This window comes from Falco punctatus (assembly GCF_963210335.1).
Source record: "Falco punctatus genome assembly, chromosome: 6".
Classification (NCBI taxonomy): Eukaryota; Metazoa; Chordata; class Aves; order Falconiformes; family Falconidae; genus Falco; species Falco punctatus.
In genome coordinates, this window is record NC_137585.1 from 33,464,075 (window position 1) to 33,752,432 (window position 288,358).

The 288,358-nt window shown below is 43.2% G+C and overlaps 1 protein-coding gene and 3 long non-coding RNA genes across 6 annotated transcripts in view; 1 reads left to right on the top strand and 3 right to left on the bottom strand.

The window, feature by feature from the left end:
* Positions 1 to 4,897: 4,897 nt before the first annotated feature.
* LOC308066269 lies at positions 4,898 to 102,142 on the bottom strand. Of its 3 annotated transcripts, none has more exons than XR_013929094.1 (4): positions 76,992 to 102,142; positions 72,899 to 73,040; positions 59,113 to 59,209; positions 4,898 to 7,240 (listed from the first exon to the last, which is right to left on the bottom strand). It is a non-coding gene; the product is annotated as an uncharacterized lncRNA (long non-coding RNA). The 3 variants fall into 3 exon arrangements; XR_013929095.1 differs by lacking the exon at positions 4,898 to 7,240 and adding an exon at positions 41,550 to 50,929; XR_013929093.1 differs by lacking the exon at positions 72,899 to 73,040.
* Positions 102,143 to 102,186: 44 nt separating this feature from the next.
* LOC308066267 lies at positions 102,187 to 132,189 on the bottom strand. The gene is made up of 3 exons (XR_013929091.1): positions 132,111 to 132,189; positions 116,769 to 131,834; positions 102,187 to 103,670 (listed from the first exon to the last, which is right to left on the bottom strand). It is a non-coding gene; the product is annotated as an uncharacterized lncRNA (long non-coding RNA).
* Positions 132,190 to 205,296: 73,107 nt separating this feature from the next.
* Positions 205,297 to 242,651, top strand: ISX (intestine specific homeobox). Its single transcript, XM_080393322.1, has 5 exons — positions 205,297 to 206,109; positions 213,928 to 214,170; positions 226,553 to 226,704; positions 231,205 to 231,321; positions 231,983 to 242,651. The coding sequence occupies exons 1-5, from the start codon at positions 205,938 to 205,940 to the stop codon at positions 232,217 to 232,219; spliced, it is 921 nt and encodes a 306-aa protein (XP_080249448.1). The 5' UTR covers positions 205,297 to 205,937; the 3' UTR covers positions 232,220 to 242,651.
* Positions 232,561 to 288,358, bottom strand: part of LOC308066268 — a 62,888-nt gene continuing 7,090 nt past the window's right edge. The window contains exons 1-3 of the long non-coding RNA XR_013929092.1: positions 239,839 to 288,358; positions 239,456 to 239,573; positions 232,561 to 232,682 (exon numbers count right to left, since the gene is read on the bottom strand). The exon at positions 239,839 to 288,358 is cut by the window's right edge and continues 7,090 nt beyond it. This is a non-coding gene — a long non-coding RNA (uncharacterized lncRNA). The remainder of the gene's footprint in view (positions 232,683 to 239,455; positions 239,574 to 239,838) is intronic.

Consider the following 288,358-nt stretch of genomic DNA (forward strand, 5'->3'; position numbering starts at 1 on the left):
TTCCCACGGGGTCACAGCCTCCTTTGGGCATCCACCTGCTCTGGCATGGGGCCCTCCATGGGCTGCAGGGGCACAGCCTGCCTCACCATGGGCTTCACCACGGGCTGCAGGGGAATGTGGAGCACCTCCTCCTCTCCTTCTGCACTGACCCTGGTGTCCGCAGAGTTGTTAGTCTCACATAATCTCACTCCTCTCTCTGACTGCAATTTGTTATGCATTCCCTCCTTGCACACACCCCACCACCCCAGCCCCACCCCCCTTCTTAAATGCATTATCCCAGAGGTGCTACCACCATCCCTGATGGGCTCAGCCTTGGCCAGTGGTGGGGCACTGGCTCCACTGGACATGGCGGAAGCTTCTAGAAGCTTCTTACAGAAGCCAATACATAAAAAAACCCACAATACAGATTCCCTCTGGTCCTTCTTTCTGCTAGAAAGTCAAACTGGTGAGCAGAGCTGGGATGGTGTTTGAATGCAATAGTAGACAATACAAATAAGATTAAAATGGAAAGATAAATCTTATTAAAAAATTAAGATCAACCTGTGATTTCAACTCAAATTTCTTTGATCTAGCTATGAACAACTTGGTAGCTAACCTGGAACAGCTCTTTCCCTAAAACCAAAACCTCTGCTGTTTGCTCTTAAGTACAATCACCCTTCTGAGAGTTCATCCTATTTCCCTGTTGAAAATCAGGAAAATTCATAGTTAACAAATGGGACCAAACTTTTGCCTGTGTGGTTTTATGAGGAAAACAATTTGTGTATTTTTAAGTCCCCAGTGAAAACACTGGGAAGTTTTGGGGTAGTGTTAAACGGAGTTAACAGGGCACTTACACTTCTGAATTGATTCAGACTCCTGAAATATTGAATATATTGAAGGAAAAAAATGTTTGGGCTCCCACATCAAGGAGAGCAGCAGGTATTTTCTTTATGTCAAAGGTCTAGGGCAGGACCCTTGCTTGGAGGTGCTACATTGACTCTGAGCATATCCTGGGCAACACTCTACTTTGTTCTTCCTATTAGCTCCAGTTTTTCATCTTCTATAGCCACATGCAAAGTCTCACAGCAGTTGATCTTTGGGGATCATTGGTCTACAGTAACAAGGGTTACATCCAAATGAGACATTATCTATCCACTTCCATGACAGCATTGTACAGTGGGTCAGAATATCAACAAATCTGAAAAAAACACTCATGATGCCCAGGCAGCAGACAAAAATGCAAATCTCTGGGAAGAGCCCATTAAACACTGTAAAAGATTGTAGGATGCCACAGATCCCCCCGCAGATTCATAACACTAGCAGACCTCTGTGTGCTATAATATACAAATGTAAGGCATACACTTGCCAAACAGACTCAGTGGTCATAAACTAGAGGTGGAAAAATGAGAGGCGTAATGCACAGCTAGAACCCAGAGGAGACAAGCCATATAAATCATGGGAAAAAAAAGGGAAGAGGTATTTTTTTCCCCCCCGCCAAGATCCAAAATGTGAAAATGCATGAAAATTTTACTTCCTCAGACTAGCAGGCTAGCACCTCTCATCCAAAAGTCACAAAGACTATTTGTTAAACCTTGGGGAAAAGAGAAAGAAGGTAAAAAGGGCAGTAGTCTACAGCAACATATAATTACATTGGAAGGGTTGGAAGGATTAAGTCCTAGATAGGCTGCCTGGCTGTGGCTATCCCCACGCCACTGATAGCTTCCTCAGGAACACTTTCAGGCTCTGACAAGCGTGCATGTGTGCAATAGCACTGTGCCATCACTGTTTCATCTAACAGCAGTCAGAACAGTGAAGCTACAAATGGACCTGGTGGAATTTCAAGCATGTCTGTCTTCAGATCACTCTCTTTCATTGTGGCATTTGGCAGTGACATGTAGTGGTTCACAGGGTAGAGGGAATGTCCCGTATTAGAAACACTTTCTGGTCTGATTTCCAAAGTAAAGTTAACGTGATCATTTGGTCTACGGATGTGTGCCTTTATTGCTGCTTCTCCTCTGAAACTTCAGACCCTTCAGTGGACTTGACTGAATTTGAGAGAGGGGTAAAGGATAAAAAAAAAAAACATTTCCAAGTTTCAGAAAGATGAATAGGGAGAAGAGGGGGTGGGATCAAAAAAAATGTTTTTCTTTACAATTTTTGTTCAATTCGGGATCACATGATGGTGACTTCATCACCAACGCTTCAATAGGACAAGACATCTAAGGAGAAAAGAAATACTGCAAGCTTACATGGAGCTAATAGGAATTCCATTTTTAAATATTAAACCATCCAATGAAAGCAAATTCTACTGACAATTAGCTTCCCTGGTTCTCTTTCTTATGCAGATGCATGTTTTAGTATGTAAACTTGCGCTTGTTCTGCTAGTAACACTTTGATGATTCTCAGCTGCGTGTTGTCTTTTCTGTTAATGCAAAGGATGTCACCTATATGACTCAGGCAGACAAAGATCATCTCCAAGTAGTCAGCAAACTCAGCTGTCCTTCAGCTCACCCATGAGGGTTGGCAGCAATACCTTTCTTGGAGAGGCCGCTCACTGTAAACTCTGCGAAGCTTCGTGTTTGTTCCCTTTTCCCCTAGTAGAACTAACAAGCTGGGAGCAAGGTGATTGTGAATCATTCCAGCATTATTCCTGATCAAGTTGATTTCCTCAGATTAGTTTCTTTGTGGACAGAGGTTTTCAGAAATGCCACCATTTCAGTTGCTTCTGTCTTGCGCTCTGAAGAAAGCAATCAGGACAAAAAGGTAAGACAAGATGAAAATGCAGTGATTGCCCTGCTTCTCCCAGTGTATGGTTGCTGGACCAACAAGGTGACCAGCAATAGGTTGCTGATCAGAGCAAGGCATGTGGTTATATTAACACTAAGCACACATGTCAGCTCAAATGGCCTTTTTGGAGAGGCACAGATTGATGTTGTTATTACCTGAAGTCACTGCACCACAAGTGCACATGACAGATAGGTTAACGCACCCATTTACAGTCATTTGGCCTTGTCTACCACCACTTCCGGACTTCACAGTGCTGAGGATGGAATTCTGACATGAGTGAGGAGCCCTGAGGGAGGGGAAACAGCCTTCAGACTGACTGGTAATTAGCAAGACACTCCCACTCTAGCAGAAACGATGGGTACAGTGTTGCAAGAACATTATTCCACAGGAATGTCAGTCCAGGGCCTTTCATCAGCGTTTAAATTCAGCCCCTTTTCCTTTTTAAAGTATGGTTATGGTCTGAAAAGTGAGTCTGTAAAATGAATTCTTAGTGTTCCCTATTTATTCCCTCTCAGTGACTTCCATAGCAAACATGCTTCATTTAAAACTCAAAAATAAGGCTTTCACCTGCCAGCAAATACAAGTTCAAAGCAATTTCTCACAATCAAGTTATGTTCTTTCTGTTTCATACATCATCACTAACAACAATGATTCTGGGGTCAAAAAAGAGGAGGGGGGGTGTGTTTTCATGATGGATGTGGCAACATGGAACAGAGCTCACTTTTGCCTGACTACAGTGCTGACACTAGTAAGATTTTATTTGTGTCAGTAAAAATAAGGGCTGCCGTTAAGGCAGGGAGACCTGGTGCATGAAGTGCCATTTTTATCACCACTTTCCTCAGCATAACCTCCCTTTAAACAAAAGCCACAAAACAAGAATGCCTCCCCAATGCTTCATCTTGTTTAATTCAGGTTGCCAGAAAGCAAGAAAATTTCTCACAGACAATGCCTGCGCCGTCATGCTACACTGGTGACTCATAATTCTGGTGCTATTTATTTGAGTGTCCTAATTATTGGTTCATGGGAACAAACGAACAAAAGCACAATATGTTGGTGCCCCTTTGCCCAGTGCCTACTCTCTGCCCACTTGTGCAGTTCTGAAGCTGAAAGAGCTTCCTTCTGAATTTGGAGGTTCATGATTGCTAATGATCCACTTTATTCATGGTGCACCACATTAGTGTTGAAACAAGGTTTTCTCGTGTACTGTGTTAAAAGAAGGAAAAAAGGAATGTTATTCCCCATGCTTTGTAGGGAAGGATTCAGGGACACAAATCTGGACCCAGAGTCTTGAAAAGACCAACCTTTATGCACCTGACCCTCAGATCCAAAACAGCATGTGCAAAGAGACAATTCAGAATGGAAGAACTGTTTTCCTGTCCATGATGCCAGCTAAACCTGGATGGCTTAGAGTTAGAATTTGGTCACGGGTAATACTGGGGACAGGTGCATCCTAAAATTTGCCCCTCTCTTTACATCTGTTCCACTGCAGGTAACCCTTCCGTAACCTTTTCTACCTCATTGGACTTCTTAGATTGAGGAACTTGAACAGAGATGGGAACTGAACCTTTCTTTCTTGAGAGATCACTAACCACCAGGGTCGGGACTATTCTGCATTGAGATGAATGGGGAAGTGACAGATTCACCATGTCTCCTGTTGATGCCAAGTCAATGTGCAGCTCAGAGGCTCACTGCACCAGAAGGAAGTAAGGAAGGAAGAATGAGTGTGTTAATCCAGTGATTTTGGAATGCTTAAGACAGAGGGTATCCTGTCGCGACGGAGGGAAGACACAGTCACTCAATATGAGTGATCAGCAGACTTCGTTTATTGTACCTTACAGTCACCTTTTATGCCTTGTTATAATTAGCTCATACATATTACAAAAGTTAAGCTCATTGTTGGTTCGTTGCCTAAATACCAAGCCCGCCCCTAGTTTCTCTTCTGTAGCTTTCTGTTCCCACCTGCAACATTCTTTTCCCACTGAAATCTTCCTGTTATTGTGTAACAAAAACAGCCAAAGACAGTGTATTTTGCTTTACTTCAGATAAGCTGAGAGCGATGTGCATTTTTGTCCAGCCAGCTGGACTATGTCTATGAGACCTTTTTTCAGCTAGCCAGTTATCCACAGTATCCCATGCACCAGTCTCTGCTCCAGAGACAGGCATCCCATGTCTCTTTCTTATCAGTTTTCCAAACTGTCCTGGGACATGGGCTTTTGGGATCTGACCTTTTATCGTAAATCCTGATCCTGTATACTGTTGCACCCTTGTGTGATCCCCCACTGATTTCACACTCAGGGCAAGTAGGGAAGGTTGCACAGTCACTGAACATGTGGACAACCAGCTCATTCTGAAAATGAGTTCCAAGTCCCCTCTTGCCCCTAGCTATGTGAATAATGGCACTGTGCCTTTAAGAAAGAATGGTGGAGGCATAGCTGGGAGCTCTGCCCATTTTTCTGATCATTAGAGGAAGACCCTAGTCCTTCTTCAGGTCTGTGGCAGATTGAGCTTACCGCTTTTGGTCCATGGTCATGGAGGAGTGTAAAATGAACCCCTGCTTCCGAGCTCCTGGCTCAGGCACTGCTCCTTAAAAGCAAAGGCTTGCCACAGAGTGAAGTCAAGGCACTTTAACAATGAGAAAAGCCTGACTCACGCATTCCGCTCACGGTCTCTGCATCCCTGGGCTTTTTAATCAGTTTCATGCTGGGAAGTGAATCAGGCCCAAGATTAAAGCGCGTCCACATCTAAGGAAAGGTTTATGAGTGTGTGTATGAGCGCGCACATGTGGGCGAGGATTAAAGCGTGAAGGATAAGGAGAAGCCAAAAGTGAAGTGTTTTGAATTACCATTTTCTGCTCAAAAAGCTCTCTGCAAATTGCCCAAATAGATACTCTTAGATGAAGTGTCTTGCATCTGTTCCATGGCAGGTAATCTTTTGGAAAAAAAGTGTCCTATTATTGAGAATGGTAATTATTTCATACCAATTTCTTAAGGACAGGAAAAATCAGCGGTCTGCTTTGGCCAGTTTGACCTGTTAGCTATTTCTTGAGAGTTCTTGTGATTTTACTAGCTTACATGGAAAAAAGCCTTCCTTTTGTGAGGCCTTATTGGAAAACACGAAACAGAAAATTTTGACATGAATAGAAACAAGTCTGCTTTGTCAAAAACATGCAGAGCTTTAGTGCTTTGCACTCCAATAAATCAAGACATGAAATATTTTTTTGGGAAATTCAAACTTTTTCTCTATGAAATCCTACTGAAGTTGTAGTTCAGGTGGCTTCTGCTCCCCCATTCTCACTATAGACTGAGTTTCCTACAGGAATGACATCTCATACAATGCATCATCATCTGTGATGCCTCCTATTCAGAAGACACAAGGCACAAGATGGTACACTGAGTTTTGGAAACCACACTTTTCATTGAAAAACTGTCAAGAAAAGCTCTACATCTCCTTCTTTTGAAGCTTTGTATTTACTAGTACCACAAATGGTTATAGCAGCCACTGTTGCAACAGAAAAGGGCAGGGGGAAAAGAAGCTGCCAACTAGACACAAATTCTACAACAGATAAACCTTACAATTTCAAGCCATCACTAAACATTATGGGCGGTACCTGGAGTACAGGACAGATGGACCTGGAAAGGCGATTTGGCAGAATAAGGGACAGGCTACAGAGCCATAGCCTGTTCTGTGCTGAGAGGTTTAAAAGGCAGCCTTGGCCTCCAGTGCTGTCAGCTTGGTGCTCGTAAAATAGCTTAAATGCACTTTACATCTTTCTTTAAAGCAGCAGATGAGTGTGAAATGTGGCAGAGAGGAGTTTTCAACTAGTCAGCTCCTTTGAATAACAACTACCTCCCTTCCAAAATTTAAATCTTGTTCCCTTTACTCCTCCGATTCATTCTCTCAGCCTTTGCACCATTTATTTTTCCTCTCTGACTTCCAGAAACAGTCATTCACGTGAATGATGAGCAGGGGAAGAAAAAGTGTGGTAACTTAGCTTTGTCTGCTTGCAATTGTTGCTGCAGCTTCAGCTGCTTGCAGTTGGCAGTTTCACTGAGATCATGATGGACAAAGGACTTCATGGCACATCCTGCTGAGCAGAGTAACTGCAGAACAGCTCAATCTTTGCCATGGAGACAGCGATGGGGAAGAGTACATCTGATGAAACTTACTTGAGACCAAATGAAAAAGTTGTTTCACCTGTAAGAAAGCAATTAATTACTGTGAAAGATAGAGCTAATTTTGTGCTGGAACAGTCTGGAAAAACATACTGTAATCTGTTGTGTGTCAGCTGAGTTACTGCTTTTATCCATGAAGAACATATATTAAAATTCAGTACCTTTTTCAATATGGAGTGGTCCCTGGTAAGAGCCATCTTCCAGACAAGGCACTGAGTCCTTCAAGGTGGAAGCTCTGGTTTAGGGGGAATATCTCTTGGAAGTGTTCTTGTGAGCTGATAGGCCTCCTGTTTTCCTAAGTGCTGAGGGGGAGAGGAATAAAAGAGAAGGAGATCATCACCAGAGCAGTCGGACCTTAGCACAGAGTCACTGAGAGCCCCGTTTCTAGTATCACAGGCAGCGTATTAAATAACCCCCTTCATGAACATCTCAAGGCACATCTTGCAACATTTGGGTTTTCTACCCTCCCTAGCCTTACTGGTTCCAGGCCCGTCCTAGTCCCAATTTCTGACCTACACTGACTTTCTATGCATTCCTTTCCTGTTAAATTAGGCTCAAGGGAACCCTACAGGAAGAATAAACTAGTTGCTGAATTTGACTTTATGTTACGTTGGTAGCAGTACGTTAGTGAAAGATAGACATGTTGGACCACCTTCTTCTAAGCAGCCTGACTACCATTTGGTCTGAGCACGATATAAAAGGCAGTGGCTTCTCCACTTGTTGCAGTCCAGTTTCATACCACATTTAATAGAGGAGGTGCTTTCTAAACTAGTGTTCGAGAAAGAACAAGTCTTGGCATATTAGGCACTTTGAGAACCACCAGATCAAAATTTGGGGGGTTAATCTTGATTTCGTGAAATTACTTTTTTTCTCCTTTCTTCTACCACTAAATTGGACGGGGGGATGGGGGTGGTGGTGTCCCTCTTTAGTATACTGTGCTTGCAAATATTGCTTTTCCCTTATTACTTTCCATTTTTTTTCACCCATACACATTTCAGGATTTATTGCCAGGACGGGACTTCACTTCCCTTGTTCCCCATTATTTATAAGAGAATTGCAAGTAGCAGATACCTCAATGTTTTTTGTCCTCTCTCCAAGCTTATTGCTCTCTTCTGACACAGCTGACTTTCAAGGCTGAGCAAGCTTCTCAGTACTGTTTTGAAATCAGAGCTTTCCTTCTTCAGGGGAGCAGTCCTTGGCAGTTCTGGGTGCAATCCCTCTAAAATGACACTTCCTAGGACCTGCTGCTACAGCACAAATCCTTATGCTGCTCTACACCACTGTTGCATGTCTGCAAAATTCACTCACAGAGCATTCAGGTTGCTCCTTACTTTCTGAGGTGACCTTTCACAAACACACCATGAGTGCTGGAGACACTGCAATTCCTTATCCCTTGTCACTGCACTACTTAAATAGGAGAGATTGCAAACCAGGTGAGGCCCAAACCTCTTTACTTGTGATGTTTGCTGTTAAAAATGTCGCAAGGTTTCAACAGGATCTTTAGAAATCAGCTAGCTGTTCCCAGCTGTTCTGCTACCCCAGAACAAAAAGTGCCGTTGTAACATGTACGGAGTTAGAGAGAGGGTTAGTTTTGCAGACAGAAAGGGGATCCAGCCTACAAAAGGCTTTATGCCCTGAAGAATTGTTTCCAACATCAGCAACAAACCGAGGGAAAGGACCTGCTCTAATGCCTTGTCTGTGCCTCAGTTTTCTGTCAATATTTCAGAATCACAATCCAACTCATCTGAAAAGGAACCGGAAAATTAGCCTTTTTTTTTTTTTTTTTTTTTTTTTTTAGTTTTTCAGAGTGATCTTTCTACTGCTCTTTTAATGGATAGGCTTATAATAATAGCATCATTTTCTCTCACTGCAGCTAAAAGAGGAGGCAATACATTAAAGCGAGAAACTTCACAGGATCACTTGAACTAATGAGTGTCACTCCGGTCAGAAAGAAGCACAGGGAAAGAGGGGCCTGCTTCCCTAAGAGGCCCTTTGTGGCAGTTCAGTAGCTCAGCTGCCACTCTCTGCTTGGAGTATGCTAATGCAAAGAGATCAGTCCAGAAGTCCCTGTGGGTAAAAGTGAAATCCAGCCGAAAGGGCTGAGCGAGTTCAAGCCGTGCCCTATTTGCCAGGCTGAGCCTTGGCACAGGGAAGCAGGGTCCCTGCAGATGCTGGTCTTTAAACTCCAAGGAGCAAAAGTGCAGCAGACTGCCCTGGGGCAGACACGTTGCTCTAGAGCACCTGTGTTTTGTTCTAGCTGAGCCTTGAAATTCCTTCTGGAGGAATTACATCAAGGGGACTGCGCATGAAAACCCACACACAGTGCCTACATACAATAACCTGACAGCACAGGCACAGAGCCCCAGAGTACAGCTATAACTGACACATGACGGACAAAGATGAGCACAAAGAGGTGCCTGTAGTTGGGCTTCTAAGTCTTTATTAGGTTCCCAAAATAAATGTCTGCATTTTTTCAAAAGAGTTCAGCACTGAGGAGATCCTATTCAGAGTCCAGTTCTTAAGTATGGTTACCATTAAGCAGGATATTCAGCTCCCATATTGGGAAGCCCAGATTAGCATAACCACATGCAAATTTTCACGCAGCACAGAAAAACCCCAATTTCAGAGTATAAAGTCAGGCTTTTAATAGCTCTTTTTGATCTTCATATTAAAAATCAAGTTGCTCCCGTGAGCAGCAGCGCTAACAAAGCCTGGGTTTCCATTGATTTGTGTCTTGTGACTGGATTTCCAGGAATTTAACAAGATGAAAGCTCCAGCAGAAGCCTTTGCTGCCCTGGAGGGCATGGAGAAGGGTGTGCTCTGGACTCTTGTAGCAGAATTGTTCATAGTGGACACTGAAAAGAACTTTCTGGGCATGTATTCTCATGAAGCTTGCAGGAACAAAACGTAATGGAGACCTCTTTTTTCTCTCAAAGTTGGATGCATTTAGAGAAAATTACTCTGAATTTTTTGGAAATTAATGGACTGATAGAGTCATCAGAGAGACTTCTTTTATTTAAGAAAGTAAGACAAAGATTGATGCAAGTTTATCTGCAAGTTAATATTGGACAAATAGGAATAACAGTTGTCAAGTACCAGTAATTGTAATACATCGCTACATTTGGTTCGTCTGCAGAAATGTCTCTCTTTCACAAAAGGACAGGTACTTTCTTCTCTACTCCAGTCACCAGCCTATATACATTTTCCTCGGTGGCTATATATAAGAAGGCTTCTTGCGCAACTTGCGCAGTTAAGAGAGAACAGAGACTGGAATGCTCCAGCCAGGAGCATAAAGTTGCATAAAACCCAAATGTTCTCTTCTCCCTCTGTATTTTCCAACACAACCTGGGGTTAGCCACACAATTTGTCAGATTTTGTGACCAGCACTGCCTGCGTGATCCCAGCATCCTGGAACACTTGCAAATCTGACCCTTGCTGCAGTGCTGTGACCCATGTTACTGTCACAATTTGTTCACTGACTCTCTAGCTTGTTCATGCAAATTCTGCTTGGATAATTAAAAACACAGTCCAAGGTTATGTTAATAGCCTTTCTGAACAGCCACACTTATAAGCTTCCCATGTTGACAAATAACAAACAGGAGTCCAAAGAGTAACAAGCTTCTGGCATCCACACGGTAACTTTGAAAAGTCATTTTTCATAACACCACACATGCTCGAAGAACCTTCAACTACAATATGTAGTGCAATAAATAACAGCTTATGTCTACTTTTACAAATAAAAAACATAAAATGAAAAGTCCTGAAGTATTTGGTGTTTACTAATTGAAGCAAATACAACTGCCCATTCTATTATATCTTTCTCCACCTCACTCCCACCATCTGCTTGCATCTGTCTCTGGAGCCAGCACTGCCTCTGTGCTGCCCATTCGTACATGACCCAGAATCACGAGGTATTTATCAGGGCCTCCAGCTGCTACCACAATATAAGTAATTTTATCAAACTAATGTTTTATTTATCTGCACTTAATGTTCCTTTTTAAAGGGGAGAGAATGTGAGAATATTAATGGAAAAGTTGGGGGCAGGGAGCTGAGATGAGTTATTAAAAGTTTCACAACTTGAGCTTTTAAGCTTCTCTGCCTGAAGCTGCTCAGATTGATGTGAATGCGTCCATATCTCTCATGCAAATTGTCCCAGAGGCAGCTATTTTGGGTAGAGTGTATATTCATTGTGGTGTCACAAAAGGTCGATTAGGTCTGCCGAAATTCCTGGTTGATGCTGATTGACTGCGAGTGACATTTAAGTCTTTCAAACTTCCTTATCTAACCCATTCTCCGCAGGCTGAACATGGATGTGCATCTTATGCAACCTCACAACAGACACCCCGAGCTGCAGATTTAGGAGCTTTTTAATTATCTGTGTGTAGGGAGGGGAAGAAACTGTGGTGATTTTCTTTGTGTGCTGAGGGGAGTTCTTTTCAGCCTGCTGCAGGAAGTGACACAAAACCCGGTGAGATGAGTAACAAGGGCTCTGCTCCCAGAGCACAGAAAATGGAACAGATTTTCCTCAGACGTTCTCACAAAAACACACCTGTCAGCTAACAATGAAGTGGAAAAGCATCTACACCTGACAATCCGGCTTGTCATGGAAAGCGCTAACCAAGTGAAAGGAGAGGAGTGAAATGGAAACCCTTTTGAATCCTGAAGTCTGGTGTTTGACTTCACGTGGACCCTGTAATTTCTACCCAGTGGTGCCAGCTACTCCGGGGCTGTGTATCTTTACTTCGCTAATCTATTTTGCAAAACTACCAATTTTCACTTCATCTTGCTGAAAAGAAGAAACTTAATTTCTACCTCTGAAACATAGTTTTGCGAAGAAAAGTGATGGTCTGTTTGAAAACTGCACATTTTGGAAAACAGGGTCTGAAGAAAATATGACAGCACTGCAGCACACGCACGCATATATGTATAGGAGTGAAGAGAAAATAACACTGATGTCTGGTCTTCACTTTCTGTGTAGATTTCTCTAGGTTAAACTCCAAGACTTGGCAGGATGTCTGGATCTAGCAATTGGGTGATTTGGGTTGAAATTTACCTCTGCTTTTAGATGCAGATGAAAAGGCTTCCAGCAATGAATATACTGAAAGTGGATGGAAGGAGCCCAAATCCTTTCTCATGAACTTCCCACACATTCCTTTTGTGTGATGAATGTGGTCACCTGTGGCTGTGTAATTTCCAATATCTCAAACAATGCCCGGAATGGTAAGCACCTATTGGTTCTAATGATCAGCAACTTTTGGCAGGCATTTAAGAGATTTTCAAACAACCCTTCATCCCTCACAGCTGTGACTGAATATAGACTGAAAAAATTGGCATTCCCTCTGCATCCTTTGACTTTAAATATAATCACTTGGTGGCAGTGATCGCATACATTGTCTTTAACAGTGGAGGAAATTAGCTTTAATTTAACAAAGTGATTGCATCTTGGCTTTCAGAGATGCCTATTGCAGCGTTATTCAACACATCAAGCAGCCCCTGGGCCCAGAACAGCTCCGTAAGCAGCAGAACACCACTCTGCACACTGCATCTGTAACTGTCCCCTTGGACAGCTAAAAGGCAGCTTTGGCTTAATGACTCAGGAAACACGGCACTTGTCACAGTGCCCCTTCCCACTCTGCCTGGCATTATGTGTGTGTGAAACCAGACTTTGCTGTGGACTTCACTGTGGAGCATGATTCTGGGAATTTGGGGAACAGCATGTTTCACCTGAAGTCTGTCATATGCCCCCAGTGCTTTATCTCTGCTGTCAATAGATCCCTTCCCTTTTTCTCTTGTTCATAAAACCTCACCGCTTTGGGCTTGTTAGGTGCCTGCTTTGCTGCAAGTATGTGTTTATTTGCTTTCTTGAGTCAGGGGCTGAAGAAGGTTATAAGAGCACAGGTAAACACAAGTGTAATTTTGAGTCAGAGGAACCTTTAGCAGTTACAGTAAGATGAGAGTAAACATAATCACTACACAGTCAGACCATTTTCATTTATTTGTAACACCTCAGGGCAATAACTGCTTTGACAGGGCTATTTTAAAATCATTACGCTACTATTTTCTGTACCCCATCCATTCAATTTCCCACTAAAGATTAAATAATCCACTTGGAGGAGAATATCTTTTTATTAAAGTAGCATTTAAGAAACAGGTACTGAGCTTTTGAGGAATTGAGTATTTACATTCATATGAAAGAAGAACTGTAGCAGAAAGAAGCATCTTTTCTTCCAGGTACTGAAAATACAGCTATGATTTAGAGAATCTCCTCGCTATTGTAAAAAAACCATGCTCTTTCTCTCCCACGGGAATTCTTCCCCTCACACACAGTACACTGCACTCTTAGCCAGAGACAAGGAGAGACTACAAACAAACATTAGCCAAGTGAGCTTTTCCCTATTCAATTTTTCAGTTGACCCTGCAAAACAACTAAGGGCAGATAGTTGTTGACTAGTTGAAAGAAACAAGTTGACAAATAAAACACATTAAATCGCTTTGCATATTCACCATACCAAAATACCTAATACAATGTGTAGTTGATAGGAAAACAACTTGGACTGACTTCGTGAGCAGTTGTTCCTGCAGCATTGTGACGTCAGCCCATGCCAGAGAGCTGCATCCTCACAGCACCAGCCAAGCAGCCTGGTATGGGGTCCATAGGTGTGTGGCCTCCTGGAGGGGTTTTCTTACAGGCACAGACACTAGCGGGTTATAGGGAGGGGTAAGGACATACCTAAAGCCTAAGCACTTGCAGTTCCCACCGGAGAAAGGGAACTTGTACGTCCCCTGTGTGACGTGGGATCCTACTTTTGAGTGTGGGATTTGAAAATTTGGACTAGTAAAATCTGTTTGTGTATGGTAACATTTTTTAAGTATCTGGTCTTGTGATTTATCCATTGTATTGTTGATATCGATCCTGAATGTATAGTTGATGGATTGGCACTTAAGTACATGTCATTAAGTAAAATGATAGGCTGATTCAGTGCTGATCTAGTTTAAATAACATGAACTGAGTGGTTTCTCCCTTTAATACACTTCACACAATTGCCCATTTTTGCAGACACATGGAAGCTACAGCTGTGAGCTATACCTCACAGGTTAGACCAAATACACATGTACGATGGTGAGAGATAAACCTACAAGTGTGTAATCCCACTGTTTCCTTCCCCATCCCCAAGTCTGGGACAAAATAATTTTGTTTTACCTCTTTTGAGGCAATTTTGTGGCACCTGTGGTACCCTCCATGGTAGTAACAGTGAGATGAGGAAGCGAGCGAGCAAGGCTGCCTGATGTCCCACCAGAATCAGGCAGGCTGGAGATATGGTGGCAGGTCACCACTGGGAAAGAGTGACATGAACCCTGACCATGCATGTCCGTGTTGTCTGGCCCCAACCCCAGCTCCTGCTATACCATGGGCACCTTGACAGCTGCCAGCAACTCCAAATGACTTAGGTCCCAAAAGGGCATGGCTAACTTAAGTGCTTCTGCTCACAGCAGGAAGGCTTTTCAAGGCCTCTTGATTTCTTTGTGAGACTTCATAACCCTAGGCAACATCTCCACAAGGCAGTCTCTTCATCTCACTTCAGTTGTGAGCAACGCTTTTGCTGGGAGGTTGTCCCTTCACTTGCTGAGCCCCTGATGTACTTAGGGGTTTCAGCATCTCCACATGCTTGTGCAAGTTATTTCCATTGCCATCTTGGGATACTCTGTTAGATGATGATGTGGTGTCAAGTCACATTATGTCCAGAGAGATGTGAAAAGACAGGCTTTGATATACAGTGCCACTTCTTTATCTTACCCAGCCTCACGTCTGGTGATTAGTGCTCCAGCTCAGAGGTTCAAACTTCCCTTTAGGGCCACTGGGAAAACCGCACTTTGTGAACTCTGTGAGAGGGATCCTTTCCTCCCACCTCTGGATGCCTTCTTTGTACATTCAAAAGCTTAAAGAAAAGGCAGGAGCTCCTAGCACTTTTAGTGGTCCTGATACATCATTAGACACTCTTGCTTCCGGGAAATATCCCCATTGGCATCCCTGCAGAGGAAGGGATGGGACACTGCATCCTCCTCGTGGCAGAAATCCCCACATCACAGTCTTCCTGCTAATACCCTTGTGGGGAAATTGTCAATGACGAGGTCTACCTCCCTCGAGTGGAAGACAGGCAGTTGCAAAATTTCTTATTACCTGAAATGAAAGCAGGACATATTGTACTTGGCACTATGCTGCTAAATCTAGGGACATCAATGAGCTCAAGGAAATGACTGGGAAAACAGCGTCTTAAAAGCTGTCCCTAGGTCTGCAGCCAGTCCATGCCGGGGGAAGGTACTACACTCAGGAGCTCACAGGAGACACCCACACTCCTTCAGATAATTTTCCCTGAATCGATATTCTTCTCCCTCTACTTTCCTGAAGTAGTATGATCTTCTTAACCGCTGTCATTTCCCTATTGTTCTTATCTTTTTCCATTCTTGAGAAAGAAAAAAAAGGAAAAGGAGGAGCAATACTTTTCTCTCGGCAGGGCTCGTTGTAGATTGCGAAGAATTACTGTGCCTCAGCTAAGCTTCTCTGCCTGCTCTTGGTCCACTAAAAAGAGAAACCTCTTCCTCAGGGGCTAAAGTTGGGACATTTTATTTCCAAGAAATGACCAGTTATCACATTTCAAATAACATTTGGTACTTGTCTGCAGCAGCTTGTTCACCCACCCATGGCACTCTGTGGGAAGCGGCAGGTCGGCTCTCCTTTGCAGCCATATATCACGTTAGCCATCCTTGTCAAGAGCACACTTCATTGCAGGGTTCACAGTTTAGGTTGCTGCTTTCACATGAGATCTCAAGCCCTATTTCAAGCTTTTTTCTGTTATATTGTAGACCAGTGAACATAATTTTCTTTTATCTTCCTGCCTTATGGTAGACATTCTTTTGTCCTTAAAAGTACTTAGGTACAAGCTGTGCACAGATCTAAAAAATAACAATAATCACAGTCTAATGGAAAGCTGAAGCCATTTGTATGAGAAAAAAAAGAGCAACAACCACAAAACTAATGCAAAACCAATGGAAAACACACTCATCTTGTTAGTCCTGACTGTGAAGAGACTCACTAGTATGACTGCGAAATACTGATTTCAGAATTTAAGACTGGTAGTAGGGACGATTGGAATTTCTCCCCTGCCTTGCCTGTTGTCACATGATGAAGAGCATGCATTCTCCTTAAAGGTTTTTCTTTCCATCTAGCCTGTGCTAAGGGATTTGTTGTTTTATACTAAACCCACATTGCCTGTTTCAATCTAAAAGCTTTGTTCCCCTCCTGTCTTATGTTTAGAAGCATCACTGAAGTCAGTATACCTGCTTGGGTGAAGACTTTCTCCCTACGTCTTGGCATTTCTGAGGATCCTGGCAGAACTGTGTTGTCTGCTCAAAAATTACAGTGATTGGTCATAGACAAGAGAGGCACAGAATCGACATGTGCAAATTTTGATCCTTGGTCTTGCTTGAACACAGAATAGGGGCAGTAAATTATTGGCAGGTCCTTGAAAATATTTTAACGTCGCTGGCTTTGCTGGGACTAAAGTGGACGTGATACATAGCATGGGAATATTTTAGCCAAAGTCAGATCAAATTTTAAGATACAATAAATTCTTATTCTTCATAGTTAGTCTTAAAAGCGATTTATTCTAAAGGCAAAGAGGGCTTATCTGCAAAGTAAGAAATTGCCCCCATCTGACACTTTGTTATGCAAACTTATTTGCGTAGGAAGCACTTTGGTATTGCAGTGAAGGGGCATAATTCCTGCTAGGTGCTGAACACTCATGGCCTTGAAATTCTTTTAGGCATGTTTGTCCTTGGGACCATTCACATACTTGAATTTAGCAAAGCACCCTTAGCACATACCTGGATTGAGACCAGAATTCTTACCATATGTAGGGTGTCAGCTGGTTCACCTTTAAAAGTAATTTTAAATGTTGACTTGTGTAACCTTCAGCATGTCCCTCCAGATGAAAATGATTCAGTCTTACCCCAGTAGATAGATCTCCTTGGAAAGTTCATGCATAAACTGTGTTTAAGGAAAATAGCTTCTAATTATGCAAAGATGTTAACAACCATCCCATCTGATTGTAATGAGAATAATTTGCATTATTCCCAAACAAAAAAGCTTCATTAGAAGAGGTTTATGGCTGAAATGCATTTTGCTACAGTCCAGCTAATGATCAGAAAACCATTATTCTACTTTCTTTACAAAAGTTCTACTGCTCAAAAAAGTTGGAATGACTGAAGGTGAACAGTTAAAAGTCTGCCAACATATTCCCTATCACTACATATCCTTCCATACTTCACCATCACAGTTTCTTAATTTATTTAGTTTTTATAAGCTTCTTTCTGCTTTTTGTGTGGTTCCAATAGAAAGACACCATTATATTTACATTGTGGGTTTAAATACAGTATTCTCAAATATGCTGTAAAGGTCTCTGAAGAGTCTGTAATCTCTGTAACCAGGATTATTTTGGTTATGCAAAGGACGGTAAAATCTTGTACCAGTATTACATGGTGAAGCAGAAGAACACTTTAGCTATTAGGATCAGAGTGATCAATCCATTTGTATGATGAAATGCATAGATTATATAATCTAGGGAGAGCTCGTGTAGGAAAGTTTGTGTTTAACAGCATGGTTTATGAGCCTATATGGGATGAATGTACACACTGCATAATAAATAATCTCTTAGTGCTATGAGCTGAAGTTTAAAAGCAGCCTAACAGAGTTATGCATCTGACTCCCTCATGTCTTTGAAACCCTAGACACAATATACTAGAAATAGGAAAGGGACTTGAATGGTAATTACAAGCGTATTTTGAAACCTATAGAGGGAAAAAAAATGGATTAAGGGCATTGTAAATTGAGAAAGGGGAGAATGATGAACTATGTTTTTTGGAGCTAAAGGACCAATATACTTTTCTGGCTATGAAAGTTTATATGAGTTATCTGGCAATTGTACAGTATGCTTGTAGAAGTGCTTTCTTTCCAGAAAGCTCTAACTCTGTTCAGGGTTTGATAGTTTGTTTCCTTCTTGAAAAGTAAAATTGGATAGAAGGCAGAGGGAAAGAAATGCAGCTGGTGGGCATATGGGTTTCTTCTTGTTGTTTTTTATAGAGTGAATATTGTTGAATTGTCTGTATCTATACTAGGAGCTGTGATGAGGGAAATTAAATCCCTCGCCTGCACATGGAGAATCAGCAAAAGGATGTAGCTTCTCTGCTAGTGTTAATTAGTGTTGTTAATGAAAATCAACAGAGGATCAGCGGTTTTCACTACCTGAGAATCCCATCCAGAGTGCTTAAATCTCTTCTAATAATGTACAACAAACAAGTGCAAGGTTTGTGTTTTATTATGATCAGGTACCAGTTGGATGAAATGTATTTATTGCAAATATGCATAATGTAACTTAGAATTAATAGGGGGGGGTATGTGTACAGGTATGAAGAGAAAGACCTGACTTTGGTTTTGTGTTAAGCTATATATTCCTTTATATCTAGCTATTTAAATGTCAGTTAGTTCAAGGGTTATTTTACTGTCTACGCATTTTGTATTTTTCTGTAGATATTTGCTTTGGCAGCCCTAAACACAGATATGTGGAACTTCCTCGTGCATTGCCAGTAGTAATCACATTCAAAAGGTAAGGAAGTAATTTCTGTGTCAAAGGGAGAACTCCTGGGCTACACACTAGTTGCAGGGCCTACAATACTGAAAAACATAGATAGCCCTTCTGTTAACATAATTTTTAAATCCCAGTGAGGCTACTTGAGCTTTCATCAACAATAACAAAGAAGTGAACACCAGAATCAACGAAGCTGAGGTTTCTATGGATTTGTGCTCAACCGCAATTTCCAGGGGAATATAACTTCTCATTGAATTGTTGCCTGTATCTGGTGAGTTGACCCAGGATGGATTCTTCATGGATTCTCTAGTCTCCAGTAAGAGATGGGCTCCTCTTGCAGTTTTTCTCACATCTATGGCTCTCAAAGTCTCTTTTTTCTAGCCAGCTATTTGCATTAAAAATTAGGAGCTTAATTATGTTCTACGTCTCTTCCCTTTCCATTAAATTGGATTGAAATCAGGCAGCAGGTTCAATAGTCATTGGGGGGAAGGGATTCAAAGTCACACAGATGAGGCTAACTGTATGCATACTGTGTACATAAGGAAAAGGAATAAAATAAAGAAGTTCCCAATTCAGGCAGCTAAAACTGCAATCATTCTATGACCCTCCAACATTGTTTCTCCCCATATTCCTTCCTCATAATACTTTGCTGGCCCCTCTTCTCTAATTCTTTGTCTCACAGTTCCTACATTTTTCCTGCCACCAAGTGCATGCATCTCTTTCTCCCTGTTCCTACTCCTGTTTTTCTCTTGGGAATATGTGTCTTATCCTTTCCTCCCTGGAGGATGATAGCTCAGCAGAGTTGCTTTTGCTCTGGGGTTACGATCTAGAAAACAAAGCAACAGAGGAATTTTGCTTTGAAATGAGAAACTTGCCTAAACACACCCAACACATTCACTAGGAACACTTTTCCCTCCCTCCCTCGCCTATATACATTCGGTTCTCTTAATTGTTCATCTCTATTCAAAGCAATTTCCTCGGCATACATATTTTCATTAAATGTAATGAAGGAAGGACAATTTAGCATCCCACCTGTGACAACTCACTGATTCAGATCATGATGACCTATTGTGAATACTTGGGCTTCAGTCAAGATTTTGATTAGTGGAAAGAAGTAACCTCTGCATAATTAAGATTGGAGCCTGGTTTTATTTATTCTGAGCCAGTTTAATTTTAAAGTAAAAGTTCCATTAATTAGATAAGAGATGAAGGCACCTCCATAGCACTCAGTGGTGGACTAAGTATTTATAGTTGGTCACATTCACTTCATATTCTGAAAAGTTTGTCATGTCTGTAGTCTGCAGGAGGGCAATAATTTATTTGTGGGTACACTAATATAAAAGCAGAGAAGCAGCTTGTAAAATATGGAGTTTGAAAAATCTGGTGTAAATCACATCTGGAACAATTTGAAATGATTCTTGCTCTACTGTCATGCAATAGCTCATGAATGGTTTGGCCTAGAAACTTCAAATATGATTTATTCAAAAGGTCCTCATCCCTCCCACTCTGCATAGAAAGAGGAGAGAGCTGGTGAACTTGGAAGGTATCCACTGGAAAAGTGGAAACAGTAGAGCAGCTTGATAGGATCTGAAATAGCTTATTAAGTTTGTCCCTGACACTATAGGCTTCTGAAGTCACAAAATAGAATGGACAGCAGCAGTCTCCTTGCAGCCAGCTGTTCTTTTAGTCACATGCCAGCACCAAGTCTTAATACATAGGGACTATTAATATCAATATCACCATCCCACACAAACAGCAGCCTGGCATGGACCTTCTAATTCTGTGACCCCTCTGTTAGCTCCATAAACAACCATGACCATAGATACACAATCATTTTCTCATTGATTTTTGTTGGTCTCCCACTCTCGTATCATCATGAGAGCATCCCATAAACATTTAGGGGTGAAGAAAAGGAGTTTTTCCTTATGATGTATCTTCTAGCATCACCATGTTGCAGTTGATGCCATCCAGGGTTAAAAAACTCACTGCAACAAAGCAAACAGCATAGCAGTGATAATAAGGGACTGGAGCTTTAGCAAGAAGGAGCACACAAGGAAATCCAGAAAGTAGCTGTCAGATAATTACAGAGCTTTATGCTGCAGGCTGCACATGCACATGTGAATTTCATGTGATGTTTATTAAAAATGAGTACATTACAACAGGAAAATTTCTTCACTTACATTTGTGAATCTACATTGAAAATTTGAAGAGCAAATATTATACAAAAAAAAGCTTTTTAAAAATACCTGGGGTTGAGGATAGTGCTAAAGCAAAATTTACTCTGTCCCCACTCAAAAAAAACCCCAGATGAAGAATGCAAAAACATGAATCTAGGGCTCCCCAGACAATAATGCTTTTTTGTCTCTGTAGTTCTTCTATCCTCTACACTCCCCTCCAAAAGTAAATACAAGCTTGTTACATGTATCCCAGCTCATTAACATTTCAAACTGTCCTATCAATTTAAATATGAATAGAGATCATTGTGTATGAGGGGGATGACTCATTTCTATGGCTGAAACTGGTGGTCAGAAATTGTATTTCAAAACGGTTTTTCAGCAGGAAAATGGGACCTCCAATTATAGTAATGCCTACTTCTGTTTCTGGAAGTGTGCCAGGTGTGTGTGTGAAATTTCAACCTGACTTCTCTTGTATTTTGCTTGGGTAGTCTGCCGTGATTTTCATGCTGTAGTTGGTTTCCTTTGTCATCACCTTGTTCATAAAATAAGTTTGCAGAGGAAGTAGAGCTCCCACCTTTCACAACTACAGACACTAGGTAAGTGGATGCTAAGAGCTGTTGTGAACTTGCTGAACTGAAGCTGAAGAGATCAGGGACCTAAACTCTCAGGTGACTTGGCAAAAACAGTATTAGCAAATCATATTGTTTGGTTTTATGCTGAACTACTTTGGCCTTTGACTTTTATCCCCCTAAAGAAAAAAAATAAGGATTTTTTTCCCCTTTGCTTGACTAGTCCAGAATATAAATAAACCACATGAACTCCGGATAAATGATGAAAAGATGGGAGGCAGAAAGTTTTCCAAAGCCTTTCATTTGATGTGATTGAACAGAAGATAAAACATCACCAACCTTCTCTTCATCATTTTTATGCTTCCATCCAGCAACCTGTGGCTGTTGAAAACTCCCAGTAAATTAATTGAACTGGAGTTATTTTTTTTCTACTCTTCAGTGAAAGAAAGGGAGTTTATCATTCTTTTCTGTCCCACTGTGAATCTGCTGGTGTGCAGGTATGAGACAGCCAATGTTCTGCAGAAATTGACAGAAAGTGTTATTTGGAGCAGTTAATCACTAATTTTACATTGGTGTTACATGTAATATTTTTACTCCATTTAGTATTGACTGATACAAAACTGCATCCATGGTAGTGAATTAGTGAGAAATGACCTGGTAGTGAGTTAGTGTGAATTCTCTTTACAAAGCAAGCAATTATTTCTGTTGCACATTAAGCTTAAAAAAGTGTTGGTAATCCTAGCTAAAATCTCACTGTGTATGTTTCAGAGAAAGCTTGAATTCTCAGGAGTGTGTTTTTATTTCTGGAGACTGACATGTCAGATTCTTGAGCCCTAGGCAGTAACTTGCAATTTTCCTGTAACAGATTTCTTCTGGGTTTGCATTGAAATAGCTGATTACTACGTCTTCTAAATCGGCCTCCTATTTCTTGAAAACTTGGAAGCAAGAATTAAATGCTTTCTTTTCACTCTGCAGAGCTGTCAGGGACAGGGGTTAACATACATTTATTTCTACAGACTAGTAATGGTGAATATTACATGTAATTATGTATTTGTGCAGTAGCTCTCAATCTGTAGTCTGTGATGTCTGGCCTATTTTTAGGTGAATAAACAAGTCTTACACTCCCTCTTTACGCAGAGGCATTAACTATATTCGTTTAGAGATCACAAATTCATAGCTTGAAAACCATAGTGTCTGAGGGAGTAGATGAGTCGAAGATACCATCTGTAGGTGTGTATAGCTTTATATAAACTATCCCAGGATGCAACCAAAAAGCAAGGTGAAAGCTCGTGCATCCTCCCTTTTCTTCTGCTACCCACTAGTTTGCCTCCTTCTCCACTTTCCTTCAAGGAGGCTAATACAACCAAACAACTTCTTTTATCTCTTCCAAATGACCATGACCTCAGCCTTTCTTATCCCCCTCATAAAAGCCATCTTCTGCTATGGGATATGTTTGAATAAAGATCTTATATTTTCTCCTTTCCCTTGATTTTGTGCTATCCAACTCCAGCAGAAACAAGAACTCCACTATGTCTGGAAACAGCCAGCACATGATTAAAGCCATCACAATAAATAAATAAACATGAAGCAGCAAGGCTCATCGTAATTGGTGGAAAGAGAGCCCCTTCATGCTGCTAGTGACCATCTCGTTCTTTGCTGTGGCTTGTTTTGGTTTTGTTCCTCTGTTGACTTGAAGTCTTATCACTGACCTTGGTTTCTGAGAGGCAGCTCGTGTCAGTACCCAAATTAGCTTTTTGCTTGCTTTGTAATTCCCACAGGCAAAAGATATATGAAGCACTCCTCACAAAAGACCTGAATCCAGGTATCTCCTCTGCACTTTGCTGTGCTGGGGTAGCCCTGTCCAGCTGCCTCTTTTGCTTCCACCTTTCCAAGGAGCAGCGCAGGCAGGTGCTCCCACTTCTCTTCACTGACAGAGGTTTTAAAGCCCCTGGTCTCCCCAGAGCAAGAGTCAGAGACCCTGTAGCAGGTTTTCATGGGAACACATTGCCACCTGGACACCCCATTCCCCTCGAGGGTGTCTCTGTAATGAGTGACTATGCTGTATGATTAGTGTGTACGTACAATTTCTGAGGCTTCACGTGTGCTGATGTTTCTAGTCTCAAGTAACTGAGTTGGTTTTCTTGATGCACAAAGACAGATAGTGGCATGGTGCTCCTTCCTTACATAAACACACATACACAAGAAAAGGCAGAGGGAATAGAAATAAACAAATGCACAAAAATAGTAAGCATAAATATTGCAGATGTAGATATGGAAAAGTATCTGGCAGGCAGATCTCTAGAGAAACAGACGGATAGCCCACAGCAATAAGCAGTAGTTATCTATAAAGATGGGCAAATGCAGTGGTAAATGACTTGTGACTCTTCAAAATTTAATTTGCCATGAAAGCCCATCATGAATGATGCAAGGGCAATACCTGGTGGGAAACTATCCAGCACTACTTCTTTTCTTCTTAACCTGTGGGATGGAGAGTTATCTGACGGGTTACGATAAGGAAACATGAATGCAGATACACAGAGATATCTCAGCACTTGACAGCTTTCAAAGTTTATTGTCAAACCAAATTAGCAGAAGTCTGCCACGTATGAGCAGGCAGAACAGCAGGCAAGATGCTAAAATGTCTGCAATGAAATCATCACCTTCCATTGTATTCTTACAACCCTCTCCTTCCCCTTGACCTCCATTTGCTAGTTCATAAGATATTAAGGTGTCAGCAGCTAAAAGCAACTGCTGGGGAAGGTTACAACAGCCTTATTTACTCCTCAGTCTCTTTCCTACTTAATTTGCTGGAACCTGCCAGTTGTGATATGCCTGAGGAAAGGGTAAGGGCCTTTTTTTTCCCTCTGTAGATCTTAAAGAGCACTTTTAATCATGATTTCCAGTCTCTGATAAACAGACTATAAGTTGTAACACAACATGTGGAATGGAGATAAAGTACCTGTTGGTGAGGAAGGGTTATGTAAAGAATGGTGCAGTTACATATAGGTGCTGGTCCTCAGAGACCTCCTTGTCCTTAGCTCAGAACCCTTGTTCTCCAATTACCTTATTGTATGTTAATTTGGGTGGATGGACATCTGTAATGTGCAAGTTTCCCACAACATGGGAACTGTTTTGTTTGCAAGGTGGCCAAGCCTGCCCTTGAACTGCTGTCTCCTGATTCAGCTACAAGTCTTCCTCTGTGGCCTTTCTACCCCATGTGGCTGGTGTTTCAGTGCTTTTCTAGATTGTTCCATATGAATGCTTTTAAGTTTAATATACATTTCCAGGTGCACAGTGATCAGCCTTTGTTGGTGTTATGCAAAAAGCGGTGAGCCTAAGTTACGCTTCCCAATGGAGAATCCCAAAGCTCTCCAGAGAAAATTATCCCTCTGTCCTTATTCCACTACATGCCATCAGGCCAGCTTTCAGAGATCCCCCTCCGCTCAGCATTCAGTCTTGCCTGATGTCCTCAGGGAAGTAAGGAATTAAATGGAATGTATTTTTAAAAGAAATGCAAGAGAGCCCTCCTGCTGGAGCTGAAAAAAACTGAGACAGCTCTGTCAGCTGCATGTCTTCACTTTTGTAGGGAGCTGTCAGTAAGCTCTTTAAAGTTGGGGAACTTATGCAGGCAAAACAATTGTGTGTGTCACTTGTAATCTACATGCGTAAATTGCACCATGTTGAAAGCAAGGAAATTCATTATTATTTATATAAATAGATCTTGCAGATTTCATTAAGATTAGGTCAGGCTGTGGAGTTATCACATAGGCTTGTTTGCACTTTTGTTAATCTTCATTTGCAAATGCTGATTAGTGCCACAAAACTCTCTTGCTGTTTACTGCAAAATCCTGCTTCTCTTCTTTTCTTCTTGTCAGGAAGACTCAGGAGGAGGGAGAGGGGAGGGAGAAAGAGAGAGAAGGGGACTTCAAAGCCAGTAGCCAGAACCAGAGGGAACATGAAAGTAGATTTGCTTGAATCAGGAAAGGAAGGGAGGGGAGGAGAGAGAAGCCCACTTGCTGCCTTAACATCCTGGGTGGAGCAGGCTCAAGCAGGACCTCCTGATCACAAAGCAGTGGTGCAAGAACAGTGCAGATCAGTGGGCTCAAAACCCTCGGGATGTAGAAACTCCTGAAAACTGGGTGAGTGGTGCTTCCCCCTTCCTTTCCAGTTCATACAGTTCTTACATCCCTCTGTACAGTGAAATACAAATCCTTCCTGTTGGCCCATCAGATGACATGACAAATGACTATTACCTGCAGTTTGCTCTTGTCCCATTCTCTCCAGACAAAAAGGGTGCATACTGAGAATACCGTGTTATTTTGGAGTATTTCTGTCGTGTTACTAAATTTTATGCTTCACATGGACTGACATCTACAGTGCTGTAACCAGCTAGCTTTCAGTTTAAAAAAAAAAAAAAAAGAAAAAAAGGAAAAGTGATTTATTTGATGTCATTCTAATGCCATTCTATAACAGGTACTTGTTCATAGCGCTAGCTCCTCTGCTGAAACTGGAGTTCCAGAATGAGAAGCCAGAGAGATGGAAGGCTGCATGAAGAAAAAGAAATAACAGAGCCGGCGTGCCAACAAAGTGTGAGGAGTATTGAGGCAGGAGTACGTGTAGAGCCATGGGGAAGCAGTGAGTGATGCTGTGGGGGATCTGTTACCAGAGATTCTTCAGTACATAGCCTTGGTACAATTTTTATAAAGACTAGTTGTGAAGAATATATGCATAGCAAGTGCTCTCACACTAGGACCGGAACATGGTCCTTGCCTGGACAAGCTTGCCCATATTTTTTTCATTATGTTTTGTTCCAGCTCTCTGCTTCCTGCCATGTTGTATCAGAAACCCATATGAATCACAAAAGGAGAAATCCTGACACCTTTTTTTTTCTAAGTGTTTCCTTTCTTGTAGGTACTCCTTTGTGTCTTCATTTAACTGCTGACTGCTCTTCAAACTCCTTCCCAACAGTATCTGACAACTAGGTCCATCTAATGGTACCAAATGCTGAACAAATACATCAGGGTATTTAAGCTATATGAGGGGCATGGGTTTGCATAGTCAATATTCAACTCCCCCCAAACTCCATTCTAGAACAATGGCCCTGGATTGCTCTTCAGTGACGGAGCCCATTACTACATGGAGGAGAAATAAAACTGCTTTCCAAAGATCCCAAGGCTGGAGCCTATGGGAAGCATGTACAAAATTTTGTCAAAGAAAGTGTTTGCAGCAATTTTTTTTATGAGTAATATACTAGAAGAAATTGTAAGTAACAAAACAAAATTAAATTTGGTGAATGTGCTGAAGGGTAATCCTTAGAGAAACCTTATCTATCTCGAGTATTCAAACACATCAACTTGTTGGGCATGATGGCAATTACTGCACTACATATATTCAATTTGCTCTTGTATATACCATATTATCTTCCATAAGGAACAGTAAACTGCAGAACATATTTCAGTAAACACTATTCTGAGCAAACAGAAATGGCTTGAGTGTGCACTTCCGTGCATAATAATGTAGCAATGAAATATTGCTCTGACAGAGCTGCTGAGTGTAGGGAAGATTACATCCTCTGAGAAGCTCCACAGTGTTAACATGTACTTCTTTAAAGTCTTGGAGAGACAGCCTTTAGGAGTTCTGGTGTCCCCTAACCTGGAGTGGGAATGCAGGTGTTCCTTTTGTTCAGGTAAATTAAAGAAAAAATAAAGGTAATTCCATTATTTTGTAGAGACTATGCTACAAATCCAGAGACAGACCAATCCCTCCATATATACCCATATGGGCACATGTATACATATGTGTGTGTGTGTGTGTGTGTGTGCATACATACATATATGCATGTTTGCAAGATTACAGGCTCTTAACCTGTGAAGATGCTGTTTGAAAGCTTAAACCAGAGGTGCTTCCTGGCTAGTAATGGATGTTTGTAGAACCACTTTGTTCTAGGGCTTTTTTTCTTCATGTAACTGCTTCTGTATTCTTCATATGATTAAATTCACATGTTCCCTTATATGTCCAGCCATGTGGTAGGTTGTGCAAGCCTTATGTGACTTGTTACAGGAGCACACAGTTAGCCATCAGCCAAATGCATCCAGCAAGCTGGGTATCATCTGCTGCATTGGCTTTGGAGAACCTGCATTAAACAACCAGTATTCTGACCTGGAGCAGAACAGGAGTATTTTGACTAAATCTTGTCAGCATCTTGTCAGAAGATGCTGATTCATCAAAATGAAGCTTTTTGCAGAAAAAAGCTAGCTCCTCTGGCATTTTCCTTTGGCATTACATTTGATTTGTTTTCAATTAAAATGTTTTATCTGAGAGGTCAAGATGACCTTTCTGTTTTAGAATAGAAAGTAAATTCTAGTTTTAAAATGAGAAAAATGAACACATCTGTATTAAATGAACTTCTATTTTAAAATGTTCAGGGGAGACCAGTTCACTCATCCAACTGAACATATGCAAAAATAAAATATCAACAACCCTCTCACCTGAGGTGGGATTTTTTGTAACAACTCTAACCAGTTTTCATGATGTTGTTAAAATTCTTCCCCTACTCAACTGCACGTGTCTCACCACTCACAGTACTTTCCTGCTTGTTCTTTCCTCTCTGCAGAATTTCTGCACTGTATGCAGTAATATTTTGAGCCATAATGCAAGGGCATAAGGATTATGTCCCCTCTTAAAAAGCACCCTGTGTTTTTGGGAAAGAAAACAGACACAGAATGTGCTCCTGCACTTTTGGATACATGTGTTTTTCTCATTTTCCTCCCCTCTGTGTACTTCATGTGTGTTATGTTAAAGATTTCAATACAAAATTGTCTACTAATAGAAATGGATTAAAGTTCTTTGTAGTCAAGAATCTGCAGTTCCTCATACCAGTAGAGAACTTTCTCTGGTTTTGTTTTTTTTTTTAAAGGTTCCCCTTCCTATTGCTGCCCTCCAAGCTTCTTGGACTGAAAAACCTTCCCCCTGATCTTTTTGATGCTGCTTCACTGTGGAGGCCAGCAAGGCATGGATTCAATGGTGGAAAAGCCATTGTTTTTCCTTTTTAACTGCAATGCAATGAACTGAAAACACCTGCAAATTCATGGTGTGTGATGGGGTGAGATACTCAGTTCCAGCTGGGGCAGGGGGTGTGGTGTATGAAATTTCTAGCAGAGATGACAGTAGTCTTCATCTGAAGAGACCATAACTTCTTGACACACTTTAACTCAATCACTTATGATTATCTGACTTACCTTTGAGCAATAAGGATAAAAGCCTCTTTTAAATTGACCTAAGGTCTACAAAAATGGCTGCACCAGTTTTTAAATTTGTTTTAAACCTGATTATTTAAATCAATGCCACTTTTGTGTGCAGACAAGATCTAAGTGTTATGCTTCGTGGATGGAGTGAGTTCTACAGAGGGAACTGAAATGACCTATTTTTTCTCACAATCACATCCCACTGGATTGAGGAAGGAGTTTTAAAAGATTGAAATTTGACTTTCCTGGACACTTTCCTATTCAAGGTATTCCAAAGAGCTTTTCAGCCATAAGCTGGATGCTGGTGCTGCGGAGACTGCACAAACACAGAGACTTAATTCAGCAGCGACAGCTCCAAAAGAGCTATGGAGGTTAAAGTCTCTGTTACTGAAAGGGAGACTGCTGGCAACCTGCCTTAGAAGTCTCTTCTCTGGGACACCCCTGTGGATGGCCTTCGTCCTGATGAGCCTGAATTTCCATTTGACACCAGGTGCCACTGCAATATTCATATCACTTGTTAGGAAGCTGTACAGGAAGCTTACAGGCATGTGATGAGTCCTGGGAAGTTAGGGGAGGATGCTGTGAAGGTGGACCAGAATAGAGCCCTCGTGAGGGGGCAGATATGGAGACAGAAGACAAGAGACCAACTAGTATTGCTGGCGTGGAGGAATTTGTTATGGTTTCTGTGAAATTATAGCTGTAGTGAAGGACTTTCAGACCCTTTTCCTGGGCTGTCTTGGTTCTTGGCAGCCAGACAGGGACTGAAGGCTGCTGCTGGGTACATAAACAGTCAGAACCAGCCTGCAGTTGTCACACACACACACACACACACACACATGCACGCACACACACACACATGCACCATTGCATAACCTGGAGGCATCCCAGTTAAATGGGATTACCATCCCCACCAAGCCATAGTTATCACTATTAAATGTCATTAGGCTTAAATTAGGTTTGCTCCTAGAGACGTCCTGATTAAACGAATTTCCTGATTAAGTCCAAGTGGCATGTGCTTTAATATACTCTGTTAACATACACATGCGGGTTTTCTAATTTTATTGTTTCTTTGACTCAAAGTCTCTGGCTGTCATAGCATTAAGTCCTCAGTTAAACCCTTAAGTGCAAAAGCTCTGCATGCACAGGCTCTATTATCTTTGCAATGTCATTTTCCCTGTTTTATTAGAGGGAAGAGAGCAGGTTTCAAAAATCAGGGCCTTGGTCATGTAGGAAAAATGGTATATGCAAAGCTAAAGCTAACACAGTTGATTAGGGAATCAAATTAAATCTTCTTCAGTAGACTGCAAACTGTTGGAGTGGTGAGTGCAGATTGTGTACAGACAATCAAAGGAGTATGAGGTATTTTTAATTTCCTATCAGAGTTACTCATTCCCTCATGGCTGAACTGGAATGAGCCCAGCCTAACTTTTCTCTCTGTGGGTGTTTAGGGATGTTACACTATGAGTTCTCTGCTCTGCTGATCCTTTCCTTTTCCTTCTTCCACATCTGGTTGCAAATTAAAAAACAAGAAACTTGAAAACTTCTGGCATTTGACCATTGAATATTGAATGGATTTCCAGTGTTTAAATTGATGGTTTGAAAACATTGAAAACAAATTTAAGAAATCAAATATTTGTAAAGAATTGTTTCTGTCAAGAAGGTGGAAAAGAAGAGCAGAGGAGAAAGGAGAGCGGAAATTCCATTTCTTTGCTGGTGCAAGAGGAGACAGGGCAGGAATATGACCCAGAGTGACGCAGGAGTTTCATGGAAATCAGCCAGATTCAGAGAGGTGTCTCTTGCTCTTTTCACACAAGATGCAGTGTCCACTACTAGCTACAGAACACCTCATCGACAAATCCATGAGGAACCTGGAGTCCTGGTGCCTGATCAGCCCACACTCTTCTGCCCTGTATGCATGTAACCTCCCAGTGACAGGACACAGCTTGGAAGTGCACAAACATCCAGGGAAGAAGAAAACACTGCTTCGGTCCTGACATTCAAACATACCTGGCAGTGCCATGTATCTGCATATGCCACCTGATACCCACTAAGACAATGCGCAAGTAGATACAAGTAAATTAACAGTTAGGGTGGTTAAGCATCAGAACAGGTTTCCTAGAGATGTTGTGCAATCTCTGTCCTGGGAAGTTTGCAAAACTTGACAAGATGCTAAGTAATTTGATCCAACTGGAAGTCAGCTTCATATTGAGTAAGGAGTCGGACTAGAGACCTTCAATGTCTTTCCCAAGCTGTTATTCTGTATTTTTTGCAGCTCTTCTTCCCAAGGAACAGGTATTCTCTCCATCTTCTGTCAAGTTAATGGGAATGAGATACCCTAACCTCCTAGAGACCCTAGCCCATGCTCTCCAGGCCCCTGACATGCACTCTCAGACAATCTGCTGCCCTGAGCAGTTATATGAAGGGGTTACTCACCTGGCTCAGCTTGGGGTCTGCTTTTACACTGGATGAGGCTTGGTCCAGGCCTCTGAGGAATGGAAGGTGACTACAGAAAACACCTATCTCTGTTCTTTAAGCAGTCCTGGGAGTTTCCTATGGGTGTGCCAGACAAAGGCTGAATAAGTCAGTAGTCTTTCATCCATGCAACTCAATTAAGGCACTGAACAGCTCTGTTGCTATTCAAACCCAAGTGCCATCAGAAAAAATAAAGAAAATGAGAAAGTCATAATGCATTGCAAAGCTGAATAATAAAACTTGACTCCATCATAGCTCTCTTCCATCACAGGTTTTATTCACATAGCATTGCCCATTTCACAGATTGAGAAAGTGGGAGGTTTGGCACAGCATTACCCAGAGCAAGGAACTGAAACTCATTTGCCTCACCTTTAGCCTGTTAAGTGGTGAAAGTGCAAAAAAATTAGAGCTGATCTGAGTAAAGAAATTTATCTTCTTGACTCAAGCTGCCATAGCAGTTGTTTAGGCTGGCTTAAAGAGAAAGTAGAGCAAATGTGTACTGCCTTTGTCATGGATGATGAAAATATGCTCTGTGTCCCATCACTGCATGGAGGACACTTGCCTGGACTGTATGTTCAGCCCTTACCAGAGCTGTCAATTACAGACAGACTGGAAATTACAGCTCATTATTTGGACTCATGCTGCCCACATTAATGTGTTCAAAATAAGCTTCTTATTTGTTTTAGTTTTTGCACCTAAAAGCACAAGTTAAGTGCTTCTCTGAATGCCCTTGTACAACATAAAAGCCTTTCTCATCCTTGTGATTTTCCATAGCTGCCTCAGGTGTCTGTACTGCTGCAAACAGCAATTAGAGGACAAGGAACTTGTCTGTCACGCACAGATCCAAAAGACACTGTGTTTATCCCTTCTCTTATTTGCCTTCTAGCCAGCACAAAACACACTCAGTGATCAAGGTACTCAGTTTGCCTTGGGACTCCATTTTTTTCTTATGAACATAAATATTGTTCATACAGAAAATAATTGAGTCCTCAAGCTACTCATTTGAGTGGACAAATATAGATTGAAGGCTGCATGCTGATGCCCTACCATGTTCATCCAGTTCCTGTGACTAGTGCTTTGCTAGACTGCCTTTTGGCTGCTCTCCTCTCAGTGTTTTCCTTAGATTCTCTGGATCATTTTTCAGAGGCAATAAGCCTTTCTGCACTGATTGGTTCTAGGTATTTCTCTCAAAGATGTACTCCATTCAGGAACAATGGAAAAACTACAACAGCAATGCTCTTGCTAGGAAGACTCACGCCCACTTTGCTCTTGAAGTAGTACTAAATTGCAGTATGTGTCAGAGCTAGATTACAATGCATTCTCTGTCCAGGGCACCTTACAAAATACTTACAATATACTTACAGTATACCTCTTGTACTCCAAATAATGGCACAGAGTCCAATGGGACATCCAGCTCTGCTTTCCATTAGATTAACACAGAGCACAATCGTCCTTGGCAGGACAGCTTTCAAAGCAAGCAAAAAGTTTGAGGTACCCACATTGCCTAAAAAAGGCAGAGTAAAGCATGCTTTGATTTCATCTTGATTGATTTAACTGAAGTAATGCAGTAGCATCATCACAATATATAGTATATATTGTCTTTATGCCCTGGAATATATGACTGTGTCATCCCTGTTGCACTGCACAAAGCTCATAGCATGTTTTTGATGGGCAACATAAGCACGTACTGTTTTCCTAAGAAACAGAAGCTGAAAGCCTTCTTATGCTCACAACAACTATCATCTGCAACTGATACAAAAAGCACCATTTTTTGATTGTATTTTCCACAGCTCAGCTTCATTTTCTGCTTATTTATGTCTACCATGAAAATAAAATGCAGCCAAGTCTTTTTTACCAGTATTCCTACATATCAAGAAGACAGAGCCAGGTTCTGAACAGTGGTGCACAATGGGCATAAACTGAAATGAGAGAGGTTCACATCAGATGTAAGGAAAAGCTTCTCACACTGAGGATGGTCAAGCGGTGGAAGCTGCTATCCAGAGGGACTGTGTGTTCTGTTCCCCATCCTTGGAGCATTTGAAGGCCTGAATGGGTACAGCCATAAGAGATCTGCTTTGACCTTAGACCTGCCCAACCACAGTTTGAGCAGGAAGTTGAACTAGAAGACTCCTGAGGTGTCTTCCAACCTGAATTATCCTATGGTCCTATGAAAAGGCAACTTTGTATGCTAGAACAAACAGACAACAGTGAAAGAGACAACCTACTCACCATATGGTTGTATGGATTATAAACAGCAACAGTACAGGGGGAATGGTTGGTTATGCTGCTCATGGGCTTCTTTTCCTTGGAATGCTAGTCAAAGGAAACAGACACATCCTTTATGTTTTCTTGAAAGCCTATATCCAGCTAAGACTGAATGGTTCCCAACAAACATCTTGTGAGTATCGTGTATGTGTGCCAGTGTATTCTCCTATCAGGCAGACAGAGCTGTCACTGTCTGACCAGGACTTCTATGCTTACACATGGATGGTATCCAAAGATCCTTGTAGCCTGGATTTGGAAGGGTTGGTGTTCTTTTAGGAGGAGCCTGCCACATGAACAGATATGGAGAATCATCTTGTTTAATCTACTACCATCACAAAGGCCATAAATAGATGAGAATTTTGCCTTGTCTTTCTTGTAGTAAAGTAAATGTTACTAAGCCAAATAGCTTCCGGCTGAGCTATAACATTTTTTGATGTGGTAATATACTGCCATAACACAAATGGTAAAGGGCTATAGTATGGGGCACCATACTATAAATGGGCACCTAGTAGAGCTGTCAAAAAGGAGTACAATTCCAGCTGCTCTCCACTGACTGTATAGGGTTTAGCAGCTTTGGATAATAAGAAAGCTGCATCTTTCAGCTCTGTAGTAAACTGAGCTATATTCAAGATGCCTGGCATTGAAGTTCACCCCTTGCTATGATACAGAGAAATGCTGCTGGTTTTTTGTTTGGTTGGGTCTTTTTCCCCCATCTCCTTCTCCATATTGTGTTCTGGAGCTGCTCTTCTCCTCAGATGGGCTACTGCCTGAACACTAAAGCGGGCTGTGATGAATCCTTTAGCTACCCAAGCTATCCTCCATTATGCTGTCATAACTCCAGTACCAACAGTGGAAAACCAAATTAGCTCTCCTGTTCTGGGCAAAGCTGCTCTGAAACTAGACCAGAAGAACAGGGCTGTTCAGCATAGGTAGTTGACAGAAGCTATCTTTTTGTCATCATCAGGTTACATATGTATCTAACATATAAAGGAAATTCAAGAGTTATAAATGTATTTGGCCTAGGGTACTAAACGGAAGGTCTGGTATATGTTTTTTGGAAAAGGTACTAAGGGATATACTTAGTATAAGCTATCCTGATAGCATCCCTCTGAAGTAATGAAAATTACCTGTTTCAGAGGCAGAATATGAATTACATGACTGTACCAAGGGTGAGAAATATACAGTATTTATATGGAAACAACAAGCTGGCTACTTCCCTCCAAAACAACTCCTCCAGGATATTTTTCATACACTCAGTGAACACTGACTTGACAGTAGATAGTAAAAAGTTTGCCTGAAGTATCTTCAGTCACAGGACTTCCCTTCCCTGGCTTTGTTGACTCACGCCTGGCTCTAGGAATGTAATTTGCATTACATTTAGTTTAGTGAGTTTAGTTCCCACTGCCTCAACTTTTCCCAGAAATGTCAAGATTATAGCCTATGTGTGTGGAACATAAAAGTGTGCTGTTGCATCACAGTGTTGAATTAAGTTCTGTGGGAGAATGTGTGTATGCAAAACATGCCTTTATCTGAACAAGAGTAGGGTGGTGAATAACATGATAATATGTATAAATGTAGCAGCACATGTGATTGCATGTGGATGCGTGAGGCAGTTGTATATGTCCATTTAACTCCAATTTGCTTTTTACCCTCCTTAAATAGCATTTTTGTCACTGTTTAATGAATGAATGTAGCAGCTAGCATTGTTGGGATGATGTTCTTAAATGTTGTGTGTCTACTTCAATCTCGTGTACTGTGTTTATCTTGTCATCTATGCTGTGATCGTTATCCATGGTTGAATGACTCTTTGCTTCTGGAAAACCAGAGTCTGTCAGCGCTTATCCACTATTCCTTTCAGCAATTTCTCTTTGATACCAAACCACAGGTGTTTTCTGGCCTTACGAAAGGTGCGAAAGTATTGTGTGCACCACAACTGAACTGGGACATCTGAAAAACTACCTTGGCAAACTCTTTGCCTCCCCTTGCCTCCCCAAATGTCCCTGCTGGCAAAGGCAATAAGATGCTCATGTTGATATGATAGATAGCACCAAAGGAGATATGGTTGAAGAGTACCAGTGCTAAACAAGAAAAGTGACTACATATCACTTCATTGCAAAGGAAGTGTCCAGAAATGGAAAAAGAATAATCCAAAACACTTTATCACTTCAATGCAAAGTAAGCGTTCAGAAATGGAAAAAGAATAATCCAAAACACTCTCTAAAAAAAAAAAAAACAAACCCAAAACCAAACAACCAAACAACCACAAGTTTTATTTCATTTCTAGGAAAACTCAGGTCAGATATAGGTTCCTTCATGAAATTGCATGCTTGCTTTTTTTCCCCCAGTTTGCTGGTGGGGATCTCCAGGAAGCTGAGGACACAACTGACTTGGCTATGACCATTTACCAAAGCATATAAAATAGAAGGCACTGTGTACCCTAAAGGCTGGGGCAGAGCCTTTGCCTAGCCTGGCTGTATTCTATGATCTGAAACACATAAATGGCTTTATCATAGTGATGTTGCATCCAGTCCAGGCCCCAGCTAGAGTCTCTGCCTCTGCTGGCACCAAGTACGCAGCCTGCTTCCTTCTGCTCCTCACGCTACTGTCCCTCCTGCCCTTCCCCAGGAGGCTGTGCAGTCTCTCCCTACAGGGAGCAATTCAACATCCTACTGTCATGACTAAAACCTCTGAACCCAAGCTGCTTCTGGGCTCAGCATGACATCAGTAAGAGCCTTCCTGATAAATGTTTAACATTACAGAGCTTTTTCCTCCATGAAAATAAACTAAGGCTTAAATGTTCAATTCCTTTCTGCTCTGTGCACATTTATGTTTTCTCTAAATGAGGCCACAAATGAGGCCACATACCCTCTCTTCTCCCTCCTCCCCTAGAATTTCTTACCCTCTCATTATTTTAAGGCATCAAACCTGATTCAGTAAATCTCTTCTTTCAGAACTGTCATGTTTTAGCCTCAGAACACAAACACAGTATTTGTTCCTAGCACGCTTCCTTTCTAATGCTTTAAAAGCTGTTACAAATGTCTTGTTTCCTCCCAGCCACAGCTGTATTAGGTTATCTGTTCTGGGGGTTTCTTTGGTTTTGTTTTGTTTTGTTTTCTAAAGGAAGAAATTGAAACACCTGATGCAAACTCAGCCCTTTTGAACAGCAACTGATTTATAACTTTATACTCCCCAGACCAAAGATTAACCCCTCTCGTCAGTTATTAAAGGTTGTATTGGATGCCAGGAAGGAGTAGCATTTGTCAAGTCAAGATTTCTAGGAGCAAAACTGAGACACACAATTTCCAACGTGTATCTGAAATAGGCAGCCTGTGGGAGAGCAAGTGGGTTTGTTAAAATTACAAAAGGATGGAGAGGGAAGGCAAAGGGAAACTGACTGCAGAGGGCTGAATGTTTCTTTTCCCATGGTTGCCCCAGAACGTGATGGGAAAAGAGAGCTGTGGGCCATCTTTTTGGGTGGTAAAAGCAAAGCATCAGCAGAAAAAGTTATCAGGAAGAGGAACATAAAAACAAAACCAAACGTTCCCTACCAGTTAACCCAATATTTTCAATTGTTTTAAATTAACTACATGTTTCAAACACTGCTGAAGGAAGACAAAATGCTGTTGGTTTGTGTGCTAATGAAGAGTATAATTTCTTTAACACAACTTCCTTCCTGAAGTCAGGAAAATCAACACATATATGGTCTCAAATTTTGTTTTTGTCTTCTTAAAAACAACTGAGTGGGATCCAAGAAATTTTAGGCAGATGTGCCTTAGTGCAGTAGATAGTAGCTCAATTATCGAACCTAAAAATATAAATATGCCTAGATGAGGACAATGTGACTTCTGTCAGTGTAAATCCATCCTGTTTAACTTACTAGAATACTGTGTAAGAATGAACAATATCATGGATAATGGTGGACTGATAAAAAGATGCAAAACATTTCCCCCAAAATTACTCCCACAGGAAAGTAATTCAAGAAGTTTTATAACCATACCATGAAGAGAAAACTCCTGTCATAGATTTAAAGGCTAATATGGGGAAAAACATTGGAACAAGTGAAAAGTACTTTGCATTATTGCTGTGACTGCTGGAGTGCCAGTCCCCAACAAGGTGTTTTCCAGACCCAAGGCTGGAACACTCCCACCTCCAAGGACACCATGAAAGAAAGAATAAAATCACACTTCAAAGTGAGGAGAAACAGTGCAGCATTATGAGTGCAAACCTGGACTGAATCTTTCTGCATCAGGGAAGAAATGTGATCCACTGACATCAAGAAAGTGTTCCTTACAAAGAGAAGTCTATTCAGAAAAACATGGTTATTAGCACCTGAACTCTTAAGATAGAGATGAGGACACCAACCAGTTCCCTACACACATTTCTGACTGGTAAGATGTGCCAGCCCTACCCGAGCTGCAATGGGCAGGGCTGGCTCTTCCCTTCTTTGTACAGACTTGCCCTGGGAGATGGAGGAGCCCAGTTTGTCCCCTGCGGAGCAGATTGACCATGGGAAGGCTGGGCCTCACCAGCAGGGTGGATGGGAATCAATTTTCTGATTCCTTCATTAAATCCCTCTGCTTTCTTATCATCAGCAAGTGCTTTCATTGGAGGGAACATGGACTGCTTTTTGCTTTTTTTCCTGCTGTATCACCCACTTATATATCTCATAGCTTTGTAAGCAGGCACGAGGAAAAGAAGGATGTTCTGAAACAAACTTCTTCCCTGCCAGAATCCCAACATCCTTACCCTAACCCTGAGCACAGGCTGATCCACTAGCATCACGGTCCAGCACTTCTCACTGCTGGAATGCTCTGGAGGTTGCTGGTGCTGCACTCAGCAGAGCTCAGAGCAAGTTATCACTTGATGAAACATGGAGAAGCCTTTCCATGCTATAAGGAGGCACAGAGAGAAAAGGAGGTGGTCATCGTGGAGGGATGGGCAAAACTAGGGAGTGGAAATCTGCATCTATTGGGGCTGTAACACTGCAGAGCTATTTCTAACTGATTTTCATGGCCCACTGGCTTTTGTTTTGGTTCCTAGCTTATACACAACACAGGCATGCCCCCTGCCTCCTGCTAGTATTTTAAAATAAACACTGAATGCTTGATGCTAGCCCTAATGAGCATGCTGGGGCCTCTCTTTTCCTCAGTTTGCAGTGACTTTTATTTAGGTCCTCTGCTTGTTTATGATTTATGAAGCTTTCATTCCGTCTATCACATTTAACAAGCTCTGTGAAGAAAAGAGAAAGCTTTTAGCTCCAAGGCAAAAAGAGAAAAGCAATGGTTCCTTCTATTCCTTTAATGCAATTTAAAGGAGAATGGAAGTTAAAGATGCAAGACAGTGAAAGATGGGATAGCAGAGGGAGAACAAAGAAAACCCTAGGCCCCTTTAAATTCTCCCTAGAGGAGAATATTAGGAAAGGCAAAGATGGGTTTTCTCCTCCAGCCCCCAAACAGAAGTGGGTTTTAGACATACAGATTGGATTTGCAGCTTTCCCAAATCAGCCTGGCAAGGTAAAAATACCTTGTACTATGCTTGCCATCTTTTATTATCTCTACTAAACCAATTTGAGTGTTATTTAATTAAAAGGGACATATAAGGGTAGGTCAGGCAGCTTCAGGAAAGGTGCACTGCAGTAAATCACCTGTTGTTCAGAAAGCCACTCTTCCAGGGGAGTGAAGGAAATGGATGGGACATCTGGGATAACCTGGTCTGAGGCCACAGTTCTGTGTCTGAGCAGAAGGCTTGAACATATATTGTAGGTTTTTTTTCACTGACAATAAAAGGCATTTTCTGAACACCCTTGGAACTGAAACCATGAGCATCCCCATTAGTTTTCTGGCAGGTTTCATTCCCTAGATGCATTGAGCCATTTCCTGGATGCAGTAACACAAAGTCAGTGAGCTAGGTCCTTGTGCTGGGTATCACCAGATCTCAAATAGATGGGATACCAGGCAGTCCTTGGAGACATGGGACTTCATTTGGTCTTTATGCTGAGAAGTATCCATCCTGAAGCTCCTTGCTGTTGCTGGAGACCTCTCTAATGAGTGGAGAACTAATACAAACATGGCTTTGAACCTTTATTGCGACCTACAAAGACAGATAATTTCATCTCTTTCTATAGACACAGAATTCCAGTTGAGCAGTCTATTCATGACACAGGACCTGAGGCTTGCTGAAATCAACAAAAAAAAACAACCAAAACCAAACACCAACAAACAAACAAACCCACAGAATTAACAGTCTTTGGTTTAAGCCCAAAATGATGAAACTTCTGTGGTAGTGAAGAAAAGATCCCTTCCAGTCAGTCTGCATAAAATTTTAGTTTTGTTGTAGATTTGTTATTGTTTAAATGCCACAATCTGAGAAAAAAAATGCCTGTATTAAAAAGTCAAAAAGCACAGCACATTTAGTACTGATGAGATATGTTCCTCCTCACCCCTTCAGTCTTCTAAGAAGCCTTCCCTAAACACTGGTACATATAATGTGATATAGTCCAAATAATTGTGAAGGCAATAAAGAAAGAAGCACGAGGAAAATTACCATCTTATTGCATGTCAGAAAAGGGGGGGAAAGGCCTCCTACACAATTGTTTTCCATCCCCAGGTCAGCTTTGATCTCTGCAAACATAAGTTTTAAGCCCAAAGGATATTATTTTCTAAAAGTTCTAAGCACCTGCAAATAGAAGCATAAGATGAGAGTGACCAAAATATTTAAATGAGATTTAATTATAAAGATTGAGGAGATGACTTCAGGAAAGCAAATTGTAATCTTCAGAATTAAAACAGAAATAAAAATCCATCCAGAATAAAAGAAATAACTACTTTAATTATACTTTATATCTTTCCTCAAACTGGTTGCAAATGTATATGGATAACAATCATTGCACACACACTGAATTCGGGATGTAACACAGAATAACTTTGGTACCAGCAACCCATGGGTTATCTGGGGACATCAGAGGACCAAGCAAAGAGCATGGCTTCCCTTGATTTCCATGGGGTTTGAGGTATGGAGGAGGCAGTGGCTAATGATGGCTTCTCCATTTTATTCATAATTCTTCCATCTGGCCACTTCCTAATTGTACAGTTTTGCTAGTTCCTAAGCTCTTGTTTCTATATACAGTCAGGATTGATGGATTCCTTCATCTTGGGTCTCCCACTCACTCCAAACCTCTGGTTCTGTTAGTGCATTAAAGGTCAGGCTTCAAGCAATTTTCTTGCCTGGATACTTCTTATTCTGTCTGAGGTGTTTGGTAATTAGATCATACAGCACTGTGATGTATGTGAAAGGGGCTTTATAAATCAGTATGTAATAACAACATAATACCACATCCATTTGTTAAAGAAGAGGGAGGGAATTCTGACCATCCAGAACATAATTCCCCCAAGGTGAACCTCCGGCAGGACAACAGGCCTATAATGAACACCATGGCTGTGGGTGAATTGCCATTCGTATCTGTAAGGACAGAGTGCTGCAGAGGCCTGAAGCACAGAACCAGGCACTCTGTCATCCCCGTTTTGCGCCTGGAGTTGCCTCTTTCATTATGTGTGAATTTTAGAAGTCACTTGGAAGTCAAGAGCCAGACTTTCAAGGGTGTCAAAATATCTAAGGGTAATCGATAGGCACTGGGATTTTCACACCTATCTCCCACTGCAGGGAATGAGAGAAGGCCATAAGTGCTTCTTAAACACCCTAATGCCTCTGAAGACCTGGTTTTTCATTTCCCTTTGCTCTTGCTTCTCTGTACAGCGGAACTAACGCTGCCTGCCTGGGAAAGGGCTGAGAGTTTTCGCTCTGTCAGAAGCACATTTAGATCTGTGTCAGAAAGGTGCTGTTTAAAAAGCAGAAGGTGTTACTGTGTTTGCAGGAAGTGTTAATGGCTATGACATGCCAGCCTTTGACATACAGGTGACTACAAACACAACTACAGCTGAATGAGGAATTAAATTACCCTTCCTTAGGTAAGCCTACCTGGCATGATGCCACACTAAGCAGAGACACCTAGGCATGCCCTGAAGCAGCTCACCCTGGCACCAGGAGCAGCCCAGTGTCTCCGGACCCCAAGCTGAAGGCTCACTTTGGTGCAGTGTCACACCTGGACGTGGCCCCAGCACACTCTGGTTGGACTGGGGAGAAGCCCTCCGAGCCCCTTCAGGTGACAAAGGGGTGGGAGGCTTTAGGGCAGGGGTCCTCAAACTTTTTAAACAGGGGGCTGGCACACGGATGAAGTGGCAGGCAGTCATCTGCGGCTGCTTGGTTTCCCCCCCCCCCCCCAACCCCCGGCGAGGGTGGGCAGGGGTGGTCTGTAAATACCGGGGGGGTGGATTGAGGACCCTGGGGGGGCCGTATCTGGCCTGCGGGCCGTAGTTTGAGGACCCCTGCTTTAGGGACTGCCTCCCAGCTTTGAGCAGTGATAACCCCTGCTGCACTGGGTACTTCTCAGCTGTGGCAGAAAACGCATGCAGAGTGTTTATTTGGTCAGTTCAATGGGTGTGAGAGTAAGGGAAGCGATTGTAAACCACTACATATCTGGAAGCCTTGGGAGTAAAAGGAAGATACCCACCATTTCCAATACACATACATGCACATTTTCTCATAAACAACATGGCATTCCTGTGTTCAGTTCTGCACTGCTCCATGCTTTCATCTTCCTAAAAGCAGTGGCTCCAGTGACAGGGTAATTCCTACCCTCAGGCTGGATGCCAAGTGCTGTGTGCTGAGTTACCCATGTAGTCAAGCCAGTTCAACTGCCTGAACCTTCAGCCTTCGCTGTGAGATCGTCTGCTGACTGTATGTCCGCAAGCCACAAAACCTGCCAGTAATAATATTCATCTTCCTACTCTGGACCTAAAAGGAATAAACTTAAAGAAGATAAATCAAGATTTTAACGCCCTTAAAATGGCATATTTAAATACTCCTCATTATAAATGAGGTATTCTTTTGGAGCTGGGAGAACGAGGACTTCTTCAGGACTGCATCTGAGTACATGCTTACTCTCCCACCCCGTGGGAGACAGACCTGCACGCTGCAGGTGGGCTGGCTGCCACGAGTGTTGTGCAGGACAGACTGCTTCAATCACTTATCCTCGCTGAGAAGAGCTGAAGGAGAAAGTCCCGCTTGCCCTGTGTTACTACTTGCACTCTGATGGCATCAGAGGAAGGAGACACACAAGGGGTTGGTCTCTCCTACTGTTGCTCAGCGCTGCAGCTAGCTAACAAACAGGCCAGGTGCTGCTAGCAACACAGGTAAGACAGCACAGAGTTTAAAACATGGAGTGGAAACACATGGGTGGTTGTTGTATGGGAACTGCATTAATTCCAGCCCACGTTCCCCAACTCTGCTGAAGGGTGGTTGGTGTGTGTTAGTCTGGGTTCAGTGCTCTATCTTGGTTTTCTGGCTCTGGGAGCATCTCTACAGATAAACAAAACAGGTACTTCATATGCTAGGTTTCATAGGCTTAATTATTCCCTTTTCCAGCAACGCTGGGAGACAGGCACTTTGCTGGAAGAGGAGGAAACACAGCCTTCTCTCAGGCCTGAGCCACTCTGCCTTGGATCTAACCTGGTCCATCTCTAGAAACTAAAAATCTGCATAAACAGATCCCAGAACTGATCTACAGGTCAGGGAGTTCCTCAGGCTTCAGCAACTGATTAGCAGTAGTGTCAGGATGTAGGGATCAACCCTAGTGCCTGAGGTTACATCTGAATGGAACAGGAAGGTGATTCAAGGCCCATGGTCCTGGGATCCCAGCTGTTTGCCTTGGGGACCTTACCAGAGCATGCCATACCTTTTTGTAGCCCGTGTTGCTGGGTTCCTTCTCACAGAGACCAGGAGAGTGGGCAGAAGTACAACACCCAGCCTGGACTCCACCAGTATAGACTCAGCTTGTGGCTGGGGTATCTATCAGGAGATCTTCTAAGCACCTGGGTAAATCCACCACTTCAGACACAGCTTCCATTTCAATAATGCATCACATGTGACACCCCCAGTCTAATGGGAGCTTTCAAGATGGACCACCTGAATTACCTCCTGGACACCTTGCAGCCACCCAGCTGTACAAACCTCTGTCAGCTACCAGGCTGACCAGGACTGCAGGTAAAGGCTCCACAGCTATCTAGCTTAGGCCTGAGCCACATAGTCCCTCTGTGAAAACACCACAGGTTAAATAAAATAATGCTATCGATGTTTTCTTCTGTTTACTGCTGTCAACATTGCTTTCCTCTGTATTATTTCTTTTCCTGTCTATCTAATAAATGGTTTCTGAAGTCTTCCTGAAGTGTCAGAAAATAACAGTTGTGTGTGCATTTCTTGTTGGTGCAAATTCTTCCCCAGTGCTTGGACAAACATCCTGGCTTTTCAAGTAGAAATATTTGCCCCTTGGGCTTTGATCTTTGTCACTTTTAAACCTATCCCATCTCAAAAGTTTTGATGTATTTATTCACTAAGTCACAAAGAATTTTTATTACTCTTGAGCTCTGTAACAAGTTTATGGCTGAAAGCCCTGTGTAAAAGCAAGAAGTTCTGCTATGTGCATGACATGCAGTGTTCCATCCAGAGTGAGATCAGAGATTGCGTGGAGGCTGGACAGTGTCAGCTACGTCTTTCACACGGGCAGCTGCATACCAGCAACTGATGAGACGTTTTGACAGAGACATGTCACTGCTGAAGTCACACAGAAGAAGCAATAATTAAATCCCTGGTGAAAGAGAAATACATGTGCAGATTTCAAAGCTGTATTTGGCTGCTGGGATAAGTAAATAGAGGTTAAGAAAGGTTTTTCTCCATATTTCTCCTACGTTATCTGTTCTGCCCCCAGAAATCACATTTCTAGGCAGAAGACAGGCTAAAGTATTTTGGTACAAGGTGGTAAGTACAACATAAGTGGATATTATGCGCTATCCTTCTACTACTTTCAGTCCAAACAGCATTATCTTCACCTAAAAATGCTTCTAAAGTATATTTGGTCAGAGAAACTAGTAGACTTGTTTATGCTGGGCGAAGATTGATAGGAAAATTCAAGCTCCTTTCTGTCTTAGAGTTACTAGTTTCTCAGTGAAGCTCCTCCCCTGCTGGTTTGCATGAATAGGCTTTGCAGGAACCAACAGGTTTACATGGGGAAATAATCAGCAAAGAATAGATCAGAGGGAGGGAAATGGCATACTAAGACGTAGTGTCCAAGTCACCCAAGAGCTAGGCCTGTGCTCACAGCAAATGGTGCCTCAAGGCAAGTCTTTTATGCCTCAGAAGGAAGAGCAAGACATCCTGCATTTCATGAACTTCCTGAGCAATGGGCACTCCTTAGAAAGCTTCACCATTTTTGTCTTTTGTCCATTGTCTGCAGACACCCCTTTATAAATAGGTACCCCACTTTGGTAGGCACCGCTTAACAAGAGAGTTCCCCACAGCTGTGTACTGGCAGCCCCTAAGAGTTCACCCCACTACCAAGCACTGCAAGGGGAAACAATTTGTCATTCAAGGCAGGATGAGAGATTGAGCCCTCCATCTCTTTATCTTGTCTTTGTCGTGGGTGGGTGGTCAGCTGTGGACATCACAGAGCTGGCTTCTCCTGACTGCCACCATGACATCCTTTCATAGATGCCAGGGAGTAAGCAGCAGAGAGAAAAGACAGATTCAGTATTTCCACTGCCCTGCTTGGTAAATAAGCTTCCTAAGTGGAAGTTTAGAGCCCCCTCTCACCATATTTGCAGCATGTTGAGATGCTTTATTGCACTGTGAGGACATGAGAAAGCTTCTAGAAAGGAAAGAGTATGCAGCTTCTGTGCTAGGAACCCAGCAACTAAGCATTTGTGCAAGCATAAGGAAAAATACTTTTTGCCCTTCACTCTCTGATAATTCTCCCAGTCTGTCCCTCTCTCATATCACCTTTTTAACAGCTTTATGCATGCTGAAAGATTTATTCATCTCCCTGTCTCTGACTCCATCACCTCTTCCTTGCTTTCAAGGTTTGCTGCATATTTCCTATTTCTCATTATTCTCCTCAAAGCATCTTCCCTGCATGCTCCAGCTTGTTCGCTCCCCCAGCCCCTAGTGCAAATAGCCTTCTGGGCCTTGTTAGTGCTTCTTTCAGTGCTGCTTTCACAGAGGAAGCCTGTCGCGCAATCAAAGGCTCTAGGCTTAGAGGTAGTTTAAAAGACACTAAACTTTCATGCTTCCTTTCTGTCCTGCTGCCTACCCACTTAGTCCCTGTTTTGTTTTGCCATCCATTAACCTTCCTTTCCTGTGTCTTTACTGATTTGCACTTGTTGATTTCATATCAGCTCTTATGTTTGTCAACACCCTTATCACTGCATCCCTGTTTTCCAGGGTTCTTGCAACTCCTCCCATTTGGTGCTAGCCCCAGGACCATTAGTTGTATCCCTTATTGTTTGTTGCATCCCTGTGCATTCCAGATGTTAATGAAAATTCTGAGTAGACCCTGAGCAATCACTGAGCAGACTCAAACACTTTATAACAATCATATGATTTGTAAAATAAAACATTATAACGTATCCAGAGAAAGTAAGCCTAGGAGGGGCCTCTAAAAGCCATCTTGACCATTCAGGATCTGTTGCTGGAATTTAAGCTATTTTTGATCTATGGTGTATAGTCTGCTTTCAAAATGCCTGGTGCTGAACACCACACAGCCTCAAAAGGCAGTATCTTGGTCCCTACTCCACCACTCCATAGCACTACATTCCTTGCTGGTTTTACTGTGAGAAAATGTTTCCTAATATTTAGCATGTGTCACATTTCCTTAGTTTGCCATGTTCTGTTTCAAGAAAAAACTTCTAGGTAAAAGAAGCCCACAAATGTTAGCGTTGATTATTGTAAGGTATGCCTGTAGCAATGTGTGTAGTAACATGTATGTTCCCTTTAGCTTGGCTGGACACAAAACTGGCCTGATTTGAGCCACAGAGCCACATTAACAGATGCTGCATCCATGATTTGAAGCTTTCCTGAGAGACGGTGGTATATCCAGGCCAGAAATGGCTTTTGTTTGGTTACTTGTAGTAAATATGCAGCAAGAGTATGCATGCGCTAATTGTCGGATGTATCTACACCTAAACATGGCTGTTCCTGTTGGACCAAAAGATTACGTGTTTAATATATATGCTGTTTGTCACAGTGCCAAGAAGTGGATATCAGGGAGATCTTAAGAGCAGGACTGCTATATTTGTACTTTGCCTAGTATCGTTCCAGTCACTCTTTCAAACTCGAGGGCTGCCCATAGAAATGCCTACCACAGAGAGTGGAGTGACATCTGACTGATGTCTTGTCCCAGATCTACACTTTTGACTTTTGAACAGAAAGAACAAGTAAATAAACAATCTCCCTTTTGCTCATCTTAAGCCAAGAAGGATTAATAAACTGAATTTCCAGGGAACTGTTGCTCAGTTGAAGTCACATCATCTTTCATTTCCTGCCTGCAACATCCCTGAGGCATGCAGAGCTACAAAGTCACAGTCATGCACACTCCAGCAGATGCTGGGGCAGGTTGTCTAAATATTGAGGAGAGGAATCATCCTTTTGTATGATTTTGAGACTTCTTATCACTTTGGAATATTTTTGAGAGGCCACAGTTTTACTGAAAAAAAACCCCAACAGTATCCACTCAGGCTTTCATAGTTTTAACTAGTATGCTGCCCAAGACACTGCCTTCAGTTATGAAGATGAAAACCAGAGCTGGACTTCACTGTGAATTTCTACAGTGGTTTTGCTGTTACCTTAATGACTGCAGCATCTTCATACATGTTTTACCCAAAAGAATTCAGATTAATTAAAAGGCTGTTTCTCCAGGGTTCCTTCATCTATTCATATTTCTGCTGTGTCATGAAGTCACCCAGTTCCCTGTAACAGTACATTACAGTGCTCCCACTTTTTGCAGACAGTTTGTCCCTGGCTGCAACAGCTGTGGAGAGCACAGGGGATGATTTTGCAAGTGGTGGGAGGTGGGGATCACTGTCTGCTGACTACAGAAGGATCGAGACCTATACTAGATGCCTTTCAGGCAGTTAAATTTAGGTGGGATCAATCCCTAGGCATCCCAAATGGTCCCTTTGTCTCTTATGTTTCCCAGGATTGCCAAAGCACATTCCATGGAGTGGGAAGTGCACAGCATCAGCCTCCCAGGATGGGGAGTCTGTGCCACGAAGGCTTATTTCTTCCCACCACAGGGACACTATTGCTTGCGGTTCCTCTAGAGCTGGGGAGGGAGGATTTTATTTGCTGCCATTCAAGCCAGCAAAAGAGGCCAGCTATGCTACAGAAACTGTCTGAGAGACAATCTGACCCACAGAGACCAGCAGAGAAAAGAGGTTTGGCAGGTGTAAGAGACCAGTCATTTTAATTAGGCAAAAACCTCTGGGAGATTTTTACACTGCATCTCCCTCAAGCATTTGCAGTGCCAGTGCTTACAGAAGGTTGGCATCTGGCACCCTCCGTGTTTCAAAGGAAGGTGCTGTACAGTGTACTGACTTACTGGGGGTTCATGGTTCCCACTGGTTTTGTTCCAGCAAACGGCTGCCACAGGGTGTCACCGCACCCAGGAAAAAAAATGCCTAGAAAAATTATGGCCAAATTTCTGAAGTTCGGTGAAACTTTCACATTTCTTTTCACAGAGCACTTTTCTGTACTTTGTCCACCCTTAGCTGAGAGATTTTCGTGTGGATAGGAATGGAGTTTATAACACTAATTAAACTCTCAGGACTTGAATGGAACCTGAAGATAGGCTGTCAGCGATATCAAACTGGTGTCTAATTCCAGGTAAAAATGTATAGATTTGCCTCCTTAGATATTTTTTTTTAATTGAATCTACTTCAAGTTTCTCCTGGGCATTCAGTTTTTAGGGTATCTTTTCACACCTGAGGAGGCTGGAGACATTGAACTTTTAGCCTCACACCTTGCAGGTCACTTAAGGCTCATAGCAATTACACAGAGTCTAGATGCAGCTGCTGAACTTCTGTCAAAGTAAAGTGTGCAGTGTCACCATCGTTTTGTTCTCCCAAGCCCAACTGATTTCCTAGAGGAAAAGTTACATTTCCTTCTGGCTGAAGGGAATATGGTGGGGCAGGTTTTAAGTGCCGAAGCGGTGGGAGGTGTGGGTGGAAGAACAGACTATAAGAGGAAGAAATTATCATAGATGTCTCAAAAGTTGATGTAGCTGAGTGATTCATCTCACTTATATTTCACAAATACTAATCTTAAAAAATGAAATCCAAGCAGACATATTGCTAGAAATGGAAAGTCACTCAGTGATCACTTCAGGCTGCTAATTTATAAACTAATGAACTCTTTTCAAACATAAAAGCTACATTAGGCATCTAATAAAGTATTAAGGAGAGAAGGCAACCAAGTTAGAGATGACGTTATGTCTTTATTTCCCACACACCAGATACTACATGTACCTGAGAGTATGGCAGAAGGAGCATGACATTGCCCTAATATAGGTTATAATGGAAAGGAAATTAGATATAAAGACATTGCTTGACTTAGCAACAGCATGAACTGGAGAGCCTGAAATGCTAGATGTAGTACATCTGAGTCTCCTGATCTCCTGAGAAGCTCAAAACAAAGACATGGTCCAGGAAGGAAGAGGGCCACAAGGACCAGCTGGTGCTTGCTGATGTCTATGTTTGTGGTGGGTTGACCTTGGCTGGATGCCAGATGTCTACTCCCCTTCTCAGCTGGAGGGGGCCAGGGTGAGTGGGTGGGTGGAGGAGAAAATAATGTGAAAAGAGCCTTGTGGATCAAGATAAAGGCAGTTTAATGAAGAAATAGCAAAAGCAGTGTGTGCAGAAACAAAGAAAAACAAAAGATGTTATTCTCTGCTTCCCATCAGTAGGTGATGAGAAACAGGGCTTCAGTACATGCGCCCTGGAAGACAAACATTGTAAATAACACATGCCCCCCACTTCCTTCTCCTTTCTTAGCTTTTATACCTGAGCAGAAGTCACATGGTGTGGAATGTCCCTTTGATCGGTTTGAGTCAGCTGTCCTGGCTATGTCCCCTCCTAAGATCTTGCCCACCCCAACCTACTGGTGACGGGGTGGGCAATGTTAGAGAGCCAGCCTTGATGCTGTGTGAGCACTGCTCAGCAGCAGCCAAAGCACTGTTGCGTTATCACCACCTTTCTAGCTACTAGTACAAAGCACAGCATTATGAGTCCTCAACCAGATGCAATACAGTGTGGTTCCTGGACTCTGCAGCTCTGCCAAGCCACATATGCCATGTGCTGATCTGCACAGCTGATGTCTCTCTCACACTGTTTTGGCCTCTTTCCCACCCCAGGACCCCCCATTGTACAGTCTGCAGCATCCTTCGGTGGGAGGGTGGCTGTGGCACTGAGCTGCAGCGGGGCAGTGACACCCTGCAGGGCAGCAGCTTCAAAGGATCCCTGCTGAAGAGCATTCTGCACAGTGGTGGCATGATCGTGTGGACTGTCCTCACACGACCCAACACAACAGTACAACACTGCTCAGGCCTCTGTGAGTCAAAAGCTGCAAGAGCCTTCGTTCGTAAAAGGTCAAGGGACTGAGGCAGCCCCCCATGTGCAGCAGAGCAGCCTGAGACTCTCCTGCAGAGGCACCTGCACCATAGCCTGGGACCCATTTCTGTGTCACTCTCCTTCTTCAGCTTCAGGTAGTCAGAGGAGGTTTTTTACAGTGTTTCAGAGTGGCAATAATATTACTAACAATAGGTCAATGAGAACAGAAGATACAGAAGGGTAGGAAAAAAAAAAAAAAGTGGTTATTAGGAAACCTATGCCCCAACAGCAAGATGCACTAAGCTGCAAGATTGCTGTAGATTTTTCTGGGAAAAAGGTGAAAACATGACCTCCTGAGAAAAAGCAACTAGGAGGAACAGTGTCCTGGCCATTTGCACAAGCAAGGTAAGCCAGTTCAGCACACCCTTTCCAGAATTTCTTTCATTTACTTGCTGGAGTTTGAAATTTTATTTAAAAAAACAAACAAACAAACAAAAAACAAATATACAGAACTTTAATATCAGAGTGTGGCTTCAATCTCAGAAACTCAGCTTGGTCTCAAAGCCAACAAGTATGGTTCTTTGCAAAACCAATCATATTGAATTCTTGCTTAGGCATCTGAACTGAATGTTGTTGTTCTCCTGACCTCTGTAGGACTTCCAACACACACATAAATCTCTGATACCCTGTTTGAGTGCCGCATTGAATTTGGACCTGAAACAATCAAAGTCGGTTGAAAAGGCTCCCTTGGACAAAGCTGCTTGGGATGTCCTGGGAAAAAGGACCCCCTGTGTTTCCCTCACTAGGGAAGTGGAGACTGCTCCAGGCCACATGCCTTCTGATGGCTGGAGCACAAAGAGCCCTCAGGCTTGTAACACCAAATCAAATGGGGTTAAAGGGAGCCTTAAATTTAAGGGATGGATGCCTTGCTTGGTTTGAAAGCCTCAGAGGGCACTTCTGTTTGGGTGTTCAGAGGTTTCCTTTTGACTCCTGGAGGGTACTTCTCTGCAGCAGTGGAAAGGCCCTCCAGGGTTTTCTGGGAGCTTTTGTTCTTTTCAGATGCATCTTGTCCCTTCACTTGTTTGTCACTCAGACAGCAGCCTCCAGGGAAATGCTATAGACAGCAACAGAGGATCTGCAGAAAACAGTCAGGGACAGAGCTTTCACAGGAAAACATACATTCATTATGCTCTCTGCTTTTCTACAGCATCTTGGTGTGTTTCAAAGATTTGTCTGGAGCAATGTGGGGAAATAAGCCTTTTGAAACTGTTATTCTGGCACAGATCTTTTGGAGAAGAGTTTTCAGGGAGAAGAACAGAATAATGATCTGAGATGGCTTTGATGAAACACTGCCTGGGTGTTTAATATCATGGGGAAGAAGGGGATTTTCCCATCAATGAAAAGGGGAGAAAGTTGTGGAAGAACAAAAATATGAGTGCAATTGTGTCACAGGAATGATCAGACATTAAGTGAACATCATGTGAAGAAGATTAACAGGACAGGGCAATCCACTAAGGTCAAGCCCCATGACTACTGTGGAACAGGACTCCTGAAATTTTACGGCATTATGATTTTTCTTAGTAAAACAAGCACTGCTTCCCAAGTCACTTGAACATCAGGGGTTTAAGATGTCAGCTCTGGAGATCTTTGCCTGGCCTGAGCACTTTCTGTTTGAAATTCCCAGAGCTAGCAGGTGCTTGGTTCTGAGGAGGTTCATGGGTGGGTGTCCAGGAGACAAGGAAGTTGACGCAGACTGTATTAGAAAATCAGTACAGTCTCCTGACACACTTTGATTTCATTGGAATGACGAAAGGAAAAAAAAAATTATCTGCTGTAAAACTTCTGGCCAGATCTTGATGAAGGACATGAGGAAGAAGAGGTAGATAAGGTTTGTGAAAGGCCACTGGGCATAAGACTTGGCATCCACCATGTGATAAGATGAAATAAATAAAGAAGAGCTTTTACTGTAGGGAATTGAGTCTGGTGCTCAGTATATTGTCCCTTAGATGCAGACAACTGGCCAAGAAAGATTACTTCACTGGAGACATCCAAAAAGTTTCTTTTCTGTCTGGGTCTCTCTCCAGAAAGGTTGTGCTGGGGCTGGGTTTTCTGCATCCTTGGGGAAGCTGACATTTCAGAACAGCCTGAGAAGTATCTAGGACAGCAGTTTTCAGCCTGGGGATTGTGTTACCCTCGGGCTCGCTACTGTTTCTAAGGTACCGGTGAAAGCTGGCTCAGAATAGAAAGGTCAGTGCATGTGAAGTGGGTTTTCAGGAATCTTCCAGTCCCCTAGCATGCAAACCTCTACATTTCTCTGTGCTTCCGGCCACTTAGATATCCAGAGGTTAAGCATCTCAATCATTATTTCCCTCCTGACAGCTTTTTGCCAGAGCTCTGCAGTCACTGAGACCCCGAGTCTAGAAAGTCCTCTGCACATATCATCCTGACCAGACCTTCAAAGAGCTCATATCTGTCTCTTCGGCCAGTTTTTCACCAAAACTCTGCTCGTTGGCATGGTGCACACCATAGTCCCAGCTGCCATGCCTGTACCTCTGGCACAAGCTGAGAATTGCTGTAACTCCAGGTACAACATCCAGAAAATCATCTTGGGCTCTTTAAAACCACAAGCATCACACCTGCAGTCAGACTAGGGATGACAGGACGATCAGGTGTCCATACTTGGATAAGGTCTCTCTAAAGACGTCTGTGAAACTGAGTAAAATTTTGCCACTGACCTCAGTAAAAGCAAAATTCATCTCTGCAGCACCTGATCTTGAGGAGCATAATGGGACTACTCAGTCTCTACAACACCTAGATGAATTTTACTGAGAACTCTGATCAGCACTGTTATATAAATAATAGCAATAAAAGAGAAGGGAAAGCATTATTCAAATTGGACAGTAGCAATAAAACAAAGAGTAATACTTTAAAGCTGAAAAAAATAAAATTTACATTATTTAATTTTGTAACTGTGTGATTTAACTTGTTTAAGTGCTTAAGAGTCCATTTTGCATGAAAAGTGCTATAAAAGCTGAGCTTTATTGTCTCCCATTTATCTCAGGTGTTCAGAAAAGTTTTCAGAGGCAGCAAGTACAACCAGAGAGGGGAAACTGCCTTAGAGGAGGTGGAATTTGGACAAGGATAAGTCTGTGCATCCTCTGCATAGTGCAGGTCCACTAATGGCTATTTAAGACAATGATCTGGGTGCACCTTGTGCCTGAGGAAGTCTTAACACATTCATTTACATATGTGGGCATCACAGTGTGCTGGCTCTGTTTCTTTTATCCTGTGCATTCCCTCTTGGGCACATCAGAAAAAGGAGGCTCAGCCAGGCTCAGCATTGCTCAGACTCAGCCCAGCTCTTCTTTCGTTCTTCTGAGACACTCCTTCATCGCGTGAAGCATTTGTTAATTCTCTGAGAAGTTTCTTTCCCATGTCATCCACAGTTACCTTGAAGAGCAATTTGTGTCCTTTAGTGTGGGGAGTGATTTAGAAAATATTTGGGAATTGGAAGTATCAGCACTGGTAAAACTGGAAGCTGTAGCTCCACATGGGCTGCAGTAGCTGTGGTGCCCATGTCTTCCAGGCAATCACCGGCACAGGCAGACACACATCCCCTCACAAACCTTACACTATTTTGCCCAGCCTTTGGGTAATGTATGCACAGGCGCTTTTACCTCACTTCATCTGGGGAAATCCAGAGCTTCAGGTTTCCAAGAACTATCGGCCTTCTGTAAGATCAAAATATCCTGATTTCACAGAGGTTAGAGATAGGGCTTTTGGTTATTATCCTGTATATTTCCCAGAAGGAGCAGTAAGGGGTGGGGGGAAGACATACTGTCTTTTCATCTGTGTCCAGTGCCTAGCCAGATGAAACCCTGATCTCCTAATTTACTGCAGCCTTGAAGCGTAATGGTGTTAATAGTAAATAATATTGGGTTCAGCTTGTCTCTGCCTTTCCCCTGTATAGTTTCTGGTACTCTGCTAAATTTGCTTAAAATGAGAGTAAAGAATTACTCTGTCCAGGTGAAAACGGTGCTCTGACAGACAGAGTGCAGGACTGTTGCTACCAAATGATTCTTTGTCCCAGGTAGAAAATGGGCGCTTAGAATTGTGCCTAAGGATGTCAGTCCATTTCTGAAATTTATTGATTAGCCTATCTCTTTTATAATAATCATATTATTGCTATTTTCTAAACAGGAATTATTCTGAAATCCTTCAGGATCCTATATGCACTTGCAGTACACCGTGTCACTAGAGGACTCGGTGCAAGCCAGCTCAAGAACATTCCTGGTCTACAAGTAAGACAAAGCTGAAGCTCAAATGGTGTAGGATCTGTTAGGTTTTGTATTCCTACAGCTGTTTTTAATAGCTACCTCCTTTTTAATACGGCCTGATATTTCTATATTCTCTATTCTTTCATGAAAGATAGGGAACTCACTGACTTGTGAATACACAGCAGCTACCAATACCTCCTGTTTCTAGCTTAGTAGCAATACTTCCCCCTCTACATTAAAATGTGCAGGACAAACCCACAAGCTTGCCTTATACATTTTAACTTCTAGAGGCAATATTTGCTTTCAGTAAGTTGTTCCTCTAATGAGAAACTGGTAAAATACCTAAGTGTCTTTGAACAGAGTACTACTTTAAAGGAGGCTGGAATCAATATTTAATATACAGTTAAAAGTAAAAAATTGCAGGTTTGGTAATGGTTAATAAGATGAAACTGCATTTCATGTTTGTTTTCACTTCATTATTGGCACTTGTATTTTTATTTCTTTAGCATCACAAAGCTTTAAACCAAGACCAGTATCAGGATCTGGCTTTTTTAGCTGTTGTGCAGGTTCTTTTTGTTCTTGGGTCTCCATCAATTCTTGATAAACTGTCATTAAATTCTCCTGAGTTAGGTCTTCCTCCTTTCTTAGTAATACAACAACAAAAAAACCAACAATAGCAGCATTGAGCCCTAAATCACAACATATAAGAGAATTTCCTCAAATCAAGTTTTTGGACTTCCATGTCCTATTCTTTCATTGATCCTCTATCTGAAGGACGATTCCAGTTTGCAGAAGTCCTCAACTCCTTGATATACACAAAAGCCTTCATCTCTGCATGGCAGCTGTGACGGACACGGCGCTTGCCCCCTCCTTTGCCTCTGGCACAGAGGAGATCCTCCCTGCCCCAGCCTTGGCTACTTCACCTTCTGTTTGCCCTCTCCTCACTTTTCTCACATTTTTTATGTTTCCCACTTTTCCTGTTTCCCCTGGCCTCTCATGCAGTGTCTTTACCTTGAGAAATCAAAGAGAGTGAGGACACAAATTGAGAAAACACGGAGGTGTTGGTCTCACATAACCTGCCAAACGGCCAGGGAGCAACCCCAGGCAGCCCCCCTCCAGCAGCATGTGTGACACTGAAGGCTGAGTAGGGGGTGTGTGAGACTAGAGAGATGTGCTGACAAGCTGTACCTTGCCAAACAACCCACTCAGCCCAGAGTGCAATAATCATCTCTCTAACCACAGGATGTCATCTTTCATTTCAGCAAACTGCACTCGGCACCTCAGGAAATTTCTTCTGAATGAATCACAAAAAATCATTTCATTTCTAAATTACAAATTAAACAAATGATAATTAATTGAGCAAATAGCTAGGTCTATTACTGCCTTCCTTCCTGCTGCCTGTGGACCTCCTCCAACTCAGGATTCCCTTTTTCCCTTGCCTTGGGATCCAGCTTGTTCCCCACAACCATCTGCAGATTTTCTCAGTCCCTTCCCTTGCTGGCCCAAATATTTTCTATACCCTCAACTCAGCAGCAGCTTTCTTGTTCTCTTGCTTTCTTCCCCTGCTGAAAGGGAGAGCAGTGACAAGGCAGGGTGAGGGATCTACAGAAGTTTCTCTCCAGACCATGGCCCATAAAGTTCTCGCAAGAGGTTTCACTGTCATGTGGCTTCCAAGAGGCTGCCTGATGCTTGCTTCTGGGTGCTGAGATATGTAATCAGTTCTCCTAACTTGGTCCCTGCTGTTCCTTTTTGTCTCTGACACCCAAGTAGAGTGAGTGATGGGTCCTCCTTTTTGCCTAGGCTCCCAAGACTGGACATTGCATTGGATGTTCCCACATTTTCAGTAACAGTGAGGAGCTTCTCAGAGTTGCCGGAGAGAGGCAATGGCTGTCAGAGTGCAATAAGCAGAAGTGGAGGTGGTGGGCTTGCTTGGGAGAACATTTATTCCTTTTGAGTGAAAGACAATACCTTAACCATGTCCTTCCAGGTCAAACTATAGGCTTCCTTCAGCCCTTGCTCACTCTTTCAGTACCTTCTGGACTCTGTGTAATTTTGAAGTTTTTTTAGTTTCTAAGTACGTTCTCTCTGAGGTTTTCTTTCTCTCAGAATTGATTCCAAAACCTTTCAGCTAAACTTCATCTGAAGTTTCTAGGACAAGCTGGCTTGAGGATAAGATGCAGTTAAAAAAAACCACAAAGCAATGAAAAAATTTTTCAGGATGCCACGATGGTGAGGTTTACATCTATTTGGAGACCTGGCCAGAGGCAGTATCAGATATTAAACCTCCAGCTGGATGCACCACCTTTGCTCTCTGGTGAAAATAGTGGTGTCTTGACAATAGCAAATGGTGAACAACAACAACAACAAAGCTAGTTTATTCTATTTTCATCAGAGTAGTTATGGACAGAATCCATCCTGAGGAAGCAGAGAAATCTCATTCAGAGCCTTGTGTTAATTCCAAGTGAGCACATAAATCCAGTTTGAGGTTTTCTACTTCACATGGCACTATTGTCCTGAGATTAGATATTGGTAAATCTTGAACTGGAGCTCTTGAACTGGAGCTTTGTACCCAGCTCAGATAGATTTTTGCAGAAATGTAATTGAAGCCAGAACACAGACACCCATGTGGGAAAGGAGAGCACTAGAGTTATAAATATAAAAAATAGAAAAGGAACTAACTGATGAGAAAAACAGGATATTATGGGATGCTGGAATCACACGAATGCACTAAATGATGGAACATGTCCCCTGCTCTCAGATTTAGCCGCTTCATTAGCAACGGCTCTGCTCAGTCAGGGAAGTTAATTAAAGTCTGCAGCCGGGCGTGTACAGAGAGCAGCCACTGCACAGGGAGGTTGCCGCTTCTCCTTGCAAGCTGGCAAAAGAGATTTTGTCCTCTTTCACTTCAATGTCTGGAGCAGACACATTCATATACTTCCACTAAGGAGGTGACAATCAGTTTCTGCACCAACCACTTTGATACTGATGGTGTGTGCTGCACCATGCATTCTGACACAGAGACAGTATCACTGATTCAAGGGCATGTGCAATGCAAGTAGAAAGCCTCGCATGCAGTAGCGAGCCTATAAAGGCATATTATATGTGTTCCAGTTGTCCAGATGGGGCAATATGGCCAACTGCAATGTTGATGCAACTCTCCAGCTTCAGTACTGTTCACTTAAGGGACAATTTAGCCCAGAATGCCTGCACTCTGGGAAGACAGTCAAATAAGGCTCCATTGATCACAATAAAAATTGAGTGTACTCATACCACCAGCTTTGAAAAAGGAAAGAATCCAGAAGGAATTCCTTCTGAAGGAATGTGGAGCCACAGGAATCAGTAGGGCAGGACTGGTTTTCCTAGGCATTAGCAAATGGCTTGTAAATTTGTGCTCAGAATAGCGACACTGGAGTGTGACTATAGACGGAGGATATGAGCTGCTTCTTTTCTGGTAGTTTGGCATCAGGCCCATGCTTTCCATAAACGTACATGGGCACACGTAGACAAATGGCAAACTTTGATTGAAAATGTTGGCTCTAGTTTACCGGTGGATCAATGCAACAGCTCTCCCAGCCTTTCCACTCTGCCTCTCCATGGATCAGTAGGAGACCAGCAGCAGTTGGGTCAACTTAGCATTTCAAGTGAATGCCATGATTTTTAGCTACCATGTTACCTAGGCTACTCTGAGGCTTAGAATCAAAGGACTCTCCAGCTAAAAGGAGTGGGAGTAACAGCAAAAATTCTCCAAGATTATAAAAACAACCTCAAAACAACTACACTGACTTATTGCAGTATTTGTAAAAATAAATAAATAATGTCTTCAGGGCTTTCAAGCTTTGCCATACTTTGCTTGAGTGACTTGGTAGAGCTCAACTGTGAGGGAATTAAAAAAAAACAAATCCCAAGCCAGGAACCTCCAGTTTCTCAACGGATTCTTCCAAAGCTGTCAATGCTGCACTACACTAGGTAGCGTGGCAAGAGTCTGGTTTGCTGGCTGTCCTATTGTGCTTAGAGGTTTGCCAGGGAGCATGGTACCTTTCCCTTTCTTTCTTGAAGCTTTCCTGAGCATGGAATCTGTGCAGGCAGGGAAGTGCCACCCACAGCCTCGGGAAGCCCAAAGGTAGCCATGGAGTCCCTGAAGTGTCCTGGGCCCAGCTGTTGGTACTTCAGGGTACAAGGGAAGAAATTATTTTTTTTTTAAAAAGGGGGGGTGAATTTATCTGTTTGGTAAATTAATAGAAAAGCAAGGTTAGTGTGGAGGGGACACCTTTCAAAAAGGCAGTTAGGATAGCTGGGGACACTCACTGTTTCAGCCATCCTGTGCATGACTTGGGAGTCCTGAATGACCGAGCCAGTGATGGGCTTACACTGAGGTTCAGTTTTTCCTCAGTATTTTCCATTTCCACTGATGGCCACTTTCTGTCTTCAGACCAGTGATGAGATGAAGAGCTGGGCAAAACAACACAGCAACAGTCCTGTATGAATCCAGCAAGTGCTTTCCATTGAATGCCTGTTTGTTTCCCACTACCCTTTTGTCCGTGTTTAAGATCCTTTTGGTATTTGCTTTCCAGAAATATTTTAGCAAAGCAGCTTTGCCAGAATGAATGCTCATGAAAAATGAATGTTGAGACTGAATCTGCAAATATTCACTGAGAGTAAATTTCTCATTGTGTAAGCAATGGTAAAATTCATAATTTGCCCCGTATTTTGTTATATAAATTATACAATCAGGGCACAGTAACAATATGAAGTGAATTATGTATCTAACCAACATTGCATGCATTCCAAATATCCTCAACAAATTACTGGTGAACAATCTACAGGCTAAGAATTATTTGTTAGCAAAATGCATGAATCATTTCAAATAACAAATACATTTGAGGAAATCCTCATCTATTCCCAGACTATCTGTAAAGAGAAAGAGAGAGTAAAAATGAAAAAAAAAATGATCCATTGTGCTTAACTCACTCAATCCTACTTTGTAATTGACCATTCATCTGATTAAAAAGCCATCAAGGACAGGCTCTTGAGGATGGAGTACCTGGTGCAGATATCAGACTGTGACAAAATCAGAGGCTTCATTTGGACAATCACATGGAGAGCAAGTGCCAAGAAGTAATTTTGGTGTGAAGAGCTTCCTGTGGGGAGAGAATCAGAGATCTTAGCAAAGTTCTGCAAGGCTTCCTCACGTTCTGCGTCCTTCATGGGGAAAGTAAGACACAATTGCATAGAAGCCTTTGCAACAAAGTGGCCTTTGAGATCCCACCTCACCCTGGGTAAACCAGCTTTCATCTTCACTGATCAAGGGAGATACTGTTTGAATCTCCAGTTGAGTTAGTGACTTAACACTGAGCTGAGGGGACAAGAGATCCAAGTTCTGCTTCCCTCTCTACCTGGAAACATGCAAAACATTTGACCATTGTACTGTTTTTCTCATGGCTCTCTTGCCCCATTGTGTGCAGCAGAAATTGGAATTCATTTGGGCTGAGGGCTGTCCCCCCTGAGATGAAAATGGCCACACACCAGAGCTGATTCTCACCTGAGCATGCTGAGAAGACCAAGGCACCAAAACCAAGCTTCTTGCTTAGGTTGCTATAGTTAATGGACAGAGGTACTCCCAGGAGAACACTCACCCCACCTTTCTGAAATATGTATCCTAGAATGGGCTGGTTTGCTGTTGTCTTTTACACTGTAGAGAGAACCCTTCCAACCAGCTCAGCACAGGTACTTCACTTTCAGATAACTAAAATCAGCTGGGATTGATCCTTTTCCCTGGATTCATACAGCATCTTGCACAACACAGCCCAGATCTGCCTTGAGACCTCTAGACATTAGTGTGGTAGGGATAATAACCAGTGAGAAAAAACTTAATTAAAAATTGCCTGTGGGGACTACCTTTTATTCTAGGTGTTCAAGGCTTTCAATTTGAAGAACAGAATGATTGAATCATCCCATTGCATCAGTAAGGTAGATAATCACCCTTAAAATTTCTTCTAGCATGAAAACTCTGGCAGAAACAGACAGAAAGTACAATAGAAATGCAGGCTCTAATGCTGCCCTCATTCCCAACAGGCACACTTAGAAAGGATATAATAAGAGTGGATAATAAAATAAGGTAGGCAAATGGCTTGTAAGAGGAAGACAACCTCTTGAAGTAAGTCTGAACATGTATTCAGAAGTGTTGTTCCACAAGAAAGGAAAGGAAATGTGGTTTTGTGCTGTTGTGCTCACAGGCCTGTGTAAAGTAACTCAGAAAACCCACAATAAGGTGCGATCACTCGATTCCCATCCCTCTATATTGGTGAGAAGTGCAGAAGTCCTTTCCCGCACAAACACTGCAGCCTCTGCCTGAAATGAGCTCACCACACGTGCCGTCACGCAATCCTGAGGCAGTGCGGAGGCGTTCTGCTTCCCGGGTCCTCCAGGCAGAATCCACCACAAAGCAGGGATGCCTTCCAAGGGAGATGGACTTACTTGAGTCAGCACTGGACTTTGCTGTCAACGTCCATGGCCACTTTCCAAACCCTCATTCACAGCCGTGGCCAGCTGCCAGATTTGGAACCATTAGGCAAATGAGCTCACTATTAGTCAGCCACTGAGAGCTGGGATGCTCTTTTCTTCCCTTAAAGGACAGTCCCGCATTTCATGTCCACAGTGCAAAATTACATCTGACATGTAATTTAAAACCCAAGCCTTACTCCAGTAAATGGGATCAAATAGCAGGGCATTTCATTTGACAGACTGGATATTTCCAGTTGTAATATTACATTAACATTTCCTCTCTGTGCCTCACATGGATTTTTCATTCTAAGGCAGCAGTGCCTGGCTGCTAACCAGAGTCGTAAGTCAGACCAGGGGTTCCCCAGGATTTCAATGATTCCCTCGGGGTCAGAGAGGGTTCCTGGGTAGGTGATAATCAACTCCCTGGTGTTGTCCATACCTTCTTTTGTGCCCAGTGAGAAGCTTAGCAAGCCCACAGCCCAGCTGTAAGACCTGCACGTTTTACCTGCTGAACCCAGCCTACTCCAGAGACCACGACATTCCTCTTTGAGGGATCAGAGCGACTGACCTCGTCACTCAGAGGTGATGTAGGATTAAATTGCTGATAACCACAGCAGCTTAGCAGGCTGCTGCCCTCTAACTAACATGTCTTTGCAAAAGGCCTGCAATCTCACCTCAGTTTGTGAATCAGAGCTGACATGCATCTTCCTAGTTCAGCATACGGGCAAATATCAGTGTCTGCCTACACAGCAGTCTAGACAAAACCTCACTCCCTTGTTTTCCCTTGTGACCCCTGAGAATTGTGTAGTCACGAGGAGTGTCTAGTAGAAACTTCTTGTGGAGTGTTAGCATCACAGTGCTAGCAAATGTGAGGTTTTATACTTGCAAGGTGATTAGCTGTAATATGAATAATACAATACCTATCCTAGACACCCTGGATGACAACTCTGAGTAATCACTCCAGCATGATGAAGTAAAGTGCTCTAGCTAAATGCCTGAGTGCTACATAAGAACAGTTTTTAATTAAAGTAACCAAATATATCTTTAATGTTGATTAAAAGGACTGTAGATTTGAGAATTCTGTAGTACGTTTTAGACATCAGATGAAGATTTATCTTTGGTCAGAGACAAAGCGTGGAAAAACTCAGCATGGTAAGGAACTTTCAGAAACCCAATCACAGCTTAAACCAGGAAAGTTTTATGGAAACTATGGCAGAAAATTTACAAGCCCCATTGACCAGGGGTACCAAGGCACCTCTACTGGAGGGACAGACCCCCAGAGCCTGTGTAGACACCCCACCCCACCCGCCTACACTGCCAATACTGTACTTGACACTGCCAGGAGGAAGAAGGAGGACCTTCATGTCAGTAAAAAAATAGCTTAAACAGAGCTGTATTGACATGCATCAGATAAGAACTAGCCAGTGCTGTCTCAGATCCCTTAACATGATATATGGTAATAATTTAATCATGTACCAGTTGTTGTTTTCTATCAAGCCTTGTTGCAGTATTTCCATGTCCAAAATGATACAGTGTTTTCCATAGGATTTTGTTATTCTTGACAAAGAGTAATGTCAAGAAAAACCTTCTGTTTCTGCTAAAAGAGGGAAAGAGAACAAAAGAATCAACACTTGCACATGTTGTCTTGTGGTTTATGGACAAAATTCATGCCCCAAGTAGGTTGTACAACCTGAAGGCAATTCCTCCTCTGTAAGAAACCCACATGACCTCTCTGTCTTGCCAGCAACCCACCAACTGGTCTGAAATGAATACCATTTGAATTCATCATGGTAGATTTCTTCAAATGATATATCCTGTCTGCAGCAAGCTTATCCCCCAGGTCCTGTCTGCTCTTGCACCCTTCTTGAAGAGCTTCATCTGCAAAGTCATTTACAGTGAATCAAGTTTACTTAAGCATAACTCAGATTTCTCTTATGTGTTCTTGCATATTTTTTTCTTTGCATCCTTGTCATATGGAGAAATAGTGTGAAATGGGGACGATGGAACACCGACTGTGATTGTATATGTCTACTCAGGAATGTGGGTATGGTGACTAGTCATGGGTGCGGTGTCTGGTCACATAGGCACACAGCTCTGAGGAGACAACTACAGTTTTTGAGGAGACGCCTGCCCCTCTTCCTCTAACAAAGGGGAGACGGGGAGACCCCTGCCCTTCTTTCTCTAACAAAGGGGCTATTTAAAAGAGAATGAGAAAAGATGGGAGACATTCAAATGCTATCTAGAGGGAGGGAGTGCTAAGGCTTCTTGCTGGAGAAGATCGGATGGTCACAAGAACATGAATCACCTACAAACCTGCAAGACCACCACATTCCAGGAAACGGACTGATAAGCTAATCAACATACGAAGCGGGGTTTAGGTAACGAATATGTATAGGCGTTAATTGAATATTCATTTGTTTCATTGTATAAATGTAGGATGGTTCGTCACTTCGGGTATGCACGCTTGTGGAGGAGCGATCCCCCGTGCATCTGCGCGCAATAAACATACCTACTTTATAACTTTCGAGTTATAGAGTCTAATTCCGCACGTCACTTGGACTGTTTGCTTCTTATTATGGAGGTTGTTTTCTCTGTGATTCAAAACTCTGAGCCAGAGCCAATTAGGCTCACTTTTAAGTAACTACTTTAGGTATCTGAGCAGTAAAACATGTGTTTCAGCCACCAGACATTACTCTGGCCTCTGGGTATTCCTAGGTCACCTATGATGATGAAGCCTGTGTTAATGTAGTTGGCTTGCTAAGTGTTCCCAACCAGCTAGTTTGTTTAGTGCTTCTGCACTGTCCATTCATGTTTTGAATGTATCTGGCATACCACGAATCCTACAGAAAACACATATTTAATCAAAGTTACTAAATTGTACCATCTTTGAATTGTTAACTGGATTTTTAAATGCAAAAAAAAAAAAAATTACATTAATTGCATTAATAACCCTTACTCCTTCAAAACCATTGAGGGGAATTGGTCTCTCTATGGCAAAAACAGAAGCTGACTTTACATCGGGCATTCTTCCAATTTGTTTTTTACTACCATTTCTTTGTCCTTTTAGCTATGCAGTAGTTTATTTTTGTCCCTTCAGGTTTTCTATGAAGGTAAATCCCCTTGAAAATTCACATCCCTACTGGTTTTGAAGAAAATGGTCTGTAATTAAGCAAAGTTGCATTACTTAGAAAGTTGACATTTGCAAAACACCAAATACATAAAAGCAGGGGAAATGCATCATTAAGGACATAAATCTTCTCTTGTACCCACCTAATAAATAAACACATTATTCTTATCAGGTACAACGTACAGCACACTTCATCATAGCTCCACAAATGTAACCCTCCACCTGTTCTTTCAACAGCAGAATTACAATGAAGTGCAAAGCTTTCCTTAAAAACAAAGAAAAAGACTGGACTCAGATTCCTACAATGGTGTAAATCAGTTTAGTTCTTTTGGCTTCAGAGATTCCAAGCTGTTTTACATTAGTTGAAGATGTGTGAATGTGTGAAGAATGCCCGATGTCAAGCCAGCTTCTGTTTTTGCCATAGAGAGCACAATTGCCCTCAATGATTTTGAAGGAGTAAGGGTTATTAATGCAATTAATGTAATTTTTTTGCATTTAAAAGTCCAGTTAACATTATATGTGAACATTTTCATTCCACTCTCCTTCCTTTTAGAGCTAATATTCTCCTTTGATTCCTACATGTTGTGAGCTGGTAGGATCCTATATCTGTCGAAATTGGTGTCTTCTTAAAGATGTGTTCTAACTCAAACACAAATTAATTCAGGGAAGTATTAGGCTCCATCATCTTACTTGTTCCTTTTCACCTTGCAATGAGTGAAGCTATTTGAAGAGCTCAAGAGCAACAGAATTTTTATCTTCTCCAAAGTTTATGCAACCCAGCAAGCTTTCTTTTCCAATGATACCAATGGGTTTGGCTGAGGCCCTTGCTTTGGCAGAGTGATCCAGTTTGGCAGGATGATCCAGCCTTACCAGCTGTGGGGTCTGCACTGCAGTTGTGGGATCCTCCTGATGGAAAAGCCAGCATAGTGGTAGCAACAGCAACAACTTGCAGAAGCTAAGAGCAAGGAGGAGACTGCTACCATGAAAGCAGGAGCAGGCACCAGGTTAAGTTTTTGTTTATTAAGTGATTTGCCAGGACAGAAGGAGGTATCCATCTTTCCAGACCATGTTTGCTTCCTGAAAAGCTATTCCCAGCTGCTCTAGGGGAAAGATTACCAGAGAGACTAGCTGTGGTTAGCAGGCTTCAGGTTAAACCAGACTCTTGCAGGGTGTAAAGGTGTTTCTCCGTGAGGAATTTTGTGTGATGTCCTTCAAGGGTCTCTTCATTCCTCCTGCAATCCCTAGGTCTTAGTAACATTCAGTCTAGCACTTTTTGCTTGCTCCACCTCTGCACTGACCTACTTTTTGGCTCTGCTGCGAGTAGTTACCTGGCTGAAGTTTGATCTTAAAGCCACACTGTGCTTGAGAAATGCAAACAACAGGTATCAGAAACTTAAAAGTAGATTATATAAGATTTTGTCCTGTGGTCTCAGACTGCTGAGACACCATAGGTTTGAAAAGAAACTCCTGAATCTGCCCTGCACCTGGATCTCTGTAGCTTGATCAGAGGCCGTGTGCAAGGGCAAGCTTGTAAACACAGCGTGGGTTGTAGGTGAACCTGAGAACAGCTTTGGGCTACTGCTGGACCAACAATGTCCAAAAGAATTGACTCCAAGAATAGTACATGCACCTGGTCATCATGGAGCTCAGTGTGGTGGACAAAGGATGGTTTCAGGTTTTGCCTCTCATTATGAAGCAAAACATATGGAATTTTAGGATCATGTAGTTCCAGCATCCCTGTGGTTAGCATAGGGATCTCTCTGTTTCCTGATGCCTTAGGAAAACAGGAAATGGCCCATACTGTTCTAAATCAGCAGGAGTTATATCACTTGCCTTCCACAGCTACAGCACAGATCCAGTTAACTGACCCAACAATTTGTTGTCATTTACTGCTGCTTGCATTACTCACATGCTTCCTCTCCTTGGTGTCACAGCACTCTCCAAACTAACCAGCTACAACAAGGTCTTTTACCATCACATACCAACATACTCTCTATACCAGTCCCTCTGCTGCCTTCTCCTAGTCTCTCCTCATCCAAGGTGCACTCCCATGCAATGCTTCTTCCTCAGCTGCTCTCTCTTTATTGGCTGCCCAACCACTTAACAGAACCAGCCACAGCTGCACCTTGTCTACATCAGCCAACCCACTGCCCCTGAAGCCAGCCCACAGCTGTATATTATCAATGATAATTAACCCAGCTTCATTCCTCCACACTTTGGTTCTACAAAAGCATTTCCCCTTGCATAGTAGTCAGTCCTGAACCCAGATGGATACATCTCTGCTAATTCTGTGGTTTCCACAATAGAGGGCAGGTGTAGTTGATACTTGACAAAGACTCGGCACAGTGCTCTCTGCCTAGGTGACTGCCTTTGGAGATCTCTGCTGACTGATTCTGGCCAAGTGAGCAAGTGGCTACATGACCGCAAAAGAAGCAATGTTTCCAAAATATAGCTGATCTCCATAATAAGTTCTCCAGAGATTTCATGGACATATACCCCACCTTCCCTGTGGTACATACAAACTGCTCAGCAAAGAACTCTTTGGATACAAATATCAAAACATATTCTCAGTCTCAGGCAGCTCACAGCAAAGGAACGTACATAACAAATCAGAGCCAGTAGAAGAGCATGAAGACATTTATAAAATATCAGTGACTATGATTTTTAATCTCAGTAATAGACAATTACTATATTTCTTAAATCCAACATCATAAACTTTAGTTACTGAGTAGTCTGAGCCAGAACTCATAATTAAGATAGAACTTTAATATACAGCACTTAACCTATGAATATTAGAGGAAAGATGCTGAGAGGAATAGTCTAAGATGTAAATGTTTTGCCTTCCTCCATGCCAGGATGTGGCTCTTTGAATCAAAGAGACCTGTTAGAAAGATTTTGAGGTGACACAGAGCAACACAAGGCTCTTCAAGGCTCTTAATAGATGTCCTTATGGATTCAAAGATTATTTGAGAGACTCAGATTTCAGCTACTAATTAACTTCTGAATAATATGTTAGGCAGAGGGCTTTGATTAAGATATTCCCTGTAAAATCTCACCCCTACAGCAAGTAAACCAAACATTTAAGGTGTACTCTGAACTCACAGACACTGGCCAGGTTTCAGCTGATGACTTATCAAATCTACATGAAGTCTGGAAATTAACCTAGCCCTTCTCTCCTCTCTTCCTCCTTCTTTTCCCTTCCTCCTGAAAGTGGATCACACAATTTGCAAACCAGGCTGACTATGCTGTTTTTAAGTGAGAGTCATGTTGAGTTATGGGTTTCAAGTGAATCACAAAGCATAGAAATGGTGGGCCTGTACTTAAAAAAAGAGATTCTGTACTTAAAAAAAGGATTCTGGCAACACCTTGAGTTTAAATCCATGCATGTTCAGAGAGGCCTGGGTGCTTATCAAAATGGTGTCTTTAATTGTTCTATTCATTACAAAAATAAATGAAAATAAAACAATAGGACGAGTGTGTTTGCTGTATGTTGAGGATTTAATGAGATCTTGAGCAAATAAACTCCACTCCAAAACAGGTGTTACAGTACAATAACTACAAAACCCTATAAAAGAGAGACAAAAAACACTGTGGCTTCAGGTTTCATTTGCACATGGGAAAGACAGACTTGCAAAGTGTCATTTAATTGGAATTTTGATTATTAATACCATGTGGCACTACCAGCAGTATTAGAGGAGACTCATGCAGGGTTGGGCTGATTAATGGAGTCGAGTAGCCCATTGAGAGCTTAAAGTCGCCTGACAATTCAGTCCATTAATTAACAAGATGCCATATTCCTTCCCACTGGGCTCTGATGCATTGAACTCACAAAAGCTTGCAGCTCCTTCCACAAGATTTGCAGAATTTCTTCTAGGAAGCTTTCCTTCTTCGTAAGAGCCATGCCAAGTCATATGAAAGGCTGTATTGCCACTGAAGGCAGTCAATAGCAGGTCCCAAGACAGAGGATTGTAATACCTAAGTAATAAAGATGTTTCCTCAGAATATGCTTCCAGTTTTCAGGATCTTGTTGCTTTCTCAGACTGTGTAAACTTTAAGCATCCATTATTAACTCCCACAAAGAATCCCACTGCTTACTTGTCCTTTCTGTGAAGAACCAGCTGATAACACACGTCACTTGCAATTTTAATTTTTTTACTCCACAGAAAGAGAGGATGAGAGGCTGCCATGATTAGCTTGATCATTTGCATTTTAACTTTCCAATGGGAATTTTCCCAGCAACTGAATATCCCAAGAATCAGGAAACTGCAAAATTGGCATAAAGCTCCCTTTGCATTGATTCAGTAGCTACATCAAAGATATAGATCTTTATTTATGCAAGTTGCTCCAGTCATCTGGCAGACTAAATCTATCACAGCAGAGCAACTGTGCATTAGCATCTTCTACAGGGTGATCCCCAGACATACAGGAAAATTACCATTTCCTGTTAGATTGCATAGGAAAGTTCTATAATGATTTATAAATTAAACTTGAAACTGCCAAGCATATTTTCATTGTCCCGCCAGAGAAAACTGTCAAAAATAAACAAACAACACAAATAGACTGGAATAGAGATTAAATCTTCTGGAAGGGGTCTGGAAAATGCTTACTCTATTTTCAAAATTAGCATAACACAAAGACTAGATTATAATACAGAATGAAAGAAAATTAATTGAGCCCATATATTTTTTTGTACATGCACAGGATGAAGTTGTCTTGCAGTCTTGCTATACGCATGTAGAACAATAAGCAATCTTTTCTATTTTGCAAGGCTGATGCATGCTTACACAAGCTGCAAATCAAACCAAAATTCTTCATAAACATGTTCTGAATGGACACTGATTTCAGCTGCATACAGCACTGGAATTCAGAGAAAACAGCTTTTTCTGTCTAGCAAGTTTCTAAATTCCACAAAGCAATCAGCAGGACTGCTGAAGGGAAATGAAAGCAGGTGGGAGGGGGGAGGAGGAGTGGAAAGGACAAGCCTGCCTGTGAAAAGGCAGCTGAGGAAAAGCCACCCAGCCCAAATGCATCCTGCATAACGCTTTCAAAAGCATTTAAATGACAACAGAGATTCAGTGAAGATCCACAGGAACATTTCCATGCAGAGCTGGAACTGGATACTTTCCCACAGAACTGGTTCTTCCTATTTGGCTGACCCTTCTTCCCCAAGAAATATGCACAGGTATACAAAGCCCATGCTCCATGTTCAGAGGTATTCAGAGCTATGATTGCATGTCAGGTGCAGCTGGTTTGTTTGCTGCAAGCCCAGCCTGCTGCCCCTGACTGTGATGGTGATCAGTGGGACAGTTCCAAGCTGTTCAGAGCTGTGAGGCCACAGCTGGGTGTGCTGAATAGACAGCAGCCACCATGGCCATGACATGAGTACCTTACAGTAAGACGTCTGGGACTATCCCCTGCTTCACTCCTGCTCCAAGCTAAGGCCCCAGAGCAGGCTTCTCATAGAATCGCAATATCATAGAATCGTTTGGGTTGGAAGGGACATTAAGGATCATCTAGTTCAGCCCCCCTGCCATGGGCAGGGATACCTTCCACTAAATCAGCTTGCTTAAAGCCTCACCCAGCCTGTCCTTGAATACTTCTACAGAGGAGGCATCCACAACTTCTCTGGGCCACAAAGCTGGGAATATCCTTTGACCTTTTGATTTCAGTATTGATTGTTATGAAAGATACAGAAGTTTTATGAACAAAACCATTAAGTTATTGCATCTAAATCTATCCCAATGATCCACAGTTTTTTACCGTTCTACTGAGTTCACTATTTCTACCACAGACCATACGTTATAGGGAATGAGATGCTTTCCAAAAATAGGAACCCCTGTATCAGCATATTTGTGTGATTTTTTGTGGTAATTAGATATGTTTCACTAACATGCAGGATCCTATGACTAAAATCCTCATGCTATGCCATGAAGATGTTTTCATATTAGAAACTACTGCCTAGTTCCTAATACACTTGTTTCTGTTGCAGCCTCAACTCCATTTTTGGCAGATGTGAAGGTGCACTCACCTTGTCATGATCTACCATTTCTATACTTGCTTTGTGCATTCTAGAAGATATCAGTGACAGCTTCAGGATGAGTAAAGTTCTAAGCTACACTATAACCAGGGAACTCAGCATCTTTTCCTCCTCTCAAAACATCTTTGACCATTACTTTAGGCAGGCTGAATATAGCCCCTATACTCTTGATGATTTGATGGGATTTAGACTCCTGACTCAATGCCTCATTTTCTAATCTGGTTTAGTGCCTGCAGGTGAATGTAGGCACTTACTAGTGTTTTGTACAGCATCTAAAGAGACTGGTGACTTCAGTGGGCTGTTAGCACTTCATCTGCCCTTTTAAGAGCATCATTAGGCAGCAGTGTTTATTTTTAGGTGTATAAATACTGTGGGAATCAGGGTTTGGAATGCAGTAGAGCACATGGTTGATGAGAGATCATGTCAGCTGTAAGAAATTCACTGCATTTTTCTCTTTTTAGAAAAACTGATACATGTCAAAGTTTGCTTATAAGCCTCATGCAATGGGAAAAGGAATGCAGACACCTGGCCCTCACCACTTTCAGAGCCCAACCTACTCAACATGCCTGGTTACTCCTTTGTTTCTTTTTTTCATCTTTTAGCAAATGAGATCCACACAAATGGAAGGAATTTCAGCATCTTTTAATTCTTCACAAGTCCTTAAATACAGGCCACTCAACTTTAAAAATTCCTGTTGCTTCAATAATACCAAGCTTTTTACATGGCAGGTTTATTCTCTAGTGCTTTCACAGCACTTTGTAAGTAAGTTTAATAGCTCATTACTATTTTATATATGGGAAACTGAGACACAGAGTTGACAGCAATGTGTACAACTTCATTTATCAGGCCAAAACTGAGAAAAATGTTCTGGATTTCCAGTCTAGTGCCCTGGGCTAAACTTTATTTACACTGATTTCACTAAATTCATCAGATAGTCTGATAGATGTAGCCTGCACCACAAACATATAACTTTTAAAAAGATACTTTTTAAAAATGATTTGCTGTTCTGGTTTCCACCTCGTTAAGAGACACTTGTGAGCATACTAAAGACAAAGCCATAGCAAAAAAAACCACACCACCAAAACTCCATCACACTGAGGTATGGCTATTTCAACAGAAAGAGAAGACCAGCCACAGCTCCAGCAGACAGAGTTAAGTCCCCACTGAGGTCTTCTGCAAGCCTAGCTAGGTGTTTGAAACCCAAACCAGGTGGAGTTTGAAGGCCTAATCATTAATATGAAGAAACACTTTAAAAGCAGCTGCTGGCCCTCAACCATAATTATGGGTAGGCAGATGATGTGCTGTGTGAGGGATTGTGGGCTGGGTTAGGTTGTGGATAGCAGAAAGCAAGCTGTCAGGGATTTTCTTGTTTGTTAGGGGTTTGGGGGTTTTGTTTTTGTTTGTAGTTTGGTGGTTTTTTTTAAGTTGAGACAACTTTTGAAAGTTAACTGGTAGCTGAAAAGCACACTGGTGTAGACAGTCATAAGGATGAATTTTCTTTATGGCTAGTGAGGGTCTGAGCAATGGTAATTCTCTGGTAGAGCAGGGGAAACCCTCCTAGATTTTAACTGAAGGTGAATTCTAGAATATGTCTTGCTTCTTTGCTTCCTTTGTCCTTTGAAGAGGCAATATGAACTTCAAGCTGGTGGTTCTCTTCTTCCACATGAATAGAGAAATAAGAAAACAAATGTGATTTCCAGCATTTTTTAGTGTACTACAAGGCAAGGTAAGTGGTTCATGGTGGAGCAAAAGATGAGATGCCTTATGGTCTAGATAACTTGAATCCTGAAATAGCTGAGATGAGACCTTTGCAGCAATTGTCTTCTAGTAAGATGGAGATGTAAACAAATGGCATGTGCTCAGGTCTCTTGGTGAGATTCAGCTCCAGAGCTCCATACAGCTTATGGCTAATCAAAAAACTGAAGAAGGCATTGTAAATAAATACACCATACTCAGTTCAGAATGATTTGTGGTGTGGTGAAGGAGGGAACAAGCAAAAACATGAACGGTAGGAATTACAGCTGTATGACTCTTTGGGTCATTTTTAAAGCTGGTTTCTTCTCAAGGTGAGGTTTGAAGGCTTGAATTAAGATATGCCTTCAGGTGTGGTGTGTCCCTACCCAATAATTCTGGTAACATGTTGACAGCTGTCACCATCTTTGGTAGGTCCAGAGAGGTCATAGAGAGCTAGTCCCACACCAGCTTTTGAAAATACACTTGCTTGCAGCAGATCCTGGAAGGTTCTTGACTGCAGGAAGGCTAGGAGGTTAGGCATAAGCTGGCCTCAGAAGCACTGTAGGACAGTTCTTAATCTCCCAAGAGCAAAATTTCAATTGCAGCTCATGGTCTTGTTGCTGCAAGTTATAAACACGAGGGGGGCGGGGAAATAGGTGGAATGACAGTTTTCCTCTTATCATTACTAAAGAGAAGGCCCTGCTAAGAGAGGCCTGTCTGAAGAGGAGGGCTCTTGTACTTCCATACCTCTAACAAAAGCAGAGCTTGTCTGTCCCCCTGAGACCACCTGCCTAGAACTTTTCCAAAGCCTTCATAGCAACCCCCCCACCCCGCTGCCCTTTTTATCAAAGTCAGCAGAAATCAAAAAGGTTACAACACATACTGCTGCTCCTGCCTCACTTATGGAAGTCTTCTTATTTCTAGCCCCCAGCCCTTTCTTGTGATGCTTGTGACCGCTGGCTTGTTTGACAGGTTTTTTTGTTTGTTTGTTTGATTGGCTGTTGGTTTTGAGGGTTTCTTTTTCATAGGGGTTGCAATGGATGCTACAATAAAAAGTGTCCGTGTCTTGTTGCAAGATCTGGATGTCGTTGTTAAAGGGTCAGAAACTGTGGTAATGGCACCTTTTGAAAACACTTGGCAAAAGTCACTGATCACTGTGCTTATTTGGATGGTATTAGCCAAATTGTGCTTATGGCTATTTCCAAGGGTGACTAAATCTGAGAGCTAGCTGAAAGGCTTTATTTAATGTGGTATTTTCTGTGATGGAAAAACAGCTTTTCCCCTTTTCCATATGAGAACACACTTTTCAACTCAGTGCTTCCCTATTTTGAGCACTGCATGAGCCTGCTCCACTGAACCAATGCCATCGAGGAAGAAAGGAGGAGGCATTCTGTGTCTGAAGTTTCTCATAAAACCCCTTGTGACTACCTGCATGGCTTACTTAGAGATGAAAATGCTTGTCTTCTCAATCCCTGCTTCCAAAGCTGTTCTTTCAAGGGGTTTTCATGACTTTTTCCTCTCTCTTCCTCCCCTGAGTCACCTTCGGCCAACAGTTTAGTCTTCTATGGAGCTGCAGTGAACCAAAAAAAAAAAAGAGATGCAAGGTATGCCTGCTGCACAGCCAAAGGGTCTGCAACCTTGGTCCAGGAACACATATGACTTGACTGACCATCTCCAACACCAGCAATGGGAAAAGCTGTTCTGTTTGGCATGCAGTGTAGTGGGAACTGTATGAAGCTGAACCTGTCAATTCACAGTCCTTTCTTCTAGGCCTATCTTGAAAAGGTTGACTTACTCACATAGTGATCCCTTTGCTAATAGCTGCAGAGCTACAGCAATTTTGGGGTGGTGGGAAATGAAGGGATGTTCTATACCTGGGGGTCCAAAGTCATCCTGATCCCCCACTAAGACAGGTCTTCCATGGAGAAGGTAAATTATAGTCAACCTTGTGGGCTGACTTGCCTCTTTTGTGTGATGACTGCTACCAGAGCCACATAACTCCCCAAAGTAGACAGTGGTTCATTTCTACTCTGTGAGCTCCTAGGGGTGCAGTTCGGTAGACAGCCATCTGCTCACACGTCACTTACTCATTTTAAAACTGGAAGGGTTCCTGTCTTCTATTTTTCACTGTAACCAGGGAGTGCTGCTACAATAAAAATTGTTAAACTACTTCTGAAAGGGAGGAGAAAGCTGTGCTGTGGTTTTGCAGAAGAGGTGGGAAGACCAGGACAGTACGGTCTTCTGTGTGGGGGAAGCACTTCTGACAACACACCACAGAAAAAAAGCTGTAAGAAATCCTCTAGGAAATGCTGAACCACATCATGAATTCGAACCTGACACCAAGGATGCTTTCCGCATTTTCCTAGCTTTCCATTGTGTCAGTGGGGATTTGCCTGTCCCGGAACAGGCAGTACATTAAAGACAGGGTGACTGAAACTGCATGAGTGTCCATCTTCCTAAAGAGCCTTGTAGATTTTAACTTGAGACAACCTATCTCTTTCAATCACGTACTGGAGAAAATGTACAGCATGTGCACCTTGCCCTCCAAGATGACGATTCCCTCCACAGATCTTTCTCCTTTTCGATTGTACTGTCACAACAGATATAATATATTCTCACTTCATCACACTTTCTGCAACAGTAATACCGAAACTCAGGGGTGGATTATTGTCTACCTTATGTTGATCCTGCCTGCTCTTGAGACACTAATTCTATGGATGAGCATCTCTGTTATCTTTTCTTTAATCAAGTAATGCTATTTTTAGCACAGACACCTTATATAATAAGGTAATGATAGCAGCTTTTTTTTTTTTTTTTTAAACTGCACTGGTAGAGGCTTAGAGATTTAAGCTTTACTTCTGAAAAAGAATCAAGGGCAATTATGGTGAGGAAGATGCAAGGGGAAAATTCAGGAAAGCATTTATGAAAGAGGAGGGGAAAAAAAATCAAGGAGGAAGAATTGTTAAGGGGGTGTGGGGTTGAGTGATTATTTTTCTGGGGAGGATACTGCTCTCTAGACCATGGAAAATTTGTAATCTACATTAAGTATAGAACAATGTAAGGAAGAGAAGGATTGTGGTGGAAAAACAGAGGAGATTGAGCAGATGGTAGTGGGAACGTCTGGGAAAGGAAGGAGAAATAAAATGAGAAAAGCAGTATTAGGAGTAATAAAGGGACAGTACTTTTTCGTTGCTTTCTCTAAAATGCATGAAGATATGCATATTTCATGCCTTTGTGTGTATGTAATTGTGTGTGACTTTTCAAGGGCCTGTGTATGGAGCAGCAAAGTGCGTGTAAGTTTTCTGACTCATCTGGAATACCTGCAACGCTCTGGGCCAGTAGGCAAAATAGATAGTGTAAGGTTTATTTAAATTAAAAAAAGATGAAGTTTAATGAATTAAATATGAAAATGAATAATACACGTTGTGCCATAGCCCTTGAATTTGCTTTGATGTTAAATGCAATTTATTTTGCATTCATTTATTTTTTTCCCCTTAGCTGCAGGTTTTTCATTCTTCATAATACAGAACCCATTGCAGGAATTGTCATGAGATAGACTGGAGGTTTTTAACTGAGAAGAAAATTAGGAAACTGTAGTCCTACTATCTCAATCTGTGACTAATTGCAACTAGTAGCTTAATTCCACTTAAATTTTTCAGCAATCAAATAGACTGAAAGATGGCCATATCAGTGCCACAGTCAAGCTAAATGTTAAGAGCCAATTGATGTTTCTGGACTGTGACATTAGTATTAAAGTCAGTGCTTCAGGATGACTGCTGATGGAAGAGGCGATAGTGGATTTAGCAATGCATGTATTTCCCCTCCCAAAGTCATTAGGCTTCAGTTCTATTTGTACATGTGGTTGGTCTTGGAGCTCTGTCCTGCAAATTGGAGAGATTGCAAGGCAAGCAGAGCAGCTGCCAAGGCAGAGATTGTAGCCACCTACATTTAAAGAAATGTCTGACTGTAGAATTGCCCATTGGTTTTCTAGAGAAATGCATTAGTAAACCGGGATAGTTATGAATGCACCTGCTTTTTTCCAAAGCTCCAAAAGTGGGCACAGGAGTAGTGAATACTGAAGTGAAATGTTCCCTTAAGTCTTTAACCTGCTATGATCTTTCTCTTCACAGAAATTCTCAAATCCTGAGAAAAAAATTGTCTGTACAGGCATTAGCATCTGTTGATTTGACATCACCAAAATGTTGCAGGCAAAGATTTTGTTGTTTCTTTTTTACTCCTATATTTATTTGACCTCAAACACAGTTCAAAGAGCTCCATTATTTTTAACAGTTCAGAACATGTCAGTTGAAGGAAAAAAAAACCCACCATGCTACAGGTTTTCTTCAAGTAAATCAAATGCACTAGTAATTGCCTTTCATATTTTATTTCAGAAAAATCGTATATTCATGACTCAGTATGGTGCTGTTGACAAATTAATATTAAGGGAAACAGAGGAAGCTACAAGAACACTGTGAGAAGAAAGCATCTGGGAAGAGCTTTTTCTTTCTCTAATGAACAAAAAAAGATGGAAATGCCTTTAGATGAGGTTCCTAAACAGATGTGTGCAGAGCCGTATGCAAGCTACTTCAAAGTAGGACACAGATGCTGTCTGAATAATTTTCCTAACACTTTTCCATATACGTGTGTAGCCAGCTAGAAGTTGCTGTAGTCATCACTGCCAGTGGTGATGCCAGAACAATTGCAATTTGGAAATTCCTGCCTGCAAACTGAGACTGGTAGCTAGGAATGAAGGGAAATACTACTATTCTTTTTAAGCTAACCTTGTTCATATTACTTTTTGGTATATCACATATTCATATAAGGTAATTGCTTAAACACTGGCAAAGCCAGAAAACTAGGAGGGATTGGGTTGTATCACCACGCTTAACATGAAGCTTATCAGAGCAAGTAATGCTACTCTCATTTAAATTTCTCTTCATCTGCATTTCAACTACGAATTTTTACAGGCATGAGTCATCTAGCCCAAAGTTACATATTCCTGTATGAGCAGTATGTCTTCCCAAAGCAGAAGCATGAAGCTTTTATAAGGAATTTAGTTTCCCAGTTGCTCCAAGGGAGGTATTGTATGGAGGCAGAATGTATGTGTACCTAGTGATTCAGTTCAAAGATGTTTTCAGCAGGATAACTTGCACAGAACACACAACTTGATGCAAATAGCAAGTATGCTTCTTGCCTGCCATCCCCCAGTGTTTCTCTACACTTTCATCTCATAACTGCAATAGTTGCTATTCATATCTGCAAAAAAAGGTGTTCAAACAAATACTCTTCCCTCAGCAAAGACCCACAGAGAATACTAAGTCCATGGAAAAATAAGGCCATTTTGCGTATGGAGGAGTTATGTACAGTATGGCATTTTTTCTGTATGCAAACAAAACCTTTGCTCCACACTGTGTGCATTTCTGCATAGACACTGTAGTTCTCCCACAGTCATACTGATTTCTCTTGAAAGAGATTCTCCTCTCTCATACAGTCCCTTGAGCACTCCCTTATAGGCACTTACCTGCACCCTTGCTTTTCTTTGTACTTCATCCCTCCAGTGAATCTGACTTAAAGTTTTCCCTGCTAGGCTAGAAAGCCTTTTGGCAAAGATGTTCTTGTCCTGTTTTGTCAGGTGAATCCCATGTCTCCTGAGGTGTCCTTGTTCCTCCGAGGGGACTCCTGTATTCACAAAAGCTGAAACCCTGCCTGCAACATTAGCTTTACTACCAGCTATTGACTTGCAAAATATCTGCTCCTACATTTATCTTTCCCCTTCATCAGCAGGATTGGGGAAAACACCAGCTAGGTTCCCATGCCCTTCACTCCCACCTCCAGAGCTCTGTAGTCATTCCTTATGTGGCTAGGGTCTCCCTTGGCAGGGTCTCAGGTGGCCACATAGAAGAGCAGAAAGAGAAAATACTCCAAGGACCAGATAAACCTTTGTTGTCTTTCTCTAACATGCTGGATCCGAGTTAAGGAATCACAGAATAGCTGAGGTTGGATAGGGTCTTTGGAGGTCAACTAGTCCACCCCACCCCCCCCTTCAAGCAGGGTCACCTAGAACAGGTTGCTCAGGGCCATGTCCAGATGGATCTTTGTTGTGGTTTAATCCCAGGTGACAACTAAGTATCATGCAGCCACTTGCTCACTCCTATTCCCCACAGTGGGATGGGGAGGAGAATCAGGAAAAAGTTAAAAATCATGGGTTGAGATAAAAGCAATTTAATAATTGAAATAAACCAAAATATAATAACAACAATTGTAATGAAAAGGAGAGATAGTGAGGAATAAAATGCAAAAGGAACAAAAAAACCCAAGCGATGTACAACTGGTCACCCCCGCTGACTGATGTGGTCCCCAAGCAGCGATCCCTGGGCCCCAGCCAACCCTCCCAGTTTATACACTCAGTATGACATCCCATGCTATCGAACACCCCTTTGGCTAGTTTGGGTCAGGTGTCCAGGCTGTGTCCCCTCCCAATTCCTTGTGTCCTTCTAGCCTTCTTGCTGGCAGGGTCGAAGAAACTGAAAAGTCCTTGACTTAGTATTAAACTTTACTTAGCAATGACTGAAAACATCAGCGTGTTATTAACATTACTCTCAAACTAAACCTAAACCACAACACTGTACCAGCTACTGAAAAGAAAAATAAATCTATCCCAGCCGAAACCAGGACAGTTTTGAATATCCCTAAGGATGTAGGCCCCACAACCTCTGTTGGGGAACCTGTCCCAGTGTTTAACTATCCTCACAGTAAAGTTGTTTTCTTCTTATGTTTAAGTTGAATTTTCCATATTTCAGTTTGTACTCATTGCCTCTTTTAGTGTTACTGGGCATGACTAAGAAGAATCTCTGTCTACTTTACTGTCCCCCCCTAAACTAAAAGAAGGCTGACAGAACTGTAGCTCCCTGAATCCACTTCCTTTCCATTTATTTTAGAGATGGGATAATATCTGGGGGGGGTGTCATTGCATGTTTCCCGGTTGGCACCGCTTTTCAAAGCTGACAAAAATACTCTCACAATGATATTGGTTACCATTAGATGTCTACATTTTGTAGATATTAATATTAGATGTCTACATTTTGTCAGGTGGGTCATACTTTAAGGGTCCCTGAAAACAGCTAATTTTGTATAACAGTCCAGTGACAGTCAGCATGTGTCTTTTTGTTCAGGAGGAAGACACTTGCATTTGCTCAGTCATTTACCAGGCTACTTTTGATCCTAACCTTAGGCCTGCTGCACAGGTGTACATCTTGAGTGCCATCACGTGGCTTTCACAGGACAACCAGGTGATCAGGCCCAGCCAGCATGGGTTTATGAAAAGCAGGTCCTGCTTGACTAACCTGATGTCCTATGACAAGGTGACCCACTTAGTGGATGAAGGAAAGGCTGTGGCTGTTGTCTACCTAGACTTTACTGAAGTCTCTGACACAGCTTTCCACAGCATTCTCCTGGAGAAAATGGCTGCTCACAGCTTTGACAGGCATGTATAGCTGAGCCAAAACATGGCTGGCTGGATGAGCACAAAGAGTGGTGGTGAATGGAAATAAATCCAGTTGGTGGCCGGTCACAAGTGGTGCTCCCCAGGGCTCAGTACTGGGGACAGTTCTGTTTATGAATCTTTACCAACAATCTGGATGTGGGGATCAAGTGTACCCTCCTGAAGTTTGCAGACGACACCAGGTTGGATGGGAGTGTTGATCTGCTTGAGGGCAGGCAGGCTCTGCAGAGGGATCTGGGCTGGCTGCACCGATGGGCTGAGGCACACTGTGTGAGGTTCAACAAGGCTAAGCACCAGGTCCTGCACTTGGGTCACAACAACTACATGCAACAGTACAGGCTTGGGGAAGAGTGGCTGGAAAGCTGCCTGGCAGAGAAGGACATGGGGGTGCTGGTCAACAGCTAGTTGAACATGAGCTGGCAGTGTGCCCAGGTGGCCAAGAAGGCCAACAGTGTCCTGGCTTGTATCAGAAACAGTGAGGCCAGCCAGACAAGGGAAGTGATCACCCCCCTGTACTTGGCACTGGTGAGGCCACACCTCGAATCTTGTGTCCAGTTTTAGACCCCTCACTACAAGGAAGACATTGAGGTGCTGGAGCACATCCACAGAAGGGCAACAAAGCTGGTGAAGGGTCTAGAGCACAATTCCTATGGGAAGCGGCTGGGGGAACTGGGGTTGTTTAGCCTGGAGAAAAGGAGGCTCTGGGGAGATCATATCACTCTCTACAACTACCTGAAAGGAGGTTGTAGCGAGGTGGGTGTTGGTCTCTTCTCCGAAGTGAGGAAACGACCTCAAGTTGTGCCAGGGGAGGTTTAGATTGGATATTAGGAAAAAAATCTTCACTGAAAGGGTTGTCAAGCACTGGAACAGGCTGCCCAGGGTAGTGGCTGAGTCACCATCCCTGGAGGTATTTAAAATACTTGTAGATGTGGTGCTTAGAAGCATGATTTAGTGGCGGACCTGGCAGTGCTAGGCTAATGATTGAACTTGGTGATCTTAAATGTCCTTTCAAACCTAAACGAATCTATGATTCTAAGTAGAAATCTGTGCATCAGAATCATTGTTTCTGGCTGACTCTTATTTTTAAGGCTAGATCATCTTAACTTCAATTTATAGATTATCCATACATCCTTCAGCAGATTGTCCCCCTCACCACAGTGTTCTGAAAGTATACCTGATTTCTAATCTGAATGTGTTCAGCTTTAGTCATTGTTTAACTGCAGCAAGCAACTAAGCACCACACAGCAGGTCACTCAGCCCACCCACGCCCACCCCCCACCCCCAGTGGGATGGGGAAGAGAAATGGAAGAGTAAAAATGAGAAAAATTGTGGTTTGAGACAAAGACATTTGAACGGATAAAGCAAAAAGCTCTGCATGCAAGCCATGCAAAACCAGGAATTCAGTCACTGCTTCCCATGGGCAGGCAGGTGTTCAGCCATCCCCAGGAAAGCAGGGCTCCGTCACATGTAACAGTTACCTGGGAAGACAAACACCATCACTCTGAACATCCCACCACCCTTTGTCTTCTCCCAGTTTTATACACTGAGCATGATGCCATATAGCACGGAATATCCCTTTGGTCAGTTGGGGTCACCTGTCCCGGCTGTGTCCCCTCTCGGCTTCTTGTGCCACCCCAGCCTGCTGGCTGGTGGGGTGGGGTGAGGGGCAGAAAAGGCCTTGGCTCTATGTGAGCCCAGCTCAACAGTAACAAGAACATTTCTGTACTGTCAACACAGATCCAAAACACAGCCTCCTATTATCTACTATGAAGAAAATTAACTCTATCCTAGCCAAAACCAGCGCAGTCAGATATCCAGACACATGACTGTACCTTTTACTGTCAGAACATTTTCCTATTCTCCCATTAGGTAATTCCAAGTTATGATCTAGCAACTCTTTTAATGACCCAGGTATAACGCACATATTTAAACATCTTACTAGGAGGCAACATATCCTATCATTGAAATAGACTTACATTTTTTTCTCTGAATCCTTTCCAGTTTGTCAACAGGTGGTCACCACTGCTTTCCGGAATAGTGGAAGTGGCAGGCTGTGATTGCTGATTCTTTACATTGCTGAGCCTGGGACTTGCCCTTGGGTTGTATTACATGTGCCTGTAGCCTCAGTATGTCTGGTCTGGCAGATAGATTGTTTCATCCTTCCTTTCATTGTGCTGATGACTGATAAAGAAAGAACACATTTGGTTAACTGAAAGCTGTTTGCTCTTTGGATGTGCAAGGCTACTAAAATTAGCACCTTTTGGCACACTCTGAATTTGGTTTTGTCCTGTCTAAGATAAATGAAATAGTGCTGGTGATTTCAGTCTTGAATTTCTTTGACCTGAAGGCCTCATACCACTACAATCGGTCTCAAAAGAAGTTAGTATCTTTTTAGTAAAATGCTAGTCTGACCACTCTAAGACAAGTGTCGAGCCTTATTTTTGCCATTTCTTTATTGCATTACACTTAGAAAATGGTAACTCAAAAGAGCAAAAATTAAACTGAGGAAGAGCAACTGACTTATTTATTATTGGGAAAAAATGGTTATAATCTACTGATTCAAATTCTCAGGCATTCTCATCTTTGAAAACAGCAATTGACTAACTCTTTCTACAGCTAGGGTTCATGAATACGCACAAATGAACTGTGAGTTATCCAGTTTGAAGCATCTCTACCCTTTTCACCATGACATGAGACACTCAAACTTCCTAGGGGACTTCTTCCAGCTTTTACCACCTGTACAAGAGGCCTGGCTAGAGTCAGACCAACCATGCCTGGGAACTAGTTGCACAGGTCAAGACTTGCCAGGGAATAACCATCTTGACCATTTATAGTCATAAACAGCCAGGCCCCAGATCTTGAAAATTTCTGGGCATACATGAACATACTGTTATAGATGTAGCCTGAACATAACAGCAAGCAGGATTTCTTGGACAGAGTTCAGGGTCAGGCACAAAAGAAAGAAAGGGGAAGAATGGCACTTCTCGCACAGTGAAGCACATAATTTCTCCTTTGGGAAGTAAGATATAAAAGCATTGAGCACCTTCATCCTACCTATGGAAAACAAAGGTACTGGGAGACCTAAGGCCATGCTTTCACGTGGCCCATGAAAGGCTTGAAGGTTCTTAGCACATTTTCTTTACCCTTTCTTGCTCCTTCGTTCCAAATGAAATGAGTTCTATTTGTTGAATCAAGAAACACAACTAATCACAGCTATTAAAAATGGATTGACACAGGCACCCTCTCTCTACAGTGTAAAAAATGGATGGTGCTCTAAAGCCCTCCAGAGGATGAAAATTCAATTTTAAGACTTGAAAGCTTATCTCAGTTCCAGTTACAGGAAGGAAGTACAAATATTTCAAGGTGCTTTGCAGAACTTCTGGGTAAAAAGTAAACATCTGCCACTTTAATCTTGATGCTTTAATATCATGCTCCTGAACAGCACACTTTACCCACAGATCTTCAGAAGGAGACTCTCTTTATCGTTTTGACATCTTTGATCAGTCATGAAATGCTGAATATCAACACCATGAGAACAATTCTTGTTGGATGGCTAATTTCAGGCTCTATTGAAATTAATATAAGCTCATTGCTCCCCTCTAAAGTGGCTATCAAGTTCATTGGCAAAGGCAGATGAAACTTGGTTGCTTATATTTATACTGCATTGTATAGGCATAAATCTTCACACATCTAAACAAAAGACCTGCATTTGAGCAAAAATGGGGTGTGTTCCATTCCAATGAATTCCTCTTCAGTGCAAGCCTTGATTTTTTTTTTTGCAAGGAGAAAAAAGCTTTGATTCACTGGGTCTATAAATCACTGTAAGTTATTCTCACAGTTGTAATGATTTGTTCAATTTCCATTCCATGTAAGATCAAGATAACAACCAATTTGTTTTGTGCAGGCCACTAAGCAATTGTTAAAGATAAATGGTCTTTTGCTTGCCATCAGGCTGACCAAGCTGAGAATCAAATCTTACAGTGTGAAAACAAAAGGCTTTATGGACATGTTGCTATTCAGTCCTGTCCTTACGGCATCAGAAAGCCTTTTAACTGGATTTTAGAGTGACCAAGTGAGAGTTTGGGGTCTTTTTTAAATTTTTCTTTCTTCCTTTAGAGGAATCAGGTATTTTGAAGCCTGGTGGTCACATCAGAGTCCTGGGTTCAAATTGAAGCTGTATTTCAAATTTGTTACAACTTTGGGTGAGGAGGTTTTGTCTCTTTTGTGCTGTTGCTCCTTCTGTAAGATGGGGAGGTAAGAGGGTACTCAACAAACTAAGGAGTATGTAGTGATAGTTAAAGCTAGCTAATTGTTGCACATTATTTTGGTACTTCTATAACTTACTGTTATTTTCATCTGTCAGCAACGTAATGGCTGTCCAAAGTGCCTCAGAAAACTGTCACATTTCTGGCCAATAAAACTTCCAGATAAAAATGAGAAGTGATGAGTTTGTTTTCACTAGGTAAAAAGGAAAACACCAAAAGTCTCAATGAATGAATAGCTGTATGGGATGGTCTTCATGAATGGAAAGCATTTTGAAAGTGCTTTTTCACCCCTTCCCACCCCTCTCAATAAGCAAACCCTAGGACAAATGTGGAACATATTTTGAACACATGACAGTAGCTGTTTTCAAGTTTACTCTCTATTAGAGGCTTTTAGAAGAGATGTTGCTGCAGAGATTTATCTAGCTTATTCTGGGTTCTTTCTACATTAATTTCTTTGGCATATCATGTGTGCTGTCAATAACCTCCATTGTGAAAATGGATTTTTGTGTGGAAACTGAAATAATCCCAAATTTTACTTTGACCTGATAATTACTTTATGCTTGTCCATCACCGAGTCAATTCTACTGCAATGAAGTAACTGGGATTATGCTTGCTGCTGAAGGTGAAGGACAGGAGTAGGGGAAACCGTACCAGATGGAAAGTGAGGCTCTAAGAGGAGGGGTTATAATCAAAAGATGCACCTTTCCGATATTTAAAATCTTTCAGTCTTATGTGGAGGCTAAAGTGAATTTCTCTGTTAGACACATTTGAACACCATATTCTGAAAATGATACGTATCTCTGTTGGAGGTACTGGGTCATCATGATTAACTGACAAGGGGTGAAGAAGTGGGGGAGTTGGTTCTGTTACCCGCTGAGAAGGAAAGGAAGGCTGAGCTGGCTATTCAGCAAGGTGGAGGAGTGTGTTTTATAGAGGCAATTTGCAACGATGGATGCGTATGAGAGACGCGGTAAGTGTACTGTTGTTTTTCTATACATATGAGACTTATCTCCCTCCTGCTGTCTTTGGAAATGTTTTTGTAGGCAGGCATAAGGCAAAAATACTCTGCACATTACTTCAGCACATGAAGTTGATTTTCTCCTTGATGGCATTGGAAGTTCATTATGAATTCAGCTTTCTACTCTCAGAGCATGCATAATTGAAACGACAAATCCACCACAACCATTGGGTATGAATAAGGCCTGGATAAAGCTATACAATCCCTCTGGTTGTGCAGTTGGCATAAGAAAACAGTGACTTAACTGCATACTGTGATTAGGGGAAATTTAATTTCTAAATCCAAGGTGGGCCAAGTAAGCTTTTTACCATTATGCCTTCTTCTTACACCTGTTTCTTTGTAGCTCTTCCATCTTGGAAGATTTACAAGTAATTACTGGCAGAAATATGGACCAGTACCCAAATGGCTGAGGCTGGAAATAAAATGTGGAAGGTAGTTTTCAATACTTGCTATTTACTTCTGACATTTTCCCTGGAAGAAAACCATGAAAGCAGAACGTAGCTGTAGATTTGAATTTTTAAGCAATCGTTTGGAACTTGTAACTCCTGGGTTTTGGTCTATTTTTGTTAAGGATGACTTTTGTGGGTTATATTCTTAGTTTCAAGCTCCAAAGTGATGAACTGAATGGTCACAGTCTTAGCCTCTGCTCTCAGTTTTCCCGGTGTCTATTCCTTGAAATGCTAGAAGACCTGTTGTTAGCAGGCAGAGACAAATGCCTTACAAGGCGCATAGCAAGTGAGCACAAGGGCGTACGTGGATCATCTGTGTAGTTACCACTTGCTGGAGGAATAGACTGGAGATGAATGACTTGACAGGAGGTTGGAGAACTTACTGCTGAGTATAAACTCACAATCTTTTCAACTTCTTCTACATCCTACAAGGAAGAAATCTCAGTGTTTTACAGTTATTCTTTCAATTATCCTAAAGTCTGATTTCAGATCAGTTACAAGAGGAGATAGGAGAGGCCTGCATATGGTGAGACCAATTGTGGTGAAGATTTAAGCCTGTCCCTGTATTGAAAGCTGGATGGCTAGAACTGATGTTTCTATTGATAATGAGTGAAAGCACTCGCAAAGCAAAGCCCCCTTTCCATAGCACAACCTCCTCTAAATTTAAGTCTCTTTTGAAGACTTTTTTTTTTTTTTTTTCTGTAGCTGCAGTTGCTGTGTTGAACCCAAGTCCAGCTCTGAGAAATTGGGGAGGTTTCTTGCATCCCCCACTGAACTATAAATGAGCTAATATATGTCAGCCTAATTCAGTGATGCCTGCTGGATGAAACAAATGACTACTTTGGCACTTTTCTGGATAGATCTACAATACCTCCAATACTACCTGTTGTTTGAGATTTTAGGTTAATCTTAATATATTTAGCAATGCTTCTAATGAATCTAATGCTTCTTGCAAAGGGGCAGCACTAAAGGACTTGAATCCTTGTGTTGTGAGCAGCTATGAGATGAGCACTGATGTACTGAGTAAAACATTGTAGGACCATAACGAAGTCACTGATGACATACCATGAAGTAACAGTGTTTTCTATTCTAAGTTTAGACTTTTCTGGAAGAAAATATTTGGAAACACTGCCTTCTACCAACCTCACATAGCTCTAACAGATGAAATCACTCAAACAGGCAATGAAGAGGAAGAACTCCAAATCTATTCTTTTATCCAAGTATCTTTTTCCTCCTTTCTCTTAGACAATGGTATTAGGAAGAGGTGGCAAAAGAGCAAGCTGTATGCTGACCTGAGGCTTTGTTTATACTTAGTGATGTGCTATTTGCCACAAAAATGTTTTCCGAAATTTCAAATAGCTACATCCCCATTAAGCAAACAAAATGGACCTCACCCTTTGCATGTATCAAACAATTACAAAAGCATGCTCTTTTTTTTTTTTTCCTTGCTCATGCCCTCTATTCCTTCCCTTGCTCTCCCAAACACAGTTTCTGAAAAGCTAATTCATATCCCCCAGCACAAATCTGCCTTTCCTTTCTCACACTCCCTTGGAGGTACTTTGAACTAGTCTGGGCAGGGCCTTGAGCAGCCTGATCAAAGCTGGCCCTGCTTTAAGTCAGGATTGGACCAGATGACCTCCAGAAGTCCCTTCAAATGTAAGTTATTCCATGATTCTATTAAGATTTTTAATTAGACAGTGGCTTGACATTTAGAATAGCTTAACTAACGCTTATGAGCATTGCAGGCAAACTCTGACCCCAGGTCTACATACCACAGCCCAGCTTCCACCTCCTAGAACTGGACCTTAAATGTAAATCTTGCCCCTTCTGAACTTCAGCTCTTGGACTATCACCATGAGTCCACAAATCAAACCTAGCTCTTAAACCCTAGTGTTCATGAGCTGTAAGTGAACAGTTAACATACAGTGGTTTGGATTTAGCACATAGCCTTTGCTGCTACTGGTACCAGTTCACAAACAGTATCTTTGCACACATTTTCTTCATGTTCTTTTCATCAGTAGACATTACCATGCACACTTCTGTATTTAGAAGGGAGACAGGAAGCTTGTGAAAAATTTCTCCACTTTTTGAACCTGCCTGGAAAAAGCTCCACACCAGAAAGGTATTGCTTTAATAATATGAGATGCTGGTTCTATCTGTACTCTGAACAGCTTTGAAACCAGGCACGTCCACTGTGTAGATTGCAAGTCTCCAGGTGAAATCAGTGTGCTGTTGGCAGTGGGATCCAGACCTGCTTACACTGGTAAGCCACAGGCTGCTCATAAGAAGTCCTGTGGATGGAAAATGAGCCTGATATGGAAGCACGATATCGACTGCCACTCCAGGGAGAGAAATCATTGGCTGGCCTGCTGTGGCTTCCCCCTTTGCCATGGAAAGGAGCTGCACGATGATAAACCACTGTATTTTCTTAAGCTTTGGAAGAAGAATACACTTCCAAACCTGTGCTTTGCTGCACGCCTTATTTTCTCTTGTCCTGACTTGATCATGTTCTGTTCTTTTTCACACTGTTAACTAAATGCCTTCCCATTGCTCAGGTAGCTGCTTTGTTGTAGAGCAAGAGCTACAAGAAGATGTGAAGGCTGTGAGAAACCTTCAGAGATGGTGTCACCACATAGGTCTGCCTGGAAGGCAGATATTTGTATTCATTGATCCACAAATCAGGTCTGAGGATGTTTCTCTGGTAATTGATATTCTTCAGACCAAGCAAAGAGAACACGAAGCACTCTAGCTGAACAATGGAGAAAGCTTCTTCTGTGAAGCCATGCGGACTATGACATGAGGTGTACGGTGCCTTACAGCAAGAGAGGTGCTCCCTGAAATGCAAAGCCAAGCAGGGGGAACAGTATCTATTGGATTTCTGTACTTGATTACAGCTCTAATTTGGCAACACTAAATGAGCTGCTCATGGGGGGGACTCTGGCTTTGACAGATTAATTCCCTTGTTGCCTGCACTGACCCACCATAGGTCTCCTCTATACATGGGATTTCCTGGAAGTGACAATATCACACAGATGGTTGATGCTCTCCTTTGCTGGGCCACCCAACATGCTGCCATTGAAGCATGTGTGGCTGGCTCTTTGTCGGGACTGCCATATCATCTCTTTGTCAGTATGCAGGGATCCTGTCCAAGCTCAGAACCAGCCTGTGTGTACAGATGTATGTCTATCCCATGAAGAGCTTGCTTCTCCTTGTTGAGCTAGCTGCATGCACACTCCTCAGCTGGAGCAAACTTTGGCTTAGTACCTGTCTCATGGCCTTTTGCATCTAGAACACAACACCCCTGGCCCAACAGAGGATATGATCATGCCAGCAGGTGCCACCAACCTTTGCTGGTGACAAAACCAGTCTCTGTGCCATTACTATGTGTATGGAGACAAGAACCACGGTCCCTTCTTAATCTTTGACTATATTATATGTATACAATATGCATATGTATACACTATATGCATTGGCTTAAGGAATGGGGGGGAACGGCAACAAGTTCCTGCATAGTGCAGCAACCATGTCTCCTCTGTGACCACCTCATCTTCCCAGGTGCCCTTGCATAATAGGTGTGAGGTTCTGCAAGTGGAACTGAGCAATAACAAGGACGATGGTTCATCTAGTTTGAAGGTGTTGCCGAGGTTAAGTCAGTATATGCCCTGTGTCAAACCTGCTTCCATAAAGATAAAAAGACAGGTCATTATTATAGAAGGCTCTCTCCTGAGGAGAACAGAAAGCCCAATTTGCAGACCAGACCCACTTCTTAGGGAAGTCTGCTGCATCCCTGGTACAGCCCCCAGATTATTATTCATTATGGATTTTTCAGGCAGGCAGCAGTGAAGTTGCAACAAGAAGTTCAAGGGCAATCAAGAGAGATTTCAAGGCCTTGGGATGACTGGTTAGGAGATCAGAAGCACAAGCAATGCTCTCCTCTGTCCTTCCAGTTGCCAGGAATGATGAGGGAAGAAGCAGGAAGAGCCAGCAGATCAATACCTGGCCCCGAGCCTGGTGTTAGAGGCAGAATTTGGGGTTTCTTGATCACAGGTCAGTTTACATGGCAGGAGGCCTGCTGGCAACAGATGGGGTACACCTGTCCCAACAGGGGAAAAGGATCCTTGCACAGGAGTTAGGGATCACTGTAAGAGATTTAAACCAGATTTAAAGGGGGAAAGGGATAAAACCAGAGTTGCTAAATACCTGCGGTCAGCATGACAATGTTTGAGGAATGGTGCGGTCCTTCAGTCTGTCATCTCAGTGGAGGCAGGGGATGGAGAGCCATGTGGCAGCAAATATGCAATAGTTATTGATGTGTAAGAAACAAAAGTGCCTGAGAATGATCACATAGGAATTAGGGCTTCTTTCCCCAGAAAGGTGGCAGCATTATAGCCAAGCTGAAGTGCATCTATGCCAATGCACACAGCAGGGGCAACAAACTGGAAGCCACTGCGCAGCAAGAAAACTATGCTAGAGTTGCAGTCACAGAAACATGGTGGGATGACTCAGACAACTGGAGTGCTGCAGCTGATGTCTATAAACTCCCCAGAAGGAATAGGCAAGAAAGGAGGGGTGGTGGGTTTTCCCTGTATGTTAGGGAGTGTTTTGATTGTCTAGAGCTTGATGATGCTGACAATAGAGTTGAGTGGATAAGAATGAGGGGGAAGGTCAACAAGGCAGGTATCATGGTAGGAGTCTGTAGACCACCCAACCAGGATGAAGAAGCAGATGAAATATTCTATCAGCAGCAGGGAGAAGTCTCACAATCACTAACTCTCATTCTCTTTGGGGAGTTCAACTTACCAGATGTCTGCTGGAAATACAATACAGCAAAGAGGAAACAAGTCTAGGAAGTTCCGGAGCCTGTGGAAGATAACTGCCTGACACAGCTGGTGAGTGAGTCAGCTAGGGGAGGTGCCTGCTGGACCTGTTGTTTGCAAACAAAGAAGGACTTGCGGGTGATGTGGTTGGAGGCTGTCTTGGGTGTAGCTATCACAAAATGTTAGTTTTTGACTCTGGAAGAAGTAAGGAGTGGGGTCAGGAGAACTGCTACCTTGGACTTCCAGAGGGTAGACTTTAGCCATGTCTGAAGTCTTCTTTTGCCTACGGTTTTTACCTTCAGCGGTCTAAAACAAGGCTACTGCAGCCAGCTTTAATCTATCCTGTTGCAGGCAGCTCATCCTTGCCTCATAGTTTTTTTCTGAATTACTAACCTTGACAAGAGAGCTTTGCTAGGCTTTACTGAGCGTATTGTCCCCAGCATTTTCTGCATGAATAGCGCATTTATGCTTGCTGATAAATTTGTTCTACTTTGCAAAGGGGACCTTGTGAGAAAAGTGAATATCCATAGACACGGCCATGAACCATGGTATTTTCTTGACTTTATTCTGAACAGATAAGACTGTCAGAAGTGTTATCTGACTAATCAGTTACGATGACTGTCAGTTACTGCAGCTGGATCACTGCTTGAAGAAATTGCAGAAGTCAGTCCCCAGCTTGCTATGTGGAGAGGTATTGAAAACTCATTTCAGGATGACATCTAATCCTCAATGGCTCTACATACTGGGCACAGGAATTCCACTCTTACACTCAATAAATGACCTCTTTTATGGAACAGAAAGGATTTCAAGTCCTTATTTGCAGCTCCAACTTTGATTCTACACTTTGGATTATAGGGAGTTAAATGATATTTGCTCAGAGATGAGAAAGGCTGCTTATCTTGGCAGGGTATGTCTATAGTATCTAGGAAGGGTATCTGTGTTGAACTGATTTTGCTTTTTAAAAACAGGGGAGAAAAAGATTGAAAAATCACCATCAAATATAGTCTTTATTTTATTTTGTTTTGTTTCAGGAGAAAATTGTGCTCCATACAAGCAGAAACAGAAAAAACCTTGGTTTTGTTTGCCCTTGGGTAGGCTGGATCAAAATGGACAATTTTGGGGATTTGATATGTTTGTTTGTTGGGTTCTTTGTTTTTTCGTTGTTTTTTTTTTTTTAATTGTTGAGAAAAGCTTCCTGTCACCATTGTGGGAAATGAGCCGATGAGAAAAGAGAATTTGAATTAAGGGTAATAGGGCATCAGAGCTTTTTCTGCACTGTTTGAAGCTCTGCAGAAAGGCTAGAAATGAATACTTTATGGAGAAATTTCACTTGACCCCTTTGCTTGACTTTTTTGTGAATTCAGCTCAATTTTCTTCAGCCTTCACCATATTTTACGGCATGGATATTTTTTCCCTCCCCTGTGGAGCAAAATAGGTCTCTTCTTACAAGAATTTAATTGTCTAGGATAAAGTCAGCTGAAAAAAATTCTCCCTGAGAACAGGTTGTTTTTCCCCCTCTTCTTTTCATGCAAGTTTGGTGAATTTTAGTTTGTGGCAAGTTTTTGTTGTTGCAAAGCAACATTTTCACACACAAAACACCCACCAGCTCCATGCAAATATAATGGTAATAAACCAGGAGCGGTGAAGCTGACTAATAGGTGACCTACAAGTTTAGTTTCCAGCAGAGGTTACCTGCCTGGTTATTCCTTCTCCCCCACTGCTGTCTAATTCTTTATCACATCATCTCACTCAGGGTTTTTTATCCTTTTTATTTTAGCATGTAATGTTACAGTGGACATACAGTATTGATTTTGAGTACTGGTGGTTAAAGGCCCTCAAAGACACAGCTAGACACAGTATTTCTCTGTAATAGGCAAAGTAGTCTAAGCACCTGGAAAAGAAGCTAGCTCTGCTTGGTAAGGAGACTAAATAAATGTTCTGAGAATCACACTCCTCCTGCTGCTGATGAAAATGTAGTGGCCAAAGTTGAAAAATCACTGCCTCACACCCAATATGTTGCCATTAATATCCCCTACTTAAGGATGCACAGCAGCACCAGCTTGGGCACACAGGCAAGCAGCCCATTCCAGAATGTGGTTTGACTCTTGATTAACATCACATAGTTGGGAATCCCAAGGGGAGTTTGTCTGCAACGTGGGTGGGTGAGGGTCTCATATAGACAGTGGGGCATGAGATCAGTGCATGCCTCCTGTTATGCTCCTGATTACTGCAGAGTACTTGCACACTTGATAAAGTTATAAGCAATCAGAAGCCACCAGGAGATATTTAAATCCTTCGTCTCCTTCTAGAGGACTTGTGCATTTGGCTGGCTGACAATAACCTGAAATCAGACAACTGCCACAATCCATCCTCAGTGCACCAGTGTGGGCCAAATAATTTCCTAGCCACTGATCCTTCACCAGTGACCTCATATGGCTTCTGTTCAGTAACAGTAGAGCAGTAGTCCCATGCCTTGCCTAACTAAACATGCACTTCTCAGTCCCCTCCTGAGCCAAGGCATGGTATTAGGCTGCATGCCTGGCATCTGCTATGCTCCTCCTGATGCATGACTCAATGACCAGAATCTTTATTTTTTTCTTCTCTTTTCTCTTTCCTGATTTTTTTTTTTTTTCAATCTGATGCTGTATCTTCATCCTCCTCAGAGCAATTACAGTCATACAAAAGCAGTATCTCTCCTTGTAATAGGACAACCCCTTAGTAAATCTGAGATAGCACTACCTCCACATGTTTTCAGGAACTGGCTATATCACTCCAAGAAGATGAATGTCACTTAATGTTCAATACATTGCCTGTGCTCATCGGCACTTGTCTCACCTAACTGCATCTGACTAAATTCCTGAATAGTCTTGTTGATGTTTCTCATTCACTTGAAAAGAAATGGCTTGAAAAATACCCCTGAAGTATCAGCCACCTTTTTTGACAGTGGTGGTCTTGCCTACACATAAATTACTCTATCAGGAAAAGTATTGACTCCACAGGGCAACAGTCACTCTAACGCAGCTACAGCCTCACCAAATTGAGTCCAATAGTGATGAAGACACAGTGCTGGTTCATGGTTCAGGACCTCAAACTTACCACCATGTCTGAAAGACTTTCTCTGCTGTTTGTACTGTCCCCTAAGGACAATTCAGCTTCACCAGCCAGAGTTTCCCTCCCAGACCCAGAACCAGAGCAGTCACAGTGTCAAGAGATTCCAGTATTTCTCCATGCCAAAGGAAGACAGGCAGTACCAGTATTCTTGAGTGTTGTCCCAGAGTAGCTGCTATAGGGTTAAGACCACTGTTGTCATCCCTCATACTCCACACCGTGACACCTTTTTTGAACATTGAATGAGCTGGAATCAGGGAGTTTAGAGAGCAATATTATGATGTCACTTGGAAATGCACAAACAGAAGGAGAATAAGGTTTCTTTAAATATGGGAATCCTTACTACAGCTGTCAGGAACATTAATATATCAGCACCATCTGCCTGAAATCCGAAAGGATAGTGTGATGCTTCATAGATGGGCTCATAAAGAAGGAAGCAAAGGGTCGTGGGAAGGCTTGTCTTTGGACAGCTTCAACACATATGCATGACAGGGACACTCAGGTCTTCAGACCAGGGGAGCATCAGATTCATGTAGTGGAAATGAGGAGCCTCAGCACTAACGGCATCCATCTGTTGATCCAGTTCTATTGTACCAAACCCTTCACTCAAGCAGAAGTAGCCATAGTTTCTTAGAGGAATAACTTGTAACCAGCTGCTAGTCTGTCAGAGTCTGACAGTAGTTAGACCAGAAGACAATCCTTACAAAAAGTGCCTAGGGACTGTGTTTGCTGGTAGGAATAGTAAACAACCAGCAAGATTGACTTCTGTCACCCCAGGCTCTTATCAGCACTTGAGGCTTCTGTGACATTTTGACAGCGGACATAATGATGTTAGGATCCAGAAATTCAGGTTCTCTCATTCTGAAATCACGTCCACTCAAGAGAAATCCATAGCGAGAAGAGAAGTTCGTGTGTGTCGTGTTCCTTTGAACATCCAGTGAATGCAGAGAAAGATAAAATCAAGTATGTAGAAAAGATTCTTATAAGGAATATGATCCTTTGAGTTCCCTTTTAGTATGAAGAACTGGTGTATCTTTTCAAATTCCTTATGTAGATTTTGATCTTACTTTCAAGGAAACCTCTTACTTCTAGGAAGTCCCACCAGTGTGCTAGGGGAAATATTTTGTGGGTTGAGAACTAGGAAGAGCACAGCTGAGGTAATCCCATATAAATGCTTGTCCTCCAAGGACCAAAAATTTCAGCAGCACTGAAAATCATAGATGCATATAATAATTCAGTTCAGTGGGTAAACTAGGATTAGGTTGCTTGTGGATGTGTCAAGTCAAAATCTTGAGTACCTCCAAGGATGGAGATCACACACCTCTCTGGGAAACTTTTTCCAGCCATCTGTCCTCTCTCACCATGAAATCTAATTTCTTTCAGTCCAGCTGGAATTTCTCTTGTTGCAACTTGCTTCTTGTCCTTTTCCTGGGCACCTCCGAGAAGAGTCCAGCACATACTTCTCTACAATCTCCTTTTAGTTAATGGAAGACTTCAAGTTGCCCTTCCTTTGCTCCCAGTTAAACAAACCAGGCTCTCTATAACCTTACCTATGAACTGGTTACCCTTCACTACCATGTGTTGCTGACTTACCTTGTCCTCGCTGTCCATCAAGACCAAATTCTTTTCTGCAAGGCTGCCACTGAGTCAGTCAGTTCCCAGCCTGTGCTGTTGCATTGGGCTGTTGTGTTTCAAATGCAGAATGAAGCATTTGCCCTTACTAAACTTCAGGAAGCTTCTGTCTGACTGGTCTTCCAGTTTATCAAGGCCCTTATGAACGACAGCTCTGTTCTCCAGTGTTTCAAGTGCTCTACACAATTTATCATCATCTGCAAACTCAGCAAAAGTTAATTCTGACCCATTGCTGAGGTCATTAATAAAAATATTACACAGCATCTGCCCCATTATTGACCCTCAAGAGTCATATCTGGTAACTGCCTGCCAACTAGTCTTTGAACAGCTGACACTTAAACTGAACTCAGCAGTCTGAGTAGTTTTTCACATGTTTTTTTCAGTCATCCATCCAAACCATATTTCTCTGTAAAGATGTTATTGGAAAGTGTCAAAAGCCTCACTGAAATCAAGGTGAGCAACACCTAGTGCTCTACCCATCATTCATAGTTAGTTATATATCATCAGAGAAAGCAATCAGTTTTGTTGGAATAACTTGTCCTTGGGAAATCTGTGCTAGCTGTTCCCATTGACCTCATTCTTTCTATGACTGTGCATGGCTTCCAGGACAGTTTGCTCCATAACCTTTCCAGAGACTAAGGACAGACCTGCAATGCCTTCGACCTTTCTTCCTCCTTTTCTTACAAAAAGAAAAAAAAAAAAAGTGTGCTGCTTTCCTTTTTACAATCTTAAGGAATACTTTTTGATCACCATGACATTCCAAAGATGATAGAGTCACCTTGCAAAGACATCAGTCAGCCTGCTCAGCAATCCCTCAAGCACCCCATCAGGACCCACAGGCTGTATACGTTTGTTTTGCTTTAGTGGTCCTTATCTCAGTCTTCCTCTGCTGTGGATAATGCTGCTCCCCCTCCTTCCTACCCAGACTCTACTCTGAGCATAACTCTCTGGGAAGCCTCAGAGAAGAGTTTGCCAGTAAAATGGGACTCTCCAGATTAATTGACAGATTCAGTTTCAGGCAAGTTTTGGCCTTCCTCATCCTCTCTGCATACTACTCTTCTGTATATTTCCTGGATTGTTGTGCCCATTTTCAACTTCCATATGTTTCTTTTTCTTGTTTGGGCTCAGTCAAAAATTCCCACTGTAGCCATACCACCCTCCTGTCACCCTTGCTCATTTTCCTGTGAATTGGAACAGACCAGTTTTGGGCTGTAAGAAGCTGTCTTGAAAGACTAGTCAGCATTCCCAGGGCCCTTTGCCCTGGTAGGCTACCTCCCAAGAAATCCTTCTGCCCGTTCCCTGAACAAGCTGAAGTATGCTTTCATGAAGTACAGGGTGGTAGTTGCTTCACATCACTTGTGAACGTGCAAGCTACTGCCTTATAATCACGGCAGCTTTCCACCTTATAATCATGGCAGCTTTCATCGTAAAAATGCTTTCATTGTTTTGATCATTTGTTCTCTACCCTTGAGCAGCATACAAGGCACAGCATCTTTTCTGTCGGTTTGTCCAAGACATCCATGCATAAACTAGCCCAAGTAATTCCAGAAACTTCCTGAATTGCTTGTGTCCAGCAATGTTCCCCTCCAAGCACATGCTGAGTTGCTCCCCAGCTAGTCAAGCCCTAGCCTGTATTGTTGCAAGAGGTTATTCCTTGCTGAATGTAGGACTTTGCATTTGTTCTTATTGAATTCCAGAAGGTTCCTGTTAACTTACTCCTCCAGCCTGTACAGGTCCTCCTGAAAAGCAAATGCTTTTGCTTCAGCATGTACGTGCTTTCCTACTCACATGGTACAGGAAAGTTCTACTGTCCCCCTTCACACGCACACATGCCCTGCGGTCACCCTCCTTCCAAAGCACTTGAAATGGAGATAATAGTAAGACAATTCCATATGTTCTGATTACATATGACCTCATTAGCACACTCCTTCCTGCAAAAGAACTCTTCAGATAATGAAATCTTTTTCTGGAACAAATAAGTTTTTGTTTTGTGAAAAAGCAGTGTAGGGAAAGGGGATTTCATTTTAGTAATTTTTTATTGTTCTGTTTTTCTGAAAGAAAAAGAAAGGAAAACAGCAAAATGACAAGGAAAAATAAAACAAAAGAAAAGCAATTGCTGTATTTCAAAGCCAGTGAAAATTAGACTAAGCCAAATGGAAATCATAATTCTTCTATTTCCCTGGGTGCTCAGACATGTGTAATAGGCTTGGCAAAGTGTCAAAGAAAACAGGGGCCAAGCTGTGGTGTGTTTAGAAGAATCAAAAGTCTGCTCATTAAGGGAGGCAGATTTCAGCACAGCTCGGAGAAGAGTCTGAAGCTCATCTGCAGCTTCTTCCTTACGAAGAGGATGGAGGAGGGTAAAACACATACAATGCAAGGACAATTTTCAGCTTTGGCAGGAAAATAAAGGCAATAGTGCAGTCTTGCTAGGTGTGTTTTGTTTCTTTTGATTTAGTCTGGTGTGCTTTAAGCCAAAAGTATAGAGCAAAATTAAAAGCATGAGCAGAATAACTAGCTTTAACAGCTGTAAAATGTGGATTCAGCTAGGTCATGGTGAAACACAGCCCATGTAATAGCACCCAAAACAGAAGTCAGAAAAACCACTGTGTGTACAACTGTCTTACAGAAGGTACCTGTCAAATTAAATTGGCAGAAGTCACCAGGTCGTTCATAGTGCTTGCATACTCCAAGCAAAGGAACTGACAGGCCCAGAAAGTTAGCATATTTCACTTTCTTTTTGAGAGAATCTGTCTGGGGGTTTTTTTTGTTTGTTTTGGTTTTTTTTCCTAACCCACTTTGAGGAGAGAAAAAAATGTTTCTGTGTATTTCAGAGGTCAGAATAAATGGTCAAAGTAGTAGTCCTTCAGTGCTTAGAGGATGGAAACCGAAGGCCCATGCCCGATCATTAAGGGTTATTTTTAGAAGCCAGCTTGGAATTGATACTATGGGTACAGTACAGTCCACCCAGTGCAGTGGTGACTTCTAGCTGGTCCTGGGTAGAAGATACAGATTGGGACACCTGGTCAACACAGACCCTGTCTGTTTTCTGTAAAGTTCTTTTTTCTCAGGTTCGGTAACACCAAAGCCTGGACCCCGTTCTGTCCTACTGTTTTCTAATGTCTTCTACCATTTTGGTTTTGAGTTCCCCTCTCTTTATGACCCTACACACCCGAGAGACTTTACACAAAACTGATTTGTTTAGTTCAAGACCTCTATGGTATTTTAAGAAGGCAGTTCCTGACCACTGTTCTGTCAGGGTGAGGGAAAGCCTTCTGTTTCAAAAGCATTGACATCTGAGTATGAAGAAAACTTTTGTCTTGGTCTAAGAAAAATTGCAGGAGTTTGCAAATGAGTTGCTGAAAACTTGCAAAGAGGAGAAAGAAGGAGGAAAACATAGATATTGTCTTTCCCTTTATGCTTCCTTCCTTTCCTCTCCTCCCTCTCCAACTCCCTTCCTTTCTTTTGGATTATTAGTGGATAAACAGCTTTTCTTATGAGCTTTGCTGAGAATATTAAAGTAATACTTGTACCTTGCTTGACACATAGCAACCTTCCAACAGAAAAGACAGCAAAGCCCACAGGAAACTGAGGGGGGAACTGGGATTTGCCTTTATGTTTGAAGTTTTGACCTCTGTTGTTGTTATATGTCATTTGTGAGTACTTTTATTTAATGAGCAGAAAAGTCATGTTTGGGAGTGACCTCAGAGGTGAAGTCCCATGCAGAGGGTGTCGGGCTGCTCTGTTCTTAGGGTGTGAGAAGAGTACAAGTGACTGCAGCAAGGTCTGCAGTGGGTAGGAAAGGTCACTTTTTCCTTACCAATGGCACAAGAAACTGCTGCTACCTGGGAATCTGACGAGTCTGCTAAACTACAAATCAAAGTAATAAGAAAAGCCAGCGGAACACCCTTGAGCTGTTTTCCATGCAGCCCTTCACAAAACTCCAGCAACTGAAAAGAAGCCTAATTTAACAACTTCCCTAAAGAAGAGAATTGCCAGCAGTGCAGCATCTGCTGTGACCCAGCTACTCCTGGCTGTGCAATGGCCTCCGGAGGATCTACCGCTGAGTCCCTGGCAGGGTGCTTTAACCATGGGCTGAGCTTTTGTGAATTAGCATGTTAAGTTGCTGAAACTCACTTTTATTCCATTACCTCTTCACTGTGTGAGCTCACTTTGGGCTGAACAGGAAAGCCATCCTCTTAAATAAAGAGAACCAAACAGAGAAATGTAGGACCTGTTAGTCTACAGCAGGCACTATTTCTACCTTACCTATCTTTTTTCTTGAATTACACCTAGCCTCCCAGTTGCATCCACTGCAAAGAAGGGTTCTTGGTGTAAAACCAAGCTAGCTGTGAGCAAGTAGACTCTCTTGTGTGGCTTCCTCTTTGACCTGGGCAAAAGCAGACATCACCTGCTCAATCCATCATACTCGGTGGCTGGATAATTTGTCTGCGGACAAGGACAAGACTGAAATTAGATGACATACAGCCTCATTCCCCACCCCCACAAGTCCAGTTTGTTCTGCACAGGTAACCTGCAAAAAATAGACTTTTACAAATGTTCCTGAATGTCATCTCTCTTATTAATACGCTGGACCACACTCCATCTCCAGACATTCACCCAGGTTTGTCAGCACGGAATATCCTGGCTCAGAGCTGACAATTCTGTGATGAGATATGAGGTGGAAAAATGCAAGGTGAATATGAAGGAGGAATCATTTTGGGGGACTAAACTATAATCCCCTTTGTTTGAGTATTTCTTCAGATCCAAATTCCACATGTGCATAATTTACATCAATACAAGGAGGCAGCCAGAGAAAGGAAGGAATAAATAAATTACAGTAATAAACAACAATCACATATCTTAAATATCCTTCCTCATGCACACAGTCACAGAGTGAATTTATTCAAAACCAATTCAAGACCTGGCACAAATCCTTATTTATCACTCTGAGGGCTTTCTCCCCTCCCCCAGGCTGTAACAAAAGTCTGCTTGGTGGTGAACTGCTGTTTACATCCAGCATGTGCTAGGCATCATCCTCTAAATCCACACTTATACAAAAGAATTTCCACAGTCTGGAACTCTGAACTTTTGTGTTTATCCTAAATACACACATACAACTACTTACACTGGAGAAATCCTTTAGAAGACAATAGCTAGAAGTAACATCGAGCTTTAGTATCGTTGTGCAGGGGAGAAGGTATAGATTCTAAATGCATGCTGTTTTCTCCTGTACTTTCTGATGCTATAAAAATGTTTGGGGCATACTTGAATGGAAATGTGCAATGCTATCCTGTAGCGCATCTTGAGTGAGAAGAGCCAGAGGGCCATCAGGGCTGGTAACAGAGCGCTGTCTCGGCTGTAGACTTCTCTCCAGCTGAATTTCCTAGTGCTCTTTGATAGAATCACCACTTCAGATACAATATACAATTTCCATCTGCAGATTTTCTTCTGTTGGTTTTTTTTAGAGGGGGTTGTTTTATTTTTCTTTGCTTTCCTTCCTTCCCGCTCCCTAATGGAAAAAGGCACATTTGTCTCTGTCTAAAATTAGTATATTGTCTGTGTGTTTCCTTCCTCTCTCCCTGCTTAAAATCTGCAGTCTCAAATTAGGACTGGCATGATCTAATTAAGACAGACATAAGAGAGAGACAATGCTCCAGAGGAAGGCTAGAGTAGGAGTAACAGGAGGCAAATTGTGGTTTGGTTTTTTGTTCTTTTTGTTTTTTTCCTGCTCAGGCATAATCTTAAAGACATGAAGCAGCACACATGCCTGCTCAAACAAGTTGTTAGCAAACTAATCGAGCATTACAAGACAGCAGAGCCACACTGTGCTCATTATACACTGTTTAAAGATGGTTTTAGTGCAGTCAGAAGGCAAATCAAACATGCCTAGACATAAGGTTGAACTGGGAAGATTGCTTCTTTCCTTTTGAGGGGCATAGGAGAAGTCATTTGCTCTAGCATCAGTCTGCCTTCATGAAAGACTGGAATACTGGGTCTGAATTGTCTATCCACTCAACTCAAAGAGACCTTCGAAGGAAAGATCTCTTTTTGCAAGTCTCTAGAAGAAGAACAAAGAAAAACAGGAAGGAGGACTTTCTTAACCAACCCATCCTTGTGCCTATGCAAAGAGGCAAGCAACAAATACCTAAAGTCAGTTGGCCATGCTGGTAATGGATATTTGCAACAAAAAACAACTATAAGGTGAACAGAAATAGGAGACAATTTGAATAGTATATCCAGGGAGGAATTCAATCATTATTAAATATAGACTCAACATGTACGGGAAGTGGAGGGCTGGACCAGCTATATATATATGGTTCCATACCATGTATGAATACTTATCATGAGAGACTGAAAGATGGGTCTTTTGTCTCAGATAGTTCTACTCTAATACTAATAGCCTACATAAATTAAAGACTCAGATTTGTCCATGGACAGTGGACTTCATGTCCAGACCTTTGTACTTAAACTACTTCAGCCAGAAGAAGTTCTAGAATTTCCCTGACAAAAAAAAAAAAAAAAAAAAAAAAAAAAGAAAGTTCAATTTATCGTAGCTGTTTTGCAAGCAGTTGATAAGTGAGATCCAGTTTTTGCCATTCCAGGTAGCATTATTATTTTACACAAGGATGTCCATAACCAAAGAGCTCAGCTTTATTCTATTAAATTCAGTCATGAAAGAACTAGAATTTTCAATGTAAAATGTGGCTCCCTTAGATATCTTTCTATATATTCTTTGCTGTATGTGTGCTGCTTTTGTAGTGTAGTCAGTGGAGACTACAAAGATCCCAATGAGTCTTCCTGTAAACTGTATGATAAGGTGTGTTTTGTCCCTGTAAATGTAGGCATTTAAAGCTGTTTCAGGCATTCTAAGACATGAAAAACTTTATATATATATATATATATATATATATAAACGTTTTTTAATCAGACTGTCCTCTATCCAAATATCCACATCCCCACAACATTAGGACATGTAGGATGTCTTTTACTTAAGGTGCTCCATGCAGACATCTGTACTTACTAAGGCATTTGCCTTCCAGTTTCTTCACACAACATGGAGAAAGCACATGCAACAGCTAGACGTCTTATACTGTGGTCTTCCTGTCTACATATGCACTCCTAGTCAGGGCAGGACCATGAGAAGTCTGAACAGACCTTGTCAGAAACTGTGAGATGGGAGATGAACTGGAGATAGAATTGCTGGGATGGGAGTGAGCAGAGCTGTTCATTCTGCCTCAGTGTCCCTTCACAGCTTTTCCTTGGTACCCCAGCTCATCATCTGCAGGAGGAATCCCTCTCCCTTGGATCTGATCAATGTGAGACATGCCATATAAAGCTACATCATGCAGGTGATTGAGTGATGTCTTGTGCCTCCTGCAGAGGCATGAAGAAAGAGTAATACCAAGTGTTTGGTATCCTTTCTTGCATATGCACCTCTGCTTTCAGACCTGCCTTGTGGGAACCACTCCTGTCTGTTTACACAGAGGAGGCTTTTTCTGTGGGAGAAGGAAAGCTGTTGTTGCTTTGATAGCCACTCAGAGGGGTCTAGTGCACCTGTGAGGAAAAGCCAAGAGAGAAAAATAAGAGCTTGCTCAGTCTGCTCTGTGCATGTTTCCCTGAGGAAGTTATGAGCTAGCTGAACTGTTTCATCTGAGCTACAGCCATCCACAATGCTTCCTGCCCCATAAACGAAGGAGCAAGACACTTGTCCAGCGATGAAAAATACTGAAAGTAAACATAGATGCCTACACCAGACACTTAACATATAAAATAGGATAAATAGTTCTAGTTGGAAGGGATTTACAATGATCGTCTAGTCCAGCTGCCTAAAAACTTCCTAACTTGGAAGCCTGCAAGACAGACTGCCCTGAAGCATTGTGTGTTTGGCCTGATGGTTTTTTTTTACCTGATTTTGCCTAGTTTTACCTGATGTTGCCTAGAGCTGGGAAGTGCTTATGGCTTCGTGATGCAAGTAGATGTAGTCTGTACTAAAAGGCTGGACTTGCACCCACTGTCTCTGCTCCGCTGAACTGTGTTCTCCAGTCTCTGTCATTGTCACCATGCATTGAATAGAGTACTATTCAAACACTTGAAGCACTTACGTGTTTCCTTAAATAACAAACAGAAGCACTGCAGCACTTTGTGTATTATCTGTTCCCTGATAGCAGGAGACAAAACCATTTCCTGGCAGCCTCCAGGGGCAGAAGAAAGTTCTTTATAACAAACTGGACAAGGGCACTGCTGCTCCACCTGATTCCCAGCCCTCAGCACAAACCTGAGCACGGACCAAGCACCATTCCATTATAATGCTGTTCCACTGCACACCCTCTCATGATTGACAGTGGATATCTTACTTGTCAGTACAAATATTCAGAGAGACCACATGATTGATGTCTATGTCCTAAAAAGATGCAGTACATTTGTTTTGTCCATTACATTGTTATCTTTCAGAAGTTCCCATCAGATTATCAATTTCAGTCAGAAAATAGGATATGTCCTGTTCTCTCCCCTTCCATCCTTCCCTTCCCCTCAGAGGAGTTTTTAGCATAACAGTCTAACTAAATTGCAAAGAGAGAGAGAGAGAGAGAGAGAAGAGAAAGACAAAGTAGAGATATTTTTAAACTTTTCTGCTTCCCTTTAGCTTTAGCTTTAGCTTAAGGGACCCAGGCTGCCTTTCAGTCCCCTCCATGCTGGCAGAGATCCATAAGGCTTTCTGTACAGAACAGATTACAGGCAACTCTGCAGTTTGAGTTAATTTGGAAGGAGCTTGTCATCATAGTTATCAGCACTCCTAGAAGTCCCAGCCAGCATCAGAGCTCAACAGTATACAAACATGTGGTAGGACTATCTTCCCTCACAGGACTTGGCCCATCATCACCATGATCCCTACAACAAAAACCTTACCTGTGTCATTTGTACCAGGCTCCTAGAGTCTGTCTGTGATGCATGGCTGACGGTCCAGCTATAAATTTAACTTCTACTGATGATCTCTGGAACTGCCAAGGCTTAGATAAAAGTGTACTGGCAACTCACTCTGAACACCCACATCTCCAGTTCTTTACCCATAATCCAGACAGCATGATCAAGCCCAGAAGGCAATGTTTCTTGCCTCAGATATCTTCATGTTAGTCCCATGATATACTAAGCAAAGCCCAGTTTCTTTTCCTATCCCCCATTCTTTTATCTTTACTGAGGGTGCTGCCTGAACCCCTCCAGCTAAAGTTCTTCACTTTTGTAGAAACCAGTGCACCTACTCAAGCCCCCACTCAGTAGTAGCACAAGCCTCCCTGCTCTTGAGACAATCATCCTGCATCACTTCAGGCTGGAAGAGTGGCTTGTAGTGTGTCCTGGAGTAAGCACCATCTTCTTGGGTACACTGCATGTAGCATGATTTAAGCCACCTTTTGGATCTGCAGGAAACAGAAGAGGGGCTTGAGTTATTTATTGAACACAGTATATCTGCTCCAGCAATTTGATGGTGAACCACTGTTTAGCAGCATGCATTTAAGTAGTTTGCACTGAAACACAGCCTTTTCATGTGACTGTGACTCCTGTTTTTTTCCAATATGATAAGGTGGTAGAAAAATGTGTCAAAATAGCAGCCTGTTGAAAAGGCTGCAGATCAGTTGGTCTGATTTAAAAATCAGATTTTTAAATCTGCATTTAAATTTCAGATTACATAAGTGCACTTGGTACTGTGGGGTTTTGTGTGGTAATATCTGGTTTCTAAAGATTCAGGCATTATAATTTTTAGATGTCTATCAAACAGCCCAGAGTCATTAGGTACTGCAGATACTTTTAATGTGAGACAGGCCAAATAGTACAAGAAGATTAATATAATATGGGATCCTTGGCATAAATGTTTCTTAAAAGCATTGTGCATACCCACTACGCGAAACATTTTTCGCAAAAGGTTGTGATGGGGGGAGATATCTCTGTAGTCATAGAAGATTGTCACTCCATCCCAGACAGGTGTATGCATGTAAAAGGGAGAAGGTATAAGTGTTTAGTTTGGGGCAAAAGGGACCTAGACATCAGGAAGCAACAGAAGTGTTGTAGCTAACACAGCCAGCACTAGTGGCAACTGATATGCAAATGTCTCAGGGGACCCAGGCTCAAGTGACCACAAATGGCACCATGGAGACACCTGAGCTTCTGTGGTTAGTGTGATTAATTGATTTATTATAAGTTTTATATATTACTTTCCTGTTTGGTTGACAGATAGGTTTGGCTGGAAAAGAATCATTCAGAAAGCCATACTTTTTCACCAGATGATGGAAGAATCTACTTGGGTCTCGTATTTCAAGCGGTTTGATGCTGAATGCATCAGACTTGGGTTGTTTTCTTTGGCTTTGGATGACCACTGAGCAATGTGTTCTCTGGTGACTATGAAGCTGCTTGGTTGCCCAGAGAAGCTGTGGGTGCCCCATCCCTGGAAGCGTTCAAGGTCAGGCTGGGGTTTTGAGCAACCTGATCTAGTGAAAGTTGTCCCTGCCCATGGGAGGGGGGTTGGACTAGATGATCTTTAAAGGTCCTTTCCAATGCAAACTGCTCTATGATTCTACAATGCTATGATTAGATCAGTGTCCCCTGAAAAACAAGTCCCTCCTAGAAAACTAAAGGAGAAAAACCAACAACAACAACAACAAACAAACAAACCAGAAAACAAGTGCCTAACAAACGGAACTAAGTGAGTGCCTATTCTGTGCCAGCCACCTGAGTGCAGTGGGAGTACGTACAGATGGGGGGAAATGTGTTTGCAGAGGGCATGGGGAAACTCAGCAGTAACTGAAAGGGTAAACAGCTGAAATGCATGTGCGTATTCTTCTTTCTGCCGTTTCAAATGCTGCTTTCTTCACAGGGAAGGGGGAGGCTATGCAGAACCCTCCATGCTGAGCTGCTAAATGAATTTTTCCTCATGAAAGCTGGGGGGAGAATGAGGCTGCCACTGACTCCCATCCTCAGCTATTGGAGTGTAATTGTGCCTAGGGCCAGGCAGCTGCTCCCTCCTGCCCCTAAATGGAAAGGAAACAGTGCCTGTATTTTTAAGGAGGATTTTGACTGAAGCAAAATAAAGCTGTTGCAAAACATACAAACAGAGGTAAATGAGAAAATTCTTGATTCTCTTCTTCACTTTGGAAGGACAAGGAAAAGCTCAGAGACAGACATCCAGCTGGAGCTCAGTCTTGCTGGGGAAAGACTTAATGGGGCCAGGGAAGTCAGGATCAGCTGCAGACAGGAGGGTTAAAAATATAATAAAGTCAACAGACAAGGCACTAATTACTTGTTGGGGGAAGAGGAGGGCACATATCCCATTTCTTCTCACTTTTAGTCATCTGTGGGGTATGCCTGTCCCTTTCTTCTGCTCTGAGGTTTGACCAAGTAGTGTTATCAGGATGCCACACTTGCCCTTACTGACCAGGTTAGCAGTCTCCGTGAATGAAGTATCCATCCCTAAAAGTGCCACATGGCTCAGTAACGCTCTCTTTAAGCTACCATTACAAAACTTGTCAATTCCTGTGCTATCTCATCTTGTGCCGTGTGTCCGTGCTATAGAGGCTTTGAAGCACTCTGGGAATGTGTTAGCCGTGCCTTATCCTATGTTTTCTTCACTCTGTGGCTCATCTGTCACCCTGGTTCATCTGCCTCTCACCCAGGACAGCCCCTCCTTGCTCTCTTCCATTCTTCACTAACACAAAAAGTGAAGTGTTACCCTGAGGCTATGGCAAACAGCTTTATAACACTGACCCTAAACCAGGAGCATCCTGAACTACTGCAAGCTGTGACAAAATGCCATGGAGATCTTCATGACATGGTATTGTAAGCAGATAATCAAATTGCAGCTTAAACTTGCATCACCTCACAGTGTGACTGAAGCTGACAAGACCATGACCAAGGAAATGGCTCTGTAGTGTTGACAGTATGAAGATGGTCAGCATGAATATGATTCTTGAAAGTATTCACAAGGCTTAAGACTAACTTGTATTCAGTGTAACCCATCATTTTTATGGGTAGCTTCTGCTCCCACAGAGGGGCAGAGAAGCTATTTGCTAGAAGATACCTGGTGCCATCTTTTTGGCTGTGGGCTACCACTGGTTGGAAGTCTCAGCAGTGGTGTGAAAGTGCTGAGGAAGGCATGGGACTACAAGGATCCACATGGTCACTGGTGATCCTGGGGAAGGTTGGCCAGGTACTGGCATGTCTATCATGCACACAGGAGTGTAAATAATGGAGAGGATTCATTTAATGCACTGTAGCTGTCAGAGCTGCTGGCATTTAGGAGCACTATGCCAGTTCATCTATTAGCAGGAGGGAAAGATGTAAGCAGGGAAAAATTCTTCATTTGAAAGAATGCATAGGGAAATGATGTCTGCGATAGCCTGGTAAAAAGTAAACCAAATCATTTAATGTCTGATGGCATGAAAGTCCAACTTCACAACCTTTTCTTCTCTTATTTGTCAGCGCTGTTGAATGAGGAATCATGTTTTTCATTGATGCCATTTAGTAAGGTAAACACTGGGAAAACTCTTTAATAAAGAGTTTTAAATAAAATATTAATACCTCTTAGCAAAGTGGGCTGCCCTGCTAATTACTGAAATTGTCTCATTAACACATAAACTTTTTGCACCAACAGTATGCCATTTATTTTTTCAAATCCAAGAAACCCAATCCAAATTTCCCTTTCCAAGGAGCTGGAGACAAGAGGATTTCTCATGTTTCCCTTTATTACCTGTCATACGTACAGTTGTCCTGAGCAGGGAAGCTGGAAGTGTGATCTCCTCAAAAAACTCTAAGAAGGGAAAGGCTTTAGCCCCACAGAGAAGTGGATCCTTGTCCATGCTCCATGGTTTGTGCTTCCCTCTGCCAAAATGATGGGTGTAGTATGTTGAGAAGAGGTTGCCTAATATCGGCTAAAGCTGTTCTAAGGCAACTTAAGTTAAGGGTGGTAGTCAGGTGTGTATGGAATGGGCAACCTCATCAAGATCAATACCAGCTTCTCCATTCTCCTCTTTAGCAGCAAAAAGTTTGTGGCCCATCACTATACAAGGTTACATTCTGCTTGATCCCAGCACACCACCATTTTCTATGAAAGTACAACAAAAAAATTGTTCTTGCAATTTCTTGCATATTACATGGCAACACTGTAGACCAGTTTGGTGCTGTAAGAAATAGTGAGGCAGATTTGGGGATACCTAAACTTCTTCTAAATATTAATATTGCTAGAGGTCCCTGTGCCTGTGAAAAAATACATGGAAGTCCTTCTGATAATATTTGAATACAAGATTATTTCTTACTCGGCATTCTGCACTAAAAAAATAAATACAGAGGTCTACTTAGCTGCTTTCTGTTGTATTTTGATATCATACATGTCCTAAGGGGGAGGCTGTCATATTTCTGTCATGGAAAAACAAATATCTCTTTTCAGTGCACTCTTTCATTTCCATGGCCTTTTAGTTGACCTCTGATTTTCAGGCACAGAGGCTACAAATAGCAAAAGCTTGAAACAAATTAAAAACAAGACAGTTATTCCCTCCATGCAGGACCAGAGCCTGGAGCTTCTCTGTACTTTCTCTGTCTACAGGCTCCTGGCAGCACTGCTGGAGCAATTCCCTCACTGCCAGGACTGTGGCTTCCTTCTGTGTTCTGGGCTTTGATAGCTTTAACAGGAATGTGGGGAGACCACCAGGATCCCCTACAGAAGCTAAGGCTACACATGAAGTGGCTTCAAAGTTTTATGTCTCTTCCTAGTATGTGCTTTCTTCTGATGGATTTGTGACATCTCCTGCCAGGCCAACATCCACATTCGGAATTCTTGGCCTAACTAGGTAATTCCTTACCCTCCTTCTACCACTAGCTTTGTTTGAAAGGTCTTCTGCTACCACCACATGATGGACTGACTTGCCTTGCTTTTTGCATTCAGATGTACTTCTGTCTTTCTTTTGCTTTCCTCCTTCTGACTGGTTGAGGAACTGCCAGTTACAGGACCACCTTATCTATCCTGCTCTTCATCTGGCCTTCCAACACTTAGGATTCGGAAAGAGCTACATTCTGACTTTTCTCTACAGATCTGTTCTGCCTGACTGAGGAAGATGGGAATTAAACAAACAAAAAATCAAACTATGAACAGATTCAAGCCAGCTTTGTCTTATCTCATGCCACAAAAAAGCTCAGTGGGCTTCATACTCCAGCCTCTTTCTAGATATGCATGATTACTTAACTGGCATTTGCAGAAGAGCTACTTGCTTGACCAAAATCTTCTGATATGTTCTGTGCCATGTCTTCTTTCACATCCCCACAAAATGAATCAAACACGCAGATCAAAGTATTTCCAGAAGATGCATTTAGACCAGCAGAGCACTGGAGAAACATAAGGGACAGATTCTGTGTCTTGCTGCAAAAGCACGGTCCAGGAGAAGATGAAATAAAGTAGTGGGGACTAAATGTATTCTACCTGCCCATAACATATTTGAAAAGTCATGGCAGTCAGATAAAGTCCTCAGTGACTGGAAAAAGGGAAACACTGCACCTGTTTTCAAAAAGGATAGAAAGGAGAAGCCGGGGAACTACTGACCTGACAGCCTCACCTCTGTGCCTGGGAAGATCGTGGAACAGATCCTCCTAGAAGCTATGCTAAGGCACGTGGAGGACAGGGAGGTGAATCCAGATACCCAGCATGGCTTCACCAAAGCCAAGTCTTGCCTGACCAACCTAGTGGCCTTCAATGATGGATTGACTATATCAGTGGGCAAGAGAAGAGCTATGGATATCATCTATCCAGACTTCTGTAAGGCCTTTGATATAGTCCCCCACAACATCCTTCTCTCTCAGTTGGAGAGATATGGTTTTTATGAGTGGACTGTTTGGTCGTTGAGGAATTGGTTGGCATCCAAAGAGGAGCAGCAATCAACGGCTCAGTAAGTGGATGGAGATCAGTGATGGGTGGTGTCCCTCAGGGGTCCATATTGGCGCCAGTACTGCTTAGTATCTTCATCAATGACATAGACAGTGGGATTGAGAGTACCCGCTGCAAATTTGCAGATGACACCAAGCTGAGTGGTGCAGTTGACATACCTGAGGGATGGGATGCCATTGAGAGGAACCTGGACAAGCTTGAGAAGTGGGCCCACATGACCCTCATCAGGTTCAACAAGGCCAAGTGTAAGGTCATGCATGTGGGTCAGGGCAACTGCCAATATCAATACAGGTTGGGGGCTGAAAGGATTGAGAACAGGCCTGTGGAGAAGGATCTGGGGATTCTGGTGGGTGAAAAAGTGGACATGAGCTGCCAGTGTGCACTCATAGCTCAGAAAGCCAGCCACATCCCAGGCTACATCAAAAGAAGTGTGGCCAGCAGGTTGAGGGAGGTGATTCTGCCTCTCTACTGCGCTCTGGTGATACCCCACCTGGAGTACTACATCCAGCTCTGGAGTCCTCAGCACAGAAAAGACATGGACCTGTTGGAGCACATCCAGAGAAGGGCCACAAGAATGATCAGAGAGATGAAACACGTCTCCTGTGAAGAAAGGCTGAGATAGTCAGGGTTGTTTAGCCTGGGCAAGAGAAAGCTCCAGGAAGACATTATTGCAGCCTTTCTGTATTTAAAGGAGGCTTATAAGAAAGATAGAGAGAGACTTTTAAACAGGGTCTGTTGCAATAGGACAAGGGGTAATGGTTTTAAACTAAAACAGGGTAGATTTAGACCAGATACAAGGAAGGAATTTTTTTGCAACGGGGGTGGCAGAACACTGAAAGAGGTTGCCCAGAGAGGTGGTAGATGCCCCAGCCATGGAAACTTTCAAGGTCAGGTTGGACAGGTCTCTGAGCGACCTGATCTAGTTGCAGATGCCACTGCTCATTGCAGGGGGGGTGGACTAAATGACTTTTTAAAGTCCCTTCCAACCTGAACCATTCTATGATTCTATGTGCACACACTCAGGGTTCCTCCAGTAGTGAAAATGTTCCCTCCATCCCATTATAAACATGAGCAGCCCTGACGACGTTAGCATGCAGCAAGGTCTGCAGAGCTATCTGCAGGAGGTTCAGCGTGCTCACAGGGCAGGGCGCAAGCTTATATTGCTGCCCTGAAGGAGAATTCACTGGGGTCCTCAGTCTCTGTGTCAACAGCATGACCACTGTACGTCTGCTACAGGAGAGTTCATGGGTCAAAAGCCCAAAAGCTGCCACAACAGGACATCTGCATTTAATTTCTTGCTTCACAAGCCAATCTAGTCATAGTACAACCGTGTGTCATGCACTGTCAGGCAGGAGTAGCCTAGCCACCAGTGTCCTCCTGCAGCATTCCTTTTTTTCACATCATTAGTATTAGAGATGTGTACCTTGACTTGATATTTCTTCCACCCATCAAAATGGAGACAATCTCAGGCACAGGGGATCCTTTCACTGCCATAATCCACTACATCTGTAACAACATGTTGGCTCCTTCTCATAGGTAGGTTATTGGATAAAAAGATATCAGTTTTTTCCCAAAAGCATGGAGCAACTGTTCAATGGAACAATCCAACTGTTCCTGCAACCCAGGAAGGAGAAAACAACATAGTCTTGGGCAGGAAGGAGTGGGGAAAGCAACAGATTATATAGTACCTCCTTGGATTTGACCTTTTGGGTCTGAAACCACTGCAGAAGGTTAGACAGATGCAACTGTTTGGAGGATACTCTTCTCCAGATATGGCAGTGCCTGACTTTCCTTTCTGTTCGAATTTTCCATGTCGACATCCTCTAGCCATCCTGAACACACCAATCTTCTTGCAGGTGCATTTGCTTTCCAAACCACTGTCGTGACATTTACAGAGGAAGTTCCCACAGCTCTCCATTCATTTCTTTATTTGCCTTCTGCGACCTTTTCCCAGTCCGTCTCCTGGAACTCCTCTTCCTTCTTCTCTGTTCCTATTTTTCTCTCCAAATGGCACTGGAAATCTCTCTGTGCCTAATTATGCTCAAACCATGGCTGTTGTGAAAGCTTTTTCCCCTTGTATCTCCCACCGTCTGGAACAGTCTTTTTTTTCTGTTGTTTCTTTCTGCCTCACTGCTTCTCCATCTATTTTCAAAACTCATCTGAAAACATCTCTGCTCCCATGCCTGTGCCTCTTAATTTCTCTCTCCCTCTGCTATTATGTATTATTTAACTTTGATAAGTACCTTGGGATGCCGTTTGTATGAAGCAAATTCTACTAAATAAAGCTGTAGTCTACTGTCAGCAGAGCTTACTCAAACTATTTGCTTTCCCACTTGGTCTTCAGTAAACAGCAGACCCCCCTGTGCTGACGAGGAATGGCATTATGCTGATGACCGTGCAGTAACTGGAAAGAGGAGGGATGCAGCACCACCTTACAGATTTGTAGCAGAGGCTGCTCTGAGCCAGAGCCCTTGTGGTAGAGCACACCTCACCAGGAGCACAAGTGATGCCTGGGAAACTTGGGGGAAGTCAAGGGAGCAACGTGAAATGCTGTGAGATTGCAAGGCTTATTAATTATCCAGGCTCACTGATTAGCTCTGCTTTTCTCAGATCTCACGTACACGTGTAAATACCTGAGGCAGACACCTGGCATGAGGTGCAGATCTGAGGCACAAATGGCAGCAACAAAATTATCTAAGCATAGCATTGCTGCAAATAGGCTCAAGGGAAGCCAGCTGAGGGTAAAAAGCAGAGCTATAACTTGCTCACCTCTAAAGTGCAGGAGAGGTGCACAGAGGCTGGCTCAGTGCAATTGTGGGGGTAGGGATTGTTCCCTCCTGTTCCTTGGCTCTTCTCATCTGCTTTCCTTTAGCTGTGAATTATTAAAAATATTAATAATAATAATAATAGAAAAAATAACAGCAGCATATGTTTTGGGGTCCTCTGACGCTTAGTGGGACAGCTGCCATTTGTCAGTGGACAGTTTGTAATGGTTTTTTCATACCAGTCCTGGATCCTGAAGCAATCTGGGCTGCACGTCTTCTGTTCTGCACCCACTGTCTGCAGGCAGGGGGGATGGGACAATTATATGTATTCATCATCACAGTAACATAGAAATTCTCAGTCCTAAATTTGCCTCAACCTCCAAAGCACTGACCACCGTCCTAGGCCAGCCTTCCTAGAAAGTAAAAGTGTTGTGGCAGAGCATGCATCATACCTTCCATCAGGGACACTGGGAGCAAGAGGAGCTGGGTTGCCTTTGGTTAAACCCAAGTTCTCACTGGAAACTTCTGCTGAAGGGTAGCACACATCAAAAAGGGAGAGGTAATGGTGCTGTGTGGCTTACTGATCTAGTGAAAAATAGCCTACTCAGGGGATCTGCAGAGCAAGAAACATTCTGATAAACTGATTAGAAAGTAATTCTGAATAATAACCACTCTTTTGAGAAAATAATAAACTTGTTCCTGAAAAATTGAAGAGTAAAAGAGGCTAAATTTATTGAATAAATAATTTTCCATGAATTATTCACTCAGCTTTAGCGCTTACAGCTATTACATTAAAATATTCCCCTATTTAACATATAATGCAAACTAATAACAATTAAAGTCAGTAGCAGTGGAATGTTCTCAGTAAGCCACACTGAGGATTGCTATGCAGCTTAGCCACAGTGGAGTGGCCGTTTATTAATCTGCAAACATGTGCAGCGTAATTGAGTATTTATAGTCATCGGCCAATCAAAGTGCTGGGATTTACTTAGACATAGCACAGTTACTTTTCACTGTTGTGAAAAATCTATTTATTCTGGTCCTATGTGCTACCCTTGCCAGCCAGACCACTGCTTGCTCGTAATTCTCCCATCTAGACACTCAGAGTTAACCCTCACATCCATTAAAATCAGCACCAGAACTCCTCTTGACTTCATAAAAGCCAACACTTCAGCTCAGGTTTCACCCTGCTCTTAGGTGATAAAAGATGGTTTGACAAAAATGGGCCAAGAGATAGATGAAATGTAGATAAGTTAGGCAGTGGCTTTGACCCACTTTTATTGAACCCATATAGTGGCTCTGACTTGTTTTAAAGTTAATTCCCTTCAACTAGCTTTAAAGCTTGTTAAAAATGGCCCCTCTTTGGGCGGTCAAACAGTCGTCAGCCTCATCATCCCCTCTTTGTCTCCAAGCAGGGCATCCTGCTGAGCTGAGGGCTGCACTCCCTCAATCTTGTTCTATCAGGTGAAAAATACCGTTGCAATTTGCACAGACGGAAGGCAAAACCACTTCCCAAACAAAACTACCTTGACTCTAGCTCTTTTTTTTGTGCCTTTGTCTGGAAACGATGTGAGAGAGAGCACAGCTCTGCTGCAGCAGCCAAGTGAGCACATCTTTGTATGTGTACGGTGGTGTTCTCCACTCCAGGTTGGTTTCACCATATCCTGAGCTAACAAACACCAAGGCTGAAGGAATTTACTTCCTATAAAAATTTCAGCCTTCAGGTTCCAAGTTTATTTAGCTCAAGATGTGGTAATTACCTGCTCACAAACAGGAAGTATACCCTCTGGTACTGATCTACTTAATAGAAGTTTATTGGGTAACATTGACCATAATGATAACTAAAATGGATATATAGCGCCATTAAACGAGGTTTAGTCTTCAACAGCCATGAGTCTATCTAGCAGCTTTAGTGTAAGTTTTATCCCCTCTTTTCAGTACTTTACAGCCTTTTGTCCTTTCCTGCCTCTTCTCCAGTCCTGGTACTTTCTGTGGTGATGTTACAACAGCACTTTAGCTATCTGGAAATACAGCACTAATAAAAGCACCATGAATAAAGGGAACATAAGCTCTCACTTCATCATTCTGGTTTCTTGCCTTGATCTCTCTAACACTTCACATTCCCCTTGCTGGGAACTCTTTTGCTTAGCAACCATGCTTCTCTTCAGAAGCAAATGAAAAATACTTCTCTTGTTGATAGATGCAAAAAATAATTGCTATAATAGTCAATTTGGACCATCTAATCTTAAAAAGAACACAAAGCAGTGACTAGGGGAATAGACCTTGGGTACAAAGACCGGTTCCTTACTCTTGCAGTTTTGTGTGACACCACAGTAACTAGGTGCCTAAACACTTCAGAGGATCACAGCCTTAGTTTCTATCCACTCAGTTCCTCATTTTTAAAACACAAATCATTTTCCCACATCCATAAGTGGATTGTGAAGATAAATACATGAGGATCATGAGATATTCGGATACTGCAGTTAAGAGGATCAAGTGATTGCTATGTGTGATTTATTATCCTGTTCTTTTTGCGGTGGCTAATATCGTATTCTTCAGGCAAACTATATAAGAGGAAAATAGATACTTTTTTCTATGAAAGCTTCATGCTCGTTTTTTGTTGCTGTTGTTTCACAATCTGAAAAATGGGTTTGGATCCCTTATAGTGTTCTTGCTATTGTACCTGGCTGTTTTCCTTAGTCATATAGGTAACCACTTCTGTATTTCATTTCATCAGTTCTCATTAATATCCTGTAGCAATGAGATCTGTCAATCGGTTTGCTGTTATGCAGGAAAAAGACTTGGGTTTTAGCAGTGTTAAATGTTTTGCCTTCCAAATTTGCAAACTATCCTTTTATTTTTGTACACAGACCCACCTTTGTATCTTGTTTAATTGGCATTTTGGTATTTTGTTTAATTTAGTCCAATCCACTTTGTGAAGGCAACCTTTCCTTTGTCCAAACTTATGTTTGCTTAGCTGATTTTATTTACAAATATGATGTTACTGCAAGCTGCAGCAAAGCTGTCTTTTTATTCTCTTTTCTCTGAGGAGTTCCAGTCTTCCTGTTGCTCATAAATGCCATTAGTTTCTGAGACAAGTAGTAGCTCAGGTCTCAATACATCGTTTTAGACAGAGCTACTAGAACTAAACCATATCCAGAGGGGATACACCATTTGTGCAAAGAGCACTGTAATAGCTCCAGTAATATTTTCTAGCCCATACTTCACACCCTCTCATGTCTAGCTTGTCCTTTATAAATCACTGCTCTGTGGGGAAAAGAATTCTTCACTGAATCATCTACGGTAACGCTCAAATGCTCACAGTTAGGTGGTTCTAGTTTATTTATCCCGCAGCCTCTTCTGACCGTCTGTGGATTTGCTGTCTCTGATGCTGAGTGAGCATATCCACCCTTCTCTGCAGCCTCTATCTACAGCAGGAGAGGATGAGTGGGACATGTCTGCCCAGCATGCACACATACTATTCTCTCCCTCTGCAGAATTATGGTGAGAGGCAGTCACTGCTGGAGATTGTCAGCTGCAGCATTTTTGGAGCAAGAAAATCCGCTAATTACATTGTTTGCACTAGACCACCAAAGGAAAAAAAAAGCCAACAACACAAAGCTGAACTCCTGCTCAAAAGGAGCATTAAGAGGCAAAAAAAGAGTTCATTAAAGCAAAGTAATATCCTAAATAAAGCTAATGCACTCTCTCCTGTTCCAATGAGCTTCATGAATAATGGATAAACAAAGCTTCATCTGCTTTAATTAATCTGGTTTCAGAATTAATTTGACCCAACACAAAATTAGCAGTCAATTTAAAGCTTTGGCTGCTCAACAGGTTCAGGATATACAAAGAGACTGGGTTAGCAGAAAGTGCTGCAAACAGCAAAGGGCAATATTTTATTCCCTAAAGTAAAAGGACTGGTTAATTAATACATAGCTAAGGTGGGGGATGCATTTCCCTTGCCAGAAAGTAATTTTACTCTGATGTTTTATTTGTAAATTTAGACTCTTTGGCTAAGATCTTCTTGCCTGTTCCAGAAAGTTCCTGAATTTCCTTTAATGTCTATTTATCTTCTTTTGGAGAGCCCTGCATTGATGCAGAACTGATGCTGCTGCCTTTTATTAACACAGTCCCTTCTTCTCAAGCACAGAGGTAGCTCAGGGAGACAAAACCTAACTGCTGTGTGGCAGATGTCCTTGCTTGTTGTAGCAAGGTAGTCTCCAGGTAGGAGACTTGCTGACACACTAAAGCCACACTCCTGCCATACTCCTCTGTTGTAAAATATTTGTGAAACCCTCTTTCTCTGTTATCAAGGAATGGAAATGAAAGCATTCCTGTGGTTTGGATCAGCTTTGGAGCTCTCATCAGTCTTCATTTCAGTCAGCAAAACTCTTATGGTTTTCTTTACCAACAGCTGAGGGGTCAATGATGGCTCAAATGTTTCCTCAGCCATGTCTCTGGCATGGATGATCTAGGCAAATTGTAAATCCCATAACTTTTTTCGTGTGTCTAAAGGATTCCCCATCCAAAGAAGACTCATAGTCTGCCTTTAGATTAGCTTTGCCCCACAATACAGGCATAGAACTGTTTCTGTGGAATCAAAGACCCAGGAGTTATACTTGTTAGGGCTTACTGGCACTGAGGAGATGAACCACCTAATGCATAAAGAGTATTGGTGCTAAAAAGTTTCACACGTTTGTCAAGTTTGCATTAAGACTGATTTCTCAGGCAGTTAATGACTTCACTGGCCTTGTGCTGATACACGGCGTTATTCTTTGGCAGTTAGAAAAAATCATTTCTACCTGCTTGTGTCACACTCCACTTACCAGGTATGCAGCTTTGTATGGGTTTTGCTTCATAGTTGTATGCAGCATAGCTGTTGCTATCTGGGCTGTTGCTCTATGGTCTCCTTGAGGAAAAGGGACTGATTGGAACCTTTAAATGACTTCATGCATTCAATCTCAATCTTCAGTGATAAAGTCTGCAGAAAAGCTGAAATTCACAGAAATTAATTGCTTTAGATTATTAGTGTCGTAAGTAAGCACACAGGAATGACTTGCTGTTGCAGATCTAAATGAAAAATTTGAAGTTGATGAACCTTTGTTTGCCCTGATGTTTTTGGGGAAGGATTTAAATGAGTGAGATAATGTTATACTAGGGCTGGTGATATACAGTAATAAATCCATGTTTCTTCAGAAGTATTTTCCCATAAGAGCATATGATACTCTTATAAGAAAACAAAAGTGAAAATTTTCAATTCTTCAGAGTAATTACCACAAAGAGTTAGGATCCTCCAAGGACTGGAGAAAAAATATATTTGTGTTTAAAAAACCCACAAACATAAACTCTTTTTGACTGTTTTCTCCCAAGTAATTTGGGTAAGGAATAGTGTGAAAGAAGTTTGAAAGAAGTTTAAATGGCTTTGAACTGGACTGATCTTGAATATCATCTCAGTCAGCTAAGATTATAGAGGCAATCTTAAAACTCTTTGAGCACCTGCTCTTGGATGGTGTCTTCCATAAAGCTATATCAGCTCATTCCCATTTCCATAAGAGCAAGAGGGAGCAGCTGCTGCTAGTTGTTTCTAATGCAGGAGTCCTTGGACTCCCTACTGGACTCCCAAGTTCCCATGAAAACAAGCTCCTCACCTAGGGGACCCTACTTTCCCAGCAGATGTCAGGGTGGCTGAAATCCCCCAGCGTGACGAGAGCCTCCAAACGTGATGCCTCCTGTAGCTGGAGTAAGAAGGCTTCATCAATAGGCTGCCTGTGATTTGGCAGCCTGTAGTAGACACCAACCACAAGGTTCCTTTCCTTGTGTCGATCTCTAATTCCTACCCATAAGCTTTCAACCTGCTCGTGGCTATTCTTCAGACACAGCTCTTCACTCTATTCATGTCTTGATGTAGAGGGCAACCCCTCCACCCTTTCTTCCTTTGCTATCCCTTCTGAATAGCCTGTAGCCATCGATAGCCACACTCCAGTCATGGGATTTGTGCCACCAAGTTTCAGTAATGGCAGCTACATCATAGCTTTCTAGCAGCATGGTGGCTTCTGTCTCCTTCTGTTTGTGGTCCATGCTGTGTGTATCTGTGTACAGGCACTTCAACTGGGCTGTCAGCCATGTCACCTTCTTAGAGGAACACACCTTAGTTCCTTTGAGGTGTTTCATTGGTTTTTCCCTGTTGGCTTCTATTAACTCAGGAGCCCCTGGCTAATGTCAGTAAGTCTTCAAGTGTACTGCAGTGTACCCAGTACATCTCAGACCAACAGACTGGGGTCTCTTGCTAGCAACTGTCCCTCCCCTCCAACCTTAGCGTGTCATCCCACAGATTGTCATGGGCAAGCCTGATATTACCCCCCTTCCTCATGAAGCCTAATTTAAAGCTCTGGCAGTCTTAAACTCTGGCAGCTTTTGGCAACTTTTAGGCCCTAGTGAGGAGGTTCTGTGGGAAGGTTGCTATTTTTGCTTTATGCTTTTGGCAAATATGGCTTTGTATTGTTCTCTTACATGTGACTTTTCTTGCTCCAAGTGCAGCAGGGGATAACAGTGCAGAACAAGCAACAGCATTGATGAAAAGCTGAAGAGGTTTCTAGTTCCAGTGTCCCTCAAAAGTCCCTCTGTAATGGTCAACTCCATAAGCCCTACTGTCATTTAAGTCAGATGAGCTGGCTTGAACCATTGTTTCACAGATGTGGAGGCTGTACTTCTAATGAGACTTCGGTGAAAACAGATCCTGAAGAAAAACAAATCACCTGCCAGAATCCTTGCTCTTGGTGAAAAATTCCTAAATGTATATGGAGCAGCACTTGAGCCCTGGTTGGGCTTCCTGGCTGAAGCAAACAGCAAAAGGACTGGAGGATAACAATTAAATTGTGCAAAGGGACAATGTCTAGGGGATCGATTTCCTTATTGATTCATTGCTGCCACCAAAAAGATGAAATTGCTAAGGAAAGCAAAGTTGATCGCTTCTCCTCTATAGATATATGGAGCACAAGAGGTTGTCCAATCCAAATGCCTTCTTCTTGACACACAAACACATACATGTACACACACACTGGTTTGCTCCTAGTAGAAACGATACTCCATACTATGTAATGTTTGCTTGCTGATTTATGTGCTTACAGCCAGTCCCTGCAGATTTTCCACCTGCAGAGAGGGTCTTCATTTGCATGAAAACAGCTGAAAGGCACAGAGCATATTGAGTAGGAAAGAGGAAAAAGAAAGAAAGGCTTCTTCTCTAAACATCAGACGGTGTGTGGGGACAACCAGCTCCTCCTAAGTGTAAATTAAAAGGGCTGCTCTATCATACTGCAGCAATCGGAAGGTTATTGCAATAGCTAGTGATTAGCAATGCACAGGGAAGCTGTATTCCGCAACTGCTTGTAACAAATGAGGAACAGTTTCATACCTGTTAGCCGAGCTCTGTCCCATCAAAATATCCCCCTTCCCTGGAGCGGAACTAGGATAGCAAGAGAAACAGTGTGAATAAGGGCATGGAGGGGCTGTTCTGCAATGATGGCCTTATGCAAAATATCCTTCACCCTTGCTTAGGAAATGTCCAAGATTCTCAGAACACCAGACAGGATTTGAACCTACTTGGCAGAGCATCATTCATGTCAGCTTCCTAGAAAGAGAAGGTAACAGTACAGCTTAAGGACTCAGCTGGTGTTTGCTAATGCTCTCACCAGGCCTGGTATAAAGTGATCTTCAGGGCATGCTCAGTCTATCACTGTTTAATGATGCAGTTTCATTAGCCTGTAAGAGAGCTGTGGGGCCAGTGCCTCATCCTGTCCTGGACTCACTAGGAGCTCACACAGCTCAGTAAGTAATCATCTAGGTAATATTTTCAAAACCTCTGTCTTAGCATTAGTGCCAAGTGTGCAGGAGGAGATGGTGTTGATCTATTATTTGAGAGGTCTGGAACCACCTGAAAAAATCAACATTTTTCAAAGTCCCAAGTACTTTCAAATCTCAGTACTGATGGTAAGTTTCATAGATCCAGGTATCTGTAAACAGCTCACTTTGAAATGGGTAGTTTTGATCTATTAGGATTTATCTAAACCTGCGGCTCACATGAGACTTTACTCTGTGACATTTGACCTCACCTCATCATTATCTCCAAAACACTGGCTACTAACAATTTTTGACAGTTGTCAGCTTGCCTTTATTTTTAAGTACCTGACTGGAAGCTTTCAGTCTCGTGAACAAGATAATAGCATCAGATGATGCCTTGCCATGGTCTGTGTGCATGGTTAGCCTGCAGTTAGTGAAAGAGAAGTTGAGCTTTGCCTCAATATATGAAGGCTGAGAGACCACACATTAGCTCACATTTGCCACAGGGCTGGAATATGTATGTATATGTATGTATACATAGTCACCATGACTCAGCTAGTGAGCAGCCCAGGTGCCTGTTAAAAACAGAAAAAGGAGCACAGCACATTCAGAAAAGGAGGTTCCTGTCAGCTGCCCCAGATGCCCTTCTCTTGGTTTCAGGCCTTGATCACGTATAACTGGCCTAAATCTTGATTGATCACTTACCTATGCCTAACTTGTACCTCTGTGTCAGAATGTTCCCCTGGGTTTTATGGTTATTTCCACTCTCCTAAGGCCACTCCCTCTGAACTTTTCTGAATTAATTGGAAACAGCCTTTGGTGTCTTTTTTCAGGATAATCCTTCTTGTACTGATAAGTAGTGGCTTCTCCAAGGCTCATCAAAATTTTTCTTGCAAATTTTTATGGTTAAGTATTAAATAAGACTGATATAATGAATGCTGGAGCTTAGGTAAAAGTCTCAGATAGAGAGCTAGCTATCTTAGGGTTTGAGGTTGTGGGGGGTTTTCCTGGGGACATTTTGGGTACCTAAGGAAAAAGGCAGTGCTGGGGAAAAGTTTAAAGTGTTTAAAGAACTAAACCAAGGATTTGATTGTGCATGAAGGACAAGCCAAGAGGGAAAAGTCACTTTGTGTTCCATGGGTGGCTAATGAGGAGGATACTGTTGAGGGAGTCACTCAAGCTATTCATAAACTCCACATGGGACTGTAGGGAGAAATTCCCTGATGATCTATCCGCCAAAACTGGCAACTTTTATTGAGCTTTTTATTAGCCTATTTAAGCAGCAGAAGTATCCCATGAAAGGAAGGTGGCAAAGCAATCAAGATGCAGAAAAGCTGTAGTGAAGTAGTAAAAAGAAAACTAAAAGCCAGAGAAGTTAGTGCATTAGATAAAATATTATGCATCATTTTTACTTTTACCACATTTGAGGACGTGTCAGATGTCTGTGCAATACTTCAGACACCTCCAGCTGAACAATCTGGCAACTTGTCTTTGTCTAGGTCAGACAAAGTTTCAAAAGTAGTTTGTTCTTGGACTCATGCCACCTTACTCTGATTTCTCTTGGGAGGACAAAGCAGGTGACTGACAAGGTTGATAAGACTTTGATGTTAAATTTTTGCGATTTCCAAAATTTTCCTGCTAATATAGCACCTGGTTTCCTCTTATATTGAGCTGTTAAGTCAGTCACTGAGCCTTAACATTGTTAACAATAATTTGTCAGGCTTTTTGAACTTTTTGATGCTATCTTTAAGACAAGACTCAGAATATTGTCTAGTCCTAACTGATGAAGATAGGGGAAGAACTGTAGATGTTGATACATCAGCAGATGAAACTCTGGGTAAAAGCTTCCACCAAATGAACAGATCTTATGCTTTGCTGGATTATATCTATAGTGCTTTCTTATCCATGATCTGGAAATTCCTCCTAGCATAGAAACAAGCACAAAATTAGAATGCCACATGCAATTGTTTAAGAATTCATTTACTGTAGTTAATGCAATTGTTACTAATGGACCTTTTCAGGATGCCCTACTATACATCCCTGATTCTGCTGCTCATTACACTAGCTGGATGTGGTATTATTCCAGCTGCAAGACCTGAAGTCCATATCCTGTAATTAAGTATCACCCAGTATGCTCTACTGGGCCTAGCACTGTAACATTGAGTGTAGGAGTGAAGACGTTAAGACTTTGCTCCTCACTAACTCCCATGGACAACTGCCATTTCTGTTGTTCTCTCCTCATTTTCCCTGCCCAGTACAATCTTATGAATCCACATGTACTGAGTCTGGCTGGGATGGAGCTACCTTTCCTCATTGCAGCCTGTACAGTGCTGTGCTTTGGATTTGTGATTAAAATGGTGGTGATAACACACCAATATTTAGCTATTGTTGCAGTGCTTCCACAATGTCAAGGATTTGTCTTTTCCCAACTCTGCCTCCTACAGTAAGTAGGCTGGGGTGATTAATAAGTTGGGAGGGGACACAGGCAGGACATCTGACCTAAACTGACCAAAGGGATATTCCGTACCACATCATGCCATGATCAACACCAAGCTCAAGGAGAGGAGGAAGAAGGGGAGAATGCTTATATGGCATTTGTCCTCCAAAGTAGCCACTAGCATGCAAAAGCAGCTAAACATCTGCCTGCTGCAAATTCCTCCTCTGCTTTGTTTGCCTGCACACCTTTTCTTCACCTATTAAACTATCTTTATCTTGATCCACAACTCTTCTCACTTCCTATTTTCTCTCCATCCCACAGGAGACAGGAGTAAGTGAGTGGCTGTATGAGCGCTTAGCTGCGGGCCAGGGGCCACCCACACCATACAAATGCCAGGCCTTCACAGTGACCAGCAAACATGTTGCTCAAAGGCCACAGGCCGTGGCAGTTGGTTGCAGAAAGCTGTCAAAAGTACAAGCTGGTAGAGCTACCCCTTGATCTCCCTTTGTATTTTAACACCTTGGAAGATTTTTCCTTCCCGTTTATATGTCTTGCCAGGTACATGAGTCCATGACTGATGGACAAAGGGAGAAATTCAAGCTTCCAGAATTATCTAAAATTAGCTTCTCTAGTTCTACTAAACCAAGTGCCCTCTAACAGGTACGATCTGATTTTGGTGGTCCACACCAAGGATCAGCCACTACTAGAAATTTCTCATGCTTAACTGACATCAACCACGTTAAGTGCTTTTAGTCACTGCTGCCCAGGTTTCACAGCTATTTTCTGTGAAAAAGTTGATGTAAAACATGTGACAGTTCTTGGTTTGCATCTGTAGTCAGGAGATTTTGAAAAATTATTCTACTATGCCAATGTTCTTGATTTATTGTCCCAAAAGCTATTTAGTAGGGTCAAATAATCAGCAAAATTCAAATGCAGTGATTTTGCTCTCTCCAAATTGGCAGTCCACCCCTTCAAGTTCAAGCTTGGAAATGAATGAACAAAATACCAGACTGAAGGCTTAGGAAAGGAGCTCTTCCCTTTTAATATCAAAGCTGGAATTCAGCAAGTTGATTACATTGTTCTGTAGCTTTTCAGTTTGAGTATGTACTAAGGCCATTTCCTTGAAGATCCCAGAAGATGAACACACAGAACACTGACTTTTCCTCTGCATATGCTCATGAATTCCTCTCTTAGAGACATTGTCTTTCCTGGCCTCTGTTCAGCCACAGATCCTTCAGGTTTTCTGCACAATTTGCTACTTTGACTAAACCAAGAAAGCATGTTTGCAAGTGTCTGAGAAAAACTACATACAACAGACCCAAGCATAATTGTCCTTGATTTACTGATGTCCCTCAGTCTTCTTGAGGCCATTGCATTGGTTTTTTTACTATGGGGGTGGATCACGAGTCTTCAATGTTATGTAGAAACACACCTTCCCTGTGACCTGGAAAGCTCCTTCAGACACTCTCCTTTGAGGTCAGAATCCAAGAGATGCTCTTGTCATTCTACAGGCATTCCAGTCTCCGAAGCACAAAGGGGTGCATGAGGCCTTCCTAGGCTATAGGTTTCAAAGTTTTGTTCCTAGGAAAGACCACGAACATTTTCAGAACTGTCATCTTGGTGCTCAGAGACCTAAAAACTTTCTCTGCCTTCTTTTTTTCCACTACTTTTTTTGCATTTTTTTGGAACTATGAGTAGGAGAGTTTGCTATTCTTCTGTGCACTTCAGAACAACTTGTCAAAATTAAGACTACCTCCTCTTCTGGTATCTAGCGCATCATAACCTCCATGAGTCTGCTTCTGGCTGCCTGCCTGCCTTTGCTGTGTTTAGCACTGCAAACTGCTGGGTGGGAAAGACTAGTGTTTGTTTCAGACTGCCTGGCACCAGCTTCATAGGGCCATGCTCCAGCTGGCTCCTGCTGTTACCTCCATTCTGTGTTTTGGAACATGAGAGCATCCCACACACGTCAATTACATCTACGACAAATTGTCAGAGGCAGTTCTTTCTTACATGGTCCTTGCATACCAGACATAACAGGTTATCAACTGTCAGTCTCTCTAGGAATGGCCCAAGAGGGTTTTACTTATTACTATGATAGCATTCATGCCACTTAGACATGGGACTCTTCATTCGCTTCCAATCTCCTTGGGGCATATAACATGCTCTTTGGTGATATATGGGTGAATCTACAAAAGGCTAAAAGAGAAGCCTTTTCCCTGCAACTCTCTTCTCAAAATATCGATCTAAACTAAATAAGTAACACAGAAATATCAATACTTTGGACCTTGCTCCAGTACTGTAAATGTTTTGGATTAAGTTTTTCTTCAGTGACTCCTGGCTGGATCATTTCCTATTTTGTCTATTATCCAGGCCACATCAAAGAATTTCAGCCAATATAGCCTACTGGGTGTTGTGGGCTTTCTCACAGGAAAAGCAGGGAGCCATTTGGGAAAGGTTTTGGATAATACATCTCAAATGCATTACTGTGACAGGGCTCCTAGTCAAGCAGTGCAACTGTGCTTGTACAAAGCCACCCCAAAGAAGACCAAAAATCTCTTAAACTCAAAGAAGCTGGATTTTGTCAGGATATTGATTAAAATAGTTAAGCTATTAACTCAGTGACTAGGAAAAACAGCCTAGAAACAATGCTTATACACAGCTGTCTCCCTGACCACTGTGGTTTTGCAGGTAGGCACTTGCTTAAGTGCTTGGTTTCAATCTGCACAATAACTTCTGGATTTACAGCTGATTCTGCAGTGTTTTCTGGTCCCTGGGAAGTGTCTCTTTCCATCACTTTTAAGCCTGGCTGTGGATCCTTCCCACGTTCCTCTCAGCTGTCTCACTGTGTCTCCATGATCCTATGGATCCTTATTTTCTTTTTTGGCCACACCCCCCGGTCTAGGGCATCTCTTCCCAGAGAGGTGTTGCCTCTCCTCCCAGAAGGCTCCACCTAACTTATATTACCAATTTTGAGTGGGCATAAAATGTAAGCATTGGAAAAACTGTACAGAATACTGTCACCATTCTTATTTGGGCTTTCTTTTTGGGTTGGTTTTTGGTTTTGGTTTTTTAACTCTATCCTAGTGGTCTTACTTTGCCAATTATCTGAAATAATTAAGAAAATCACAATCACTGACAAAGGTCAAATTCAAAGCCATATTCAAGCACTCATTCACCATATGAGGTTGAAAGTATTAACCAGCATGAGCCCCTGTAGAGAAAGGGGTCTTGTATGTGTGATGACTGTGCAAAGATTTGAGAAGCAGAGTTTTTCCTGCCAAGGAACAGAAAAACTCTCAGTGGAGTCCCTAGATTATTTTTATTGTTCCTACACAAGAGTGTTTTCAATTTCTTTCTTGAGAGAAAGCCACAGTTTGGACCATCATATAAAATACCTTCTTAGGACAAGAGAAGAAGACTATTGCAAGACTCTTACAGATACCCATTTCTGTCTTTAAACTTGTTCTTCAGCAAAGGCCTGTTTTTAGATTACTATTATTTTAATTCCAACCCTTGTTGTAGGATCCTCCCTAAAATAAATCTTTTTAGTCCAACGCTTGTGCTCCTACCCTGCTCTCTAGACACTGTGTTTCCTAGTAACCAACATCCCTGTACTGGGAGCTCTTGCACATTTTTCACTGTGTCTTGAAAAGGGAAAAAAAACATTTTATTCAATAAATAGATTCTGACAGCAAAAGTGACCTAGGCGTCAAACAAGCAAGCTAGGAAAAAGTGTGCATGCTGTTTCTATAAAGCCAAAATAAGGAGGATGACACAGGGGCAGTTTGTTGAGAAAAAGCTGAAAGAATCGTCAGTTATTTGGAGATAAATATTTAACACAGTAGTTTTCCGAAAGAACCTTGGCTTACAAATGGAACCCTGTTATGGTATTAGTTTACTAATTAATATTAACATTGTTAAAGGCCACTTTAAAGGGAATGGTGAAATGTACTTCAGAGTCAGAAGAAAACATTTTCCCAAGGTCTGTGGGTTGTTAAGATGGACATTCCAACCATATTCTTCTTTTTCCCTCTTCACCTGCTAAACATTTCTGGAAGACCAAAAATTTCTGGAAGACCATAAATTTCAAAAGCAAATTTATGACTGAGATAAGACATTGGCTAATGGCTTTGCTTTTTCATCTCTTGGGTATTATCCATGTTTTGATAAGCAGCTAGATGTTCTGCTAAGAAGTATAGATCATCTCCCTGTTCCTCCTGGTGGAAACAGAAGGAGTCTGGGGTAGGTTTTCACACTGGGACAAGATCTAGGGCAATCATGCAAGAATATTAAACCACTAAATTTACTCTAGCTTAAGAGACTGACCAGTAATTTTGAGGTGTCCTAAATCATTAACTAGGCAATCTATCAGAGCAAGCCACTAAAGTGTAGGGTTTGGAAAGAGAACATCTCCATTGTTTGTTTTTACCATATCTAGTGGAACAGGATCGAAGGCAAAACTCAAGCCCTTGCATACTAGTGTTACTTATGTACTCTGATAATAGCAGTGTTATACCAGTTCATAATTCCTTTGACAGTCTTCTTTAAATGTGGAGCAATACACTTTGTTATAAAAGTTATTTTTAAGGCATTTTTTCTCTCTAAAATGGCATTTTTTCCCTCTAAAATGGAAATGTGTCTATCTGCAATAAATGTACATTTCAATTCTCCAATTGAATCATTCTCTGTTATTGCTTGCACAAAATTTAAAACTATGATCTAAATGTGAGCAGTAAACCGTATATTCAATTCCCTTAACATTGGGATTGTTTTCTAGTTATAAGGAATGGCCACTTGGGAGGAGAAGAAGTTTAACTTAATCTACCTTTGGATAACACACTACTGCTCCATATAATACAGGTAGATCACAAAAAAAACCTCTGAGTGCTTTATGCACAAAAAAAAAAAGAATGGTTTGCATCCAATTCAGTTCATTCTACAGCAGGGGTTCTCAGCCTGTTTTGTATTATATTTTGCAGATGAATGATTTCTTCTCTTGCAGTGGGTCCTAATAATTTCCTCCATAGATGGTGTCTCTGTCATAGGAGGTGCTATATGAAACAGACATATTTTTTTTTTAAATTAGATCTTTGAAGGCGGAGACTAAATTCCAACTAGAAGACATGTCCCTCTGGTCTGCTTACTGTCTTACAAGATTTCAGCAAGGTAAGACCAGACCTGCCTTGCAATGTACCGTCACTCACCTTCAGCCAAACAGGCACCCACTGGGCCTTCCGTTCCACTTGGCAATATGCAAAGCACAGGGCTTTTGCAAATTCCTGACATTTCTCCACAACTCCACCGGCTCCCTCCAGAGTTCCCAAATGCTATGCTATAAGCACCTCACCTAAACTGACTCATCAGTTTCTTTGTTACAATGATTTTAGGCCCGTGAGAAGATGAGCCACCAGGTATTCTTGCTTGCTTTTTATAAAGTTTGTTACAGTGTTTTCGGAAAGCTCATGCAAAAACCTGATTCCAATAGATTTGGAAAAGAGTAGTGCCGAAGCTGAAAGCAAAAGTTAATGGCAAATGACAACATATCGATTTAAATAGTGTGGCTATGTAGTGCATTTCAACATCAACATCTTCAGTTTCCAGCAGGTATGAGAAGGGGAGAGGCTATCTCAATTTAAGACTCATGAATTTGTACCAATCTTTGTAATACAAACTCATATCTCATTTGCTAATGTCAGAAAAGACCTGTGCAAACACTGGGCCGTAAAAATGGAGATGCTGTGTAACAGGACAGAACCAGCAGCCCCCTGTGAGGTGCTGCTGAGAGCATACTGGGAATACTGGCTACTGTTCTGGACACCCTCTTACAAGGTAAATGCAGATGAGTTGCTTCAGAGTCTATTTCCACAGGGATGCTTTGGAACTTCCTTATTATGGGAGTTAATCAAAATTATCTAAAAGTATGAGTTATAAAGTAAATTAATTTGATCTGCCTTCAAGCTCTCCTCCACTTAAAGAATAACATGCCAAATGCCCGAGGGATATGATAACTGTCTACAAGCTTATTATGAATGCTGTTTTTACAGCTCCCTGCATAATGGGGCTCTAGCCCATAACTGAAGCTGCTACCCAATATAAACAAACAAACAAAAAAATGCCTCCTCTATATTCACAGCTATGAAGTACTATCAGAGGAGGAATTATCCACCACATTCAAGAAGAGTATGATTAGATGAAATGAGGCTGGATGATTCTCAAAATGTCCTAATGTAATAACAAAGAACAGTTCCCTTAACAGTGAGCTCAATTACCCCCCTTCAAAGAAATGTGGAAGCAAATGCTGAAGATGGTTTTTGGGAATTTCCAGGAGGTTTCGGAATTAGGATATATGGACAAACAGGAGACTGTGGAGTACATAAACAGCCTTTGGCAGCTCTCAGATCTTTAGTGTCCTTCAAAGAATACCGCTCCCTCTAGGATCACAGGTATGGCTACTTCTCCTGACGTATCTCTGGGCTGAATAGGGGTTAGTGTTACAGAGGCCAGGCTTCCAATTTTTTCTGCTCACATATACCAGACACTATGGATTCACCCAACTGAAGGGCCGTCTATGGAGTCCCAGAAAGCAGAAACCAGAGAAACTCTTCTGCTTCCCAGGCACATTTCTAGCATACAGCAAAGAATGCTCCAGACCTTCAGTAGGCTTTTCAGATGTCTTAGATGGTAGCAAAATACTTCCTACTTGAGGCTCAGAGCAGAGGGAGAATTGTGTCTGAGTGGTCTGAACAGTCTGTTTCCCTTTGCAGTCAGTTCTGCTTGCAAAGAGCTGTCATGCTGACTACAGTCACTGGCATCTGCTCCTGGGTCCGTGTGTCCCATTTGCTGGTCTGATGATCACTGGTCACCGATTAGAAAACTTGGCCAGAGCAGCTACTCAGGGGAGAAGGCCAAAAACTTTATGCAGACAGCCTACGTTTGTCTATGCTTGGGGACAGCACTGTGAGGCAAGTGAAGAGACCAAATCATGGGGCTAGACTGGGCTCCAGGTTATCATGCTATTTCTTTTTCCTGTGTTTCTAGAGGTTGGTGGTTAGTGATTGTCACAGCATGATGTGTAACGGATATGTGGATTGCTGTTGCATGAAAAGCAGGAGGAAAAGGGGGAGATTGTCTTAGATTTTGGCAGCAGAAGCAACCTTTTAGGACCTCACAATTCACTCCTACTTTTCATGGGTCTCTCTGGCCTTCCTCAGTCTACTAGGTGGACTTTTGATCCACCCATTGAACATGGAATTTCTCTTTTCAGGGAGCTCACAAGCACACTGGCAGATCCACTCAGTCATTTGGAATCATAGTTGCTAACACATGGAGCAACATGCTAAGCTCTGTGTATCACTGCAGGAGAAGAATGAAAGAGAAAAGGGTGACGTAAGGATGTCAGTCTCCTGCTGTCACATGTTCTTCCACTGCGCAGGTGGAGCACAGAAGCTCAGACAGCTTACTATGAGATGTCCAGTCCCCCTTTGTGCATCAAAGGCTGAACAAGCTGAAGAGATGGCACCCAGCATTCCAATCCACTTCTAAAAATAACGGCCCTGTAACTTCACTGTGCCTCAGTTTGCCCAGCTGAGAAAGGAGAGGGTGATGTACCCATGAATAAGTCTAATGTATTCATTTTTTAAGTGCTTGGACATCTGCAGAAGAAAGTTCTTTGATTCTGTGAAAGCTCTGAATGATAGAATTACAGAGGATGTATTTGATCTCCTAATCTACTTAACTATGAAATTTCTCCTTGCAATTCCTACAGCAAGTCCATAGCTACTTGATTATCTGGAGGGTGCTTCTTAGAAAGTCTTTTGAGTGTGATTTAAAGTCTGCAGATCATCAGAGACTCTGCCATATTTCTTTTATAAACACTTTAGGGGTAAGCAGTTAATTAGTTAAGTGGAAAGTCATTTAGGGTTAATTACCTTAATTTCATAATGCCTTAAAAATGTCTCCTTTTCAGTCTGATTTTTATTTCACCTAGGAAGAACAATTATCATGTAACAATTCTCAAATTTTCTTCTGAAAGATGTGTGGATATCAAAAGAGGCTGTTGGTGGGTGATTAAAAACAGATCCCTTAAACAGGAAATAGGGGATTTTAATGTGCTGAACTTCAAACATACATTATTGTATATGCTAAAAATATCCCTGTTGCTTATGCTAGCTACTATACAATACGGTGAAATATATCTAGAAAGTTGCCCATACACCTACGTAAGCCTACAACACCCTATAATCAACACATTTCAAGCCACCAAACAGGTCAATCATGTTAGTCATCAAAATAAGCAAATTCTTCTGCTTCCTCAGCTCAGCACACTATGAGAAAACCTATCACAGTCTGACATAGCTTGATGTACCCTGGGACATGCTTCTTTCAAAATATGTTCTACACACTTAATAAACAACATATAAAGTCAACAGTAGAAATCCAACAGTGCATTTCCATTACAGCAGAAAACAAGAGGCAAAGGAAAGGCTGTGTGGGAGGTGTAAATACAGTGACAGTGAGTGATGGAGATTTATACAGCACTGGAAAACTGATCTGAACCTGTTAACTCTTTCAGACTTATTCATATTTTGGTTTTGTGGGGTTTTTTTCTGTCTTCTTGGAGAAGCACCACTTTTGCAAAGAATGTGTAACAATAGTCCTGATTCTCTTTTATTTGATTGCCACAATTTTATTTTTTTTTTACACCAGTATTTTTATTTTTTACTTCTTTGGCTTTTACATTTCAGCATGTTTACAGTTTTTGTAGTGTTTAGCATACACATCTAACGAACAGCTGGAAACTATTTGCAAGTAGAATATCCTCCCCCATTGTATCAAACCTTGATTCGCTGGCTCCCTCAGGAGTAGTTACTGAGCTGAGTTTCATCAGTGGTGTAAATGTGTTATTTGTCTGTGTGACTGCTTACCAGTGATGGCAACAGGTTCTGGGTGAGCCTGCTGTAGAGATCAATGAATCAGGGACACAGCCAATGGAGAATTTATCCTGAGCCTTGGCAAAGCAGCAAGAAACAATTCAAAAAGGACTAATAAAGAGCAGAGGGCTTTTTTTTGTTTGAGTCAAAAAATATTTTTCTTCCTGGAAGCTTGAAATGTAGAAGCAATGGGTTTAGTTTTGAGAGAAAGAGGAAATACCCGCATAGGGACTTCTTGACAAGTTTCATGCAGAAATGCCAAATTCTGATGGCTGGGAAGCAGAGGGTGGATACAACCAGGTTGAAAATAAGATGGTCATTTGGAAGACTGAGGATCATTAATCAGCTGGGAGCAGTGACCAAGGCTGATGGTAATTTCTTCACTTCTGTCAATTTTTTTAAGTAAAGCTCGATATTTTTTTTCTCAGTTAAAGCCAGAATTACTCAGAAAAGTTTACATCTCTAATCAGATGTTAGACTTGGTAACTCCTAATGGTCTCACATGGATGTGTGGTCTATGAACCTGTTCCCTATTGGTATTGGCCTGATATTGCTGCTTCACTGTGTAAAAAAGCATATTTTTATCATCTTTAAGGCTAAAACCATGTTCACCAAGATTAAAGCAACAATCAGAATAACAAATAAAATTTGTATAATTAATATGCATTACTTTAGTAACATTCCTGTTGCTAGGTAGGGCCTGGCGGCCGGAAGATCTCGCGCTGTACGGAAACACAGGGCCCCCCTCCAGATAGCCAACAGCTTTTAATTTATGATGTAAGCAGACGGAAGTGACATTGTAAACCTAGGCTATATAGTGTCACGTCGTTCAGCAATAAACGCCATTTGCCATCCACCACATTGGTGTCTGTGAGCTGATGGACCGAGCGGCCAGGGGTTGGCCACCGTGCCGTTCCTGAACCAGGTCACCGCGCGCCTGTAAAAAAGGCAACACATTCCCAAACCCATTCAGTCATATCAGCTTTGGCTTCACAATTCCTTGTGCTCTTGGCAAAGGAGAGGAGTTCTTGGGTGACCCTTCTGACACATGAAGACGAAAAGGAGCCTTTGGCTGGGATCCTTGATGCAAGCCAGGACCAACAGGACTTGATGAAAGTCTAAAAGCAGAAGGGCAAGTAACAGAATTTGCCTTGACTGAGGCTCAGTGGCAGTCTCTCATCTCATCAGTATGGTGCACACCATCCTGCTACAGCTACGTGAGAAAGGCTCATCTGCTTTCTGCTTGGAGGTAGTCATTGATAATTGCCTTTCATTTTTTTTTATAGATACTACATTATCCATAAATCCAATATATTTACTGTGGAAAAAATCGTGGACGATACCATTTAAAGATCCCACACAGGAGAAAATGGGTGTGATATGTAGGGCTAGAGTAAAAAGAAAGCAGGAAAAGAAAGAGCAACAGTAAAATAAAAACATGTAATGCCTAGGAGTCTAAGTTAATGAAAGCATCAACTTATCTGGGTTTTGGTGCCATTTAAAGTCTATATTAAAATTTCCAATGAAATGCTAATATCTCCCTTCCATCTCTTCTATGCATACCCCCTCACTAAATCAAGTTTTGTTAAGTAGCAAATATCATTTGAACAAAAGCTCTCAGAGACAGAATTTATATAGAGTAAATATGACTCAATTTCTCAGTAATGGAGATGAAAAAGCACTGCAGTGTCTTTAAAAATATGCTAATGATGTTTCCTTTCCTTTCCCCCTGCATAAAAGCATTTAAAAGTATAAATCCTGGGGATCTGTAAGGGAAACAACATAACAAAGTTTCTTGAAAGATTTCCTCATGGCATGCAGAGGAACACAAGACTCCCTCTTTTTTGGGGGTGCTGGGTTCAAATCTACAGGAATTACTTGAAGCAGATGCTTATCAGCTACTTAACCTTTCCTTGTCCACTTCACAGAGATGAGTACCCCAAGTGGTGTGACTTTCTCCTTTCTCTGAGAAATTCGGTTCTGGTAAAAGGAGGGAGGTTTGGGCATCTCAATGGACAAGTTGAGTGCAAGTCAGTTGTGTTTCCTTGTGGAAAAGGCCAACCTGACACTGGACTGCATTAGCCAGAGTGTGGCCTGCAGGTCAAGGGAGGAGATTTTTCTGTTCTTTTCAGCACTTATGAGGCAACAAAGGAAATTCTGATCAGGCACTGGGAAAAAGCATTGCTAGCTGAATGATAGTGGCCAGACACGGGGACTGTGGCCTAGAGAGGACAGTGGAGTGGCTGAGCAGTTGTGGAACAGCAGGGACTGTCCGTAATGACAGCCTCCTAGAAGTTCCCCTCTTGCTGCCTTGCACCTTGCATGCTTTCACGGCCTGTAACTTGGTGCATTGTCATCTCCCAAGATGAAAAGGCCTGGTAAATTAATTATGTCATCACAGGCATTTGTTCACTCAATTCAAAACTGTGGGCAAAGTGGAAGCTTGCTTGACACTTGGCTTCTAGAGGTCCCTCCTTCAGGAGTGACTGAGTTTGGTTTGATATACTGCCTTTAGTTTTTCCTTCCTATTTTCCTTCAAAAAATCAATGCTATGTTTTGAGGGTTTTTTAAGACACATATAAGATGTGCCATCAGATCAATGGCACAAAGGAAGCATGTAGGGATAGTAATGAGGAGTCTTTATACAGTTGAAATCATCTTTACCTGCCCTTACCCCCTAGGAGGCTTTATTTTTCCCTTAGGTTCCTCTCTTTCCTTGCATCTCAAACCTGCATCTTTCAGTGCAGAAGTGGTCAGGAGATTTGACAGAGGCTGTAGCACCTACAGCTACTGAAGTAATAGCTGTGGAAGGGAGGCTGCCCTTGCAGCAGTAGTATTCCAGCAGCCAGCACAGAATGCTCTGGGATCCAAGGGAAGTCTGGCAACCCGATTTGACTGCACAGCATCATAGGCACACCTGCATGACTCATCCTGAAGAGGGTACACAACACTCACAGGCTCCCTAGCCCCTACTGTCACCCTAGAAATTCATCATCTCAGTCTCTCCTTCTAAGGGATGTATATTTTACCATGTTCCAGCCATGGGAAGGGAGGGAAAACTCCTAGCCAAAATCATGTCTGTGTCTGCTCCCTTTGAGGATATTCAAAATGACCACAACTCTGAGCCTCATCCCAGTCTGCTCCAGCACGTAACTCCCAGCCTTCTACTTTGATGGGGCAAAACCCAAAGAAAGAGGCTGCTAACCCCTCCTACTGCTTTCCACCTCTTTGTAGGGGAAAGTCAGAATCGGTGCTTACACACCATTTGCTTGGAGATAGCTTCCTTGCCCAGTTTGCTAATATGCATGACACTTCTTCACTGTGCCACCACAGTGATAGGGGTCTTGGCTTCCCTGGGGCTTGCATCCATCTGTATTCTGAGGATCTGCTTAAAACTGACCCAGAGATGAAATAACCATTAGGATGCCATCGACCCCATTTTGTGAATTCACTAAATGCTGTGAATTAAGATATAGATTTTATTGTCAGACTGCATAAACAAGGCCCTCCCTGAGATATTGGAATTGATGCTGGCTGAATCTAAAGTGGCTGGAGAAATAAGCAAGCGTGGAAAGCATCTGACATTTGTTTCAGAGATGTAAGAGGAGACCCTGGTGATAAATCATGTGTTGAAACAAATGAGAGTTAGCAAAAGCCAACAAATCAGCTCTGATTTGTCTTCCAGAGGAAGATATAAAACTTCTGTGATTCTTAAGGGACCCAGAGGGTCTTTCTTTTGATTTTCTTATCCTTACCCTAATAGCTCCCTATTGCTACTTGTCCTGAGGGGCATATTTTGTATAGGACAGATGCATATAAAAGGAAGGGTGGGGAAGCCTGCATGCAATAAACTTAAAGAGTAAGGAAGAGAGCATGGATAAAACAAACCTGTTAAAGTTGAAATCACCGAGAAAAATAAAGTCACACACTGAAGTCAACAGTTCAAAATGAGGGAAGTCTTGCAAATGGCTGTCAAATACAGATTGTCTATGACCCATCAGTGTGAGAAGAATAAAGAGCTATGATCTCAAGATGTATTGAGGCAACGTTAATACCAAGGACTATAGCTTGACAGTGTCCAGTTCTGGCTAGCTGTGATGAGGATGGGTTAATTTAAATTAGAATAGGCACAGAAATAGATCGCTAGAACAAAAAGGGAACACTGAAGCCTTCCAGTGGATAAGACAGGAATCACGCTTGGCTTATTTAATTCTTATTTAGGGCTGATAGAGAATGTGATGTCTGCCTATCAATACACCATGAGGATAAACATTGTAGGAAGGGAGACTACAGTTTGCCTAATCTAAAGGATGTCAATACAAGACCGAAGGGATTTAGAGAATGGTCCATAGTCAATAGTGTGATGGGGGAAAGGAAAAAAACCTCAACCATTAACAAACTTGGTACTCGATCATTCAGTCTATAAAAAGGAATTATGGCCTGGTTGCCAGTGATGGGTGCAGCGTAGATTAAATAAGCAAAGTCTCTCCTTTCTGTCCTACTCCCTCTCTGCTAAGAAAATCCAAGAGAAACAGATGAGACTCCCTCTGCTGCTCATGCAATATCAGCTAGTTCCTTCAACTCCCCCTGTGACAGTGCAAATCACATGTGCCCACAAGCTTTCTGCCAGACCCCCAAACTCTGGTTTCCTACCCTACAAATGTTTGTCGACTTTCTGATACAACCCCCTCTGGCCTGGAGAGCTGGGGAAAAGTCAAAGATAAAAGGAGGTCCCGTGGGTCTAATAAAATGCACTGGGATAAGAATTCTTTATTTTTAAGAGTGTGTATCATCAGAGCTGATTAGGCACCAACTTTAAAATAATGAAAATGAGGAAAAGTACCATGTAAATGCAATGCAACATGATTTGTAGAGCCAGCTCACGCATTTGTTTGTGAGTACTGTTATCTTCCAAAACCAAAGATATTGGTGAAGGTCAAGAATGCCTGTAAGTTCAGCATAGATATTTCTCAGACACGAAGAAAACATCTTAAAGCAATGTGGCCATCCCAATTCAATATGTTTTAAAATTATTTAACCATCAATTCCAAGTCCAGGGAGAGTCATACCATATAAACTGAGCTACCAAGCAAACAATTGCAAGCCCACAGACTAAGTTAAACCATTTAACAGGACATTTCTTATACTTTGTCCTTCCCAATACAATAAACAATAGATACTTGATCAATTCTATGACCAAGAAAGGGATAGCTTTTTAATAATTATTAGGCTCTTTCTCTTCTTCTTTATCCCACGTCCATGCAAATGTGCATCTGTTGCTGCTTGTAAGGTAACTCCTGACTTGGACAAGAGAAACACATATAATATTTCTAACCCATCTAACCGCAATATTTATAGGGTTTCCTGCCTCTGCGTGGGACAATCTGACATTTTAATGAATAAAGTAGCCTAGTTTCACTAGTTCATCTATAATTGCCTCTGGTGAAACTCTGTGAAGTAACACTGTATTACAGCACCTGGAAAATCACAACCCAGTTTCTATGTCTTCAGTGAGAGCCAACCTAGAGAAACCACTTTCTCTAGCCAGGACAGAAATGGTTTTCTAATGGACTGATTTCCATTAGGACCTTGATTTCCATTCCTATGCTTACTGTTTGCATAATCAGTAGCACTTGACATAGAAGAGTAATGGGGTGATCATGTTGTATAAACATGCCGGAAAAGCGTGGTCCCCAGCCTCAAAGACTGTGCAGTTGAAGCATGATAAGAAACAACAGGATTTTCACTTTTGAGGCACAGTTAACATTCTTTTTTTCCCCTACTCATTTGTCAAAAAATAAGTATGGACCATCTGAATTCCAGAAGGAGAGCTTTGGACGCACACTAATCATGAAAGGATAAAGACTGTGTTTTCCAAAAATCACCTATGGGGTTTAGGAGCACTGTCTAATCTGGATCCTCAAAACAGCTGCAAAATCTTGAGACTCCCAAGAGCTGTAAGTGTCCTGTCCTCTTTTATTATGATTCAGTTGATGTGGATACTCTGGTGAAGAAAAAACATAACTGTAAATCATTATCCTCAGTGGAATAAGAAGCCAAGTGGGACTCTTTTTCTTTAGTGAAGTCTCCCTTGTTACTCTCTCTAGATAAACATGGCACTCTCTGGACTTTACTTCTTCAGTTCTAACTGCTCTTTCCTACATTAGAGACTAAACTTGGCTTCATGACTGGGTACTTCTAAGAAGAGGACTATTTTAATTGCACATGGCATTGTAAGAACTCTGAGAAGGAAGCCATCTTTTATAGGGATTATTTAGGATTGATAGCATGACGGTGAAGTGTTGTGATTGGGAAGACGTCTGCAATGTCAGTTCAGATAAATGCTTGCAACACCTCTGCCATAGTAAAGAAACATGCTTTGCATAGTGCACAAAGAGTTAAATAAATGGCTTTCAGCAGAGTAAGAAAACCTGAATTTTACAATGGCTGAGAAATTATGGTCTACATTCTTCAGCATAGGAAGGGAAGACAGGAAGGAGCAGTGCTAAGGAAGAGAGAGCCCTGAAGAGCTGGGACTCTTGCTACCACCAGCATCAGTGACTGCTGAATGTCTGCCTCTGCTCATCACTGTTGACCCTTCCAAAAATGACACATACTGCCCTTGGGGAATCTCTGGGAGAGATCAGTAGGACCAGAAAAGCTTTTATCCAGTTTCAGTCAGGTGTGAAAGCAGTAGGAGTCTTAAAACTTGTTACTTTCCATTACATTTTCTGAGAATGGGAATTGGGCAGAGGAAAGAGCAATGGCTACAAGAAAGCTAATAATATTGTCATCCATTGCTGGAGTCTAAGCTACCTGCACAAGGAAAACACATAAGGAATTGCCCAGCTCTGCTGAAATCTGCTACTCAGGCTAACATATGAGACAGCAGAGAATCCAAGCAGAATAACACAGGCTTGTAAGAAATATGGCATCTTTCATTTTGGTACTGATAGAAGTAGTTGGTTTTGTCTTTGTCAAGGCAGATATTCTCTCAGTCCTGGGAGCTGGGCTTTTCAGAAGCATCACTCGCTCTTATGGTATTTGCAATAAAAAAGAAAGCACAGTTTTCAATGATTCCATATGATCTTTACCTATACAATGGCAAGCAGGCAAAACCAATAAGGCACACAGTCCTTTTCTTGGCACAAAACATTTCCTAAGGAGGTGGAAAATTATCTAAAAAAAAACCAAAACAAAACCAAACCATAACAAAACTGTGACTGCCCTGCATACCCACACACCTGTGCAAGTGAATCTTTTCTTCCTCTTCCCAGAAGGACTTTCCTTTTCATCAAATATAGCCCTCAGATACCTTCATTACTCAGTACTCAGAGAAGCCCTATTCATTATGGTTTTACTTTTAAAAAAGATAGCCATCTCTGACCAAGAATGGAAGAAAACCCAAGAAAAAAATGCAAGAAGCAAATTCATAAGAAGTAGCAATTAAATTAGCTTGTAAAGCTCCAGAAATGCCCAAAGCTTGTAGCATCTCCCAGCAAACACATGATCACTCTCTTTTGTGTCATGTTTAAGCTGCATGTCTTCATGCCAGCTCAGGCTCTTCTCACCTCCAGTATAGTGTGCAAAGGCAAATGTACACACAATCAAGCTGTGCAAACCTTGCAGCATACGCATCAACACTCACAGCCCCCACAGGCACAAGGTGTCCTTTGTATCCCACGCAACCCACTTTCCAAAAACTCACCAGTTATTCTGTAAAGCTGTCGATGGTGCTTGCTCCAGAACATGCCCCAACCTGTATTCCCTTCTCTGTTAAATAATGCTTATGACTGTGTTCCCTTTATTCTAGAATGACAATTGGCTTGAACAGAAAATTAAAACTTACTTGCAGATATTTTTCAGATTTAAAAATAGCACTTAGGGACCTACCCATGTCCCAGTCAACAATGACATTTTGTGGCCTGATGTTATTGATCTGGAGTCACTGGTGTAGCATAGAATAGTTATGAAACTTTTAGCATCAACAAAATGTTTACCAATTTTAGTCTAAGGGATTTCTAATGAAAAATTCACACCTAAGTGCGTTCCTTCCTATTTTCTGTCTTTGTGTTCTTTTAGAAGGCACGCTTTGTGCTGCTTGTTGGAATGCCACATAATATCTATCCATTGGGCAGTCATTATCCTTGCCTGTTTTCCCACTTTTCCCACTGAGTTAATTTTCTTGTACCTTGTATGACTGTATTTTTCACTATATTTATGCATTAGTATAGCAGTCATCTTCATACTATTGGATTTCAACATTTGAATAATATTATTGATTTTTAAGTCTTGATTTAAAATGATTGCTTTGTGTGCTGTCCTGGATGCTTGCTTACAATATCAGATGCTTTAAATATGAAACACATAAACTTGATGGAGAGTCTGAACTCCTTAAATTTCCAAATGTACAGACTGTGTGCTGGGCATACTGACTTTGGCTTAGGGACCATAGATCAATCCATTCTGATCTCCCTTTAATAAGAAAATAGGAAGACTTTAAAAGGATTTAGACACAAACTTGAAATTTTTAGGACCTTTGAGGAATGGTACATTGACTAAAGGTGTCACGGCAAGGCTGGCAATCTAGATGTCAATGACTGAATGCAGCACAGAGGTGTGTAGGAAACTGGTGTGTAATGAATATTTCCATCAGAAAAGCTGGAAAGGAGAGGGAAATAGTTTTCCCAAGAATGGCAGAGTTTTTCTGTCATCCTTTGGGGAGCAGGAGCTGGGATTAGGAACTGACAGTGCAAAATTTACTTGTTCCATGTGAAGCACTTAGGGATGGACAGAACTGTTTATAATATTAAATTAAAATGTTCACCTAAACCTTGCTCTGTCAGAAGTCTGTTGCTATAAGACATGGCCTGTTTTTTGCTGATCTGAGGGCTCTCTGAAACAGATGGTAAGTCCCAGTGTGCCATGTAGAATTAGAGGGGAAAACTGTCTCTAGAAAAGAATGTGTGGAGAAGGGAGAAAGGTCTTTGTTAATGCTGTTGTTCTTTTTACTGTAAATCTGCATAAGCAGAGTTACACTGATATGTGTTTCTGATGCGGTGGAGGGCTAAGGAACACTTTGACTCTGTGATCCAATAATGCTAAAAAGGATGTACCTTTCTGGAGTGGTACTTGGCTGTGAACCAAAAGCAGGTCTGCTCACACATAAAGAACAGCATTTGCTGGAGACTGCTGTTAGGGTTGGGCACTTCTGAGGTTTCACTAACATACAGTCTGGCATGCGTGCAGAGTTCCTGAGTGTGCCATACGTTGTGAGTATCACCGGGGGGGCATAGCCACGGTTCCAGGACAGGCCAGTATAGACACAGTATACACAATATATCTTCATGCAAGAATAAAATCCACAATTTTGTACTTCCCTTTTAACCTCTGCATGTAACTAGGCTTTACTCCCTCAAAGCTAGCAGAGCTTTATACTCCGTGCCAGCGCAGCTCTTTCCTGTCCTCCACAGCCTGCCAACAATGCTTTGACTAGCTAAAGTAATCTTTGCTGGCCATACAGCTGTTTTGCTGCCTGGGTTGGTCAGTGTCTGTGGTTAGGTCTTTTGACATGTTCTAGCCAGGAGGAAAAGACCCTTTGGAAATGTGGATTTTTTTCTCTTGGAAGGGCTATCCTTTTAGAGCAGACACAAAAGGTGCGCACAGCATAGTATCTGCAAAGTTTTAAACAAGCTGCAAGAGAAGCAAATTAACATCAAGCCTGAATGTGGGATTGTAAACAACATATGGAGAATAAATCTCAGGAATGTTGAGGAGGAGGGGAAATCTAAGGGGGCAGCTAAGTCCAGCAGCAGGAGAGATGTAACTCTAAATGCTCACCAGGACAAGCTCATATAAGCTATTTAGCTACCTCACGAGCTGGCTAAAATGCAAGAGCTGGTACTTTTCTGTTGAGCATAATGATAGAAATGTATTTTCCTGCCTCATCTCATGACTGCAAGTCTGATTTTACCTTGGGCTATATTCTTCTACTCTCAGCATTAAACCTAGTTGAGGTATAATGTGCCTAAATTGATCTTCATGTGCCAGGCATGACTCTCCACTGAAAATAGAATGGTAAATTCAGAAACCAACCAGTGACACAGGATCCCCAGGATATGGGTGGGAGAGGCAGTAAAGCTACCAAATCATGTTAGATATGTCTTGCAGCTTCTTGAGCCTTTACGGCAAGGGGCAAGATGGTGTGAGAAGGAATTCAGGTAGCCACCATAAAGTCATTACAGAGGGTAAAATAGACCTGCTAGCACAGAGAAATGCCTTCTCTCTTGCACATCCCTGCTGCATAGAGAAAAGCAAGCAGCACAGGGAATTTGTCTTAATGCAGTTTTACGTTTTAGTGTCCAATTTTGCCCAGGGAGGAGGTGTCTGGAGATTTCCAATACATCTGTTCTAACAGGGAGGGCAGAGGGAAATGACTTTAATTAAAGTAACAGGAGTACACTTTCAACCTTTACAATCTGATCAAACTTGAACAGAAGGAGAGAAGTGGAGGGAGCCACAATGGAAAGGATTTATAATATATAAATCATAAAGCAGAGAGGAGAGAACATAACAAATGGCAGGCCAGGTGCATCTTTCCTAAGTGGTGCTGAATTTAGCCCAAATCCCTCATGCTTTTTTTCCCCTTGGCCATCTGAACAGATGTCTGTAGCCTTCAGATAAATTATAAAATATGGAGGGAGGAATTCTGCTTGGTGCTGTTGCCTTGCAAAAAAGTCCCAGCTGCTGATTTTTACTGTGTTTACTTGTACTGCTCAGGAACTAGAGGGAAAGAAGACAGTGAGCAGCTGGGATTTGTAGGGGACAGTGGTCTCTTCCATCAACACATTTGCTGTCCTCTCACCTTCCCATTAACTTCCCAGTGAGCTATCGGTTTTGATTCCCCTCATGTTTTTTTTTTCTATAGGTAGCAGGGAAATATAAATGCTCTTTGTCTTATGAGTGTCTCTATTTTGCTACTCCCCATGTTTATCATCCTGGAGTGAGGGTTAGACCACAACTCACTAATACACATGCAGACAGACTGCATTTCATGAAACAACCTTCCTTGGCTGATGTCTTCCCGAGGCTGCCTCTAGACAATTTCCTGCCCAGCATTTTCATTTAAGCCCCTTACACCTCTTTCAGTGTGGCCTGCCATTTGCAAAGACTAGGCACGGAGATTTACTTGGAAGCTGAGATTCCAAGGGCCATAATCACAGAGCCTGCTGATACCATTAGCATCTAAATCCCTTTGTAAAGCTGAACTTCAGTGAGTCTTTATTTCGTCTCTGTCCCTACTCCCTCATGCAATTGCTAACTTCACAATTTATGGCTGAAGGGACAAAGCCTTCAGGTCAAAGGGGTACAGCATCACCAAGACAGGGAACACAGGGTTTAGTGTCTGCAGGATGAGTGCCTCCTGAACTGGGGCTTTGCAGAGCACCCAAGCACCTTTAACTGACTGAGGGGAAGGGGAGGGGTAAGAAAGGACATCACATTCTGCAAGAGCGGTTAAGGTCAGGCATGGACTTAAAGATGTTTTGCACCCAGGTGTAAACTACTACAGCTTCACTGATATACAATTTCCTAACCCAGATAGTAGCTCTGCCTAAAAGTAAAACTTTTCTGCACTCTATCCCTCTTCATAAGCACATGGAAACCACTGCAACTGCCTTGCAAGCTATGCAATGACATGTTGGTCTTTTCCAACCTCAGAATAGGAGAGACAATCATCTGCACCTTCCACTTACAAGGAGTTTTCTTTTTAGGATTTGAGAGCTACCTGTCATGGTAACATGCGTTGGAGCCCTTCCTGTTTGTATTTCTGGAAGCCTTTGTTTGAATCCCTGGTAATCAAAATGGCATCTCTTACACACACACTCCACAGGCTACATATTTTTGAGTTCTGATTTACAAGAAGCTATAACAATTCTCTCTCAGCCTCGTATCTGTGTCTGGCAGGCCATCTGGCAAGCAGGTTGCAAGAAGAAAGAATCTTTTCTATGTACTACTTCCCCTAATTTTTCAAATTAGTTTCTTCCCTCCACCTTGTCAAGAATGCAAAACAGATGAAAAACTAATCTTGAGCTCTTTACAATGTTCATCTCAAATGAGCTCTGGTCCATCCATTTCTGCAGTGAAGGATTTATTAAACAGAGAATGTAAGGGGGAGAACAATAATGAAGATTTAATTGTCAAACTCTTGATCTTGTTACTCTCCTGCACCCCAATGAAAACCAACACAAGCAGTTTCTTTTAGAAATAATAATAATTTTATAGATAATTAGATACAATTAGTTCTAAAAGTACCTGACCTCACTTAATAATGGCAAGTGGGGGCAGTGGGCTGGGGTGGGGAGAAGAAAGAAGCCTTTCTAAAATGTTGAGAGATGCAAAAAGCAACAACAGTAAGAAAATAAACCCACAAATTAAGGGATTTGCTGGTGGTAATAGTATAGAAAGTAATAAAGCTGCAGAAGAGACAGCATTCTAGAAAAATTATGCATGTCCTAAATTTCAACAGTTTATGTAGTGAACTAAAACAAGACTACATTTTGGTCTGGTTTGCTATTTGAAGTTTACACTGCCTTGCTTTGTGTGAGTATCCTCTCCTGTTCCCAATAAATTTTGAATACAGTGCTGAGTTTTAACTCAGCCTGATGGAGGTGTCAACCAGTTTCACTGAAATAAGTTGTTCTGTACACAAGGGCAGTGTTAAAGAGTCTGAGGCAGAGATAGCCTTTTGTGCCCTGTGAGCCAAAACTCCCAGCAACCCGCATGGAGATGAGTCTTCATGGGACACCAGGCAAAAAGCTTCAGGCAGACGTTGTACCTCCTTAAACACCAAAGCCAGCAGGGACGGAAAGATCCTTACAGGTACAATGCTTTACTTGCACCAGAGCTCCCAGAACAACTCATTCTCTTTGCTCGTGGTAGCTATCAGTGAGGAAAGAAGCATCAGTCCTCCTCCCTCTGCTCTGTGCACTGTGACCGGGAGGTGTCAGTGGGGCATCCAAGGCCATGCTCCCCCACATGGGTGCTGTACTACTGTGGTGCTGCTGCCAGGGTAGGGGGCATAGGAGGAAGCTCACGTGGTGGCAGCTGGGAGGCATATCTTCTGTGCTGCTCCCCAAGCATGCCCCAGCCCTGCAACTCTGCTTCTATTGCAGTAACTCGCCTTCCACACCTTCTCCCTTCCATACTTGGATGTAGCTTTATAAGGACAGCTCTATAGCTTCTCTCTTCAGCTTCCCACCCTTCAAAGGAAGACAAAAGAGGCTAGAAATTTTTACAGTATCTAGTAACAGGCCATCTCCCAGGGGCAGGGGCGGGGGACATGGAAGACGACTGAATTATCAGTGCTATCTCTTATAGTGAGATCAACAAGCGACTCTGTATATATTTTAGACAATGTCTTTATGGCCTTTTAAATCAACATGCTCTCAGATCATTCTCAGCACCACCTAGGGCACAAATTCTTTTTCTCCAATTTTCTGTAAACTGCCATAATTAGATGGATTAAGGGAGTAAACAATCTATCATTTACCTCTTGAATGTAGTAGATGAAACTCTGCTATACAGCATCACATCCCATTAAAAGACTGCTTCACTGAACACAAGCTATTTCACAGTGACGAAGGTCTTAATAACCGTGCCTAAAGGGAAGTTATTATTGGAAAGAAATATCAGGCATATAAGCCATGGCAAATGCATGGGCAATGTTAGGGCTGGAAACTCACATCATCAGGTTGTGATCCAGACCAGCAGGCAGCAGAGCAAATATGCTACCGGACTGCTGTGCATAATCTTAAGAGTTCAGCATGTGTACCCTGTGTATACCCCCAACTTGTGTCCTGTAGACATGCAGAAAAGAACTGAAATTCATTTCTGCATGTAATGCCTTTTGCCATGTGTCCTTTCCTATTTATTAGTTTTAACCCACGGCATGCCACACTGCCAGTGTTTCTCTGCAGTACACAGCATTGCCTTGCAGTCCTTTTGGTTCTGTGTGCACAGATATTTCTGCCAACCCTACCTCCTGCTTTAATTTCTTTGTGCTTTTTTTTTTTTTTTTTTTTTTTTTTTACTTTCTAACATCAATATGAAGCTCAGTTCAATAGCTAGCACAGCCATGCAAAATTATCTAACCACTTCTCTGATGTGGTTGACAAACAAGGCATCCTTTAGAGAGGTGATTTGAGCTGATTGAGTTATACTCAGAGAGATTGCAAAGATAGCCCTAAACAAATATGCAAATTCTCTCTTGTTATTCATAGGATGCTCCTATTCAAGTACTTGATATTTTTACTACCCTATCCACAGAAATGCCGAATGTTTTCTGAATGTCAGTGTGGAAAATTACCTTTTGGCTCCAACAGCCAGCCAACAAAATATTATGTTGTTTCCTGCTTGAAAATACTGATTTGTGGAACTTAAACTTTGAGGAAATGTGCTGCTTTTGACAAAACTTCCTTGTGGAGAGACTTAAAGCCAGGATTAAAGCTATACTCATCAGGTGAGTGAGACTATTCAAACACAGAGCAGCCCAATAATCCCATTAGTTGGACATTCATCTGAGATATAACACAGCTTCAAAATACTAGTGAACCAAGCTGGACAGGGACCTGAACTCCTCTACAAGAAGTGGAGGCTTTGAGTAATCTAGGATGTGAATCCCTTTTCACTTAACCTCTTGTTTCTTGCTCATAGAAAAAAATGATTTTTTAAACCCAGGGTAAAGATACTCTATCAATCCCTAAAGATAACCTGCCTTAAAATCCAGAGGATGAAATGCTTTGTCTTCTCTTTCAACCATTTTAAAATTAAAAGCCTGTTTCCAACTCATAGAGCAGGTGCAGGGGGAGTCAGAGGACCACTCAGCTTTGTACAGTCTTTTCCCTCACTGCAATCAGTAGGTGCAGAGCCTCAAGTTCCCTATATTTGTGCAAAATTTTGTAGAAAAACTGTGAAAGACTCTGTCCCCAAAGTTTCAACATATTGAGTGAATACTTTGAATCAGCTTCATTGGCTACCCAGTTGCAAATATCACAAAACCTGAGACGCAGCCTTAAACAGGTAAAATGGAGCTGGGTTTTGCTCCAGACAATTTGACAGGGAGACTGAAACATCACATTGTCCTCAGCATGTTTCTTGCTCAGTACTGCTCACCATGGTCAGCCTATGTTGCACACGTCTTTTGTGTTATAAAAAAATGCTGGAACTTGTCATTAAGTATTTCTAGAAAAATGAGACTTTCCAGAGGCACCCAAAATTCTGGGCAGCATGAGGTTACAGCCTTCCTAGAAATGGCATCTCTTTCTGTGTCAGGGTGGCCTCTGGATCCACCTTCCTTCTGATTCAGGGGTGTGCTTTGAGTTTTCTAAGTCTGATCAGACAAAGAAGCCAAACCATAGTACAATTCACAAATGTTGTGGCCCTAGATGAGGTAGGGGAAGTTAACATTTAGACATGTTGCTCCTGAACATGTATGCCTGCCTTGAGAGGTGTGACATGCCATGTAGTACGTTCATTGTGACCTGCACAACATGTAGGTATAAGCATGGAAAGTTCTTCAACTGAGAGGGAACAAATGAAAGGAAAGGTGGAGCTGACAAGGAAGGTTAGGAGCACTTTTCTCCGTGTTACTATTTTCAGCACTGCTGCAGTTAATTTGTGTTTAGATATGAGCAGCTGTCATCTCTGTGCCTTTTACATCTTCATAGAAGTCAATCACAAGCCAGCACATCCTCCCGCTCTCCCCAGGTCTGGCTGCTGCTTGAAATCATTGTTTCAGCCTAAGCATTGCATTTCCCAGTGTTCACAATTTTAATGCAAACACTCAGCAGTAATTTCATATCCTTTCTGTTGGACAGTTTTGCTTTGGCTCATCTAGTTTTGAATGTTGTTGGGTTTTTATAGAGATGCTTTCAGTCAGTATTTCAAAAGAATAAAATGTCTCCTTTAAAACCCAAGCATATTTGAGGCTCATCATGCCAAAATAAACATACAACTTGTGAATTGCTGACAGACATGATGAGCAAAGAAGCAGTTCTAAGACACTCAGATCCCATACCAGAGTGATCCCATATCCTAGCTGAGGCAGAGGTAACACCAGTAGAAGGAAAGAAAAGTGACTTGATGGCATAGCAGATACAATGAAATCTCAGTGGGAGCAGAGCTTGCAGAGCCTCCATGATATTTAGTTTGAGGCTATGAAGCTCCCAAACTCTTTGCAAGCTAGGTTTTACAGAGAGCAGCATGCAGCAGGGGAGGAAAACTGCGTGTGTAGTGCAGCACACCAAAGCAGCAACAAGGTGCCAGGGTTTAGGGAGATGCTGCAGCAGAAGGAACTAGGAAGAGTTGGAGTGCTGGCCCTGTGGGTCAAGTGGAGCTTGGCATGCTCAGAAAGGTGAGAAAAGGAAGCTGGACAACTCCTCCAGCATCAAGTTCCACCTCACCTCATCTCTTCTCTAGATCATCCTTTACTTTTAGCTACCATAACTCCATCATTACTTAACTGCCACTTGGCATCCCAAAGGACCAGGCATTCAGTTTGACTCCAGAAAGAGTCCCTTTTCCCTAAACACATTGGCAGTGCTTTCAGTTCACAAACCAGTTTTTTGTACTCCTCAGCATGCAGCGTGCCAACATTACTTTATAATAGACAGCATCCATCTTCCTTGGGAAGGCTCAGATACAAAAAGAGGATTTAGACTTCTGTAGTCTTTTTTATTTACCCACATTTTTTTCCAAAGCACTTTTAAGCTACAGAGTAGTCACAGGGTTAGTATGCTAGCCAGCTCAGTTGCCTATGAGCAATATGTCTCCTGGAGCTTTTAGCACTTATTTCATGAAGGGGAGAGGTGCAGGCCAGCACATTTACCCTGTTTTCTTGGAAGGTACCCTAGTGTCCCAGGCTTCAGGCATGACTGCTAAAAAGAAATGTGACCTCAGGCTGGAGGACTGGAGGACATGTCCCAGAGCACTGACTCCAGCCTGCTCATACAATATCAATACAGAATACAAATGCAAGGTGAGATCTTGTGTCTCAGGTAGCAATTCATACTATTTTAGATTAACCCTATAAAATTACAAGGGCTTTGTATTCATGTCATTGCCATGGAACTTAGGCTTTCGGTTTGATTTTAAAATCCAGCTCCTAAGGAACCCTGCAGGGAAATCTTTATCCTGTGCAGGACAGTTACCTCTGAAGAGTTTGTTGTAGCCCAGGTAAAGTTCCTCCTCCATCCCTGTTCCTGAACTAAGAAAAGATCAAACGGATGGGAAGCATTAAAGAGCACTTGTAACATTTCCTTCTAAGCTGTGCGCTTACGCTGCTCAATGAATCTCTCTTACGGTTTCATCATTTCCATTTTTTTAATGGCTGTAAATTACGTTAAAAAGTAAATCTTAAAGATGCACTCAGCGTGAAACAGAGCCATGAATCACTGATCCCCCTGCAGGCTGTCTCTCCAGCCGTAGTAGTGCCAATTCCTGTTGTTTCACACAGGCACAGCCCCTCCGTCCCACTTCCCACCATCCGCACACAAAACCAGCCTGTCTGCAAAAAGTAAGGGTAATTATCAGGTTAGATGTAGATTGAACATCTAGTGCTTGGATAGCAGAACATATATCACTTTGCCATAGAAGCTTTTCTGTGAAAATCAGGTGTCTAGAATAAAAGCAGACAGGTTGGCCAGGCTGCCCAATGCAGCCCAGCAGGAGCAGAGCTGTTGGCTCAGGGAGCATAAGAGAGCACCCTTTCTGGTCCCTGGCATAACCAGTATCTGGAGATTCCCTTGAACATATCAAAGGGAGGGTTCCCAGAGGTCAGGTGTCTTGGCCTTACCTCTCTAGAGTCAATCTTACACAGAGGAGCTTTTTTAGAAAGTGTATTCACCAAATTTAGAGCAACGTGACACCTGTTATGACGTATAAAGTGTCTGTAATGTCATCTGAACCAAGGCAAATGTGTCCACCCAAATCCTGGAACCTTATGTGGGAGTAAAAACTAGGTTCAGGCTCCAGCCTGACCACAGCATTCAACAACTGAGACTACTGTTTGCCGGTGTCCTAGTCCTAGTTCACGGTAGGAAACTTCTTCCCTGACAGAAAGTTGGAAGTAGTTGTGCAGCAGCTTCAGGGAACTGCTGAGGAAAGAGAGGAGCATATCCCTTGACCAGCCACAGAGACACTTCAGGTTTGGGTGCGTGGCAGTTTTTTTGTGCTTTTGGTTGAAAGCACTGCTGGGTTGAGGCAGCACAGAAGGGTCCCCTGGAAACCCAGTACTGTTTTCTGTGCTAGCTCCGCCTAGTAGAGCTGTTTTAAAAAACTTCTAATGTTCTTTAATCCCATCTAGTATAACAAACTTTAAAAGGCAGAGCAACCCCTTCCCTCCCTAGAAACCTTCAGGGTCCCATCCACACAAAACTTGTTTTCTTTCCTACCTCAGATGGACAGTGCTTGCAGGACTGCTATAATTTGCAAGCATGTTGTGTGTGTATGTATATGTGTGAGGGGAGGGGTGTCTGCTCTGTGTGAGCTTGGCATTCACAGCTCTGCAGACAGTCCTGGAGGGGCTCTGACGTTTGCCCTGCCTCCCCTCTTGGAGAGCAAAGTGATGGCTGGAAGTGCTCTTCTAAAATAAGGGGCAGGAAGACAGTGCAGGAGGAAAGGGAACATTGTCATTCCCTTGGGTCATGTCTGTGTGTGTGTGTTGTGTTTCTTCCCCCCACTCCCCCCACTTACCATTTCATTTCTTAAAAAGCAGGCAGGAATTTGAGAGAGTTAGGAGGATGTGGCTTGTCTCTCTACCCCTCCCCTTCTTGTACTGTAAATTCTTAAACAGGCCCAGGAGTGTAAATTGATTTTTCAAGTTTTATCAACAAGAAGGCAGCTCAGCAGTTACACTTCAGTGCTCAAAGATTGCCTTCATGTTTAGCAAGAAGCTTTCAGGTCAGAAAATAAATAAATAAATGTACTGGGAGGGGTGACTCCCACCTCCTGATGATATAGAATTTGCATTTTGTGGATGTAACTCATCTCCCTGATGGGTTTCTAAGTTTCCAGTCTAGTCTCAAGTAAACTGCCCTCTGTACTCAGGGTTATAATAAGACCTACCCCAGTCAGGACACAGGAGGGATGTGCTGGACCACAGAGGCAGCTCTGCTTAATATAAACTATTCCACAAGGCATTATCAAAAAATGACAGTTTGGGTTTTTTCAGATATCCACCATGTCACTGAAAAAATAATTTTTTAAGCCTGCTTTGTGCCATAAAATTTCTCACTTTGTTAACATCAGATGCTGTTTCACAAGTCCTGATTTTCGACTCATAGTAAAAGTGAAAGATGGGGAAGACTGAAAAGAGGACAATATGTCCACAAAGATGTACATGTGCTAGTTTCTGACAGAGAAAATTAGAGAAAAGGGATGCTGACAGACAATGTTAGAAAAAAACCAAGGAAAAGAACCATTTCCTTGAAAAACAAAATTAGGCATTTGCAACATTAGGTTTTGTCTATTCCACTCAGTTTCACTAGGTTCTGAACTACATTGCCTTTTCAGAAGAACTGACCCTCTGTTAAGAAAGCTGAACAGAGCCAGGACAGATCTTACCTGCTGTTGGTTTCAAAGATGAGCCTTGGGAAAAATGCTTCCTTGTGATAAAGCTCTATTTGTGGGGTACAGCATGGCATTTTCTTGTTCCTCCTTCTCTATTGAATTGGTTTGCCTCCCCACTAAAAGAGTAGAAAATAACTTAATAAGTCCACACCAAAGCATAGCTTGTCAGCTCTTCAAAAGAAGGTCTCTCTTTTCAAAAAAGAAACCTTGGTATTTTTTGGGCAAGCAAGTGTGCTGTTGTTTCTTTTCTTTTCCCACAGCTCTTTGTGGAACCAGGTGCTCAACTCCCTGGTGAGATGGCAGTGCTAGGACAAGGCACGGCAAGGGTCAGCTCACCACCCTGTGATGCCTCTGGCTATGCAGTTCGTGGCTGAATCCTCTCACTTCCAGCAGCCCATCCCTTGGAGGAAACTAATGGACTACAATGGGATCTGATTTGCAATAATGTCCTCAGGTAGTTAAGATTAATAAACTTTTCACCATCTGCCCCTAAAGCTGTTGGTTTGGAATTACACTCCAGCGGCCAAGCTCAGAGTCCTCCAAGCTGCTGATTTAGGCTGCCAGCATATTCAGATTGACACTACTATGCTAGTTTTAATTTTCATAGAATCATTGAATCATTTAGATTGGAAAAGACCTTTAAGATCATAGAGTCCAACCATAAAACTAACACTGCCAAGTCCACCACTAAACCATGTCCGTAAGTGCCACAGCTACATGGCTTTTAAACACCTCCAGGGACGGTGACTCAGCCACTACCATGGGCAGCCTGTTCCAGTGCTTGACAACACTTTCAGTGAAGAAATTTTTCCTAATATCCAATCTAAACCTCCCCTGGTGCAATTTGAGGCTGTTTCCTCTTGTCCTATCACTTGTTACCTGGGAGAAGAGACCAACACCCCCCTGCCCACAGCTGCCTTTCAGGTAGTTGTAGAGAATGATAAGGTCTCCCCTGAACCTCCTTTTCTCCAGGCTAAACAACCCCAGTTCCCCCAGCTGCTCATCACAGGAATAGTGCTTTAAACCCTTCACCAGCTTTGTTGCTTCTCCATGGACACCCTCCAGCACCTCAAAGTCTTCCTTGTAATGAGGGGCCCAAAACTGGACACGATATTCGAGGTGTGGCCTCACCAGTGCCATGTACAGTGGGACAATCACTTTCCTAGTCCTGCTGGCCTCACTGTTTCTGATACAAGCCAGGACACTCTTGGCCTTCTTGGCCACGTGGGCACACTACTGGGTCATGTTTAGCTGGCTGTCAGCCAGCACCCCCATATCCTTCTCTGCCAGGCAGCTTTCCAGCCACTCTTCCCCAAGCCTGTAGCACTGCATGGTGTTGTTGTGGCCCAGACGCAGGACGTAGCACTTAGGGCTGTTGAATCTCAAAGGTGTTTATCCCAGTCATATACGCAAAAAGACTTCTGGAGTTCTTTGATTCTAGAACTAGGAGCGTAGGCACAAATCTTTCATCTCTAATCCAAACCTCATCAAATTAGTAGTAATCACCCCTTTCAGTATGGGTGAAGCCCATTTTTCCCGTGCCTTAGTCCAGCCTTAGTTATATCATAGATCCATCAGAAGACCCATCATTTTTGTCACTGACTACTTACATCAGTGCACTAATATTGCTGTATAAGTGCTTAAAATAATTAGAACTCAATGAATAATGAATAAGCTGGATAATTTATTCAGATATATTGCAAAACTTGAGCAACTTACTTGATGAATATATTTAATAACTCACTCTGTCCTATATCTTTGTGAATACCATTTTTTAAACTAGATGAGTAATTTGTTTTTAAAAAATTGTAACATTTGTCAAACAAATTATCCATTGAATATTATTCAACCAACTCTAATAACACTGAGTTACCAGCAAATGCATCATTAAATAGCCACTGAAGGCCCAAATAAGCATATCTGACCTTTCTGGGAAGACCTTTTGCTTATCTCTAATATGATCTTTCTACCTCAAGAACTCATTTTTTACTTTTTAGTGGAGTAAAAGAAGACAGAAGCAGTAGCAGAAGGGAATAAAGATATCCATCCTTTTTTCCTGACACCATAACAACATGCTCATTTTCAGATGGGAGGAAAGCTACCACACACGAAGTTGTACAGGAGGACAGAAGTTTAGTGATGCCTGTGTTCCTGTTCCCTCATCTCCAGTGTAAAACAAGGACAGAGAAAGCACTGAACTCCGCTCAGTTTTGTGACCTTCACTGTAGAAATGATCCTGCAAGAGGGTTTTGTACCAGGAGCTATCAGGTTTGCAGCACGTAATTACGGGGTCAGTATCAATTCAAATCAAGAGAGCTTTCCTCAGTTGGGATCTGAAAAGGAAGAACGCCAAGACAGGAGTTTCACATAAGTGACGCTTCCACCCAGGGGCACAGGCACAGCAAGAGTAAATGGACCCACATTAAGACCAAGAAAGCAGCAACTGTTCCTGGTACTTGATAATCACCAAAGGTCATGGGTGAGAGATTTTCTTCTCTATTGATCTAGCACACTTTCCCTCCACCCTGGATGCCTTTGTTCAGCTTGGATAGTTGCTCAGACCCAGGACTGAGCTTCCCCAAGGAGCCATGCAGTATACTTGGTAACAATCCAGCTTTTGATACTGAAGATAATATTTATTGCTCAGGGAGAAAGAGCTCATATTTTTTTAACTCCTGCCTGGACTGACCTAGTTGGGTTTAGCCTTGAAGAAGAGTGTAGCAAAGTGCACTTAAAGATTAAAATTGATTTTACTCTTTACAGCTTTGCTGTAAAGCCTTGGGCTGAAGTACAATTTGCCATTATAATTACAGTATTTTAAACACACAGTTCTTACCTGTAGCCTTTACCATTCTGGCTCAGACACCTCTGGACATGTGGCTTTAGCATTTTGTTCAAGTGTTCTCTCCATAATAACCTCATTAAAAATTGTATCATGTAAAGATGAAGCTCACATTCCTTCTTTTCTCAAATACCTGCAAAGCCTTTTGTACATACAAACTCAAGGGGCCAAGTACACAGTCTCTCCTAGGACTGTTGGACACTGCCATGTGAAATGACAGTATTCACATATTATTCCTGTTCTTCTGAACGTGCTCTTCAACATCCTCCAAGATGGGTTTTATTTACTTTGGTCACCCGTGTGTAACTAGTAGTGTAAGACTTCAGCTTTAGGAACAGCTGTCTGAAGGAACGCATAGGGTGTCTTTTATAAGGTTTTGGAGCTGTGTGAAGCTGAGTGTCTCAAGGCACCTGGGTCGGTACTGCATGTGAAGATGTAAGGCTGGAAGGCTGAAGCAAGGAACTGCAGAACAAGTTGCCACATTCCAGCTTATCAGCAAGTAATATCAACTGATGAGTTCAGGTTCCAGTGTGAGCCCAAGCCTTGAATTGGATGGAGCCTTATCAGTCAGTAGGTCAATTGCCTGAACTGAAGATTGCATTTTATTTAACATATTCTGTGTAAGCACTGGAAACCTCTTTATATATCCCCACATATCCGAAGATCATCTCTGCAGCAGTTGGGGTTGCACATGCATTCAGCCTAGCTGGTGTTAAGTAACTGAGAAGGACTTGGAGAAGGAGCAGGTTCTGTATCAGGCCTGGCTGGATATTTCATACAGAAAGACAAAGTACAAAGATGGAAGAAGCATATGATGAGTTAATAGCAATGGTTATGCTGGATTTATAGATATTTCCAGGGGGCTGAACAAGCAACTACAGATGGGAGAATGTGGAGCAGCCATGACTCATGTTTTGAGGAAGATTGACAAGCTTGTAGCCAAGTCCTTCCAGCACAGACAGAAAGCTGACACACACTATTTGAACCACAGACCCTGGAGCCCTTCTCTCCTGCTGAAGGACACCAAGTGAATTTCATGGGCTTAAGTTGCTGCAGTTGTCACCAGTGGTGGGAGAATGACTTTGCCTGGCGTACATTCCTTTGTCTATAAAGCAATGGGTCTAACACATGAATTCTAGTAAGAGCTACCTTGTGCAAGTCATTGCTTTAGGACAGACCTGGCCTCCTCATCCCTAGTTTTGTAAACTCACCACTCCAGCTCCCTTGCCTTAAGCCATTGCGAATGCTCTTGCAGATATCACTCATAATTCCAAGTACTTTAAAAGGTTTAGTTCAGCTAGAACTGTATTTCTTATTTGTGTGTATGCCCTGTATATCCCACCTGCTATTTAAGCATAAGAGGCATATAGCAAATCCACCCCAGGAATCAGAAAAACTCCCAGGCTGCTTCTGTGTGCATGTGTGTGCACTTGTGCATGTGTGTGCATGCGCAGGGGCGCGTTCCTCAATGGAAACTTTAATTGGACTCTCAATCCCCTACAAACAAATATAGCAAACTGATTTGTTTACTAGACTTGGTCACTGAATATTTAGTATTAGAAAAGTTCATTTCAAGCTGTGCACTTTCAAAACCATGCAATGAACCATACAGGCATATGGTATCTTGCCTCAATTTATACTGCAATGGGAAGCCCTGTAATGCAAAGTAATCTTAAACTAAGTAGTGTAATGTGGGCTTTAACCTTTAACTGGCAACCTGGACTGCCTTCCACTCAGCTTGGCTTGACTTTCAAGGATTCAGCCTATGAACTAAACCAGTACAGCATGTCAGCTCCTGCTACAATGCTGCTTGAATGTTATTTCACCATATAATTCCTCACAAGCTAACTCCCAGGTAAGCAGTCCAATTTGCTGCATATACAGATGTGTTTGGGAACATACTAAGTAATTTAAGTTGTCTGCTTTTATGATATAAAATCATGGTAGCTAGGCATATATGTTTTCATCGCGAGCAGTTCTGAATAATTAATGTTAGTTCTGTTGTAACAGTTGTGTTACTGGACTTTTTCAACATTTCAGTGAACATTTGGTATGCACCAGGGTTGGAAAGATTGCGTCATAAGGTGTAGCACTTGTTTGCTTTCTACAGTACATAATCACATTGACAGTATATGGCCAGGACTTCTACATGCTTCCTGTTTTTAACAGATCTATGTTAGGCTTTTTCACCATTGTCTCTAGGTTGAAGAGTCCTAGTGTATTTTGTATAGCTCATAGGGAAAGCAATTCGACGTCTTTTATTATTTTGCTGACTTTTGTAGCACCTTCTCTGATTCTTCTATGTCCTTTCTGAGACCAAGAGACAAGACTGCACTCAGTCTCTAAAGTGCAGGTGCACAATGGATCTTCTAATGCCATAAAGATATTTCCTGTTGTGATTACTATCTTGACCTCGAAATTTCTAACTTCTTAATTACTTTTGACTACTGCTGTACCCTGACCTGACATTTTTATAGTGCTATCATTACCTGAAGATCTCATTCCCAATGGTAATAGACAGCTAAGAACCATCATTATAAATGTAAAATTACAATTTTTCCCAGTATGTGTTGCTTCAAATGCTGTTACTTTACACCCAGTTGCTTGCTGCAGTGAGAGGCTTTTACAGTATTTCATAGTCATGTATTTTATTACTTAGAATAATTTAACATTAGCAAACATCTCACAATTAATTCTCTTTTTCTATATCATTTATGCATTCTTGAACAGCATGGGTCTGAACACAGATCTGTCTGAAGCTCTGCTGACAACTACCTTCTCTACAAAATATTGTTTACTCTTACCCTCTCTTCCCTGTCGTATGAGTAGTTACATATCCACATGATGACATTCACTCTTATCACATGATAGGTTAGGATTCTTGTCACTGAGGACCTTGTAGAATGCATTTCAGAAATGTACATGGACTATAGCCACCAGATATCAACTACCTCCACATATTGACATGGAAAGATGAATTCCTTAAAAGAAAAGTTCTGTTGCTGAAACTTCCCCAAGTTCTTCATGTTTAGTGCAGTCACGCAGATTTAAGTTTATTCTGCTACAAATCTGTTGTCTTTGAAGCTTCCTGCTCCTTGATCTTTCCTTGGCCTTACAGACACTCTAGAGGCCTCCTAGCCCCTAAGATGTAGCAACATGATCTATAATTAGTGTCTCTGCTTTTTTGCAGGTTGAAGCACAATTCTCTTTTTTTGGCCTCTCTTACTGAATTTCAGCATTCTCAGCCTATTGTTCCTTTGGGAGTTGACTTGTGTTTTTCTTTTCTTTTTTAGTAGGACACAGCTTTATGTTTTTTGAATAACCCCTTCTTATTCCTAAGAAAGCTCCCTTATGCTTCCTTTAAGTTAGGCCTGTTACCTTTTGGTCTTTCTCAAACATTTATTGATAGGTACATGTTTGCTCTGATCATCCATCACGGTATCTTTGAACAGCCTCAGGGATGTCCAAAAAAAGATTTTTAACCCCTCATTTTTCCTTCTTTTTAACAGAACCCCTTCATTTTTGTGTAGTTTGGCTTTTTGAAAATTCACCACTGCAACAGTAGGCCTCTTAGCTCTTGCAGGAGGAATAGGGCTTAATGGACTTAAATACAGTATTGTCACTGCTCCCAACAGCTCTGTGCCAGTCACCAAGTCCTGCACATTAGTATGACTCCTCATCTCCCTCTCTAGTACTTCCATAAACCAGAAATTGGCAGTGTCGGAAAGTTCAGCCCATATATCACACCCCACAGTAAAGTTTAACCAGTAAATGAGGGCAATTGTAGTTTTCTTTTGTTGTTCATTCCTGCCTTTCTTGATCTCCCTCAGTGTGTCAATCTTGATCACCATCTTCATCAGGCAGTCTATAATGCAGCTTTATTGCTGCGTTTTTCCTACATGGGACTGGAGTTTGATTCATAGGGTTTGTATTACTTGTTGACAAGGTTTGCTTGACTGATAATCTGATTTGACTCAAAGCTTCTTTTAGGCTATAGTACTATCCTTTCATCTATAGAACCCATTTTGTCTTTCCAGTATAATTTTTCGAATTGGTATTAGATTGTCCAGCTGCTTCTCCTTCCACAAAATTTCCAATATGTCTTTTATGCCTTTATATTCATTCAAATCTAAATATTCCTATCTCTCTAGACTTCTAGTATTAACATAGATGTATGCATAAAATTACTTTTAGCTTTCTTCTATCTGTGTGATTATGCATTTGTTTGTAAGTTGGTGATTTCTGGTTTTTGTCCTATGCCTCACCTGAAGATGAAGATGAAGAATTCTTGTAACGCCAGGATGTGTCCTCCAAACCCCTGTGCTCCTTGCCACCATCATGTGAGCACTCTCTTGTGCAGCACTGGCAGCCAGAACCCCCTTGGGCGGGCTCCCCCCCTCCCAGATGTCTCTCTAGTCTTGATGGTTTTGAAGTCTCTTATCTATATTATTTTCCCAACAGCATTACCTCTCCATATCTGCCTGGCCCAGCACACATTACCAGGGCTATTTTGGTGAAAGATGCCAAGGAGATCCTGCTATCTTGTCTCCAAAACCCTTCCCCCGACATCACTGGCCCTCACAGAAGTGGTGGCCACCAGCTCCTTCCCAGCATTTCTCAGAGGCCTAGCAAAAAACAATGAGACCTGCTGCTTCTCAGCCTGCAAGCAAACCAGCAAAAAACCTTCACTGGAACCACAAGCCCAGATAGCTGTATGTTTCATAAGCAATAACCAACACACAGCTGCCCACTCCAATCTCTCATACACCATCAGTTTCTTGTAATCCCACCCTCCTCACAAAACTCAAAAACACATCTGTTTCCCCTTCAGGATAGGATTTTGAGACCCAAAAAGGCATATAAACCATAGTAGCAATCACAGACAAATAATGGATAAAGCATGAAAATGGAGAAGCAACAGTGACACTCATCATGTTTTCACAGTTGGCCACAAGCCTGTGAGATGGCAGGCTCCCTTGTGGACGGCAGAAGCTGTTGGTACACCATATGGACACAATATCAATGCAGCATGTTTAAAGAAATGCAAAGGTAGAAGCACATCCTGGCTTGCACTAAATACTTTTTCAGTTGTCTTAAGAGATGAACAAAATAGGCAGCAGTTTAAAACTGATGCTATTCTGTCTGTCTTCACACCCTTGGAGGAAGGTGTATGGTGGGGTTATGAGGACATCCTGGGCCCTTGCATGACATCTGGTTTCATATGCCTTGCTGAGCTGCTCAACCTGGCACAACTTCAACACTTCTATAAATCATGGTAAAGACCAATTTTCCACCCCTTTCTTTCTTTGCCTCCTGTCCCTTGGCAAAAAGCATAAGTACATTCCCTTTTCAGTTATCATCTCTGACGGGGGGGGGGGAGGGGGGGCGAAATGCCACATTTGGGAATGTAAAATCTGGAAAGAACAAGAAAAAAGGAGACAGGAAGCAGAGAATTATCCTGTTTGGGCCAAAAACTTTCTTTAGGGGGTAGAATGATTGAATAGAAAAGGGTTCTGAACTGCTCTGTATAGGGAATTTTTCTTTGGTTTTACAGTTAGGTCCTTGTTGGCAGAAAGACCTCAGCTGTGGCAATAAAAATCCTACATTTGTGAGTTTTCAGAAACTATCAGGAGTCCCTCTTTCATCTCAACAGGAGTGTCTCTTCTTTGATTTTACTGTCTGCATTACTGTGTAGTTTCTCCCTTCTTTATCATCTGCTTCTATCTGTAACAGGGAGACAGGGATGCAGCACATCATTAAGAGCAGGTAAACACCATTAATACAATTCCACCTCATCACTGTATTGTTTTGAATTGAATTATTGACTCCTGAATAATACCAGGGTTAGGGAGAAGTAGGCAGAAACTAGCTTTGAACCCCTCTGGGTAAACAGCTCGCCTACAGTGTCAAAAGAAATGGTTTTACACTAATTGCATGCTCTAGGTGGGAAAAAGTTACGAGTTTTTCTCTCAGCTCTAACTCACATACACACACCCCTATTCTGGTTCCTTCTACAATAAACAAACCTGAACTGAATCACAGAATGATAGACTGGTTTGGATTGAAAGGGATCTTTAACGATCATATAGTACAACCCCCCTGCATGGGCAAGGGCTTCTGTGCTGGTTTTGGTTAGGATAGAGTTAATTTTCTTCATAGTAGCTAGTATGGGGCTATGCTTTGGATTTGTGCTGGGAACAGCATTGATACACAGGGATTTTCTTGTTACTGCCGAGCAGTGCTCACACAGAGCCAAGGCCTTTTCTGCCCCTCACCCCACCCCACCAGCCAGCAGGCTGGGGGGGCACAGAAAGTTGGGAGGGAACATGGCTCAGGACAGGTGACCCCAACTGACCAAAGGGATATTTCATACTATATGGCATCACACACACACACACACACACACGCCCCGTTATGTGTGACGGAGCCCAGCTTTCCTGGGGATGGCTGAACACCTGCCTGCCCATGGGAAGCAGTAAAATTCCTTGTTTTGTTTTACTTGCACGCATGACTTATTAAACTGCCTTTATCCCAGCCCACAGGTTTTCTCACTTCTACCCTTCCGATTCTCTCCCCCATCATACCGGGGGGGGGGTGTGGGGTGGGGGGGGTGGGGGTGTGGTGTGTGTGTGAGCGAGCAGCTGTATGGAGCTTAGTTGGTGGCTGGGGTTAAACCACATTTTTCACTAGATCAGGTTGCTCAGTGTCCCATCCAACCTGACCTTGAACACTTCCAGGGATGGAACATCCAGAGCTTTGCTGAGATGGGTGTTATGAAATCCAGTTTTAGATGCAGAAGCCCAAGTCTGCTTACTGGGTATAGAGCTTGAAACAAGGCCTTATCTCCTCTAGCCAGTAGCCTGCACATAAATGTCAGCAGAGGGGAAAGCAAAGGCAGTTACTGGCTATAACAAAGATTATTTAAAAGAGGAGTACTAAATATTTCTCTTTATATTGAAGTAAGAAAAGGCAGTAACAGGCCATTTCAGGAGTCAGGATGGACTAGGTTTGAGATCTGATTCCCACACCATCACTAGCTAGAGTTCTAACTCAGGCAAGACACTGCTGAGTGGCCAAGTTTCTTCAGGCACCATGCAGGTAGATGCCATCACAGCACTCTAGCTTGTGTAAGGAAGCAGTTCCACAGCATCTGTAAGAAACAGCGGGACCGAAAATCTTCGCTCCTTGTCCTGTGACACATAAAGGATCTTAGAAAATTTCAAAGCGCAGCTGATCTGTGACTTTTTGAGACCATGAAATGGCTTCCTGACAAAGGAATTGTGAGATGGGACACTTTTAGCAGTGCTGGGAATACTGCTGTTGTGTGAGTGTGGCGGGGGGGGAACAGTTTAGTCAGGTAGATCCTGTGGTTTTAGGGAGTAGGGAAAATATCTTCTCAAAGGTCTGTTCTTTGGCCAAGGAGAAGATTCTGCGGTGTTTCCTTGAAATATTCTCCAGCCTGGGGTGCATTCTTTACTGGGTGAGAGGGAAGATGGAGTCTCTGTCAGATACTGATGCTGGGCTGTCCTAGGAAAGGGAAGACAGGGAAGAGTGTGAAGAACCTAATCTCCTTTACTTAAAAGGAAACAAACAAACAAAAAAAAAAAAAAAAAAAAAGAAAAAAACCACAAACACACAGTAAGGAAAAAGTAAGGAAATTGTAAATTTACAGGCAAACTGCCCCCTTGTGAGAATTCCAAAGACCAAAGCTGGCATATGAGGTTTGTTCACATAGCTCATCTGTCCATGAGCTCAAGATGTAACCAGGCTTATTCAAATACCCATTCCTCTCCTCCTTTTGAATCAATGTATTTTCAGTTTGGCACGTAGAGTTTTTCTTTCTTGTACCAAGAAGCGCTATGACATTTTAAAAAAATCTGTCTTTGGCATTTTCCAGCACAGACAAGATGGGGTCTCAGTTTCTTGAGAGATGATGTGCTCCTGCTGCTTATTCCCTACTTAATCCTCCAAGTGTGACATCAGTCATCTCCATGCAACTTACTGAGACTTCTCAGGCACAGGATTATCAGTGATACGGACTCCAGTGGGGAACGCACAGCAGGAGCAGATGCATGGTAGAGAAAGAGAAAGGAGCCTGTTTTCATGCAAACATGACTCATAGTAAAGTGTTTTTTCAAAAGAGACAAAGTAGAAGTGGCAGATATGCAAAATATAGAAAATGTACCTGATTTCCTAAAAAAGGAATTGTCAGTGATCCTGGCAATTACAGTTCCATTAATTTAAATTCTGTCCTTGGGGAGAAAATGAGGCAAATATGAGAGACAGGAGGAGGAAAGAGAATCACTAAACAGCTGGAGATAAAATTTTAGTAATAAACATGACAATGGGTCCTCAGCCCAGTTGGATCCTTCAGGCACCACTAAAGTACAAATAATAAAAGAATAAATCTTCACAAACAGATATAAAAGGTTTAAAAACATTATATTAGTAGTGCCTAGTGGAAATTCAGTTGGTATACTGCATTTTGGTTTTCCATAAAGTATTTGATATTGCATCTCCCATGAATGTACTTGAATAATTAATCAAGATTGGCTTCAGCAGGAGTACTGCCACAGGGTCTACAAATTGGCGGAAAGAACATTAGCAAATGGTAATGATAAATGGCAGTGTTTTAATTTGGGGGATGTAGCTACTGGGGTGCCACAGGGATTGGTGTTATGTCCTATCTCATTTATCACCCTCATTAATTGGTCTGGAAGAAAAATAAACAGCACATTAATGAAATTCACATTCAGTACTGAAGGAGGGGGGAGTTTCAAATCATAGTAGGGATGAATAAAAAGGAAACACAAAAACATTCAGAGAGAAGGTGCAAGGACACATTCTATAGAAGTAATGCAATTACTAGATCTTGCTTGGAACATTTTGGGGGAAAATATTGAGAAAGAATAACTGTTCTGGATCTCAAAACCAGAAGATGCCATATTGTCCATTTAATTTCATTCCCTTTGCAATACAGGCCAAAAAAATATAGATTCTTCCAAGAAGCCAGGTATTCTAAGTTGTGTGAGAATGTATCCCTCCAAAATGAATCCAGTCTTAGTTACAGACCTCAGGTGATGAATGCTAACTGTTAACAGTTTCAAAGAAAACTTGAAAAAAAGCAAACTGACCCAGCAGAACTGGTTTATTGACTATAATGACAGAACTGTGGAATCAGTCATTAGGCAAAGTATTTTGTTACCTATGTTGTGGCAACTGTCTGCTTCTGGTGGTTTCAGCACTGTGAAGATGAAGCACTCTGAACTTTAAACATTGCCCTGTGCTGCTCCTGAGACAGCAGAATACCATTTTACCCCAGGTTTCATACATTTTCTTCTACCTCCTCTTTACGCATGTTCAAACCTTAGCAAATCTGTAGGCTCTTCTCATGATCTTCCTTTGTCATTCTCTCATTTTTTCTCTTTTCTTTGTCTTTTGCTTATGGCTTCTGTTTCTGAATCTTTTTTTCTGATATGGTCTGCTATTAGTGACAGAGAAATCACTTCTTGGGCAGGCCGATTAGTTCATAGATTGCAATGCTTGCAGAAGCCAAAGACTCTGTTGTGCTCTCAGCCCTAATATAAAACTGCTTGCTAAGCAGTGGTAGAAGTATAATAACGCATTTTTGTATGCTCTTTTTGATAGCTCTTCCTATAATACCAAACATATTTTGATGCTAAACTGGGCGCATGCTCGGATTTTCTGGAATTTGTCTTAGTAATTGAATGCTTTGACTTAATTATGAATCACGAACTATTTCTTATTAGATTAAGTAGTAAATAAGTAAACAAGGAAAGGTTTCATAATGTGGCATACAGCTTTCAAAAAAATCAAACCCCTTATTGTTTTCTGTACTTTGCATCATTCACTGTTTGGGGCTCTGATGATGTAGTCACAGAAAGTTTGACTGAAGCAAAGAAGCAACAACTAATCCATATTCAGCATGATGTTGTCAGTACCCTCCCAGAAATAGGCAGCACATGCCTCTTGAGGGGTATTGTACCAGTTCTTAAGGGTAACACGGTATAACATATCCAGAGGAACTTTTCACCAGTTTGACAGCTCTCCAGCACTGAAACCTGCTTTCCCTTGGCTCTTGGAACTGTTGCAATGAAAGGTGGTAGTACAGGTAGACAATCTAGTTTAAGATGCTCTGCAGTGAAGCAGATGAATGAAGCACCTTCTCTACACAGCTGCAAATGCGGTTCCAAGCACCGTATCAGTGGAAAGATAGCAAAAAGCTGGAGGGAGTTCAGAGAGAAGCCACAATTATTATTAGGTACCAGGAAGGCTTGATTGATATGGAAAGATTAAAAGAGCAAGCTATGTACATCTTGGCAAAGCAACAACTAAGAGGAGATATGATAATCACCTCCAAATAAATTCAAGGAAAATCCCAAGAGGAAGAGACTTTGTGCAGGCTTAGTACAGTGGGGCATTGCATAATAGGATGAACTTTAGAGAAGGAAAACTTGTGAAGTTTGAATGTTAAGAAAAACTTCTTCCTTTCTAGTAAGACGTGCAAGAAGATCTCTGGGGAAGCTTTGTTCCAAGACTGCTTAAACTATACTGGTCCCATTACAAGCAAACAGTTAAGGAGCCATTCCACGTTGATCAAAAGAGGGAGCAGACTCCTGAGGTCAGATGGCCTCTCTCTGAAGCCAGAGACCATGGGCTGTGCTAGATTTGCTGAATTCTGTCTAAATAGCTTGCTGCTGTTTTTGTGAAAGAGGTATCATCTTGTCTTTAAAGCTGTTGTGATGTGTGTGATTCAGTGAGATTATCACTGGCGCTGTATGCACCAGCCCGCTAATTGTTTCAGAGGAAAGCTGTATTCTAAGAGAAATGCTGTCTGCAGGTTGTATTCAGCAGGTTTTCTTTATTAAAGAGTTGAGATACATGGACAAAGGAAATGCAGGTGGCATTGCCCAGTGTGTTATAGCAAAACTATTGAATTTCTTGCCAAAGGGGGACCTTGAATGAAGTATCGCAGCAAGAAACTTGAAAAGCATCCTCTGGTGTCACAGCTATTATCAGTGCTGAATTAGTAGCCATGCAGAGTACACTGCTGCTTACCAAAGGTGCTGATTTGCCAGCAGGGGCCAGGAGGGATGTTTGGGGTTTTTTTCATTTATGCAGAACGCTTCAGACCTGACTGCATACAGGATTGTAAGGCTTCACCTGTCATGTCAGGTGCCAGCCTCTGCAGGAGAGGAACTTGGAGAGCAGGAAATATCTTTTCAATAAAATAATCTAAGATACATTAAATAAGACATTACTCACTCGGTCATATGTCTATTTCCTTAGATGTAATAGCAGTAACAGGGAACGCTCTAAGCTGCTCTGCAGCAACACTCCTAATTATACTTTTACCCCATGTTACACATGAGGTAATTTACTTAGGGGAGGCCATAGACAGGAATGGAGGCATCTGCAGCCAACTCTGTAGCCAGCTCTGCAAGATCCTGGCACAGCTGAACTCGGCAGCCTGAGCAGCCCAGTTTCCCTCTGTGCCTGAGCTCTCTCAGATTACCTCACATTTATTCAGGGATGAGCATGGAGGTAACCAGTTACCTCTCTGTCACTTATCCAAGTGTCCATAACCCAACTAAACACCATATGTTGCTGGAGGAGCCAGACATTTCCATTATCCTTTTTATCCTTTATCCACCTGAATATTGACTCCCTGTTTGTATTTCTTCACCTTCCCTGGGCCTGTAGAATAGCTGTAGTGTTAGCAATTATTTATGGGAGAGCTGCTGATGCATGTGACAAGAAATAGTGCTAATGGTGATGTCTGTTAGCCTGTAAAATAGCTCCCCCAAGTAAACTGGTAGAAGTCTCATCACTTGGATGTTTTAAAACCAGTCTGGACAAAGCACTGTAAAATATACTGCAGGGAACAATCTTGGAGTGGCAGCAAGATTAAGTAATAGATTGCTTTCTCATTCAGCCTAGCAAAAAGCCATGTGAGAGTATTCAGGGCGCTCCAGAGACGTGCTGGTTTGGCTTGCCCCTTCGGGGGTCCCTGCTGGCAGTGCTCCTGTGCAAACACTAGCTTAGATTTGTCTTTGGGCAGACAGAGAGGGAGAGGGAAGGGGGAAAGTGTGAGAGCATGGTATGGTGCACATATGGCCCTGACCACCCTGTCTTTAGGACATTTCCCTTCACTTCCTTTGTGCTAGTTATCACTCTCATGTTGCAAACCTTTCCACTTATTGAAACCTTTCTTGGCTATGATCAACCTCACAACCACCCAGCAGTTCTGACAATCCTGTGCTCTTCCCTTTGCTAGCTTCAGTTCCCTGTATGCTGTTGCTGGAGTCACTCGTTAAACTCATTGGCTACCAAGAAAAGGCTGGCGTGCTCAACACCAGTAAACCACCGTAGTGGTTTTATACAGATTTGGCAAAAAATACATACCATGAAGAGATGAACAGTTCATAGACTTAAGCCACAGTGCAAAAGAGCTTACTTTAAACTAAGGAGCAGAGAACATAAGAGTCATGGTGATTAGTTTCTGCTAACATGAGGGAATAATAGACTTGTTAAGTGATGCTGCTTTTCCACTCCCTGTTATATTACACAACTTTATATCAGGGTAAGATCAGCTGGACTAGAGCAATCATCATAAACCATGTTTGGTTATGCAGTCTCCTGCACTAAAACAGCATTCTGAGCCAAAAGGAGGCTTTTCATTTCATTTCTACACCTACTTCTGAATAGCTGGTATTTGAGCTTGGTTCGAGTAGTTTTCCCCCTCAAATTGTGCCTGAGTGATCTCTTTCTAAAACATCTAGAGCAATGTAGCTTCTGTTGCTACCTTTTCAACAATATTCTACATATTATAATGTTATATTCTGTATAAGGACTTCTCTCCCAGGCATTTTCTTAGAAATCAGACCCTTTTTCTTTTTCCTGGCACCCTGCTCACCCACCCAAGACTTTGTTAAAGGACATTCCAGCCGCCTTCTGTACCTTCAACAGCCCTGCCTCAGATGGGTCTAGGGAAGTGGTTATTCCCCTCTAATCACCTCTCTTGAGGATGCATCTGCAGTACTACAATCAGTTTTGGGCCAGAATGATACAGACAAACTGGAGAAGGCACAGTTGGGGACTACCTAGATGGGAAAGGAGTTGCGCAAGGAGAGGCTGAAGAAGCTGGACTGTCCAGCCTGGAGAAGGTAAGACTGAGAGGATCTAAATCATCTTAGCTACTACTGCTACTATGGGTGTACTGTTTGCTGGGTAAAAAACTGAAAAAGCCCAAAGAGTGGTGGTGAATGAAGTTAAATCCAGTTGGCAGTCAGTCACAAGTGGTGTTCCTCAGGGTTCAGTATTGGGCCAGTACTTTTTAATGTCTTTATCAATGATCTGGATGAGGGGATTGAGTGCACCCTCCCTATGCTTGTATATGACACCAAACTGGGTGGGAGTGTTGATCTGCTTGAGGGCAGGCAGGCTCTGCAGAGGGATCTGGGCTGGCTGCACCGATGGGCTGAGGCACACTGTGTGAGGTTCAACAAGGCTAAGCACCAGGTCCTGCACTTGGGTCACAACAACTACATGCAACAGTACAGGCTTGGGGAAGAGTGGCTGGAAAGCTGCCTGGCAGAGAAGGACATGGGGGCTGACAGCCAGCTGAATATGAGCCAGCAGTGGGCCCAGTGGCCAAGAAGGCCAACAGCATCTTGGCTTGTACCAGAAAGAGTGTGGCCAGCAAGACTAGGGAAAGGATTGTCCCCCTGTACTCAGCACTGGTGAGGCCACCAATACACAGCTCAAATACTGTGTCCAATTTTGGCTATCCAGGAGATTTTCAAAGTTCAGTTCTGGAGCTACCTCATCTGGTTTGGTAATTAGCCCTGCTTGGGGCAGGGAGTTGGACCCAGAAGTGTCCCTTCTGATCTAAATTAATCTAATATTTTATCATTTTTCATTTTAAGATGTGGCTGGCTATTTTGGCATTCAGGTAAAAGCTCATGTCTTCTGAAAATGTGTGTCAGGCTCAGCAGCCAGTGTCACTTGGGAAATTCTGGCTTGCAATCTCTTCTATGCCTCAGTTCTTCACTTGTTGCACCGTACACAAAGCTCAGCACTGTTGTGCTCCCCAGATACTTGGAAGGGGAGGAATTAAATGCAATTGCTTTCCATAGAAGTGGAACTCTAGGTAGAAATCCCATGTACATACAGTCTTTAGAAAAGTTAAAACAGAATTTATTATTTTATTATTTGGCTTGCTGACTTTCTGCCTGTCAACATGGCTCTTGTTGATCCCACTGCCTTCCTGAATGCAGAAAACAAAGCTGACAAATGACTGCCAGGAGGGCAGCTCTAAAGCTGTCATTTGCATTTTCTCAGTGGAAAATTGGAATTTATTGTCAAACTTGAAATTCCTCATGACAAAATTTCAGTTATGCAAAAACTGGTTTTAGGCAAGACATTCCTTAGCTGGCTTCTCATAAGAATATATCCTTTTTCCTTTTTTCCATCTCATCCACTTAGCCCTAAAATTATTGTAGCTCTTGTCATAAACTTACCAGACAACGTAACATAATAGATTAGCTGTCACAGCCAGGACATCTGGGTTTTCTCATAATAGTATTATTCAATAATAATGGTTAAAGTGTGCAGTTAAAGGAGAGTGGAAGCTACTGCTTATTTCGGCTGTGGCCAGAGCTTGCCCTGTGACTTAAGGAAAGCTATTTAAAATTATCATTTGCAAAATGAGAATACTCTTTTCTATTCAGAAAGCACAGCAGCATGTCAGCCTAGAAGGTCCGAGTCAGGTGCAGTTTGCAGCCCTGGCTGCCTCTGCCCTCCTCCTTCTCCTGCCCTTATTTGATGGGAAGGCATGACTCACGGGAAAGGTAACACAGATAAGAAGGGAAGGTGAGCCGATGAGAATTTGTTTTGCTGATATTGCTGCTGCCACCCACCATCTTGTTGCCTGAGGGTCTTGCCCTTTGCTCTGTGGGGTCACTTGAATCCTGCTGAAAAAAAAATACTTCTTCTCCTTGAGATCCCATGAAACCCATCTGCTGTTTCCCTACATCCTGGACTCTGTGGCTTCATGCCTGATGTTGGTATAGCTGACGACCACTTTCCTGCCTGTTGGAAAATTGCTGAGGCAATGGTCTCCCTCCTGCCACCAGGCTCTGGCAGAAGCAATATTAGTGACAGATTTCCCCTGCTGTGAGATAGCTTGTGCTAGCCAAATCTGACTCAGTTTCCAGGAATCCATCTCAGCGATGACCTTCTTTAGACCCCAAGAAAGCTGGTGATGCTCAGCCATGGCCTTTGGAGAGGGCCCTGAAAACTCAACCTGGCGTCTCATCTTACTAGGGTAAAGCATGGAAATTCTCCCTGTGTTAAAGGGAGATGGCTGGGGAGGCAGGCATGGGTGTGCTCCCCTTCCAAAGCCGTTCTGCAGAAACCTTGCCATGTTCGTGCTTCCCTCCCCAAACCTGCTTCCTATGGGAGCAATGAATCAGCCATAGGAAGGGAGTGGGTCCTGGCACAGCCTGCTTAGACCCACAGATAGAGTAAAAGGCTTTACCTGGAAGACGTAGCTGGCTAAATCACAGAGTGGTCTGATATTTCCGAGACAAACCTGAGACGCTAATTGAAATGCATTTGATGGCTGGAGTTCAGCCCCTATTAGGCAAAAATCCACGTTTTAAAGTGAACCAGATTTGCACCTGTTTGGTCCCACCTGGCATCTCCTGCCTGAGAAAGGCCCACTGCTATGGTAAAAGGTATTAGAATAATAATAATAAATCCTATCCATAGAATGCTTTTGATAAAAGAGGTTTCTCATTTCCTTTCTTTATCTTGTTTTCTTCTCTTTCTTTTTCTTTTCTTGTCCCCTCTATTGTCTGATTATTCTAGACAACTGTGTCTGACGGCCTTGGGGAGTTGATTGTGGTCATAAAAGTGTTCGTGAGGCTGGTGGGTAGGAACATACAAGTCTCACATACCCTGGTGTTGGCTCGCAGCAAAGGAAGTTTCTAAGCTGATTAAGTACACCATAGCTTTGCTTTGTGTGTCCTCAGTCCTTTCCAGCTGCTTGGTTTTGCTCCTGAGGTCAGTTCAAGACATTCACCTGCTCCTGGAAGTCATCTCTCCCCACTCCCTCCCCCCCCCTGCTCCCACCCCTCCAGCAGCCCCTGCGTGGGACTTGGAAGATCCATGTTCAAGGCCCTGCTTGACCATAAATTCTTTGCATGCCATTGTTTGGGGTTTTTTGGCCACTGCCCTCTGTGTGTCAGCTTGCCATCTGTACAGTGGGGGAGTAATCCTGCTTTCTCCATCTTTCTGTGGGCATCTCCTAGGACAAGGTGCTACCTCCAGCTCCAGGCTGTGCTCACCTGGCTCAGCCCAGCAATGGCTCACACCCCGCGCCTCACAGCAGGCTCCCATCTGTCTGTGGAGACATGCCTTGAGTGACTGGTCATCACGCTGACACAAACAGTTCCAGCTCCTGATGGGCTTTATTGCACATACAGAATAGGTGGTGTACAGCACAGGATGGCTTTTTTTTTTTCTTCCACTCCTTAATCTGGAAGTGTCTTCCCCGCCCTGTCTCAAAACTGTTCATCTCGCCCTCCTTCAGAAGCCTGCTCTGTGATCAAGGGAGCTTTGTGTCACATTTCACTGGTGCCCAGTTGAGGAATCCAGACTGGGATCACTGAAGAGGAAAACCTCCATTTGTTCTAAAGGCATCCCTCCAAATCTCATCACAAGCAATCAGACAAGCCTGGCAGAAAAAGCCCTTCCTTTTGTGTTATAAACAGAAAGAAATAATATAGCATCTAAGCTCCTAACCATGCTTAAATCTGTTTACTCTGATGTCTCCCTCAGCGCATGTCATCAACAAAAGATCTGTTAGTCTGAATATTTTTCTGTCTCTGACTATCTTCCTGTCTGTCTATTTTTAATTATATGAGCATTAGGTGATTGCTGCTGTAGATTAGGTTTATCTGAAAAACACCCACTGTGATGACTATATTTTCATACCTTAGCATAAGCCTTTTGGCCTAGTACAACATTAAAGTCATGAAATCCAGTACTCCAAAGGCAAGATATCCCAAAAAATAATGTTGCAGGTCTGCAACAGCAACTATCTGTACCTGGACACTCTCTACATTTGAAAGTAAAGCATTAACAAAAGCTATAAAATGACATCTTATGTATAACAAATTAATTTGGAATAGAATATAGTTCATGTGTTCAAACTACTCTGGTTAATATTGTGAAGTTATTTTTTGTCTGATGCTTAAGCAATTCCATACCACAACCCGAAGACTAGATTATCGACACACAATAAAAGAACTAGCACTGGTTTGTGAAGCCATGGCCAGCTGACCCTGGCTGGACACCAGGTGCTGACCAAAGCCGCTGTGTCACTCCCCTCTTCAGCAGAGAGAAAATAAAACAAAAGGCTCATGGGCCGAGAGATAAGGACAGGGAGATCACTCAGCAATTACCGTCACAGGCAAAAAGACTCAACTCAGGAAAATGAATTTAATTTATTACCAATCAAAATCGGAGTAGGATTATGAAAAATAAAACCAATTCTTAAAACAACTTCCCCCCATTCCTCCCTTCCTCCTGGGCTTAACTTCACTCCCGATTTCTCTACCTACCTCCTCCGAGGGGCGAAGATGGACAGGGAACGGGGATTGTGGTCAGTTCATCATGTCTTGTCTCTGCTGCTCCTTCCCCCTCAGTGGGAGGACTCTCCACACTCTTGCCCTGGTCCAGTGTGGAGTCCCTCCCACAGGAGACAGACCTCCATGAACTTCTCCAACATCAGTCTTTCCCACAGGCTGCAGTTCTCCCTGAACTGCTCCAGTGTGGGTCCCTTCCACGGGGTGCAGTCCTTCAGGAACAGTCTGCTCCAGTGTGGGTCCCCTGCAGGGTCACAAGTCCTGCTGGCAAACCTGCCCCAGCCTGGGTTCCTCTCTCCATAGTTCCACAGATCCTGCCAGGAGCCAGTGCCAGCATGGGCTTCCCACAGGGTCACAGCCTCCTTTGGGCATCCATCTGCTTCAGCACAGGATCCTCCATGGGCTTCAGGTGGGTATTTGCTCCACCATGGACCTCCATGGGCTGCAGGGGTGCAGCCTGCTTCACCATGGGCTTCACCATGGGCTGCAGGGGCATCTCTGCTCCAGCACCTGCAGCACCTCCTGCCTCCTTCTGCACTGACCCTGGTGTCTGCAGGGCTGTTGCTTTCACAAATTCTCACTTCTCTCTTCTGACTGCTGCTGGTGTTGTGCAGTTGTGTTTGTTTCCCCTTCTCAAATATCCTATCCCAGAGGTGCTATCACCGTCACCAATGGGCTCTACCTTGGCCAGCCAGGTCTGTCTTGGAGCCAGCTGGCACTGGCTCCGTCTGACACTGGGGAAGCTTCTAGCAGCTTCTCACAGAAGCCACCCCTATAGCCCCCCCACTACCAAAACCTTGACACACCAAAGCCAATACAAAAGCTTATAAAGTCTGTGTCAGATGTGGAACAAACCCCAAAGGCAGTGACATTCATAAAGACAAAGAGCTGAACGTGAGCTGTTTGGGGCAGCAGAGCTAAAGCAGCCTTGGTGTATAACTGTAATAGAAGAGTGAATCATGCATGGAAAAGACTTCATCTCCTGTGCATGAGTAGTAAGCTAGGAGTCTTGAAAGGGATGTTCTGAATGTGGAAGCCCTTGCCTCTCCCTGGGGAGAAACACAGAGCTCACACCCACTCCAGGTGAGGCAGGCAGTCCCACGCTCCTTGCTGAGTCCTTGAGGCACTGAGGAGCAAATCCTTGCCTGCTGGCACAGCAACAGCTTTCAAGTCAGCTCTGTCCCACACCAACAAGAGCTCATAAAAAATCAGAGCCCAGCCTGGAGCAGCTAACAGGTGATAGCTGAGTATCTGCAGGAGTTCGTAGGGTTATTTGGTGTGTTCTTTGGGGGTTTTTTAGTAAAAAAAAAAAAAAAACAACAATCAACCGAAAAACCAAAACAAAACAAACAATAAACCCCAAACGAACCAAACCAAAACAAACGAACCAAAAAGCCCCACATGATACTGTTTACTATAAAAATATTAAAATTAAAAGTTCTGGCATGTTTAATGACTCTCTACGAGCATCACTGACAGAAGAACACTGAAACATGTTCTACCACCCATTTGTTAGAAAGGTACCACAAAACTTAGGACAGGACAGAGAGAAGAGTCACAAAATGTAATTCAAAGACTAGGGCTGAAGAATGAACAAAAGAGCCTGCTGCCTTTCAGGGAAAGACTTAAGAAGCTCAATCTGTTTTAGTTAATCAAAAATAAGATTGAGAAGCAGTGTGGCTACAGGGTATAATTACCCACATGGAGAGAAAATACCGGCTACAAAAGGGATCTTTAATCTAGCAGAGAGAGAGACATAAAAAGAACAAATTACCAGAAGGTGAAGCCCAGCAAATCCAACGTAGTAATGGGACACAGCTTCTTAGGAGCATAGATGATTAATCACTGGAACAAAATACCCAGCGAAACAATGGGTTCTCAATCTGTAGTCAGGTTGAATGTCTCTCTGTAAGACCTGCTTTCAGTGTGAGATGTCAGACTCCATAAGGACACTGCAGGTGAAAACCTATGGCCTGTGCTGCACCAGACCAATTTTGGACTCTTCTTTCATCTCACAACCACTTTCCCTCACCCGCTCTTCCACATATATACCCTCAACTCCATACCAATAAAAACACTTTCTCACCCTAACTTTGCCACGTTTTCTGCTGTTTCTTCCATGGCCAGTGCTGGGAAGAAGGCTTGGATGCCCAGCCTTTTGCTGCTCCTGATCTCCATCCTCTCCTTGCCCTGGACATCTGCCCTTATTTTCCCCACACCATACTGTGACATCTCTCCAGTTCACTCCTTACAGCCTGCTCTGTTTCTCTTCATGCATCTCTACAGAAGCTGCCTGCGCTACCAAGCAGAAGGAACCAGGCAAGGAGCTCCAGGACAGAATCTTTCACTATCTGCTCCCACTCACAGGCTACCCATGTTTCCCTCATAAAACTGTCCTTCCTGCAGTGGCAGCTACCCTCTGAGGGACACACAGATCCAGAAACAGCTTCCCAGGCAGAGCTACCTTTGTGCTACCACACATCTCACAGCATTTGGCCTCAGGGAAGTGTCTGCTCTGCCCCTGCTCTGCCTCCCCCTTCCCACACCAGCAGTCTGACCCAAGGCATGGGATTCAGTCTCACCACTGCTCCCACTCTCTATTTACCAAAGTAGTTCTTCCTCTTTTTACATCCAACCCCCATACACCGCTTCTCTGATAATATATTCACTGCCACAGTTAGAGCATTTGTAACCTGCAGAGCCCATGCCAGTCTGGAGACAGGAGGTTTCACTGAATTGATACAGCTTTGTAATAAAATGACCCACCTGCTGGCATTTCAGGGCCAAAGATGCTTTGGGGGTGGCTCCACTGGTGAAGCCCATTTGTCAAGAATGGTGCAAAGCTCCAGAGCCCCACCAGAATCCTCACGAAGCCTGGGCAACCAACTCACATTAATTTCTAAAAATGGGGTTTTTTTCCATCTTCAGCTTGAAAGGCCACTTTATCTCTTTCTCCCAGGAGTGGGACATGGCTAATGCAATCTATGCATTTTTCAGCATCAGCACGGATTATTACAAGCAGCCATATCTGGTCCTCAGTTTAGGTTGGCATTCAATTCCAGCTGGTACAAAATGTTGCCTTCTGTATGGTTGAAGCCACTGCAGGCATGCAGAGCTTCTGCTGTAGTCCCTTCTCTAGCTCACAGGTAGTCTGTGACATCAGTTCAAAGTCTCATTTTTCAAAGAAGCTGAAGGATTGAATCCCTGCACCATGAAGGACCAAATTTCAATCTGTGACCTCTGTTGACAGCTAAGCTCCTCTGAGAACTGCCAAAAAAACAACTCTGATCAAAGGGAAGTCTGTGCAAATTATTCGAGTGGGGAGCAAGTGCAGTCCCAAGCCTGGGGGGCTCTGAAGGTTGTCACTAGGCTTTCCTTGGAGACAACTTTACTGCCACCACTGACACAAACAATACAAAAACCTTTATTCTCCCCACCTCATGCCCTCATTCCCTCCTCCCCTCCAAAGAGAACAGTCAGCCATGCAGAGTGCTGACCCCAAAAAAAGGAAGCTGCCAGAGGCCCCACAAACTCTATGTGGGATTTAATGACTTTCTTTACATGAAAAAGTGCTTGGAGGCTGCACTACTGGATGTGATTTAAACTCTACAAAGAAGCAGGAGAACTTGACCCTGACTTTCTAGGTCAACTGTCAAAGAAATAACCCTAATTTCTTGCACTCTGGAAATGAATGCTGAATAAGACAACTGCACCGATGAGGAGCGCAGCTTATAGATGCAGATGAAAATAAACCACCCAACTCCAACTTAATTCTAACATCAAATGCAGTTCCAGAGCTCACTCCAAAAGTACTGTCACTATACCTGCGTCATTTCCAGTGCCCCGGGGAGAGCTATGTAAAATGTTGCAACTGAAGAATTCAGGTGCAAGCCTTGGGTTCTCCTGTGGCTTTCCTAACACCAAAATACCTGATCTTACACCTTAATTTTTCCTCCAATGTTGGAAGGATTAGAGGGAGTCATGAAGGAGCAATAATTCAGTGGATTAAATATACATGCATGTGTGTATATATACAGAGAGAGAAAAAGAGAAACTGCAAAATCCATGAGCCAATTACAGCTTACTTTTTCCCACTTCCATCTTTTTCAATTTATAATGTAAAATAGGCCTTAAGCTCCAACTCCAAAATACTCATTGCAGTAATTCCCTCTAGCAATGAATCATTATATACTGCTTGCATTCTCACTTCAAATGGGAGGTATCAAGCTGCAAACATAGAATTGGGGTTAAAGAAAGGTATTCCCATTTTGCTCAGAATGGCATTCCTGGAAGTATTTTTTGCCATGTAAAAGCTGCGAATTGTATTTGAAATTTTCACTGAAATTTCAGGGTGGAAAAATCTATTATTTCTGGAGCCTTTGTAGGTGATATTATCTCTTGACTCCAGTATAAGGCATGCAGTAAGACCACAAAACCACAAATCGCAAAATCACTGAGTGTTGGTGGGAAGCAAGGAGAGGCTGCTGTGATGAAAAACTGAGAGATACCATAAAAGGACCATCTTGGTAACAGGTGTGACCTCACTTGTGATGTCAGCAGCCAAATATTGGTGATAATCTTCCACTGAAAGTTAATAGAAATCAAGCATCAAAAGGTAAAAAATTGTATTAGGATCATGCTTGCAGCTGCATTCAGGATAACACACTGATGTTTTTGCCATGCTAACAACGCTAATCAATTAACAAATGTTCCAGGCCAGACTAGCAACTGAAAAAAGAGATGCTAATCCAGTCTCTGAAGTGCTGCAGTGCATGAAGTGTGGGCTCACTCCATATGTTCTCTCCCTCCTTGCAGAGTAAACGTCAGCGTTGCTTTTTGCATGTCTAATGACAGTTTTCTACAACCCACTGAGCCTAGGAAATATTAGAGGAGCTATGACTGATTAAATTCAACTGGAGTGAGGCCAACTCACCCCACCATTCTTCAAAATTGGTGGAGAACGTACACCAGTAAGAGGTGCAGGTGGTAAGTTTGGCAGCGCTAAACAAGGTTGTCACCCTGCTTAAAGATTTCCCCAAAGAGGCAGTCCCACGTGTGTTCGTGCCTCAGCCCCTGCCACTCCACCATCCCAGGCCTTAACACTTGTTGCTGGCCCCTGCACTACACCCATTCTCACCCTGATCTCCCTACAATTGGATTAAGTACTTTACAGAGCAAATAAATTACAGGAGGCTATGAATCATGAGGCTATTATTCCTTCAAGGGTTCCTGTTCTAATTCAGAGCAGAAACCTTCTAATGATGCCATCAGCTGCAAGAAAGGAAGCCTGAGTCATCATAGTCCCTGGATATAATGATACGTGTGCAATACACAATTGCCTTTTTGTTTAGATAAGCTGGATTTGTTACTCGTGAGCTCTCTGACTGCCTGTAAAGAGGAGGAATTGCTTTGATACTTGCCTCCACTGCAAGCTGAGAGCCAACATGCTGTAATGCACCCACTCTTTTCCTTCCACTTAAGTGCTGCGAGATGGATCACAAATGGCAATTTGCAAATCATGAAAAATGTGCCTTGTTTGTGCCCAGCACAGTTCTATCATGCACCTACTCCATCTCCACAGACCCCAGCCCATCTCCCTCCCTGCCTTCCTTCCTAGGAGCGGTTATGTGAGTCAGGAACGCAACAGCTCACGCACAGGCTTTCCATGCTCAGCTCTGCCATGTGGCTCTGCTGTCTCTATGGTCCAGTACTGGGAGAGGTCATAGCAGCTGCAGCACCAAACCTGTGGGCTGGCATCCTCAGATTGGCATCCAAAACATGTGCTAAGGGCCCATGAACTCCATGTCTCATGGGAAGAGGAGGTCAGTATGTCAGAACAGCCTGAATATGGCACTGAACAATGTAGTGAGCATGTGGCTGAACGGGGCTTAACATTTTGGGGTTTTCTGTTTTTTGAGAGAGTAGGAGTGGTCTCCCCAGCACTACAGGGAGAAGTTCCCGTTCCCTCTTTCCAAGGATGTAAAGTAAGTTTGCCCCTATCCAGTGGTGGCTTTGGGGCATCCTTTTCCTGGTGGAAAGCCCAAGTTTGCTTCCCTGCCTAGTAAAGACAGAATCATATCTATCTTTCTTTCTCAACAGTTGAGTTGCTTAAAAGTGTGCCCATCTTCAAGGCTTTCCCAGCCCTTATCCAACATAAGGCACAAGGCAGATGGGAATGGTCAATCATCAGGACAGACAGAAAGGAAGTACAAGGGACTGTTGCTCTCTACTCCACTGATCAGAGCATTTGCCTGGGCGGGGAGAATATCTGGATTTGGCATTTTACCCTAAACAGTTGTTGAAACAGTAGGTAACAGTTTCCCAAGGCAGAGCTAATTAGCTTGGTCACATTAATATGACTCGAATGCCTTCAAACTGGAGCTGGCATCTCAATGCGGTGCTGCATTGTGGAGACACCCAAATGGCAAACAGCTGTCTCCAATGCCTCTAGGCAAGTCCATCATTGTTATAGGAAGTGCCATACAACAGAAGAGGACAGAGCATGTATGGAAAACATACATGTTTTTCCTTTGCTCAGATTCCCCGAGTGAGTGGCAGTGCTCCAACAGACCCTCTGATACATGCTTCTAGGGGTCTTCTAAAAAATATGTACTCATGTCTTTCATAAGCTTAACTGCATTTTGTTAAGCAAATCCTTGCTTACTACTTACCTTTCAATGTCTGTTGCTTACTTCTTGCCTTTTAATGTCTGTTGCTAACTTATTGTCTCTTGTCTCCACCTCCTTTTGCAGACGCCCACAAGAGCTGCTCAGAGACTGGGAAGCAATGCCCAGTAGAAAAATTTTCCCAACCTTTTCCTTGCAGTAGGCAGCTTCTCGACCACCTTTAATAGCTGTGGGATTGGACCCCTTTTTGTTAGTGTTTTGACCAGGCTTGCCAAAAGCTTCAGCATAGGAATTGCAAATGTTCATCTTTTGATCAACTGCCAAATGCTTCTTCAGAAACAAGGAGAGGGCTGGCTGTTTAGTGAAGCCAGCCTGCATGCTGAACTGCAGCTTTTCAGTGCCCACATTTTAGATTGCACCCTTGTTCAGAGCGCGGCAACCAGAGGCCATAAATTACAGAAAGCTATGAAGCGCAATCCCAAAAAAATCAGAATAAAATTCAGGAGTATTTTTCTTCCCTGCCCTGCGTATGTTTCCTATAGATCACAGCAGTAAGAGAGAAGCATGTACACCCTAAGAACAGTCCTTCTTTTGCTGAGAGTCTAAGTCCTTCAAACCTGTTTTAAATTGTTAAAGCATTTGAGATGTAGCCAGGTCATTATGCACTGAGATAAGTTATAGGGTATGTAAATAATAAAAATAAAAATATAAGTGTGTAACCCTATTTTATAAAGACCTGCTTTCCATACAGGTTGTACGCATTGTGGTCATTCTGTTGGAGCCAAGGGAACTGCTCAGAGCGTGCAAAGTTAAGCATTTGTGTAAGCCCTTCCAAGATCAGGGTTTTAAGGCAAAATTAGGGATAAAAAAAGGATGAAGAAAAAGCCTTTACAGTGTGTGGTTGGTATGGGATTTTCAAATATTCATATCTCAGTTAAATAAAAATCAGTTTCCTTCACAATAAGGCTGGGCATTGCAACTTAGGCATAGCTATTTCCGTGGTAAATCACAGTTATCAGCTGTCAGCCATTTTGCCTGTAAGAGTTGTTGAAAAGGGTCAGGAGATACAATGGGAGAAATATATTCTTCTTCTCATTCTCACTAGAAAATGGTCTGAATACTTTATATGGACACTTTTCAAAACTATTCACCAAGCATGGCAAATTTTAGCCTAGAAGGTGGATGTTTCAAAGGCTACAACTATTGGAAAATACAGTTTTATAATAAAAAATATTTTTCCATCTTAAATACAGAACTAGTTGTCACTTACCTTAATACCTGGTATATGGTTTTGTAAACACACAAATAACATATAATTTTGAATCTTGTACTTTGATTCTAGGCTTTTAAGATTTCTAGGAAGAAAAAAGTAACCAAATATGAAGGAATATGATGCAAATTCAGGGCATTTTTCCATTCAGTTCTAAAGCACAAGAAGCATAAAGGTATCAGTGTTCGCACGCGCTTAAGAACTGATAAGGCATTGGCTTACTTGGTTTACAGTGGGGTCATTCTGCTATAATCTTGCAAGAATTTTAAAGTGATAAATGTAAAGGAGTGTCTCATGCCTTTTTCTACACTAAACAGGAAAGCCCATCATCACAAACCGTATTCTTCAATTTGGGCACAGGTCTCTGCTGTGTTGCAAAAGCTTCTTTGGAAGATCAACTCTAACAGCAAAGGAAAAAAACAGTGCCTTAAACTCCAGAAGGAAAGCTAGTATTCTGTCTCTGAGAAAGAAGCCCTCACCACCACAGAAAGCAAACACTCGTCCTCACACCGAACTCCATCTGGTTAGTGCTCAAACTAATTTAAATCTTTGGGGGGTTTTTACACTGCAGTGTTCCAGCTAAGTTATTTTCTGTAGTCACAAGAGTCAATACACCTGCTGAAGTCAGTGGAAAACCTCCTACCAACTGAATGGGAAGTGGTCGATCTTACGATGAATGCTGGGGGTGATAGGATGAACAGTGTGAAATGGCAGCAGATACATTGGTTACACATGTCACTGCCACAGTTAATCACAGTAGGATTTGGCTCACAGTGGTATCCTGAGGTTGTATCTGTATGTCTGTATACATGTAGCTGAACATGACTTTTAGTCCTCTGGTCATGATAGCTCCCCTACTTCAAGGTGATGTTCTGCCCGCTACTTGTTATGAACCCATACAGTATTTGGTAGGAATTCTTTTTTTTAATTTTAATGGAAGGTACAGTGTGATTCGTTGTGGCAGGAGATCTGCTCCATAGGAAAGCTTGGTCCTTTGGAAACACAGGATTGCAGGAGCGGGCTGGAAATTAGGACCATGAGTGGCAATCAGTTAGCTGAGGGGAATGTGCTCAAGCTTGTAGGTCACTAACCCTGGGAGGACAGGGAGTGTGAATAGACACAACGATTAACATGATGAGTCATGCTGAGAGAGCATAGGGGAGTGGGGGACAGATGGGCCAAGGAAAGGTAACACCTTACTGTTAATTGATGGTAGTTAACCACCAATCGGGGATTGCCTAGGATGCAATGCTTAGCTTCAAGAACCAATCTGTTTAAAACGTGCAGCTTCTGAAAGTATATATAAACTCGTGTTTCTATACAATAAATAGACATTTGTTTGCATCAAGCTGCGTCCTGTCTCTCCATCGCAGCATAGGATGGCCACTTTTCAGAATCACACACAAACTTCAGCTTCTGCCAGATACAGTTTCTCAGCCAGAACCAAAGTAGCTATGGAGAAACGACAGAAATGGCAACAAGCTTGACTGTCCTTCCTAATGACTGGGCAGTACACAGGACCAGAGGATATAATTCTAAATCTGCTCCAGGGAAACAGAACTTGCCTTCATTTGCTTGGTATGTCAGGAGAGAAATGCTACCTTCTTCGTCAAGATATGTAAGTCCACCTGAAGTGCCAAAGATTTTCTCTGCTGATCTTTGATTCCCTGTTCTCTCAGAATAAATGTATTCTGTAATGTCAAAGAAAAATGTAATTCTTGGCCATTTGCACATTGGCCCGAATAACAATTTCATGCAGATAGGTGTGAAATACAGGAGCTGACACAGTAGAGCTGCAGTCTGCCTAGTCCACTGTCCTACACCTGACAGTCATGGATGCACAGTTGTACCTAAGGAGGCAGCCCCAGTCCCACCCTCAGCTCAGAACCGTTGCACCTTTCTTCCAGCAATGCCTCAAAGCTTTCACAGGCACTGGGGATCTCACACCCTGTCTGCACGAGAGCTGCATCCCTCGCTTATATTATGCAAACAGTGGTCTCCCAGAGTCACTGCCAGGTGACAGGATGGCAGGGAAAATACTTTTTCAGAACAGAGGTTCACAACCAAAAGAAGAAATATCACACTGTACAACCTTTGGCAGGTACCACAGTAGCAGCCATAACACTACAGCTGTCAGTAGCATTTTTTTCCTCTCCACTAGACCTTGTACTGCTTTGGAGTGGCTAAGGTGGTAATAATGGCACCTCTGTTGCCATCTGGGAGTATGAGGAGTTTAGCATGTGGCAGACTTTGCACGGATGCAAAGTGACATTCAAGTCAGATCTAGCCCTAGGGTAGAGAAACAGAAAGTCAATTCAGGCAAATAATATTGAGTGATTTTAATACAATTGTTGTTCTTAGTCTTTTTTTTTTATCCTTGTTGGTATAATTGATCCTTTAGAAATTAAAAAGGAAAGATTCAGCAAATTCATTTTTGGTTATAATGAATAACAGCTTTTGGGATGATTGCAAAGTGACTGAATTAGGACAAAATATAAATTTGCAAATGCACACAGAGAAAAAGAATAAAGAGAAATGGAAATTATGAAGTAACATTTATGATTTATGAAAAATTCTTCATTTTACTGCTAATCATAATGGACTCCTGCTGCTTATAACCTTATTGTAATCAAAGGGGTATATTCATTTCTTGCATAGTTATGTGCACATAACTCCTATTGAAGCTAATAAGTGTTATGTGCTTGCTGTGAGGGGCAAAGAGGTGCCACACAATTAAATCATTTGCTATAGCTGCATTGTAAATGGTAAAAACAGCCTAGAATGTTATAGTTATAGATAACATTGCCCATTTTTAATTCTAAAAAGGATGTATAGCATTGGCCCTTTGGCCTTGTGCTTAGGGGAAAACAGAAATGGTCACAGGCATTGGAGACAGTGGAAGAGTAGGTTTCTGTGCATGGCTGAGCTCTCTACAGGCTTCCAGCAAGTCTTGCTACATGATGTAAGGAGACTACTTAACCAATTTTCAAAAAAACTTTCTATGGGTGCCTGCAGGGCTGAGTAAAAATAAAAAGTAAAAAAAAAAGCTTCACCATGCCATGGAAGAATTGGATCTTGGTGGGACCAGACACCTTGCTGAAAATACCATAGGTTGCAACTCTGAAGAAACAGCAGAAATGTCTGCATTGATCAGCAGGAAATGAACATCCTCTTTTCAAGGGTATTAAGGAACCTGCAAGTAATTGCATATCTTGGTTTGGTATATTTTAGATGTGATCCATTGGTCAGGGTCTGACATAAGAGCTCAAACCAGTGGCAGGCATTCACCTGGAACAGTTATTTATGTGTTCCTTTCTGGGAAAAGCGTGTGCAGTTTCGCTTTGACAGTGTAACCACAGCTGCAGGTAAACTGGAAGAGGATCATATTTATATATAAATAGTGCCATTTTGGACATATCATTTCAATTTGGTATGGCAGGCTGAGTTGATCTTTCAATATTAAAAGCCAAAATGGGGTAGCATAGCTATTTGATTACAGCTAAAAGTTCTTTTGATAATGCTTAACCAAAATACTTCCATCGTGCTGACAGATCATTTCACACAAGGTGATGCAGATGGAGTTAATACATCCTAAAAAAATACTTGGATTTTGGTAAATTATTAATTTCTAAAACAAAACCAAGTAATAGTCTCCAGTCCTACAGCAGTATTTTCCAAACTTTTGTGTTTCCTGAAAGTAAACAATATAAAAAGAAAATAATGAAAACTTCACAAACCTGGACAAGGGACTATGCACTTAGATATAACAGATAGTGAAGAAACAACTCATCATAGTACAGTTTAATGTGCATAGAAGTGTTTGAAGGACCGCTATCTCAGACTGCTGTGCTTCACACAGTCCCAGGATGTCCTGACATGAGTATTTGTGAATACAGCAGTCACAGGGCACCTTAGGAAAGCAGATAATGCAGAAACCAGAAAAAAGCAGGTTCCAAAGGTGAATTCTTCAGAAATTTGGTGACCTTTTTGAGTTTAGACAGCCTGATTTGGAACAAAAGCCACCTTGTGGTGTGATTGAAGTCACAGCAGAACTACCCTTCCCTCTTCTTCATCTTAGAAATCAGCATCATCGTCTTCTCATGTGATACACAGCCTTTAATGAAGTTGTTTCTACCAGTAATTAAAGCAGCCAAATCTTCAATGCTTACATAGCACAGACAAGACCATGAATGTTACAATCTGGAAATAAGGACGAATATCCAAATACCTGTTTAGTTAATGAAATAAGTGGCGCTTATTCTCAGATGTGCCAGACCACCCAAGGCTCCTGTTCAGTTGCTTTCAGAGGCTGTGGACAAACATCCTCCTTCAGATCCAGCTGCACGGCTGGATGTCACCACTGCAGCTGCTCACCTGTGGTGTCCCCTGTCCTCCTTTTCCCACCCCTTCCCTCCCCTAGTGTTAAGCCCCCTTTTGAACCAGGCTACACCGCAGTTTGTGTCATCATTCCAAGCAAATTCATCCAGGTTAGTTCAACCGGTTTAAACAGGAGGCAGCAGTAGTGACTGTAGCCCCGAGAGGTACCAGTCTTTGGACAGCAAGGTAAGGGTGATGGCCAGCTGGCAGCAGCCTGGGAGCTGATGAAGAAAACTAAGAAGCCCAGGTGCAGAACAAAGGTAAAGTACCAGTTCAGACCTAATTGATCCTTTTGTGGTGCCGAGGAAGGAAAAAAAAAACCAAAAAAACAAGACTATCTGCACTGCTTGCTCCCACAGGTCAGACCTGCTGCTCTCATGCCATCCTGGTTTTACAGCTTCTCCCACAATCTGAGGTGTCTCACCTGCCATGAATGGAAATACACAGTTCAAGTATGGCTGCCATTCCTCCACAATACCTGGAGAACATCTTTTATTCCTCTGCCTGTAAATGCTGTACCAGTGACCTTTGAGATTCTTGTTTATTTGATGTTTTTCAGACAAACATAGCTAGCCAAGCATCATTGCTTAACACAATCAGTCCAGAAAGAAGTGGATTTGCTGCCTCCAAGATACACACTTAGCACCTGTGATGCAACCAGGGAGCACCTAACTCCTCATGTGTGGTGCGTTCCTGTCCAGGAAATCTCAGTCAGAACTGTGGCAGCATCACCTGGATAGCACATACAACTCAGAAAGCTTGACTGGTCCCAAAACCACTGGTTGTACTACATTTGGGGATGCAGCATTTGCACCTGCAAAACATGTTCTGTTTTGGCGGTGCCTTTGAACAGCAAATCCTGTATCCCTTCTTATTTAGGAGATGATTCAGACTAACTTTCTCCTCCTCTCTCCCCTTTGCCCAACCCGAGCTGTTTGAAGATGCTGTCATGCAGCATGTGCTAATCAAATAACATGTCAAAACGGTGACATGACAAAATAGTAGCACCCATGTGACAGACTCCCCATCTTGCATCCCCATCTTTGGGGAGCTGTGCTCAGTGGTGCATGAAGCATAGTGGCAGCTTTCTCATCAAGTGAAGCTCAGCTGCAGAGATGTTGGGAGTCTCCATCTAAACCAGCAGACCAGGCTGAAGAGCTGGGGTGTGGGAGGGAGTGTAGTCCGTGAGAAATTGAATCAAGAACGTATTAACTAAAGTCACCTTGCTTTCAGTGAGGACAGGTCATAATCATCCCTGAGTCCCAGTGGGAACATAAGAGCTTAAATAATGAATCTCCAAGTCTCCTCAGTGAGGTACAGTAATATGACACCTCTTTCTCCTCCCCAGCTTGTCCACTGCGGCAGTTTGATTCCCAAGAAATTGCAGTGAACTTACAGATTCTTCTCTAGTACAGGGAGGGGGAAGGAGCATCCACCACGGAGCTATCCTTACATTTTCAATCACCTCCTGTCCTGCCCCAGACAGCTGTGCAGTTGTGATGGAGACTGTTAAAAAGTGACTGTATCCTGCTCCAGAGCTAGCTGCATTCAGAGGCGAGTGAAATCTGGGCTTCTTTCAGTCTCAGTGTCCTCTGGATTAAAAATTGAAATGTTAACTTTTCTCATAACCTCAAGAAAGATTTAAACAATTTGAAACAGTTTCAGAGAGGGATTTTGCAGTTGTGCTATCAGTCACAGTTACTCCTCATAACCCTAAGGAAGACAGGGCAAAGGTTTATAGTAACAAGTAGCACTTTTGTGTATAGAGACATTGATTCTTATTTCCACTGCCCTTACAATGGTCAGGATGTTGAAGTGAAAGTAATATTATTTTTGCACAAATTTTCCTTGCTGCTACATCAGGGATGGACTTACAGGGCGAAGAGTTGATGGGACTGTAGCTCTGCTTACAGCATGTACTGGATGCCCTGTATACCCTTAGCCACAGGCTGAGGAGTGGCTGCTCCTCTTTCCCCACTTTCTTTGACTGTGGTCACATTCCACTCAACGCTACACTGCAAAATTTTCAAAAGACCTTTCTGTAAATGAGAACAAAAGGCCACATACTTGTTCTTTAGATCAGTCCCTCTTTTTTGGTTTGTTTGTTTGTTTGTTTGTTTGTTTTGCAAATGGCAATGAAAAACACTTCTATAGTCACAATTGTGTTACAGAGTTCTTCTTGGAAACTTTCTAGAGAGGGATTAGGGAGCAGAAATTATCTTCTTGTGGTCGATAGAACCTGCATGTTCCAGGGTGCCTTGAAGGCTTCTATCCCCATTATACAAAATGATGATTCTTCTTTAAGAAGCTCTAATAAATTCTCTTTAAGAAGCTCCAATAAATTCTCCTCAAATTAAGATTTTCTGCTGTCCATGTACAATGTTACTAATTTCCTTTGTACGAGAAGAAAAACCATTAAGCAGAGGTATGAAGGACACCTACAGTATTCCTCCTTTATGACTCATGTCTGCCCATCTTTACAACCTTTTCTTCTGGACTCACTATTTGAAGTCTTTTTTGCTCTTCCCTTTCCAGAAAATTTTCACACTCTCAATGGCCTGATTTGCTAGGGCAAATTCATCTAATTCACTGTAATTAGGAACACGGTAAACCTCTATTCGTGTACAAAAGATGAAAGGTAACAGCCAGCAAGTGATTATTTCTATCAGTAGGCTTCTGTATAGTATTTCAGACAAAACATTCCTGCTCTTAATAGCTTGAATTTCACAAAAGAAATCCATGGTAACTTGATCAACAGTGTCTGAATCTTTTCACAAGCTGGATGCTTTTCAAGAAATAATGATATTTGAATCATCTTTCTTAATGAAGAAGACAGCATCCATACAGTGTGCCAGTTCTGTTGATTAGCCACTAAAAGCTGGCACTGGCTCCACGTTAGGGTTGCTCACTTGTTGACTGCAGGGTGCTAAGGCCCTGATCCAAGAAAGTAATGAAGCACGTGTGCCTAAACATAAGCCTGAAGGTAATTCTTCAGACTAACTCATGTTCAGTGAACATGAGCTCCTGCTCCAAGTACATCTCAGAAACAGGATGGGAAAGCCAGGAGGGAAAGGAGATGGGTGTTACTGCAAACACCAATGGATCCCAATGTGGGAAGAGCTGACATTACGCAGCACCTAGAGTGGTGGCCTCCTGAGCAGATCCAGGATACTCAAATCATTCACATCAGTGTTCTTAATTGTCTGGAGGATCAGGAAGCCCAAAGCCATTGTACTGATCTGCACTACACTGGACTGCTCTAACTGACACGTCTAAGCACAATAAGCCCAGTGGAGCAGGGATCCTGTTGCTAGTTCTGCTATTCTTCCAGTGAGATCTATGACAATCAGCCTGAAATTGCTAATTTAAAAGGATCCCTGAATCTTTTTGAAAAAAACTTTGGCTTGAAGCAATGGGGTTTGGCCACAGAAACCACAGACCTCAAAGTTTCCAGATTGAGGAAAATCTCTGATAACTGTTGGGAGCTTATGGCTCTGCAGAGACCCGGTAAAATGGGAGTATGCCTGTGCAACATCAGTCTGCACAAGAGGCAGCATGCAAATAGCTTGGATGCAGTAAGCTAGGCACACCTCAGTTTGTGGGGACAGTCTTAAAGGAAGAAACTGTTGCATTTTATTTCAAGTTAATTGTGTGCATATTTCTCACCAGTATCCAATGGTCAGACTAGAATATTGGAAACTTCTCCTTTTTTTTTTTTTTTCTGCTCAGCTGCATTCCTATTCTTTGCAGAGGCAAAATCACTCATGAATCTTAAACAGCTTTTGCACAGAATCACTTCAACTAATGAAAAAACAGAGAAGATTGCCATAATCTCTTGAAACTAAGGAGTAATACAGAGCACTGATTCCATCACGGTGAGGAAGAAAGAAAGGCATGAGAAAGATGGTCAGGTGCATGATGAATTTTTTGCAATATATACCTTTAAAAAATGTGAGGGAGGGAGAAATGACAGTATTTTAACAATACCATTATTTTACATCATCCTTCTCCTCATTATTTATGGACAGGCTGATGCTGAGATTTAGCACAGGAAACAGTTTTAAGAATCCATATATTCTTGGCTACAGTTCATGCCCTCAGACTGTGCCAGAACTCGAACTGAATGTTAAATATCTAATCTACCTATGCATTTTTAATGCACGCGTTACCAACATATTGAAATAACACTGAGCACTAATGGCAAGTCTTTTTTTTATTTTTTAAACAAATAAAAGGAAGCACCCAGAAACTATATTGAAACAGTAAGTGTGGACAAAACTGGCATACACTGCAAAAACATACGATTTCTTCCCAGAGCTTATGTGCACAGTATAGTAAAAAGCATGGGGTTAGATATGATCACACTTGGGGATAAGGTTTGCTGGACTGGAAGCTCTTCATTTGGAAGATTTAGGCAGGTCTGCAAATTATTCTAGTGCTGTCCCTCTGTATGCCTTCAGCTAAGCCACTTTAGGTGCATTTGTCACCAAAAGCAGGATGAGTGATGGCTCTTCTGCCAATGCTCCACAGGCTTGCTGTGGAGATGGAAGCCACACCAGCCTGTCAGCTCTCCCACACCAACCTGGGTCAGAGGAGGGACTCCGGTACAGGCACAGCATCCAGTCTGTGAGGCTTTTCTGGATCCAGACCTTGTGCTAGAGTCCCTGCACAGTACTGCCCTGCACAAGCAGTGCATTTCAAGGCACTGGCTTGGTCAAGGATCTCTAGCCAAGCACTGCTTTAGGTAAACATTTCTTCAGAAGTTACAAGGATAGTCAGAGAAATTACACAGGGGGAGGCATCTGTTCTTTCTTCTCATGGTCTTTCTTGTCTAGTTAAGCACTGATGTCTTCAAGGCTAGAGCTCTTCCTTAGTGTTTCTGCAGATAAAGTGCAAGGGATCTTCAATTTCTGTGGCAGCTGCTAAGCACCACTGCAACACTTACTAATTAATAAGACTTAATTGTGTGTATCAAAGAAACTAGCTGACTGGCAGACCCTATGTACCCACTTCTGAAAAGGTATTTACCCCTCTATTATTCTCTCTGCTTATAAATACATATATAAGTGTATATACATATTTCTTTTCCACAGAAAAAGATCTGTGATCGACCATTTAAAAAATAAGATATGTAAGGCTTGAGGCCAATGTTCCTAAACCATGACATTTTCTGGATTTTAAAATGCTGTCTTCCATTTTTAAAATCATTTTGGGAACAAAAATACTACATTTTCATTACTACTCAAGTCTCTAATCCATTAAGCTTTCTTCTTTTTTTTTTAACCAGAAAAAGACTTAGTACACGAGGAAGAACTGGAGATCATCTGCTACATAAGCAACTGAAAAGGAAAAAGAGAGAGAGACGGATTCCCAAACATAGTCCCTTCCTTCCTGCCTTCCTAAAACATACAGCTTAAAGTATTCTTTCAGTTGTATTGCCTTCTGCAATATTCTGCTTTGGTTTTGCCTAATTAATTAATTAATCTAAAACATGCTTGCTCCAGTAGTCAGGACCCAGTTCTTAAGAGTGATGCTTCCTCACTGGCAGAAGGTCTTTCTCCGATAGAAGGGCATGAAACCCTGGCTGGATGAAGCAGTTACAGCTCTGCAGCAGTTAGTTAATGACCTAAACTGGGATCCCTATTCAATAATCCATCACCAAACAGAAATATTTATGCTTCTAATGCAAATACTGTTTCTGGGGTTTTCTTACTTGTTCTGTCACTGAGACACCTGGGAAGTATGAGTACACTGTTACATTTACATCCCAAAGACAAATGGTATATTTATTTACCTCAGGGAAATTAAGTTCTCAGCTCCTCTCTTTGCCCCAAGGTGTTCAAACCCCGTCATCTTCATTTCTGATTTTAGGTGCTGAAAACCTGGCAAGGTGACATAGGCTCCTGATGTTTTAGTTGGATTTTTTTTCTGGGAACATGATATGTATTTTGTCCTTGTTTCCTCTGGCAAACCTGGTACCGTGAAAACACTGTGACAGGAAGAAGTACCCCAGTTGCCTAAAGAGTAAGCACCTAGTTCTCAGCACCAGCTAAAGTTACCTGGAATGAATCCCACCGTAGTCACTGCTACCTTCTGGGTAGCTCAAAGCTACCTGTTAGAAGCTGTTCACGCTGTGCTAGCAGTCTCACTTCAATCAATGCAACACCTCATATAGTGAGACATGACCCAGCTAGAGGCAGAACTGATTTCCCTGTTCTTTAAATCAATAAATTCTGCCACTGATTTTCCTTAGGACCAAAATATTTCTTTATCTTTAGCATAATGATATAAGCATGGCCTTGCTGGGTAAAAGCAAAGGTCTGAGCAGCTTGACAGATGAAAAACAGTGTGTTGGAAGCAAGGCCGGGCTACAGTGATTATCCCCATATGCCTTTCCAGCAACTAGAAACTTTATTTCTTGAGCTTATAGCTGTGCCTACATCACTCAAAAAATACAACCTTTGTCTGGCCTAATGCCAACAGCTTTATTTAATTTCTGTTGATTTAATTTCATTACCTTTAGGTTTTCAGAATTTCCTGTGGCAATGAGTTCCACAGTACTGTTGTCCCATCAATATTTACAGTATTTCTTTTAAGCCTGCTGTCTAATAAATTGTCCCCTCCCTCCAGTGAACCTTGTCATCTTCATGAAGTTTCTGGTTCCATATTTTTCACACCTACCTCATACTTTATTTTTTATTCTGCCAGGAGACCAGAACTGCAGATAGCATTCAAGATGTGAGCACAACATAGGTTTGCATAGTAACAAAAAGTATGTCTTTTACCATGTTGTCTATTTCTTTCCTAATAATTTCTAATAATCCATTTGTCTTTTCAACCACTGCTAGCTTGGAGCTGATGTTTTTGAAGAGTTATGTGCAATGATTCCTATATCTGTCTTCTGAGTGGTAATAGCTCATTTAGAGTCCATCACTGTGAACGTATAGTTAAGGTTGTTTTCCTCCATGTGCATTACTTTGCATTTATTGACGCTGAATTTCATCTGCCATTTTATTACCCATTCACTCAATTTCTTGAGCTCCTTCTGCAAGCCTTCACAAACAGTTTGAGCTTTGACTGTTGTAAATAACGTGATGTCAGCAGCTGGCTATGCCTACTCACTGCTCACCTCTTTTGCAAAGAGAGTGTTCAGAGGCATGCTGTGCCTGTGGGACCCCACCAGCTACCCCCCTCTCCTGTGGAGCTGCCCCTACTAAGGTCTCCAAGCTGACGGTCTCCAAATTGCCCTGTACCTCAGGGGCACCCAGCCTGCCCTGCATCTCAGGGGCACCCAACCTGCCCTGCATCTCAGGGGCACCCAGCCTGCCCTGCATCTCAGGGGCACCCAGCCTGCTCTGCATCTCAGGGGCACCCAACCTGCCCTGCATCTCAGGGGCACCCAGGCCACGTCGCTTTCCCCTGGTCCCCCCAGGGACCCGTGTTCATCCACGGCTTCTCCCCATCCTAAAACTCATTCTGGCCATTCCCACAGCCAGGCCTCCTAGTCCCAGCGCAGCGCGGGGAGGCGAGCAGCACAGGTACAATTTGCTTCCCGCCCGGGGCCCCCGAAGAAGCGCCCCCGGCCCCCGGCGCCCCCCTCGGCCCCAGGACGGCGCCCCGCGTTCTTGCTCGGCGCGGCCCGGCCGTGCGCACGGCGCCCCCTAGTGGCGGCCGCCCTGCATGGCGCCCGGCGCCACCCCAGCCCGGGCCGGCGGGACCCCGGCGCGCCTCGGCGGGACTTAGGGCGCCAGCCGGGAACCGCGGCGGGGCGGGAAGGAGGCGGGGGGTGGGGGGTGGGGGTGCCAGCCCTGCGGCGGGGGGGCGGCATGACAGGCCTCCGGGATTGCACGGGCAGTGCTGGAGGCACTCCGAGGCGAACGTTTGGAGCTAAGTCTGTTGGCGCTACTTATCTTTCCGGATCCCTGCGAGCAGCATCCGCCGTTCCCTGCCGCACTCGCTGCCATGGTCCTTCCCCCGCCATGGCACTGTCACTGCGCTTTGCAGTTTATGTGGGTCCCAGCAACGGTGGGAGATGAATGCTTTTACGGGGCCAGGGGGACCCAACAAATCCGGTTTGCTGTTCTGTTCCCATCTTCCCCAAAGGGAGGTGGGAGAATAAAATTAAGCCGAAGCTCGAAGAAGAGGAAGCCCAGGATCCTGCCAGGGTAGTACTTTTCACCTCGGAGCGTATGTGCCGTAATGCAGCGCACAGTGCTTCTGTTAGCATGCTGCTAACTGCTGGCAGGCGCTGTCTGTGCTGTACGGACCGAGAAAAGCTGAGAAAGAAGCAGCATTCTAGTTAATTCTTCATTTGCTCAGAGAAAGGGCACTGAGAATGGAGGGTTCACCTCTCTCACCCTGGGCAGCACTGTATGTTGATGCAAAAGCCAGTGTTGTAAGAGATAACTACTTCACCAGGCTCACGCTATGGAACTGGACCAAGTAGCCTGCTTGGGAGTCTGTGTTGACTGAGAGGATAGTTCCATGGGTGTTAGAAGCAGCACCTCAGTACAGCAAAGTTCAGCACAATCCTACCTGGAGCATGTTAGCCCATACATCTCTGCATTGCATGGTGCTGACATGCCCTGATGCACCTAGAAGGAAGTTCACATACAAATGTTTAAACTACAGCCATGGTTTAGCTCGTCTCAGTACAACACATTCCACCAAGGGCAACATGAAGACATAACAAGATTTTTGCAACATTTTTTTTTTCATAAAATCACACATGAATTGAGCACCTCTCATTTTACAACAGAGAAGTGTCTCCTGTACTTTTATAACACCTAGCACAAGGAGGTTCTTAGTTGCTAAAGGAGAGGTGAGCTGTAAACTCAGCCCAGTGCCTTGAGAAGTTCAGGTCGAAGATACATTTTTCATAATTAAATACAGACTGCGAACTCAGTAAATAATATGACTACAGTCCCCACATAAATAGAAAATTGCATTAGTTTGGAGAATGTTTCCAAGCCTACAGCTCCCAACCTTTATTTGTGACTGCAGGATACTGGTCTGAAGGCTACATCTCGGATTCTGCGTGGAAAGGACACACTGCAAGGTTGAACACAGCCATGATGTGAAGGAGGGCCTGTGAAGACACAGCCATTCCCTTTTCCCCTGACCTAGTACATGACCTCAGGTACCAAATGAGGTTTTAAATCATCCTTGATCAGAAAGGTTTGTAACAGTTGAAATTGCAAGCTAAAAAGCAAAACCTCACCTGATCGATATCCCAGGCCAGCCAACAAATGAATCAGGTACATTGCACAAATTGCAAATGGCTTCACTCCGTTTGTCTGTGTTCCTCCAAATGCTTCTATTGCACTGTATTAGTGTGAGGCAAACCCTATTGCTTTTCTCAGCCACGAACTAAGTCTATACGAGCAATGCAGAAAGTGCATTAGCCTTTTTTCCTCCGCGTGTAAAGGTCTCTAGTGCACCTGGAAGTCCAGTACTTGAGCTGTGGTCCAGGGATACTCAGCCAGCACCCCAGGCAGGAATCTTGACTGCATGGATCATAAAAAGTACACAGGTCATTTGTTGATCATGTTTTGTCATGCGGAAGGTGGCAAAGCAAATGCTTGTTGTCATTCTATTTCTCAGGAAGCAAATAAAAATACTCTCAAGCTGCACTCCTCACAGCTTCCTCATCACAGCCACAAGCCTGAGCAAACCCACTCTCTCTGTGTCTTTAAAACACTCTGTATGTATTTGGTCTTCTAAAAGGTTACCAGAAAGATTCATCAACAATTCACCGTGGAGACAGAAGGGGGAGGAGAAGCTAGCCATTGGGACTAAGGAGCAACTGCACACTGAGCAGGCACAAGTCAGGTTAAGCAACCAGCTTGCACATGAGGTTTAAGAGGTTGTTTCCCCATCTTTCTCCCTGCTCCAGCTGCAAAGAGAAGAGATAATGCAAGCTGGTAAAAAAAGTGGAGCCTGGCAGAGTCCACAGACTAAGGACCCTTGCGCTCTCTTTGGACTGAATTATCCTGGTTTGATCAGCTCAGTTACACATGGTGAAAAGTTCTTAATGGAAAGATTTTTGCGGAAAGCAGAGACTTTTTTTTTTGAGGGTGGTGCAGGAAATAAAAGATTATGCTGCAGTTCTCCTTCATTCTCTGTATGCCCATTATCTAGGCTGATATTAACTGTACAGAGCCACCTGTGGATGCTCCACATGAACAGCTACACTATTTCCACATCCAAAGAGGACATTGGCATGGTGCTACCTGGTCCTGAGTGGGACATTGTCTCTGTTGGACTTTGGCTGGAACACGTCTGCACTGACATGGTCTCTCACTGCATCCTCTTCTCTGCTGCAACCTGCCTGTATGCTCTCTACCCTATTTCAAATGCATTCAGTGCCAGCTGTTTTACTGCTTTTTGTGAATTGTGTTATGCCATCTGTATCACTATTACTTTGCATTATCAAGAGAAAAAAGTCCTTGGCTATGTAATGACTCTGTGGTTGGGGGTTTTTGTGTGTGTGTGTGTGCAATTTTTTTACTGCTGTGTAGCTGTGATGAATACAGGTGGAGCCAACTGAGTATTTAGCCATTTAGCTTGCTACGCCTGAGGTGGATTTTTATTGGAATGTGATATTTCTATTATAAACTATAAGCCCCAAGTCCAAAATGTGCATCTTCAGAACTCTTGAATTCAAAATGCGGTCTCATAAAATTAATATTTCAGATGCATTTGGTCGTTCTAACACTTGGGTATTAATGAAAAAGCACAGACACGCTGCAAGCTTGATCCAGTCACCATTTCAATCAAAGAAACTTCTTATTTGATTTATGGGAGTCAAGCTGGGCTTGTTTCAACCTTTTTTAAATGTTTAAGTGAAACTATAGATCTTCCGGTATAAGCAGGAGGATGCTTGAATGCAGCATTCAAACTCCTTGGCAGTAGAATTTTGGTTATTCAGTACAATTTCTAAATAACCAATACCAATGAAACGGGGTCTAGGCATGCTTCCTATGTCACTATTGTTAGTCAAATGACCAATTACGTGTTGTAAGCACTGATTTAAAAGCAACAGATTTGAAGATGTAGAAATAATATGATTTTGCATTCCATCGCCTTCACACTTCCTCAAAGGAGTAAAAGAAACTTATTTAAAATAGGACGTGATGGGTAATTTCAAACTGACTCTTAACCTCATCCCACCCCTACCGCTAGTGTACTAGCATGTAAACAAAATTTAGAAAAGTATTAAAATAAAACCCAGAACACCAAAGCTGACAGTGACTGTCTTGTCTATTCACCCAGTCATGCCAATAGTGTAGAGACAGCAATTAGTATGTGGCATCTGCAGGGAAGTTCCTGTGGATAAAGCACATACAAGGCTGTACCTGCCTCTGCAGAGCCAGAGGAACAAATTTACATGATGCCCAGGACAGATTAATGCACAGGCATGCGCCTGGGGCTCCAGCTCTGCCTTGATGACAACAACATCTCTGTTTTCATTATTGGTAAATGCTTTTAGCCCCCCTGGCCATGAAAGCAAGCTGAAAATGGCAACCTGCGTGTCACAGATAGAGCAACATCTGCTTGAATCTGCTGTCAGCAGAGGGAAGGGCTGTACCTAAAGCAAAAACAAAATTACAGGGACTTCCCCCCACCCCCTCTAAATAAATAAAGAAGACAGAAAAGGTTTTTTAATTTTTAAAAAAAGCTTCTTTTTTCATTAATTTCATAAAAATAGCAGTGACAATCAGAAAATGTTTCCATTTCTCAAAACTTACTCTCATAGTAATACAACTAAATGGAACATTGCAGCCATTTAGGTTTATTTTTGGCAGCCTAAACTGGAATAAGCTTCACTATTCGGTCAGAAAGGAAACTCACTGCCCTGTCACATTACCACTAGTGTAGGCAGGGGTGAGGGGAGGGGGACAGACCCTACACCAGCTGCCCCTAACGGCCCTCACCCATCCTTGACCAGATTCCTCTGTGGTGGTGCAAGGTGGCTTCTTAGTGTCTTGCTTTGGCCATGCACAGCTCAGCTGCTCTGCGCTCTGTTGACCTGTGGTGGGGTAAATTTTCATTTTGTCCTCAGTGAGCCGTGGAAACATTTACTGGATCAGAAAATAACACTACGTTTGTAGCCCTTTTCAGTGCCTCCCCAGTGACTGACAGCTCATCACCAAAGGAGGCTGAATGAGCCAGAAGCACACCACGGAGAGGGGTGATCTACCTAGCAGCTCCTGTCTCTTGCTTCCTGCGCTGAAAAATGTCCTTTTGTCCCTTGTCAGAGGTTGCCTGAACCAGGCAATCCTCATCTGCCGCCTGCCCCTCCTCTTCCCCCACCTGCAGCAGAGTGCTGTGACATGTGCCACAGCCACCCTGGCTTTGGTACCTCCTGGGAGTTACAGAGGACACACAATGAACCAAAATGAGCAGAGGGGAGGGGGTTGGGGGCCATGGCTGAGGAAGAAAGAGTTCATGCAAATGAGTCACTTTTCAGGTAATGCATCAGTCCTGCCAGTGAGACAGATCCTCCCACCTTCTGCAGGGGTCCAACCATCTACAAAAGCTTTTAGTATGTCCTGATGCGTCTTGGCTCTTAATGTATGAGCAGAAGCAATCTCAAGTCTGGCATTGCCTTAGCTTTCCAGTACTTGACTCTGCAGCCTCAGCTAATAATGTTCTTTAGATGGACTTTCCGGTATGTGATTTTACGGATAAAAAGCAGACAGTGCACTTGAAAAGAGGCCAGGTTGGCACACAACTACAGAAAGGTTTCTTTCCTACTACAATCTGCAAGTGAAAAAAGAAAAAAACGCGCACAACTATATAGCCCAATTTTCATAGCTTGTGGCAGTGGCACATCAGAAAATACAGAAATATTTTCAAATGTCCGTGGTTATAAAAACAGGGGATGGCTTCCTGCAGGAAATTTATTTGAAATGCATGAAATTGGCTACGTTGGATGTCACCCAGGGGAACAAAACCAGGGCTTTTTTTCTGCCCCAAAGGCATAGGCAGCTTTAGCAGCTAGAGCTAAACTTTGGCTAGAGTGTGTACAGTTCTGGGGCCAGACCACAGAAGCACCTGCAGTCACCTGCAGGGCAGAAGTGTCCATTCCTCTGAAGTCTGAGCTCTTGCACCACTACATGAGCGGAAACACCATGATTCAGAGAGCACCTTAAGACGGAAAAACACCCAAACCATACTTTTGCCCTGTAATTGCACAATTTATTCCAGTATTCAACTCAACCCCCCAGCAGACCCCCACATGCCTCTATAGCTTTGGAGATGTCCTGCCCTTATCCAAACCCTAACGCTGACTTGCTGTTCCCCTCCAAATATCCTGCAATTCTCCGAGCCACAAGAGCCTGTCTTTTCCCCTGCCTCTGCCACTTCAGCACTTGGCCTTTCTCTGGAGGGATGCAGCAAGGAAGCTCTTAATGGGCCCCGGTGGGACATCACAGGGAAGTCCAGGAGTGAGGAAGAACATCAGGCACATAATTCATGACCTGCCTCAGGCAGAAGGGGGCAAACAACAACAGCAGCAACAACAAAAAAACTCTTCTCTCTGGAGTGGATTAATAGGAGCTCCCACTGGAGCCCATTAAACAAAACAAAATGCTGAAAGCCTAGGAATATTGTGCACTTCATCATTTTCTCAGGATCCGCAGGGAGAGGACAAGGGAAAGTTGCAACAATACTGAAGTGGAGGGAAGCAGCCTGGGAGAGGGCTGGCTCAGGAGGGGAGAGCACTGCCAGGCAAGAGCAAGTCGTATTTCCTCAGTAAGTGGGTGAATGTCTCCTTTATGTGCCTCCAGGTGATATTTTTCCTTCTCTAGTCTGTACACAGATTTCTTAAGCTCTCCCAAGATTTTGCAGGGTCTCAGTGGACAGTTTGCTTGTTTTGCCATTCTGCCATCTGGCCAGCCTGACACAACTGTCCCTGGCAGAGGCTGAAATTTTGATGTATTGTCTGAATTTGGAATTGACATTTTCCCCAGGTTTTGTAAGCAGAACTAATGAATCACTGTAGCGCGATCTCTTTTACTCTCTCTTTGTGGAGTTTGACCTGAATTTTAGCATTGATGAAGATGATGTGTTGACAGGACAGGTTGCAAGGATAATATCTCCCAGTGTGCTCTGCTGATGTATCTTGCTCCTGCCCAGTAACTTCTGCTTATATCAAGACTTTTTTATCTACCGCTGTCACTCCTCTGTCAACAAAGAGTTTATTCTCCTCCTGGGACTCCCTTTGTATGGTTCTGAGGACACATCTTCATGCCCTCCTGCCATTCCTGTTCAGGGAACCTACAGAGGAATTCAATGATACAAACCATCCCAGCTCATACTGAAATAATACTTAAGGTCTGGTGGGCAAGAGGCTACTTGGCCCAGCAGGGCCTGAATCAGAATCAGTTCACTCCCTACACTTCATGGGATAAGTAGGGTTTGGAGTATTCAACAGGAAAAATTACGAATTATTGTCATTTTCCCCATTATTATTTTTTTTTAAACTGCGTGTCTAGGTGCTGGGAAGTCTGAAGTTTAAAGAAGACAGGACAATGCTCAGCTTCTCTTGTGCTTTCTGGAACAAGTGACCCAAAAAAAGGGCTTTAGTGACTAGCCTTTAATGGATTTTAATTTACTGGCTTTCTTTACAGATATTGTATGCTCTCTACAGCTTCCTGAGGAGGGGAATTGGAGAGGGAGATGCCAATTTCTTCTCACTGGTATTCAGTGATAGGATGTGTGGTAATGGTTCAAAGCTGAGCCAGGGAAGGTTTGGACTGGACATTAGGAAGCATTTATTTACCAAGAGGGTGGTCAAACACTGCAACAGGCTTCCTAGAGAGGTGCTCGATGCCCCAAGCCTGTCAGTTTTTAAGAGGCATTTGAACGCTTTAACTTGGTCAGCCCTGAATTGGTCAGGCAATAGACTAGATGATCGTTGTAGGTCCCTTACAACTGAAATTATGCTATTCTATTCTGTTTTATTCTATTATGTTCTGTTCTGTTCTATTTCTGTAATTCTTTCCCACCCTGCAAAGCTTCAGAGCCCATATATGCAAAAACTCAAGGTCGTTCTTGGCTTGTGGTTTACTGTGTCAAGTAACTGCACAAGAATCTTTGTATGGAAATCAGGTGGGTAAGAGTATCTTTGCATTCTGCGGTGTCTTTCACCAGGGGGATGACTTGACTTAAGGTGAAAGACAAGGATGTAAGACAATTTTCACATCCCCACCTGGGCTGTTGCAGCCGCGGTCTGCTGTCCCACAGGACACATTGCCTTCTCCTGCTTGGCTCCGTGATGCAGAAATGATTCAAGCCCTGATCACCTCATACTGGCTCTGTCAGCCTGAACATGGAATTAGTCACTGGCAACTAAAGCAGTTTCACAACACTGTTTGCAAAGCCTGTCACATGGAGGGTGTTGACTGGTTAAAATCCATGCAGTGTGTCCGAGCCAGGTGGGAACTTTAAGACACAGTAATGCTTTTTTTCTTGTGGAGATCAAAGCAATTTTAGAGAAAGGTTAAGTTTGGCAAACTTGTATGCACTCAAATCTCTGACCACCCCAGACAGATACAAGTCCTGTTATGCATGCAGTATAGAATCCCACATAAACTATCTTTGCAATAACTGCTTCCCAGGATACCTCACAGATTGGACTGCTGGATTTGAGAGAAATAGCTATGGAAATAAGAGGAAAAGCCTTTGAAAAAAGTGAGTTTAACAGCATAATATGACTAGGTAGTTAACTATGCCTCTTGTTAATCAGGACAGACAGCAGCCTTAGGAAAAGCATACATAATATAACTTTTATTGAATGTTTTTTAGCTAACAGCTGATTTTCCAGTTGCATCTAGGAGACCAGAAAACTGGGTCAATGGCAAACACATGCATTTGCTCTGCACACACAGAGCACTACACTACCAGGCTGGTAGTGTTTGGATTCACTATTCATTTAAAAGAAAAAAGATTATGAAAATTCTTCAAATTCTGGAAACCCGTTGTTCCAATAGCTTTAGAAAGGTTGTTTTTCCATGTTTAAGATTATGTCTTTATTTAAAAATAAATTAATTATGGTGAGAAAATATTTTAAAGTTCAACACCAAGACAAAACATTTCTTATGATCAAAATGAAATGCTTTTATTGGGCTGAATCCCCACACCCCCACATACACACCCTTTTTTTTTGAGTCCTTGAGAGTTTGACTCTATTCTGATTTGGTGGAGTGGCATCTCTTGAAATCTCAAAATACTCCCAGCAGGAGAAGGTTACTTCCCATGTAGAACCGCACCCAGGAGGTGAATGGCTCTAGACCAGTCTTCTCGGGAATGAGGCAGGAGCTGGCAGCTCCACCCCGTTAGTATAGCACCAACCTTTCTCAAACAGCCAAGACACTGGCGGTCAGTCAGCTCAACCTCACTGACTTCTGCCAACTGCTAGGCTCACTTTGTGTGCGCTTTTCTTCATACGAGCACGTTGAAAAAAGCTGTGTACCAAAACACAGCATTTAAGAACACAAGACAAAAAGGTCAGTCTCACACTCCTAATCTGTGCATTGCATGGTCGATTTAAGGGGGGTGGGGGGTGGGGGTGGTGTTTACGATACTCTAGGCACCTAACTTTTAGATAATCTAAACTACTTCTTGAGGCTTTCTCTCCTGAAAATGTAGAGAGACAAGAACACCCTGAGAGAGATTAGGAACGCATGTCTCAGGCATTTATCTGAATATAGCTTGAATTGCCCATTTGGAAGTGCCGGTCTCCTCCCCCATTGACAAACAAGAGAGCTTGCCATGGCACTGTTTAAAAGATCATCTTCTGCTGGGCATGGAAAATGGAGTGAAGGCCTAATTCTTTAATTGCAAATACTGCTACAAAACAACAGCCGTCCAGCATAGCGCTAGTGATTCATGGGAGGATTCAGTGCCGCCTTCACATCTGGGTGATGAACAACCACTCTGGGACACAGGAAGTTAATTTTCATGCATCACCACAGACATTTATTCACTACCAAACTACAACCAATTTGAAATAACGAGCTAGAGGTCATGGACTTTCTGTTTTGCTCTGTTATCAATTCATGGAGCCTTTCCCCCCTCCCCCCCCGAATTGTTTTTATATCTGTACACGTAACCTCTGTAGCCTTCTTCAGTAGGTGGGGAAAGAATCCTTGTTCTTCCCATGTTTGCAAGGATGGGCTACATTAAGCACATTCCTTCTTTATTTTTAACTTTCTGTCAGCTAAACAGCAGACAGATCAAAGCTGGTTTATAGCTGTGCCGGACAGTTCTCCATGGCAATTGCTGCTCAGAGGCCTGAATTGCTATGAAAAGGACAACCTTTGATCTCTCCAGCCCTTTCCACATATAACAGATCCTGCTCTGTTCAAAGCAAAGAGCCAGGCTCCCCATCATGGATTAACTAAAGATTTTTGATAGAAAAACCTCTACAAAGGGCTTGAGGAGCCTGGCAGGGGAGAAGAAGCATTATGAAATACAAGATTGGATTAAACAGAGGGTGAAGTTGCTAAAAACCACCTCCAAACTATGTAATCTGTGACCTGGACTCAAACTGTTTGTGTGCTTCCCCTCTTGCAGTCCTGCTGCTGCTGCTGTTGTTATTTTTGGCCTGGGAGAAATATCTTTCTGAGTCCATTTCACCTTGATGGATTATGATGGCATTTTAAATGTCAATTGATAATAATTGTGCCATAAAACCCCCATAATAAATGTTACCAGTTTAAACCTACAGTGTCCCTTTTATTAATATTTCTAATTTATGAGCTTGTTGAGAAATCTACAGAGACAACATGGCTAATAAATCTGAGGTTAAAAGGACTCCAGGAGGCAGGCTGCATGGGCTTTCTGCTAGATCATTGCCAGCTGTTGAACTCTGAGAAGATCAGAGCCGCTGAGCTGTCACTGGGGAGATTGTCAGAGGCCAGTAAGGTGTAAAGGATGGAAGACAACCTACAAGGACATGAGGCTCCAGAGGTGATGTGGGAATTTTGCAGCTGGCAACTGCTGGTGCACCTACGCACCGGTGCCTCTGGCTGCCTGAGCTCATAGGCTTGCACCGCACAGCTGACTGAGCACAAGCCCTCAGCCGTGAGGTGTTTATGAGCTGCAGCATCCATGCTGTGCATAAACACTGGGCAGCTCTGACTCTGAGTCACATACAAAAGTGGGAGTTTAAAGGAGATGTTTCAGAAGCGTCAGGTGGAATATTGTCCCGTTATCATCTTTATCCAGAGGAAGAGACCAGTGGGGCAGGAACAGCCATGCTTCCTGACTAACAGCATAAATACAGTTCTTCTTCCTCTTTGAGACAGGCAATATAAGACAAAAAACTCCCAAGTATTGATCCCAAGTTGATTTCGAGTCTGCACATTCAGGATTTTTCACTTTCTGAAAGCACACCATATTTTAAAAACCTCACAGGCTTTCTGGGCCTCTAGCTTTGCCTGGCACAGGCAGGACAAGTTGAGAAAATCAACATGGCATGATTATGCCCTAGACACCTGCATTCTGGTGTAAAGAGTTGCCTTCAGAGCTCAGCAACCCCAGGGGAAGATATGTTTCCTGCCTCAAGGAATTTATAGACTAAATTAGACAGGTAGCACAATAATTGTAACAAATGAGAGTCATCTGCATTTCCAGATCAAGCTAAAATGTAAAAATAGCCCCAAACTACCCTACAAAAGCCAACACATTAGAACTTGGCAGAAAAATAACTTCTTCATTCTTTGGTAATTTAAAAGTAAATCATTTCTTGTTTTGGACGTAAATAATTTGTTACGTTTCAGCAACTCAATCATTTGAAAAAGGGGGTCAACTGAACTATTTTAATTTGCAAAATGTTCATTTGCATTTCAAGCTTCTATTTTTTGCTGCTCATCTTTATTTTAACGTAATACAAAGCAAAGAAATTCCAAACTAGCAGTCATTCAAAAGAAAGTATTTCATTTTTGTAGTTAATGAAATAGTATTTATAATTATTTTTCCATTTATTTATTTTAAAAGTGTTAAAAAGGTTGAGACTTTTGGTATTACTTAAACATTTTGATATCAAATCTGCTTTTTTTCTGAAAAAAAACCTTTGTATTCAAAACATGGGGTTTATGCATCATTACACTGCTGCTTTCTAATCCCCTTTCAAGAGTTGTCAGTTATTCATTCTATTTCCTACTTTAGTGCCTGTTGTGTTTTTCTATATAGAAGAACTAAAATATATTTCTCAGTTGGCATTGCCTTCAGTTTTAATAAAAAGAACAATACAATAAGACAGAAGAAAAATAAAACCTTCACAAGGAAGCTTTCAAGTTGTAAATTTGCATGTGAGCATCTCATTTAAACACACACAGAAAATCAACTTGTCCCTGTGAGCAGCAGGGAGGTTTAAAGTCTCAGACTAAGGCAGAATTGTTATACAAACATGCACAACTTGATTTTGTGACATGGGACTACAGTGTTGTCTCAGCAGGTGCCTACCCAGAGCAAGCTGGTGGCGGTGGAGACAGACAGCACGTTCTCTCTGAATGCGGAGATACTCTGGTACATGTTGTCAATGTGATCATTGAATAAAGGTATTTCACTGAGATGAAAACTTGGGAGTATGCCTGTCTCAGTTCTCTTTTTCTTCAGAATATCTTTAACATGGATGCACATGTATTTCTTTGGGAGCTGGTGTGAGTGTTCATAGAGACATAACTGCCAGAAGGCTACATTTCTTTCTTTCAAAACAGTGTGTATTTAACTCAGCAAAAATGGAGCTGGAGCAAAGAGGAGGGATAGAAAGTATATTTTTTTGCCCTGAGAGTCTCTAGGCTAATTTACCCAGCTAGTGACCTCCAGAGATATGAGTCCTCTCATAAGGAGTGTTGGGACCTATCAGACTTTCCCATGAAATCCTCCTCCTCCTCCCCCCCCCTCCCCTGCAGCAAGAAATTAGCCCCTTGAACACACAGAGGCTTTAATAACAAATGAAAGCCAAAGCATTCCACAGCAAAGGAAAATGTGTGCTTTCTTGGGCTTCACTTGGCAAATGAAGCAGACGAATCCATGGGCTTCGCTTAGCTGCCTACACGGAGCCCTTGGAAAAACACACAGCAGGGGAGGCTTAAAAAGCAGAGGCTCTTGGTCCCCAGAGTTGCCCTGTGCCTGAAAGCCTTCAGATAAAAGGTAGCACAGTAAGTATCAGAGTCCAGACACTGTCATATATGCTAAATTAATACACTGAAGTTTGGGTCAAGGACATGCGACTCATGACATAGGGGAAGTGAGTAAGGTTTGAAGCCAAAGCTGTATAGGAAGCCAGTAAAAGCAGGAAGAGTGGTCCCTTTTTTAGTGCCTTAGGCAAGCTGAGTAGGGAAAGTAAAACATTTGTAAAAGAATGCACCAGGATTCTTGTGCTTTTTCATGGGTTTTAAACCAGGAGTCATGAGGAAAACGGGAACTCTGTTATTAAATAGGCAGGTTTCATCCAGGGCGTAGATTCACAGCATCTTTCTTTCCCTTCCCTCTGCATACAGATGACGCACTCACCTCTGCTCAGCTCATAAATTACCTACTCTGTCATTCTGCCTAAGCAGAGAAGGGGAAGACATCCCTATTTGTGTGCCCAGCCAGAATTACAGGCATTGGCAGCAAAGCAGGAGAGGACAGCTTGGCCAGAGTGACATTCCCCTGCACACATTGATGGAAACAGCAAGGTGTCCTGGGCTTACGGAGAGGGCCACAAGACCTGATGCACCCACCCAGCAGCTGCCAACTCATCACACAACCAGGAAGGCACAAGATCCTCCTTTACACAAACAGCTTCACTGAGCCACTGGGCAGAGGGATGCGAAGGGAACAAAGAAATGCAATTCCCAGTCTCTACCCCATGCATTTCATCGGTGTGAAAGACACTCGCTTGTCTGCCCTGTCACCTGGGGAGAAGTTTGGTTAATAAAATCAGATAATTAAATATTCTTCATCATGACTGGCTGCACCATTTTTTAACCTCCTTCATTGTTCTTTTTCCCACCGCCCCCACTGCTTTCCCAGTATCTCGAATACGGAAAAAGCTGAAAGCCTTTCATCTTATCAGGTGTGGTTTATTGCCCCCTGGTTACACAGTAATTTTGGTCTCCGCTCTATGAAGAGGTCATATGATGGGATATCAGCTCAAGAATTGTCAGCTCATTGGACAAATAAGGCAGGGCCTGCCAATACAATTATAAGAGCCTGATAAGGAAGGCGCAGAGGAGAACCAGCAGGAGCGGGAGATACAGCCATAGCAATTTAAAAGGTGAGGGGCAATCCCAGAAGAAGGCAAGAAATGCCAGTGGGGGCAGGGAGAGGGAAGGAATGGGAGTGTATCTAACCACACATTCTTCCCAAAATAAAAATTAACGAGAAGATAGATGTGGCTCAGGAGAGGAATTACTGGCATTTATCCGCATTATCCGGGAAATCTCCCCCTGCAGTGGACACCTGACTAGGAGGCACAAGCAACTGGTGGGACGATTATCAAGCTAGCTTGCCTCATTAGCTCAGGAGAGAAAGAAAATAATGTTTTATCTTTAGGAGTATAGGTGGGGGATAGAGGGCACTCATTCCTATTCCTAAGCATGTTGCAAGGGCCATTTCTTTTTCTCTTGTGACTGATAAGATGGGATGATGTTGAAAAGCACCTGTTTGGAAAGTTCAAAGGATTTCCAGAGTAGAAGAAAAGAGAATCTGAACCTAAGCTGATGGCTCGGGGTGGGGGTGGGGTTGGCTGAAGGGTAACCTGGGTATTGCTGGTGAGGGAGGTTTTCACGTGAGACACCTTCCTGTATGTGAGAGAAGTTTACAGGGTGTCTCTCTTGCTAGTAAGTGGCACAAGGGACAAGTATTCATCCTGCCGATTATTTTCTTAACTCCGTAACAGTGCAAATCCAGTGTGCTTGTCACAGATTTCAGCCTGAAAGCAGAAAAGGAGGATAACTGCCCCACAAACAGGATTTGCCAACAAGAAACAACTCTTCCCAGGGCATTTTTCACCTGGGTCTGTGAGGAGCACACCTTCTCCTCGGATGGCCGTGCTCAGAGCTCCATAAATCTGTGCTGGCTGGGGGATGTTCAGCCAGTGGGGGGGGGTTGGTAGGGCTTCCCCCCCTACACTTCTAATTCTGTCTTCCCCAGACATGGGAGCACAGGTCTTGGTCCCAAGCTGATCAGCAGAGGAGCAGACGTGTGTGCTTACTTGTGGGTCACTTTTGTTTCTCCTCTCGCCCGGCACTCCTGCAGGTCGGCCAGGCACAGGTGGGGAGAGGCACACACCTTCCCAGCTGCATGTTTCTTGGGGTGCACCGAGAGCCAGAAGAGTAGAAGACTCTCTGCCCTGTAGACACTTTGTCAGGAAGATGATGGACCCCCAGCTGTGTGTTGGCCAGGGGAAGCCCAGCCTGTCTTTTTCCATTGAGGAAATCTTAAAGAAACCTTCTGCCAGCACCTCTCTAAGCAGTGAAACCAGGTACAGAAGTAACTATGCCGAGAGACCTCCAGCCCTAAAAGCAGGGTCACCACTGGCCTTTGGTAAGTACCAGTTATAAGACTCAATAAAAATGCTCCTTTGTTTTTAATCCCTAAAGCTATGTCGATAGATTATGTAGAATTTTTATTCTGTAGCTTTTTGTAAGAATCTGGGGTTTCTCTAGTGAGATGCGAATAAGTCATTATATATACAGAAATAAACTTAAAAAAATAATGTGTTTTCAACCTCGCAGTAGACTGGGCTCTGCTGCCAGCCTTTTGTGGGATTTTGTACATTATGAACCCGCAGTGTCATTGGAGAGGTGGGTATGCAACCTGAACAGTTATTGCAGGTAGCTCTCTTCAGTAACAGTGAGAAGTGCTTATTGTAAACAAATACAACATCCTGGTTTCTTTCCCTTTAAAAAAATAATTCTCATGTTATAAAAAATAAATAAATAATTGCCTGTCATAAGGAAGGACAGGCATTCAAACTCAGGAAGCTAGCCTCAAACTGCTGCAACTTAATGAAGTTGTTGGAGTTTCACTTATATCAAGAGCTGACTGTTGCCTGGAATTACAGCTAAATCTCATAACAGTGCTGTTTTCTGATAAATCTGACCACTCATCCTCAAGCAAGAGAAATGGTCTGTAAGGGTAATGGTAGCTAAGGAGTGTTAGAACTCAATTGCTGGAACAAGAAAAGAGAAAGCATTTGTGTTTAATCATTTCTCCTTATCATCATGGACACTAGGTCCTTTCATAAACTAAATAAAACAAGCTAGTGGAAGACTAGCATGACTTTGATCTTAGCAAACCAGCAAGTGCATTAGCCTTTTTGACTTCGGTTTCCTCCATTTAGTTACTGTGGCCTTGAATGAACTTCTACCCTCACAGAAATTGTCTTTTTTTTTTTTCCTTAAACAAAAAACAATAGCTCACGATTTCTGGATTTAGTATTTCTTCTTTTTTTTATCTACATCTTCCATGAAAAGGAAATGTTTTATGTATACAAACACATCCAATTAACTGAAAAATTACCTGTAACTTTGACAGAAAATTTTTCACTCACCTCTTGCTCAACTGCTTTCAACAAACCCTAATGCTACACTTCATTTTTTGTAACACAGGGATCCTTTCATAGATCAGGACCCCATTTCCCAGTTCACTGGATGAACCACCCAGTAGTAAGGGAGAGGGTCTTTTTCAAAAACCTGACAGTCCAAGCAACCTTTGCTTATTCACATAGTTTCAGCTTTTTTTTATGTCCAAACTGTATACTGACCTGGACTGGAAAGCAAACAAGACCTAAACTGGGAAGGAAACTACAGTGAAGTGAGCACCACACTCACCAGTGTAACATTAGTCACCAGTTGGGTTTGAGCCCAGTCCTACTAACGCTGCCTCTCAGCCATGCTTTGCACAAGATTTGCATTTTTCTTGTTCCCTTCTGGCACGGGGTAACTTCACTCACTCTCTGCAGAGCTTGTTTCCTGACCATGGGACAGAGCCAGCCCACAGCACATCTCACAGCTGTGGGAGACCCAAGCACTGGGGCTGAGTATCTGACCGCTGCTTCTGTGCCATTACCTGCAGCTTTCCACGGAAACCTGTGTATGGGGATGAAGCACAGTGTGCTGCTGAATTTTCACAGAACCATAGGATTATTGAGGTTGGATGGGACCTCTCAAGGTCATCTGGAAGTCCAGCCTGCTGCTCAGAGAAAGGGCAGCTTCAAAGACAAACAAAGTTGCTGAAGGCCACGGCTGGTGTTGCTTAGTTGTTTCACCACTGGTACTGTTGGAGGACTGCAGCATTTAGAGATTTCCTAAAGTTGCCGGTGCAGATCAGACCTGAAGAACAGCAGACTCAGGCCATGTTTTAAATACAGTCCTGAAACAAGCGACAGCTTTGTAACTTGTAGGGTGGACGAGGACATAGCTAATGCTGGTGCAAGTGTAATGGGGACAGTGTGCTGAAGGAGCCCAGGAGCCGGATTGCGAAGGGGAGGAATGTTGGCGTGAGCTCTGTGGCAGTGATTTTTTGTGAGCTGAAAGTCCTTTCCAGAAAGCCCATGGCAGTCATTTTTTGCCACTGGATCTGAAGTGAGACAGATATCACCACTGAAAATTTAGTCAGTGCTGTTCATAAGGTGGACCATAGAACTGCATTTTAGCAACAGGAGACTTTTCCAGGAACAGAGAAGTGTGGCAGAGATTGGACCTTTCTATATTAAGTCTGTTTCATGATCAATATGTTGAAGCCCTGTTGCACTGTGCGTCTTGGTTAAGCATGCTGCTCTAAGCACAAGGTCTGACAAATCTGTAAAAAGGACATGGTATGTTCCTCCGATTGCATTACTGCACCACCAGTAGTCTCATCCCAAATTGTTCCACCTGAGAGTACAGTCAGTTTTTCACCTTGAAAGCAACGCAGGCAGAACAGCCAGACCTTGCCTTTAACTTAGCTTCATCACCTAAGCAGAGAGAGGTAGCAAGAGAATATAGTAACCCTTCTCTCCCCTGCTAGAAAGTAAGGTTGGATTAATACACTTAAAGCAATGTAAAATGTTAATTAATGAAAATAGTATACACATGAAGATTCACTTAACTGCCACTGGAGCTAGGAAAACAGTAAAGCTGTAGAGATACTCCAAAATGTTGTTATACATTGCTTTTGCAATTGGTCAAGGATATTTAAAAAAGAGAATGAAAACAAAGCTTTTTAACTGTTGGTTTCTTACTACCACCAAAGAGATACCTAAACTTACTACCCTTTGCTTTTCCAGCAGAACTTCCAATTTTGGCAGATAAGGTTTATTTATTTCAGAAGTGCAATACTCTATGCTGTACAGCTTGGGATAATTGCTGTATTTCATCAAAGTCTTTCAACTTCATGCCATGTAACACTGACATTAAAGAAGTTGTGTAAATAGTAAGCCATACCTCATTTGGCTCAGTGCTGGCCAAGGTCAGGGAACCGAAATGAATTAAGGAACTTGTTGGAAATTCCAGGATAGAACACAAATCTATCTGCTTTCCCAGAACAGCAGCAGCAGCAATGAAGAAAGCACTACAGGTCAGGGCTGACTTATATCTTACTATGAATTTTAAGAACATTTCCCACACCCCATATGGTATGTATCTGAGCCAAGCTGTGATCCATATGAGAGCAAGAACTGGCACCACACACATACTTGTGGCTACCATAAGGTAAATGCCCAAGCTAAAAGTTATCATCAAGTTCGTCTGCTGATCTAGGCACTCTTAAGTATCAAGATCACACTTGTCCTGAAGTCTAAATGTAGTCATTAAGAGCAAAGGAGACAGGTAGGACCAGAGGACCAGGTGGTGTGGAATGTCAGAAGTGAGTGACATAGAAAAAGCTTACCCTGGAGCCCTTTCCCAAGAAAACCCAGGGGTGCTGGACCAGATGACTTCTAGAAGTTGCTTCTAACCTAAATTATTCTATGATTCTTTGAAAAAAAAGGATGCTGTGATGTGTAGTGTCAGGCTTTTGTGGAAAGCTGGGGAGGACTTGATCATGTATGAGAAGCTCTCTGGGCCTGACTCCTAAGTTCACAGGTTTTTTGTGAGTAAAATGCCAGTGGGACTTGGAATAAGGAGTATGCATTCTTCCCAGGAGTGTGCAGACTTCCTAGTTGCAGTGAGTTTGTCCACAAACTGATTTGTGAGTTCACTGCACAAACACAACTACTAGGTGATCTGGAACTCCAGCTGTTGATCTGAAGTCTACAGAATTTTTTGAATTTTTGAAAGACTTTCACCCAGTTAAAAAAAGGAGTAGTGAACAAAAAGACATTTCAGTATTCAGTCTATGCTTTTCATCTTTTTGTCACGGTGCCTAGAAAGGGTAATCATGGCCTTTGTAAGGGACACAAATAAACACCGAGCAAGTGCTGATCTCCTCCCTAGTGCCAACTCTTTCATTTTAAACAGAGAAGACTAGCAGGTCTATTTCAGAATAAATCCTTTTTCTGAAATCCCTGGGAACTTGACTTCAGTGTGCTAGAAAATACATGTGAAATAATTGTTAATTTCTCCTCTGATTTCTGCCAGTGAGGTTCCACCAACAGGAGGTCCTTTATCAAGTCAAGGAGAGCTTGGAATAAGGAATTAATAGTAAAAACAGTAACAGATACAGAAACTGTGTCATTCTTCCTGTGTTTTGCCCCATTACATTAAGGATATGCAAAGTAATATGAATACAACTGCCACTTCATGCACTAATATCAATAGGTGATTGTTTTTTTCACCCATAGCAGCACTCCACCCAGCTTTATTGCAGAAGAGGAAACAGCTGAAGGAATATAACTGAACAGACACCACCTGGCCAATATCACTAATTCACCCCACCTATTACAAGGAAAACAATCCACCTAAAAAAAAAAAAAGGGGGGGTGGGGGGGTGGGGAGAAGAGGTATAGAAGGAAGAGAAAAACAGCACAATAAAAAGATACTTGCATTTCTCAGTGGCAGACTCTTCCCTGCTCACAGCCTTAGTAAGATCTAAAAATCACAAGCTGTATGCCTACAACAGGTCTTTCTCTCCAGTGATTACACAAAAAGGCTTAAATGGAACTTAGGCTATCTGAAATAGCCTCCTACTTCTAAAAAGAAATTTATTTTACTATCTATCTTGCCTGAAATTTCCCATCCTTTCCTATGTAATTGAAAGTCAAGCCAAAAAGACAATTTTGAGCCACAAGTAAAAGTCATTTCTTTGCATGACAGTAAGAAATACCTCACTTTGTGCCAGGCTGAAATGTCATTGCCATCCCTGGGGGAAAAAAACAACACAAAAACCCCTCAAAAAACCCAAACCTGCATTCCCTGGAGGAAATTTTACCCCATGACAATTTGTAGATATTTTTCAGAGATCTCTGCTGGAGTCACATGAATAAGCACCAAAAAATACTGGCTGGCCTGAAGAGTTACCACTGCGGTCTCCTTGCTTGTTCAGGACAACAAGGACCAGAGAAGGTTGTAATGAAAACAGGACTAGACCTTGGGAATCCTAACTTTCAGATATGTGCTTTAAACTCAGTATCACCTACTTTCAATCTGATCCTCCAGAAAACTTCCTTGATTTTTCCAGCCTCTCTTTAAGCTTCATGCCACTGTTGTTTGCTTCTTTGACCTCAAACAACAGATCCTCCCACTCCTTTTTACCATTTCACAGAGATATTTCTATTTTCCCATCTGCCTGGGACAGTCTTCCATTCCCTGCCTGTTTTCTCTTCTTTAGTGTACAGTTATTCTGTCCACGCTCATCCATAAGTTGTGTTCATTCCTGAGGTATGTGAGCATCTCAGAGAAAAATTTTGGGGAGGAAAGTTGTGTAAGAAGGATGAAGACGTGTCCTCTATGATTTAGAAAATGCCAGTGTTATTCTTAGAATGCTTTAATCACTGCCCATAAGAGCACCTTGCTTGGGAACCCGTATATTCTTCATTACTGTAGGGTATAAGCACCATCAATTCCGTAACATACTAATTTTCACAACAGATCTAGCAAGGAAGTGCGACTTGTCCTTAATTTAGAGACAGGGGACTGAGATAAAAATCCGGGGCTAAGAACCTATGCCAACACTGATAGCCTGTGAGTTCTTGAGCAAATCATCTAACTGAAGCCCCATGCTAGTGACCGATCCCAGGTTTATCCTTCTCCTTTATCCCACAAATACTGTTCAAAACCTCCCTGTTTTCTCACCAGAAAACTCAAACCTAGTTGATCTTAAAGGAATTAAATGAGTCCCATTTTGCACAATATGCCTCAAACACAGAGGTAGTCCCCGTACCAGGTTTTTAAGGTCAGCACGGCTGGAGACATGCAATTGTGTTTAGGAGTTTACCCAAAGATTGGTGATAATTTGAAAAGTCAACATTTGAACAATCATCCTTTATTGGCATAAGGCTTTGGCTAATTTCCAGAGCTCTTGTAACTGTATTTTCTTCATGTCAGTGTCAGTCCTCTGTAAAATTCCTATTGTGTGGGCTTTTACTGAGGCCAGAATTGGGCACTTTGTCTCCAGATGTTATAACTGTCATTGCTTCAAGGCTGGTTACAAACAGAACTTGTTATTTGTTCAGAAAACAAAAGTCTGACAAGTCTAAAAAAGTAGAGGCTTTGCCAATGCTAGATACTGTACCAGAAGTAAAATATATATTCAAAAAATTTAGTTTCTTCCAGCATAACCTGTTGGAGTTCACACTTGCTGGTATTTAGATATGAGAGGAGAGAGGGGACCAGCCACAGGTGCTGCAGACCCCGAAGCCTAGATGTGGGTGACTGCTTAGGAGTGCAGTCCATTATTCCGTTAAGATTTTAATGTTCTTGGGTGGTAATAGCAGACAAACCTGTGCTGTCACATTCGCTTCAGGGTCACAATAACCATGGAATCTGAATTCCCCAGTGGATCCATTATGCTTAAGTGTTGCCTTTTACTCTGCCTTTCTAAGCAAAGAAATCCAGACATGGAGGAAAACTAGAACAAATTCTAGGTTTGCCATTAAAGCAGCACAGATCCAGTTATCTTGTCCGAAGAGTCAAGCCTGAGCCTTGATTGCATCTACCAAAGGCAGCGCATATAGCCCTCAGAATCGGTGTTTATGGTGAGGCTTTAATGTAGAAAAGAGCAGATAAGAGAATGGGAGTATTTGGCATACCTCTGTTGGGATGCTAACAGCCACGGGCAGCCCACTGCCTTGAATCACGAGGCTTCCCAGCATGTTATGTTTCAGTCCATAGCTTTGCAAGGGCCGCTTACATTTATCAGGAAGAGTAAGGACTCATAATGCATTCCTGAGGGCTGAAAACTAACCTGAAAGGTCTTTGCAGTGCCCCTGCTACACACAGAGGTGACAATGAGAGTAATAAGGCAATACTATGTCAGAAGAAAAATTGTGGCTTCTGTGACCAATTTCATCGCTAGTCAGGGTCAGGTGTCCTAGGACATGTCACCACTGGTTACTGCTGAGATTAGCTTCAGCTCCTGCTGAGATTGATTATAGCACCCATGCTCAAATCTAAACTAACTTTATGGCTGCACTTCATGAAAATGGGCCAATATGCACTTCTCTTATGTTTGTCCTGTCAACAAGAGTGTGCAGGTGATTTCATGAAGATGAGTTGGCTGTCAGTACCTTCCTAGATATCACCGGTGTCACCTGTTACAAAGGTAGATGGTAAATGCTGACAGCCTGGGCAAAGGCTGCCTTTAGAATAATCCAATGCCTAAACCTGTGCAACAGGCAGCCCAGATGTAGAAGAAAGGACAAATGGACCTGAACCAGGGAAGACACTGACCTTTGGCCTCTTCTTTGGCCCATCTTCCTATAGGGTAGAGGTACCTATGGAGACATTTAAGAAAGGACCAGGTTTTTAAAAGCATTTGGCATCCAGCAAATTCCACGGCAATCTTGCTGGCAGATTTTCAGAGCAGCTCCACATGTACTGTACTTCTGACTTCTTCAGAAAAGGCAGCCACTGATTTGGATACTGACAGGGAAGCTGAGCTTTCTTTATCATTTCGTTGTGCCTCCTTACTTCTACAGTCCTTTTTCGAAAATCTCCCACAAGGACCATTAGAAGTTTTAAGGTGGAAAGAAGCAGAGAACAGGCTAGATTTTGGGGTTAAATTCACCAGGATCATGCCCTTTGCAACCTGGGGTCATCTTGGCACTGATGCACAGCACAGAATGATAAAGGCCATTCTAAATATGATCAGGTTTGAAAGGTAAGGTATCTAGACCATACCTACACTTCTTTTTTTTTTTTTCACAGAAACTGGAAAGTGCACTGAATGACAGTTGCTTTATTCAAAAAGCACATCACAACTCTTGTGCTGTGTCCTTCACAGATTCCAGCAGCTGGAGTCAGTTAGACTGTGACTTACCTTCAGCTAAAGTGCTTCTCCGTGCCACATGTGCTACACCCATGTCCAGGGCAAAGAGAGTGCAGGCAGCTCACTGCAGGAGACCTACTGACAGCCCAGCCTCCCTCCTGGGCGAGGACACAGGACAGGAACACCTGCAAGGCAAAAGAAAACATGAGGAAGAGGAAGATCAGCTATGTGATTTCCCAGCAGAGCATCCACTTCACGGTGAGTGCCTCTATATCCAAACTTTCTCCCAGAGTACCCAAAAACACAGCTGTTACCTTACAATGATGTACATGGCAACACCTAGCAACAGACGCCAGAGATATTTCTACTGCTAAGCTCCTGGCGGAGTTACAGGGATGGTTCTTCAGTCTCCCCATCAAAAACATGGAGACCCACACTTTGAAATAAAGATTTAGCTCAGGCCTGCCAACCCTACCAAATTTAGTGACAGGGACTGCTTTGGGTGTTTATTACCCTCCTACTTGGGGTGGCAATCTACCGAATCACCAGGTTCCACAGCCAGGCTGTGCAGCGCCCGTTTCCTGGTACATGGGTGCTGCGCAACAGGAGGAGTGAGGCGGCTGAACACGCCGAATCAGCTCGATGTGTTCTGTACACCTTGGACCCACTGTACAGGTGATGAAAAGGTCACCAGCATGTGCGCAGGCAAACTGTCGATGTGGAATAGGTCTGGCATGCAGGATGTGTCAGGCACAATTTTCAAGCCTGGCCCATGTTGGTAGGTCTGCTAGTTTTGTTGCTTGTGAGCACTGGTAAACAGAAGTCTTATCTCTTTCACCAAAGCAAAGGACAACACAAATATACTTTGCCAATATGTTGCACAGAGACTTTAAGCTAGGTGGGATACATGGTACCTGAAAAAGCCAAGTTCCTAACAGACAGACTGCAATTTATTTGTAGCATGTGACAGAAACTGCTTTAAGTTCTTTGAGTTTTAGGAAAGGTTAATACGGATGATTGTACTACACCCCAGGGAACAGGTTCTCAGTAGCAGCAGTAAGGTGTTTCCTGCATGGTTTGTTATTACTCATTCCTTTCTGAAAGAAAAAAAAAAAAAAAAAAAATTCAGTTAAGTGCTAATGGGCTCGTATGACCGCAGATGCAGATGCAGGGTTTCTCAGCTGGCTTCACTGAGATCTGCACATCTTCCTTGGCTCATACTCTGCAAGCTGGCAGAGGAAACATTTCTTTCTGTGAAATACATTTGAAAGAAAAGCCTTGTTCCTGCTGCTGCTGCTATGGTACACGAGTCTTGTGACAAGGTGCTGTCACCTCCTCCAACTGCACAAGACAGCGTCTCTCTTCATACGGAGAGAAACCTTGTTAAGATAACCAGGTATTTAGCCTACCTCTGCCCTGTTAAGTTGCACCAGGTGATGGCAGTAGGGCAAAATAATGTTGCGTCCTTGCAGAAGAGCCAGGGCTGTATGTATCTGGCACTCGAAGTTGCCTGTGAGTGCTAAAAAGGAGTGTATTTAATGCGGGGAGAGAGTCCTCAGCCACAGGGATCACACCAGAGCTGGGAGGTGGCTTTCCCAGGGTGACAGAGGAGGGAGGTGGCTGTCCCCACTCAGCACTTAGCCTCATTGACCAGTGCAGTGACTGGCACCAGCCCCATCAACAAAGCAGAGAGGACAGCATGTAATTATCTGCGCAAAACTGAGCTAAACTGAACTGGCCTTTTCAATAACAACTTATATTGTAAAGGCATTTTAAACAAAATTCCTCTGTTCACTGGTGGCAGTGGGGTTTTGAAAGCAAGCAGAGGTTTAATGATCTGCCATTTTCTAGGCTACTGGTTCCTGTAGTTGCTGAGCCTTTGATAGAAACTGGCTGAGGGAGGGGGGAGGATCCCAAAGCACTGGATTGGCATTTTCCCTGTGGTGCACAAACATTGATTTCGGATCCTGTTCGTGCACTGTGTCATTCTTAGCAGGGACCTGGAGGCCTGGGTTTAAAATCCTTTTGAGCATCATAAGCTTCATCCTCTTTCCTCTACTTTACATTAGGGGGAAAGAGCTGGCTGCTCTCTTTTCTCTGCCTCTGGCTGTGGCTGGAGTCACCTTTCCCAGATGAGGTCAGCAGCAGCACCTGCAGGAGAGGTAGACTGCACCATCCCTGGAAGCAGCCTGTAATCCTTACACCTCGAGCTGATAGCAATTTCACTTCTGTTTCCATGCCTATTGACTCTGCAGTGCTTCAGACATGTTTTTGGCATGGTAGATATAGGGCAGTTATGGGTCCTAACAAGGCACCCCCAGGCAGTGCCAAATGCCTATAGCATATGCCATGGGTGTCCCCAGGACTTCCCTCGCATCCACACCGAGGATGCCTACAAAGACCCAGGGGAATGCCACCAACCTCAGCCACGGCAGTGCTGTCTGATGTGAACAGTATCCAAAGTTCTTGGCTGGGTGTACCCCCACCTCTTTCTCACAGGCTGCCTCTCTATCTATAAAACACCGGCATATTTGTGAGGAAGGGCACTAGGCTCTGACTAAGCACTCACATCTGCATAGTTGTCAGGGAGCAGAAGAAATCAAGCGTGCTATGCAATCACCTTGGAGGTGGGAGGGCTGGGGTTTGTCTGATGTTTTTTTGGATAGGAGGAGAAGGATGAAGAGGAGGCTGTGACAATATGCCCTTCATGGGCAGGTGCTCTGAGATAGCAAGAACACCCTGACTGTGACCCTGAGTGTGAATTTGGAGCATATTTCCAGGAAAGCCTGTAACACTGCAGTGTTCCTAAAAGTTTGCTTTTCCCACAAAATGTTTTCTGCAACTAAGTGGTTTAGAAAGGCGGTGTCATTTAAACTAAAGCGATTTATGCCCTTATCAGAAACCATTTACAGGAAGCAATGCCTCTAGCACTTTGAACTTAGAGGCTGCATTGTAAGCGAAAAAAGAGAAAAGCCCTCATATCCTAGAGACATGCTGACAGCTGGCATTTAGTTTTGCAAAGCCACCATTTGAATTTGGAAGCCTTCATTCTGAATGTTGGGTGATTTCACCTGTGGCCTTCTGCTCAAAAAGCTCAGTGGAACTTTTATGGAAAACCTGGTTCTTGGGAAGCAGTACCGATAAAACCCACTTTAGAAGGAGACCATTCTGAAAGAGGACTGACTTTGGAGCTGTAGGTACAGACTGTGTTTAGGCCAGCTCTCTGTGAAATGATTAATTGCTGTTTTGCTATGTGCAACCACAGTTGCTTCCAGCGTCTTCAAAACTTAAGACCAAGCAGGGCAAACTCTTGTGGCTGTCGGTCAGCATCACAGAAACATGTTCACATAAATGCCCATGTTAAATCCTGAGCTCCAATTTCCTTTTTAATTCCTTCTCTCTGCTCTGTGTGACACCCTTGGGACTTGACCAGTTGATGACAGCCGAGCAGGAGCCTGAGAGGATTATGTGCCCCCATGCCTGCCTGCCCCATGCCTGGAGACTGCCACACACAAGATCCCAGCTTAGTTCAGATGCTCTTGGGCAATTGTTTTGTAACATCTTTGACATATGCTGGGTCTGATTGTATACATTTGTGTGTGCACTGTAACTATTTACATCCAAAGGCAATGATGAGTGTGCTGTCCTGTCCTCTGCTCCAGCAAGGGAGCAGTTAGTGTCTTGGTGAAGCCAGATAGCAGCATCACCTTAAGACACTGGCAGATGCCTGGTCTTACGGGATTTCTTCTCTGGGTAATAATTCAAGTACAAGGTAAATCGGGCTTCAATAAATGGAGCTGACTCCTAATCCCACCAGAAACAGGGAGTTTCAGGCCATGGGAAAAACTGGACTACGTTATTTCCTGCAGCTCATGTCTTCATTATTCACTGTAGAGGAAGCTGCCATAATGAGGCAACATCATCCAAACGCTTCCATAGCAAAAATTATCTGCACATTGCTGACTGGGAGCTCAGGCATCTTTTTATTAATCTAATTGTTTTATTATTACGATAGCATCTTTGATCCCAAAGCTTATTGACAAATTCTGGTGGGAATTATCATAAAGACAACAGGAAATGTAGAGGTTATCTCAGTTCTGGAGACCTTCCAGTGTAAGTCATGTCCCTCTGTACCGATGCCAGTTGCAGGCATCTTTAGCTTAGCGTTTATGTTTTCTCTGAAGCCATAAATTCATTTGTACTGTTCATTTGTAGACAATATGGTCAAATCCATGTACCCCTGTGAAGCAGCATGGTTTATCTCTCACAGAACAGTCTTCTCCCCAATATGGTGACTTATCTTAATGCATTTATAAAACACCCAAGAGACAATGAAGCACTGTATAATCACAATCCCAGATAAATATCGGCTGCCCAGAACACACCAATGGGACTGTGAGAAAGGGCACAAGCATCCCATTGTCCTGCCAAACAAAAGGAAGCAATTCTAAATGAAAAGGGAAAGCAGAAGGAAAAAAATAGATGCCTATATATATAATTTGGCTGCCATTAACTTTCTTACCAGTCTTCTGTTTATCAGTGTGAGTAGCCCCTGCAGCCCTGTGTCTGTGAAGTGCAGTATCCCTATATACATTTGCAAATGCAGGAGACCATTGACCTTGTTTTGGTGAGTTTACCTGAGGCATTGTTGAAGGCTGGTTCTTTGTTTTTCTCCCTATTTGAAGACTGACTGTTTATAATCATACCCTGGATATTAAATGAAAGGCATGAAACCTGAATCCTTTATTCCTACCCTTCAGACTCTGTTCACACAGAATTCTCACTGATACAAGTACTGAAGAAAGCAAAGCTGTCAGCAGTTGGGGGACTATCATAAATTCTGTTTGTGTTGTTTCTTCATGGTTTTGGGGTTTTGGGGATTTTTTAGTTAAAGTAAATGTTAGCATTCAATGCTTTCCCCAAGCAGCTCCTTCTTTCCTGGGAATTTTGGATCCAAAGGGTACCTTACACAGGACTCGGAGGTTAATTTGTTCCTGTTAGTCAAATCTGCGTAATGTGACTACTTGCAGAGTTGATGGCACATCTTGATAAGTTTATTTCAAAGGTATTACAAGCACTTATTGGCTTTTCTTAAATTGTCTGAGAACTTTTCATTAAATCTCCAGGATTTGGTACTTTTAATTACTGTTCTTTGAAATTGAGGGCAGGCCTTTTACCTATTGTATTAGCAAGTGTTTTATGCTGAAATGGGAAACAGCAGAGACTACGTACTAAAATAATGATGGAATTATGCTTTCTAGGAGAGAGTGCAGACTCTGAGGCAGGGAAGTAAACAAGCATGCCTGATTGATGTCTAGAGGTTTGCAGGTACAAATAACCACAAAGACTAGCAATAAAGTAGAAAACAGGCTGTCTGTGCAAACTGCAATGAGCTCAGTTTTGTCCATGGGCAGATGGCCAGCTTCTGACAAAGGAGGCTGACTACAGAGTCAACTAGAGTGGTAGGGAACCTGTTTTCCCTGGTAAGAACCATTATTGTATTAGGGTGGCCACTGCTTTTAAGGTGAAAGTTGACAACAGTTGAACATTCACAGAAAGTACATTTCAAACTTGAGATTTAGCTGAACAGGGAAACTGCACACATACCTACCCCAAATCCACCTTGACCTGAAGGAGTTCATGAAGGTGCAGGTCTGGATACAAAACTGATACCAGGCGATGGAAATTAACTCACACACCTGTCAGTTGGGGTCCCTCAAACCATGGCCTGCATGCTTCTTCCTCCAGATACTTCACTGACCACTGGCTGTGCCAGAGTTATACACAACACCATTTCAGGGCAGCAGCATTTGTAAACACGATCATAATTTTGCTGGCAGATGGGAAGGGTTAAATCATGAGGGGCTCAGGCTGATGGTGAGCACCATCCTCCGCAATGAACTGTCCACATGAGTGGTTTCATACATACAATTTACTCCTTGCCAACTCCTCTGACAAGCAGACTAAGAAACTCCCCTGGCCACCACTGTACAGCTTGCTTAAACAGGTTTCTAGCCTGGTATTTTTAGCATTCCTGTTCACACCACCTAAAGTCTGAACCTCTCTGCATTTCAGCCTTGCTGTCAGGTAATTAGGCACTGTACTCCGTGCCAGGGTGAAAGCAACTCTCCATCAAGGAATTGTGGACTAAGGGAGGAAGTCAAGCCTTTAAAAGTTCAAGTCATGCTGCTCTCTCTTAACTTCAGCAATGCCTGAACAGCCAGCAGCTGGATGCTAAATGCTGCATTTTACTAGCAGGAGGCTGTATCCAGAGCACATTGTACCTATCCAATTAGGATCAGTCTCACTAGCTACACCAGTCCTTCTTAATGAAGGCTGAAAAAACACTTCAATAAAGATTAGCCACACTGCCATACTCCCACCTAAATATTGCAGTGCAAGCTCTTTTGAAAGCCATGAGCCACCTCTTTAACTAGGAGAGGGACTGCCACAGGCATATCTCTGTACACAGACAAGCACGTTTTGTCCTGGTGCCATCAGCACTCTGCAATAACTCTTTGATAGAGCTGCAGTTGTTGGTTGTGGGTTTTTTTTTGCTGTGGGCTTGGCTGCCATGACCAGAATGTCACCTCACAAAAGAGCAACGTTCAGAAAAGCCACTAGAAGGAACCAGCTGGGAGACCCACATATCTGTAATTGGCTGAATTAAAAAGAAGAGAGAGCAGAACTTATTTTAAAGAGGCTAAAAGAGAAAAACAGAACTTAACCAGATATAATGAGGCTCTTTTTCAATGCTCCTGAGTTTCTTTCTGAGAAAAAAATGATACAGTCAACTTTGTTACATAGAGAAAAACATATTTCTGAGGATATGTAGATAAAGCCACTTGCTTATGTAACTGCTTTCTCTCTTCTTGTCAACAAAGAAGCAAAATCTTTGGATCTGGTTATCGCATACCATGAGAGGGTGCCTGTCCAGAAACGACAAAGAGGATTGCAGCAAGATAAACTGATCCCACCAATTTTCATCTACCTAGATTACATACTTCAAAGCAAATACGTCCCAGCACTGACTTCAAGCCCTTCTCTTGGGTTTTCAGTTCCTCATGCCTCTAGTGTATGCACCCTTGTAATGACCCCAGCTAGGCTTTATACAGTCTTAGGCTGCTAATGAACTAAGCACAAGTGGGAGGTGCAATTGCAGAGGTCTCACTGAGGTAGCATTTATCTAGCTGGTTCAGTATGCAGGACAGCTGAGAAACAGCAGTGCAAGGTGTACCGTAGGCTATTTGCCTGCTACGGACTATAGCCCAGAATAAATCTGCCCCGGTATGGCATTGGCAGCTGCACATCTACGAAAGTCAGGTGCAAGCAGTAGTCTTTGGTATTGATTTGTTTGTGCCACTAATATCTTGTAACTGTGCTATACTGGTTAGTGGAAATAAGCTGGAATATGCTAAGCTAAAACTTCGTGAATAAGCTATCAGACTCCTTGAGCTGTGTGTAGTATTAAAGCCTTAAATTCCCTTACTTTTTAGGAAAGGAGAGATGGGGGGGCTTCAGTCCATGTAGATACTTGGAGGTCAGAGATCACATGATAAAGTAAGTTGGGAAGGACCTCTGGAGACCACCTTGTCCAGCCCCAACTCTAAGCAGGGCCTGCTTAAATCAGGTTGCTTAGCCTTTTGTCCAGTCAGGTTTAGAATATGTGCGAGGACTGAGACTTCGCAACCTCTCCAGGCCCATGTCAGACTACCTTCATGGTGAAAACACTTTTTCCTATTATGTAATCAGAATTCCCTTGTTGCAACCTGTCCCCTTTGATCTCGTCCTTTCACTGGCACCTTCAAGAAGAATCTGTATTTCTACAAAGTTCAAATGTTTCAACTTGCTCCAAGTCCAACCTAGTAGTAAAGCCAGATCTGCAGAGGACAAATGGAGCCTGTTACTAAATTTAAAGGAGCTATACTGCTTTATCAGCATGGAGAATCTGCCTCTTCCAATGTCAACAGTAAGGTAATGTATAGACAGCTGTATCTGTAAGCATCTGCAAATGCTGACATATTTAGCTGCCTGGTATTTTCAGGCTTGGTTTCAGCAGCCAGCTAACCTGCAAATGACTTTCACAGAGCATAAAAGTACACTTGAATATCCGCAGCTTTTACATAGAAAATAGCTCAGGAAACTCAGGCAGAGCCTTATTTCCCCAGAGACTCTAGAGCCACGTTCATAAAGCCAATGTTACACTTCCAACACTTTCTAGTCTTATATCTTCCACCCACATTCTTTATTAGACTGTAATTCTGAATGCTGTTGTTTGCTATGGGATCTCTAAGCTAAAGTCCCAAGGCAAAGGGGAGTATCAAAACTACAGTCAGAGAAAGTTTCATCTTGCAAGAGAAAATGTTAACACAGTCCCAGATTTTTTGTACTTTTTTATAGGTTTTTTTTGTTTTAAAAGAAAAATAGTATTGCAGATTACTTATAGAAAAAAATGCACTTTTCTAGATTTCTACTGACAAAAGCCTTGATTAGTTCACAGGAGTCAATTTTTATAGCAATGCCATTTCATTTCCAGTTGAAATCAAAGCCTGTTCTTCAGTCTCCACTGGCCCATAGCTGATCTCAAGGTATTGTATTTTGTTTAATCTGACGAGATTCAGCTTTGAAAAATCTGGGTTCAGTAGGATTGACACTTCTGAGCACTGTGTAAACCCTTCCCTTACATAAGAGTTGTCTGCAAAACAGTTCACTTTTCAAGAAGGAAAAATGTGTAGGATGTAAGAGTGAACTGATAGGGAGTTTCTTCTGCCTATCAGCAAGTTATCTGGGTCATTTTCACACCAAAGAAGCTGATATGAGACAACAGAATCTCACAAGCCTATTCTCTCTGAAGCCATGCTCTCTAGTCCTGGGCGCTTCTTAGCTACCAGTGGAACAGTACAGTAAGAGATTATCTTGCAGATCCATTCCCCATCCCATCTCCATCCCAGTTTAAAATACTGTGTAGTTCAAGGCAATGGATCCAGCTCTCAGGCACCACAAAATGTTCCATCTCAGCTAAAAGTGTCTTCCCAAAGTTACACTAGCTATGCACAGCCTTTGTCTTCTCATTCTCGTATATTCTTTTTAAAGTAGACTTCACAGCTCGTTCTAGACTCGTGATCTTTACTACCGAGTTTGTTCCATACCTTGGCCCTGTAGAGATGGTATTGCATTGCTTGTAATAGCTGATTTCTGGAGTCTAAATTGATTAATCCAATGAACTCTGTACCAATTATCCTGCCACCACCCACAATTTCTTAAGTTGGTAGCCAAGGATAGATGTCCACACTATCATCTCTGTCTCTGGTATGCATGAACATACTTTGTGGAGAACTCATGCAGCTAGCATGTTCTAATCATGTAAATCACTCCTTTCTAGCTCAGCTAGCAGCCTCTGGTTTGGGCACTAAAAGTCTTGCCTTAGCTTTGGTTCCCCATTACAAAAAGAATATGATAGCTGTCATCATATGTGCTTACAGGCAAGAACTAATGGTGGCTGTTTGCATGGTGCCTGCTGCTATGAGGTCTGATACAGCTGGTCTTTAACATTTTCAATGCCATTATGGACCCAGTTCAGTCATCCCGATTCTGCAGAGTCTGGTTAATGCATGAGACAGAAGGGATTATACTGGACTAGATCATTATATGTATTCTGATGGAATACAAAAGTTTACCTGGTTTTTTTGGTTTTTTTTAAAAAGTACATTGGGGCTTTTTTGCTAATTCAGAAATCTTCCAGGAGACTGCAGGTTTGTTCTCTTTCTCCTGAAGGCTTTCTTATTGCTGGAAGGTACATGGACTGCCTGAGCATACAAAACCTGTCAGGACAAGAACCCTGCCAGCATCCTAGATATTTATGTACAGCTGGGATAACAGGAACAAGGAGGAGGTCACACTTTGAGCTTGGATCTCTTGTTCCACTCTGGAAACGCTGGAGGTAGACTGCAGCTTCTCCCAGGTTTGTGGAGCCATTCTTCTACTCTGGATAGAGGCAGAAGCTCAGCTCAGTGTTCAGGGAGACACACAGGACATCTCAGGGAGGCCGCAAATTTCTGAGACCATGACAAGGTCAGGGAAAACTTCACTTGTTGAGATCTGCTATACGAATTGCCCTGTGCTAGAAAAATATAAATGCCATACATTGTAATGATACAAATACAACACAGAGATTCATTACTGTATGACAGAACGTGAGGCGCTTGACGAAATATCAGCTTGGTACTCAATCTAAGCTGCCTGCAGTATCTTCCAGGAGGATATGGGGGCCAACCCCCACAGAGAGGCGTGAGGTGAAAATCTTGCAGATAAGAGACACCATTATGAACTGATAGTTCTATTATATCTACAGGGGACATAGTGTCCTGAAATTCATGTTGTCAGCATGGACATTTCCCTTTTAATCCATATAGCAAAAAATCCCCTTTCCAGACATCTTTTGGGAAGGTTCAAGTAGATGCAACTTTGTAATCAGAGCTTCTTAGGAGAGGGTGCTCATTGCTATCCTCAGCATAAATGCAAAAAATATTTCTCATTTCAGATCTCTGCCCCAGCAGTGCCAGCAAGATTCAATGTAAATAACATTTTTCTCTTGGGGCTGAAGCCAGTGCTGCAGTCTAATGAGTACTGCTTTGATAGGTCAGTGAAAAGTCTAATGATATGGATTTAACTGTGTTGGACATCAGCTTTATTAGGCTGTTTCTGAGATATGGGAGTATTGACAGCATTTATGATAAATGATGCTCCTCAGTTATTCTTGCATGACCGGTTTCCTTTCAAAGTACTCAAAAAGTTTAGGAAAGATTAAATATTCATAATGGAATATATTCAGTTACTGGTCCCCAGGTATCATGTCCTAGGCATCTTCCTACCAAGTCAATGGGCAGAATCTTTTATTCCTTATTTTCTGTGTCAACAGACTCACAATGAAGTTTCAATTAGAGAGTGAAAAACATCATTTTCTGGTTGGCACAGAGCCCAATTTATATTGGCTGAGGTGTTTAGTTACCTTTTTCACTGCTTTAGCCCCTAAAAGGAAAATTTTATACTAACGGTCAAACAAAAGGTGGGGAAAAAAGTGCAAAGTCTCTTTGAGGGACTAAGCTAACCTTCTCTGCTTAACTGTTCCCATTAGGAAGTGTATGCATCTAGTTACATAGTATGAACCGGTAGTTGTCATCAGAGCATGGAAGACCAAAAGCAGTTGCTCAAAAAGGTCATTTTGCCAAGCAACATGGTTTCATTGCTAATTACTTCAGGTCATCAAGTAGCAAGCTCATCATAGTCACTAGGGATATTACAATTTTTATGCTCCTATCAGGCTTCAGTTTTCCAAGCTCAGTAGAAAAAAACATGACTCACAACACTTGAAGCCTAGCTTTTTGCACTGGTCTTTCAATAGCAGCTGGAAGAGATCAATTTGTGCATCAGAGAGGATTCCAGCCTTGGAACAAGGCTGAATTCCACATTCTACATAGACCTCACTTCTGCTGCTCCTTTCTCCTCCTCCTTGCAAGATACCAGCCCTTCAGCATAATTTCAGAGCGACCTAGCCCTTACTCTAACTTACACCAAGCAGCATACAGAGTTCATGATCTAAATAAAATGCCCTGGTATAAGAAGGCATTTTCAAAGCTGTAGGAATGCTGAGGGAAATCTTTAGTGTGGTCACAGCACAGTAGGTGGAGGCATACAGCAATCTAAGGGTCCCCTTCGGAATTCACAGCACACAAATTCCCCCATATGCTGCTCCATGGGTTTAAGACCTTACAGTTCTTAAGGTTAAGCTTGTTTAAAAGTCCCCACACCACAACAGTGCAATCAGAATACCATGGCTTTTCTTTGTAAGATAATATTTCTAATGCCACTGTCACACTGCAGTGCAACTGCTGGCTCTCCGTAAATACTGCCAAAGGAGTGGTATGGGAAGAGAACAGTGGTCAGTCAGTCTGGAATGGTTGACTTCCCTCCACAGTGTTCACGCATTTTGGGTATTCTGATCTTGCTGGCATACAGGAGGAGAAAATTAATCAAAACCGATACAGTGATGATGGAATAGAATAATACCTCAGAGCTTGAGGAAAGCTTAGTAAGACCAGTATGACAGGAAAAGATAGGGATGGAAAATCTATGAGCTGAAAGAAAGATGGTGATTTATTACAGGCATGAAAACACCACAAAGACAAAAGGGAGTATGTATTCTTTCATTCCGTTTACATTAAGGGTTTCTTCACAAATAGCTAATAAGGGATTATAAGTTAGCAACAGATGTGTGCATGTGACAGAGGCAAAAAGGGGTCAAAGTTTGGTCCAACACTACAGGAATTTGATGACAAACCCATTGCAGGGTTAGCGTGGTTAAAATACATTGAGTTTTGTAGCTATTGACAAGCTTTGGATCCATGGAATTAGCACTGCAAATGGGCACTTCTGACTCACTCCTTGAATGATAAAGAAGTTCATTCACATTCACTGCTGGGTCAGGAGACAGTCACCTATGGTAAGTACATCTCTAGAAGGTGTTGGAGGTGCCAGACCAGCTGCATAGCAATTTACAGGAATTGCTGGATCTCTGAATCATCTTGTGGCCCTGTGGCCTTTTCCTATAAAATGTGATATACACCTTTCCTTGTTTGCACAGTTGAGAGGAAAGGGAAACGGAGAATCCGGACAACGTTCACAGCTGAGCAGCTCCAGGAACTGGAGAAGATTTTCCAAGTGACTCACTACCCAGATGTCCATATTCGCAATCAACTGGCAGCAAAGATAAACCTCCCAGAAGCCAGAGTTCAGGTACACTGTGTCTCCAAAAGACTATGCTCACTGCACCAATTCTTTCTTCAGAGAACATTCTTAATAGTTTATGCCTGGGTGACAACGCTAATGAAATACGTGACCTCTCTGTTACCTTGCAGAGGAGGCAAGTATCACCGTTCTCCTTTTACAAATAGGGAAAAAAGTATTTGTCACCCAGCTGGGACTAACCAAATGGGATTAATCAAAGGGTTAACAGGAGCTCTAAGCACACTAAATGCATAGCAAATAGGGGTTCCAGATGGTTATGAGCAACCTGTTGGCCTCTGTAGCAACAGAGCAGCCATTTATGAAAATATTTATTAATCGTTTATCAACCTTTTACAGACTAATGTACATCCAGTACAAACCGTTATCCACATCCATCTTCTACAGGGTCTCAAAAAAAAGTGAAAATTATTGCCCAAATGAAAATGCTTTCTTACTGTTCTGTATTTTGATATCATAGGCTATAAATGCCCTGGCTGTAATTTTAGTGCACGGAAACTAACCCAGTTCCCTCCCAGCTGTAATGTAGTCTTACTGACTGAGCTCAAAATTGACCCCAAATGTTTCCTGCATATGAAACTGCTACATTAAAACATACATACTGCTGTGTATTGGAATTTGGCGTTGTTTACCAGGCACTGTTGTGATAATTTTTGCACAAGGCAGTTTCTGTACTTGCCATAATGCTAGAGTCATCAGTGTACTGTGATGCACATATCCCACTAACAACCAAAGTTCAACACAGAGCAGCTTATTGGCTATGACATGCCTGGGACTATCGACTAACCATGATGATATTGCTTCATCGTTAGGTGACGGGGAGAGTTGGAACAGCGTATCTGTAATACGCCCAGTAGCAGTATCAGGGCACCCACAATGCATTTCCAATGGCATAAAGCACAACCTGGGCTACTAGTCGGTGTTGCCAACAAAACAGCAAATCACATGAAAGAACAGGAAAATCTTCTGTTAAAAAGATTATTTGTAATCTGTAGGGGAGAAAATAAAAAAGAGTTATCACGGGAAACATCAATCTAAGATTTACATGAAGGAAGTAAAAAGCCCCTCATGTATGAATTGCAGATGGCAAATTCCCAATTCAGACAGTGTTACATGTGACATAGGAAATTCTACATTTGACCTCATCTTGGCTGGTAAAGGGAAACCGGCCACAGAACTAAAAATTAGCAGGAACTTTGTCACAAGCTACAAGTTGTTATAATTTTGGTTGATTGCATTTATCACATATAAGCAAAATAGGATGCAGAGAATTTATATATGTTCTTCCTGCTTTGAAAGAATAGTTTTGACAAAGCTAAAAGCAGTGTAAGTCAAATCACCTCAGAAAGGTAATTTTACTGGGGAGAAAAAAGAGTGAGCAACCATTGGGTAACCAAGTGAAACATTTCATAACTGTGAAAAAGCTTGTGTCCTCCAGTCAAGAAACAAAGGTTATGACTGCTGAGAGGCAGTTTAAGTGGATAGATGGAATCATATCCCTGCATGTGTGCATGCTACATGCAACACAAAAAGAAGAATGCTGGATGAATAAACATCAGAAACAAGGGATTATAAAGAATGAATAAACAAAGCAGAAGGATACAGACCAAAGCTTTGGTCAGAAAAATTAAGGGTCATCAGGAACTCAAAAAAAGTCCATTAAGAACAAACAAACAAACAAGTGAACAATTATATTGATCTGTTACTTTATAGAAACAGTGGGACAGTCAAGGATAATGCAGAAATGGCAAAGGTGTTCAGTCATAATTTCTGCTCTATCCTTGGAAATATGTCAGGTAAGGTGGTAGTATCACACAATGATGATGAAACACTTTCCATAAGGACAATGTTGAGCACCAGCTGCTACAGACAGATATTTTTAAATCCAGACATCTAGGTGACTTACCTCCAGTAGTTCTTAAAAAGCCGCTTGAGAAGCACTTTGGGTCATCTGTGTTGATATTTAATCATCCCTGGAACAAAAGACATTCCAGGGGCCTTGAGGAAATCTAATGTTGTGTCAGTATTTAAAAAGTAAAAAGAACAGCCAGATAATGACTGGCCTGTCAGCCAAACAATTTTTGGCAAAACAGTGAAAAAGCCAGTATGAGTTTCTGCTAATGAAGAATTAAAGTAAGGGTAATATATTTAATATTTATCGCCAAACTCATCTTTTTATGATGAGATTATTGGTGACAGTTTTAAACTGAAAGATTTAGATTGGAAATAAGGAATAATTCTTTTTATTATTATTAGGGTGGCAAGACACTGGCACAGGTTGTCCAGAGAAGTTGTGGATGCCTTGTCATTGGAAGTGTTCAAAGTCAGGTCAGGCAGGGTTTTGAGCAAGCTGATTTGGTGAAAGATGTCCCTGCCCACAGCAGGGAGGTTGGACTAGATGATCTTTAAAAGGTCCCTTCCAACCCAAACCAGTCTATGGTTCTATGATTCTATGTTTCTATGTATTTGGTGGTAAAGGTAATCAAATTCATGGTGTGTCACTATTAGGACCTTGCCTTGGTCCTACACCCTGCTTGTATTAAGAAAACAGAGTAGATTGGGTAGCTTGTGCTAGCAGGCAAAAAGCTGGGTCTGGAACAGGTGCCCGATAGCAAATGGGGATGTTTCAAAGGTGGTCTCTCATAGGAACCATTTACTGACACAGAGGTGAATTTGAACTACATGGTCAGTAAAATCTTTAACAATAATTCTATAAAATGGCAAGAAGGTTAGAGGACTGGAAAATAATGAAAAGGCTGATTCAGCAGGCTTCAGATCATTGTTCATGTGTCTGCAAGAGAACAGCAAACGGACAGTCTTACAAAGCACCAAATGGAGGCCATTCCTAAAACATGAGGCACACCACCCTCCCCTACATTCTGGTTTAGTTGTCATTTCCTTGGACAATCTGCTGACCACTGAGAAGGCAAATGAGGCTTTTGTGAAATCTCAGGCAGGGTTAAGGAGGCACTTGTCCCTGGATTTAGCACTGGTGTGACTTTTGCAGACACACACGGGAATACTGTGCTGTGTCTCAGTGCCATAGCTCAGTAACAGTGGAAAAGTGAAGGTTAGTAGCATGCAGAGAATAAATTCTATCAGTAGCTTGATATCTGTGGAAGACAGAGCATGGAGTAATTGTTTTAAATCCCAGTAACAGAAATTATGGCTGGGCACTGAGAAATCATTTTAAGGATAAGGGTGTTGGAGAACTGGTTGAGCAAAAAAAGAGTAGTTCAGTCTGTGAACACAGCTTTGCCTTTATTAAAAAAAAAATAATAATCCCTGAAGTGAGGACTTTATCCCATGTGCAGACTTTGGAGGGAGTACTTCAGAGGTTGAATTTTGGCTTCAGTTCCCTCTCTGCCCTCAACCACTTTGTCGGTGTTAAAGAGGAGTCATTTTTATGGTGCTTTTTCACCATGTAACTCCTGCGTGGTAGAAAAAGAATGGAGCAGTTCGTACTGACTAAGCAGTTCTCAAACACATGCAAACCCAGATAAACAAAACTGTCCTTTCAGTAACCTCGGCTACTGCTATCAGCAATATAGCAGAGGGCTCCTGACATTCCCATTAATTTCTGGCCATGACATGCAGAAAGAATTGAGCTGATCCTTATTTGGTTTAAAATGCATACATATTTACATCCAGCAGCATCTGGTTTTGATCACTAATACCTTCTGTTCATGAACCACTCGCTTACATTCAAAGAGCAGGTTCCTAAGCCAGCTAGAAATGACAATGGAAGGGGGATTCAACTTTTGACAGCAATACAGCAAGATGAACTACTGTGGCTGCAGCATAAATACTTACACGCCTCAGCCAGAAGCCAGGCTGGTCAAATCAGCTGACGAATGAAAGAAATTCCCCTAAGAATATTAATTGTCTGTTTTCCAGTGCAAAAGAATGGTGGATAACATACTCGGACTGCTGAGTGATTCCCTTGGGTGTTTTGCTTAGGTCCCTTATGTGAATTTCAAAATGTTACCAGCCAAATATGAGAAGAACCCTGTTACTACATCCCCACTGTTGCAGCCCAGCAAAACATCTAGGTGGGTCTTTTCCCAGCCTGATCACTTGGGAACAGGGTGAAAGAGCCCTGTCATGCAACAAATCACACCTCCTAAGGAAAACAGAATGCCGTGTGCCTTGACTGCTGCAAAGCTGTGACTGCAAAAGGATCTGCTTTCCCCGGAGAGCCCTGGAAGACTTGCTGTACCTTGTACTTGCTGAACAGGGAAATCCTAGCTCTTCTGTGAGCTGCGAGGGAAGAGAGGCTGTCACAATAGTCCAGAGATCCCACATGCTATGCAAAGTGTGAAAGGTGCTGTGTCGAACCCAATGTTTTCCCTTAGATTCAGCCCCTGGCTCTGCTGAGCTGGAGGTCAATGTTTTCTGATGCTCAGAGAGTAGGGAAAGTAGTTGGATGTGAGGAGTTCCTCCTTTATCTCCTGTTCATTTCTGTGCCTTTTCTTTCTTGCCTGTATCCAGATCTGGTTCCAGAACCAGAGAGCAAAGTGGAGGAAACATGAAAAATTTGGCAGCTTTGGTGGCCTTCAGAATCTGACAGAAGTTGATTTCATTCCTGCTCCCAAGTCAGATATCACAGTGAGTATCAGAGGCTATGTATAAAGCCACTGAGGGAGAGATCTGTCCTTCACCAGGTCACCTCTTCACATGGTACTATCCCAGAGAAGGAGGACTGGAAAAGACAAAAATGGCAATATGATGATGAGAAATTCCAGAAAATATGGTCAAATAACATATTTTTTCATGAAATTAAACCTGTTTTGTAAATATGTTGTGAGGTGTCTCTTGCAGGATGGTCCTTCCCCATTTTACTTCTAAATTGCTTCCTTGTAAATCATACTTTGGTTCAAGATATCTTTACCATTATAAAATTCCTGAACAGGAAAAAATATGACATTTGCAGCCACAAAGCCATGTTTCTTTATGGACAGTATCTCTTTACAACGTCCGGCCTTGTTAGGCTGACCAGCACTTTTAGTACTTGACCCATGTCCTTGCCAGGTTCGGGACAGTCAATATTATCTAGGCTGGCACACAGGCTCTTTCCTGTCAGTTTTTCCATGGGTAGAAAAAAGGGTATTTTTGCCTTGATCACACCACTGGGTTTTAAGGAGTCTCTTCTTCTAAACTTTTCTTCTTAATTATTAAGAACCAGGGAAAGAAATAAGGTTGATCATAAATTGTATCTAACTAAAAGTCTGTATTGATTCACCTGAGATTGCATTTTTATTCTTGAAAGGCTCCTAGCTTGATGCCAAGAAAGCTCACCGCTATCATCCCTGCCGCAGGATACTACTCACCGCTGCAAGGGCAGCTGACACCTGCCTGGCTGCCCAGCACACTCTCCTTCATCCCCCACCACTTGGAGCTGCTACCCTTCCCAAAACCATGTTTGCTCTTCAATGTCCTTCCCTCTTACGGCACGCCGCTACCCCACAAGTTTGAAAGGAGCACTGTTTGTGCCAGCTCCACATAGAGGAGGATACGGGGGAGTGGGGGACTTTGGGGGCTTGCTTTTGTCACCCATAACTATTTGGGGGGGTGAGGGGTGGAGGTGGTGGTTCCTCGAACAAGCCTGCTGAGCCAATGGGTGGCCTGTGGTGCAAGGTCACCTTGCTGCAGGAGTGCCACCATGCGAGAGGCACCACGGACCAGGAAGGAGCTCCCCATCTGCCTGAGGAGCAGTATGCTCTGCAGAAACTCAACCACTCAGCTGAGATCCTCTCCCTGGGGGGGATGGTGCACTGAGCAGCCCTGCAGAAGGACTGGGTTTTTACTCAGCCCTGAGACAATGCTGGATGACCTTATTGCTCTGGTGGCTTGAGGCAGACAAGACGCCTGCGATGAGGTGTGTGTCACACCAAGGTCCAGTCAAAAGGGCTTTCCTCCACAGGTTTAGGTTGCTTTCCTCATACATTCTGATCCTCACACGCTGGGAGCTGCAAAGAACATGTTTAGGTCAGAAGTCAAACTTTAAAGATACTTCTTTTTTTTCAAACAGTCAATGAGGGAGGGGGGTGGGTTTGATTTGCTGTCTGTGTTTTTGACTTGAATAAAAGGGCACAAACACGATTTGAGCTGAAATATGACAGTCTGAGAGAGGTAACAATGCTGAGCTCTGGATTTGGTACTCTAGGGGCAAGAGAGTTCTTCAGCTAGTTAATTAAAATGCTTATAAGGAAGCCTCTAATTTTTTGACCTGAATTAAGAAAGCTCCAAAATTCCATCAGAAACAATAACGAAAAGAAACAGCCTGAATTTAATCTGCTAGACATAATAGGGTGGTATGACCCCATAGTTTGGTTTAATTGTAGATCAATAATGAGATCAGCCTGCCCACTTACAAAATGTCAGTATGCCTTATTACTTACATAATATTCATCTCCTTCCAACATATGATGCTTTTTTCCCTGTCCTTATTCAGGGCCCAGTCCTGCTTCCACTAATGTCTCCACTGGCTTTCACAGGGAGCGCTGTCGGAAAGCCCTGTTTAAAGGGTTGCACCACCTTTTGTCTGGCAGCCACAGCACATACTGCACACTGACAGGGGAAGCTACTGAACAGAGCCATTAAAATGTGATCTCCCTCCCAGACATATCACTTCTAAAGGTGGCCATTTATGACAGAGTCCAAAAGCAAAGCAAATCACGACCCAAAGGCTTGCTGCCCCGTCGCAATGGCAGTGCAGGTAGGTTAATGACCAAATTAGGTTGCTTGCTTAAGAAATCCCTCCAGCCAGACTGCAGCTGCCAGGTCTTCAGCCTTCTTCTAGCCACTAATTGTTAGTTACATAGTGGATCACAGTGAGTTGATATCTTTATTGTTGTCTGGCTGGTACCAGCTTTTCATTGGTTTGGGAGACCTGTAAGGGGGAGTAGCTGATCATTGCAGAGGAAAAGATAAATCCTACCCTACACGGGCTTCATTCCTCCGGGCCACAACTGTTCATCAGAAGTCAGATATACTGTGTCCTTCCTCCTATAGGTCTTACAAAAGACCTTTTTCCCACACCTGCTTGGATCTTTACATCCTCTTCATCCCTGTCATCTTATCTGTCATCTGAAGGACAATCCAGTCAGATACAGAACTAAACTTCAGCTTCAGCAAAGGGGTTTAAGCGCCTAACTGATAAAGATCAACAGGAATTAGCTATGGTGTTCACCTCATCCAGCTTTGGGTGACTGTATTACAGCCACTCACACCTGAATTAAGCACCCTGGGCTCACTTTAAAGAAGAAAAAGCGATCCCACTAAGATTTCTAGGTTAGATGAAGTCAACGCATTAGAGCAGTTTCCACAGTGTGAATTGTGCCTATGCAATTATTAGCTTGAATATAGACACTGGCATTGTAACTATGTAAAGCTAAAGGGGCATGACTGTGCACAAATAGACAAGAGCTGCGATCAAGTACCTGCATTGGGACAGCTTATCCTGCAGGAATATTTGTGCAGCGTAGAGAAAAGTTGTGCAGTGATCATAATGTGACAATTTTTCTTGGTCAGCATATGAGGTGTTTTAATTTCACCAGTCTTTTATCAGAAACCAAGCAACTTTCCAGGGTTATTGCTTACTTTCTGTCCACTCCACATGTCTGTCAGATAACACCACAGCCAGGGTTCCTACACACCATGACATCTGCCTAGAATCTGGAAGCTCTGCCTCATGCCTCTGAGGCCCTCTAGAAGCCCTGTTTTGGACCAGAGAGGTGAGAAGCCAAGCTGCTGAGCAAACTTCATCAACTTCATCTTGAAAAATCAACACCTAAAAGTTCCTTTTCTGCTAGCAGCTTCAGTACTTGGAGGGTTTGTTTTGATGTAGAACAGCTTTGCTTGAGCTTTCTTGTTTATTTATTTATTTCAGAATTTCCCACTGAACAGCAAACCTACATGTCAGGATATATGTAGCATCTCCATCCATATGCAGATGGTCAAATCCCTGACAAACTTAATACTATGACTTTGTTTCTCACCAATTCCATAATTTTATTCTAAGGTGCAGTCAGAACAAATCAGCACGGAGTGGGGCAGTTTCTGGCATGGTCATCTTGTTAAACTCCAGTACCTCCTAGTCTTCCAGTTTTCATCCCATCTCATCTAATAGTGGCATCCTTCCCTTCCTCTGCACCTCTTACCTGTCTTCAAAGCAAGAAGTAAGAAAGTCCACTTGTTTCACAGCTGTGCTGGTCCTCAGGATGCTGGTTTTGCATTGTTCTATACTCCGATGTTTCCAGAAAATTCTAGGTTGGGCACACCAGTTTTTGGGACGCCCTAAGTGCCACAGACCTTCAGACATATAGGATTGCTTTGGGCAGAAATGTATCTTAAACCTGAACCTAGAACAAGTCATCCAAGGAAGCTGACCACACACTAGCAAGACCTGCTTACAGAAATGCAGTCATAGTTCCATCCTAACTTCAGAGTAGTAGTCTGTGGTATTCCCTGAGCAGGTGGCTGGGGAAAAAAGGAATCAAATTTCTTACTGCCAGTGTATGGCTCCAGCTGTGCTGCCTCCGAGTGTACTGGTCCATCTGATCTCCCAGCACATGTGCTATGCTTGTCCCATCCAGAAGCACTTAGACCACCTCTCAGCAGACTCATCCCACTTCTCAAAAAAAAGTGTGGTTGTCATCTCTATGCAAAGGGCCTGGCGGAGCATTCAGGCTCAGATCTGGTCATGATAACATTTTTTTCCCCCAGCAGATCTTCCCAGAAGAATCATTTCTCCAGGGCAGTGGCAATGAGAGGTGACAGCGTGGAGCTACACGCTCCCCATTGATGGACATCCTGGAAGGCTGTTGCCACAGTCTGCTGCATCAGGTCACATTAGCCTAATAGCATCTTTGAAACGAGTGATGGGAGAACCCTGTCTTGTCCTAGTCCCTGACAAAAATGAAGGGCCATTATTTATGGTAGATGCTTAGAGGTTTTGCCTCTCTTGATTTCAAGTGACTCAAATGACAGGGCTTACAGTCCCCTCAAGGTAGACCCCTCTCACAGCAGTCTCACAGCTCTCCATGACACTCCACTCACATTTTCCATATGACAGTTTCATCCTTTAATCCCCCATAAAACTCCTTGTAACCTGAAAAATTTCTCCCTCTGGCTTATGGCACTGATTTCCTTTTTCACGCTGACTTTTCTCAGTGAGCCAGGCCACTGATTTCAGGGAAATTAGTCCTCCTTGGCACGAGGAAGACATGACCCTGCCCATGATGTCTGCACACTGCAGACATCTCTGAGCCCTCAGATCACCCGGACTTGTTCTTTAGTTCACCTAGCTGTCTTGTGTCCTTAATCTGTCCTTGTAAATCCCTCTGGGATATAGGTATTGAGGGCAAAATTCTCAAGTGGATTAAAAACAATTAGATGGATGACCAAAGTCCAAGAACTGACAGCAATTAGCACCAATCAAGAGGGTGGAGACTGGAATAAAGTCCAAAGAGGGTGGTAAATATGTGTGTGGGAGAAGGGGATGGAGGAGCACAGCAAGTTGGCAGGGCTGGGACCAACTTTGCCCATGTGTCAGCTGCCTGCGAGAAGGGACCCTGTGCTGCTGAAGGGGAGGAAGACACAGGAGGAAAGCTGAGCTTAAAAAGGACCCCACATAAGAAATGGATAATGAGGTTACCTGACTTTTATCTAGACAATTTCATATGAAAAACTTGCCATATATCAGATTGAAATGTACACCAGTGGGCAGAGCAAGAAGACACATGTGCAAAGATAGCTCTTCTGATCAAAAGTTCATTTTGGGCATATTTTTTACTCTTAACCAGAGTTTCCAGATTGGATGGCTTTTAACTGTATCACAGTAAGAGATCCCAGGGGCCTCTAGAAAGCTTTTCTGTTATTGTCGCTGCTGCTATTTTGTGGGGGTGGCTAGAAAACAGAGCTATGGTTTGGAGGGGGTTGTTTTCTTTTCAAGGTTTCTTTTTTATTTTCTTTTTTTTCCCTGTGATTACCACGTGCTCTGTTCAGTCAGAAAGAGAGCATGCAGAGAGAGCGCTGCCTGCTTTGCAATTCCAAACAGGTACACACTAGACCCTGGGTCAAAAAAGCTGTGATTTAAAGCAGCCAAACATCTGGTTCTTCATGCTTGTTGACCAAGCTCTCTGTCCTTTTCCCACTCTGTGCTCTGATCTGACTTTGGTAAATGACTGCAAAGTGTCCTTCCTCTGTTACCTCACGTCTCCCCTTTGCCTGGACTACAGGTCTTGCCTAAGTGCCTACTTCTGTTTTCTTGCTCTGCTCCCTTTTTGCCCCTTGGGAGTTTGGTGTGGGTTTGTGTTATGAGCAAATTCTATCACTTCTAGCTTAGGGAATCAAATAAGCCCACATCTGTGCACATCAGGGAGATAACCAAAAAGACTGGGTGTAAATAAAGGCTTAATTCAAAATGTAATGGTCAGTGAAATAATTCAGGTGGGCTTTTATCCCACCAGGAGAGCTTGGCTCTTCCAAGAAGCCTCTTGTGGCACTTCCTCCCTGCCCCTGTCTTCATGCAAACCTGCTCTGTTCCTTGGCCAGTTTTTGCCCCACTTCCATGGCATGTTCTTGATTTTGCTGATATTCATCATTTACAGTGTCTATCCAAAGATACGTGCACAGACTAATTTTCTTTTCAAGTGCCTGGCTATAAAAACTCACCCCCTGACCTCCTGAAGCCCAGCAGAATGGAGAGGGTGGGAAGGGAAAATACCTTTCATTCCAGCGCTTCAGAGCTGGAGCTTCTGAAAGGACTCCAGAGTTTGATCAAAAGTGAACCTAGTGTCAAAGCCACAAAGTGGGTTTGCATTAAACGTGTTAAATGGAAACCCAAAGAGTTTTTTTTTTTAACTGGCTCAAAGGAAAAAAAAATAAATCTGTGTCTCAAAGTAGCAAATGATTCATTACTCCAACAACTGTTTTCACAGGCATTTCAAGGAAAGGATGTCCCCTCATGAGGCAGTTTACGTTGGCACTGCAACGCCTTTCTGGGACCAACCTATCAAGCGGTACATGTGGTCTGATCTGCAGCCTGTTAAAGAATTAGAGTACCAGCCAGCAACTGCATGCCAGGAATTCATAGCAGCAGCCCCTTTTTCTGCATTTCAAAACTCTCCTGGTCACATTCTTTGCCATTGCATTCCTCATCTTTGTCACATGGCTGTTGTCGAGCTTACAGGACAGAAATTCACTGAATCCTTCATCGTCTTTGATTAAATATAGATGCTGCTATTTACAGCCTTACTGACCCCGGGCCTTGTCAGCTTTTAATGGGTTCAAATGCTTCCAATAGCAGAAAAGAGACATTTCATCTGCTCCTCAACAATAGGAAAAGCCAATTTAACACTTTTCTTTCTTTCTCTGCAGGAAGCACGTTCCTGACTCTGGGACAGTACCCTTTGCTTTGTTTGTGACAGCTGAAGCTAGGAAAACGTTTAGGGCTCTCAGCAATATCAGCCTTCCCTGTTACTAATTTTCCACTCTCTGAAGCCTTGTTATTCCCCCTTTCATTTCTTTTGTCTCCCCCACAGATTAAAAGAACAAATGCTACCGCTACTTTTGCTTTATTTCTTTGGCTAATCTCTTTTTGCTGCTTAAACTTAGGGCTGTCCCATAGAATGCTGCCAGGGTTTTTCCAGGCAGGAATAGGTGCGTACCCTTCCAGGGGTGCCAGGCAGTGCAAAGCACCTCCTCACTGCCACGAAATGGCTGTTTGTGTAGCAAGATGCTCAGGAGAGGCTTTTTCCTTCGTTTGCCTAGAGGAGGAGTAGATAGGCATCTGGTGTTCAGGGTCTACCATATGATTCCCAGGATTATCCTTCTTAGAGCTGAGGAAAAATAGGTCCCCACCAAGGGGTCTTAAAAATCTCCGCCTGCACCGCAGGTGTTTGGGCAATCTTTTATTGATGGTATTTTACAGCACTCCTCAGTGCAATTCTCCTGTTCTCAGACACTTTGAATTTTACCAAATTTTAGCTCTCAAAATTTAACGTTTTCCTCTGTTATGTGTCTGCCTCAGGCTGATGTCTTAAATCTAAGCAATTCAGTCCTGGACACTGGGGAAAATACGCTCTTTTGTGCATGGTGACAAAATCCTGGTGCCCTTTTGAGAACGGCACTTGGAGCAGGAGCTTGAAATCTGGCATGGAGGTGGCCTTTTCCGTTAATTGTGCACTTTACCATTGTCACAACTACTGACATCTGGCTGAAGTATCAGTCTTTGAAAAGTACCAGTTTGCACAGGTTTATTCTGTGTCCTTCAGATTATAGCAATTACATTCCTTGTGGAACTGATGCTCCCTAGATGCTTATTCTGATGGCTCAGCACGACTTCACCCACAAACTCAGTTCCTGGCTTGCTGGGAATAACACACAGCCCACAGCCTCACGATAGTCATCAGAGCCCTTTCCTCCTGGTTTCTGAATGCCCCACCACCTCAATCGCAGGATCAGGACAGTGGAGCAACCTCTCCAAGCCTAATAGCAGGAGCACATTCCCCAGGGAAGGTGGGATAGCAGGGAGGGGTTGTGGCTGAAGAGAGAAGACCAGACAAGGACTGGCATAGGCAGAAGAGGCTGGCTGGGTGAGGAGACGCTGCTGGGGAGCCAGGGAGGTATGACCAGAGGTGATGCCATGGTTCATGGAGCCAGGATGAGTGGGTAGCAGTGGACTGCACCAGGCCAAAGAGCTGATCCGAGGCAGAGTGAGGGGTGGGTTTAGCCTTACCTGTTCCTATGGGATGTTTAGCTAGTGGCCTGAACTGCAGGTTTCACTCATGCAAGGCTCCTTTTCCACATACCTGGCTTGGCTGGATCATGCTACAGCATTATTTGGCGCTGCCTGCCTGCAAAAATAAGATCCCCAAAATCTGACAGTGGCATGCCAAACTCAGGAGCGCTCCCAGCCTTTGCCAGCCTGTGCCCCAGTTCCCGTTCACACTATAGGTATTGCATACTCTTGCAAGACAGGAGTCTGTGGTGTTCAGACAACCCCAAAGGGGAGCACTGCAGGGAGCCCAAAGGGCTGGGAATACTTCTAACACCAGAGCAGGCAGCAGCTAAGGGCTGAAAGCTCACAATTAATAATAATGAGAATTAAACAAGTCCTACCTAAGGCCACTTCTTCAGTAAGTCCTTCCATCCCGTGCATTCAATGAAGTCTGATGCCACAGGGAAAAAAGCATCATGCCGTTGTTCAATTAAGGACTCTGTCATAATACAAGCACAAAACGGGGCAGAGCTGAGGATTCACTCCACCCTTTTGGGGTTTCCTGCCCGTTTCAGTGCCCAATCTAGCTCCCTTGATAGCTTTTTCTATACTCAGCTCTTGCCTGTGATGGTGTGTGGAGCATCACTGGAGAAGGGTGAATAGTGAGGAGGGGAAGAAACCTTTGGGCCATGCAGAGCAGAGAGCTATAAATTCTCATTGACAGAAAAAACTTGACCAGACCAGGAGGTGTTTTAGTATCTAATTACATCATGTGTTACTAAAAGGCATAATAAAAAAAAGAAATACTGTGTAGCTATATCTGATGAGTGCATGTGTGTTTTTAAATGTGGGTGTATATGTATGTGCACATTTCTTGAATTAAACTATTTAGAGTCTACTGGGCCAAAAAAATAAATTCCATTGATAAAACTCCTTATTTTATAGAAATTGGGAGTGAAAGAACACAAAAACAGCCACACTGGATCAAACCTCAAATGAACACCCAGCCCAGTACCAGCGAGTACTCAGATGATCAGCACTGGATGTTTCCAGCATGTTCTGTTCCACGTCATGTTGTGTGCATCAGGTTATTCCTGTGCATTCATCCAGCTCAGGAGAACAACCCCACATGCTGTCATTTCTCAATGGTGGTCTCCGTCTTTGGTATCATCTTCTGATGTCAAGTTGCGAGAGCTGTGTCAAATGAGACAGTTGTGGTGTCTCCCCAGCCACCAGAAACCCTCAACGACTGAGACTATTCTTTTCCTCCTCCATGCAAAACACTCAGTCACAACCTCTTCCCTATGCCTATTTCAGAACAAAAAATCAGAATATCTCCTTATCCTGCATGAGCACCTGCCTCCCTGGGTAGTCACAGTCCACCCACATTTCACCCAGACTCTTTGAGGACTGACTGACGTCAGAGGTGGATCCAAGATGTCTTACGTAAAAAGTAGATCCATTTTCAACCCACAAATATCCAAAAGGGTCCCCAGGTGTCATGAGCCTTTGCTGACTCTTGAAAGCCACAAACTACACACAAAACAAGTAATTTCCTATAACCAGTCATAAAATACGTAGGGTGCCATGTGGTAAATACTGCCTTCTGATCTATACCTTGTAAAAATCTGTTGTTCAGTTCTTTGTAACTGGGTGCTAGGGATGGCTCCAGGAAGGGTGGTGAGTTTGGCTGTGGGAGGCTGGTTCAGTCCCTGTTGCTATCAGCAGGAAAATAAGAAAACATTTATCGTCTTTGGCGGAACCAGAGATTGATGTATGCTGGAAAACAACCCTCTGACACCTACTCACTGAACAAAACTACAGCCAGAGGCTTGTTGATGTTGCACTGCGAGTTACTCAAGTGCAGACCAGCATTAGCACAGCATTTCAGGACTTAATATTATTCCAGGCAATTTATTGCTCTCCAATATTAAAGAGAGTCCTTTCATAAGTCCTGCTGTCCTTATGAAAACAACAGTGTGTGATGGCATCTCATATTTTCTGTGTTTAGCAGAGCTGCCTTAGAAATGCTGCTTCAATAAAGTTAAATTTGTACTTATGTTACAATGAACGATAGTGCTGAAGGAGCTATGAAAATTAGTATCTCCTCTTCTGGGAAGCCAAGTTTTCTCAGTTCTTGTAGGGTCTGTTGCAGCACACAGCACTAGCCCAGGAAATGTTTTATTGCACTGTTATACAACTCTTACACAGTTCTTACTCAGTGTAAGTATTTAGAAACAATATTAATCTTGTGTCTTCATTTTCCATGGGGAGGGTGCTGATCAGGGAGACAAATCTATGTCCTGCTTCTCCCAGCAGACTACCCTGATCACTAGGTCCTGATTGTTTGCTCTTGATGTTTGCTCCTTGATGTTTGCTCTCCTTCTGGCCCCACAGCCTTTGTATTCCTGCATGTACCATGACCAGCCTGAAAAGGGTCTTCTCTCTCTTCCCCCATACCAGAGCTGTGCATCCCATCTTCCTCAAGGCAGAGAAAACTTAGGGCACACATCTTGGTGAATGAAAGCTGTAATCAGTAGGTCTGAGGTCCAGCCACGGCTTTTTGCCTGGGAAGTGCAGCAGTGGCAAAGATTACACCCTCAGTGTTGGTGGTGGCAGATACCCTCAGTGATGCTGGCTGTTTCCACCTCTGGGATGGATTATGTACCATGTTGAAGTGGAAGTGGCTTTTGGACTTCAAGCATGCCTAAATCTCTCTATAGAGCCTATAGGGAGACTACCTAATTCAGTCAGCCCAGATGTGGCCACAAAACTATGGCCTCACAATGCCTATAGCAGTCATGGTCTGGATACTGTCCTTAATGTAACACATATCTTAACAGTACTTAACTTCTTAGAAGGCTGTCTTCACCATCCAGCATGGTAAACAAGGGATGCAGCAATGTGCCTTTTCATTCAGGCTCACAGAAGACCTGCTCCTGAATTACACATAAAGAAAGAGGGCAAAAAAAATCCTTTAAAAAAAAATAAAAATCAGATGAGGATACCTTAATTAAAAGATAAAAACAAATGAAATCAAAACAATCAATGGTAGTTCAACTCTAATTGAATTTTATCATCATCAGAGCTGCTGTTGTTTTTCCCTTCCTCCCAAAATGAGAAGCTCTGGAGAGGAAATTTCCCTCATCAAATTTCATATTCAGTAAATTAGTCTGGGAATCTTTTAAATAAAATAAAATAAAATAATAAAAAAACCCAAACAACTAACCAAACACACACACCAAAAAAAAACTTAAAGAAAAGCCTTTAATTCTAGCTAAGGCCCTTAAACCAGCCACCGTGTGCCAAACTGTTCAGTGAGGGAACTGGAGGGTGTCAGCGCTAATCATCTGCCTCTGTTTTCTGAGGGTAAGTTCAGCGTGTGTCTCAGAGCCAGGGAGAAGAGGTTCTGGAGTCCTCCAAGGAATCGGATTGTAATTCTGATGTGATGGCATCAGCTAATTAGCAGCTCTAACAAACCTCGCCTCCAGCCCCTCTCTGGATTTTTCTCCAATTATGGCTAAGAGTGAAGCCTGCAAGAAGGGAAGGTGAGGTGGGGGGAGTTGTCCGTAGCTATTGAAGGTTACACGGCTGCACAGAATAAAAATGATTGCAATATTTAATGACACTCCTGTTTAATTCTGACAAACAGGAGCCTTAACATCCTGCAAATAGGGACAAATTAATGTGAAGGATACTAAGCAGAGACAAGCCCCAAAGCCCCTTCCCCGGCCCTTTGCACAGAGCTGAATTTTACCATTATCGAAGTAAGGGACTCAGCAGCCTTTGAACATGATTACTCCTTTACATATGTGTGTGACTATAAATATATAATTTCCTTGAGGTTCTGCTTTATTAAAATTCTTAACTACAGAGGTTTTCTTGCTGCAGTCTTTTCTCATACATATCATGCAAAGCAGCAAATACTGTTTACCAGAAAAAGAATAATCACTTACGTGCCAAAGGCAGAAAACACTTTAATTGCTGCTGTCCTCAAAAGAGTTTTCTGCTATGCTCAGGAAGTTTGGGTGTGTTTTTTATCCCTTGGTGGCATTGGAAAACTCCCCCACTGAAACCAGTGTAGTCCATTTTTCATTGAAATCACAGCATTTCCCAACTGCCATAAAATGACGCTATTTTACAAACGCCATAAAATCGCACAGAATTTTACAAATGCCATAAATGTGGCCATGCAAAGAGTGAAAAATGTTCAAAGTGTGGTTCCATCTCTCCCAAATAACTATGACACCCCTGTCACAGTACAAAGCTTTGAAACAGTTGTATCGCCACACGCAGCAATGTAAAGTGCAGATGATGACACCAACAAATGCTCAGTACTGACACTTAAAAGAGAAGCAGTAAAAAATAGCAGTCCATGATAAAAAGCACAGCATCAGCCATTGACTTTATGCAAAATATTATTTACTGTACAAACATACTGGGCTGCAAAATACAGCTAATAAAATAAGTGATTTGCCTGCCTGCTTCTTCCAGAATCACTCACAGTCTCCAGTAGGCACAGTTCCCCAGGGGTGATGGAAAGTATTTTCTAGCAGTAGACAAGAAACTCTTGATGAATTTTTTTTCTCTTTTGCTGCCAGTGAAGAGTCACCCTTGAAAATCTGATTGTAACTCACTAAACTCATTACAAGCTCCCAGCGTAAAAAAATTAAAAGCAGGAGCGCAGGTGCTAAATAAATCAAAGAGATTACATCTCCCAGGGATAGGATTTGTTCCTCCAGCTCCAAAATAGCCAAATGGCATGCCAGCATTTTTACACAGCATGGAGCACAGGCACCAGTCACATTAAATGTCACCTCACGGTAAGCTGGCGTGACAGTCACGGTATGCTTAGTTTTGGCCAATGCAGAGCAATAACCTGGCAAGACACCAGCCGGGCTCAGCCTGCAAGCTACTTAGGCACACTGGCCAAGGAGCTGCACTTGAGCAAAGGCATCCTCCCCTTGGTCAAGTGGCCCACAGACGGCTCCCTGGACACTGCCTATGTGTGCCTGTGTCACACAGACATCCTTTATTACTCCACTTTTGCCTGTACTTGAACTGAATAAAATCCCTCCCTATACAGGCCATCAGTTCTGAGATCTATGTGCCAATAAAGATCGACTTGAAAAAACGCTGGGAAGGTCAGGCAGGCCTCAGTTTCCCTGTTGACAATGACGAGTGTCACTGCCTAAATACAATGGAAGCAGAAAACCTCCTGGTGCTGTCCAGACAGCAAAACTTCTAAACAGAAACCAAAGTCCTTTCCCTTGGCTGGTCCCCAAATGATCTTGTTTCTCATCCTCCAGGCTGGTCACCTGCATCCCTGTCACAGGCGAAGATTCAGAAAATACCATATAGATAAGCTTAGGAAAAGGGAAGTTTCTACAGAAATGCCAGCAACAACCATGCCCAAGATCTGAGTAGCTGGTATATAGATATTAACAGGGTTACAAGTTGTTGTGCAGGTACTCCAAGGAGAAGTAACTGGCTGTAATCTGGTCTACTAACTTCTTCTTCTTCATCGTCATCTTCTTCTTAACAGGTTTGTATTCACTTTCATGGGACATCATCCCCCTGGTTCAAGGAGGCCTTTCTCCAGAAAGCCATGTTCCAGACTGGGAGAGGGAGTGGTGGCCATGTTGGGAAGAGTTTCCCACCACCAGCTCTTTCCTACAGAAAGGCAGTCCACATTCACCAAGAAAGTCGACCACCTACACAAACTTGGAAGCATTTTACACAGTTCGGATGCTGGGTTCCTTTCCCGGAGATCTCACTCTGGCACCACTACAAGGGCAAGGATCCTTGAAAATGGGGCACAGCATTTGCCAAGTGCTCGGGCTCCCCAGAGATGCATGGCCTATCAGACATGGACTGCCACCCACCCCTCTGTGCCTTCTTACACAGCACTGCTTCAGCTCAGCTTTTCTCCAGAGAGGGCTGCCTCATCTAGGAAAATAATCCAAGTATCTGAAACCCAAAAAGTTTCCTACAAAGCCTCCTGGAGTTGCCCTCCTGTAAACTGGCCTCTGACATTTCAGGCAGTCTCCTGGGAGCATTCAGGAGTTAGCACAGAACAAGAGGACAACAAGGCAAGTTTATGGCTTGAGAAATATAAGCAAAAGCAAAGCAATGTCCTTTCTGGATGGTCTTTCTCAACCAGACTCCATTTTGTCCACTTGGGGGTTTCTTTGTTAGTTGTTTTTTATTTTTTTTCCTCTCCTTGTTTTAAAATGCTGACACATTGACAGATGTTTCCCATATATTTCCATCCTATGGTGTATTAAATCTTACTGTTGAAACAGCTACAAGTCCTTTCAAGGGATTATTTCTTTCATTGTTACACCTGGGTCATCTGGAAATCTGAGGGGAGAAAGAACATTCTCTGCTGGCTCTGTGATTAAGACGATTTATCTTGCCACATCTTGCAGCATCACAACGAGCAGAATACCACCATCCTGTGTACATGCTAGCTCCTGCACAAGACTCCACTAATGGCTTCTTTTCCCCCAAGCAGAAATGTCTTCAAAACCCCAGAGTTTTCTTCTGAGGCTAGAAAAATACCCGATGCTCAAAGCCAAACTCAGATGGAAGCAACACATTAGGTAGGAACTACATTAAAAACTCAAAGCAACCTTGTTCTCCCTTATTAGTTGGGTAATGTAAAGGCAGTGCCTGGGCTGATGACAGAAGAAATGTATTCATTAACCAAAGGCATCACAGCTGCCTTCCTATTGCTAAGCTCTGCAACTGCAAGCAGTTCTCCTACCCAGAATCAATGCTGCTTCGGCAATATAGTTTAATCTAAGCATTGCCCCATTGAACCTATTATAGACTAAAGTTTTATCTTAACTTTTTACATCACTTTTTTTTCCCTTTGTGACAAAATTCAACTAAAAAAACCCGAACAACTTTAACACTTACTTAAGCAACGTTTGTATTGCCCACAACAGTGGCAATGCTCACATACCAGTCAAAAATGCCACCACGAAGAAATAAAACAAAACCATGGTCTTCCAAGTGTTGGAATTTTCCTTTGCAAAATAAATATTTTACCATCTGTTGCCCTAAATCATGAGCTTCCTGCCATCTGAAAGGCTGTTCAGGCTGGTATTTGCCCCTCAGTGGATGCAGCAATTGTATGCAATACATCTGTGTCTCCTCACATACCAAGAAACACATGCCAAACACATCCTAGCCCAGAGTGATCCTACCTCTCAACAGATGCTGTTCCTAAATGTCTCAGCTGGTGCGGCAGAACACTTGCAGGGGACTGGCAGTCATTGGGAAGTTTGGTGCAAAGTCACACACCTTCAGCACTGCCAGGAACAGCGTTATGCGTGATATACACCCCACCAGTCCTTGCTTTTTTACATTTTCTGAGCAGCACCACTTACAAGCTGTGACCCTACCTTAGATCCTGGCTTAATTCCTGCTATTTTTTACCATTTACCTATAGTGCAAAGGGTAGATACACAGGTCAGTGCGTAGAGCTGGACAGCTAGTTGCCCCACTGCTTCCTCTCAGTCCAGCTGCCAGACCAGGTACTAATTAGAAAGTGCAATTTAGCAATAACCTGCACATGCCACACACCCTGTGTGGAGCTGCACTTAAAGCTCCTTGGCAGAGCCAGGGTATCAGGAAATAAAGATTGTAAAATACAAATAATGTGGATTTCCACAGAGGCTGGTGTGCACGGCTGAGCTGGAGGGAGTGCCTGGCATCCATGCCCTGCTCATGAAGGTAAGTGCCTCCCAAACCCTCTGAGCAGCACCAACTACTACAAAGCTCATTAAGGCCAGTTAGCTCCACAGACTGGAAACAGCTATCTTACTGACCAGGCAGGAGAGCAGCCTTTGCTTTTTTTTTTTTTAATCAGCAACCTGCTACATGACCTCAGTCCTACACTGTACAAGTGGGATGGGAGCAGGGAGAGCTTCCTGCTATCTGTATAAGACAGTCAAGTCATTTAGCAGCAATTAGGCTTCCAACCAGCTTAACTCATTTACAATTATACGATGGCTCCTAACAGCTCCGGAGTTCCAAGGCATTATTTGAGGGAGGTTGTAAACCAGTCGGGGTGTTGGTGGGGCTGAAATGGAGCATGAAGCTAAATAAGGAAAAATAAAGTGGCCCATAAAAAGGTTTAACCCTCAAGCACCTCAATGGGAACTGCTATACCATTTCAGGGGTGAGAATCATTACCACACCTATCATCCCCTTTCCACACCAAAGAATATAGCATGAGCAGCTGACCAACTTCTTCTGTATCTATACAATAAGAAAGGTTTTCTTGTCTTCCTTAATGAAGAAAGGGTAATTTTTTAAATCCCCTAAGAAGCAGCACTGTATATTCATAGCATCTGTTATAAGTGTGATGCTATTTGTATTCTTCTACCTGGTATTTTTAAAGTATCGGGACACAAGGACCCCTGGAGGTGCTGTGGCTGGCACTTAACCTCACATATTAGGCTCTGTCAACAGGTCTTGCGAAGACATGGGCTCCATTTAAGTTGCTCTAAATACTCCATACAGAGTATTTTCCAGTTGCAGGGGGAGTTAATTTTTATAGGCTGAACTGACCCATCGCAAATTGCTTCCCTAGGAATCCACCGCAAAGAGCCTTGCAGACGAGCGGATTAGGTACCTGCTCTCCCACCCATAACACTTTCTTGTTTTCTCTTGCCAGTGTGTTGTCCCCCATATCTGACATCTGCCAGGCCCCCACAAGCCCTTACAACAACGGCAGTAGCCCCGCTGTGCGCTGTCAGTCTCCACCTGCAGGTTCTGACGTCCACAGTGATAAGAGCTACTGCTGAGCTGGTAAGGTCTGATCTCTTGTGCTGTCAACAGCTCACTCACTGGCTCATGATGTCCTGGGGGACAACGAGGATGTGGATGAAATGCTGCAACCAATTGTTAATCTGCTTGAGTCAGTGCTAAATTTGTTCTATAAACATTTGCCCTGAGTGCATGAGCCATCGTGTGTGTGGTGCTTCTTGGCTGTTTATGAAGCTGCAGGAGCTGTTTTGTCCCAGTTGCCTCATGCAGTAGTGCTTAGAGAATGGAGCTTTTCCCCCAGGGAAATAAGGCTACCTAGAGATCCCCAGGGGGAGTGCAAATTGTGGATGGATTTACTTGTCTTCTTCTCCCAGGGTACAGTCTCAGGGCATCTGACTGCACTGAGAAATCTTACAGCCAGCTAGGAGATTTTACTGAAGGAGGGTAAAGGCATATATGAGAAAAAGAGGGCAAACCCACAGGTAGACAGTTAATGCCAGGAAGCAAATAGTTATGGATTTATTCATATCCCTGATGAATCCAGCGCCAGGCTCCCTGTTGCTCTGCAAGGGCACAGTTCTGTTGGCATCAGCATGGTTTGGTCTGTTTTCACCCCTGAAAACTGGGCTCAGGATCTCTTCCCAGGAAACTGTCCTTTGTAAATTTACCCTGCTGCACCAGAAGCCCAACCCATCAACCTCCCACGCCAGGCAGGCAGCAGTTCTTGGTCCCTGTGTTTCTCAGCCGATGATTCTTGCCCAACAAGGCTCAGAGGTGTTGCAGCCAGGAGCACTGGCATGTAACAGAGGACGGCACGCACCAAGGCCTTCTAGGCAGCCAAAATGCTGACTTTCCCTGCCTTCCAAAGAATTGGTCTTGCAAGCTTACTCTGTGTTTAGCAGCATTTTTCTTCAGACAAGACTGCATGAACTCTCAGAAGAGGTCTCTGTTGGGTACAGAGTGGGGGCAATCCACAGAGGTGCCTTTTTTCTCCAGCCAGTGATCCTGTGCTTACTTTCTGTGACCTGTCCTTAAGGAAAGGGCTGGGCAGACGAAAAACAACTCACACCGGGAGTTACGACTAAAGGAAGAAAGAAACAGCACAGAGCGTATAAAGAAAGAGGAAAGGCAGAGGGAGCGAAGCTGGCAAAAGAAAGTAGAATTGCTGATGTGTTAACTGCCTCCAGAACTAAAGCCTTCTCTGATGTTTTCCAAACAAACCCAAAAAGAACAGCCTGGCCACATGAGAAATCCCTTGCCTGCTCCCAGCATCCCCCAGTCAGAACATCCTCACTTTCACCAGTGAAAGGTTGCAATGCCCTGCCCTTCTGAGCCACTGCCTGGCCATGGCATCCTCTAACACCCCCACTGGCAGCCCATCAGAAAGCTGCTCTGGGCAGCTCGTTCCCCACCACCATGTTAGTGGAGAGGATGACATGGGAAGCAATAATGCATTTGTGTGTGCAGAAGGACTAATTGGGTATTTGCTGTTTGGCTGCCTGCTTCAGCACAGCAGGCATCCCAGGGTGTGGAAATACCACAACAAAATGGTAGCCTGTTTTCATAACAGCACAGGCCATTTAGGTAAGTTTTATGCACAGCATTATGACAAGGAACCTCTTAAATTCTCGGGAAAAGCATGAGTGAGCAATTGGTCTGGAGGAAGTGGCAATATTTCTTTAGATATGCCAGTAATTGAGGCTTGTTTAGGAGCACAGCCATGATTCTCTGTAAATAGTTTAGATTGCCAAGGTTAATTAAGTTAGAAAGTGTCAAGGACACAAGTGTAAAGTTCTTGTGCTGCACCTATTACAGCTATCTCCTTTCTGCTAGCTCGCTGAGAAACACTCACTGAAGAAATTGAGTCCTTTTTTACTGACAGAAAGTACACTCTTTATTAGTACCTCTCACACCTTCTAATAATTTCTTTTAAAAATAATAATTATAAAATGAAGCATAGGGCAAAGTTATCTTCTTATCCAGTGAGCAACCTTATAATTTATTATCTGTCTCCATCATTAGGGCAAAGTTCAGGTGGGATGTTAAGTAACGCAGCAGCAGGAGAGCTAACAACATCTGTGGGGTTGCTATGTGGTTCCTGTCCCAGTCCTTTGGGCTGGCACCACATGGTAAGAGGGACCTGGAGTTTGGAGTCAGCCCTCTGATACGCTTCATGTGATTTCTGAGACCTAGAATTTAGTTGCTTTCATTCTTAAACCCATAAACACCTGAGACACAGGAAGACAGGCTCAGTCTCTTAAGGACAGAACAGGTATTTTATGCTTTGGTATGGTGAAGACATTTAGTGAAGTTATTGCGCAACTTAAAACAACAACATGTAGTAAGCAGTAGTTGCTAGAAAGTGCCACTTGCTAGAAACAGCAGAAACTGCAATATAAGCACTTTAATGATAACATTACCTAAGTCTACTTGGAGGGCCATGAGGTGCCAATAAAAATAGTGCCTAGGTCTGCTTGCATCACCCATTTTCCTCCAGGTAATGCCAGTGCTCTTCATCTGTGTGTTGTGTTTCAAGAAGAAAATTGATTTCCTCTTCATCGGGCTGGAGGGGCACCATACAGAAAGTTGGATTCTTGTTGCCTGTGCAGTGCACTTTCAGTCAGTCCTTACTACTACCCCCCTGAATAACCTGACCTGCAGAAAGTGCTTAAAAAGTAATAAAACTGAACAGGTCATGAACTTAAAAATACAAGTGAAGCAGCTGAGAACAGTTCTGAGCTTTCATTACTGGTACCATGTCAGCAGGGGATTTGCTGTTCACCATAGGAAACCGCCAGGAAATGTATTTAGATGCTGAACTTCTGAACTTCTCCTTTCACCTGTATTTGAACCTGCTAAATGATTTTACAACTATTATTGCTTTATAACCCATGACTGTAAATTCTTCCATTAGACTTTATTACTTAAGGATAAAAATGTGTGCCTGGGGTTTGTATTTGTATTTAATAATATGTGTATGTGCTCACATACAAAGTGACAGATAGATAAGATAGAAGGGACAAATGGCGGTTTGCATCTGAGAACTGCGGCATCCCTCACTGGGAGCCCATGTTGGAGCTGCAGTGGGGGGATCTGAGACACCCAACCCCTGGTCACCTACCCAAAAGGCCCTCAGAGACCAGGAACACTTTGTGCTGGTAAAGGAAGGAAATACCAGTTTTACCGGCCTCAAGCAATAGGAAAATTATGAATCTGGCCCTATAAAATCTCTGGAATGTTTAAAAGTATCATTTAAAACATGAGCCTCTCTTCTTCTGAGGCTGTAAGGCTAACATTTTCAAGCTACCTCCATCATCTGAAGGGCTAGGGTTTCTTTTCATTTTTAAGAAACGCTGAGATTATGCTATAATAGCAGGACTCAAAGGGCTAGGGCTTTATAAGGAGAAAAAAAGCACATTGTAAACCAACTGTGATAAAAACGATGGGAATTGATACCATCGAGTGCCTGTGTCTTCTATAGGCACTCACTGGCTCTCATATGATGAACTTTGAAGGGATGAAGCTGTTTCCTTCCTTTGGTTTCTTTATTCCAGCTCATTTTTTTGTGTGGGTTGTTTGCAATTAGAAATATCGAGAAAAGGTGGAGTTTTCTAGCAGGCTCTGGCTAGGGAGTCCTCAGAGTGCTGATGTCCGAGTGGGAATTTTCTACCCCCCCCCCCCCTGTCACTTGACAGGGAGTCAAAACCTTGTAGGGTACAGATGGGAGCCCCAGGCAGGAGAAGCAAAGGCAGCTGCCTGGGAGCAAACTGTGGTCTTGCAGCTGCAGACAGACAAGCATGTTGTGCAGGGAAAGCACAGGAGACGGACAGCCTCAGAGGCAGCCAGCCAGATGCACAACAGGCTTAGCCTTCATGCACCTGACAGCGATTTCACCACTGCTGGGACAGGGTTAGCTTTGCCTCAGGACAGCTTGACATCTTTCAAAGGCCTCCACTTTGCCTCCTTAAAAGGATGCCTGCAGGGGCTCTAGCCAAAAATACCCACTTCCACTGACTGAGGACCAACGGTCCTACAAAGGTCTCAAAGAGCTCACTCGGGAGGGAGGTCTAAAGCACAGAGAAACTCAACTTCAGCCTGAGAAATAGGTAGCTGTGAAAGGGGAGGGAGGAGGCTCTTCCCAGAATAGTTCTTTCATTTCTACCAACACTTCTTCAAGATAAAAATCAAGTTGAATAAAAGAAAAGTGTTTCCATACGAGGCTTAAAAGAAAAGAGCGACTCCAAGAGAGTAGGGAAACTCCACTTACGCCCCACTGGAAAAAAATGCACTTAAGAAAGGAGTCTGGATAGACACTGAAAGTTTGGAGAGTGTTTCAGGGTATTTCAGATTCACCAGTATAGCTCCTGTTTCAGATGATACACAACTTGTATTTCACAGTTTGCTCCCTGTTTCTCCACCTCATCTGTCTCCATTACTCAGTTGTTCCAAGTAAAACTCTAAAGGTTTTGCTCTGCAAAATGAAGAATTGTTCTGCAAGATCCCAAAAGACAAGAAATGTGCATTGATGGCATTTTTTAAATGGTATTATCACTCTGCTTTAACAAAGTTTAAGGCAATTAACTCCCTAAGAGCCTCAGGTGGCTGATTTCCTGATTACTCAGCCAGAGGGAATGTCATTGCAACAGCAGCAATTAATTAATTAACTCACACCAATTGATTGGAAGAGTCACTCCATTATAAAGCCCTCGCTTCGTTCTCTTGTTGCTTTTTTGACACTGCTGGGAGTTTTTGTAAGGATTCCCGGAGGTTTTGTTTCAGCCCAAAGGCAGGCTGCTTTAAACAGTTATGGTCAAAGCAATATGTCAACTTTTTCCTTGCCCAAGGTTGAAAAAGGCCTGGGTGCATATATCAGGCGACCACCAAGTATGCTCAGGTAATGTAACTAAGTGCCTAGAAACTGGAAAAAGCCAACTCCAGGGCTGTGTGTCCAGGTGGGACTGATTGTACCAGCCCATGATTTCTCACCATTGCATAGCAGCGCAGGGAGCAAAGCACTGGCACTGCTGTTAGATTCAGTTCTGCTCCTGGAGGCATTGCCTCCTGCAGCCCCTGATTTTGCCTGAGACTGCAGGGTGGGGAGATGGAGCTCCCTATCCACTGCGGGGGAGGTCTGGAACATCAGTTTTTCCCTGAAGGTTCAGAAGAAGGATGGGATCTTTGAGGCTCCTCGCTCCTCTCTGCTGAGCTCTGATAGCTCTTACTTTCTCTGGGAAGTTATCTGAGATGCACAGGCACTCGTCTCCTGCCGAGAAATAGCTGTGCCAGGACTGCATGCCATAATTTCTCTCTTTCTCCCTTTCCCATGCTGATGGCAGATTTCAACTTTTGGGGCTCTTCTCCAGGTGCTGTCAGATTTCTTCAGTTTATAAAGAGATTTCTTTGGTTTTTGCCCTGCAGAAAAGGAAAGCACAGGGAGCGTAGGCAGCAGGGGTTTCCGGTTCTGATGCAAGAACTGTCCCAAGTGCATCGTCACATCGCCACACTGAGATGTCTCTAGGCTGAACAAGGACTGTTGGTGACAAAAATACAGTGCATTTCCACTGTCTGTGAGTTTGGATGTTTGGGGTTTTTTTGCACATATACAATGTTTCCCTCTAAATTTTTTGCAGATGGGCATACTTTGTACATGGGTGGTGTGACTGGAGAACCTGTGCCATCCTGGCAGCACCTGCTTCTCCTCACCTGGCAGCCTGAGCCTGCCTCAGGGTCAGGCAGGACGGCAGGCAGCCTGTGCAATCACTGCTCTTCATCTCTGTTTCTCCCCCTCACAACCTCAGGCTTTGCTTCCACCCCTACACCCTCCTGCTGATGGTGAAATACACAAACAGGGTTCATCACGCTCTCACTGAGGTTGTATCCCCCTGAGATCACCCAGTCCTCTGCAGCAACCTTGACAATGAGAAGATCCCGTGGGCTTCTCCAGCGTTGCACCGGGGGCCGAGGCAGAACGGGATGCAGATGTAATGCCGACAGTGGCTGTGGTGCTAAGGACTGCCCGTTCCTCTTCACAGACTGTGTGTCACACGTGAGGCAACCCTAACGGTGCTGGGTATTGCCCTCTGAGCCTGCTCTCTGCTTTTGTTTCTCCAGCCATGAAACATTGATGGTATGTACTGTATTACCGCAAGGCTGACTGATGGAGTTTTGGCTGTCAATCAAATACCAAGGTTTTTCCTACAGGTCTCACTGTGGCTTGCAGTAGACTGGAAAAGGCTTGCCCAGTGCTCCATGAGGTCCTCTCTGGTTAGTGTTTCTCCCCACAACCCCAGTTGTCCATCTCCATTCCTTCCCTGCCATACTTGGTAACTTTAACAGGGAAGGCAGATGGCCCATCCTCCAGGGTGTGAATCTTCCCTAAACGCTCTGGAAAGCCAAACTGAGAAGGTTGCTCCTGGAACTCATGGCAAATGACAAAACCTATCCTCCCTAAAACAAGGGAGGGTGACAATGTGGCCTAGACATGAGAGCAGCAATTCTGCATGAATTCTCCTCTTGGCACAGCTGGGTGTTCCTGGTATGTCTCTGGGGAAGCCACCAAGGTCACATTCAGATTTGGGGGTGGGTGCCCTTCCTTAGAGCTATGGCCCTGCAGATGTCCGGTCAGGAGCCATATCAGACGCACCAGGGCTCCTTTCCCATCCAGAGCTCCCCACCACTGGGAACAAACTGCATTGGTGAGGCTATGTATACGTTTAGGGTCTTGCCCCAAACTAAAGCCAGGAGGTGGGAACAACATCTGAGTCCCAAAGCACAGGCATAGCCTTAACCTACCCGTGCTGCAGTTCTCTGTCTGCAAGCTAGGGACCTTGTTCCTTCCCTCTGTGCTGGACCGAGAAGACACGCATGACTATGAAGGACTGAGCCAGTCATAAGGAGGGTGTCTCAAGTGGATGCCTAATGATGTCAGCCCCAGAGTTCACACAGAGCATTTGTGAACAGTCCTATATGATGCTACAGCTGTGGCAGTAACGATTCACAGCAGGGTTCAATCCAGCATGCTTCACTGAAACTGTGTTAAGCTACTTGCAACTTAAGTCTTTCCTTGTAGGCAGCACCAGGGACTAATCACTCTTTTTAAATGTAATACATCACTGAGTGCTGAGCTCCTTATTTGTGACTGAATTGGTCCTGAGAGATACATGGACATCTGTCCCTTGAGAGCAGCATTGGGCACTACTGAGGTTGCACTGACTATTGCCAGAGACGGTCACCTCTCCACATGCCAGTTCAAACTTCCCCCTTCCTCAGTTGCCTGCATGGTCACTGAGTCTCCAGATTAGCCAGTCTGCATTTTCACATCTGTTCCTAGTAAAAACACCAAGCCTGTGTGAGTGAAGGTGACCTGCAGTACCAGAACAGCACATGAGCGATAGTCATGTGGAGGCAGTGACATGAATGACTTGAAATAATGTCAGCCTGGGAATCCCCATCTCTGGCAACGATCTGTTGTGTGTTCTTGGACATATGTGTCTCTAGTTCCCTTGACATGGTTTGTCGCTTTTAACCTCAGGTTCATGCTTTGTGCCTTTTAATCTCAAGCTCTTTAGAGAGAGGACTATCTCCAGCTGCAGGCTTGCAAAGCTCTTAATGCAACTTGATCTTGTCCAAAGCCTCCAAGCGCTCTAATCTAAGTAATAATAATAATCTATTCATGGAGCTGTATAAATGTTAATCGTTTTTCTCTATCCTTTATAGAAGAGTGGTTGCCAGAGGAGGGTTACACCACCTACTTTGAGGTAGGGTTATATTTCAGGATGCTATCACTATATTGAATTGATCATTTCTTCAGAACTAAAGGAAAAAGAGTCCCTTCTCTTTTAATCTAACCCACTGTATTTGCTATACTGGCAAACCCTGTTTGCTGCTTGTCAAAAGCTATGTTTAATTTTTATCTTTCTATATCATAATAGCACTTAAGAACATCCATTACAGAGCAGGACTCCTGTGCTGTTGCACGAGCACAGAAAAAAAAAAAGCAGCCTTTGCCCCACAGAGAGATATAAATGGTTATAGAAACAGTGATAATTCATTCTTCTAACACTTTTGTGAAGTAAGCAAATATGATTATCAACCTCATTTTACAGATGGGGAAGTATGTCACAGAAAGGTTAAGTGATTTATCTAATACCATGCAGCATGTCAGTGACAAGAAAAGACTAGAACTCTTGACCCCAGTACCAGACAGTTCTCTAGTCTGTAAGGCAGGACTTTAGCAGCAAAAACCAGAAATGGCAACCAGAGTTTCTGAAACGACTGTTTTTAAAATGCCCGTCTGTTTTTGAGAAAGGAAACTACAAAAGAATTTCCCAAGGTATTTTTAATCTTTTGTCAATAATTCAAGTCCCTGAGCTGAGAAATCTTGGATTTCCAAAAACTGTTCTCGATCAAATGAAACCACATCCCTCTAGTGTGCTGCTTCTCTTTCATTCCTCAGTTTCCCTCATTTCAAAACATCACATCTAAAAACATTTACCTCAAGTCACAAGTGTTAAACACACACACACAGATATTTGTTTGCCGTTTTTCCTAGTAATAGCCAAGCAGCTACATGCGCTCTAAGCAGCGTTTCTGAGATGTGTCTGCAGATGGGACAGGTCCCCAGGGCAAACCAGCCCCATGCATATGCCTGGCTCCTTCCCTGTGCCTGGTGGGGTGTCCTGCATGGAGGGAGGACACCCTTCCCCACCGCTGCCACAGGTAGCCTGGTAGAGGGACAAGCTGGTGTTTAGCTCTGCACCACCACCCCTTTGGTGGCACATCCTGAGTGTCCTGTTTGAGGTTTAGGGCCATGGTTGGCTCCAGACCAGCACGCTCACACCTGTTCAGGCAGCCGTGTCCTCTGCAGCATGGTGCCGAAATGTGTTGCAGCCCCTGTCCCTGCAGACAGGCTGTGCATCCTCAGCCCTAGGTGTGCGACCACCACTTGGGAGTATCATTTGTGCCTCCTTTTTCTTTGCAGCTGGCTCTCATCCTATATTCAACTGGCAGCATGACTTCAGACACTCTCCTCCAGCTTCAGGCTGCAAAGAAATGTTTGTTTTCTGAAACATGATTAATATTTAACTTGCCCAAAGTAATATTCCACTCTAGCTGGCAGATGTGAAACCTCAGGTGTGGCCGTGGCAAGGCACCCCATCCAGCCTCCCAGCAGAATGAGGGTACGCACTAGCCCTGAGGTGCCAGCGTGCCTTTTCTGCACTCCCAGCTCCCATTCCAGCTGGAAAAGTTTCTCTGGGAAACAGAGCCCAGAAAAGTCTCCTTTGGCACATCCCCCAAAGGGCATCATCGTTTATTCCCTCTTTACCTTTTCACCTCTGCTTGCCCTGTTTGTAATGTGGAGTTTATGATGTAATTATATCTCACACAGCTGAAATTGTCCCCTTATCACCAGACTGATTACACTTAACAAGGCATAAACTCCCTCTCTCGTTCTCTGCCAGGAGTCCAATTTTAAGCTCTAATTGTTTTATAGGCCTTTTGCACTCAGGAGGAAGAAAAAAAAAAGAAAAATTGGTTGCCATTTACATATGTTGTGTAAGGCACATTTCTCACCCTCCCATCCACACAAATGCCTTTTGGGGACTGCCCAAATGACCAACAACACAACAGCTTATATGCCTCAGTGCTTTCCTAATGACTGCTAGAAGCCTCAGCTTTTCTCCATCTCAAGTACAAACTATTACTTAGAGGTGAGCAGCAAAGCCCCCTTTCCACAGCAAGAGTTTCTGCTCAGGGTCATCGCAGCTGCCCGATGGCCCCAGGGGCTGGTGGCAAGCTGGAGAGCACCAAGCTCTGCTCAGACCTCCATGTGCAAGAGCTCAGCAAGGGCCCTTTCTCTTGAGCTAAGGGAAGGCATGCAGTGAGTTACTGTGGCCCGGCTAGGACAACCTGACTGACTTCTGGACCTCTAGGAGAGTGGCCGTGGGATTTCACAGACAGTACTGGGTTATGCACTGGGCAGCTCTGACATCTTCTCGGAGCAGTTTCCCTTTGGTGTGATTTCCTCCTTCCCATTTTCCTCCCCCAAAAAGTAGGACGCACAGTGATAGCCACAGACACAAGTCATGCTTATTACCATCTTCCTCTGTGGTAATTAAACTTAAAAGAATAAATAAAGTTTGGCCAGCCCTTGGGAAACACCTTGATTAAAGGTGATGACAAATCATGGAAGAGTGCCAGTGCCATGCAGCCTTGCCTTCCAGAGGTGCTAAAACATGCTGATTCTTTTCCACTTGCTTATTCAGTCTGGGGCTTGTTTAATTATGGCTTATATGTATTTGAGTAACACCTACAAGCCAGTTGAGAAGTGAGTTGTTCTCTTGGTAGGTGCTGTACAAATCCAAACTAGCAGATAACTTCTGCTGCACGTGGTTCCCCCAGACTCTCGGTAGGTACCACTCCTGCCTGCAGAGCCCAGCAGAGCTACAGAGGACAGGGCTGCTCAGGAGGAACACACACAGGCAGGGAGAAAGCTGGCTGCAGCAAATGTCAAATCGGCATCACAGTATTATTTTTACTGTATCATTCTGAGCAGTAAATCCCAGAAGATTTGTTGTTTTCAGGAGGAGATTCACTTAAAGAGAAGGGGCAACATGAAAAATTGGGAGCTGAGGGGGGGAGGGAAGCAAACAGAGAAAAGAGGAGCCCACAGAGGCAAGTTTCAGAGCATTTAGGGGCCACATTTAGGTTCACAGCCTGCCAAGCTGCCCATGCCCTTTTTTGATAGTAGTATTCTGCTCCTAGCCTGCATCCACCTGTGGCAGGTGGTGTGTAGAATTCTAGGATCAGGTTTTGGTCTTTTTGTGCATGTACGGCACCTTGCACAGTGAGAATCTCACTACCTGAACTACTGCTGTGATACAAGTGTGTGGGAGGTGACCCAATACTAAGAAAAAGAGCTTGTATAAGGACTAGGTGGACCGTCAGAGTAAGGAACAGAGAGACCTCTGCAGGGAGGACACTAGTGGCATTTTCAGAGTACAGAAGTCCATGGTGATGTTTTTTTCTGTCTTGTCTGGCCCTCCTCCAGGTCCTTTGGCTGCTAGAGCTGGCTTATTCTGCAATATATTTTATTTTTTCTCTTCGTTCCCCAAGCTCGCTTGGCCCTAGGGATGTTTAGTGCCCTATTTGCAGTCCAGGCAAATGGCCTTTCATAAAATCCAAGCCAGATACCCAGCTGGTGAACAAATCACATAGCTCAATTGATTTCTGTGGCACTATGACAATTTACAGCAGCTGAGGCTCTGGTCCTATAAACTGCAGTGAGCTTGGAGGGGAACCTCGAAGGACTGCATACACCACAGGTTAAGGATGTATATTGGTGCATGAGGAAATGGAAAAGGTTTTGGAGACAAATGCTGTGAAGCAAAGCTGAGGACCACAAGCAAAGCAGGTGTGTTGCCAAGCGAAGAATGCAGAGGAGCACTGTGGGTTAAGAGTGATGGGAAATGATTAAGCAAAACAGGGCATGCTGGTTTGCTTTCCTGACACCCTTGCTAAAATGTTGATGATGGAGAAAGGAAATGCACCAGATGCAGGTCTACCCACCTGGTAAGGAGGGCATTTTCTAGTGCAACTTAGTGGATTCTTACAGTGGCATAACAAATTCACAAGGGCATAGATCTGGCCATGACAAAGCGTGAAAGCTGGCTGCAGGCCATGCCTGGTGTTATGTGCCCAGTAAGGGGAGCTTCAGGAGGGGTGTTGCAGCAAACCTCTTATTGTTCCATTGTTTATTCTGGTTTCATTAACATCTTCATTAAAGATCTGGAACAGTTTAGAGGAATGAGTAGAAAGGATGTAAGAACCTGCTCTCAAAGGCAGCCAAGGAGGAGAAATAACAGACTGGGAGCTGAAGAAATTGAAACAACAGGAAGAAGCTACCCAAATGAAACACTAAGATTGGCAAAAAAAATGTATTTGAGGAGATCAGGGAGGGAGGAGGAAAATAACCGAAACCACAGGTGCTTAATGGGAAAGAGAGAACTGCAACACTGGGATACTAAGGGTTATAATAGAGGGCAAATTGCATGTGACTTTGGTAAGGTAATGAAACACCCTTGTCCACCCACAGAAGCACCGTATACATTATGCAGCAGCAAGCCCTGCTCTCTTCTTGTCTATGGATGCTACACCTAAACTACTGTTTTCTGTTCTGGGCACTTCAATACCCAAAAGCTATTGACAGAGCAATATACATTGATTACCAGAATAGAAACATCTAATTACAAGGGAAGGTGAAAAGAGCAAAGTTTGTACCAGTTCACTAAGCAATGACTGAAAATAAGTAGGATAGCTGCTGACAAGTAGGCAGATATAAAAGAGGGACAGCAAAATTACCGGAAAGAAGAGAAACATAACAAGGGATAAAGAAATAAATTAATTTATAAAGTCTCAGAAAACTTTATCAGACAATGATAGTGTGTTACTTTGTGTAATGGGTTTCCCCAAAGGAAGACAGTGCATCTTTGTTACCTGGGATATTGAAAGGTGCCATAAATCACTAAAAGTGTTTTGTAGGGAGCAGAGAATAGGGAAATTAACAGCTGCTTTTGCTAAGTCTTCCCAATGTTTTGCAAATACTTCTCTAGGCTTGTGAGTTATTTGCTTGATGCAGACGATCCAGAATTTCTTCAAATGCTTCTCAGAATGAAGCATGAGGTTATTCTTGCGAGCCATGCTGCAACTGGCCTCTTCCAAACCCCAAACCAGACCTGCCTCTTCACCATCAGCCTTGCACCTACTGAACTGCTCTTTTTTCAGCAGCATTACAGTTTCCCAACCCATATATTGGAGGAAGAGAAGAAGGACATCCCATTTTACTCTGTTACACAAGACAACAGAGGGTTAATCTGAAAGTGGAGTGAATGAGAGCAGAAGCTGGCTTTATTCTTCCCTTCATACTTCCTGCTCTCCTCTTCATTTTGCTATTACAGGAGGCCAGAAGGATAGAAAAGCCCATATATTTCTTCCACTTCAGTTGATATGATCTGCCCCCAAGGGATTCCTCCTCTTTGTATTACCACAATTTCCAGGCTTCTCTTCCTCTGGGTTCTCCTTTTCCATTATTCCTCAATTATTGCGTCTGATAAAAAAATCAATTATTTCATTCAGCCTTCCCCAGACAGCTCCAATTCTGAAAGGAAAGGACATGCCTAACCTGTTACCAACCTGTGCTAAGCACTGCTGCTAAAGAGAAATCTCTTAAACCAGCCCAGGAACCTGGAGCCACATAACCCCCCTGCCACCACCACCATTTCACAGGGGATTGCACATTTTTGTAGCAGGTTGATTTCTTTTTCCAAGTGCAGTGATCTGAACCGTCATGGAGTAAATATGAGCTACGTTTCCTTTTCTCTTGGTCTTTTGTTGTTTCCCTCCCCTTCTTTGTTCCATCTTTGTCTGGAAATCCAGTGGCAACAGGGTGCTCTGTCACATGCAGAGGGGGGAAATCAGCATTAACTCAGCATTAACTCTGGCACTCTTAAGGTAGCTCTGATTTGCTACAAAAAGTAACAAATTCAGGCCATCCTGCTAACAGGACTGTGGGTACAGTATATGATCCAATATGCAAAAGCATTATCAGAGAAATGGGAGAATTCTCAGGGGCATTTTAAGGACATGCTGATGCTTTGATGGCTGAGTCACACCTTTGATGCTGTCTTTGAAGAATACCTGGGACAACAGGAAATGTATCTGCAGCCAACATTGCAAAGTTGCAGCAAATAATTAGTGTATACCCACAAACCACAAAACATACCTCTTTCTGACTCTTTATAAAGCGCTAATAAAGTGCTTTCATTAAATCTTAAAGTCTCATTTCACCTTTTAAAAAAATGCACAGAAAACTTGGAGCACCAGAGCTCCAAGTAACATCCACCATCATGCATAGGTTCTGCAGACCATATCTACCTTCTCACAAAGTGTCTGCCCTGCACTCAGTCACTCACTGAGGCAAGCAACTTACATGACACAAATTCTTGAGTTCACAGCAAGACCATCAGGTCACCCAAGTATTTCAGACACCTCTTTGCTGTGCCATGGAAATAGAGGGACAGAGACCTCTACTTTCCATAAACAAGCTGACTAGTCAGCCTGCCTCACTTGTGAGCATATATGGCTCATAATTTTGCACATGTGTAATTTCACATGTGTGCATATCTGGGCACTCATGGGCATTTACATTGCCGTGAGGGCCCATCAAGGTACTGAGAGTCCTGCAAGAGGACACCAGTCAGAACATAAACAACCTCACCTTGCTTCAGTAGTATTCTGCTCTATGCAGCTCAGTCCTGCGTATGACACGTGACAGCTGCTGTGACAGTTGATAAGCAGCTCTTCCTGCTTTCCCCATTATACCACTGTTTTTTAGGCACTGCTCATCTTTCATTTAATTGCCCTGTTGAGCATGGTGCTGGCTTGGAGACATCCTGGTTGCAGAGGTGGTTGTACTGTCCCCTCTCCTGGGGACAGCCACCTGCTGTGTCTCAGGCATGGGCAACCTGCCGGGAAGTACAACCAAAACCCTCTCAGGCAGCAGACACAACGTTTTTTGGGGTGGCTGGGAGACCTTGGGCCCAGGAGGCAGTTGCGGGGAGGGGGTTGCTGCTGTTAGCGGGAATGCAGCTGGAATGCAAGATCAGAGGCTTAGCAGAAGGCTCAGGGACAAACATCTGGAGTACAAAATGAATCATTTCAAATAGCCAGAGAGAAAGACTTGGAAGATTCCCACCTACCCACCACTTTTTATCAGGGACGTGAGCTTCACAAAGCAGCAATCATTTGCAACCATAACCTGCAGGGAATATTTCCTTGAGATACAGCCATCCATAAAGCTTTTGGATTAAGAGACATGGATTTTTGCAAATGCCGTCTTACTTTGAAAGCTGTAAAAACATCAGCCAGAAAACTAAGTTTTCAAACAGCTGCCCAGCATCTCCAGCTTCTGCAACTGGCCTTTTTAAAAGATACTGTTCAAACTGTGCAGCCACAGGCCTGACCTTGTAGACTTGGTATGTCCTCTCACAATGACCTGCAACTAGAAACATTTATTTTATGAAGAAAAACATTTCACAGAGCTTAAGCAGACAAGCTACAGTTGAGCAGCCCCACCAAAAGAGACATCGTTACAATTACACCATCAACAGACCATGATGGTACCTCAGGAGCCAAGGCTGCGCACTGTGCTAATGCTGCCCTATATACAATAAAGCCAACCTTTTAGCTTCATTACTTTGGCCATGTCTTACTGCTGTCCTGGGAATTCTCCCTTACTTATTTATGTTTCTGCCCTTTAGGTCCTGAATTCACAGCTGCAGCAAGTAGCAGAAAGGCAGGAGTGAGAAGAAGGACCAGCAGACCTGGAGAGACCATGATCTGAAATGAAAAAGAAATGAGTTCCCTCTCAGATGAAAAATGCAAGAGAAATGTGGAAGAGGAAAACACAACAAAAAAAGTGATCTGCAACAGATATGCAAAGTAAGAGAGGACACATCAGAAAACAGTGAAACTGAAGGGAGCTTGGCAGTTGCAGACAGTAAATTCATATGCAAGGAGGCCATGAAATACAACATGGCAGAAAGACACAGGAACTTTGCCTCCACAGCCAGGCGATAGCTGTTGCAAAGGCAACAAGTCACTGCCAGCAAACGTAGCCTTCTCATTTCTTCCTCCTGCCTCCCTTGCCAGTGCTGGCAGCAGGATGGGGCTGAGCTCTAGCACTGGGATGAGCTGTGGTGAAAACCTTGTGCAGCGGCAGTGGCAAAGGCAATTTTGCTCTTTCTGTGGCAGCCTGCCTCAGCTGGTAAAAGGACACCTCTTAGGATGAAAGCACCAGCTAGCCCAGGAGGAAGAAGGTGGCTGCCTGGTTTGCAACAGCTGGAGCTGAGGAACCGCAAGTTTACAGCTCCCGCAGCTACAGGTCACTTTCTTCCTGTCCCTGAGGTGCTGCAAGAGGTAACAGCCCTTTCCAGCCAGGCAACACCCAGAGCTGAGGGCTTATATTCTAGTTTTAGCAGAGTATGACAGTCAGAAACATGTGCCCAAAGTGAACAGAGTTCAGAGGAGAGCAGTAAAACATGATGAAAGTGGCAGAGGAGTTGATTTACAAGGGAAAAATAAAAGAATGTATGCTTAGCTTGGCTCAACAGTGACTGAAATTAGCAGGTAACTGAAGAAGCTTGCAAAGATGTAGTAAACAGGGATCTGGGCGGTGGAGTGGTGGAGAGGAAGGTTTGTGGGAGAGGGGAAGGGGCACTGCTACTTGACAAAGAGACTTTCATTAGTAGTAGCAGGCTGAGAATGACAGAGGCTGAGCATAACTCAGACTGAGAATCTCCACTGGAGATACCTAGGAAGCTAGAGAAGGCACCAACCACTGGTGCTGCCTGACACACAGATGTGCTGCTGCTGTGATGCCCATTGGGTGTGGGCAGGCTGCCATACTTCCCTGCCCACACTGCTGCTAAACAAGGGTGCAACCTCCCAACAGAGGAAAAGGGTTGTTCCTCCTCTGAATTGATACTATGGGCAATTCCAGTAAAGCCACTGACTTCACCAGCACTGGGATTCAGCCTGTGTGGCAAAGGCAGCAACATAAATTAGCAGCGGTAAAATGCATCACTCTTCTGACTGTGCTGGTATTAGCAACTTTCCAGTTATCATCCCACTGCAGAAATGTCTTGTTGAGACTCCTGGATTCCAGGGGAAATTGCCCAGAACACGTTTCAGGAGGAGCATGTGGCATGCTGGGTTAGCTAGCCCCGGTGCAAGGTCCTACAGCATATGATGAAGTAGTTTGCCCAGGCGTAAGAGCAATGCAAAAGCTGTTCCATGGATTTGCTTACCCTGCTGCGTATTCAACTGTTGTATATGCCCGAGGACGTGGAGGTGCATTGCATTTTTTCTCAGTCCTCTCTATTGCTGGGCCTGGTTACTGGCAATGAGCGCCAATTCAGACTACAGATACTGCTCATTTCAGCTTGCTGCTTGTTGGCAACAGCAAGCAGGCAAATGCATGCTGGATACCACATCCCACAGGTGCTTCTCCATGAGCTGAGGCCCAGTGGGGTGTGGAAGTCACTTCTGTGACATCTTTGCCCTCCTCTGTTTGACGATGGCCCTGGATTTCAGTCCAGCTGAACAGCAAACAGCATCAGAACAGCAGGAGAGAGCTGTGAATCTCACTTTGTATATGCTTTGCAGTCACATCACAGTTCTCACAGAACAGCAGTGGTATTTGTGATTTTCCCCATTGAATTATATGTCCTCTCTCCTTTTGAAAAAGCATGTGGTTGTTTGAGAACCCTGAGCTGGCTCCAGAGGATTATGGATACTGGGGCCAATACGTAATAGCTAGAGCCCGGGTTGTCCCTCACCCACAGCAGGTGCCCAGCACCCTACGCTGGTTTCTGCCATTGCAGAGTCCAGCTCCGGATGCAGGCAGACCTTTCGGCAGACCCCTCCTGTTGCACACAGGGACATGGCACCGTCCACTTCCAAGGGAAGTGAAGAAGTTAACCAGAGCAGTGTCCGTGAACTGCCATGACTTTGGAAGCCATCCAGAAGGCTGTACGAGGCAAGGGCTCATGTTTCACTGAAATTATTGGATCTATCCATCTATCCAAAGGGTTATAAGAAGAAAGAACACCTTCACAGGAAATACAGCATATGTACAGTACAAAGCACATAATGTGTAAGAGACTCTGAGGAATACCAGCAGCTAGTCCCATACTCAGAAAAAATATTAGTACTTACTCAGTGAACAGGGGGCACAGAAGGATAAAGAGTGAGCATCAAAAGATCAGGCAAGGGTTTTTTGCACATAAAAGATCCCCAAAACACTGTGCATCAAAGCATTTGGCAAAGTACCTCTTCTCCAGCTGTATGACTGATTTGTTCCTCCAGAGCCCAACACAAAATCCAGAGAACATATACTCCATGAAAGACAAGAGCACCTCTTCACAAAACCTAGAGTATCCATCCAGCTCAAGCATAGTCCAAAAGCATTAATCAAGCATACCACTTTATATCCTCTACATGATGGGCCATGGTATATACCCAGAAGATATATGGAACTGGTCAGAAGTCCTTCAACACCCTGAGACCAAGTGCTCCTCAGGGTCTGGGAAATAGCTCATTCTGGATGTTTGTCATTCCTGGAGCAAATCTGATCTTCAGCCCATCTCTGGACACGTCCCCTATCTTAGTGTACCCCATGTTGTATAACCAGGCAAAGTTATAAATTTTGCTGAATTTCCTACTCTTCCTCCTGCCAGTGGGACCCCAGCATGAAAACTCATTCCTGCACCTCCATCTGGAGGGGTGGATAGGGCAGGGGAAGGACAGATCCTCCTCCCAGGCTGAGGTCTAGCCGGAGCCCCCGGAGAGGCCGCAGTGAGCATCGCTGGCAGCCTGGCCACATGAAGCTCGACACAAGCAATCCCCACACTGGCAGAGAAGAAGGAAGCCTGCAGAGAGCAGGGCTTTGCCTAAAACCCAGAGGACAAACGGAGGCTCAGCACAAGGGAACGAGATTTTAAAATACCAAAAGAGCAATCTGCCTGCCTGCGTCACAGATCAGTAAGCCTAACCAGGTCTGTCTTAGCCCAGGCTCTTCTCCTGTCTCCCAGTCCTAAACAAAGGTGCGCACTGATAACCAAGCCCATGCTCCATGGTCCCTTAGCCCCTGTACCTTGACCTGCTGCCTAAATCCCCGGGGGGCTGGGGGGGGCTGGAGCCAGATGCAGGAATGCTGTGGCACCATGAGCGTGCCTGCCTCCCTTTCGCCTTGCCTGTGCAGGCAGCGCTGGATCCGAACGGGCTTGGTGAGAACGTGCTGTAAAACAGCCCCAAAACCACAGCGGCTCACAGCGGCCACCAAAACCCACTTGCAGCTCCAAACCCAGCCCACGCAGCTCCCTACCACCCAGCAGGGCTGAGCAAACGGGGTCATGCTTTAATATGATTTGGGGCTTTGAAAGAGCGCTGCAGGGAGAGGGAGCCCTCAGCTGATGTCTCCCTGAGGCGGGTGACTTGAGAGGCACGGGTTGCACTGCTGGGAGCAGTTCTGTCCATGGTGGTGAGCAGGGGGAGAGGTGGGCTGCAGAGCACCATGAGGAGCAGCGTCTTCCCTGCCGCAAGACAGAGGTCTCGCAGCATCCAAGGCAAAGCCGTCAAGGGGGCCCACAGCCTTCACCCTTCAGTGTCTGCACCGAGTTACCTGTTCCCAGGTATGAGAAATCCCAGCAGCATCTGAGTCCCAGGGGAACCAAGAGGAGAACAAGCCTTTGGCGAGCTCACCTCTTCCACCAGCTTGGGATCTCCCCAGGGAAGAGCTGAGCCACATTGCTGGGGAGCTTGTATTTCCCTGCCTGTACTGCGCCTGCTCACTGGGAACAAAAAAAGGTCAAAACAGGAGAAAGAGGGATCCCACAGCACCAGCCAGACAGGAGAGTGAGAGCTGCTCCCTAAAGCCAGGCAGAAGCAAGGGAATTTGCTCTTTCATTTTTAGCAGAAGAGGAGCAGCTGTTTTCCCACCTGTTCCTCTTAAGCATAACTCCTAGATTTCAGTCTCAGAGGCTGTCAGCCTGCTATCAGTTTAAAATACATTCCCACCACAACTGCACAAAATACCCAACACTGTAAGTCAGCTCTGGTTTAAGGGACTCACTTTAGCTACATTAATTTATACCTGGAAGGAGAGCAGACGGCTTCCAAAACATAGATTTCTTTGGAAGTAAGGCTTTGACAATAAGAGAAACTAAACTGATGCAAACTCCCAGAGACTGCTGAACTAAGAGAGGTCAGATCAGTTTTAATCACCTGTGAATCCAGCACATCAAATACTTTTTTCATTATTTTTTTTCATAATTATACTTGTATTTGCCAATTACCGGTAAAACAGCATCATGTGTTCAAACAAACTCACGTCTTCCCAGCCTGTCTTTGCATCTTACTGGATCCAGCATTGAAGTCATCACGCTAAATTTGTGCCTTCCTGTTTATTTCCACTGTGCCAGATTGCAAGGAGCTGTACACTGTGTGTTCCTTATAAATAATGATAGCGCTTTGCATTTATATAACCTTCCATCTGTGGATCAAAGAACTCCACAAAACAAGATCTGATGTTCACATTTTATTATCATCTTCACTTCTACAACAGGGAGAGAGGAAGCACAGAGTGAAAAGTCCCCGTATATAAGCTAGCTTCGTTGGCTGGGGAACAGGTTCTCTTGAGTCCCCAACTTTATAAGCCCAGGATGATTTTAAAGCCCCTAAGGCCACACCTGAAATGAAAGGGAAGCTGAGGTGCCCAGGACTCCCTTGACTCCAGGCTTAACCAAAAGCCCAACATGCTGCTGCCTATGTGGGTTATCCTACCTGGAGAAGATAAGGGAGAGTCTACATTGCTTCTGTGGGCAGACACTGGGTCATCTCCAGCAAAGCAGAAGCAAGGTAGCTGTGCCAGCCAGGATTCTGGCCTCACTGGATATGCTGCCTCTCAGAGGGGCTTTGATGAAGTGGGTAACTGCTCAGTTTGAGTCCATGCCAGGTGTGAACCCAGTAAGGCATTTTCTGAGGGAAAGGAGCAAAAGAGCCAGGGCAGAGGCTCATCAAATGGCTTTAATCCAGGAAAACTTTCAGTTAAAAAAAGTGTACCAGTCTCCACAGAATTAGGTGCTTGAAGCCAAATACCAAGGACAAGGACAGACAGACAGACATAGCCAAAACACCCTCCTCAAGAGTGACCACTCAGCCAAGTCTGTGTAGCATTTCTGGCTGTCACCTCCATCACTGCACACACAAAATCATTTCAGAGTCAGCAATCACCCCCTATTCCAATGCTTTTCATCACTGCCTTGTTGTTTCCTCCCTCCAGTACACACAGTTTAAAGTCACTATGTCAGGATACAGCATCTCAAGTGCCTGGAAGCTGCTCAAGGTGCTATTTTTTGGTGACAGTTTAATGCTTACATGTCCTAATGCACACGGGAGGGCCAGGGCAGAGGAGAAGGGGAGTTGGGATGTCCTGCAAAATATCAGCAGCAACTTTTAAGTCTCTGAATAGAATTTCAAGGAGAAAAGAGCAAACCAGTTGGCAGAGGAAACTGCTTTTAGTCTAAATACCTGCTTTCATGCAGGTTTCTTTAAGTCTCTTCTAAAGAAATCTTGTGTTGTGCTCTCTCCCTGCACTTCTAGACATTGCTTTTTCCTTTGAAAATCTGCAACACAGTGATTCTGAGCAGCTCTTCCTTTATCTACTGGTTGGAGATACATGCCAAATAAATACCCTGTATCCCCTGATGTGTTCTTATCCATCAAAGAACAAGCATGACTTTAGGCAGCATGAAATTGATTCTGCATTTTGTATTATTTCCTTCTCCTCCCCTTCTTACTGCCTGGCCCCTGAGCAGCCCCACTCTCATACACATGCACAATGAGGCACAAACAGTCTTCATGGCATGGAGTCACCTCCTAAGAGTCAGAGTTTAAATACGGCTAAGGGAAATGCAGAGATAAAGAGCCTGCAGGCAGCTAATCTGTGCACAGAAGCCCAGTGCAATATCCTTAAGTAAGAAGAACAGCACTTCTGGGTAATGGCTATATTATATCAAAAATTTACTTTAAATTAACTTTTCCAGAATATGTAAGGCCACCAGATATGTTACATATGTGCCAGCATACTGATCCATATTGTCTCCATAGGACCCAGTATCGTACACTCCATAGGTGGGATGCCACATCCCATGTGCTCCTAAGCCAGCCAAACCTGGTCAGAGGTTTCAAGGGACATGCCCAGTTATTCATTTTCCAGAAAACTTTGGTCCAGATGTTTTGAATATTTTATGTATTTTTACAAAAATAATCAAATATTCTTGCAGTTCAATCAAAACCAGTCATTAATCCTCTTTTACCTGAGCCAAAAAGCATTTGTGACTATGTTCTAGTATTCTCCACTTTTATAAACACTTCTATATTTTTGTGATCTTTTCGGAAGGTATTGAATGATTATTCTTTTAAAACAGAGGAAATTTACTTTCTGTGGCCTGTCTGGACATTACTAAGGTCCAGCATTAGACACAGATGTAGGGTCCTTCATCTCTCTTTGCAGCGCTGTATCACTTTCACCTTTCTGGCACCTTTCACACCAGCCATTCCCAAAAGCACCCTGATGCCAAGCACATTGGCCTCAGAAGCCCAGAAAAGGACTGCGGATGCCACACCACCACAGGTCAATCTTATCTCTCCTCCCTCCCAAGCATTTTCCCAAAATGCTTCAATTCCACCCAGAAGGGATGTAAAAAAACCAGTGATGGAGCCCACACTGCCAGCAGCGTGACAGACCTTAGCATTCTCTGGCATCACAAATCTTTCATATTACCCATTATTTTTGTTAGTGATTTTGTTCTTATGAACCGAAACCTTTGCTGGGGAAATGCAGGTGTTGATGTTAGGTAATAAACAAAAAAAGACAAGTACCCTAAAGACTGTGGCTACACCACTCTTCTAGAGCGGTTGTGGACTGGTCAGAAGCCACCCACGCAGCGGGACTTCCTAAGAAGCACTAGACAGCTCTGCAGGCTGCCTTTCCTTCCCCCTTCTGTGCACTACCATCAGTCCCAGAACATATTCTCTCTGCCTAGAAACTCTCTCTGTCCTAATCCAAGGCAGCAGCCGGGACAAGATGCAATGCCAGTGGTGATGAAGGCTGGGCACCTCCACGCCATCCTCAGCCAGCCAGGCCCTGCCAGCAGCACGAGGCGACAGCACATCACACCCTGTGCAGCTCAGCCCCTCGTCCCGGGGACCTTGCCAGGTACACTGCAAAGAAGGTGACAAAACAATTATGAAGAACAACAAAGAAAAGCAAGGCACAGGAAGAGGGAGGGAGGAGAGCTGGCAAGCAGCTCCCCAAGGACAATGTGATTCTGTAAGTCTCAACAACACCAATCAAGCACCGCAGATTTTAATCTTCACTGTAATTAACTTTATCCAAACGAGCAGCAGGCTGACTGGCTTTGTTTGGGAGTCTTCTGGCAATTTAATGTGTCTTTAAAATGACTTGGCACTCCTAGAAGAAGAGGAGAGGGAGAAGATTGATGCAGTGCCAAGCATTTACTCGCACTAATGAAAAGGGATTGCTAAAGCTGTTTGATCATATATTGTACCCTATTCACTAGGTGCTACTCAAATGGGAGCATTGTTGTAACCACAGCGTTCTCAAAACTGCCCCCAAAATAACCTACTTTCTAACACGTGTGTACCATGTAGCACAAAGTGAATGCTGCAGGTATTTAAAATTACATCTGCAGCATGTAAAAAGGTAATGCGGCATGAAATCGGTCTCACTCAGACTGAAGCAATGGAAATGACAGTCCCTGCATTTCTGGGCAGGCTTTGGGTCTGAGATTTGCATGATGCCCTGATGAGCCATGCGTGTTGGCACACAGAGGCTGGTGCAAGGAAGGCGTCTCTCTTCATTCAGCCTTTTTGCTTGAGAAGGGCATGTGTCACATCCCTTGCTAAATCACTTGCTGTGACTACCTTGGCCATCTCAGAGGCCATCTCAGAGCTTGGGGTAGAGCTGAGAGCTCTGGGATGGGACGTTAATTGGTAGCTAGGAGATACTTTATGGCAACAGTTGGCCATAGGCAGATAGCTTAAGTGGTACATACTTCCCTGCAGTTAGTGCTTCATGTTGGCTGGCTCTGACTATAATCTCACTCCACACCTTGTTCAAGCCCACAGAATAACTTCTGAGAGGTCTTCAGAGGTACCTAATTCTCCCCTGCAAGTAGCACAGGAACTTTGATAAATTTTAAACCAGCCAAATGTGATCCATTTTCTTAAGTTATTTATAAAAATGTCTTTTCTTTCTGCACACTTCTCTACTGCTTTAATGGACTCCCTGTGTTCCTAAGTCAAAAGGTGTGGTGAACACCTGAGGACAGCTACGTTTGTTTATGCTGGGAGCCCTGCATGGGGCCAGCAGGCCGCAGTCAGGTTTGTGCTGCTATCGGCTGTGTAGCTGCTACCAGCATGGTGTTGTGAGGCTGCACATCTCAACAGTGACATAGAGCAGGACTGGCAGCTCAGGAGGGACAAGCATGGGGTGGCCGAGAAGCAGCAGTGCCTCGGTGTGTAATAACAACCTTTTGGCACAGTTAAGATTTGTTTCTTAACATTCTTCACAGTCTGTTGCATCACTTACGGCTGATGGATCACACAGTCCATTACTGTTTGATGCATTCATCCCCTGGAGACACGACCGTGTTGCCTGCTCATGTAAAGGCGGCAACGTAATGGAAGATGCTGCCTTTTGGATGGGATTTAGTGCCTGTGACGTGAGGATCTTAATGAAGATCCTGCAGTACCTCCTTCTGGTATCGATGCCTCATCCCCAGCATAATCACCATGTGCCAGCTGCCTGGGCTTTTCCTGCTGTTTCTATTGAACCTGGTATTAACTCTTCTCTGGTGCTGGTGCTCAGGTCAACCCTCATGGCATTTAAGCCCAGGCAAGCTGGTGTCAGTGCATGACCTGACTACAGCAAGCCATGCCCTCAGGAAACATAAGCCGCTCTTTTTTCGGGGTTGGAATGAGACTTTCCACAAACATGGTGCTTTCCTACAACAGTCCAAACAAAAGGGAGACGGGGTGACCAGGAGAGTGAAGAGGTCACTGGATATGGCTATACTAGCAAACCAAGGTTTGGGAATATCCCTATGCCATGAGCCATGGAACAGCCTGCAGCTGCCTAATGCTCTGCCCACATCCAGAGCAGGACAGCCATACGTGAACTGCCTCTCAGAATGGTCCATGAAATGATACAGTCCCAAAACCATGCCCAGCAATCCCATAGGCAAATGTGAGCTAGCACAGGTCAGCAGTGTGCCCGAGAAGTCTCTAACAGGATAGCCAGTGATATTTTCATATCCGAGAGTGCTCCTGGACACTGTTTGGTTTACTACTGTAAACACAGCCACTCTGCCGCACCCTGCTAAAACCATATTCCCTTGCAAATATCTTTACCAATACTTCCACTTTCTCCCAAAGCTTTGGCAATAAACAAGCCAATTTGCCACCTGTTACAAGGACTGCTAGACCTGCAAGGATTAACATTTTTAAAAATTAATGGAGCGTGGCTGAGATGAAATAATGCATGAATAAAAACACAAGAAAAGCCAGGAGTGAGGAGGAGAGAGAAGCTACCAGCGTGTTAAACCCACTGTGTACTTGGCATTGCTGCATCAATCACGATACGGTTGGGTGTGGGGTGCTGCATTCCCATGTTTCATAGAATCATAGAATGGTCTGGGTTGGAAGGGACCTTAAAGATCATCTGGTTCCAAACCCCCTGCCATGGGCAGGGACACCTTCCACTAGACCAGGTTGCTCAATGCAAAATTGCCCGATAGCACAAGTGATGCTGAGCGCCAGCAGAGAGGAAAATTCTCAATCCCCCTGAAGTCTGTGGCAAAATTCTCTGGGTGCATTGTGTCAGGTGTCTCTGCATACCCCCATTTGACTCCTTCCTTCCAGCCAGCTGCCTATAACATGACTCTCAGCACCTGCACCACACTGCTTCAGCTACTTGGAGGGAGTTTCTAGGATGCTCAAATTGCTTAGCCCTGGACTAATGATTTTTGAAACTAGTGGGATCCTGAGGGCTCCAAGTTTAAAAGGAGAGTATTCCTTTGGATGAACCCACATAGCGCTCACTCTCCATAAACCCTCATTCCTCAATACAAGCAGCCAAGGGACACGTATGTTCATCTGCACTGAAAGCTTCATGGTGGGAAGTCAGGCCTCTTTATTGCTCAATAACATCTTATTTAGCAGCAAGCTCTGCTGAGTTCAGGGGCTTTATCCCAGGGTAAATCACTAATTAAAAACAACATGAATATAGGGAAATCTAGCCCTGTTGCTCCACTCTATTTTACAGTTTATTAACGTAGCTTTGTTTTGTAGTCAAATCTAAGGATTAATTCTTTTTGTTTGTCTGCTTTGGTTTTGTGGGGGTTTTTGTTTTGTTTAAAAATAGAGCATTTACTGAGAAATCATTGACAGAACACAGCCTTGTGCTCCCTGTGAGAATCTGATAACAAGATGAATGCCTGGACTGCTTTGAAATGGACAGATCAATATTACAATATGAAAGTGAGAGAATTATTTAGGGTTAGAGGTGGCATGCTTGTTCTGATCTCCCACAGGACATAAATCAGGTATTACACTACTGTAGTGATGCCAGTGCCCTGGGGTAAATCTATTAACATGATCCTGAATCAAACCAAATAGTTTTCAGGGTTGTGGAAAGTGAGGAATGGTGGTTAATTGGGACAAAATAGCAAAGGCATCTACTGCAGACTGTTGAAAGAAAAAGTCCAGCTTCCACTTGCTGAAAATGGAGATGCTCTGGATTTCTGCTGCAGTGAGGGGAGAAGAATTTGTGCATTTATTCCTGAAATAGGCTGAAGTGCAACACCGCCATAAGTGTATGTAACAAAACCAAAGATCCATGGGGCAAAACATTTAAGTTCTCTTTCAGCAGAAATCCTTCAATTCACCTCAGTGGTAGAAGAAGCAGGTTTCGAAGTCTAGCTAGCCTAAAGAAGTACTTTTGATGCAGCCTGTCTTTGGCCTGAGGAACTAACTCGTATCTGAAAAATTGTCTTGGGCAGCAGCTTCTGTTGTCTCTAAATATCTCTCTCCATAGCAGCTTTAATTGTTCCTTCCAGAAGGAAAAGGCTGGTGACCCCTCAGCATTACCCAGACATGCAATTGCTACCAGCCGTCGAGATTGTCCACTGTGGCACCTGTAAACACACTCCCTGATCTCCATGGCAATTGTCCAGTCCATCCTACGTACAGTATGACATTTTTTTTAGCTCTCTTGCAGCAGATTTTTAGCTAGCATCACTGCCCTCCCTTGCTCATTATCTTTTTACCCTCTACCATGCAACACGTGCTTCAGTACTGCAGCATTTGGAAGGCTGTCTGTAAAGACAATGCCCTTCCTTCTGTAGACAAGCAACAGCCGTGCCAGGATTAAACTGTTCATTTAAGAGCGATCAAGTTTACATGTGTTGTGTTTTCTTCTATTTTACTAAAGGAAACACATGAGTGAGTGATTAAAGCAGACACTTGGGTCGCTGCAATTCATTGAGATTGCTGTTGTTTGCTTTGATGAGATTCCAGTCCGCAGCAAATTTCCTCCCCATGATTAGCCTGGTGTGGAATACACAATGCTTGCACTCAACTGGAATAAGACCTGGGGAGAGTGCAGGCAGCATGTTTATGCACTGATGTGCTTGATTATTTATTGCAGTACCATCTCGGTGGGATAGCACAGGTTAACAGGGGGGTGTTGCAGGTAATCCACATGGAAGCTACTATCATGTCCTTCATTAGGCATTACAGGATGATCCTGAGAGGGGAAACAACACAATTCTTAACCAAACCAATCACCCTTCTGCACCCACAAACAGCCTGTGGCAATTCTTAATTTTATTTGATAGCCACAGATTCTCACCAGAGGAAAACTACAAGGGATTAACTGCAATAATATGTGGCTGCCCACTATGCTTCTCTCCCTCAGTCAGGATTTTTTGTCTGCTGTTATGGTTTTATAGTCACACAGAGCTTTTGTTGGGGAGGGAAAGGGGACCCAGGGAGAAAGCCCACAGCCCAGGTGAGAGAGAGGACATATCTCTCCTCTTTGTGTCCCTGTACCTGTAGACTTGGGTGGCATCTCTCCCCTACACAATCATTATTTCCCCACTATCTCAGGGCAACAACAGAAAATCCTCTCCTGACAAGACGTTAACATGCTTGTGCTGCAGCATTAGGGATGGACTCAAATCATCTTAAACGCAGCAGGTTCATGATTTGCTTGCTTTCTGCCTGCACCATGGGCTACTTACCTAGCTGGTGATCCAGCTGTGTCTACTGTACATCTGGAGGACCACCTCCAGGTCAGTGTTGCATGCAGATTAACCACTCACACACAGCCTGAAAGCACATCTCCACACATAGCTGGAGGATGCCAGAGCTCAGACACCCTCCCGGCCATACAGTGCAACACTGTGGGTTAATAGGAAGCCACACAAAGATGTCAGCAGAGTGCCTGGAGACACATGTGAGGTGGCTGGGTGGGCAGCAGACCAGAGCTAGCCAGCAGAGCAGTGTAGCACCCAGGCTGTGCATGGGAAGAGCTGAGCACAGATCTCTGCTGCCGCCGGGCTGGATGGAGATGAGCAGATCTACCCCTGCTTGGCCTGTCGAGGAAGTGATGTGAACTCAGGGTCTGCTGTGGGGCCAAGCACCCTCAGTTCTCCTCTCAGTGGCTCCCAGCTGGGTTCCAGCTCAAGTGAACAATGTGGCCAGTACTCTCCATAGTCTGGCTTACAGCTATGAAAAAGTACTCAAAGTGGCACTAAACATGCCTGGTGCACCCTTCCTGCTGAAAAAGTTCTGCCACAGGATTTGTACCAGCACCTGGGTTGTCCATCAGTCCGTGGGAAGAAGGAGCAGAAATGCCCTGATGGCATCCCCTTGGCCCACTGTGTGCCAGGGACAATGTCTGATGTGCCTGACAGGGCAGAGGCAGGGGCAGGGGCAGGGGCAGGGGCAGAAGCACTGCCCAGCAATAATGTGGCAATCCTAGCCAGCCCTGCAGGAACAACCAACAGAGCAGCACTGGCAGCCTTGTCCAGAAGAGGGGGATGCCTTCCCTCCTATAGGAAGGACGCACAACCTCCTATGGGAAGGATCCACCACCTCCTATAAAGCAGTGTGGTTCAGGGGGGCTTAAAAACTGACAGAAAGAGACCTCGCAGTTTCAGTTGCCTCCTGGCCAGCTGAACCTTGCCTATAGGCTGTCTGCTGGCTTCCACCTGAAAGAGCTATGCAGAGCAAGGCCACCATGGGTCATGGTGACAGTCCCTCCTAGGCAGTCCTCTTACACTAGTAGCAGAATGCCAGTACTGACCCAGACTGAAAGCAGCAAAGTGGAGGGCAGAGGCAGCCAATGTGCAAAGGGGAGAGGGTGACCATGCGGTTGGTGGCTATGGTGGCACCACAGGATCAGTTTAACCCCCCCCACCCCGGGAGACCATAATTGAAACCGAAGTTGCTTACAGCTCCCTTTGCCAACTGGAAGCCAGTCCTTTAGATACTGAAACCTGAGAAATGAAAGGATAGAAGGGGCCCATGGAAGCTGGTCTAGCAGATTACTAGCCAGCACCAGCCCTGTGGAGAAGACCAGCACTTTGCTTTTCATTCTTGTTTCCAACTGTTATCCTTTCAGGAGAGGTATGTGTGACTGAGCATGACCCAGCCTTTTAAACTCTCCTGTGTAACCAGCCAGATTCATTCCAGATTGCTGTATTCCCCAGGGGTGCCCACACTTTGCCTGATCGAGCAGTTCAGTGGTCACTTGCCCAGAGCAAGGTATTTTATTATTTATGCATATAATCTGCTTCAAATTGCTAGGGTAAGAATCCGTCTGAATTCAGAGGGTACCAACTGCAGCTGCTCTCCCTGGCAGCCTCAGCCAGTTTCCTCTCTGCTGTGACCTTCACTTCAGAGTGGTCACTTGGTGAGGGGCGCTCACTGTCCCTGGTGACCACACCACCTCCTATAACGCAACAGGAGTAACTCCAGTGCTCCAGAAGGTGCAAGAGGCTTGCATTTGCCTAGCAGGTCACACAAAAGCCAATTCTGATATTAATGGATATATCTCAGATATTAATGGTTAAATAAAAATTAAAAACATAACATAAAGTGCCAGGGATAACAAAAGCTTTGCCATCACTATTCCACTGCAGAACAGGCAGGCTAAAATGCAGAGCTTTTTATGGACTTCATTCCTAGGTAGAGAGAGACAAATTTTTATTCAGGCTCTTGGATAACACCACAAACACCTTCACCCCCTTCTATGCCTCCCAGCAGCATTGCCACTGTGTCTTCATGAGCCCAGCAGGAAACCCAGCCAAACCTAAGGCACATGGGGCTACCCAAGCCCCTAATGGGGCTTGGTCTGCACCCAGCAGCAGGGCAGCTGCGCTAGCATAGACTCCATATTGAGCTACTTGAACTGGGATGCAGCTGGACCTCTTCTGGTTTTGGACCAGATCCGCAGGGCACTCCCTCCTGCTGCCTGCACCAGCCATGCCTGGAGTGCCCCAGGGACCGAGGCTGATGAAGCTCGCCACAGTTTACTGCACACCCCACAGAGGAAGGCTGGGCCCTCATGAAGCAGAAAGCCACCCAGGGGTTGTCTGCCTGCTTTCCCTGCTTCCGACTTGTCACCTGTTTCTCAGTGAAATCTTAGACTGGGTTTTGCATGAACAAATTTTTGGGTCAGTTCCTCACCACTTTGTTGCTTCTGCTCCAGTCTGATCACCTTCAGCATTCTCTTTACCTTCCATCCTGGAGATTTTCCTCTAACAACATTCCTGTCATAGACCAAATTATTCTTGTTGCCCTTCTACAGGCACCTGTGTCTGTCTTTCACCTTTGTGGGTAACATTGCCTACCCTGTGTCTGATTTCCTGCTGTACCTTTTCCCCCCACCACAAAACAGCTGCCAACACAGAGTCACAGGTCACTAAAAGCTCTGCCAAGTGGAAGTCACACCACCCCTCAGCATCCCAGAAACTCCTGGATCTCCTGGGAGCACTGGATATTTGAAGCATGGCAGAGCAGCTTTCTGGCTATCCAGATGGTGGTCTGGAGCCAGGTACTTCACAGTTCCACAAGGTTCCACAAGCAGGTTCCAAAGCAATGCCTTGTGTCCTGTGCTGAGCAGAGCCTGGCCCCACTGATCCCATGCAACTAATTTACTTGCAAGGAGTCCCCGGTTTTGCTGCAACTCATTTGTTGAAATGAGTTTGCAGTCCACTCAAATCCAGGGCACCTCAGAGCAAACACTCTGCTCTGGCAACAGCAATTTGGCCCCACCTGCTCTGTGCCAACAGAGCAATCCTTGTGTCCTGAGGGGAGCTTCAGAAGAGCTTTATCCCTGGCAAACAAGGCAGGAGAGATAAGGGAGGAAGGCATTCCTTTTGGAAAGCAGTTTCATATAAATAACCCCTCAGAGTCAAATGTTCTTTTTATGACAGCATGTAACATGGAGCAGGATGTGGGAGGGGGATCCTGTGTTGCAGTAACAGCCCCTCCTTTCCCCTCATACCCCATCTTTGGTCCCTCTCTCGCAGCTTGCTCATCGCCCCAGCCTGGGGAGCGGCAAGCTGGAGGGTGGCCGCAGACACACACTGCTTCAGCCACCTTGCCTGGGTGGTCACTGCAGAGGGTTGCCACCCGGCCACCCCACACACAGCACATCGGGTGGCTGAGCGCCCTGCTCCACGCTTCCCTGGATCAACCCCCTGGCATTCAGCTTTCCAGGGTTGCCATCAGGCCAGGGAGTGCAGGAGCCACAGGGCCAGGTCCTGCGGAGGTGCATACCCCATGGCGGGTCCTGGGAGGAGGGCAATGGGCTGTCCAACACATAGACATGCGAACAGGGAGCCAAAGAGGCTGTATGGTGGGATGGATCTGTGCTCTCCTTGGTATTACTCAGCAAGCCCTTATCCTCAGGGGACAGGGTCAGGGGAAGGAGTACCCTTTGCTGTTTGCATTTAGTTTTGGCTCTTTCAGAGAGCAATGGAAGGGCCAGACTGGAATGGACTCAGACTGGTGTTTATGTCTCAGGAACATGGAAAAAGGCCAACATTGGAAGACCCTCTAAAAAACCAACTGTTGCAGGGTTGTGGATCTGTTCATCTTCTGAACTAATGTGCTCACAAGCCCTGGCCTTCAAAAAATTGTACTGGATTCTCCAGTCATCTTGGATATAAGTAAGGGGGAAAAAGGAAACCATAAAACTGTCAATTGTTCTCACACTTTGATCTATCATTTAATTTAGGGGGGATGTCCTATCTTTGTAATTACAATATTGTACAAAGTGTAAGATAACATTCAATCACTGTAAAATAAGATTTAATTATGTCATGATGAGATTAATTAGTTAATATTTGTATAGCACACTGAACATGTAAAGTGGTTAGCAAGTGCTAAGTATTAATCTTGCTATTTCAGAAAACAAGGGATTCACTTTTGGGAAGCAGAAAAAGCACACTAAGCATGTATTTGCGGTGGGTCTTCAGCTGCAATAAATTAGTACTAGCTCTTTGGCTGCGCCACCTTTGCACCTTTAGTGGGAGCCTTGCCCTCCTCTTGGACCACAGTTATACCTACAAGGCCCTCAGTGATGAGGCTCTGATGAAGCTACTACAGGAGCAGGACCTTTTTCCTACCATGACCGTCTGTTGTACTGTTTAGTAAGTCCAGTGTTGGGATGCCTTAGCCTTTGTACCTTCCAGCTTCCAGGATTTCCACGGCTCCAAAGATATCATGTGAATATATGGTCTCAGCCCCTAACCTGATGCTTGCAGTAGCTGGGGTTTCATTTTCTCTATAGGGGTCTGAGGCATCACAAACCTAGTTTGGGTGGCCAGACTCAGGGATACATGCTCTCAGCTTTGCAAAGCTTTCACTAACTCCGCTCGCTGTGGCATATTTATCAAGACAGGGCTCTTTGCAACATAGCAAAGGAAAGACAGGAGGTCTGAAAGCTGATTGTCTTTCACTGTGCTCTGAAGCTTTGCCATGGTTTAACCCAGGCCAGCGACTAAGCACCACGCAGCCATTCACTCACTCCCTCCACAGTGGAATGGGGGAGAGGATCAGAAGAGTAAAATGATAAAACTCATGGGCTGAGATAAAGACAGCTTAATAGGTAAAGCAAAAGCCACACACGCAAGCAAAGCAAAGCAAGGAATTCATTCGCTGCTTCCCATGGGCAGGCAGGTGTTCAGCCATCTCCAGGAAAGCAGGGCTTCAGCATGCGTAACAGTTACTTGGGAAGACAAATGCCATAACACCAGATGTCCCCCAGCTTATATACTCAGCATGATGTCATACGGTATGGAATATCCTTTTGGTTAGTTCAGGTCAGCTGTCCTGGCTGTGTCCCTTCCCAATTTCCCATGCTTCTCCAGCCCTTTCGCTGGCAGGGCCCAGGAAACTGAAAAGTCCTTGACTTAGTATAAACATCACTTAGCAACAACTAAAAACATCAGTGTCCTACCAACATTGTTCTCACACCAAATCCAAAACATAGCACTGTACCAGCTACTAAGAAGAAAATTAAATCTATGCCAGCTCTACCATTTTTTCAGTGACTACAGCACCATGTAAAATAAAACCAATGCTAGGGATGTATTGCAGGCCACCAGTTCTGGTGCATCAGCAAACTTCTTTCTAGGGACTCTGAGGCATATAGAGGGGGAAAAACAAAAGGTACCTTGCTCTGCCATCATGAACCAGACCATCAGGGTCCCACAAGCAACATCTTGCAAAGTGCAAGGAAAGCAGTAGGCCTGGTACCTGACATTCCTGCTCCAACAGACGATCTATAGAGAAGCACAGAAGATGGTGTGGAAAGGTAGGTTTTTCTTTAGTGTTCCCTCCAGCAATTTCCCTTTAGCTGCTATGTGTGGCACCTATGAAATAATAAATGTGTCATAAGATCCACAAAGAACCATGCTATGAAAATGTAAAGGGCATGGAGAAATAATTTTTTGGGAAGGGGTATATTAATATGTAAAAAATAGTGTTTCCTAATGTGCACACTGAAGGGACTAACCTAAGGTTGCACAGCTTTGATTTACAGGAGCACACAGGAAAAAAAAAAAAAAGCACTAATACAAAATGCTACGTGGCTGTGTCGCTATTAGCTAGCTAGATGCATCCCAACCTGTCACCTCTCTGTTGTATGAAATAGCACAACTCATCTGCTCTGAGAAGCAGCCTGGAGGCTGCAGGCTCCTAAAACTGGCTGCCCTGAACTCCTGGCTTAGCTTCAGTGACTGGGAAGCTGGGACATTGCAGTAACAGGCAGCTCAGCCAGTTCCCTGAAAGGCTCTCTTGAAAGAACTACCCAACAGACAACAAGTGGGGTTGTGCCTGTCTGCCACAGTGGAACCTGGTAAGTTCCTACTTGCACGAGTCCTCCTAAGGTTTATATGATTGAGTCTGCATAGTTTGTCCCCTCAACTTACAGTTCTTCCTTATAGCTACAAGAAGAGTGCTATTAAAAGACATTCACATATTTTCATCATCTCTATCTTCTCTCAAGTATGCAACGAGGTGCTCTTGCCAGAAAGCTAGTGTTTAACTCTCAGCATCCAGTCTCCAGCTTAGCTGTATTGCATTGGAGGGATTTACAGAGCTATCACACTGCAGTATCCATACCTGTGTACACTGAGATGTGCCATGTTCTCCAAATTAATCCCCCATCCTTTTGAGATTCAGTTATGCCCCCTTTAGGTACGAGCTCATCATGCTCAGGTGGACTAAAACGGCAGTAAAGGAGCGGTGGGTATGGTGAGTGCCATGCAGCCATCACAGAGCGCAGAAATGCAGCAGCCCTGTGAACCCTGCTATGCAAGGCAGCTAACAAGTGAGACTGCACACCAAAATATTTATTGTTGCTGGAGCACTTTAATTGTGGGAACTGTTGGGAGAGTAAACACAGAAGTAAAGCAGCAGCTTCCCATGCAGGAATGCTTCCCTCCACTGGTAAACCTGCCTGCTCTGGCTGCAAAGAAAGTGGCGCTGCCCCCCTCCTTCATGCTTTAAGAGAAGCAAGAAAGCCCAATCATTCTCAGAGTCATCCTGGAGAAAGAAATCTTCATGGCACACACATTTAATGGCACTCTCCAGCGTCTGAGGGAGGAGTAGCCAGGCTGCCCCGTTGCCTAGAGTTCCCACCTCTGCGTGCAACAAGCTCCCATCACTCACACAGGACGGGCAGACAGGGTTCGCAGTGTTCAGTCTCCCTGTTGTGATCAATCTTCCTCGCACCACTGAAGGCAGCGTGCTCCCCCAAGTCACCCCCTTCACCTCAGCAAGGCTGGGGGGTCAGCGGGGCACCACACCTCTGAAGCTCTTCTGATCACTGTGCCAGCTCTTCTCCAGCCAAAACTGTTGTCAGGCAAAAGCTCATTTTCCCCAGAATTTTCGACTTGCAGCAAAATAAGGCATAAGGACTTTTACATGGCAGGCCAGGACTATCACAGGCTGGTCCCTAAAGCCAAGGGGGGTGGGTTGGTTTCTTTTATATTTTTTAAGGCACTTGAATGAACAGCTGTAATTTCCAGAACTGCTGAGCTCAGCAGGAACTCTGCAGTTGCCCGCATTTCTTGGAATCGGCTTCCTTATTATCGGGCTGCCTCAATGAGGTGTTTACCCACCTCAGTTTAAATCGTAATATCTCTATTTTTTCTAACCAACAGCAAGTCGCAAAACAGTGCATGAGCAAAATGACAGAGCGCTTTCTCCAGTGGTGCCTTCCACGAACAGACCGAGTCTGAGTCCATGCTGCTAGCACCGACGTTCCTAAAGGGAAAGCAAGCCAGGATCCCAGGACTTTCTCCTCTCTTACTTAGCTTACCATCTCCCGAGCTTGCTCAGCCAACACTTCCACCTAGTGGCCTGCTCCACTCATGCTGGGATGATGGATGTCCTTGGGTGTAACAGGGGACCAGAGCTTTCTGCAAAGGAAAAACCATAATCTTATGGAATAATCAGGTTATTTCTCGCTAGTGAGAGGGTTTGGATTGTGTCACGCCAGTTAGCTTTTCCTACCGAAGTGTAGGGCTGATTATCATGTAATGCTGTGCAGCTGCATACAACTAGCATGCACATCATAAAAAGTAATCACTAGTAAATTACTTCTGAGACAATACTCAGTTGCATGTAAATGATTACTTTGGGTAGTCATTTGGAATAGATGAGTTTTGCAAAATAAGTTTAAACAATCCTAGTGGGAGGTTCTGCTCTCCTTAAGGGGACAGACTGCATTGACAAATGCAGTGCACACACACAGGTCCCTCTGAGCGCTGCCCCCACTCTGCTCCTGACCTGTGTGCTTCCTTGGATAAATTACTTAAGCTCTTTGCCTTGCTTTCCCCACCTGAATGATGCAGATAATATTCTGGGGGGTCCATGAGCCAACTACCATGATACTTATTTGGATTATTATATACCAGCACAGAACTCCCTTAAGGATAATTTTTGTGCTTGCTCTCTGGTGCCTTACCTGGATTGTGGCATTACAGGACTCACAGAGGACAGTGAGAGAGAAGGCTGCCAGCAGGTACTCTCTTGCTCAGAGCATACCTGAGCAGGTCTGAGACTACAGCTAAGAGACAATGATTTTTTTACCTTTACAGCTAGGGTTTTATTTTTATGACAGCATTGGAACACTGCCTTAGAGACTGGTGACAGCCACCATCTCCTGAAAAACGGCTAGAAAACTCCCACAATGCAGTTACATCTGTTTCCCAGACCCCCTCCTAATCAGCATCAATGTTCTCTACATTACTGTAAGTATTTCAACAGCAGTTAAATTCCCCCAAGTGACACCAATCCCATGAACCACTGTCTCCTCTGCAGAGTAAGAAGCAAGAAAACTAAAGCATCAAAAGAAAGAATGCACCAGGAAAATACATCTTGTTCTGCACCACAGTTAGACAGTGAGGGAGCAGAGGTGAGAGTGGACACCCATGACATAGTCAGGAACAGAAGTGAGACTCCTGAAGCCTCTATTCAATACTTTTTTGTTAAGTTATTCTTTCTGCTTCAATCATCTTGCTGTGGGATAAAGCCTGCAGGCAGCTACAAGACAAAGTTTTACTATTAATCTTTCTTTCAGGGCAGAACAGCTCTGCTTAATACATTTTTAAATATTATATTCATCTAGGAAGACTATCAATAATTAAGAGAAGAAAACAGTATTATTATGGAAATTAAGGCACCTCTGGGTCTGTGAAAACATGGTATTTCCTGATGACTTGCTGGCATCCCTTCCAGCTCCTAGACAAACAGCACAAAGAGCAAGAGATATTTGTACCACAGAGGGACCACCCTGCTCAGCCCACAGGGCTGATGCTCTGTAATTAAAGACAAGCTGTCAAAGGATTTTTCACAATTTTTCAGTTTTTCTTTGCTGCTTGCATTAGGGCAGTGAGAATTATTTCCTCCCTCCTTGCCCTGTCATCACTGGGTCACTGAAGAGCCACCAGCTGTCATGGACCAGCAGGAATCACTCCTGCTCTCCTGCTCAGTGGGGCAGAAGGACCTGCCAGGGCTCTGCGCACCTCAACACGTGGGCCTATATTGCTAGCCGTGGTGGCAGAAGCAAATATTCTGCTGGACTTTATATGTTTTCAACACATTCCGCAAGTGTTAAATGGCCTGTGCTGGACCAGAGAAATGGAGGACTGGCCCTAGTCTGTGCATTTTACAAGAAGCACTCGTACAATCAGGGTCACACACAGTTATGCATGCAGATACTGCAGCATATGTGAATATTACTGCAGCAAGAGTTAACCCTGACCTAAAGGAATCCTTGACATAAAATTGCTGTGGGCAAATGGGCCCTATCCTTCTGGAGATGTCTGTGCTGCAGGCACCACTGCCTAGCAGATGGACTTCAACTATTTTGGACACCAGTAGCTGTGTAGTCTTGGCAACATGCAAGTTCCCCAGGGCCTGCCTGGAGTGTACTAAGAGCTGGCTTCCCTTTCATCGAAGGCCAAAATAGTCCCTGGACATGCTGGGTTGCACCAGTGACAGACAAAGGCCATTGCTGCTTTGATGCCCATAAGTAGATGGGCATCTAAATATAGGCAATGGGGCAATGCCATAGAAGGAAATGGCTTACTTCTCCAAATTTCTTAAAATCAGGTAATTTTCTTTGCACTGAGCAGTACTCATCCTCGCCTAATCTGAGAAGAAAGAAGCTGCTTCCTCTCCAAGTGAAAAACCACTGATGAGCCAGCACCGCCCCACCCGCAGGGACTGTGGGCACCAACAACATTTCTTCCCTTCTTTCTTTCACACAAACTGATTCCCTCTCCTTTAAAGCAGTGCTGGGATGAGCAGTATATCTGTAGTACTCTGTTGCAGAGTGGCCACCAGAAATGGAATTACCACTCGTCAGCCAAGCTGCTGTGACCATCTGAGATGAGCTGTTCCTGGGTCAGTCTACAAAAGGAAATAAAATTTCTTGTCTCAGATGACCTCCATAAAGCCACTGAGCTACATGAAATCACTTGCTTGTGCCCCTGGACCCTGCATGGATAAAGGATTTCAGCCTTTTCATACCATATCTCCACATATGGAAATGCTTCCTGGAGTCTACTCTAAACTGGGAGCTACAAATAAGTTTTAACAAGTTTTTGCTTGAGCTTTAGATGTTGCTGCTTCCTCTCTAAGCAATGCTAGTAAGGACGGTTGTGTCAAGTCTTAAGACTGCTGCTTTCCAGTGTCTCCAGTAAATACCAGCACCAGCCGCTCAGGCTGGGAGTTAAGTTACTAAGTGACTCCACTTTCAGCTCAGGCTTGTTTTCCTGTGGGAAAGCAAGAGTTAATGCTACTATGCCACCTTCCCTGCGGTGCACTGCTTGCTGTCCCAAAGCTCTGCACTGTATGCTAGGGTGGGCACTTCACGGTCGATGAGTGGCTTCAGTGCTACTCTCAGTGCCGCTTCATTTATTCGCTATCAGAAAGACAGAAATTGTGTGTCAGTGCCTACCTACTCTTCAGGGTTCATCCCAGAGAGGGAAATCAATGACTCAGCCTCTTCTTGAAGAATCTACGTTAAAACACAGGGAGTTAAGTCTGACATTTTGTGTGTGTATGTGTGTGTGGTTCAGCATTGCCATTCATCTTCGCTCTCCAAATCAACAATTATCTGGAGTCCCCCAGGAGGGAAATGTGCTCCTCTCATAAGCTTGGAGTAATGACTCAGAAGCAGTGGTGTGTAACAGGATCCCCAGTGCTAGGCTTTGCCTGATAACCACATACACTAATAAAATAACCCTGAGCTGGTTCCAGTCCTTAACGTTCCCTTATTACTATTCTATGGGGCCTGTGTTGGGAAGAGAAACATCACTTGCCTGCAAACTAATATCCAAATGCAAGCCGTGCTTAGCATCTTACATGGGTCCCTAGAAATGTCAGCAAGTTCTCTGTGTCTCTTCCATCTCATTGACCTGACAGGGTGATCACTCCCTGCTACTGTGCTGGCTGTGCCCCTTGTCAATAGCCCATGAGGAAAATTTCTACATTGACATATTTCCTTCCTGATTTCTTAGTCTATAACTTTTTTTTTTTTAGCCTTTCTCCTTGCCTAACTCATTTTGGAAGCAAAGACCAGTAAACTGAGATTTATTTTTTTTTTTCTCCAAACACCAGATCTCTTTTTTCTCAGGCAGCCAGAGAAAAAGTTGGAGGAGGTCAGCAGAAGGGGTCCTTGGAGAACCTCAGAATAAAAATTTCTTGGCTTTGGGATGAGATCGTGTGGTACACCCAAAAGCACAGATCAAAAGAAGATGCTGAAATACTTACCCAAAAGCACAGATCAAAAGAAGATGCTGAAACACTTACCGAAAAAAAAAGAATCAGCTATTAAACTATAGGTTATATCTAACCTGGCTTGACATGGGCACTCCTTTTCAATGCCTTCACACTCTGTGTGTGCGTGCTGACTCCTGTTTGTGCTTACATGAATGGGGAAAGGAGGAGCTTGTGTATTTGATCTTGATATTATTGATATTATTGGTTATGAACTCTTCCATGTACATATGTCTGCTTGCCTCCTTACAGAAATTACAGCTATTCATGCCATATTTTAGTTATATAATAAAAGATGTCTGTCTCTCATCCAGCGGACCTTGACATTGGTTAAAATTGTAGCCTTTTATACATACAAGAACAGTTCCAGAGCATGAAAGCCACAGCACTCCTCTTGTGGTCCAATATGCTGTGGATTCTTGTGCTTACATGGATATGCATTTGTTTTAGTCAGACCCTGCCTGGGTATGATAACAGCAGCAGAAGCCCAGACAAAGACATGGGTTAAGAAGCAAGCAGAATCCAAGAAAAGACTGCAGAGAAGGTGAGGGGAAAAAAAGGAAAGCAAAAAGAAAAAAGAAGACAAATAATATATTAACATTTACTCCTCTCACATAGTGACCACAAAGC

What these genes read in the sequence shown, in the direction of transcription:
- ISX (XM_080393322.1), top strand. Translation starts at nt 205,938, where the DNA reads ATGATGGACCCCCAGCTGTGTGTTGGCCAGGGGAAGCCCAGCCTGTCT. An exon ending in AGGGTCACCACTGGCCTTTG is followed by an intron (nt 206,110 to 213,927) that starts GTAAGTACCAGT and finishes TGTCCTTCACAG; the next exon opens with ATTCCAGCAGCTGGAGTCAG. An exon ending in AGCAGAGCATCCACTTCACG is followed by an intron (nt 214,171 to 226,552) that starts GTGAGTGCCTCT and finishes TTGTTTGCACAG; the next exon opens with TTGAGAGGAAAGGGAAACGG.